Source organism: Antechinus flavipes, chromosome 6 (genome assembly GCF_016432865.1).
Source record: "Antechinus flavipes isolate AdamAnt ecotype Samford, QLD, Australia chromosome 6, AdamAnt_v2, whole genome shotgun sequence".
Taxonomy (NCBI): domain Eukaryota; kingdom Metazoa; phylum Chordata; class Mammalia; order Dasyuromorphia; family Dasyuridae; genus Antechinus; species Antechinus flavipes.
The window spans coordinates 9,238,588-9,480,288 of record NC_067403.1 but is presented as its reverse complement, the minus strand read 5'-3'; the positions used below and the strand labels follow the sequence as shown (position 1 = coordinate 9,480,288).

General features: G+C 39.5%; 2 protein-coding genes and 2 long non-coding RNA genes across 12 annotated transcripts; 2 read left to right on the top strand and 2 right to left on the bottom strand.

Annotated features, from left to right (window-relative positions):
* Positions 1 to 40,754: 40,754 nt before the first annotated feature.
* LCORL (ligand dependent nuclear receptor corepressor like) lies at positions 40,755 to 191,595 on the top strand. Of its 5 annotated transcripts, XM_051963934.1 has the most exons (8): positions 40,755 to 47,668; positions 94,866 to 94,931; positions 104,011 to 104,090; positions 105,015 to 105,144; positions 125,376 to 125,627; positions 149,580 to 149,673; positions 157,591 to 162,416; positions 189,209 to 189,307. In XM_051963934.1, the coding sequence occupies exons 1-8, from the start codon at positions 47,521 to 47,523 to the stop codon at positions 189,220 to 189,222; spliced, it is 5,610 nt and encodes a 1,869-aa protein (XP_051819894.1). In that variant the 5' UTR covers positions 40,755 to 47,520; the 3' UTR covers positions 189,223 to 189,307. The 5 variants fall into 5 exon arrangements, with proteins under 5 accessions (XP_051819894.1, XP_051819893.1, XP_051819897.1 ...); XM_051963933.1 differs by lacking the exon at positions 189,209 to 189,307 and having other exon boundaries at positions 40,756 to 47,668; positions 157,591 to 163,484; XM_051963935.1 differs by lacking the exons at positions 157,591 to 162,416; positions 189,209 to 189,307 and adding an exon at positions 150,976 to 155,334 and having other exon boundaries at positions 40,769 to 47,668.
* LOC127539674 (uncharacterized) lies at positions 53,260 to 192,526 on the bottom strand. Of its 4 annotated transcripts, none has more exons than XR_007948013.1 (4): positions 192,430 to 192,526; positions 129,690 to 130,542; positions 60,930 to 61,013; positions 53,260 to 56,287 (listed from the first exon to the last, which is right to left on the bottom strand). It is a non-coding gene; the product is annotated as an uncharacterized LOC127539674 (long non-coding RNA). The 4 variants fall into 4 exon arrangements; XR_007948015.1 differs by lacking the exon at positions 53,260 to 56,287 and adding an exon at positions 56,927 to 60,557; XR_007948012.1 differs by lacking the exon at positions 53,260 to 56,287 and having other exon boundaries at positions 56,927 to 61,013.
* A 758-nt stretch (positions 192,527 to 193,284) lies between these two features.
* LOC127539675 (uncharacterized) lies at positions 193,285 to 211,142 on the top strand. Of its 2 annotated transcripts, none has more exons than XR_007948016.1 (2): positions 193,285 to 193,381; positions 194,157 to 194,899. It is a non-coding gene; the product is annotated as an uncharacterized LOC127539675 (long non-coding RNA). The 2 variants fall into 2 exon arrangements; XR_007948017.1 differs by lacking the exon at positions 194,157 to 194,899 and adding an exon at positions 210,651 to 211,142 and having other exon boundaries at positions 193,296 to 193,381.
* On the bottom strand, positions 194,725 to 226,560 carry NCAPG (non-SMC condensin I complex subunit G). Its single transcript, XM_051963938.1, has 21 exons — positions 226,353 to 226,560; positions 223,438 to 223,641; positions 222,656 to 222,884; positions 220,714 to 220,859; positions 220,307 to 220,391; positions 215,511 to 215,703; positions 214,827 to 214,976; positions 212,335 to 212,475; positions 211,621 to 211,744; positions 210,622 to 210,711; positions 210,142 to 210,321; positions 206,947 to 207,057; positions 206,246 to 206,365; positions 204,140 to 204,379; positions 201,911 to 202,092; positions 199,940 to 200,114; positions 198,980 to 199,141; positions 198,530 to 198,677; positions 197,389 to 197,478; positions 196,090 to 196,162; positions 194,725 to 194,979 (listed from the first exon to the last, which is right to left on the bottom strand). Exons 1-21 carry the CDS (start codon positions 226,461 to 226,463, stop codon positions 194,856 to 194,858), a joined length of 3,078 nt encoding a protein of 1,025 aa, XP_051819898.1. The 5' UTR covers positions 226,464 to 226,560; the 3' UTR covers positions 194,725 to 194,855.
* Positions 226,561 to 241,701: the final 15,141 nt, after the last annotated feature.

The following is a 241,701-nucleotide window of genomic DNA, read 5'->3' as shown; positions in this document are numbered from 1 at the left end:
GCCAAGGGGACAGATCATCGGGGCCTCCTCACCTCGGGCTCTCCAGGGAGCTGCCCCCCAAAGCCACAAGCACCCCAGGTCTGCATCAGAGTTCTGGAGGCAAGCAGCCCCTTCACCCTGGGCACCGAGATAAGTCACGGGCTCAAGAACTGATGCATTCATCATTGTCGTGGAAAAACAAAATCAATGTGGCTTTAATGAGCCAATAATGAATTGTTGTGGCTGTCTCACCGAACCGTAATCAGTCTGCTAGAATAAGCAATAGGTACAAGGGAAAAAGTCCGTTTTAAGCCAGTAACTTGTATCTAACGACCGTAACAAACATTCGTTAAATATGTGATTTAGAGGCTGTGTATGGTTAACCCGTAAGTGTGAAAGTGCACCAGATCGGAGGTCGGCAGGCCTGGGCCACAGGAGCCGAACCATTAGCCCCGTCACTCAACCTCTCCGCACTCAGCAGCTCTGTCTGCAAAATGGGGCCATTCTCATGGGGATCAAGGAGAGAAAACACAGGTAGCATTTTCCAAGCATCAGCTAATACCCGGTGCCTTCCTGCCCTTGGAAACAATCCCCTATCACAGGGCTTCTCCCAGGCCTTCATTGGCTATTCATGGGGCCCTTCCACACCACAGGGCTGCTCAAGGGGAAAAAACGTTCACCTATAATAATATAATAATAATAGTTATCAAAAACACCTCTCAAATGCCAGCACATAACACAATGTCTGGCACCCAGGAGGCGCTTTAATAAAAGCAGAAAAAAAGATTGTGTTAATAAACTTTGTTTTGCTCATTCCATACTCGCACTGTATTCCTTTCAGTCCGACGATAATTAGATTCTCAAGTTCCCACAAAGAATGAGCGTTTGACCAATTATTTATTTATGTATTTGGGCATGAACAGCGCTCTCTGTAAGGACAAAATTTACACCGGACATGATTCCCGGTCTTAGGGGAACTCCAGAGTGACCAACACAGAATGCATAGGAGTAACTATATTGTATCATACCACCTAAGTGTGTTAATGATGCACAAGTACACACACACACACACACACACACACACACACACCCTGCTCCAGGAGCTCTCCGAGGGAAGCTCATCTGGATCCCCCCCAGAGGGATCAGGGAAGATGTCAGCATATGACTTGGGATCAAAAGGAAAGGAAGACAAGGAAGAGGAAGGAGAACATTCGGGAATATGGAACCATTTAAATGAATATACAGAAGTAGGAGAATGGAATATATATTCCAGGATAGAGCGTATTCACATGGGGAGAGTGTATAAGGGAGTATTGTGAGACAAGTCTGGAGGGATAGGGTGGGAGGCAAAAGAATTTGAACTTTACTTAGTAGGAAAGCACAAACCCTGAAGGTTTATGAGCAAAGGGAGGAGCGATGTGAGGGGATCTGGGCAGAAGGAAGATTGTTCTGACATCCCCATGAAATAGATCCTGGAGGCAGAAGAAAATGGAGAAAAGAACACTCCCAAGAAGCTGATCTGATGGTCACAGAAATACATGTAGCACGAGTGGCTGTACCATGTTGTGGGATAGTCTGTGCAGGTATAACCTGTCCTAGGGCAGTGACAATGGAAATAAAGACAGGTGTGAGAGATACTACTGCAGAGGTAGAATTGACCAGTCCTTTCTGATAAAGTGCCATGGACAGAAATAGTGAGTTTGGGAGGGGAAGCAGATTTAGGGGGAAATGATCATATCACTTCTAGATATATTGAATTTGAGGAAAGGAATGGATCTTTTCTAAGAAAAGTAACTTGTAGGAAATTAGGAAAGCTTTGTTCTAGAGCACAGAGGGGAGGTTCATAGGTACAGATCTGGGAATCACCTCCACAAAGGGGCTGAAGTCACGGTAGTATAAGAGATTGTGAAGGAAGGGAAAGTAATAAGAGAAGGAAAAAAAGGGCCAAGGAAAGAGCCTTGAAGAAAGCCCACATTAAGGGAAGACTATGGGAAGACAGGGAAGGAGAGATCTGGAAAATAAGGAGGAAAATCAGAAGAGTATATGGCGGGGAAGTCTCGGAAGCCAAGCAGGTGAGAGTACTCAACAGTGACAAAAACTGAAGAGAGATCAAGAAGGATGAAATCTAAAAAAGGGTTATTTCATTTGTTTGTTAGGATGGTATTGATGACTGCTGAAAGAGTGGATATATTAGAATTAGGGAGTAGAGTGGAAAACTTGGATTAAATCCCCATTTCTGATGCTTCCTAGTCAGAAGGCCATGGGAAAATCAGTTTTCCTTTCTGAAAAATGGTAATAGTAGTATTGGCCCTATGTGATTGTTGCAATAATCTGATAAAATATGCTTGTGAAATATTACCTAACCTTAAGGTGCTATAAAAAGTCAGGTATTTGTTTTGAATGGCAGGGAAGAAGCTAATAGGGAGGGAAGATTAATACATATATCAGATAATCTCAACTCAGGGAAGAAAGAGGCTAGGTTGGCTGCCATGATCAAACAATCAATAACATTTATTAAGCAATGGAGGTATTAGCAGTTTGTTGGGTCAGAGATAAAAATAGAACAAAAGAAATAACTCTTTTTTAGATTTCATCCTTCTTGATCTCTCTTCAGTTTTTGTCACTGTTGAGTACTCTCACCTGCTTGGCTTCCAAGACTTCCCCGCCATATACTCTTCTGTTTTTCCTCATTTTCCAGACCTCTCCTTCCCTGTCTTCCCATAGTCTTCCCTTAATATGGGCTTTCTTCAAGGCTCTGTCCTTGGCCCTTTTTTTCCTTCTCTTACTACTTTCCCTTCCTTCACAGTCTCTTGTACTATTGTGACTTCAGCCCCTTTGTGGAGGTGATTCCCAGATCTGGGTTTTACCCAGGTTGTCAAAATTGACAATAATTTCCAACCCATGTGTATTACTTCCTCCCCTGCAGACAGCAATAACTAATCCCAGCAGCTATTAACCAAGAATAATGATAAAGACGGAAAACTTCAGGAGACCCCCATGTTTCCTCGTGCTTTCCCATGCAAGGACCTCCTCAGCCCCTACCCCGGTGCTCCAGAATTTCTATCTTTTCCCATGAGACCTATGCCCAAAGATCCAACCACTGTCTGTTCTCCCTTCCCTCAATTGGGTTTGTCTTTTCAAAGTTTATTTGAGAGCACCTTTCATTTGCCTTGAACCGGGAGTGTTTCGTGAGCCTTGTCCTGTGTTCCTAGAACTGTTTGTTATGACTTTGGGTTGAGAGCAAAAAGGAAAAAAAAGAAAAAATGTGGCAGTTGCTGGTTGGGACAAGGGATGAGCATGAAGTGAAAAGTCTCCAGAGAGAGAATACAAAGACTATAGATCCACAATGAGGCGATGTACCATCAATGTGCCATGAGCAAAATCGGCTCAATGTCAAGACTTTTTCCAAGACTTCCCAGCAGGAGTCGAGAAATGAGAGAGTGGGGGCTCCTCCGGGACGAGGACCGCTTGGTAAGCTGCGAGGGAAGATGGCACTCCAACACTCAAGGACCAATAAGCACCCTTGAAGGACTTCTGCGTCGCACGGTTAGGCAGCGTTAATCCATTTGGCTTTGTCAAAGGACCATTGGAGAAAATGAGAAATAATTCAATTTCTCAGCATCTAAGATGGTGAAATCAGATCAATTACGGCTGCCAAGAGAAGATATAATTAACACAACCATTGTGTGTAGGTATTACAGCACATATGGCACGCTCTAGAAAACCAAACAATGTCTCTACAACGTGGCAGCGGAGATACTGAAGATCAAGAGGGACCTTTCCCTTTAAGAGGGCTTTGTAGTGAAGCTGGGGTCTGACTCTTATTGTATCTAATATCAATTTCACATAACACATTCATTACATATTGAAATCTCAGGTTGTAATCTGTATTTTCTACTTTATATGTCAGTCTCTTAATAGTTTCCTAAATAACAAGGCACACTCTTAGTCAGTTGGCATTTTCCAGTGTTTTAATTGCCTGCTGTGATATAATTATTGTGACATTTTGGGATGTTTTTAACATCCTGAATTAAATATTCTGACATCCCACAGAGCACTTCATGAAAACAGTCAAACTGTATTCGAGTCATTAGCAGTCTACAGCTGTCCTTTAATATTAAAATTATTTTCTGACACAAAACACAGATGAAAATTAAGGTATTTAACAACTTTGAACTTAGGTCAGATTTGAGTTTTAAATTACCTTAATTTGTCAGGTAAAGGAAGATCATGTTTACGCTGAAATTCTTCCATTAAACTTTACATGAAAAGCCAAATGAATTAGAACTGTGGATGAGAAAAGAGACTTCTCCCAATGACCTCCTCCTGAAAGGAAAATGTGCCACTTCTCAAAGTCACAAAATCTCCAAGAACCGCATCTCTCGTTTCATTGTCCGGGACGATTTCATCTTTTCACCGTGTGCAGATTCTTAATAGAATGGATGTCTAGGTCTAGAAGGGGCCTCTCTTGAATAACAGTCCGTTTCCTATTCCACGCATGGCCTGCTCCTAGTTGATTTCAAATCGGGAAGCTGTGTCAGGATGGGTCAATAATGGTCCGCCCCAGCAAGCGGCGATGGCGGCTCAGGCAGGGGGGAATCGGGATGGAATCACTGACCCAGCATGCTATTAAGAGCTGCTCCCTGAGAAGAGTTCAGCCCTGGTGGTCATCGGGGATCTCAGGACACAGAAAGCAGCCCCTGTCCTGGGAGTCTTTGCTGAATTCTAGCCGAGGTTATTATCCCTGCTGGCGGAGGGGGGGTGTATTATTGTTTATTGTTATAATTCCACTGGTTCCTTGCACAAAGTCATTCTTGCCACGAATCCTCCCCTCTCAGCTTCTCCTAATAAAGTCCAACGTTTTGGGGGCTCTTTGAGATGGACGAGGCTGCTTCTCACGCCCTATCCCCGGTTTGGTCCCCAGTCAGCCCTGAGAAGCAGGTGCTCTGACCATCCCACCCCAGCCAGGGGAGAATTAGGGCGCCTGGACCTGCCCAGACTCCGAGACCAGGGAGTGCCTGAGGCAGGATCGGATAGGAGCTTATCCTCCGGGCTGCCCAGTCTGCTCCTTGACAGGTGAATGCACCTGTCTGTCAAAACAACTGCCAATAAAATAAAAGGCAAAAAAGCAGACCTCGGACAAACTGAGGTTAAACGAGATTTAATCAAAAGTGAGAAAGTGTACCATGTGTCCGCATTATTATTCAGTATTGCTTTAGACCATTTACAAACCCAGACTGTATACATTACTTGAGCCTACACCCACCAAAACAGACACAGGAAATATATGGACATAAAAATAAACCACTTGTTATACAAATAAACTTGAAGTAATATTTATTGTTCATGGATAGGTAAGGCCAATGTAAATCTTTTTGAATGACAATTTTTACATAACATCTATTTATTCAATGCCATCCCAATTAAATTACTAAAAAAAAATTTTTTACTGAGTTAGAAAAAATAATTTAAAAGTTCACCTGGAAGAGCAGAAGCTCAGGAACTTTAAAGAAACCAAGGGAAAAAATAAGTAATGGAAGCAGATTTATTATAAGAACTTATGGAAGTATAAAAAAGGATAATTTTGATTTTTTAATTGAAATCTTGTATAGAGAAAATCTTTGTAACTAAGAATAGAAGGAATGCAGGAAATTGGGGGGAAACTTTCAGAGATTCTCTCAGATAGGATGTGATGGATTAGAATACTGTGGTGGAAAAGGACATTTTAAACTGGTTGATTTACAAAAACATGGTAAGATTTGCATTTATGAAGGAAGATGCCGATCCACTTTCAGAGAAACAGATGACAGGTGGAAATAAACATAGTATGGTCTTATATATGTCTGTGTGTGTATTTTTTTTATAGATAACTATGTATGTGTATGTATTCATGCTTAATTGTAGGGTTCTTTAAGTGGGGAGGAGAGGAAGAGGAAAATAATAAAGTTAAAAGTACACAGCAGAGGACAAAAGAAACCAGCCTGGAAGCAAAAAAGTAAAAAAATAAATAAAAAGCTAGGCAGTTCTGAAAACAACATGTAATATTATGTAAATTTTCTTGAAATGGAAATATTTTGTTTTATTTTGATTCCTCTCTTATGGTCTGCTGTGTACATGGCAATTTTTTTCTTATTCATATTTAAGTTTAGAATTAAAAAAACAATTACCAGTGGGAAGAGCTATATGAAGTAATAAAGTATGTAGAACCAGGAAAATAACATTCACAATTAATAATGTTAAAGGAAAGAAAAACAATGAAACAACAAAACTAAATGTTGGGGAAACATATTGACCGAATGCAGACTAAAAGAAGAGCTAATATATACAATGTGCAAAAGCGAGAGGTTGTGGGTAGGAACCACTGCCTATAATGTCAGACTTGGTGGCTGGGTTGGTTAATTTTGCTAAACTGGTTTTTTCCTTTTCAATGTTATTCTTAACATTCATAACATTAACATGTTATTCTCAAAAGAAAAGGAAGGAATGCACTGAGAAATAATAGTGATGGAAAAAAAAGGTGTCAACAAAATTTTTGGATACATAATTAAATGGCCTACCTGACCTTGACAGTGCTAGTCTTTGGTGATGATGGTTAGAGCCAGGCTCATGAGGAGGCAAAATGTGGCGACAACCTGGGATGATTTGTAGGAACCCTGGGCAAAAGTATTCATCCTCTCATTCTAGTCACTGTAGGCTGGATAGTCAACCAGGATAATCCTCTTGTTTTAGAGACAAGGGGCCCTACATCACCCAAGTGGTCAAAAACAAAGCTCTCCACCTCGATTCTGTCCAGGAGCACCCACTCTGGAGTCAGGAGGACCTGAGTTCAAATCTGGCCTCAGATGCTTTCTAGCTGTGTGACCCTAGGCAAGTCACTTACTCCAACTGCCTCCCGCAAAAAAAAAAAAAAAAAAAAAAAAAAAATTATCTAAAAAAAAAGTTTTCCCAAGACCAGACTCTTGCTGCTGCCGGTCTACAGAGAGCCAGTGACAAGGAACTCGCTTCCCCTCAAGGTACCCACTCCGCTCCCGGACAACCCTAATGATTAGGAGGTTCTTCTTTAACCTATAAAGAAATTTGTCCTCCTGCAGCTTCTGTCTCCTTGGTCACAGTTCTGCCTTCTTGGAGCAAGGGGAAGAAGTTTGTTCCCCTTTCCTCCGGACGACCCATATTCGAATACTGCCATTCCTTCTCTCTGAGACTTCTCTGAACATGGGGGCATCCTTCTGTGCCCTCCCGGGTGCCGCCCTCACCAGCTTCCACAGATGGGCACCCCAGGAGCCAGGTTGGGGCAGAGGTTTTGCTTCTTCACCTTGGCATCTGTCTCAGCACAAAGCAGAGATGTCCCTCCACCCATGGAAAACGTTCACGCGTGTCCCGAGTCAGTGCAGCCTAAGCTCAGCCAGCCCACTTATTTATTACAATGGCTGGCTCGTCCTCAGCTTCCAGTCCACGAAAACCTCTGGATCTCTCCTCACACACGTCTTGTACAGGGAGGGGCTGGTCCCTGCCCTTCGTTCTCCCAGAGGCCCCAGATGCCATCACTATGTTAGAGTCGAGGTACCGCATGTCCGACTGTGGCCGATCAGACCAACGTGGACTCGGGGGGCTCTGCCACGGGTCAGATCCTGTGAACACTTGGGGGTTTGTTATCTCACGTTTCTTCTGAGATAATCCAACCCTGCTCTGCTCAGAAACCAGTCCCTTCTCTGATGAGGGTCCCTGCCCCTTGGAGGGTCTCCCACATCACAAACCCATTCCAAAGGTCTCGAGAGACACCTTGAGAGTGTCCTTGTACCACTTCCTCTGAGCTCTCCATAAAACCATCTCTTTGGCAAGCGTCCATTTGTATTTGCACAATGTGGCCCGTCCAACAGAGCTGTGCTCCCTGCAGGAGTCCGACATTGGGAGCTCAGTGTCTGGTCCCTCCTCCTGCCCAGGGATGTTCAGAATCTTCCCAAGACAATTCAAATGGAAGCCATTCCCTTTCCTGGCGTGGAACACTGTCAGCTTTCACAGGCCAAGATGAAAAATCTGACATTCTTCACTACTACATTTTATGGTCCTCCCATACCGTATACTTTGGATATTGAAGTAATATTATAAACTTGCATTTGTAGTGATGATGGCAATAGCCTCACCATCTGGTTTATTTCTTCTACAAATATATTGACTCATTGATCGTTAGACAAGAAGCTTGTATTTAAATTACTGGTAATTAATATTTTACTAAGGTTTCTGAGGCACTTTGCATATATTATCTCATTTGATCCTCCCAACAACAAAATGAGAGAGGTGCCCTGTTTTCACAGATGATGAAACTACAGTACGGAGGAGTCAAGCGTAAGAGCAATTTGAATTCAGGTCTGTTCCTGACTTTAGTTCAAGCCTCGCTCTAATTTTGACTCACATCCATTCACGGTTTCCTGCTCTTCATCTCAAAATTCTTTGATTTCATTCTCTCTCTTCTTCCTTCCTCCTCCAGATTGTAGTGAGATGGTCCTTCTTGTGGCCAATATCATCTCCTCCCTATGCATCCTTGATCAGATCCCTTAATGTCTTCTCCAGCAGATTACTCCATCAATAATCCCTTCTATCTGTAATCTTTGGTTTTCCCCTACTACCCGATTCCTAATTATCTCTAAACATACCCAGGATTCCTTCAATCTTAAAAAAAAAAAATCCTTTCACTTAATCCTGTCATTGCCTCCAGCTCTTATATCTTCCCTATCTTTCTCAAATAAATTCATTTTAAAAAAAACTATATTTATTGCCTCCACTTTTCTCCTTTCACTTATTTCTAACCTTTTGAGATTTGGCTTTCAGGTTCAATCCCAGAGAAACTCAACACATCCGCCATAGAACTACCTTTCTCAAAAATCCACTCTTCTATGAAACTTCTATTAAGTATATCCATGTTCTTCTAGTCTCCCAGGTTCATAACCTCAGGCCATCTTCAAATATTCCTCCTCCTTGACCTTAATCAGTAAATCTTATTTCTAACCTACATATCTTGGCCCACTGTTTACTTCCCACTTCTGGTTTAAGTCCTTTTCACCTCTCACTCAGATTATTGCAATGTCCTCCTAGTTGATCGCCCATCCTCCAGATTTATCTTCCATACAGTTGCCAAAGCAATTTTCCCAGTGCACAGGTCTGACAATGACACTTCCCTATTAATTAAACTGAAATGACTATTACCTCTCGGATAAAATGTAACTTGTTTAGTGTTCACAGCCCTTCCCGTTCTGGCCCCAACCTCTCTTTCCAGCCTCATTCTATATTACACTCTACAGTCCAACTCTTACAGTATAGTGACCTTGTATACAGCATATTTTTTACAAGTACAAGGACCAAATCTTTCTTGTTATCTTTGTATTAAAAAAAGAGAGGCAGGACAGCATAATGAGTGGAGCCCCTCAGTCAGAAGACTCGGATGTATATTTTCCAGGTGGAGCTAGGCAAATCCCCTAGCCTCTCAATGCTCAAGCTACTCTCTAAGACTGCATTGCAGAACAGGTGTGAATAGTCATTAGCTAATAAGACTGAAAGACAGATCCAATCCCATCCACTACTTCTCTATATCTGGTTGACCACAGGGTGGACAAGGGCTCAATAAACACTTGTTGAATTAACTTTGCAGTTAGTAGCATTTACTAATTTGTTATTTCATATATTAAAATTCATAAAAATGACAATAAAGTGAATAAAAGAATGTCTCAAGAGATTAACCATAAAGATCGAATTGGATCTTCCTTTAAAAGTGACTGCATGGAGAGAAGTGCTAAAAAGAAAGAAAATAAGTGAAATAAAATTTAGCACTTTTACTGATTTGTGTCAAAATTTTGAAGGTGGCCAAAGCAGCCTTTCTAGTCTAAATAAAGCTGGGAAAATATCAATAATTACACTTTCTGTTTATCACTTCTTGGAAGCTGAGGACTTTTTGCAAGCCTTAATTCATTAATCCTCACAACATGACTGTGAGTCAAGTAGATGACAAGTGTTACACTTATTTCCCGGAGAAAAAAAATTTGCTGAGATGCAGGAGGAGAGAGTCCTGGTACAAGAGGTCTCACAGCGAACATGGTAGAGAAGGAGAATCATGCCGGACAGCTCCCGCTGCTCGACTCCATGCTCCAGCCCCTAAAATCAATGGAACTCAGACCTGGAAATGAAATGCCCTCCCGGAGCACAATCTAAAACTGTTCCTTTGAAATTGCATTTTGCTTTAATTACCTGCCAGGATCCAAATTCCTTAATCTGCTCCCTTCAGGTGTTGATGAGAAAATTTCATTTCAGAGACTGTCAACTCTCCATAATGGAGCCCGAGCCTTTAATTTCATATTTTGTTAGAAGATGGAGAAATTAATTTCAAATACGGGGATAGTAATCTGCCTTGTGCCAAAGGAACAGTGTGGTATGAGCGGAATGGTCTGGCGGAGTCAGGAGAGCTCCGACACGTAGAACAAAAGACACTTCGCTTGCGTGAACCTCAGTTTCTTCCTCTCTAAAACAGGAACGGTGTTGTCGAAAGAAAAGCACACAACTGGGGCATTCTCATTCTCTGATGAGGGACAATCATCGACTTTGGCAGCCCGAGACTACCTTGTAGGGCCTTAAAACAGCGACCGCCCGAGTTATGACTGGGTGTGTTACCAGGAACCCAACTCTTCCCAGAGATTTCGTCAGGCTCTGAGAACAGTCTGGATCACCGTGGGAAGTGAGCTATTCAAAGATGTTTCTGTTTTTCTCGTTTTAGTCTGTCTCCCCAGGGGACCTTGAGCAGCAGATATATTTTCATAATAAAAATAACCCCTCTTTCTATGGTGCTCTATGGTTTGCAGGGTGATTTTCTAACAATAACTATGTGAGGTAGGTCGTCTAAGTGTCGCTAACCACGTTTTGCACATTAAGAAACTGAGGTTCATAGTGGTCATTTGTCTGATTGCACAGAAAATGTCTAAACAATCCGATCCGTGTCTTTCTGATTCCAAGTTTTTTCCCACCACACATTACCATCTCCCAAGATTCGGGTTTGCTCCTACCATGTTCTGTGTTTCTGGGTAACCACTTCACTCTGTGCCTCAGTCTCCCCACTCTGAAACAGAGGACATCATCATTTTCCCTAAAATGGGTGTTCTTCCCAAAGGTGGCGTGGGTAGAATGCCATCCCCCTCGCTAACTGGAAAATCCCATCCTCCTCGCCTGTTTATGCCTGTGCTGCTGGAGCAAATGCCGCCCTTCTCCTGTTACTAGAATCCATGCCCCCCCTCCATCCCTCGGCTTCATCTTTTATTACAGGGCAGAACCATATATTGTTGTACCTTTATGCCCCTACCCAACCAAAACTTAGCTCTGAGCCCCCAGCTACTAGCCACCCTGCCTCCTAATCACTCATCAGTGGGCACTCGTCGCTTGTTGTGCTGGAACTGGTTCTCCCCACAAACAGATGCACGAGCTTTAAAATAACGTCTGATATTTTTACTTTTAGCAAAGAATCTGTCAAATAATAGTATTTCAAGTCAGAAGTACCTTAGAAACTGTGTAACAATAAGTAATAAAGCCGCTCCTAAAACCATACAAACCCACTGCTGGCCTACACCCCCAAATTCTTCCAGCTGAGGATGGATTTGGGCCAGGAAGTCAGTGTCTGAGGACACTCCTGAGGGGACAAGAGAGTGCAATCACTTTTCAGCTCTGGTCACCAAATGTCAGGGCGGAGATTCTGGGGTCGGGGCTCCCCTCGCTCACAACCAAAGAGCTAGATCAAGGACCGTTGGAAAGGGGACCTCGGGAGGGTGGAAGCTTTCGCCTTGGCCAGGTGGTCATGGGCAGGAACCTTAGCCTTCACCTGGCAGGAGCTGACTAATAAACCTGTGGGATGAGGGAGGTGAGAAGTCAGCAAGCGCCATGCTGCCCTGGCAGAGCCTTCATGCCATGGGCTTGGACCCATCACCTCTTTACTCCTTCAGTCCAATACCATTTCTGCTGCTCATAGTGGGGGGAAGAAGTGGCTACAGAGCAAGAAGCATTACATGAGAAGAAAACGGAAACATCTAGGTGAGAAAGAATAGGAAACCTGTGATCACAAAGAAAGCCATCTTATCTTTCTAAAAAGTTTATGAATTCTTATTTTTAGAAAAAAGTAAAGTAAAAGAATGAGAAGTTACAATCCTGAGCACAGAGTCATCAAAAGACAACAGAAACAGATGTAAAAAGAGAAAAGAAAAGAAAAAAGCAGCGAGAGAAACTGGACTAAAGGGTATGAACAAACACATCTAACATTCTTATTTATCATACTAAACAGAATGAACATCAAACCTATTTATTATACTTAAAAGTGACTGATTATAAAAATGTGTTTTCACTTTGGGCAATAAACAAAGAATTTTAAAGATGAATAATATTTGAATATATTTAAAAAGAAAAAAGTGTTAGGATCAGATGAAAGAGTTGTGAAATACTTTAGAAAGTTAAAAGCCCTTAATAATGATAAGTTCTCTTATCATTTCCCTGATGAAACAGTCTAGTTAACTTAAGGTAAGTGTGCTGCACATGTGTAAATGTGTGTATATCTATTTATCTATAAAGAGATGATAGATATTAGATAGAGGAATGGATAGATAGATGGGTGGATGGACAGACAGACGGACAGACAGAGATAGATAGACAATAGGCAGATTGGTAGGTAGCTAGGAAGATAGACAAATGACAGATACTGACAGTTGATAGGTAACTGATGAATAGAGATAGATGTGTTGATAAATAAATGATAGAGATAGAAAGATAGATGATGGATGGATAGATGGATGATAGGTAGATAGGTAGGCAACTGGGAAGAGAGGTAGATGATACATAGATATGGATATAGATAAATGATAAGAGATAGATGACAGATGATAGGTGAAAGATAAACAGTTGATAGATGATAGATAAATGATAGAGATCGAAAGGTAGATGATGGATGATAGATAGATGATAGGTAGGTTGCTGGAAAGATAGATGACAGATATATAGATTGATAAATGATAAATAGAGATATATAGATGGATGGATAGATGAAAATAGATGTCTATAGATGATAAAATGATTGACAGCTGGATAGATGATACATACACATACACATACACAGTTAGACAGACAGACACATGTATGTATTGGATGCGGGAAGTCCTGTATCCCTTTCCCAGAGAAATACAGATCATGACAGACAATCTAACAATTTCACAGGAGACGAGGAGCTAGTATTCAAAAACTCCTACATCCCTCCTAGCAACCAACTATCAATAATTCGTCCGTATTTATGAAGTGCTTACTGCATATTTCTAGAAATAATAGCTGGAATTTATATAATTTTGCACTCTGAGATTTGAAAGTACTGTTATGATCCTCATAACAACCCACCCTAGGTTCTGTTATTTCTCCCATTTTAAAGATTAGGAAAGGGAAGCTGCAAAGGTTAAGTGACTTGTTCAAGATTAATTAATACTTGTTAAATTTAATTAAATTTGGAACCAGGACTAATCTGTTTTGAGATACCAAATGTGACTATAACCTCTAAATCACTTGTGATAAAGTGAACTTTTTATACAAACCATATACTTAACGTTCCATTTATTCTGCAAGTCTCTAAGGCAGGATTCAAACTCAGTTTTTCCCAGGGATGAGCTGGATTTGCAAGAACCAATTATTAATTTTTTCACTTTTACACCCTGGAACTCAGCAAGCTCCACAAATTAGGGCTTGATTTAAGCTTTGTGGATCACCTAAACTTAAGCGAATGTCAGAGATGCAGACTAAACTTAAAAGTGCACCCTATGTACATTTTCCCTCCGACCTCATGGTTAAACATTAACCGGCATGCGCCTGGTTTTTCCTGATTTCGGATCCAAGATTCTATTTGTTATATAGTCATCCACTAAAAAGAACAAAGGGAATACTTCCTAATAACTTATCTTTAACCTGCATTTTGAGTGACCTGTTGTTTTCCCACAACTTGATCCTTCCAACAACCCCCTGGGGTGAGCTGAATGGATATAACTATCCCCATTCTACAGATGAGAACAAAATCACTCAGCCAGGACGGGGCAGAGCTGGAACCCGAACCCATTTGTGACTCCAAGCTGAGTCTCTCCTATATAAGCGGATTCTCCTTAGAGCTCTCTCCCCACTTTGGCCTCTGCTGAAAAAAGCTCTTGCAGTTTCAAAGCCATGGCAGAAATGAAAGGCTGTGGATATTCAGGGAGATTCCCTGCCCCCTGATCTTCACAAAATAAAAGAAAAGAGGGAGAAAGCAAAGGGAAACCGGGAATAAATGAGATCTAAGCAGTTTTTAAACTCCTTTTTATGCACTTAGGTGTTTTATATGCCTCAGTGGTGTCTGGGCCATCTACAGTTAGAGGAGGTTTTCTTGGGGCCTTGACACAAATAGAAAACACACATGAATCCACAGTTGATCGGGTGACTCTGGGCCAGTCCTTTGCCCTTCCCGGTGCCCCCCTGAGTTGGGCCCCTCCTCAGTCGGGTGCTACAAAAAGCTTGCCTCCAAACCAGATGCTACATCAAAGCCCCATTTCCCAGAGGCCGCTCTCACCAGCTTCTTTGAAAAGCCCTAAATTTAGAAGTAATGTGCAAATAGAGTTACTCAGATTAAACTATTAGTAGTCCGGATGATAATCAAAGGCAAGCAGATGGGAGTCTAATGAGTGTTATTGGAATAAATGGAACTTTAAGTATATGATTTGGATAAAAAGTTCACTTTCTCACCAATGATTCTAGTGCTTCTAGTCACATTTGGGTCCTCACAGCAGATTAGCCCTGCTTCCAAATGCAATTAAATTCCACGAGTATTGATTAAGCGCCCACTATGTGCCAGATGCCCACTGTGTGCCAGACACCCACTGTGTGCCAGACGCCCACTATGTGCCAGACGCCCACTATGTGCCAGACGCCCACTATGTGCCAGACACCCACTGTGTGCCAGACGCCCACTATGTGCCAGACACCCACTGTGTGCCAGACACCCACTGTGTGCCAGACGCCCACTGTGTGCCAGACACCCACTGTGTGCCAGACGCCCTTCTAAGACGGGGAGATACAAACCCTGGAAGACGGCTTGTCTTCCAGGAGATTGCATTCTGCGGGGGAACAATGCAGGCAAAAGAAAGCAAAGTGATTGGGGGGATTCAAGGAACTCTGGCAACTGAAGGAATCGGGAGGCGCCCCTTGAGCGGGGAGCAGAGGGAAAAGCGGGCCCAGGCCTGTCACGGGAGAATGGGGCAAAGGCCGGTCGCCCATGAACTAGGGAAGAGACAAGTCCTGTCCGAGTGGAGTGAAAAAGGAAGGGGAGCGGTGTGAGCGACTGAGGTGGGGAGGAGTGTCTGGGAAACGGGGGAAATCAATCCTGCCGGCATGAGGGGGATCCATCACACAAAACACCTGTGAGTTTGTCAAGTTCTTTGAAAAATGTGACTCTCCTTTGATATCCACAAATCTGGGAGGCAGGTACTATTCCTATCCCCATTTTATAGATGAAGAAACCAAGGCAGACAGGGCTAAATGGTTTAAGCAGAGTCAGATTGTCCTCACTCCAGGCTCTCCACCCCAGCACTACAGAGCTACAAGGCTGACCTGTGGCTTCTCCACGACTCGGGGCGGGGGCTCCAGGGCTGACTGCGGTCCTGCCGGACTAGGCCCTGAGTGAGGTCGTGCTGGTGCAAGGCTGACCTACGGCCTCTGCGTGACTCAGGGTTGGGGCGGACCCGTCGCCTCCCTGGGGTCCTGCTGGACTAGGCCAGGGAGTGCAGCCTTGTGCTGGTGAGTGCGAGTGCTCCACTGGCGGGAGGACACCTGGGTGAGTGCTCCACTGGAAGGAGTACACCTGGGTGAGTGCTCCACTGGCGGGAGCAGGGCCGTGCTGGGTGAGTGCTCCACCACTGCACTTAGTGCTGCTCTCTTTCAGAAACGGGCAGACTCTGAGCCCAGGATTTGTAGAAGCTTCTCCGGGTCCATTTCTTTCCCTATTTCTGGGCCATTTCACGTTTCTGAGCGTGGGGAAGTTCTGGTCTCCTTTAATGCCCGAGTCCTCCAGGAAGGTGCAGAGACACATGCAGCTCCTCCCTCCTTTCCCCGGCTCCGAAGTCTCTCACCGTGTCCCAGGCCCAGATCTGGGTCTTCTCAGCCAGAACCCTTCAAGCTTACGGTGAGGGACCGGCCCACTCCCAACGTGCAGGCTGGCCAGCGGGGCCATCACCGGGCAACGCTCGGAAAGCAGTTCCCGGGCTCAGGGTTCTCGGCTCCCCGGTCCCCACCGTTCATATGTAAAGAATAAGGAAGGGAAGCCCCCCACCCTGCGCAGGTGCCCTTGAGCGGCTTTGTCAGCTGGGTTTGTGATTTGTATATGCAAATCTCGCTTTTGTCTCTGTCGCGGCCCTTCTTAATCAGTATCAATAGGAACCCCCCAAGCCCAAGTTTGCAGTGCAGATGGAGGGCTCCTGTCTGAGGGGGGCGCCGGGGAGGGCCTCGGGCAGGGCCGCGGGCGCCGGGGAGGGCCTGGGATCAAGCCTCCCTCCGCTGCATCCGTGCGGCCTGAGAGAGCCCCCACACCTTAGACTGTCTGAGACCCAGCATCCGCCCAGGCCCAGATCCCTAACTGTCCCGGAGGCCACAAGGGCTACATTTGTAACAAGGGCCATACAAAGGGCCTGAGGGGGCTTGGGTTCCCAGGCTCCTCCCGGCGTGGACGTGCCAGAAGCAGACCCCATAGTTTTATTCTCAATTCGAATCTCCCAGCAAATGGTGTCCCCGTATATACAGTACCAGAGAAAGAGAAGATGACAGGTAAGACTGGGGACTGAGGAACCAAAAGTCAAAGCAGTTTTAACCGAAGGTGCTGCGAATTAAATTCAATTGTAATTAATGAAATTGAATATAATAGCCTAAAACTTCACTCTGACTTTTTTGGGTTTTCTTCTGCTTGGGGAAGGAGGTAGAAGTGAGGGGAGGAATCCCAGAGATAGGGTAACAAAAAAGAGAAAAGGAAGGAAGAGAGGATCACGGGAGCAGCTTAAATGTGCACAAAGCAAAAAGAAGGAAGGTCACAAAGAATCACCGGTTTCAACTTTGGCTTGAAACTGCACTAAGACTTCTGGGATATTCATCTAGATATAGGATAAATTCAAGATGGGACTTTTAAAGCTGTCCTGCTTGTCAGTGAGTCTTTCCAAACTTCCTTCTGTTTTCTTCAGTGCATTTTAAAGACTATTTTAGTGATGCTCTTTTATTCCTTTTTTGCTTCTCTGTCTCTGGAATTATCCCTCCTTACTCCTACTTACCCCTCTTCCTCTAATGGAAAATAAAAAAAAGAAAAGAAAACTACCCGTAGCAAATAACCAAATGAAACGAATTCCTACATTAGCTGTATGTGAAAATCTATTTCTTCATCTGTATCTCGAGTCTATCACACGTCTACCAGTGGATGGGTAGCGTTCTTCATCCTTAGCCCTCGGGGTTTCTGCTTGTTTCTCACATTGGTCAAAGCTCTTAAATCTTTCAAAGTCGTCTTCCTTTATAATCTTGTCATTGAATGAATTCTTTTTTCAGCTTCTGTTGACTTCATTCTGTATCAGTTCATACAAGTCTTCCCTGCTTTTCTTGAAGCCAATTATTTGATCATTTTGCTCTATGCAATTACATATAAATATTTTACAATAATTTTTAAAATATACGATATTTTACAATTTGTATAATTGTATTCAAATTATATACAAATATTTAATATTTAATAATATTAAAATATCTGTGTCCTATTCAATATTAATGTTCAAATATTTTATTATATGTTATTGTACAGTATGAAATGGCAAAATAGTTCATTTCAGGGAAACCTAGGATGACGTATACATTCATATACCATCATTTGGGCAAGTAAGTGGCACTGGGATAGAGTGAGTCAGGACGACCTGAGTTCAAATGCGGTCTCAGACACTTACTAGCTGTGTGACCCTGGACAAGTCACTGATTCATTTGCCTCAGTTTCCTCATCTGTAAAATGAGGTGGAGAAGGAAACAGCAAACTTGTCCAGTATCTCTGCCAAGAAACTCCGAATAGAGTCAGAAAGTTGGAAATAAATGAAGCAACAAACAACAATATACCATCATTTGCTTAGCCATTTCCCAACTGATGAGTTTAGTTGCTCATAACATAATATATATAATATAAAAAGAACTGCTAAAATCATATATAATATATATATATACACATATATAATGCTATTCCTTTTTTAAAATCTCTTTAGAATATGGCCTAGTTTGGTGACTTTGGGGGCATGGTTCCAGGCTGCTTTCCAGAACAGCTAGACCAATTCACAGTACACCAACTATGTATCAGTGTGCAGTAAAAGGGACGTGGAGAAGGGGTCAGCCTGAGTGGGCTCCCACCTCTGCTTGCTGGGGAAAGGACCCTGCTTCAGTAGTGTATAATAAAGAAAAGACTCAGCTCCTTCAGAGCAGAGGGCCGTGGTCGGGCCTGCAGTGAGTGCTGTACCACTGAGAGAAGGGGCTTCTCTGGGCAGGGATGCCATCTTCTGAGCTACCTGCCAGCAGGAGCCCCCGGAGGCCACAGGAGAGTGACTCCTAAGAGGAGCTCCCAGGAGTCCCAGGAACCGCCACGGTGGCCCACCGAGGCTCAGAAGGAACGCCCAATGGGAGCCCCATCGAGACATCAGACCCCGGACGTGGCTGATGACGGGCCTGGAAAACTGCTCGTCAGTTCTTGGTGTGAACACTGAGATGAGTTCAACTAAATAGAATTCTATTTGTTTCTTCTACATGTAAATAAGTTTTGTTTTGTTTTACCCCTTGTGGCCTTGTGAAGCACGTGCTTACAAGGGGAAGTGGTGGCCACCCAATGAGTAGGGTCTCGTAAGAGCACAGATTTAGAAGTTTTTAGAAGGACAAACCGAGTACACAAGACATCTCTCAAAAAAGATTTCAGGCACTTTATGTCACAAGAGCTACACCATAAAAGTGCCAAAATATTTTTTTTAAATCACAAAAGATTAAGGATCAGAAGTTGAAGAAATAACAAAATTATTCACGGAAATAAAGCTGTGTCAACCCACATTATGGAGTTCTACATCTATGTCCAAATGATATAAATGGTGTTTGAAACAGACTCCTCAGAGATCAGCGACTTGTCACCAGACTTCCAAACATAAAATCCACCAAAGCAGCATTTTGTGTGCTCTGACAAAAAGTTACACCATTGCGGTGGCAAGACAAAGTTGACTATCTCAGAGAAATGTGATAATGAAGATGAATATTTCCAAGCACTGTCAGATGCAGGGAATTTTTTTGTCTCCGCTTTGAAACAGTTTCATGTATGTTCAAAATTATTTAATTACAAAACACTATTCTAGTGTCAATATTAGCATAAAAGGAGAGAAAATAAATACATTTATGAATAAGGAAGGAAAAAACGACTAGGAAGACCTGATTTTTGTTTTGGAAAAAATGACCTTATTTAAGTTAACACAGGCTGCTGAGCCTTGGCAGAACAAATAGTTGCTGAATGTGAGAGCTTATTATATTACCAAGGCAAGGTTTCCTTGGAGACAGTTGGTATGTCTTGCATTAGATAGAGGAATAGATAGATAGATAGATAGATAGATAGATAGATAGATAGATAGATAGATAGATAGAAAGAAAAATAGAGATAAAGATAGAGAGAGAGAGAAATAGATATATCTCTCTAGACATAGAGTAGAGATAGATAGATAGATAGATAGATAGATAGATAGATAGATAGATAGATAGATGGATGGATGGATGATGGATGGATGATGGATGGATGGGTAGATGGATGCTGAATGGGTGAATGAGATGGATGGATGATGGATGGATGGGTAGATGGATAGACAGACAGGAATAGATAGATAAGAGATACAGATATAGAAATAGATATAATAGATAAAATGGAGATAAATATGATAGGAATAGATATAGAAATAAAGGTAGAGATGGAGAAATAGAGATAGACTAAAGTGGATTAGACAGATAATTTATACTGTCTATCTCATCAGAAGGGCATGTATACAGATACATGCAGTGGATAGAGTAGACCTGGAGTCAGGAAGACTCATTTTCCTAAGTTCAAATCTGTCCTCAGACACTTCCTAGTTGTGTGATCTTAGGCAAGTCATTTAACCATGCTTGTCTCAGTTTCCTCAACTGTAAAATGGGCCAGAGAAGAAAATGGCAAACCAGTCCAGTATCTCTGCCAATTAAACCTCAAAACAGGTCATGAAGATTCAGACATGACCAGCATTATCTCATAAGAATGTTGTGAGAGGACGTTGAAAACTATCTTTGCATGTGTTTTGAAAAATAAAAAGCTATTTTTTTTAATATTGTGAGAGCCAAGTGAGAAAATGCAATTAACTAACTCTATGTTCAAATACTACCTGTTATGGTGGTTATGGTGTGGTGATCATTTATAAAAACTGTATGTCTAAAAATAACAAATCAGAGTGCTTGCTGATCTCCCAGAGCCATCCGACTAACAGGATGCTGGAGCCAGGAGACCTTGGAGCTCAGCTAACGTAACCCCTTCCTTCCCCACAGCGTGCTCAAGGTCTTGCAACAACTGGAACAAATGGCCCAGCTCTTCTGCAGGGCAGAGAAGTCTGGTAGGATCAGTGACTGGGAGCCGGCAGGGACCTCCGGGGCTGTCTGGTGCAACCCTCTCATCTTACAGATAGGGAAACTGAGGCCCAAAGACACACGGGTGAGTGGAAAAAAGTCAAATCTGAACTCCCGTTCTCTGACCTCAAATTCGGTTCTTTTTCGCTGTGTGCATTTGCCCCCAAAGACTTTCCCCCTGGTCTTTCTGGGCCATAGGCCCTTGGACATTATGTTTCCAGGTCTGGATAGGGCTATTTGCCTATCCAAACAAGTCTAGGACACAAGAGCCATATTTCTCAGGCAAACAAGGCAATCACTGTAATCTCTACAAATTTTCTGAAAAAGCAGCGATTCTAGTGGGTCATTCAAAAACTGGACAAGTCTCAGCTCCTCGATCCCAGGCGCACGATTGGAAAAGAGTAGCACTGAGGAGGAGGAAGGCCTCTGCCCCGGCCCAGGATTCTGGCTTTGCCGGCGGCCACCGAGCTATAACTGACAAAGCTCATTTATAAGTATTAATTTTCCAGCCGGTCACAGCAAGTGTACACCCCTCTGGACCGCTCCCCCCCCCCCCCCCCCCGGGCCAAAAGCATCCCTAATCTGCCATAACAGGGACCCAGCTAAGGGAATCCCAGCTTTCGCCCCAGTGCATCCCAGAAAGCGGACTGATGGGACTTCTGAAGAAAAAAACCCAGCCCTCCCCAGCTGAGAAGGAAAGGACACACTGACCCCCTTCCCTGTAACGTAGCCTCCTGACACTGTCTGGCAAAGCACATTCACGGCGGATTTTAGAATCGGAAAGCTTCCAGGGATTATATAATATGGTTACGTGCCCAAGGTCACACAAGCAAAAAGTAAGAAAGCTCACGTCGATCCCACATCTTTCACATAAAATAAACTTACAAAACAAAATCAAAAGTTTTAAAAATAAACACTTTCATATTTGTGTAATGTTCCAAAAATCCTCAAGAAAGTCAAAATTCAGACACATCTTTATTAAACAGAAACATGATAATGACAATGGGTTTGCAACTGGGCCTCTAGCCTAAGTATGGCTAGGACCTTTTGTTTCTTCCAGGTGTCTAAGGGTCCCTGAGAGTTTGAGAGGAAGAGGACAAAGACTACGGCAGATCCCAGCGTTGTAGCCCAGCTCTGACACTGCCAAGCTGTAGAACCAAAAGGCTTAGCTTCTGTCAGCCTGGGTTTATTCCTGTGCAAAAAGCAATGGTGGAACTTGCATTGCCCACCTCACAGGACGGTGGGAGGCAATCGATACACCTCAAAGAGTTATAAAAATCTGATATTTTCATTGTAGTTGAGGATTGTAGCTCAACATCATCAAATACAAGAGAACATTAATAAAAATATCAGAAATATCCCACCCACTTAAAGTTTCCAAGTTTCGATGGGCAGGTCACAAGACATTTAAAGGCAGTACTCTGGGTTCATTTTATTCTAAGAATAATGTGAATTATTCTAATTCATATTATTTGATTAATAACTCATTAATAAGTCAAAATGGATTCATGATTTAAAGGATGCTACTATAAGCAAAATAGCAGAATAAAGGGGAGTCTGTCTCTCAGATCTATGGAGAAAGAAGGAATTTAAGGCCAAAGAAGAACTAGAGAACATTATGAAATGCAAATTGGATAATTTCGATTATATTCAATTTAAAAGTTTTTGTACAAACAACATCAATGCAGCCAAAATTAGGAGGGAAGCAGAAAATGGGAAAAAATGACATCCAATATTTCTGATAAAAGTTTAATTTCTAAAATATATAGAGAAAAAATATTCCATGGTTAATACAGCAAGTGTGTAATCCTCTTTAGCAGGGATATTAAAAACTGCTGCTCAGTCTCTTAAAGAATGAAGTTCAGAGAAAATAACTACTGCTATAAGGGAAAGAGGCCAGCGCCTAACTGACTGAATCACTGAATGAATTAAGCATTTATTAAGCGTTTCAAAGCCTGAAATGTCACTACTGGGGCCTGATTCTTTGGGGTCGAGGATTAATTAACTGGACAGGATGCTAGGGAGCAGGGACTTCTCCTTGGCCACGAACGAGAAAAGCTGAGTGCCACAGAGACTTCTGGAAGTCCCTTGGACGGCAAGGAGATCCGGTCGGTCAATATTCCCAGAAATTGATCCAGCCTGTTCCCTGGAAGGTCAAATGCTGAAGGTGGCACATAGTGAGAAGGCCCCACTCATGGCTAGAGGGTATCATGGAACCAAGGACCGAGAACCTGGATGGACGTGGAGAGATGGTGGAGGGTCTGGCTGCTCAGGGCCATCACTGAACCACCGAACGACAAAAAACGGATTAATTTCTTAAAACACAAATTTCCTGCCAATGAGAAAACACCAAGGCCTTTGTCGGACACTATCTGATCAGCTTTCCAGGGATAGCTGGCTGAGAGCGGGCTTCTATGAGGAAAATTACAGAGCTTAGTTCTGACAAAGTTCCCGCTGGAAAAAAAAAAAAAGGCCCAAAATACAGGTTGCTGCTGGGAAATTGCAATCCAGGTGGGGTGCCACAGCGGAAATCCTGGGGCAGGGGCTGCTCAACACCATGCAGAAGGATGCCCCAAGAGAAGGAAGGAGGCAGAAAGTAGGAGGGCCCAGATTGGGCTTGGCTAGTTCTGTCTGAGACCCTGACCAGGGAGCACAACTGAAACCTGGGTCTTGGGGCTCCTCCTGCAGTGTGTGTGTGTGTGTGTGTGTGTGTGTGTGTGTGTGTGTGTGTGTGGTGCTACACTGACCGTCAGAGACCTACACTGGTGGCACGCTGACCACCCGACAAGGGGCCCTTCTACACTGGTGGTACGGTGACTGCTGGAGTCAGGGCTCTTCTACACTGGTGGCACGCTGACCACCCGACAAGGGGCCCTTCTACACTGGTGGTACGGTGACTGCTGGAGTCAGGGCTCTTCTACACTGGTGGCACGCTGACCACCCGACAAGGGGCCCTTCTACACTGGTGGTATAGTGATCACTGGAGTCAGGGCCCTTCTGCACTGGTGGCACACTGACCACCTGAAAAGGGGCCCTTCTACACTGGTGGTATAGTAACAATTAGAGTCAGGACCCTTCTACACTGGTGGCACACTGACCACCCAACAAGGGGCCCTTCTACACTGGTGGTATAGTGACCGTTGGAGACGGGGCCTTTCTACACTGGCGACGCTGCAGGGGCCATGCCTCTTTGCTTGCTCAGCTGTTTCTGTTCTGACTCAGACCTTGACAAACATGGGGGGAAGGACTTTTTTTAAAGAAATCCTCTTTAAGATGTGATTGTCCCGAGGAGCCCACATGTGGAGGACAGAGACCCGGACGGCGCAGGAGGCTGAGGACCGTGCTCCCAGTTTGGGGCCCTGGGTGATCTTGGGACTTGAACCTGGCCTGCAGATGTATACAAAGAAACACAGACATGAACACGTAGAACTAATACAATGAGTCGCAGTCTGAAAACTACAACTTTGTAAGAAATAGAATTATCGGGCCCCAATTCCATTCATGATAAGTCCAAAACATTACAGTTTAACGGAACAGATTTTAAAACTGAGAAGGGTCAGTTTCCCCAAGAAAAATCAAACACACACACATACTCACACGGATAAAACCAAATTAAATATTCAGCAAGCCTGAAAGGCTGGCCAGTCTTAACTGCACTGAAAAGTCCCCTCTCCCAGCTCTAGGCTCCCGACTCCAGCAGCTGCTTTCCTTCTTCTTTTAATATATACATACATTTTCCTGAGGCTGCTCCACCATATCCAGCCTCCTTAAATTCCAGAAAAAGAGGGAGGGAGCCTTCCGTCAGCTATTTCAAAGGATATGAAAGTAGGCTGCGCTTTTTCTGTTTAAAACATCATTACAGAAACGTGCCCAGATAATTGTGAAGTCTTCCCCCGGAGACAGCAGATGCCATCTATTTCACAAGATGATGAACTCCTTGGTTAGGTCCAGGCTGCTGGTTATTATCTCTTTATAAACTAACTCTGCATTAAAGTCAACAAGAAGTAAATTTGCAAAAAGGAACCCAAAGAGTGTGTGTTTATATGTATTGGGGAGTGGGGGAAGAAGAAGAGAGCTTAGCTCATTTAACCCCTCAGTTTCCAGAAGATGAAACCGTGACCCAGAGAAGCAACCAGTCCCTTAGATAACACAGATTCAGAATTCGGCTCCCAGGATCTTTCATCCTTCTGGGTTTCTGTTCACTAATCATATTCTTTTCTCAGTTTACTAAAGAAATAGAAGATCCCATTTTTAGAAAGTAAACCAAAATATTGTCACAGTTGTGAATTCATGTTTGCCAATTTTGCAAGGCCCACTTCTGAGCCCTGCAACCCTACTGCGCGATTCCATCCAGAAAGCGTATTTGGGCCCACATTACTTGACATGCATTATTTCATTTTGATCTTCTTAATAAATCCTGGGGGATGAATTAGAAAGGGGTCACTATCGCATTTTGCTGATGAGGAAATGATGAGCAATTCAAGGCTTTGGAGACCCATACAAGACACAGAATCAGAACCTTAACGTCAGAGAGGCTTCTGGGAATCGCTGCATTAGACAGACCCCCTGGAAGCCCCGACTGCAACAATACCAATTAATGGCCCGAGAACCTCCCCTTGAGAGTGATGGAAAATTTGCTGCTCCGGAAGGAATCCTACTCCATTTCGCGCCGGCTCCACGTTTAAGAAGCTCTCCTCCCCACCAAGCCAAAACTACCTTCTTGGAACTCCTGCCACTTAGCCCTTCTTTATCTTCCACTTCATCTCCCTCCCGCGTGGCAGACGGTCCTTCAAATGTTGGAAGACGGCAATCATGGCTCCCCCTGGGACAATTGTTTGAGGTGGAGAATGGGACCTAATTTACTGTCTCCAGTGCACTTCCCGGGTATGTCTTCCTGATTCAACTGGCCCTCCTCTGGAGGAAATTCTCTCTCTGGCCCATGATGTTTTCTCTTCTAATTCAAGAGGTTTCTTCAAATCCCACTTCAAAGTTTGCTTTCTTCTCATGAAGAGCTGATGGAAAATCTTCATTCTTCCAATAAACAATAGCAGAGCCACATTTCAGAAAATTCCGGCATAAAATTACCAAACAATAAAGCGTTTTTCTCTGTATCATTTTTCACAGGAAACAATAGCATCTCGAAAGAGGTTTATAAGTAATTGAAGAACAAAGGTGAAAGCAGCAGCTGATGCTGAAAGCCAAGGCGGCCTGGAGCACTCCACCGATCCATCAGTGAGCTTCACACAAGGTCCAGGGTGGGGGTTCTGGCTGCCCTGCAGTGGGAGTCCTCTCCCTGGGCCCATCAGAAAGGGTCTGCAGCTGGGGAGCTGGGAGGCAAGTGGGGAAGACTGAATCCTGCCTGAACTTTGGAAAGGGCCAATAGGCCGGGCCCTGAGGAAGAAGCAGAAAGGAGGTTTCAAGGTGCGAGCCTCCGAAGTCATCTTTAGGGGCTAACGCAGGATCTTGGTGGGAAAACTGGGAATTCTGCCCCACGGAGGGGAAACGGACCCAAGTTGTGAAAGGTCCTTGGTTCAAGATCCCGCTCTGCCCTGACTCTGTGGCCCTTAAGCTTTACCTGCTATCTTTCCCTCTGTCATTATCTGAATAATGCTTTCCTTAGCTAGCACGCAGTGAGCTCACGGACATGACTTCCTGACTGTGGGCCTGGCCCGCTCTCCATTGGGCCACCTCGCTGCCCCATCCCACTCTACCAACACGTTATTTCCAAAGTAGAACAAATAACGCCAAAGATAAGGAAAGAGCTTTCTCATCAGCCCAGCAAAGAATATTTTTAACCAACCGATCACACGAACCCATCTTTTCTCGGGCTAAGTGACAATCAAGTGGACTTTGTTTTTGGAGGGGCCAAAGCACTGTGATGAGTACCTCCTGGTACAGAGAGGGTTTCTTTATCTGTCGATGTTGCACTTGATATTCCCGGAGAATGTCGGTAGGGCTAAGAGGTGGAGCCATTTGCCCAGAGAGCACTTCCTGAGCTGGAGGTCACCCATCCATTGCTCCGTCACTGTCGCCTCCCATCTTTGTTATGGATAAGAACAGCCTCATTTTGGGAAAGAATGCCAGGGGGATAAAGTCCGAAACTCTCTCGCAGCAGTGGCTAAAAGGTTACAAAAGAAATAGGAGACATAACTACTGTCATGAAAAGGTTTGTGATAGGAGAGCCCACGTGGCACAGAGAGGCAAGTGGGGGTCAGAAAAACCTGCTTTGGCCCAGAGAAGCCCCATGACATCTCTTTGGTTTGTTGGTTGATTGAGCTTCAATGTACTTCTCTGGAAAACAGAAGTCATAATAATCGGAAGCATTTACTGCTTAGAGTTCATATAAGAATAAAAGAAATAAAGCAGGCAAGATGCTTTGTAAATCTTAAAGTCTTAAGCCTATTGTCATTATTATTAACAGAGGAAACAAAAAAACATGTGGAAATTGAAGTTAAAAAGTAGGAATTTATGAATTTATGAAATTAATATAGCCATGAGAAATAAATGAAGTGCTGCCAAGGTAGAGCGGAAGCTGTATGTGGTGATATGAAAAAAGATTTGGGATCAGATGTTCAGATTACTTACTGGAGGATGGCGGGAAATAAAGTTACCTCCCTTCTCCTCAGTTTCCCCAATTGTGAAATGAAATAATAGATGTAAAATGTTTTGTAAGCCTCAAAATGTTAGACAATACTACTATTATTAATATTATGAGGGCACTGGATGAGGTAATCTTCTGGTTCTAAACCCTGGACTGCTGAGAGAAGCTTTTCAGCATTTGATGAGGAAAGTATAAGAATAAAAAGCTGGAGAAGTGGCACGTTTTCTAGTCGGGAAGGAAAGGAAGCAGAGGTGTTGGTAAGTGTTTAAGGGCTGGCTCTCCAGCAAACCCGTCCTCGTGAGGACTTTTAAGTTTAATTGACAACAATAACATTTTTTCCCAATGCTTTCTAGAGTCTACACGGTCGACAGAACAACCCATCGAGCGTCTTCCCATCTCCAGCTGGCTCCGGCGCACCCCTGCCTGGAGGGATGGCAAAGTGGGAACCCCGAAGGAGATGATGCTGTGAGGAGAGCGAGCGGGTTTGTTCCCTGTCACCTTAAAGGATGACCAAAAAGTTGACTTCGAGGTGGTGGGTTTGCATTGTTCTTCCTGCAGTTGCCATAGGCTTAAAATCACCGATCCCCATTACAGATTGGGCCCACACGTGTACACGGAGCAGAATGGACTGGTGAATTTTTATTAAACTAAAAAGAAAAGCCTGGATGATTTTTTAAGTGAACACAACCAAATTGTGAGACTAACTACCACTGTTATCCAACAGTAAAATAAAACACTTTCTAGTACTGAAAATTACTCAAATCCAAAGATTCCAAACATAATCACAGCCTATTTTTAAAACTGTTTATTCAAGTGTAAGAACTCCACCATATCTGACGCCGTTTGTGAGGGGCACAGATCCAGCAACACAAGAAGAGAAAGCGGTCGCGCTGCGTCGGAATCAACAACAGAAGGAACAAGAGGCTGGGGAGCCCGCCCAAAAGTTGAGCAGAGCCGATCATGGCGATTTTAAAAGCATAATCCAGATTATGGGTACATACATGTGATTATATGTACACATACACGCACACATGCCTGTGTGTGTACACACTCCCACGTGGTAATGAGTCCACCGGCCTAAAATACGAGATTCCGGTGTCACAATGGAAACAGACACAAATGGGGACTTTTGTCACTCGACTCGACCCATCTGCTCCCACCGGGAAAATCTTCTCGTAAAAACGGCCCAGAGTTTTATTCTCCGATGAAATAGAATGTGGGCTCTAAGAGACGCCCGGTGTTTTCTTCTCTCTTTAACCATTCCTCTGAATGCTTTTTGTCAACTCTTTTCTTCGTCCCGGGCCTCCTCCTTTCCATCTGCCAGTGATGGCGCCCTGCCGGCCTTAATCCCTTCAGCTCCAGAGTTTTCTCTGGGGACCCCAGTATCCTTGGCAAATGCTTCCGATAGCCTGCCCCCTAAACCAGACTAGATGCTCTCTACCCAGCTTCCCGGACACCCTCCTCTCACTTTCCAGCTCTGACCATCATCAAATTAATAGTGGCATTCTATCGAGTGAATGGAAAAATCCTTATTCAACTTTACATTGTGACAAACACTGGGGATACAAATGGAGAACTGGGACCATCCCTGTTCTCAACCTTCACTTAGAAGGAGCCAACGCACACAGGAGGAATCTGTGGAGAGAAGTCACGTTCTGGCTCTAGTTCACTTGGAATCCTTTTGCACTTTTTCCAGGTTAAATAAAGCCCGTGGTACAGTCTCTCTGCTCTTAGCCTGAGACCTGCATGGAAATTGAAGCCCTTTCTCTCTCCCAGCTTGCTGAGGGTTAATTATTCACACCTTCACCCCAACATCGCTCTCTGAACCCTCGGCCACCTCCAGCTAATTATGCTTGGGAAAAAGAATGCATTATTCAGGACAGCTCTAACGCCGGGTGTCTGATGGACCGGCGGGGAGGCAGAAGGCCCTCATGAGGGGCCTTCCCCAGCCAGCCAGAGACCTCAGCCTAGCCAGGCCTCGGGCACCGGGACCCGTCTTCCCGATCTGGATCTGGCCGCTGGACCCAAGTGGCTGCCGACGTCAGGCCGGGGCCTTTCGTGGCCCTCTGAAATCCGCCTCTTGCTCCCTTCCGTGCTCCCTTTCGAGAAGAAGGACATTCAACAACAGTCGTAAATCTGAGGGAGGCTGTTCCTTCAGGTCTTAGCTTCCATTTGAGTGCTCTTTGGAGAGTTCCCCTGGGCCTGACTGGGTCCTGAGGGGGATGCCCACAGGTCAGAAACACCCCCCAAGTACTCAGGACAGAGGCTTGGGGCCTAGGGAGGGGAGAGGCGGCTAAACCCGAGTATATTCCTTAAATCCATTCCCTTAAGTTTTGTTTCCTGGGCTGCATCTTCGGGCTCTTCCAAGCCTTTTCAATCTCAGGGCTCCCTCAGTAGCCAGATACCAGTTGAGTTGGGATTTTCAGTTTGTTTTTGCTCTCCTCCCCCCGCTGCCCTGCCTCTTCCGTTCTAGGCGGCCCCCTTACTCAATCGGGAATTTGCTTCATCACCCGCTTTGCCAGTTCAGCCTTTGGTGGAAGAGGACATCCCGGGCCTTCTCATTCAATTAGCTCTAACTCCGTGAGTGCAGAGCTGGCTAGCCAGGGATGACGTCAGTCAGCTAGCATTTATCAAGCGCCTACTATGCGCCAGCCAGTGTGCAAACGGCACAGCTCACCAGCCAGGAATTCCATCATTTATACCGTCGCCGCGGTCCCGAGTCACTGGCCAGGCCCGGACCCCAGGCTCGGGCCTCTCCCTCTAAGAGGAAGGATTTGGGTCAGAATTTATAAGTCATGGGCACCCTATTTTCCCTGTCCCTTTTCCCACTCTTGCAGCAGTCAGACAGGTTCACTTTACCAGTCCCGCACAACAATAAATGCGATTGGGAAGTAGGGAGACTGAAATTGTTCCGGGCCAAAATGATAAGCAGACTTGGCCGCTGAGCGTCTAATCAAAAGAGGAATTTCTCCTCCGCTGACCTTTTGTTTTAACCAAAACTTATCTGTGCGCTAGGCAGAAAGCGCCCAAGCTGTCTAGCGTTACAGTTATCAGCAGCAGGCCGTGATTGTCTCCCGAGCTTGGGAGCAGAAAAGAAATGGCGCAGTCCCGGCTTGGGGGCCTCTGCCTGGGACCGGCCGGGTGCGCGTCTGGGGCTCAGCCTTGTCCGACTCTCTGGGACCCTTTGGGGGTTTTCTCCGAGAAGAGCCTTCACCATTGCCTTCTCCCGCTCAGTGAGGAGCTGAGGCGGATTAGGAGGCCAGAGACTTGGAACCCGTTCTTCTTCAGGAGCGGCGGGGACAGCGGGAACCTCACGGACCAAAGCAAGCCTTCTTTGTCATCCCGGGATATTTGATCACGGTCAGAGGGTTGTTTGAGCTCGGCGATTGCTCCTCTCTCCGTCTTGTGCCCGAGTATGTTGACGGCCGATGTCTGAGGCCGGATTTGGACCCGGGAATATCCGTTTTCCTGACCGGGGGCTGCCGCCCTCCCTGCTGGGCCCCTTCCCCGGCCCTCGCGCCCCAGGGCTCTCAGCCAGGGCAAAGCGTCCAGCCGCCAGAGCCCCGCCGAGGGCCGGAACGGGCAGCAACCAGGCGGCCAACCAGCAGCCGGGTCCGGAGCGCGGGCCGGGGGCCGGGGTCTGCGCCGGGCCGGGGCCCCACAAAGGAAAGAAAAGCCAGGAAGCGCATCCGCACAGAGCAGGAAAGGAAGGAAGAGGAAGAAGGAGCACAAAGAAGTCCAGAAAGTCTGAGTGCAGCCTGCGGGAGGCAAAGGAGGGAACACCTGGCGGTTCCCACGGGAACTGATCATCGAGAGCAAGGGGCTGCGGCCGGGTGGGAAGGGAGGGTGCACAAGGAAGCAGGACCCAGAGAGGGTGTACGGAGGGGTCACGCTCCTCTGGGAGGGCGGGGCCGACGAGGATGCGTAAAGCGCACGTGGCCCAGGACACAGAGAGGGAGGACGGAGGGGTCACGCTCCTCTGGGAGGGCGGGGCCAACGAGGATGCGTGAAGCACATGTGACCCAGGACACAGAGAGGGAGGACGGAGGGGTCACGCTCCTCTGGGAGGGCAGGCCGACAACACGCGCCCAGTGCGTGTGGCCCAGGACACAGAGAGGGAGGACGGAGGGGTCACGCTCCTCTGGGAGGGCAGGGCCAATGAGGATGCGTGCAGCGTACGTGACCCAGGACTCAGAGAGGGTGTACGGAGGGGTCACGCTCCTCTGGGAGGGCGGGGCCAATGAGGATACGTGAAGCGCACGTGACCCAGGACTCAGGGAGGACGGAGGGGTCACGCTCCTCTGGGAGGGCAGAGCCGACAACACGCGCCCAGTGCGTGTGGCCCAGGACACAGAGAGGGAGGACCAAACCATCACGCTCCTCTGGGAGGGCAGGGTCAATGAGGATGCGTGAAGCGCACGTGACCCAGGACACAGAGAGGGAAAATGCAGAGAGGGTGTACAGAGGGGTCACGCTCCTCTGGGAGGGCAGAGCCGACAACACGCGCCCAGTGCGTGTGGCCCAGGACTCAGAGAGGGAGGACCGAACCATCACGCTCCTCTGGGAGGGCAGGGCCAATGAGGATGCGTGAAGCGCACGTGACCCAGGACTCAGAGAGGGAGGACGGAGGGGTCACGCTCCTCTGGGAGGGCAGAGCCGACAACACACGCCCAGTGCGTGTGACCCAGGACTCAGAGAGGGAGGACGGAGGGGTCACGCTCCTCTGGGAGGGCAAGGCCAATGAGGATGCGTGAAGCGCACGTGACCCAGGACACAGAGAGGGAGGACGGAGGGGTCACGCTCCTCTGGGAGGGCAAGGCCAATGAGGATGCGTGAAGCGCACGTGACCCAGGACACAGAGAGGGAGGACGGAGGGGTCACGCTCCTCTGGGAGGGCAGGGCCCACAACACACGCCCAGTGCGTGTGACCCAGGACTCAGGGAGGACGAAGGGGTCACGCTGGGAGGGCAGGGCCAATGAGGATGCGTGCAGCGTACGTGACCCAGGACTCAGGGAGGACGAAGGGGTCACGCTGGGAGGGCAGAGCCGACAACACACGCCCAGTGCGTGTGACCCAGGACTCAGAGAGGGAGGACGGAGGGGTCACGCTCCTCTGGGAGGGCAAGGCCAATGAGGATGCGTGAAGCGCACGTGACCCAGGACACAGAGAGGGAGGACGGAGGGGTCACGCTCCTCTGGGAGGGCAAGGCCAATGAGGATGCGTGAAGCGCACGTGACCCAGGACACAGAGAGGGAGGACGGAGGGGTCACGCTCCTCTGGGAGGGCAGGGCCCACAACACACGCCCAGTGCGTGTGACCCAGGACTCAGGGAGGACGAAGGGGTCACGCTGGGAGGGCAGGGCCAATGAGGATGCGTGCAGCGTACGTGACCCAGGACTCAGGGAGGACGAAGGGGTCACGCTGGGAGGGCAGGGCCGACAACACACGCCCAGTGCGTGTGACCCAGGACTCAGAGAGGGTGTACGGAGGGGTCACGCTCCTCTGGGAGGGCGGGGCCGACGAGGATGCGTAAAGCGCACGTGGCCCAGGACACAGAGAGGGAGGACGGAGGGGTCACGCTCCTCTGGGAGGGCGGGGCCAACGAGGATGCGTGAAGCACATGTGACCCAGGACTCAGAGAGGGAGGACGGAGGGGTCACGCTCCTCTGGGAGGGCAGGGCCGACAACACGCGCCCAGTGCGTGTGGCCCAGGACACAGAGAGGGAGGACGGAGGGGTCACGCTCCTCTGGGAGGGCAGGGCCAATGAGGATGCGTGCAGCGTACGTGACCCAGGACTCAGAGAGGGTGTACGGAGGGGTCACGCTCCTCTGGGAGGGCGGGGCCAATGAGGATACGTGAAGCGCACGTGACCCAGGACTCAGGGAGGACGGAGGGGTCACGCTCCTCTGGGAGGGCAGAGCCGACAACACGCGCCCAGTGCGTGTGGCCCAGGACACAGAGAGGGAGGACCAAACCATCACGCTCCTCTGGGAGGGCAGGGTCAATGAGGATGCGTGAAGCGCACGTGACCCAGGACACAGAGAGGGAAAATGCAGAGAGGGTGTACAGAGGGGTCACGCTCCTCTGGGAGGGCAAGGCCAATGAGGATGCGTGAAGCACATGTGACCCAGGACTCAGAGAGGGAGGACGGAGGGGTCACGCTCCTCTGGGAGGGCGGGGCCAACGAGGATGCGTGAAGCACATGTGACCCAGGACACAGAGAGGGAGGACGGAGGGGTCACGCTCCTCTGGGAGGGCGGGGCCAACGAGGATGCGTGAAGCACATGTGACCCAGGACACAGAGAGGGAGGACCGAACTGCCACGCTCCTCTGGGAGGGCGGGGCCAATGAGGATGCGTGAAGCGCACGTGACCCAGGACTCAGGGAGGACGAAGGGGTCACGCTGGGAGGGCAGGGCCAATGAGGATGCGTGAAGCGCAGGTGACCCAGGACACAGAGAGGGAGGACGGAGGGGTCACGCTCCTCTGGGAGGGCAGGGCCCACAACACACGCCCAGTGCACGTGGCCCAGGGGGGCCTCCTGAGGGCCTTCACCGGACTCCGCGAGCAGAGAGTGGCCCAGCTTAGAAACCGCACAAGACTGAAGAACAAAAGAGCCCGAGCTCCGCCGTGCGGAGCCCCGGTTCTTTCCTTCCTCCCAGCAGCCTCTGCTTCCTTCTGGGAGAGCCTGCTGATTCACGCTTTCTCTTCCCTGAGCCTCCATTTCCTCATCCGGGCCTCGGAGATATGGATATTCCACTTCTCTCCGGGGCTGCTGGGAATCGCTCCCCACAAACTTTAACCCTCAGTTAGCCTTCCCTTCACGGCAGGGCCCCCCTGCCCGGCCCTCTCCCGGCGGCTCGCCTCTCCCCACCTGAAGCAGGGCCCCTCCGCCCTCCCACCACATGTTTACCTTGGGCCCGGTTCCTCACCACACCCAGCGACAGGAGCGGGCCTGAAGGGCCCGGCCGGTGATAAGGCCCAAGTTGCTGGCCACATTTGGGCACTTTCCCAAGCTCCTGCCCCGTAAGGCGGCGGGCCCCAGAGCTCCGGAGCTTTCATGAACTAGAAAATGCAGATTTTGTGGGAACTAGATAACGAGAAGCAGCTTTTATTGTTCCTAAGAGCACATTTAAAAACAAAGAAAACGGGTGTGTTCTCATTAAGGCCAGGTGAGGATTGTTGGGACTTTCATTTGGGGAAGCTTCTAGAACTGAGAATGAAAGAGCACAGATGTGGCAAATTATCAGCTCCTGCTGGAGCTGCTGGTGGGTAGGGGCAAAAGGCAGCGCTGGATGCAGATCCCAAATGGGCCGGTACCGCGTCCTCCCCCAATCCAGATTGTGGGCCTCTGCCCCATGATTTCCTTCAGCCCCGGCAGTCCGCAGAGACCTAGCACCCTGCACTGAGCTAAGCCTTTCAAATAAGTCAAGAGAGTAGGCTGTCATCAACATAGTCGGGCAAAAGCCGGAGAGAGGAGCAATGGCCGAGCTCAAACCACCCTTTGACCATAATAAAATATCCCATGACGACCAAGAAAACTTGTTTTAGTCCATGAGGTTTCTGCTGTCCCCCCATTGTAGACAACTCCTGAAGAAGAACTGGCTCCGATTCTCAGGTCCTGGTGCTTGAGGAGCTGACGCATTGTAATGAGGCAACGGTGTTAATAGACATCTTGTTGGTTCTCCAACAAAGGGGTCTACAGACTGATATATTAAAGTGAACTTTGTGGTGAACTGAAATATTTATTTTAGAATTGGTATATAAACTTGCAATCCATTCCCATTACTGCAATTACTGAATTGCCAAATTTATCATATTAGAATAAGGCGGCTTTGAGAAATCGAACCAGAGCTATTAAAGTGGTCACCTAGCATCCTCATTTCTCAAATGGAATCCATAGTAGTGGCCAAAAAGGAGACTTTTTCATCTTCATTGGAAAGTTTAAGCAATGATGTAACAAAATAAAATTCTGCAATTACTGTTGTGAGTTTTGCAGATGTACTTTTTAGATCCTTTTGGGAAATGGGTAAAGAATAAAAAGTGTAAGTGTTTTTCATTGAAGTTTACATCTACAGTTATTTAAATGTCTAAAAATTTCACCTTTGTGGCTTAAATGTTCAGCCAAAGCTAAGATGGGCTATTTTTTTTCATATTAAAGTTAACAGAAGGATATTTTTCATATCTTGATGCTAAAGAAAATTTCTACTACTATTCCAGTGAATATATTATGAAATATCAAATTTATCATTCAAGTTATGAGCAATTAAGGCACTTTAAAACAAAATAAGTGTTTTCTAATTAGTGACTGATGTCCAAATGAAGAAAAATTCATTCTCCAGTAGATAAATGGTCAAAGCATATGAACAATTTTCAGATGAAGAAATTGAAACTATTTCTGGTCATGTGAAAAGGTGCTTCAAATCACTATTGATCAGAGAAATGCAAATTAAGACAACCCTGAGGTACCACTACACACCTCTCAGATTGGCTAAGATGACAGGAAAAGATAATGACGAATGTAGGAGGGACTATGGGAAAACTGGGACACTAATACATTGTTGGTGGAATTGTGAACGGATCCAACTGTTCTGGAGAACATTTTGGAACTATGCTCAAAAAGTTATCAAACTGTGCATTCCCTTTGACCCACCAGTGTTTCTACTGAGCTTATATCTCAAAGAGCTCTTAAAGAAGAGAAAGGGACCCACATGTGAAAAAATGCTTATGGCAGGTCTCTTTGTAGTGGCAAGAAACTGGAATGATGAGTGGATGCCCATCAGTTGGAGAATGGCTGAATCAGTTATGGTGTATGAATCTTATGGAATATTATTGTTCTGTAAGAAATGACCAGCAGGATGATTTCAGAGAAGCCTGGAGAGACTTACAGGAAGTGATGCTGAGGGAAATGAGGAGAAATGGCAACAAGAAGACTGTACAAAGATCAACTCTGATGGATGTGACTCTTCAACAATGAGATGATCCAGGCCAGGTCCAATGGTTCAGTAATGAAGAGAATCAGCTACACCCAGAGAGAGAACTATGGGAAATGAGTGTGGAACACAACATAGCATTCTCACTCTCTCTGTTGTTGCTTGATTGCATTTTGTTTTCTTAGTTTTTTTTTTCCTTCTTGATCTGATTTTTCTTGTGCAGCAAGATAAATGTATAAATATGTGTATATATATATATACATATATATATGATTTAATGTGTATTTTAACATATTTAACATGTATTGGACTACCTGTCATCTAGGGGAGGAGGGGGGGAGGAGGAGAATATTTGGAACAGAAGGTTTTGCAAGGGTCAGTGCTGAAAAATTACCCAATAGTGTTTTGCAAATAAAAAGAAAAAGAAAAATTGAGCCAGTATATTAAAGACTTTAATGAATGGCAGACTAACGAACAGGTAAGGAGCACTTGTGTGCACATCTCTGAAACTGCCACAACTTTTAAGGAGAAAAATCCTGACTAGAACTGTCAGCTCCTTCCAAGTGATCCCTTATTCTCAATAAGATGTGTGTGTGAGAGGTGTCATTAGCAGACAATTTTTTTTCAAAGTTGCCTAGCTTAAAGATTCTTTATCACTAAACGTGGTGAAATTGCCAGACACCAGGAATTCAGTGTCTAATAAATAGTAAGTTCTGATGTCTTTTGTCAACTGCCAAGTCTCTCTGGTTCCATCCTTTGAGAGGATTTTTGAGAGGCTGCTCTTAAGGTGCCTGTGATCTGCAGCATCTGCTGCCGTCTGAAATAGCTTGGAGTTTTGATAGAAGATACTTTTAGCTCTTCTCCCCAACCCTTCACGAAAATCAGACAAAATAAATTGGTTATACTTTGTTTGCATATGCACCAATGAGTTGCAAATTCAATGACTTTTGCTCATCTCACAAATGAGGAAAACAAGCCCAAAAAGTAAAGCGGCTTGCCTTCAGTTATACGATGAGGAAACAAGAGAAGTAAGGTGAGTAAGGTAGCCTAGCTTTTATTGGAGCTTTTTCCTGTATATGATGATGTCTTTAATTGCAACATTCATTTTCATAATTCTGCTCTCCAAGTGGCCTTTCAGATGGCTGGAAATTGCCTTAAGTCAAGGCCAAATCTTCCTCTGGACCTTGCACCCACTTTCCCCAGCTCTACTCCTTGAGGTCAGAGAGGACTAAATCTAATCTCCCTCCTAGTTGACAACCCTCAGCTAATGAAGATCATGATGATGGCCACTGCCCCAAATCTCCCCCTCTCCATGGAAATCTTCCCTAGTTGCTCTAGTGATTGTAGATCACGTGATCTCCAAACTCATCATTCAAGTTACCCTCTCCTCGAGACTCTTTTGCTCACAAAACCGCTTCTTATAATGTGGAATCCAAATGGAATGACATTTTCAGATATGATCTAACGGGCAAAGAGTAGAGTGAGTCTCTCACCTCTTTAAGTCTGGACACTCTTGTCTCTTAGATTTTTTGGTTGCCTTATTACATTGCTTACTGATCTTAACCTTGCAAAGTCACTAAAATCCTCAAGTTACCAGATAGTTTTCATATGAATCAATAAAAATATTTATCAAGCCCCTACTGTGTATCAGTACCACTGGGCAGTACTAGTAAGCTAGCACTATGGGGCAACTCGGTGGCAGCTCGAGCCTCTGCCCTGAAATCAGAAAGACCCATCTTCCTGAATTCAAATCTGGCCTCTGACATTTACCAGCTGGGTGATCGGGGCTGCCTCAGTTTCCTCATCTGTAAAATGACCTGTAAAAAGAAATGGCAAAATACTCCAGTAACTTTGCCAAGAAATCCCCAAAGGGAGACTGGAAGAAATAGACAAAACTGAAATGACTAGACAACAATTCTACGTACCAGACACTACACTAAATGCCAGAAACACAAAAAGATGCAAAAAGACATTAAGGGACTTTCTAGCCTCAGCTCTCCCGTTTTGTACTTCTTAAGTTGATTTTTGAACCCAAGTTTAAGACTTTACATTTATTTCAGTTAAATTTCATCTGATCAGATTCGATCCAACATCTCGTCCAAGATGGTCTCAGCTGATGGTGTTATTCTGTCATTCTGTAGTTTTTAAGTACAGGGAGGAGGCTTGGAGAGCTTTAATTACTTGAATAGAATTATGAACAGCCTGTCAAGATCTTTTTTGGATTCTGACTCTGTTATCCACGTACCAGCCATCCTTCCCAGCTTTGTGTCATGTGCAAATCTGACAAATATGCTAGCTCTGCTTTATCCAAATCACTGATAAAATGTTAAAGAGCTCAGTGCCAGAAACGATGCCATTTATAATATGCAGAACATAAAACAGAAGAAAGAGGGAGAATGGGTAGCGTTCCCTCCCGGGGGTCAGCCAGAGTGGGGTTCAAGCCCTACTTTTGACACAAACTAGCTTTGTTACCATAGAACAGCCAATTACCATTGAAGTGCTCCAGGCAACTCTCTCAATTACAAATGAATTACTGATCTGCATCGATGAGCTGTGAGTTCCCAATAGTGACCAGTAAAAACAAAAGACGGGGGGATAATATTAGAGTCAAGAAAAAGAAAATTTAAAAAGATGATGCATTCAACGAAGAGAAGAGTGAATCTGGAATTGGAGTCACCTTTGACAGGTGACTTAGTCTCTCTGGTTCAGCTTCATCGTCTCTTAAATTGGAAAGTGGAGGACAAGAGTGGACTAGATGGTCTCTAAGGTCCTTTCCAACCCTCTTGTATGAGATAAAAACCCGCACTTTAACTGGAAATATCGTATCTGTACTAAGTACTAGAGTATCTTCAGGATGCCAGAATAGATTCCTGAAAACTTGTGTTTTTAAACCTTTAAAAAAGCATCTTTTAAAGATTTATTATATTAAAAATAACAATAGCAACGATTGGGATAAGAGGGAAACAAACCTCGTTGCAGAATGCAGGTGCACCAAACACCACGGGGGCAAAGCAAATGAGATCCCTCACCATCATGATGCAATTGTTTCATTAGCTGTCCTTCTAAAGGTAGCTTGATGTTTGTCCCTTTTCTACTAGCTATGGAGTCTGTCTTAGATACTATGAGTAAGTAATATTAGAACAAACGCCTCTTTTTCATTTTGTAAGTCGTTAGTCATCCTCATAAAGATTTGATCTTCTGTCTCATTTTGCTTCAGTTCCCACAGAATCACAACTTCTATACGATTTGTCAGTTTATCCTGATCTCGGATGAAAAGTAATAAAAAGAAAAGACACGGTCTATTTTTCCCCTTCCTTTTAAAAATTCTGAGGCCATGATGTAATATTTTAACCCATTTTACTGGCTGCTAATTGAGAAGGGGATTATAGCTTGAATGGGACAAACAGATATTTTAAAAGGGTTTGTGGGAGGTCTCCTATGTGGTCATGAATAAAAGGCTCCTATTCTATAAGCCGGCTGAAACTTTGAGTGGTCAGAGATGATCAATGAAGAGAAAAAATGGCAGATTTATTAAATATTTTAAGTGCATCCCTCTGTATGTGTGAATGTTTATTTGGGGGGAATAGGTAATCTTGGTAGGGATGGGGTAAAAATGGGCTGGATTTCCCCCATCTCTTCTCGAGTGGGTAAATTATGAAGGAACTAAATTCATAAACACAAGGCCAGAAGTGTGGCTGGACAGAGCCTGTTGCTATTTAGGGCTGTCTCTTTGTCTGCATCAGATAGAATTTTTTATTCAGATGACACCTTTTAGCCAAATGTTCTGATTGATTCTAGAGAGCAGGAAGAACAACACAGGTACCTGCCTGTGGAAACCCGAGGGTAAACATGGGCACCTTATTGATTCCGTGTGCCCACACCCCTAAAGTTGGTCTTCCTCTTTGGAATCCAGAGTTTGGGTTTTAATGAGAACCCCAAAAGGCCCTTCAGGAATAAACGGGACATTAAGCACTGCTTACAGCCATTCAGGCCCTCTTATCCAAGCCTGGAAGGCTCTGCCCACCAGGGGGGAAATGAGGCTGCGGGCAAGAGAGCTGCTGCCGAAGCAGTATCCCTGGCAGATACTCCTGGCTCCTGGCAGAAAGTGGGGGGAACTCGGGGAGCAGCTGCTGAGGAGGGGCAAAGGAAGGGCCCAGGTTACAGCAGGAGCGATTCGGGCTAGATCTAAGAACTTCCAGAGGTAAGAGGCAGCACATCGTGGAGCATAAGCTGCTTTTCCAGAGATTTCTTAGTTTTCCGAAGGTAGTGCTGCCTTAGGGGGACTCCTGAAGAGTGTTGCCATCCTTGGACCTGCTATTGCTTTAAAAAGTCCTCTTAATTCCTGAGCTTTTAAGTCAACCTCAAAGCAAGGTTGGAGTTTTAGTTTACTTTTCCACTTACATTAGTGAATTCCAATTAAAATAATTAATTTTTTTTAGTAAAACAAGTGTTCTTGGGAGAGGGAAATCAGGACTTTCCCTAGCTCCTGAAGCCTTTTCTTCAGGTTTTTCAAGTTCAAGATGCTCTCCCCCAACCAATTTTCTGATTACTTTGGAGGGTACCCTCAACCTCCCACTGCTGCAGGCTCTCAACCTGGATGCTGTCCTGAGCTTCTCGCTTGCACTTCCCTCACCTGAGCAATTCCTGGCCAAAGTCCCAATCGGGCGTGGGCCCGCCTCGAGTCTCCCCACCATATTCTACTGGCCACTCAGCTGCATTAATTTGTCACCTCTGCACCTCCCATTTCCCAGCTGTACAAACTCCCCAGGCTTCCCCTTTTTTATTTATTTTTGCAGAGGCAATTGTGGTTAAGTGCCTTGCCAGGATGAAGTATCTGAAGTTCTCCTGTCAGGGCCAGTGCTCTACCCACTGCACCACCTCCTGCCCCCCAAAGGTGACCTTCTGTCAGGTACCCACGTCTTCACCACACGGTCCCTTTCCATCTCACCAGTCTACAGCCCCGCCGGCTCACTCCATCTTTTCTTGCTCTGGCTTCTCATCTTACCTGTTATTAGCTAAATGATAGGCGACTATTAAGACTGGTGACTGATACAAAGGAAAACAGACCTGAATGGGGGCTAGGACTGAGAGCATCTGAAAAATCACTTCCCCCCAATCTCAAGGCTTTCAGCCAGAGTGGGAAGTAAGAGAATGATTCCTTTCATGGACATCTATTATTTCCACTGCTCCCCCTTAGATTCCCAGTGTCCTCCTCCTGCCCATGATCTAGATTTTTCTCTTACCTTCAACCAACCCTAACCATTTTACCTCCATTGAAGTAAATTTCCCCTGCTCCCTGACCATTGCTAGTCAATCTGGAAGCTGAATCTCCTTTTAAACAGCACTTAATATATTACTCCCTCTAGAGATAAAAAGGAATTATTCAAATGGCAATAATTGAAGGCAGGATGACAGGACATTGAGGAATATTTTTTAAGTATGGTAGGCTTTTGTTTTTCACCCCTCATGTCAAATAGGTGGCCATATACAATAACTCTGCATAGGACTAATTTAGATTTATTCTGGTTTTTTTTTTTTTTTTTTTTTTTACTACTAAAGACACCATAATTTCTGCACAACTGATTTTTCTTCATCTTGTTAGAAACAGTAACACTAACACAAATATACAAGGAAAAAACTAATCTTCAGTTTGATGGATTCAGCAGATGACAAAGTACTATTATGTGCTGTTAGTTTTTCAGAAATATAGAAGTGATATTCTAAGTCTATCCTAGAAACTACTAACTTAGCATCTGCAGAAAATATGGGAACCAAAGTTGACAGGTCTTTTTGTGAATGAAAAGGTTAGGTTAAAAATAAGTTTACAAGGAAAAAGAAACTGTAATAATCTCATTTTGCCAGAATCAGAAGATAAGGAAGTAGTATAGATGACATATTTCAACTTGACTTTGAAACCGAACCATTCAATTTGGATTAAATGGGATCACATTATCTTCATTGAAGATATAATAAATTTTGAATTGGGTAGAAACAGAAAATGAAAGTGATAATAGTGTTCTGGCTTCAAGAATGATTTCGAGTGGACACAAAGAAGCTAGTGACAAGTCATGTCCTATTCTTTGCAATGTTCTAGAAGAAGACAGAAATGGCGAATGGTACTAAATAGAACAGTATTCACTATTTTGTGGACTAGTGAATTTTGAGTTTTCTTTTGTTACTGATAAATGTTTCCCTTAATTTGGGAATGATACTGACAGTGTAGTAAGGAAAGATCTATGGATTGGATCTTTTTTAATAAGTTAAAAATAAATCATTTCAACTACATAATTTAAATAAATATGAAAATCACATCTTGAATTAAATAAACATGCTTTGCCCTAAAAAATATCTTAAATGACCTGAGCCCGAATTAAGTGAAAGGCAAGAAGAAAAACTGCTGAGATGTTCCTCTGATGCAAGTGCCACACCGGGCCAGATGACCTTTAATAAAAAACAAATTTAAATACTAGTCTTAGGGTGCACTAGAGTCACGTTTAGAAAAGAAGATAAAAATAGTAAATGACATCATATCCAACAGCCAAATTCCACCATGGTTACAATTCATCTTTTTAATCTTGCTTCCAAATATGTGAAATTTTGTTATTGTAAGCAGATTTCCTTCAATGCTTTTTCCACGTACCTCCTAGCAAACATAAAAATACCATTTTATGGCATACAGTGAAGCCATATAAAGTAGCCCAAATTATCTAGGTGTTTCTAAATTACTTAACTACAGTATGAAAGTGCAAATGCATCAAATTCTATATCTGATCTGATATGAAGTCTAAATTCCACTAAAAAATGCTAAAGAACCTTTGGCTTATGAACTGGGAATGATTCAAGGTCTAACACAATGACTTATTATAATATGGTTACATGATTAATTAGAAATATTCTAGAGAGGATCTGGGTTTCATAACTAAAGAAAAGAATTGACTAATCAAATTGTCTCTATTTTTGATCTCTTTTATTACTGGAGAACAGTTAGAGTTCAGAGCTACAGCAAATACCCTGAAGCATAATATATAGCTTTAATCATCTATTAAAGTTTACCAGAAAAATAGATATTTTTCTACACTGCAAAGACTTTCATGATGAATTAAACCTTCTTATAATAATGTTATAGTTGCAAATTTCTATTGTATAGAAAGGACTTTTGTTGAAGTCAGAAAATACATGTTATTTATATGTAACATGTTGGATAATTCAGAATCCAAATGGTTATTCTGCCATTCTACTAGCACACCGGATCACTTGCTTGGGCACAAAGAAAGCCATCCTGGCTTAGTGACCTGAAAAATCCTGCAACGATTCATGTGTTTTCCTATGCTTTTAAGTCTTTTTAATATGAAATAGGAAATTTACCCCACTGTTGATTTTTTGAAATACTTGTACCCCTTCTTATCCAATTGCTCACAGCACAAAGAAATAATTATCAAAGATCAATTAATAAACAAGTCTACAGTGACCTATCCTTCACTCCTCCTTTTTGATTCTTTATTCCCCTCTTTCACTTTTCTATCACCTTCATTTCTGAATATATTGTTCTATCCTCCCCAGGGTAAAAAGGTGATGAAGTGGCTGGAGAATATTGGACTTGGAGTTAGGGAGATCGCACTTCAATTCAAACCCATTTTCAGATGTTCTCAAATGTCCTTCCAGCTAGTTTTGAGCTGTGTAGTTCTGGACCAAGTAACTGCTTCCTAACTCAGGTCACCCATCTGTAAAATGTAAATAATAGCACCTCCCTCCCAGAGCTACTGGAAAGATAATGCCATTTATAAAGTGCTTTGAAAACTATAGAGTGCCAGGTCAACGTTGGCTTTTATAATTACAGTGGTCCAGAATGACCTCTTCTATAACAAAGTTTTGGGGATAAAAAGACAAAATTAGTTGCCAGTCTGTGATGTCATCAGTGAGCAATTTCTTCCCCACGAGGACTAATCATAACACTCCAAGGTTTGCAAAGCGCTTTACTATGTTAGCTCATTTGATCCTCAAAGCAACTCCTAGGTTGCCATTCTATGGCCTGAGGAAGATCCCACTGCCAATAAATGTCTGAGGCAGAATTGGAGCTGTGGTCCTTCCTTCCCACTGCAAATCCAGAACTCTCTGCACTGGACTGGAAGCATCCCTCATAGGCCTAGGGGCAATTCAAGACAGAACAGATGAAAACGTAATTGGGAAAGCTGAGCCAAATAAACAGAAATACAGCCCAACACAGAAAATGCCAAATCGTGGTTTTCTAATTCAGGAGGTGCCGGCTGGGTATTTGAGCCTGGCAAAAGCCAGCCTGAGACTCAGCGATGGGGGCTCATTTGGCTGGTCCTGCTCCCCTGTCCTTGATGAGAAAAGGCCTTCTTTTGCGATCCATAAATGCCTTTTTCCTTTGCACCACACCCCCCCTCCCACTTTTTCATGCTCTTCCCCTGGGCTCACCCTTCCACTGAAATCAGCAATAGCAAACTGGATGCGGGCTTGGTCTGGGAGCTCCCATCCAGGCCTTTGGGGGAACATCAGGGCTTCATCTTCTCCCCCAGGGACCGCAGGGGTGCCTGTTTGCCTCCACTTGATAACAGCTGGGCCGCATGAAGCTGAGGAAGGCGCTGACCCTGGCCCCCTCATTTGACAGGGGCCGGGCAGGTAAGGCCCATTTTAGACCTGGAGACCCCAAACCGATTGTTGTGTGTCAGTGTGCAGGGCGGCTTCTGATCCCAGCTCTGGTGCTTTTTAATTCTATGTCCAAAAGCCTCTCCGTTTCCTCATTTAAAACCACGAGGCAGCACGGGAGAGACAGAGGGTAACCTCAGCCTCGGGACACCGGGGTGCCCGGCAGGGCAGTGACACAGACTGTTCCTGTGCCCTTACTCCAGGGCTTGATCGCTCCGGATGCCGGGCAAGTCCAAGCAAGCTACGGGGCATGTGTGTCTTCTGCAGGGAGAAGAACTTTCTGAGGCCGGCCGGAGGTCCAGATCCGGCGGGGAAAGAGTCCGTTTCCCGGGGTGGTTAGGAAGAAAACAGCCGGAGAACACCACAAAGTGCCCCCTAGTCTCAGAGATGCGCTACCGTGTTACAGGGGAAGGCTCCCGAAGATTGTGGGGACATTCTGCATGTGGAAAGTGCACATTTCAAAACATGACTTAAATGTTTGTTACCGACACTGATAGCAGAGACTTATCTGTGCTGAAAAGGTCCCGTTTAAGGCAGGTAGAGTGACCTGAATGAACATGCAAAGGACCCAGAATGACGCCCCTGGGGCTCGGGTGGTGGCGGAGGAGACCGGAAAAGGCTCCCTGCCGAGGCGGCACCGGAGTCCAGGCTCAGAGAGCCGAGATTTCACCAGGCAGAGGCGGAGAGGGAGGCGCTCTGGGCCTGGGGGCAAAGCCCCAGGGGCGCGCAGGGAAGTGCGCGGCAGAGGCACCGGCCAGCGGGCCCAGGCAGCCGGGTCAGAGGGGGGGCGGGCAGGGCTGGGGGAGAAGGGGGACTTGCAGGCGGGCAGAGGGCTCCTGCCTCCTCCCGGAGACACGGCGGGCGGCTGCGCGTGTGGGAGTGTGACATGGTCACTCGTGGTTCTGGACAACCATTCGGGCAGCTAAGTGGAGGGGAGAGATCCATCAGAGAGCTACTGCGGCAGCCCAGGGAGGAGGTCAGGAGAGCCTGGGCAAGGTTGGTCGCGAAGAAAAGGGGATAGCCTGGGGGGGCTCGATGACAGGTTCTGAAACTGAGGGACACCCCGAGGTCGGGAGCCCGAAGGGCCGACCCCCCGGCGCCCTCCACCTGCCCAGGAAAGGGTGTGTTTTACCCAGCTCCCCTGGTCCCCTCCAAGCTTTTTGGATAACGCCCCAGAATTGTTGGGGACGCTCCAACTCGTGGCGTTCAGTTCCAACAGGAGAAATTCGGCAAGACTTTCAAAAAGCGAAGTCAGTTGTTTCGCCTCACGTGTCACCCGTCTGGAAAACAGTTGAGAATCTCCACTAAAAGACTTTCACATTTCATTTCCGTGTATTTCCTTCTGACTGGCCCAGGAACAAAACATCACCCAAACCTACAAAATAAACTGTCAAAAATGAGAGGACGGCACTCAGAGCTCCCAGCACGGTGGGGAGGGGAGGGGGGCTTGGACTTTCTGAGGTGCTTTGCCCCAGGACCCGCGAGGTCAGCAGGCAGTGAGCCTCTCCCTATTATTTCAGGGGTTCGAGCGGCTCCGTCCCACGGGGTGCGAATGGTTCCGCTAGGGGGAGGGGGTGGCGGCCTGAGCGAGGTCTGTTCTCCCCCGGGCACGTCAGCCGTGGCTGCTCTTGGCCCGTGGCCGATCCATGCTCTCTTTCGGCCGAGCCGGGGCCGGCCCCTCGTGCCCATGCTTTACAAAGGTTGCAGATTTGGGGCGCCTCTGGCTCTTTTCCCTGCGGTTACTGGTCTTCCAAAAGCGCCACTGGAGTGAACGCTCCAAAGTTTCTTGCACGAGTGTCGCGGGCTATTCGGGTACTGCCTCGCATCTTTATTTGGGGGGGACTTTTTTGGGATGGCGGACGCGCAGATGTACATTTCCTTGACCTCTCCGGCAGGTGACAGCCCAGCGCCGGACTCCTAGTGAAAGGCGCCAGTAGCTGGCAAGACCCGGGTTTGCATGGATCATCACACCAGCGAGGTGTCCGGGGGGAGGCGTGGGGCGCCCCTTAGCGACCACCTCCCCACTCGACGCTCCCCTCTCTACAAAGTAAGGGGCAGGAGTGACCCAGCTCTCGAGAACCGGGCGTGGAGGGTACCCGCCCGAGAGTCGTCGCCCCTTCGCGGCCCCGGATCCGCTAACCCCCCGGCGGAGCCGGCCTGTGGGGCCCCCAGCCACGTTCAGCCGGCCGGGCGGGGAGAAAGGGGGCCGCGGAGCCCCGAGGCGTCGCTCCTCCGCCTTACAAAGGCTTTCGGAGCGCTCCCGTCCCCCTCGGACTACAAGGTCCGGCATGCATCGAGCCTGAGTGCGGAGCCGCTCACCGCGCCTCGGCCGCGCGAGACCTTGGGAAATGAAGTCTCAGGGGTCTCGGAGCCAGAGAAGCCTCCGCGAATCCTAAGGGGAAGACTTGGAGGGGGTGGGGCCCTCCGGTTCTGCGACCGCAGAGAATGGAGAGGGAAGAGAGTGACACGTGTCAATCAGCCCTCCTCCGCCCCGCCTCTTCCCCCGCCCCCGCCGGGGCGGGGGAAGAGGGAGCGCAAGGGAGGCGCGCGCTCCGGGGCTCGCGCCGAGGGCTCGCGCCCCCGCCTCGTGCCTGCGCCGCCCGTATGTAAATGAGGGCGCGTGACGCGGGACGCAGATGGACAAGGGAAGAGGGAGAATGGCCGCTGCTGCCGCCGCCGCCGCTGCCGCCGCCGCTCAGTGCCGGAGCCCTCGGTGCGCGGCGGAGAGGAGAGGATTCCGGCGGGAACTCGATTCTTGGCGCCACCGCCTCATGCACTGTGTAGGTAAGAGCCACAGGCCGGCCGCGGTCCCGCGCGGCGGCCGCCTCGAGGAGTTAGAGCGCAGGGCTGGAGTTGCCGTCTCCCCGCTTCGGGTCACTTCCACGGGGGCCCGGGGAGGCGGCGGCGCCCGGGCTGCCTTTTGTCTGGGGGGCCGGCCTGACGCTCCGGCCCGGCGCCCGCTGCCCCCGGGGCCGGCCGCCCCTCGGGGCCGGCTGTCAGCGGGGGCGGGGGCGACGGCGGGGGAGGGGGGGCGGCGGCGGGGGCGGCCGGACCCGGGCGGGGGGGTGGTGGTCCCCGGGTCGGCGGCGCCGGGCTCCGGCCGGGCAGGGGGCGTACCTCTTTAAGAAGCGGCCGCTCGTGCGCTGACGGTTGGGATTTGAAGTTCTTCCTCCTCTTTGGAAGTCGGCGCGGATGGGGAGGGGGGGTTGCTATGACAACGGCGCCCCCCCTTCCCCTACGGACGCCCCAACGGCTCCGGGCTGCTCGGTGTCATGTGACGGGCTCACCCACTTTGCGGGGCTCGCACCCGCTCCCGTCCAACTTTGGCGTGGGCAGGGAGGGGGCTCGCGTGGGGAGTTCCGGCCCAGAGGGGGAGCGGGGTCCGGCGCCGGGCGGGGAGCGGCCGCATTGTCTGGACAATGATCCCGGGCACGACCGAGGGAGCCTCGGGCCGCCGCCTCCGGTCCCGCGGTCCCCCCCTCCCCGTGGGCGCCCGGAGCTTAGGGGCGTGGGGCGTGTGCGCGCGTGGCGGAGGACTCGAGGGCCCGGGGTCTGCCCGGAGCGCGGCAGGGGGCGGCAGAAAGTTTGCGGCGCTTCGCAAGCCCCCCCCGCCGCGGGGCTCCTGCAGGAGCGCGGGATCGGGTCCGAGAAGTTCGACGGGGCGTGTGCGGGGTGTGCGGCTTGGGCTCGGTGCCCCCCACTCCGGGACAGCCGGGCCCGAGGACGGCCACCTCGGCGGTGCGGCTCTGCCCCGCACCGGGGCCGCGAAGCAGCCGCTCGCGGGCGTCCTTGTCTTCCACGGACACCGAATGGAACGTCGGCCGCGCGCTCGTGTGCCCTAGTCCCGCGAGGGGCCGCATCCGGGTGCCGGGGACTCTTGGAGGTGTGCTGCTCCCGAGCCCCGAAAACCCAGGAGGAGGGCCGACCTGGAGCCGGGGCTCGGGGGCCGACTGCTGGCGTCCTGGTCGGCCGGGAACCGGGCTGGTGCGCGGGGCAGGCGCGGATCCGCCCGGGGGTGGGAACGAGGGTTCGGCTGCGCGGCTGGGGGCGCCCCGGGAGCCCCCGAGACCGTCCGAAGTTGTGGCCTGCGGAAGTGGGGCTGGGAAGCAGGGCCCCGGCTCCGGCCAACTTTCCCAGCCTGTGGACGGCGCGGTCCTCCTACCGATTGATTGTAGCTCGCAGTTTGCGTTATCCTTGTGTGAGAGGTGCGGTTCTCCCTCCTCCCTCGGCTCCTCCGTAGGCGCGAGTGAATAAAAGGAAATGCCCCTGAGAGGAGGGGGAGCAGGGGGTCAAACGAGCGAGTCCTGGACTGCCGAGGTGGTCGTTTCGTAGGAGAGCCGAGTGTTAGGGTCCTCTTCGTGCAAGCTGTCACTCGGGGGAGGGGGAGGGGGGGAGTAGAGCGGCTGCCGCCTGCCTGGCGAGGGGCGCGGAGACGGGCAGTTGCCTCCACCTGTGAGCTAATCCGCGCCTGCTTCCCGGAGCCTGCCGCCCGCAGGCAGGCTCGCTGGGCAGGGCCTCGGGGTGAGGCGGCCGCTGGCCCCCGGGCCGGGGTGGGAGAGTGCGCCCGGGCTTCCCTTCTTCCCATGCAGGGAGCCTCGGGGATCGCTTTAGGGTGTGTGCGGACTTCTGTCTTCCTCTCGCTGCTCCGACCTAGAGTTAAGCTCGCAGTGCGCCGCGAAACCCGCCCGGTCCTGCCTGCCCCGAGCCTCCCTTCTGTCCGGAGGAAACGGCGCTTGCACCGAGGGCGAGGAGTCGGAGCCCAGGGCGCCTGCGGAGGCCTTCTTGGGGCCGAACATCCTAGAGATTGAGGCAGAAAACAAGCAGCGGACAGTCAGACTGTAGGCAGGCTGGGTCCGTCGGAGGAAGGGGGGGCCGATTGGGAGGCCGTTCTGCTACTCCAGCCTGGGACGGTGATGAGGAGCCGGAACCAGAGTTGTGCTCGCATGGGGGGAGGCGTCGTGGAGGAGAAGAGGTCAGATTGCTATCCCAGGGCTGTGCGGGGTCAGGCGGTGGGAGGACCCCGGAGAGAGGCCGTGGGTTCACTGGAGAGATGGATGCCCTCCTCCATCAGAAGAGGGAAATGAGGAAAGGATGCATTGAAGGGGAAAGCTGGAGGTCTGTGTCAGACAGGTGGAGTTTGGGTTCCCTCCGGCCATCTCCAGGACAGGGAGGAAGCTCAGGGGAGGGAGGGCTGCTTCTGGGATCCTTCTGGATAGAGGCGCCTTGGAATCTTTGGTGGTCGAGGAGGTCTTTGAATAGAGAGGGGAACTAACGAGGACCCCCGGGCGAGAGCGGGACTAAAGGAGGACCTTGCAGAAGAGACCAGGAAGGATCAGTCAGGGGCAGAAAGAGAACCAGGAGAGAATATGTCAGAAACTCTTGGGAGGAAAGAGTTTCCACAAAGGGGAGGAGGATGTGGCCTAATGTAGAAGGATCAGGAAGGATGAAGACTGAGAAAAAAGGCCGTGGGTTTGTGCACATGAGAGCACAGTTCTGGACGAACAGTGAGAGTGGAACGGAGGGCTGAGATTGGGAGGCAAGGGCACGGGCAGCTTTTCCTTGGAGTCTGGCAGTGAGAAGCAGGAGAGAGATGCGAGGGATTGCTCTGGCTGCTGTCTAACCTCTCTTAAAAGAAAACCGGGGATTCGTAGGAGCCGGGTAGTAGGATCTTTTTGTTCAAAAGTTGGCAGGTAAAAATTGGTTCGTGGTTCCTTTTCTGTTGTTGATTTCAAGCCCTGGCACTATTGTTCCCATATCATAGATGAATCCAAGCATCAGGGATACCTCTGTTAGGTGACTTGAAAGCCATCATTTTGTTTTAGTCAGAAGTTTTTTGGTGGTTTAGGCAGGGCCAATTTGTCTTTTTTTGTATGCCTCAGTATTTACCTTTTTTTTAAGGGGGGAGGGAATAATACTGAGGAATTCTGCATGCAGATTTTGAGATAGTGTATTCTGGATCATTTTATACAGTAGAAGATCAAAAATCTGCCATCCTTGGGACCAAGCAGTGTGCGAATTTTGTATTTTTGCAGATGTTAGATATGGGCTACAGACTGGTCTGAACATATCATAGCCTGATTTCTGCGTGGTGCCGTCCCCTCCTTGCCCACGCTCCTTTCCCTGGCTGGCCGCACGTGCGCACCCCGCCCTGATTGGCTGCGCACGAGTAAGCGGCTGTTCCTGTGCCCCCCTCGTTCCTCTGACTTGTCTGACTTCCAGCCCTGGCCTTCGCTTCTTCCGCCACAGTGCAGTCCTGGGAGGAACAGCAAAGGTATGTGGATTTCGGATATGTAACTTCGATCTTCTACTGTAGTGATTCCTGCTTGGTTGCACCAGCCTGGCAATGTCGGGGTTTCTTGTTGTCGAGTAGTGCTCCTCCTCCGTGCTGTGAGGCACAAGTTTATGAACCATCGGTTAGGGCATGGTGGCCACAACTCCATCTCAGCTCCCTGTGTAGATCTTTTAAATATGTTTTTCCCCCATTCTGTGGCTGTATCTGTATTCATCACAACACATTTTTTAGTCACAAAAGAGTGACAAAATGTGAATGGTCAATATAAACTTCTCACTAGAAAAACAAGAGTTGATGGGTTAGTTCGGTCAGCTTTTGTATATGGATGGCAAATAACTTTTTTTTTTTTTTAATGAGTGTTGCAATATTTTTTCTTGTGCATTTTGCAGCATCTGAGGTTACTTGGCTCTAGTTGGAGATTTGTTTTACATTCCCAGCCCCGTTAAAAAATAAAAATGTAAAATCATTCAATTCCAGTTTCTTCTCCTAAGTCTCCTTGGAACTTTAATCACTTAAATTTCTTGCTATCTTCTTCTCCTTCCATTCATTCCTTTGGTAAATGAATCATCATCTTCAGTATCTCATAGATTCAGCTATTTCACTTCTATGGAAGCCTTTGTCCAGATGCTGATAATCTCAAATATAACTACTGAAAAGTCTTTGCTGATTTCCCAGCTTTCTGTTTATCTTAAATCCTGCATAAATAGTTAAAACTCCACTGTCAGTTTTATTGCATAACTTAAAACTAATCTCCTATGTGCTTTTTTGTATTAACTGAAAACTTCTAGCATGATCTTCAGTTCATTCTTTTGGTGGTCCTGTCTCATGGGCCGATACTTAAGGCTTTCTCTAGCCTTCTTCCTTTTGAGTTAGCTCTAGATATATGGCACTTCGCATATATTTTTCTGCCTCTTTTAATAGACCTTCCTAATTTAATAAAGCAATTTTGCCAGTTCCTTCTTCTCAGGACCTATTTCTTCCCTTTAAAACTCAGCTAAAAATTAATATTTTCCTTCTAAGTATTTATGCCCTTTTTAATATACAATTATATAATTCACCATGCCATTACTTTATTATAATTCACTCTGTCTTTGGTATGAGTATGTGTGTATTGGGGGGGAGGTTATTTCAAAGGATCTATGAACTCACTGATTTAAATAAAGCACTCCCTCTGATGATTAGATTATGTGATGTTCATGTCTATCCATCCTTTGCTACTCTTGACCATGTGGTCCCATAAATCCTTTGGGGTTGCCACCCAACATGTTAGGGATTTTCTTTCATTATCTTGATTAGATGAAGATGAGTGAAATGTACAAGCTATCACCTGTTTATCTCTGTGTTTCGATGTGATTAGCTTATCTTTTTTTCTTAGTGTTAAACACTTCATCATTCTTTACACTGTTATTCCTACATCTTTATTTGTAATACATTACATTTATAATATCTTTTCATACTTTCCTGCAGTCGCCACTGCCCTTTGGATGAGCTTCAACTTTTTATCTTCAATGAATGTAGTCACAGCTCACATCTTTGCAATTGTATTGCTTTTGAAAGGTTGAGCTCGGATCAGGGAGAAGCTTGGAGCATTTGAAAAAACTGTTACTTCCAGAAGTCAGTCATTCCAGCTCTCCATTTTAATTCTGAGCCTGGCTTATTATCCTGTCCAAGATAATATGTAATGATGCACAAACTTTCTTGAGTTTTCCACCAAGGTAGTTTAGATTATTTATTATTCATTAATTGTTTTTGTGTGTGGATAGGATAGTTAGGCTAAACTCTTGTAAGGGATTACAGATCTCATTTGGCTATTGAAATGTTCTTGGGCTTGAAACAATCCACATAATGCCTTCTGCAAGCTGAAGAATCTGGAATGTCTTACTTAACCACCTTTTTCATCTGGACTTCGTGTAAGACATCCTCCATGATTATGGCAAACCCCCTTAGCAAGCATATTATCTTTGCTTTATGCCTTATTTTACAATAATCAGGAGGACTGCCCCCCCCCCAAAAAAGGTTACTTTATGTGATTATCATTCCACAAACATGGAAGATGACTTGTTGAAGAACCTTTAAAGTAGCATTTTCCTTTACCAGTTCAAATACTTTATTTTTAAATAGCCAGCAATCCCTTAGCACAATCAGATCTTAGATATTTTCTCTTTGTTTCAGTCAGTTGTTTGACTATAAAAATGTGGTCTGCTGTAAAATACCTTTTGTGAAAGTCCCTTCTCCGGTCTTTTGTCAATATCAACAGTTTTCTTGTAGAATTGGAAGCATTTGAATGGATAGTTATTGATATTGCCTTGATAGATTTTTGCTGGTTAGGAAAGGCTAAAGCTATTTTCTGTGCTATATTCTCTTTTTGAAAATTAATTCCTTGGCAGTTTTTCATGCACTTCCCTAAAATGATATCGCCTCTGGAACTTTCCCCTCATATATGCACTATATTATGCATATATGATACAGTCTAGCTGCTTTATTCCATCCTTTTTTAGAGCTTTTTTCACTAATATTAGAGTTCAGATAGAGCTATATATCTATTTCTAGATATAGATATATAGCTCTACCATCTTTGAAAATAAAGAGTGTTTATTATAAAAATCTTGTATTTAAAATCTTTTAAATTCTGCATTTCCCCCCTATTGTTCCCTTTCAGGTTTCATCCTTAGATGTCCTTGGGATGATTGTTTAGTTGAGTAATTTTATATAGCTTTTATATAGTGAAATATATGTATGAAAGGATATGTGTGTTTACAGACTCTTAGCTAATTTTAAAATAACCACCAAGGATTTCTTTTGTTATCAAGTATTCAACACTGGCACCCTGAAAGGATCTATTGTGAAATATTTTCTGAAAATGCTGCAAGGATATGTTGTTTCAAATAGACTCGATGGAGAGTTTACACATCTTTGTGCTCTCATATCTTTACAAGGTTTAAATCATTTAAAATTATGGTTTTAAATTACTTTGGTAATTTCAGAAGGTTGTAACCCTATTGTGAACCCAGCTAGGTTTTGGTTGTGAGTTCTCTCTGAAGCTTCGTAAGTTGTTCTTGCTCTACTGGTCGGTGGATTCTTAAAGTTGGATTCCTCGTTTGCCTCTTAGTTGCTTGTCTCCCTTGATCCTTCCTTTTCTCCTTTCCCGTTTCAGAGAGATTATTAGTAGGAAAGAGAACTGGCTACCTGTTTCTTGTCTTATCTACAACTATCCATTATTTGGTTTTTAGTTCTCCTGAGAATTGGCAAGGTTTAAGGGAAATCAAAAGTAGCACATTACTTAGAGGTTAGGGATTTAGCTCTTATGAGAGTATCAGAGGTTATCAGTTCTGTTCTACTACTCACTAGAGTATTAGAGCTCACTAGATTTCATAGATTGTACTTACTGTGTACAAGGTATTGCATTTGAAGTAAAAATAGGTAAGAAAAAACCCTGTCCTTAAGGAGCTTAAATTCTTATGGGGCATGGGAGTATAGCAAAACAGCTAACATTAGTATTAGGCAGAAAATGGAGGGGAGGAATAAATGATGTTGAAAAGAGATCCTATTTGTAAAGAAAAATATCTTTTCTAGAAGGGAACCAGGAGGAGGAAAAGTTCTATACAGGGCAGAATTACTTAGGGGCTAAAAATTCCATAGTTGGCCAAAACTTGAGATCTGAGTAAGGAAATATATGCTGGTGAAGTGACTCTAGGTGCTCTACATGGGCAGGAGCGACTGATGCAGAGGAAAACTCTGGTCTTGACCAGGAAAAAAAAAAAAGCCAGAAGTGCCATTGCTGTGGCATTTTTCCTGTCATTCTAAAGAGTGAGAATAGAGAAGATCCAGTTTCGTTCTTAATCTCACTGGCTGAGCAAATGAGTGTGTCCAAATAAATATGTTTTTGACACTTGTAGAGGTGCTGCTTTGGGTTGGATTGGAATTTAGTTGTATGACAGTTACCGAGTTTTGCTAAAGTTAGTTTAAACTAACCTTTAAGAGCATCAAGGAAACTGGATTTTTAAAAGATACCTCGGTGATTTTGTGTGTGATGGTCATTACTACCTGACTTTCCCTCCTTCCCATCAGGTGAATGACATAATTCAGTTGAATATATGCATATTTAGTTAGATGTATCCCTGTATCAGATCACACATAATATTTGTCAGTGTGTGTGTGTGCTGTGCATGTGTGTATGTGTGCGTGCATGAGTGCATGTGTGTGTGCTATGCATGTGTGTGAGAGTGCTATGTGCATTGTGAGTGTGTGTATGTTGTGCATGTGTGTGCGTGTGTATGTGTGCAGGTGTGGATGTGAGAGAGACAGACAGACAGACAAGAGATGCGGACAGAGAGACTGTAGGATGACCAGAAGTGGCAGCCCCTTATAACTCCACTTGCCAAACAAGGCAGGTTGGGTAGAACCTTCACTGTCCTCCCTCCTCCACTCACTGTGCTGGGAATCTTATACTCTGGACAATACAAAGAATGGGTGTGGGCTGAGGTACTTATTCATTGGTCTTTTTTCTGTGGCAACGCTGGGCTTGAGCTTATTTGTTCTTCAGCAGGCTACAAGAATAGTGTAATGATCTGAAGAAGATAAAAGTTTTCCACCTCTTCTTTGCCTTTTCATTTGTCTTAATTAGTTTGAAGTGGTACAAATACCTAGACATGTTTGCTCAAATCTTTGACCTTGGGTAGTGTTGGCCGTGTTGATCTGCTCTTCCTGAAGGAGCTCTCTCCTTCCCTGGTGCCCCCCCGAGGGGTCATTGTACTGGCCCTGGTCCTGCGCCCAAGGAAGTCTCCAGGTTGTGTTGGTGGATGTCATTGGCTGTCTCTCTGGGTGTGTGAGACGCATGATTGCAGATCTCTAGCAGCGACCCCTCTCCCCAATCCCAGACCCACCTTTCCACCTGGCTGCTCTGCCAGAGGCATGAAGCCCCAAATCCACCTCTTTCCCATTTGTCATCCTCTCTTCACCAGTGTTACTGCCTCAGCCCCCGAGTCCGACCTTTCCTTCATCCTCCTCCCTTCTATATTCTGGCTTCTGCTCTTCTCTTTCCACCGGAGCTTCTGCCCTCAGCCATTCGACTTCTGCTTCGCTGTGTTTTACCCCGTGGGATCTTCCTGGTTCTGTAACACATTAGAAAGCCTTTGATAGTTTGGCCATGTACTCCTTCCGTGACCTTACCGTTGTTGTACTACCGCCTTCCATAGTGACCTGCACTCTGGAAAAACTGGACTGCCTCATAATTCTTGGTATCCAATTTTACTTTCTTGCCTCCTTATCTTCATTTATGTTCTTTCTTCTACCCAAATCCTTTCTGCTCTTGGCCTTTGTCCTCCTCTGCTACTAATTTCTGTCTTTCAGTCCTTCCTATAATTCTAGGAACTTTTTCTTTGGTTGCCTTTTTCCCCTTGCCTAGAATTTAGTTAGTTAACACTAACCATCTGCAGTGTGCAAGGTATAATGCTAGGTGCTGGGAACTTAGAGTGCTCCATTAGATTATTTCATTTTGTTTTCATGGCAAACCCAGTGGTACAAATAATTTATCTCCATTTTATGTAGGAAAAACTAAAGTCCAATTTGATTAACAATTTAAGATGATGTAGCTATGAAGCTAGCATTCTTTTTACCAGAGCTACATTTCTACTTTGTTATCATGACACTTTATTGGTATATCCCTATAACAATTCATTCTCTCTCTCTCTCTCTCTCTCTCTCTCTCTCTCTCTCTCTCTCTCTCTCTCTCCATAGAGAGGTGTGTTCTCTGTTCTTGGCACTGTGGTAAGTGCAAATACTAGAGAACAGACAGTTCCTCTTCTAGAGGAGCTTGGATTTTAATGGAGAAGACAATACATTTAAAGGGTCCTGAAAGTGAGAGCTGAGATGGGGAGAGAAGGTAGAGACGAAGAGATGGCTGGCGGGCACGGGCCCAGGGGAATGGGTTTCTTCTAGAGGAGCCTGAATATAAGCAGGGTGCCTGGAGCTTGGGGATCAGGAGGGAAATCTGAAGGCCCGAGGCTCATGGAAAGGGAAGGACTTGCTCACCTTTTCCACACAGTAAAAGGAGAGAGCTTCAGTCCAAATGCCATCCCCCTCCCCCCCCATTGTAGGCGCGTGGCACTTTGTGGGCAGAGACTCTTGTTATTGTGTGCTTACATCTGGTAGGGCATCTCACACATCATGAGGATTCAGTTAACATGTAGTTGGTACAGGTTTGAACAAAAGCCCTTCCTATATCACCACTTTGATGAATATGTATTGCCAAAAGTTGGTTTTTCTTAATCATTTTATTTCTCTGTGAATCTGATCTGGGCACATATTTTATTTTTTCCTTGAGGGAATTTTAACTGCTAAAAATTGTTCAAAGTTTATTAGAGCAGTTGACTAATGGTAAGAGGCAGTATTTCACTTCAAACAGGAGGTGCTAGAATATGTGGTAGTGTCCTCTATAAGGAATAACAATAATTGTGAAGAAGTAGGAAAAGATCTTTTTCTGAAAATTGCTTTCCTTCCATTATTGGTTGACTAGAGCACCCTCATGTGTCTGTATGTCAGGAAATCATTTTAGGATTTTCAGAGAACAGAAACACAAAACCTCCAAGATACCAAGAACTCTCAGGAAATGAATTGACTTCCCTATTCTGTGCCAGGAATACCCCTGGCTGCATGATCTGACTCGGCCATTCCTGGCTGCTGCTGTGCAGCTGTCTTGGAGAAGGTCCCTTCCTTCCCCCTGTGGTACCCACTTTTTGTGATTGTGTACCTCGTTGGGTCTGGGCTCCTGAGCAGGAGTACCCTCTCCTCTTCCCCATCCCCATCTTAGGCTAGGCCGTTACCACATTCCCCTTTTGGACTTTCCTGTTGTAAAGCTCCCCCCCCCACCCCCCCGCCCCCACTCGGTATCCTAGTTGCCGAGGTGACGCTTAAGTCTCCTTCACCCCACATAGTCAGAAAATTCCAGTTTCTACACATAGAGATTTGGCAGTTATCTTTTGGCAGAGTGTTTTAAAAAATCTTTTTTTTTTCTTTCTTTTTTTCTTCATTTCTTCCTTTCCTTTCTTTCCTTCCCTCTCCTTTCTTCTCCTTTCCTTTCCTTATTCCTTTCCTCTTTCCTTTCCTTTCTTATCTTTTCCCCCCTCAAATTTGCTGACGTTTACCGTGGACTGTCCAAGAATACTGCTACTTAGCAATGTTTAAAAAAAAAACCCCAAAATAAAAGTCCACATAATCTGTTCCCTCCAGGTATGGATGATATTTTAAAAACAATTAGAACATTTGTTTTTATGTCACCTTTTTGTCCAGTAGAACCATCTCTTTCTCCTACTCAAGGAGCCATCCCGTATAATAAAAAATAAAAAGAAAGAGGGAAAAAATATACTTTAGAAAAACTCCCAGGTTCAGTATATGCAGTATTCTATCTACATTCATAGTCACTCATTTAGCTTTTTCAAATAAGAGCGGGAGGTATCCTTTCATGTCCTCAAAACAAGTTTAGTCATAATTTCCCAGCATTCAATTTCATTTAACTTATCATTGTGGATTGTTTTCTTGGTTCTTCATAAGACTCCCTTGCCTTCTGCGTTCTCCATATGCATTTTTTTAATGGCACAGAAATAGTCACATTTGGGTGCCATGGGTATTTACTTTGTTTTTAGATGTGTGCTCCTACCAAAAAGAGCTGCCATGTGTATTTTAGCCCTTTCTATCTTGAAACTCCTTGGGATATATGTTGCAGGGAGCTCTTTGGGTCAAAGGATAGGATAAATTTTGCCCATGGTATCTTTTCTCACATAGTGTTAAGTTGCTTATACAAGTGGTTAGATCCCTTTATCTCTACTAACAGTATTATTAATGGGCTTATTTTATCTTAACTTCTTTATTGGTGACTCTATTCATCTTCTATCAGCTTTGCTAGTTTGCATGGCTGTTGAGAAATAATTGCAGAGTTGTTTTGATTTACATTTCTCTTCATGTTAATGATTTTTGAAGCAGTCATACTTATGGCTATTAGTAGCTTAGTGTATTTTTATTTGAGAAGTATTTAAAAAAGTATTCTTTGACTATTTCTTCAAGGGGGAAATGGCTTTTGGTGTTATATATTTGAGTTAATATCCTATCTAGCTTAGTGCTGAGCCAAAGAGCACCGCTAATAATGAAAGCTCCTGCTTTTTGAAATAAGCTCATTAGGGAGGGAGAATTTTTAAGCCTGAATTTAAAAATGTTCCTATCATTATGTGATTTTACAACCATGTGACACATAAAATAGCTCATATCTATTTTTTTCATTCATTCATTTCAAATGTGTCCAACTCCTTGGGAACCCATGTGGGATTTTCTTGGCAAAGATGCTGAATGAAGTAAATTGCCATTTCCTTCCACAGCTCATTTTATAGAGGAGGAAACTGAGGCAAGCAAGGGGACTTGCTGTTGGTATCACGTAGCTAGGAAGTGTCTGAGATCAGATTTTGACTCAGAAAAATGAATCTTCCTGACCAGTTCTAGCTCTGTGCCCCCTCACTGCCCAATAAATACTCGCCAGTATTTATACACTTAAAAAAAAACAAACTTAGAAACTTAATTTTCTAACCTTTTAAAAAATCTTCCAAGTAGAGCGTTTTGGTGGCTCTTGAATGCATTTGTTAAGTAAAAAAAAATGAAACAATTTTGGATTAGTCCTCAAGAATAACTGATTGACATCATGGAAGATAGAACTTTACTAAATGAATTGCAGCATGGTGACTTAGTTTTAGTTTCACATGCGAGCGCACACACACACACCGTGGCAAATAATGCACTTTTCCCATTTGGAACTATGTATTTGTGAGCTGTCCTTTTCAGTCATGACTTGAATGTCTGTAAGTAAATGTCTGTGTGTTTGGGGTGTATGCTTAGCTGTATTTTGCCCGCAGCAGCATGTGGTGAGGACATTGTAGGGCACAGATGCGCCTCCTGGGTGTGCCCAGTGCCTGTAGAAGCGGCAGTATTCTTCCGGCATTTGGCCCCCGCCGCCTTGGCTGCCATAGTGTCTGGGGCTGCCTGATGGAAAGAGCACGAGGCGCATCCGGCCCTGTCATTTGCCGGGTCCCTGGCCCTGGAGGAGTCCGTCATCATCCCCATCAGCCCCTTTCGCCATCGGCACTTAAAGACCGTTGGGGGTGCCCCCCCACGTGGTGGGGTTGGCCGGACAAGAGTATGGCCTCCATTTCAGAGGAGTGGAGGAGGTCCTCACCGCCTGGAGGCACGGCCCTCAGCCCAGGGACCCCAGGCATCTCCTCCAATGCTGTGTTTCTCCTGACCTTGGCTATTGGGTGTTCTTGTCGTTTTGCTCATTGCTTCATGCTTGACTTTTGTGACTTTTCTCACACGTTTTATACTTTCCTCTTGAAAAGAATGTACCTTGTGGAAAGAAAAGGCTCCGTGACAGCCAGTGCCTGTTAAGGTCAGGCCCACTTTATCTGATGGAGGCCTTTGGTTTCAGGCCTGGCTCTTTGTGGATGAATGTGCTCTCGGTGACTGGAAAGCTCAGGGGATGCTTTCTGTTCTGTATCTACTTGCTGCTCCACAGAGGAGCTCCTCATCTTCCCAGGGAACCAGACTCAGATTCTGTTTTGCTTTTTCTTTCCTATCCTTCCTTTCACTGTATCACCTATATCAGGCACTGAGTAATTGGGATTCTCTTTGTAAGGTCCCTGGTATCATTATTTTTATTTCTGTTCTTACTGATGCCTGGGGTCCCCTGTCTCTGTTCTTGATCCCATTCCCTATTACCTGCCAGCAGAATCTTCTCACAGTTGTCAACACTTTTTTTCATTGCAGTTTCGTCTGCCTCTCCACAGACTTCTTCCCATTTAACTACAAAAAGAGAGAGAGCTAAAATCAATTCTTTTTTTTTTCTTGACCCTTTTATCCTTTTTTTCTCTTGACTACTAAACTTCTTAAATTGTCTATATCTAAACTTCCTACTTTCTTAGTACCTATTCAGACTCCTTAAATGGCCACCCTCTGGTCCCTGCTTTCTCAGTACCCACTCAAGTGCACCCCACCTCTCTGTTGGAACTGTGCTCTTTGAGGTCACCCATAAGGGAAGAGGTTCTCATCTGCTTGGTTCCTCAAAGTAAAAGCTAGTGACCACTTAAATACCGATTCTCTAAGGTTATCTGTAATTTATCTTGTCTGTATTGTCAGGCTACTTACTTAGCTCAAGGGCTGCCACATGGTAGATGCTTAATAAATGGTTGTTGATGTGACATGATTTGTCTTAGCTTTTGAGGAACTACATTCTACTTATTCTTCTACTTTTTAGCTGGTCTTTGTCTCTTCTGCTGGTTCCTTATGTTCTTATTTCCCAACTCCTTAAAGAGAATGCTCTCCAAAGATTTGTTTTCTTGTTCTTTTGCCAATCTCTTGTGATCTCTCACAGCTTCATTTACATCTCTAGGAAGATTATTTCCCAAATCTGATTCCCTTCTCCAGAGCCACATCTCACAGGGTACCCACTCTTTCTCATCTCAGATTCAGCATGCCTAAAACTGAATTGTGTTTTCAACCTTTTAATTCTGTTCCTTATTCTGGATTCATTATTTTTGCCAGTGGCACCTCCATTGCTTTGATAATAATATTTATTGACATGGAATCCCTTATTTTTTAAGCTCAACTGCTTACTAGATCCTAATGATTTTATCTCTACCTTCTACCCAGAATAAACTCTTCTCTTACTTAACTGTTATGTACCACCTATCACCATGTCATCCTTTCAGGTTTTCCCACCCCTAACCTTCCAATCTGTGGATTTTCTTCTTCTGTGAATTTTCATAAACATCCTTAAATTAGCAATTATTTTGCAATCCTGTACAAATTACTTTCAGAATCACAATTCTAAATGGATTAATATCAGGCTTTTTATATAATTGCAATATGTAACTTTTCCTTTCAATTTAGATGTGAACTTTACTCTTAACTTTTTCTGTAAAATGTTTCCAAAATTTTGGTTTCTATGGTTTTTTTCTTAAATAATGAAATTCTAATCAGCTAAGGTGCTATTTTTGTCATGGATAAGAACTGACTAGACCTGAAACCAAGGTTCATCTTGGGAACATTCTGGCTCTTTTATCCTGGACAAGTCACCTTAATTTCTCAATGGTCCACATAACTCTTTAAAATTATAAGTTATACAGCTGTAGAGCAGTAATGCCATCTGCCTATCAAATTTAGTTTAAAAAGAGGAAAAACTAGCCAGTAGTTATAGCTCGAATATACAAAAGTGATTTATTGTAGTGTTTCAGTAGTTCCTGATTCTTCATGATCCTATTTGGGATTTTTCTTGCCAAAGATACTGATTTGCCATTTTCTTCCCTAGTCCATTTTATAGATAAGGAAACTCAGTCAAAGAGCATTAACTTGCCTAGAGTCACACAGAGTCTGAGGCCAGATTGAATTCAGGAAGATGAGTCTTCCAGACTCCAGGTTAGGCATTTTATCCTCTGTGCCATCTACCTACTCCAATACAAATAAAGAAAAATAAGAATAAGGAAAACCATTCAGATTTATGCTTATTTCCACAAAGTCCTTTTTGGGTGAAGGGATGAAGGATGAGGTGGGATAGACTTGCCTGTCATCAAAAGGCATTAATATCCTCCAGTGTCCAGCTGTAGGACATGGGGGAAAGGAAACCTGTCTGCAAGAGAACTGAACAAATGTGTGAAAGCAAGATGATTGTTGAGCACAAGTTGGGGGTTAATAACTCATCTTAAGACCCAACAGTGCCCCAGATAAAACAGTTCAAGAAGGAAAAGAGAAAACACAAAAAAGTTGCTGCTTATTGGCATCCTGGCAAGCTGTCTGGAATTGGGAAAGAGAATTCTCAAATTAAATTCTCAAAATAAAGTCCTCACTTTACCAACAGGTCTTGTTTTTGAAGTTCATTTGTGAAGTTGAAATGCATTTTTTTCCCCACAGTAACAGTTTTATAAATTGATGGGCTGGTTTGCAGGCTGATTAACAAAAATCTAAATAACCTGTAATATATTTTAAAATGCCATATTAAACAAAACATGGTTAAAAATAGGATTGTTGTAGTATTCCAATAAAGAAATAATTTTGTCACCTAAAATCATTTTTTAAATTGATGTTGATGTGCTTGAGGGAAAGAGCAAAGAAGCACGTTGGAGAACACCGAATATAGAAGCAGAAGAACTGAGTATTAAGGAGTTTCACTTCTTCTACATATTATATGATTTAGTTAACTCATTTAAAGTCTCTAAACCTCAGCTTATTTTTAAAGGGATTAAATTTACACTGGATTGTGTGAGAATCAAATGAGACCATATTTATATATAAGAGCATTTCTAAAAGTTATTTTCATTAAATCTTTCCCAATTACATGTAAAAGAATTTTCAAGTCATTTAAAAAAAATTTTTAGTTCCACATTCTCGCCCTGTTTGCCATCCCTTTTCCTTCCTTGAGAAGACAAAAACTCTTCATTCCAAACATATTTCCATGTTAACCATGTTATTTTAAAAAAAAAAAAAAAAAACAACCAAAAAATGAAAATAAAATAGTGTTTTTTTGTTTGTTTGTTTTTTTAAGTATGCCACAATCTGCATTCAGAATTTAGTTTTCTCTCTGGAGGGAAATAGCATTTTTCATCACAGCTTCTTTGAAATTGTCTTGAATCATTTTTTAAATCGGTGTTTCTAACTAAGTCTTTCAAGGTTGATCATCAAACAATATTGCTGTTCATATGTACAATGTTCAGCTGGTTCTGCTCCCTTTATTTTACATCAATTAATATGTCTTCCCAAGTTTTTCTGAAACCATCCTGCTCATCATTTCTTATATAGCACAGTAGTATTCTGTTCATCGCAGTCATAACTACAACTCTCTCAGCCATTCCCCAGTGGACATCCTCTCAATTTCCAATTCTTTGCCTGCACAAAAAGAGTTGCTAAAAATAATTTTTATACAAATCTCTCTCTCTTCTTTTTGATATCTTTGTGGTGCAAACCTTGTTATGCACAGTTTATCACCCTTGAGGCATATCTCCAAGTTATTCTCCAAAGTAGTTGGACTAGTTCACAGCCCCACTAGTGATACCTAAGTGTGGCAATTTTTCCATATTCTTTTCAACATTTACATTTTCCTATTCAGTCATATTAGCTAGTCTGATATTTCAGAGTTGTTTATACATTTGAATTTCTTTAATCAATCAGTAGTGATCCAAAGCAGTTTTTTTATGTGACTATTGATAGCTACAGAATCATTTTTTTAAATGTTTATTGATTTTTTTGTTATTGTTTATCACATTCATTTCCTGTTATTACATGCACTAAACTTTGAAAGAAAACGTTAAGCAAAACAAAATATTAAGAGGAACTGATCTAAGAGCATAACAAAAGTCATTTGTAGTTCCCCACATCTGTGATTTTTTAGCATATGTGATCACAGCCCATCTCTGCCATATACCTTCTTGTTTTCAAATGTGCCAACAACAATAGACTTCTTAAAGATTGTTTAAAAAATTACTGATGTACTTTGTTCTCAAATTCACCAATTTTTAAAATTCATCTCCCCTTCTCTCATTGAACCTTCACAAGAAAAAAGAGCTAAGCTGATCGACAATGCACCATACTTAAGGTATATGTTGTATTCTTTCTTCACCCTTAATTCTCCTATCTCTCAATTAAGAGGGTGATTTGTGTTCTTTCCAGTTAACCTGAATTTAGTTATCTTTTAACATTTTAATCTTGTGTGTGTGTGTGTGTGTGTGTGTGTGTGTGTGTGTGTGTGTGTTTCATCTTTTCTTTTATTATGTAGCTCAAACTCTGCATGTTTCTGCTTGAAACTTTTCCTAATTCCTGCTTCCCCTACCAGAGTTGTCTTTATCTCAACTTACTTTGTAATTTATCCATTTGGTATATAGTTATCCCTTCCACATCATGAGGGGAGCGGGCCCTAAGAATCTGATACACCTGTGATCTGAAAAATTTATGTAAATTTTTTGGCCCTCTCTTTATACTAGAGAAGTCTGGTTTTGTTTTTGTTTTCTTTTAGAAATGTTATAGTACACTTTTTTAAAAACAAAGTTGGATTAAATATTTGTTCATAGGCTCTCTGAAGCTGGACTCTGCTGGACTCTGCAACTGCAATTTCTACAAAATTCCCCCGAAATCTGATTTAATTTCTTATGCTGATCTATGATATCGAAACCATGATGGGGAAAGTCACAATGTGGAAGGGATAACTGTATTTGCATTTATTAACTTAATTATGCTAAACATATTTTTATATGTACATCTTTTCTTTCCCATTGGAATCTGTTTTTTTTTTTTTTTGAGAAGAGATTAATTTGTTCTTTTTACTTATACCCAAGCACCAAGCATATAATAGGTGCTTTATAAATCTGCTTCACAATGATAGGAAAAGCCAACATCGAAGGATAAAAAAGCAAATTTGGCTATGAATGCTCAAGCCAATTATCCCTATGGTAACTTTTCTGACACCTGCTTAAAACCCCACAGGTCAGAAGGCCCAGCTTTCACGGTCTGTATTCATATTGAAAATCAAGATCAAGGGAACTTTTGCCCTTCAGCTTCACGGGAGGTTACCATCCTCCCTGAGCTCGCCTTAGGATATCTGCATGATTGTTGGACAAATGTCCTAGTCAGACTCCCCAACCTGATACTGTCCCAAGAGCTGGTCACAGTGAGCATTTGAGTCTGATGATGTTTCTCCAAATTCCTCATTTGTATTCTTTCTTAAAGCAAAACGATATTCTATTCATATACTGAAATGGCTTCATTTCCAATTGAAGGGCAACCACTTTGTTAATCTATTTTGTTACTACAGTTTTGCTTGCTATGGATGTGAAGGGTACATGGGATCCATATTTCGGTTGTTAAGCTTCCTGGGCTATGTACTTCATAATGGGGTTACTGAATCACTGTGTATGAGTAGTTGCAAAAACACTAACTCTAAAGGTGCATCTTTGTTTACTGTTAATAGATAGGTAGAGACTTAAGAAATTAAAGACACTCATTCTTTTAGTAATTTCCCTTCCAAACGTGTTTTTTTGACAAGTCAGTCAGCATTTATTAAACCACTAAGCTAAGCTGTGGGGGGAATACAAAGAAAGACAAAGGACAGTCCCTGTTGTTATTGAGCTCACAGTTTTATAGGAAGATAATAAGCAAATGAATATACACAAGCTCTATGTAGGAAAAAGAGGAAATAATTAGAGAGGAAATTAAGAGGGATTGGGGAAAGTTTTCTGTAGAGGGTTGGTGTTTTGAAAGAAGCCAAGGGAATGAGGAGGTAAAGATGGAGAGAGAGAGAGCTTTCCAGGCCGGGGAGAATGCCCAGAGCAAAGAGATGGAGTTAGGAGGCTGGTGTGAGAACTTTGGGGCAATGGACATATGATTATGCACACCAGAGAGCATTTGCATATGATCCTGGAAATGGGAAGAGTCACTGGAGTTTGTTGCATATGGGAGTAACCTAGACTGACACTTAAGGAAAAGCTCTATGGATGATGGACTAGAGTAGGGAGAGGCTTTTGTGGCAGGTTACTGTGGTAGTCAAGTCATATGAGGTGACGAGGGCTTATTACCAGGGTGATTGTCATAAGAGGAGAGAAGGGGTTAAGGTTAGAGTCAAGAGATGTTGGGAAAGTGATATATAGACTTTGACAATAGATTGGATAGGAGCGGAGGGGATAGTAAGAAGTCAGATGATAGCCACTCATTTTCATTCTTCATTCCTTACATGAGGGACTGGGGAACATGTCTTTGGTAAAATAGGGAAATTTGGAAGAGAGGCAGGTAAGGGAGAAAAATTTTGGGTTAAGTTTAAAATGTGTATTAGGTATCCAGTTTGAAATACCTAAAAGGCTGTTGAAGATGTGGGACTTTTAAAAACCATCAGCATAGAGATGTTAATTATATTCATGGCAACTTTTGAGATGCCCAAGTGAAGTAGCACAGAGAGGGAAGGGAACCTAATGAGGATCCAGAAAAGGAGATTGAGGAGGGATCAGTTTAAATAGGATAAAAACCAGGAGAGCACCAAAAACTTTCACTGGAGAGAAGAGGAAAACCAAAGAGATCTAGAGGGTCATCAACAGTGGGAAAGGCAGCAAAGTCAAGAAAAATGAGGACCAGAATAAATCTGCCCATATAACAGAAATAGAATTTAAAAACAGAATCCTACAGTATGCTGTTTACAAGAAACAACACTTGATATACTGAAATATACTGGTGCTGGAACTGAATTTATTACACTTCATCAGACATTTTTAAAAAGTGGATAGCAATCGGGATTCAGACAAAGCAAAAGGAAAAGTAGTTCTAAATAAAAGAGATAAGAAAATTGTCGCTTGCTAAAAGGTGCCAAAGACAATGAAGTAATATTAATACTAAATCATATGCATCAAATGGTAAAGCATCTAAATTTTTAAAGAAATTAAATGAGTTACAAGAGGAAATAAGACAACAGTAGATTAATGGAGGACCTCAACTTTTCCCTTTCAGAACTAGATAAATGTAATAAAAAAAATAAATAAACAAGAAAAGAGTTAAAGGAGATGAATAGATTTTTAGAAAAGTTAGATATGATAGTTCTCTGGAGAAAATTGCATGGGAATAGAAAAGAATATTACTATCTTTTTCTCAGCGATACATAATACCTATCCAAAAAATGACCATGTAATTGAGCATAAAGACTTAACAACCAAATATTAAAAAAGTGAAAATATAATACACCTCCTTTTCAAATCATAATGCAATGAACGTTACATTCAATGAAAAGCAGTAGAAAGATAAATTAAAAATTAATTGAAAGCAAATCTAATCCTGAAGAATAAGTGAGTGAGTCAAAGAAATACATGATAGAAAGAATCAATCATTTCATTTAATAGAATGGACAACAATGAAACAACATGCCAGAATTTATGGAATTCAAATGCCAGAGCAATATGTAGAGGGAATTTTCTCTCTCTAAATGCTTACATCAGTAAAATAGAGAAAGAGCAGATCATTGATTGAATTGGGCATGCAACTTAAAAAAACCTAGAAAACGAATAAATTAAAAGTACCCGATTAAACACCAAATTGGAAATCCTGAAAATCAAAGGAGAGATAAATAAAATGAAAAGTAAGAAAACCTTTGAAATAATAAAACATTAGTTAATTTGATTAGAAGGAAAGGAAAAAACCAGATTACCACTATCAAAAACGAAAGAGGGAAATTCATCACAATTATTAGGACCTATTTTATTTAATTCCAACAAATTTGATAATCTAAGCAAAATAGATGAATATTTTTTGAAAATTGTCCAAATTAACAGAAAAGAAAATAGAATTCTAAAATAAGCTTATCTTCAAAAAACAAATAAGGAAAAAATTTAAAGCCAGTGGATTCACAAGTGAATTCTACCATATTTTTAAAGAACAGTTAATTCCTGCACTATGTAAAATATTTGGAAAAATAGTGCTACCAAATTCCTTTTATGATACAAATATGGGGCTGTTGAACCAAGAAAAGCTAAAATGGAAAGAAAACTACTGACCAGTTTTCCCAATGAATGTTGATGCAAAAAAACATTTCACAGTGATATAATAATATATTTATAGTAATATAATACACTGTGACCTAGTGGGAATTAAATCAGGAGTGCAGGACTGTTTCAGAATTAGGAACCATCAGTTAATTACGTCTCAATAACAAAACCAACAGAAATTATCTGATTTTCTCAAAAGATTACAGGAAAAGACTTTGACAATATAGAACACTCATTCCTGTTTTAAAAGTGCTACAGATTATAGGAATAAATCCTTAAAATGGTAAATAAATGTGTCTAAAGTCATTAGCAAACATTATCTATAATGGAGATAAGTAGAAGCCTTTTCAGTAAAATCAGATGTAAAGGAAGGATATGCCCACTGTTATTTTTTTATATGACTATAAATTGTCCCTGTTTCCCCATTGAAAAACTGTCTGTTCACATCCCCTGATCATTCATAAAGTGGGGAAGAACTCTTTTCCTCACAAATTTCACAAAGTTCTTTATATACTCAACACATCTTCTGAGCAGCTTCTCATCTGAGTAGCTGCTCATAAGCTTTCTCCCCTAGTTTTCTGTCTTCCCTCTAATTCGGACCACATTGGCTCCACTTGGATCACTGTAATTAAAGGTATCCATCCCATAACCTACATGCTTTCTATCTCTTGTTCATTCACAAATTAATTGTCTATAGATAAGTCTGATAACTAATATGTTCCATGTTCTTATATCTTCTTTTATATCTTGCCCATGTAAGGGATACCATGATTACTATTGCTCAGTATTGTGCTAGAAATGCTGGCTCTAACAGCAAATAAGAAAAATGAAAGGAATTCACATAGGCAATGCAGAACAATACTATTTTTTTTTTTTTGCAGATGATATAATTAGATAATCCTAAAGAATCAACTAAAAAAATAGGTTGAAATAATCAACAAATTCAGCAGATTTACAGGATATGAAATAAACTCACATAAATCATCAGTATTTCTACAACAAAATCCAGCAGCAAGAGATAGAGAAATTTCATTTAAAATAACTATAGGTAGTATTGGGAGTTTACCTGCTAAAACAAACCCAGAAACTATATGAACACAGTTGCAAAACAGTTTTCATACTAAGTCAGATTTAAATCATTGGGAAAATATTAATTTTTCATGGGTAGGATAGGCCAACATAATAAAAATGACATTTCTACCTAAATTGATCTACTTGTTCAGTGCTATTTCAGTCAAACGACCAAAGCGTTACAGAAGTAGAAAAAAAAATAATGAAATAGATCTGAAAGAAGAAAAAATCAAGAATATCAGGGGAATCAATGGAGGAAAAAAAAATATGATGGGAGTTGACTTAGCTATACCAGATTTAAAAATGTTTAATAAATCATTAATCATAAAACATTTTAGTTCTGGCTAAGAAATAGAGTGGTAGAACAGTGGCATAGATTAAGTATCCAATACATTGAGTAAATGATCACAGTAATTTAATGTTTGATAAACCCAAAGAAGCTTTGGGAGATAAAACCTGACTATTTGACAAAAAAAAATTCTGGGAAAACTGGAAAAAAGTGTGGCAGAAATTATAGAGCAATATTTTACACTGTATACCAAGGTATAGTCAAAATGGTTACATGATTTAGACATTAAAGGATGATACCATAAGCAAATCAGGAGAGCATGGAATAGTTAACTTATCAGATCAGATCTAGATCTATGGAGAAGGGAAGAATTAAGACCAAAAAAGAGATAGCATTATGAAATGTAAAATGCATAATTTTGATTATGTTAAAATTTAAAAGTCTTTGTACAAACAAAATCAATGCAACCAAAATTAAAAGAGAAAACTGGGGGGAAATTTCCATAGCAAGGATCTCTAATAAAATCTTTGTTTCTCAAATATATAAAGAACTGAGTCAAATTTACAAGAATACAAGTTATTCCTAGGAATAACTTGTATTCTTGTAAATTTGACTCAGTTCTTTATATATAAATGGTCAAAGGATATGAACGAACAGTCTTTAGACAAACAAAAACTATTTAAAATTATATGAAAAAATGCTCTTAAATCACCATTATTTAGAGAAATGAAAATTAAAACTGATATATTGCCTCATACCTGTCAGATTGGCTAACATGACAGAAAAGGAAAATAATAAGTGTTAGAAGGGATGTTGGAAAACTGGGACATTAAAGAATTATGGGTAGAATCGTGAACTGATCCAAGCTTTCTGAAGAGCAATTTGGATCAATACACAAAAGATTATAAAAAACAAGCGTACCTTTTGATCAGCAGCGTGTACTGTCTGTGTTGTGTCTCAGATTAAAAGGAAGGACAAAAAGGAAAAGACCCTATTTGTACAAAAATATGTATGGAAACTTTTTGTTGTGGCAAAGAATTAGAAACTGAGGTGATAATATCCCTCAGTTGAGGAAAGGTTTGAACAAGTTGTGATATGTGTTTGTAATGGAATGTTATTGTAATATAAGAAATGAAAAGCATGATGATTTCTGAAAAATTTATAAAGACTGGACCAATTCAGAGCAAAGTGAGTGGTACTTGGAGAACATTGTACACAATAAAAGCATATTGTTTGATGAAGGAGTGTGAATGACTTCCCTCTTCTAAGCGATATAGCAATCTAAACAATCCCAAAAGACCAAATATTATCTACTCCAGAGAAAGACCTGATGGCATCTAAATATAGACGAAATCATACTGTTTCACTTTCCTTCCTCCCTCCTCCCTTCCTTCCCTTCCAATTCTTTCCTTTTACCCATTCTTCCTTTTTTTCTGTGTGTGTGTCTGTCTGTCTGTTTTCTTCCAGAAAATGACTAATAGGGAATTATGTTTTAGATGATTGCACATATCTGCTTAACATCTCAGGGAGAGGAAGGAAGAAGTGATGGAATTCAGAAAGCTGCCAAATATTAAAAATTGTTTTTACATGTAATTGAGGGAAATGCTAGATAGTGTGTGTATGCATGTGTGTGTGAGTAATTGGTAACTTTGGAGAGAGCAGCTTTTGTACAGGGATGGAAACTGGAGTTCAAAGGGAGAGGAGGAGATGGACACGCGGATTCGGATAGTAGTTATCTAGGATGGATGGGTTAGTGAGGATGGGAGAGAGGTGGGCTTGTTGTAAGCCAGAGGGTGGGAGCTGGTAGAGGGGAATGGGGGAAATAATGGCAAAAGGCGCATGTGATATGGAGGGGAGGAGGAGGCACTCTTGGAATGTCCTCATGTTTTTCAGAAAATACTAGTTGAGATTCTCAGTTGAAAGTGTTGGGAGATTGGAGAAACAGATGGAAAGGTTGGAAAGCGCGATTGGGAGCTGATGTAGGGAGGCCTGTGAGGATTGGCTGCCCGTGGTCAGGATCCAGTTGAGTTTGCGTAACAGATTGGTTGTAACCCCATCAGAAGAGTGAAGTGACTTTCCCCATCGTTAGCAGCACGGGCTAGTGAGGCCCCCAGCACCCATTTGAGAACCGGAAAAGAGGGCGGTGGGCAGCAGCAATGGTTTACCAAGGGGTTAGGATGGGGAAAGCGTCAACCATCAGGAAAGGAAGGGGGCAGAGGGGAGGTCTCTCGAGCCTGACATTGAGCAGGCATGCTGCCTAGTGCTGACAGATGTGGCTGCAGCCGATCCTCCCAAGGACCCTGGGAGGGAGATGCTCTTGTTACTCCTCTTTTTCCTTTGAAGGATCATAGAACTAGTAAGGGCTTGACATTGGACTTGAACTTGTCTTCCTGATTTCAGGGTAAATGTTTGTGTCAACATTGTGGCACAGAGATGCCTAAGAGCACTGCCATTGCCCTTACTGATAGCATCCATGATTAGAGGAGTGTCTTAGTGGATATTCCATTAAACAGGAAAGGGAAGATAGACTATCCCTCCCTCTTTCTATTAAAGAACTAAGGTAGAACTAAGGCATGAAAATGGAGGGTCTAAGGAGGTAGCTTTTTTTTTTTCTTTTTCCATTCTTGTTTTAAATTAGATAGCATTTTCTCTCTTCCATGTTCCTCTGCCCTGTCTGGAGAAAAAATTAAAAAATCCATGCAGCAAATAGGCATGGTCAAGCAAAACAAAATCCTACATTGACACAATCCAAAAAGTAGGTGTCATTCTATAAGTTGTCTCTCATTTGCCCTCTGAATTTGAGGTTTTTTTTATTATAATGACTAGCTTTAAGTCTTTATCTTGGCAATGTTGTTAAATCGTTCTGGTTCTGCTATCTTTACATCATTTCTTACAAGTTTTGCCCAAGAATCTCTGAAAGTCACTTTGCTCATTTCTTACAGCACAATATTGCATTATTTTCCTATACCACAGTTTCTTCAGCCATAACTAATAGAACCTAGGAGCTTTACAAAGAGATCAGTCATCATACCTGCAACTGGAAGTGTGGATGTGATTGCAAAGAAACTTTGGTTTTTTAATATCATGGTGGAAGAGATTGGCGGAGGGATGCTTTTCCAAAAAAAAAAAAGAGGGGGGGGGAGATGATAATTCCAACTAAGTATCAGTGCACTTAAATTTCCACTAAAATTCTGGGTTGTATTGTTAAAAAGTCTTATGATTTTTGTTAAAAAGGGAAGCTATAATTAATAAGAGTCAGAATAGCTTCCTCAAGTATATGTTCTGGCAAACTCAAAGAGAGCTGGATTTAAAAGCATGATGAATTGGGATTTAGGGGTTCAATTTTTAGCTTTTGTCATTTAATACCTAAAACCCTCCTCTATACTTGGCCCCAAAGGCCCTTCCCATTTTCAGTCTGTGATGCTAATCAAGGGCCTTTGCTTCTCCCCTCCAATGACAATCAAAATATTCTTTATTGTTTCGTTAGTAGAATGGGTGATTGGTTGGACTCTACTTGACGGCAATTTCTGAATTACATCAATGTGTCTCTGGAATACCAAGAGAGCCCAGTGTGTAATCTGGCATTGAAAATACAATACATTTTAAATTTAAACCAGGATAGGGCTTACCCTGGACAGCCACTTTTCTCATCTCCAAATTTGATATTCAGAGCAGACCCATCTTTAACTTCTCATATTTTGAAATTGGAAACAAAATGAAGTTCCTAGGAAACTTTTCTGTGTTTATGTTTAAAATATATTCACCGTTAGGGTCTTTTCATAACTCAATAGAAAGGAATCGCCTTTTAAAAAAGCTTTCTTGGCGTGTGATTTTCGTCTGAGTTGTTGATCAGAGCCTGGGGCACAGGGGTCATCCACAATTTCAAAGGAACCACAAGAAACTCACTGAATGAGCCAAGAATTCTGCGGAGGGTTGGGTGTAGAATTTAGCAGACAGTACAATTAGAGGAAATTGGGATCCAAAGGGAAAGAAGCGTTAGAGGCAGGGAAGAGAACGGGCAAGAACAGGCTCTGGTTTCGTATGGAGCGAGGCGGAATGGTCCGGTTATGGAGAATGAACCCCGGAAAACCTGCAGCACCTGGATTTGTACAATTCTGGAGAAAAAGAAAATTATAAATCGTAGTGTAGAGAGAAATGAATGAAAAGTCTTCCTCAGCGTCCTCTCCCCTCCTGACTTTGGGAGATGTTTCATTATAAAACTGCTGATCGCAATGGGACTAAATCACAATCTGACTAAAAACATTTCTGGAAAGTAAGTCTGTGGGTATCTTAAAGATAAAAGTTCCACTCCTGCGAGGGAGTAATTGTCAGGTGTGATCTGTACCGCTTCTGCCGTCAGAGAGAGAAGCAACAAATAAGGGCAGAGGGAGAGAGCCCAAGGGAAGCCCCGCCCATGTGCGGCTCGTTGCACACCTGGCAGCTAGGGGAGGGAGGGCCGACCGCGCCAGGGACGGGCTCCAGCGGGCTGCCCGCGCGCCGCGGCGGCGCTTTCCACGAAAACTGGAGCTCTCGGTGCCGACCCAGAGAGAAGTTGACATGGAGGCTTTGTCTCCCAACGTACTCTGGGCCGACACCAAAACGGCCATTTTTCAAGTTTAAAACTGTAATGATAAAAAAAAAAAAAAAAAAAAAAAAAAAAAAAAGCAACGGTGTAATTCAGTCCGGTCCAAACGTGTTCCTTTACCGCCATCGCTCTTGGTGCTGATAGAAGCGCTCAGAGGTTGAAGGACTAGGAAAATTGGGGGTGGGAGGTTAGAGAAGAATATTGGCAGCTCCCTCTGAAGCACAAAGTAAAACGCTGCATTCACACTTGGAGGATAAAGGAGAAGGGGAGCAGGTACCGAGTGTCCTGGGCAGCCGGCGGAGGCAGCGCTCGGTGCCGAACTAGGGAACCGGAGGGAACACAGGGCCCTTAGCCGCCCTCCAGGGTCGGCGGAACGGCAGCTCCGATCACTTCTTCCCCGACGGTTCTGGAAGTCCTTGGCTCTGACGGCTCAGTAGGGCAGCGCGGGAGGGAAGGAAGGGGGGAACCAAAGGGGATAACACTGAGGCCCCCCAGACCTCTAGCAGCGCGCTCCCTTCTGGCTGGGACATGGCTGGAGGAGAGGAGACTCCGGTCCCATCCCACGGAGGCCCTCGCCTCTGCAGGGGTGTTCTGAGCGCTTGGGCTGCGGCGGCTGGGCCGAAGGAACCTGGAGCAGAGGGGGTCTTGTGTCCCTTAGCAGGCCGAGGACGAGGGGGGCTCGGAGGAGGAAGGCGCCGCGCCCCCTCTGCTCAGTTCGCATCTCCCTTGTGGCTAGGTGTGCCCAGGCGTCCGAACGTTGTTTCTGGGGCATCGGGTGGTTGATGGGGTGCTCTCTCACCAAGCACTCCCCCCTTCCCCGCAGCTTTCTTGCGTGGTGGTTCATTTTCCGCCGCAGGCCAGGGCCTGGACTGGTGACTCCTGGAGTACTTGTGAGGCGGGAAGGAATCTCAGCGGTTCCACGGGGATCGGGGACCGTGAGCGGCTTCCCCCACGGCGGCGCAGTCATCGCGAAGTAGCTGTGGTCTTGCTAACGGGCAGGATTGTGGCAGGGATACTCTGTCTCTGGTTCTGGTCCAGGCCCAGACGCTGCCAGAGGCTAGAACCCCTTCCCTACTAACCTCCTTTTCACCCACGGTCACCCAGTCCCTCAACAGGCAGTTGTTAAATGACTGCTGTGTACGGGGAGACACAAATGGAAAATCTGTACCTGCTCTCAAGGAACGGGGCGAGTCTGGTGAGGGAAATAATAGGCAAACTGCTTAAAGGAGGACTTTTTAGGATACATTTGATATTGCCATAGAGGAAAAGCACAAGCATTAAGGGAGACGAAGAAAGGCGTCTTGCAGAGGTGGGATTTTAGCTTAGGCTCCAGAGGGACGGGGATGTAGGGATTAGGAGTGGGAGAATTCTAAACATGGGAGTCACCAATGAAAATGCCTAGAATCAAGAATAAGGTCTAAACCAGAGGCCTTCTGATTTTTACAAATAAATTTGTTTTGTGTGTGTTTTTTTTTAAAAGACCTAGGATAATACTAGTTCATGTTATGTATCATCATTGAACTATAACTACGCCCCCTCCCAAAACAAAACAAACCAGTTGAATTCACAGAATCTTATCACTTGGTAGATAGTTTATAATTGATTTATAATAATAATAGTTTATAATGGAGGTTCCTTTTGTGAATTGGTTAAAGGAGGTGCTACTGGTTTCTTCCTACTCTTAGATTGTCATTTTTGAATATTTAAAATGCATCAGGAGTATTGTTGTAATTAAAACATTTTAGGTGAGACATAAACACACTTAAGTCCAGAACACTTTGGAAAACTGAGAGGATTTTGAAACCGTGTCATATGTGAATTGCATGAAGAGATTGGGGCTTTTAGTCTTTAAAAGATGATTTAAGAGAGCTATATAATTATGTTTGCAGAGATGTTACATGGATGGGGAATTAAACTTTTTTTCTCCTTGACCTCTAAGAGTGGAAGTGAGTGTAATTGTGGAAAGAGAAAAACCTCAACTTAAAAAAAAAAAACTTCATAGCATTTATAATTGTTTTCAAAATAAAATATGGCTTTCCTTGGGAAGCATCTTCAGTTTGTCACTGAAGTATTTGAGGAAAAGTTATATGAGTATTTATAGATCATTAAATCCAACCCCTTTGATTTATAGATGAAGAAATGAATTTTGCAGAGAAGTGAAATGTTCAAGTCCACAAAGATAGTAAAGTAGATTTTGTACACGAGAAATTTGTTTAGATACATATTACTTTAGAGTAGATGACTTTTGAGATAACTTCATTAGTCTGTGCACCCCAAAGGGGAACAATGGTGATACCACGGGAAATTGTTTCGTCCAGAGTTCCCTGCGTTGATACCATCAAATCAGTAAAATTCATTTTTTAATTACTATGATAGAAATGGGGTGGGGAAGTGCTGTGCAACCAACCACATTTATATGTAAGATGGGTGATTTTAAAAATATTTATTATTAATATTTAATATTTTATTTTCCCCAGTTCTATGTAAAACTATTTTTTATATTTGTTTTAAAAACTTTTGAGTTCCAGATTCCCTTCTTTCCCCTCTATTCCCCATTAAAGTATGTACGAAATTATGCAAAATATTTCCATGAAAGTCATGTTGTAAAAGAAAACATAGATCCTTCTCCCCCCAAAAAAAAATAAAGTTTAAACCCCCCCCCCCAAAAAAAAAGTAGTTTCAGTTTTTTAGAATAAGTGTTATTGATGCTAGAAATTCCTCTTAGAACTTTGGCACAATTGTTGAGTAATCTCCAAATTAATTCTGAGAATATATGACTTTTTTTTTTCTTCCACCAGTACATATTGTGCTCCTTTTACATCTTAGCAAATGCATATGTATGTAACTGTGGTTAAGAAATTTATAGGCCCTCTGGATGGATGAATGTTGACTGGTACTTGGATGGCAGATTGTCACTACATGGGAATGTTTTCTCAAATTAGTAAGACCTCACTAGAGCTTGTTACTTTACTGACCACTACCTTTGAAAACCCAAGATCATACTTTCCTATCATGAAGAGGTGGCAGAATAATACTTTTGTTCAGTCATTTAACCTACTTTACTTCCTAACCCTAACTCTAAATTACTGGCTTTTTTTTTTTTTTTTTTTTAAATCCAGATCCAGACCCTCTCTTCTCCCACCATCATTTTAGTTGTATAGGTTAATCAAAAAACAAATTCAGGCTTAAAAAGGAAGAGAAAAGGAGATATAAGTAGCCTAACCAGAAATGTAGGGGTGAATATTATTCTGATTTATTGTATATCTGTTATTGTTTATCTGTTTAATTGTTATGTGAAGGATGCTATATTAGATGCTATGAGTTTACAAGAGACGACCTTTTTGTCCTGAAGAAATTCCCAAGAACTGCTGACTAGATAATCAAGTGAGAGGAGGCAATCTAATCCAACACTCTTACACAAAGATCCTGAAAAGGGAAGTGGGAGATTGAAGGAGAAGCTAAGAGGAAGACAGCTAGAGGCCTGTGGATACTAGGAATATAGTACAGTAAAGATCTGAACAGAAAGCTTCTACCTTAGAGAAGAGGCAGAGACTCCAGCTGTTTACCTGGAACAGGAAGAGCCACAGACCCCATCATTCCGAATCTCCAGGGATGTACAGAGCCTGCTACTGACACATGGGTCTAAGGCTTCAAAGACATAGACCGAGAAGAATTAACTCCACATCATCTGCAAGCCGACCCTCAAAAATAGTTTGTCCACAAGGTGATATATCTATTAGGACTTCTAAAAAGTATCCACCTGTCACCTTCTTGAAAGAAACCTCCAAATGAAAACTCCCAGGAACTTCATTGTGAAAATGCAGAGATTCAAGGTCAAAGAAAAAGTCCAGCAAGCATCCAGAAAGAGTTAAATACAAGAGAAATCAGTTAGGATCCCATAAGATTAAGAAATTACCTGTATACAGGATAGAAGGGTTTTGACTAAGACATTCCAAGAGGTAAAAGATATGTTTTACAATCAAGAATTACACATGCCAGCCCTTTTTGTACTGGCAGGAAACTGGAAACTTGAGTGGATGTCTGTCCGTGGAGCCCATAAAGAATGGTTGAATAAGTGATGGTATATGAATGTTATGGAATATTGTTCTGTAAGAAACAATCAGTAGGGTGATTTCAGAGGCTCCTGGAGAGGTTTATATGAACTGATGCTGAGTGAAGTGAGCAGAACAAGGAGAACATTGTACACAATAACAAGATTATACAAAGATCAATTTTGATGGATGTGGCTGTCTTCAACAACAGTGATTTAAGGCAATTCGAATACACTTGGGATGGAAAATGCCATCTGTAACCAGAGAGAGAACTGTGGAGACTGAATGTGGACCTAAGCATAGTATTTTCACCTTTTTTTTTGTTTGTTTGTTTCTCGTGTTTTTTTTTTTCCCCTTTTGATCTTTTTTTTTTTTTTTTTTTGACACAAGATGACAAATATGGAAATATGTTTAAAAGGATTGTACATGTTCATTCAGTATACAGATTGCTCTCTTGGGGAGGGAGAAAAATTTGGAACTCAGTCTTAACAAAAATTAATTTGAAAACTACATGTATTTGGGAAAAAAATAAAATATTATTGAGGGAAAGAAAGAGTCATAGTGGGAGTCAAACAAGTTAAAAGGTCTTGGGATCGTTTTTGTTTTTTAAGATTTGGGTGATTTAAAGAGAACGTGGGAAAAAAGAGAAGATGAAACCATTATCATGTAAACAGGATCTGAAAGAAGGCTGTGTGTGTGTGTGTGTGTGTGTGTGTGTATACATACATACATACATATACATATATGAAAAAGAATGGGGAGGTATAGTCATATACTTTCATCTGAACCAAAGAAAGATAGGACTCTGACTCTCTCTCTCTCTCTCTCTCTCTCTCTCTCTCTCTCTCTCTCTCACTCTCACACACACACACACACACACACAACATATATAGAGTTTAGTCTAAAAATACATCCAACTCAAGAGGGAAACAACTTCTATCTCATTAATTTGAATCATGAAGTAGATAAAAGGAAAAAAAAGTCAAAATTTGTGATTAGAGTCAGGGCTAGCATAATAGAAATTGGTCTGAGAAGCTGAATGGATGGAGGTGATTTAAAAAAATAAAGAAAAATTTACAAAGCTTAAAAAGGTAAAAAGTACTGGAGTTAAATTATGTTTCAGGTGAATTTAAAGGAGAAACAAGCTAGGATCGCCATCAGGCAAAGCAAGAATAAAAATAGAGAAGAGCAAAAGAGATAGAGGCTAATTCTTAATGAAATACTTATCGTTCTTTATAGTGGATGGCATAGACACCAAATACTTCAAAAGAAAAGTTAAACAATTTATAAAGACAATAAAACTTTGAATGATTGGAGGACTTCAGTAGGTACTTCTTTCAGACCTAGATATACTAACAAAATGATAAACAAGAAAAAGATTGACTTGAACAGAATGGTGTATTATGAGGTGAATATGAGAGCTATTGAATGATTACCAAATGGAAATCAAAAGGAGTATACATAAAGGTTCAAGACAGGAAGGCACATTTTTAAAAACTGACCATGCGTTAAGGCTTTAAATCTCAAAAATAAATTCAGAAAATTATTAAACATATCATTCACAAACCACAAAACCACAAATAAAAATATTCAAAAATGAGCCAATGAAGAAAGGATTAAAAGTAATTGGAGAAGTGGGAAGCCTCCAACTGTTGCACATTGCACATATTTTCAAACTTTTAAAAAATGTATTCATCAATACTTCCCTTCTTCTCCTCTTTCACTTCCTTCTCCCACCTTTTTTCTTTTTTTGCTTTTAAAAATACCATTTATATATAGTATAGGTCTTGGGAAGGGGGAAGGATTACTGAGGAAAAAGTATGACAGTGTTTTAAAAAAAAAATAGATACCAATAAAAACGTATTTAAAAATTAATTGGAAACTTATTCCTAAAAAATTAATGGGTCAAAGAATAGATGATAGGATCAAAAGACGCTTTCTTTTGATCAGAGATAATGACAACATAGCAGCATTTTTGGAATCGAGCCAAAACAGTCCTTGGGGGAAAATATATAACTCAAAACACTTTGTGGGGAAAGGGGAGGGAATTGAAAGAAAACAGATAAATGCAACTAGAAACAATTATAAAAATTTTATAACGAAAGAAGGGATAACAATCAAAAAGAAGCAAAACATTGAATTATTTTTAAAAACTTGAGTTTAAATAATAAAGATTTCTTAAACTGTTAACCTAATCTGATATAAAAAGAGGAAGACAAAGTTGCCACTATCAAAAATGAAAAGGGAGAATTTATGAGATGAAAAAATAAAGGCAAAATTAGGAAAATCTGTCTTAACTTTATGCTAATTATGACCTGAATTAAATGGATAAATATTTACAATGGAAAATCCTTATTAACAGAATATGAAAAAGAGAATTTTAACTAAATCAGGAAAAGTTGGTGGGGGAGGGGGAAGAGAAAGAAATGGAGCAGGCCATAAATTAATTCCTAAAAGGAAAAAACTCCAAGAACATATGGCTTTGCAGACTCGTTTTATCATTCAGAGACCAGTTAATTCAGATATTAAAACTGGTTCTGCTGTAGCATAGCATATGCACTATACACTATGCAAAATTACACAATAAAAACCAAGGGTTTATGGGGGGAATGGGACTAAAGCATGACAATCAAAAAAATCCATCAGTAACATATTTAAAAGATTGGGAGATAGTAAGAATGGTAACACAATTTCATATATGTTTAGTGGTTAAGAAGTACATACATACTGCAATAAATAGTGAAGGCATCCACAGCATTGTACTGCTGTTTGGCTTATCCCCTGCTTTCCCCTAGGCCCAAAAGCTGGCTGTCAGAGCTTCCCACCAGTCAGGCCTTGGCCTGGAGGCCACAGTGGAAAGAGTGGTGATAGTGGTGATTTGGCCCAACCGTTTTCTATCCTTCGCTTCTTTGTACTAGAAAATATATATTAAATTTAAAAAAAATTTTTTTTTTTTACCTTGACAAAGATCTGAAGTTTTCTTGTGGAAATGGATGTAGAAAAGATGGAAGCTTGTGAATTATTGTGAAGTTTTACTGTTGCTCACAGAAGAAAGGCAGAAACAAACTTGAAATTTGAATTTTTTCCCAAACATATCAATCACATTGGAGCAACTAGTATTTTTGAAACAAGCATTATGACAGAACTGACTGTATGTTGTTCACAAAAAGAGGAAAAGGAGGCAACCTACCAATTCTTGTGTAGTGAATATATACTTGATAGGTAAATCAGGGCAAGTCAGAAGAAAGAAAATTATATCTCTTATCTATTGAATACTGATGTAAAATTTTCAAGTAAAATTGTAGCAGAGCATATCAAAAAAGGATGTTAGATTTCTACCAGGAATATAGGGTAGGCTTCTATATTAGTAAAACTACAAACATAATAGAATATATTGAGGCCGAAAAGACTTTTGACAAAGTATAATATTAATTTCAGTTTAAAATGTTTAAAGGGGCAGCTTGGTGGCTCAACGTCAGGAGGACCTGAGTTCAATTCTGGTCTCAGACATTTACTAGCTGTGTGACTTTGGGCAAGGCAGTTAACCCCAATTGCCTCAACCCTCTTCCCCCCCAAAAAAAAAAATTAAAAGAATAGAAAAAAATACACTTTTTTTTAATGGTGAGTAGTCACTAGCTGCAATCAAGAACCATCATTATATGTAATGGAGAGAAATTGAATGCCTTTTCAATATGATCAGAGGTCAAGCAAAGATGTCTATTAAATGAACCACTATTATTTAAGATTGCATTAAAAATTCTAACCATACTAATAAGACAAAAAAAAAAAATTGGGGCAACGAGGGGAAAAAAATCATGGTGGGTTTTTTGTTTATGGGGTATTTGGGGAGGTTGTGTTTTTTTGCCAATATGTTCTATTTAGAGAACCTTTGAGAGTCAGCTTCAAATTAACTGAAACTATAATTTCAGTAAAGTAGCAGAATAGAAAATAAACCCACACACATTTTCAACCTCTTTGTATATTACTAATGAAGCCCAGCAGGAAGCAATTAACATTTAAAGTAACCACAGAATATATTAAAACACTTAGGATCTACTTATAACTTACTAAAAAATTATGTGAATATAAATATGAAGCTTAATTTACAGGAGTAAAAGAAAAATAAATTTTCCACCAAAAGAATACACAGAATTAGGGGGGGAAACCCCAATTCATTTGGAGGAACAAAATGTCAAGAACATACAGGGAAATACTGAAGGGGAAAAAGCGGATTAGAAAGGGATCTGGCAGTACCAGATCTCAAACAATAATACAAAGCATTAATCATCAAAAGGATGTGGTACTAGTTTAAAAAACCCTAAGGGTTCCTTCAGTGGAACACATTAGGAACCCAGCATATGGACGCAAACAAGCATAGCATTTGATAAGCCCAAAGGTAGCTAATCTCTGAATCAACAATTCAGGATTTGACAAAAACTTCTTAGAAGACTTGAAAGCATCTAGTAGAAATTGGATGCTTGATTTTGATATACATTAGAGAAACAAGGAAGTATCTATATTACATATTTGGATAGGGGAAGAGTTTGTGACCAGACAATGTATAGGATCACTGAAGATAAAATGAGTAATTTTGATTATTTTTCTTTACACATTTTTAATTGTATGTAATGTGGTTAAGATTAAAAGGGTACAGTTAATGCAGGAGGGGAAATCTCTGCAACATATTTTCTATTCAGGGTCTCATTTCTAAAGCTGTATAAGGAAGTGATTCAAATGTAAAAATAAGAATATATACCCTAAAAACATGAGGTAGAGGGAGAGGAAGAAGGATATCCAAATGATACCGAAGTGAAAAAAAAAAAAAGGATTATTGAGACTTTATAAAATGCACAAAAGAAAACAAAGGAAAATTTAGTTAACAAACATCAGCAAAAACAGCTTTGAAAATTATGTGTAGGAGCAGCTATTTTGGCATCAGCTCTGGAATCAGGAGGATCCAACTTCAAGTGCTGCCCTCAGACATTAAATACTAACTCATGTGATCCTGGGCAACTCATTTAACTCCATTTGCCTCTACTAAAAAAAAAACTTATAAAAAGAAAAGAATCTTTAGAATTGTCATGTTCTTAAGTAGAGATATTTATTGATATGCCTTTGTGACTGCATTTTCAATTCTTCATTTTTTAATATGTTTTATATTTGGAAATGCTCGTCTTATTTGGTTTTTAAGTTAAGAATTAAAAAAAACTTAATTGGAAATTTTAAAAAAGCATAACACATTTTTTAAAATGCTCACATTATGACTTTGAGAAAATCAAAATCAGATCTGTTGTAAACTATCAGTAGCACATGATCTCCTACACCATGGAATACTCAAGTTTACCCAGTAAATATTGGAGTAAAGCAAAGATATCAGTTCTTTTTTGTATTATTTGATGTAATAATACAAATATTTTCAGTACTAATAAAGTAATAGAGCAAAACAGATAAGGAAGAGATTTTTAAAAATCTATGGCTTTTCTGATGACTTAAAAGTTTACTTATAAAATCCTAGAGAATTAGCAAAGATATTGAAATATTTATTAGCATTAGCAAAATTGTAGGCTATAAAATAGACCGATCATAGATATGTGCATATATAATAAATCAATAACATTTCTGCATAACAATAACAACCACAACAATAAAATTCAAGAGCAATAATAGAAAGGAGGAAAAGTCCCTTTGAAGATAGCTACAAAATGAATAAAATGTTTGTGAGTCATTCCTAAATTAATGGAGTAGAAATCTGGCCCTACTATCAGGAGATGCAATTTAATCATCACTGTTCACCTAATTTAAATTATAGTCTATAATATCTTTTTATTGGCCAGTTAATGAATATTCATAGGAAGTAAGACAGGGAACCCTTACTATACTTTTATTTCTGTGACTTCTTAATGGTGGGGAATTGACCTTGGAAGGCTTTGTCAGTGAAGTGCACATTCTAGTAGGTTTTCCCACATTTTAAAAAGGCTTCAAAAATGGGTCTTTCAATAGGCTGCTTTCTGGCTTACTATAGAAAGACAATTACAAGAAGTTTGATTACTAGAAGGTGAATTATTTTCCCTATTATTTTGCCTGACCGGGTACTAAGTTATGGAGAGATCGCAGTTTGCCAGTAAAGGGGTTTTGAATCAGTTCTTTGAAATATTTGAAATAAGAGAAAATAGTTTATAAGCCCTTGACCATAATATTTATGTATAGATACTTTTATCTATACATACCTCTCTCTCTAAAAATGTGTGTGTACACATACATTTATACTTGTTTACCTACGTATATATACATGCCTTTAAATTTGGTTTTTATCCAGTCATTTAAAAAGTGAATCCCTTCTACAAGATCCTGAGAAGTCGTTATGCAAGGTGGCAGCGCATTCTATTTTTAGACAGCTCCACTTATGTTGGGCCAAAATCAACCTCCCTCTAATTTGTACACATTGGTAACGGTCTCTCCGCTGGAAACACACTGGATGGTTATTTGTTTTTGTATGAAGCAGCCCATTGGATGTTTGAGAAGAAAGTCTCAGAATCTTGGAGTTGGAAGGGAATTCAAAACTTGAACCTATTTTTGAACCGGTATTCCTTGTGCAGTACTCCTGACGAGTGGTCATCCACTCATTGCTTGAAGGTGTCCAGAAATAGATCTCTCACTTTGTCAAGACAGCAGGAATTTATTACACACTTATGTGCCAGACACTGTGCTAAGTGATGGGAACACAAAAGAAAGGGAGGAATACTTGACCTCAAAGAGCTTAGATTTTAACATATTTTAACTAAATATATACAGATAACGGAGTGTGTTTGAGGTACTGCCAGAGGGAAAGGCCCCAACATGTGTAAAGACCAGAAAAAGTTTTCTCCAGAAGATTGAGCTAAGTTTGAGATAAATCTTGAAGAAAACCAGGAGAGCTTGGAGGAAGAGGAGATGGTAAAGCTACTCTAAAAGCATGGAGACATTTCTCAAGGCACCCAGCTGTTCTCCACTTTCAGATAGTTAAAATTGCTAAATTTTTTCTCATAGCAAGCTTAATTTGTTTTTCTACAACTTTACTATTCCTACACTTTCCATTTGGAGCCAAATAAAACAAATCTATATACTTTTCTACGTAGTTTGAAGACAGTTCTCATGAACTCTTCCCTTAAATCTTTTCTTTTTTAGGCTAAACATACCCAGCTTGCCGTTAGCTGGATTAATTTCATTTTGTTAAAATTCTTCCTAAAAATACCTAGAATTGAACACCTTATTCCAAATATCTGCCATTGGATAGGATGAGTACAGCTGTATTATCATACTTCTTAATTCTAGACACATTTTTCTTGATGCAGTAGTAAATATATGGTCAAAAAAGGACACTGAGTTATGTAAGAAAGCAAGAGATAATAAAAGGAGCTAAAGACTGTACTGATAAGCCTTTCCCTAGGTCTTTTCATATTTTGTGGCTTATTGGCAAATTGAGGAGATCCTCCAATGGAGATTTATGAAGAGAAGAATTGCATAGAATAAGACAGAATAACTGTAATCTTCCTGGTTTTTTTTTTTCCCTGTGTTTTAAACCACTAAATGTTTATTGATGGATCAAATAATAAAATTCTAATAAAACAGCAAGATGTAACTGAATTGTTTTCTGTACCGCAGATGGAAAAAAGATGAATTTTTAACTTATGTACTTTAAGTATACCAGTCACAAAGCCACAAAATTATCTTTCATATAATGATTGATACTTTCCTTTTATACATTTTCTATATCATCTGAGAGCAGTAAGCAAGTTGTACTTATAGACCCACATTCAGGAGTCCAATTTTTTTAGCTGGTACTGATTCAGGATAGGTTATCAAGGTATCTTCCCAAAGAATCACTTTTACGCCTCAAGTAGTCTTCCTTTATAAAGAGGCAGGCAGTGATGTCAGATAAGGCCAGATTGGGGCATATACAGAAATGAATCATACACAGTTAACACAGAGCAGCCTGATTCAGGGATATCTTAATTAAGCTGACTTTGGCAGAGAAGTTACTCTGGTTTTTCCAAGAGCCTACAAAAGCACTTCAGGATATGCTTGGATTCCTAAAGAATCATGCATGAAGAGTTAGAAAACTAATTACCCAGGTGACTAATTTTGCAATACATTAATTTCTTTGGGAATATAACATTAGTTCAGTATGAATCTCAGCAGAAACTTTTACAAATGTCAGTTAAAAAACAAGATACAGAAGTCAATTTTAAAATCTCTTGTTTTAGGATATTAGATATTTCCTTAATTGTCTGCTTGAATATTTTTAAATCCAGCATGTCTGAATCACGCTGCAGGTATCAATATGGGGAAATTAAGACACTAAATCTTGCTTTTCATGGAGTTATTAGTAATCTCACAGATTGCCAAAAGAGTCCTCCCATTGTTAACAGTGCTCAGAAGTTAATCATGCATATATTGGATTTAACATATATTTCTACCATGTTTAAATTTCACGATTGCAATGCCTCCATCCTGCAAGCCCTTCTCTGACCTTCTCCTGGGAAGGTGTTGGTTACCCAAAGGCTACTGGGAAGGAAGGTTCCCAGGGTTCTAGAGGAGGTCAAAGGAGCTAAAGGAAGTCCAACTACCCTTAAACTCCTGGCAGAGTGGAGAAGTCTTCACAAGTGGTTCCTCACTCCTTTCTCAGATTGCAGAGCAAAAGGGTGAAGGAGGCGGTGGGTTATTCTCTAGGGCCCTGCTTCTGATATCAGGTAGTTTTGTGTTCAAAGAAGGGATGGAAAAGTGCTTCAGGAGAAGGGGACCTCTAAAAAGAGAGGGAGTTAGGAACACCGTGGTCCCATTCTATTAGTATGGAAATCAGTGGCTCCTTTTCTCTTGTGCTTTTTCCCAAACTGTGACAAATTCTGTGAAGGATAAGGCACTCCCTTGGGTTATTGTCTTCAGTACTTCTTAGGTGCTCATCTGAAATATTTGCTCCAACTATCGTGTGTAGTATTTGTAGCAGTTCATATCTGAAATCTTATCATTTTTATCCAAGTCGCAGAATTAAAAAATAAAGTGCAGTTCATTGCTCCCCCAGTGGAATGGTTCTGGTCCATTCACAGCCTTGTTTTTCTCATCTTTAAAGGGTTAAAAATATGCCAGAGTTCTCATGAATCCATGAAAGTTTACCTGGCCTATCCCACAAGGAAGAAAGGAATGAGGATTCAGAATCTTACAGAAGGGATAGCAAACTCTGGGATATGCTGGATTTTTCCCATTTATGGCGTGGCACTCTCTTTTGTCCACGCTAGTGAATTAGCTATAGAGGTAGTTGGGTAATTAGACTTGGAAGAGAGAACTGGGGCCAGGGGAGGGAGGGAAGAACGTTGTGTGTCTCCTTCCCAATTTTATGTCCTCAGAGTGCCGGATAAATATGTCATCTCTGCCTTTTATACAAGTTGTTGATAAAATTGAACCCAATGTCATATAATATTTCACACCTAGCTATTGGTAAGTAATATATTTCTGTCAACTCATAGAGTCTGTTCATTCAGCCAAGTTTCTCTTATTTTCTAACTTATATTTCCCTACTTAGTTTACAAGGATCTCTTAAGAAGTTTTATTATATTTACCTTGGTAAAATTCAAGTATACCATTTCTGGTATATACTGGTATACTGGTACTGATAGAATTTGCCTGATCTACAAGTCTAGTCACTTTGCAGGGGGTGGGGTGGAGGGGAGAGTTTGGTGTTATCTGTGTCCTAATCAAAGTTCACATGTGATATAATAATCACTCAGAGTCTGAGGGTTAGAATAAACATTTCCTTTACCAAAAACATACTAAGAGCCTATGCCAGGGCCCCTTGAAAGTAATGTCAAGTAAAAGTCATTGTCAAGGAAATTAAAAGCTGTCAGCAAGCTAGACGGTTTCCCTTAGGTTTCAAGAGTTCCTGACAAAGCCCCAAAAATACTCTTGCTAACAAAGGCCAACAGTTGGGTATTGGATCAATCTACCTGAGGGCAAAGTTAATTCAGAATCTCCTATGCCTACACTTTAGCTTCTTTGCTTTCCATCACAGTTACTTCCCTCCTTTCCCAATTCTACCAGTATCTTGGATTCACATTTTGTTCCCAATAAACCCATCCTGATTTCTTAGAAATCACTGCTTCTTTTTCTAAATGCTGACAGAATAAAATAATACATACTAGTTTCATTACCAAACAAAAAGACTTGCTCTTTTTTTTTTTTTTTTTTTACAAAAAAAACTTAAGGAATGTTCTTTGTAGTATATACTATAGGTCTGAGAATCAAATTCAGAATTCTTCACAGACACATTGTTCTTTTTTGAAAGTTTCTTCCTAGTCATATCCACTAGTATTTTTTCAGTTTTTCTGATGTAGTTTCAACCATAAAATAATAGCAAGTGGCTGTTTTGTCCAATTCTTATTTAAATATTAGATCTGTCTTTAGTATACTTATGAGGTAGATAATATCTAAACTTTACCTAAAGACTTTCAATAGAGGAGGACTCATTCCTCTCAAAGGAGTTCATTTCCTATTTGAATAACGTTTAATTGTTTGTTTTCCCACTTGCCTCCATATCAGTCCTAAGTTTGTTTCTCCCCTCCTCCTCTCTCCCCTCTTTCTCTTCTTTTTACTTCTTTTTGATCCCTTTTCCCCTCTAACCTTCTTTCTCTGCTTTTATCTTTCTCTTTTTCCCTCTCATCTCTTGTTCCCTCTTTCTGTCCATTGGGCAAATTAATTCCAACCGTAATTTTTACCATTGTCTCACTATCTTCCCTTTTGAATGTTAAAAACTGATTTCTGATTACTCTTAAAATTGCCACTTTTTAGCATAGAATCTCTTCCATCTACATATTTGGCCAGGCCAACCTTTTTTCCTGACTGCATCCTTTTACGTGACATTTTCACATCCTTATACATGTAGCACATTAGGTACCGTGGTTTTCAAGAATCTGATTATAGTAGTTCTCCAGGCAATAATGAAAATAAGTTACTAGAGAAATATATTGGCAAGTCTTTGCCATTTTGCATCTGTTTGATGTCCATCATTCTAACATAGTTCAGTCTCAAGCCAAGAATTCTGAAAATTCATTTTTTACCTCTAACTTTTTGCCATTTCCTGAAGTGATGATTCTCATATTCCTTCCCTGTCTTTTTCTGTAAATGTTAGCCAATGTGCTTGAACTTTAAACTGTTGGCAAGAAGATAAGCCTTAATTAGCTGAGGCAATTTCCAAGCTTTTCTGGTTTTATTGTAGTTGTTTTTCTTTGGATAAACTCCTAGAGAAGGTTGAGGGAGGAAGGGGGTGTGAGGCTGGAGGGTGGGGGAGGATGTTCAATAATGTTACTTTTATCCATTTTCAAGTTTTCAGAGTAAAGAGACTTAAATATATTTGGGGATGTTGTAATTGCGCATCACAGAATAAATGTCCTCTTTTTCCTTTTTAATAATTTTGTCTTAATTTAGAAAGTTTTTTTTTTTCTTTGTAACTAATTGAAGGTTAGAATGCCAGAATTGAAGCAATTGTAGAGGCCATTTATCCCAACTGGTATATATGATTAAAAATCTTTTTATACTACCTGACTAAATAGTAAATCATCTTTAGTGCCATTGCCCTACAAGTTTTAAAACACTACATAAATAACAGTTGTAATCATTTTTCTGAGGAAGCCTAATTTCCTTTTTAATAATAACTCTAATTGTTTAGCTTAATAGTATTTATTTTTTCCAATTACATGTAAAGATAGTTTTCAATTTTTTCCCCCCTGAGGCAATTGGGATTAAGTGACTTGCCCAGGGTCACACAGCTAGGAAGTGTTAAGTGTCTGAGGTCAGGATTGAACTCAGGTCCTCCTGACTTCAGGGATGGTACTCTACCCACTTTGCCACCTAACTGCCCCTCAACATTTTTTTTTTTGTAAGATTTGGGTTCTAAATTTTTCTCCCTCCTGCCCTCTTTTTGGCCCTCCCCAAGACAACAAGTAGTCTGATATAGGTCACACATGTTCAGTCACATTAAACATATTTTCATATTAGGTTGTGAAAGAAAAATCAGAACAAAAGAAAAAAAACATGAGGAAGAAACATTTTTTTCCCTACCTGTACTCAGACTTCATGGATGTAAATGGCATTTTTCATCACAAGTCTCTTGGAAGTGTCCTATATTGCAGAGAATATCTCTAATTCAATTAATTAATTAACTAATTAATTAAAAGGTTTTCCATTCAGGAAAGTTAAATTTGCAACTTCATCTCCACCCCTCCATTTCTGCACTCTGGACCACATCAGAAATTATCATTGTTAGAATTTTTCCGGGCAAATGTAATGTCTTTTTTATAGGCTTATAATAAGCCTTTGAAATACTTGACCAATTACATTCAATCTTAAGTCTTCTATTCTTCATTCTAAACATCTCCTACTTCTTTTAGTCTAGCTCAAGACTTTCATTGGTCCAACTTTTTTGGTATCCTTCCTAAAATGTAGAGCCCAGAACTGAATACAGTGCTCCAGGTATGGTGTGGCCAGGGTACTTAGACAGCGGGACCTTATCATCTCATTTCTAGAGGTTTTGCCTCTCGGTTCAGGCTATGAAAACTCGCGGATATATTTTGGACAGATTGCTTATTAAATGTATTTTATTAGATTCATTCCAATGTCCTACTTTGTTGAAGTCACTTTGCATCATGACTGTAATCTTTGTTATCTTTGCCTCATAACTCATATCTATTTGCTAGATTAGCATATTTGAACCTTTTAAATTTGTCACTGATAAAAAGCAGAATTAACCTAGTGAATTTTTTTTCTCTCTGCCCAGATCTTCCATTTCTGTAAGTTGAATATATGGAGGCTCTTCCTGTTCTTTGGATAATGAGTAAATAAGTTAAAGCTCCTTGTTTCTTAGCTTCTTCCCATCCCTTTCACAAATTATCCATCTTTGCCATATGGTAGAGACAGAGCAAAAATGGTAAGGAGGACCTGAGTTGAAAGTTCACTGTCCTGTTTACTTTAAAGTATGAACTTTAACCATTCAGCCTTTCAGAACGTGTTTCCTTATCTATGAAATGAAGGTATTGGGCCAAATGACTTAAAATTAGCCTTCCATTCCTGAATCTGTGAGCCCATGACTCCTTCCTGCTATGTTCTTCTCTCATAGGTAGCTAGGTAGGTGATCAGTGTAGTGTAGTGTAGTGGCTAAAACATTGGAGGAAGATCTTTTAGGCAAGTCATTTAACTTCTTTGACCCTCAGGTTTCCTCATACTTAAAATTGGGATAATAATAGTACCTACTTTATAGGAGTGTTATAAGGAAGAGTTGAGGTAATATGTACTATGTGCTTTGCAAACTAAGTGCTATTTAAATTTGAGCTCCTTCACAAGCTGTCTCAAAATTATATTTTTATAATTACTGTCTTGGACCAGAGTTGTTTCCTTTTGCCTCTTCCTTAACATTTCTTCTCTTCCCCCACCACAATCCATATATAATATAATACTGAACTATTAATAGCACTTTCAGTTGACTAAAAATCATGATTATTATAATCCCTTTTTCTCTTGCTATACCTAGCAGTATTCATTTATTCATATGCAGAGAGAGAGGGAAGGATTGTGGTTTGGTTGAGCATTGGGTTGTTTTTGTATTTTTTTTAAACCTATATGCCTAAATATTAAGGGATTGTGATAGAAGAGGTCAGGATAGGATTGGTCATAAAAGACAGCCTTGAAGAACATGAGATTTGAGGTGAATTTGGAACAGATAATGTGTGGTTTGGTGTATTTGACATATCCTACATGAACTTTCCAAATCACTTAAGACTTGAATTAGGTACAAAAGACAAGAAAGAAAGGTATATGAGGGTATACCGAAAGAGCTCAGATCAATTCTTCCATGTATGTGTATAACGTATAATTAGAAACGACTCATCCTCCTGGGATTAGCTATGTTACTTAATTTAAGCAGATGGAGATGAAATTCTTTGACACTTTTGTTTATGGTTCATAGTAAAACCTGTAAAAAAAAAAAAAAGATGAGCTATTCATTTTTTCTGCTTCTTTACTGAAATTTGAGGTGATGATATGATTTTTTTTTTTTTTTTTGGCATCTTAAGCTTGGCAATTTGAGGTTTTTAACTTAGAGGAAACTTTGGCCCACTCCTTCTACTCAGCTCATATGAATTGCCAGAATATCTGGTAGAACCACATAAAAATTTAGATAAATATTTATGATGTAACATTTATGCAGGGTTCTTCTCAGATAACAAAAATTTAATATATTCTAATACTAAATAACACTGTGTATTGGAACTATGTGAGGGTAGTATTTATTTTTTAGTGATCCGTCATATTTTTCTATTAGCTTAAATAATTTAATTGGTTGCGTATCTATATATTTCTTTGACATTGGGTTTATCTATGAATTATGAACTTGTGAACTTGAGCTTTTTGAAGAAAAGCACTTTATTTGGCTTTTAACATGTGATATATATTTTTAGGGTTAAGTTTTTGATTGATGCCCTACCTGTATTATTTTACTTCCCTTTCTATTTGTCCCCTACATCAGAGTATGTTAACTTACAGGTTACCTCTATGACTTATAGATTGATTGATTGCAGAAGATTAGGCTTGTAATTATATTCCAGAATTAGACTGGAAACCATTCTATACCTTCAAGGAAATTCTATTTTAGTGAGAAATTGAGGGTGATGAACTAGTTATTCTTTTCTGTCTTCTCTCCTTGGTCTTAAAACAACCAAGGATTTATTAGCACTTAAATTCAATGTGTTATTATGTATGTACAATATATTATAACAGGCTCTGAATTGTCTTATCCCATGTTATCACAGAAGGAATCTCAGGTGATGATTTTACTGTCCTGGCTAAGTAGATTTATAAGCCAAATTCCTACCCAATTCAGAAGTCCCTTTTGAACACTTGACACTTTGCTCATCTAGTCCCTCCTTGAATACTTACTTATGGGGCAGCCTGAATTAGAAAATTATAATTTAATTGTGTAAAACCAGCATCCTTGTAACTTTCTTATTCATTGGTATTCCTTTTTTTTTCCCCTGAAAATAACACTGAACAAATCTTTTTCTTCATTTATGTGGCAGCTAATCAGAAATTAAAGAATAGTTTATTTTATTTTTTTGTTTTATCTTCTCTTTTTTAACTTAAAAACCCCATTTCCTTCAGTTATTCTTCCATGTATTTATTGTTGGAGATCCCTCATCATCCTGATTTTGTCACCTTTGAATATGCAGTTTAGTTGTTTCCCTGTTGCTGTTTCATGGTTTGGTCCATAGAAAAATGTAATCAGCTCATAAACTTGGAATAAAACCTATAAACTTAAACTGATTTTTATTCCTGAGTTCTATTTTTCCTATTACCAGCTCTCTGTTCTCCACTTACCAGTTCCAAATTGCTCACCTTGAGCCACTAAGAGTTGCTATGTTAAAATTACCAAGAATGGAAGAAAATGCCGAAAGGAATTTAGATATCTTGCATTGTCCATGGTAATGTAGTCTGAGATGGCAAAGCTCAAGTGAAACGAACTCTGTGCAATAATAACTTAGAACATATATTACACTTAATGCTCCTTGTTGAAAAATCGAATAATTGCTAAATTCCCAGCTTAAGAGTATTTGCTAGATTCCCAGCTTCAGCATATTATCTAAGTATGACATTTTACTCTAAGGCTTTTATTGTCCAGGAATAAGTGAAACCTGTTTGAATTCCCAACTTTTTTTTTTTTTTTTTTTTTTAAGTCATAGATCCTCCTCTTGGCATTCTGGTGAATGAAATCTGTGTTCTTTAAAATAATTAAAGGAAATTTAAATTTTACTGAGATATTAGTGAAAATAGGGATGTAATTTTTTTCTCATCCAATTTCATAGAATCCCTGGAGTTCAAGGATTCCAGTTTAAGAACCCCTGGGATAGCCAGAAAGCATATAGTAGCATGGGTTATGAGGTGATTTAGTAAATTGTGAGTAGTTACAAATCAATTCCAATAAAAGAATAAGTCACATTCTGTGCTAAACTGTAGCTGTTTCATTATTTTCCATACTTAAAAAAAAATCCTTGGTGGCTGTGTGTGTGTGTGTGTGTGTGTGTGTGTGAATTAAATATTTCTAGCAGTTAATGTCCTCTTTTTTTTCTCTTAAAAAAATAGGTTTTGAAAGTATTTTAGAAGGGCTTTATGGACCAAGGCTACGAAGAGACCTCAGTTTATTTGAAGGTAACATTTTTTTCCTTCATTCCTTTTAATATTTCTAATTTAAGTAACATAAATAAAATGCATTTAGCTTTTCTTTTTCCATATGTCATTTTCCCATTGTGATTTGTTTCTCATTTTACTATATTACAGAATTGGGCAGAACAAAATGGAAACTTGTTCTTAAGTTGTATGTTAATTAAATTTAATCAACTTCTTTTAAGTAGCTGACTTTAAGAGAGAATTTTAATTTCTGAATTTGACTTTTTCCTTTTCCTTTTTGTATTTTTTCCCCCTGGGCATAGAAGTTTATTCCATTAATTAATAATGGATTAAAGTTTTAGAAGTTATCTAAATTCATAATATCTTCATATAACTACTCTTCAAGTCTGTTTATAAAAGTGTGCTCTATATCAGAATAAAGATCTCCATCTTAAAAGCTTTATGTTTGTAGAAAGAGCATTTACTTAATTGTTCTATTGTTATTCTCCCCTTAATTCAGTTATGTAATCTTAAATTCAATTTTTAAACATTTTTTCAACTTTATTTTTCCTTACCTGCCACATCTCAGCAGGATATTAAAAGAAATATTTAAGTTCTATCTCTTTGTGAGAAAGAATTGATGTAAAACGTTTTTATTGTTTGAGATTAGTGTTGTGACCAATGTTCTTTACTTTTTAAAGTGTTCTTTCCTTTTTTAACTAGAATTCACCTTTAGCTTTATTTAGTAAAAAGATATATTATGTTACACTATCACAGAGAAGATATTCAGAAACTCTTCGTTGCATCCTAATTTATGACCTTATCTTTCCGAATTTTAAAAAATACTGTTAATGCAAAGGAGTTGTAAATGAAGTGTTTCCATATAAATGGCTGCTTCAATTAGAGTTTGACTTTTCTGAATTGTTAAGTCTGATTTTCCAAAGAATAACTTGTGATCTTCAAGCAATAAATAACAGAAAATTTGGTTGACTAATAACCTTTGAATAATAGATTGTTTACTGGAGAGAGGGTTTTTGTTGGTGTTGTTTTTAAATAAGGATTTTAAGTATTCCTACTTTGGGCATAGGATCATATATCTTAAGTTGGAAGGGTCTCTCCAGGGATCATCTAGTCCTATTCCCTCATTTGAAGATGGAGAAATTGAGTGTCAGTAGGTTTAAGTGACTTGCCCAAGCTCACAGGGGAGGGATTAGTGAGCTTCCTCTCTCTCTAGGGCCCATCCCCAGCATTCCTGAATCAGTAGCCTCAAAACTGGTTCCAATATGGGCAGTGTATTTTCCTGTCTTTTTCTTACCATTTCAATTTTTTATCAAGTTTTTTTTAGCGGCATTTATTTACACACACACACACACATGCACACATATATATATGTATATATGTATAAAATGTACTCCCTTTCCACTAATCTCCCTCCCCCCCCCCCCAGAAAAAAAGAAAGAAAGAAAGAAAGAAAGAAACCTGGAGGCAATCTAAATGCCCAACAAGGGGCAGTGATTGAATCAGTTGTAATAAAGATAGTGTAAAAAAACAAAACCAAGAAAACTTGTTTGCTTGAACCTTTGACTTCATTGATCGCAGGGATTTCTGATGAAGAAAATCTAATCTACATTGGTCAAGGCAAAACTCTTTTATAATTTGTAATCTGAGAGAATTACCTAGAACAAGACATTAAATGGCTCACTCAGGGTCACAATGGAACTTGATCCCAGATCTTCTTGACCCCAATTCGAGCTGTACGATCTCTGTGCCAAACACATTTTACAATTCAATACTGAGTTAATTTGATAAACTAATCAAAATTGATAAATGTGAATAGTATAAGAAAATATGACAAACTCATTAAGAAATAACATAAATCAATAACAAGCTAGTACCAAAAACACAGTATTCTCTTTCTATGCCCATATAAATGGAAGTCAATAAAAATGGCTGGATAAATGATGAATTCTAGGGAAGCTTTAGAGGAATGATTGAACATTTTATGGTTTACATTATTCATTTGTTTAAATGTAAATAGTTAGAACATAGTTAAATGATGACATAATCCTCTCCCCAAGGGTAGCAAATGGCAAAGGAAAGTTAATTTGGAATCAAAGGCCTTGGGACTAGTTTCCTCACCTCTAAAATGAGGGGGATGGACTAGATTTCTCAGGACCCTTGGACATCTGAAGTCCTATGATTTTTTTTCCCCTTTTCTCTCTCATTATCACTTAAATTCTCTTCCCATTTGTTATTTTGAAAGACCCTAATTGTGATCAAAAATAATAATGTACAATATATCTCAGTTAAGAAAAAAATGTCTTTAAGTTTCAAGGTAAAATCGGACAGAGTAAAAGCATTAACTACCATCAACCTCTAAAACTGTTGAAAGTATTTTAAAATACCTGAGAAATGTAATCACATGTGTGTGTGTGTGTGTGTGTGTGTGTGTGTGTGTGTGTGTACCAGCATTCATATTGAGGGGGAAACTATTTAACTTTCTTTAAAACATGATTTCATTCTTTTCATTTCTATATACCATTTGTTACATTTGCATTAAGTAGTCCTCTTTTGTAGGCAACCTTGGAACCTAGTCACCCTTTATAACATTGTTTCCATTGAAAAATGTGTTCCAGATTCCAAACAAAGGGTTTACCAAAAAAAAAAAAAAAAAATCTGTTTTAAATTTGGGACTTTTCTGTAGTACATGGGACAAACTTGTTGCTGAATTGAGTCCCTCTGAAAAGTGTCTTTGGGTTTTAACCCTTTAACCTAAGATACAGATTTTTCTTTTATTATTATAAAAGTTTATCCTCTTCACAAACACCCCATTTCAACTTTTCCTCATCTTATTTGTTCTCATTTATAGCCTTTCTTCTTTCATTTGTGAATAGTATGAACTCTCCATTAGAATCTGGGTGATTCTCAAAAGATCTTTTGCATTTTCATGAAAAGGAATTTTCAACATGGTGCTAGACTTAGAAAACCCTCTAAAGTAAATTTTGATCTAATTCTTTTCACACAGAGGCCCACAAATTCCCCAGATTTCACAAAGTAATTTTAATCATTCAGCAGGCTTGTTATTAAGCAACTGCTTTGTGCTTAGCACGTGTGCTGAGGATACAAAGATAAAAATGAAACTGCCCTTGTCCTTGGTACACTTACATTCTGTTTGCGGAAATGGCTTTTATGCATTTAAGTAAATGTAAAATGTATAAATATAATTGGGAAGGATTGCCTTAACTGAGCTTAAAGAAGGCACCTCCCTCCTAATTGTGTGACCCTCAGGAGTTCACTTACTGTAAAGCCCGAGTTAGCACCTTGGATACCTTAGAATCAGCCGGAGTCCAGATAAACAAAAATCCTCGGTCTTTATTCTTGGTCTTTAGGGGTAGAAGTGAATTGGATGGACGCAGGATTTCCACAAACTCCTTCTTCCTCATCTACTGCAAAAGTGACTCTGACCTGTCTTACTCCACCCATTAATCCTTCCCACAAATCTCTGTATACACCAAAAGATTGAACCAGCACAGAATAGTGGGAAGGGCCATTTTCCAAGCATATGTTAATAGAGTATTGTCCAATCAGTAATTAGCCTTAAGTGCTCAGTTATCCCACCTCAGTGCATCAACTCAGAATTTCAGCCCTTTACAGCTTACCCTTGTTCACCTCTGTTTCCTCATCTGTGAAGAGTCAGAGAAAGAAATAGTAAATCATTCCAGTATTTTTGCCAAGTCAATCCCAAATAGGATCAAGAGGAGCCATAGAGGACTGAACAGCTGAATAACAACTTAAATAAAGGGGAAAAGTATTATAAGCTTTTCTTTTCCATCTGCTGCTTATTAATCTTCCAACTGTTTGTTGCTTTATTTTAAAAATGAATGAATTACTCTTAGTTTAATCCGAAAAGTTTAGACTGTTAAAACTATGGTGTTAGAAAGAACGAGACCAGGTTTTATTCAGGTTGACAAGAGTAACAATGGATAAAGACATAGAAGTACTCAGTACTCTTTAATCTTGTATTATAAGAAATAACACTTTAGAATTTAGGATGTTCTTGCCTTATAAGAATCTCATGAAGGTTCATCTTTTGAAAGATGAAAAAATTGGGGCAGTTAGGTGGCGCAATGGATAGAGCCCTGAAGTCAGCCAGGAGGACCTAAGTTCAAATCTGGCCTCAGACACAACACTCCCTAGCTGTGTGACCCTGGGCAAGTCACTTAACCAATTGCCTCGGGGAAAAGATAAAAAAAAACTGAGGAACACTTAATTGTCCTGAGTCATAAAGTTTTTGTTTTTATAAATTTGATATCAGATTTCAGTGTCAAAACTAAATTGAACAAGAGCCATCTATACTAATAATTGTAATACTTTCAGATTTTTGAAATGCTATTTTCTTTTTAGAGGAGTCAAGCAAGGGTAAAATAGGTAGTGTACTAAGGCATTCTGGCTTTCATACATAGGTTTAGCCATATGTTTTTATTACTTATTTCATTTTTACAAATTATTAATAGTCTCAGTATTGTTAATAGGACTGAAAATTACTGCTGTTCATTAACTCTATTAATGTTCAGTGTTCTGACATTTTTCCCCTAAGAAAATCTGTAAGCTGAAATTCAGTTTGCTAAAAGAATTCAGTCCATTGAATAGTCACCACAACTAAGTGTTCTTAGTTTATTCATTTAGGCAGTTTGGACAATTTACATAGCCAAATCAATGCCTAATAAATTAGCACTTCAGTTTACTGTCAGCAGTAAAACAGAAAACCTTTTATTGAGCACCTACTGTGTTCTAGGAACTGGAGATACAACAAAGCTCTTGAGGTATTGACATTGACTGGCACATCATGGACATTTAATAAAACTTTATTGACTATTATTGACTTTCTGTCAAGGGAAACATGATGTGGATTTTTTGTATACAAAATAAATAGAAAAGAAATTCAAGAAAATTGGGGATCAGGAAAGGCATAATCATGTAAAAAGTAATGCTTAAACTGTGTATTTTTAAAAGTGAGAAATTCCGAGAGGTGGAAGTGAGGTGAGAGAAGATAGAATGTCATGTGAAAGGAACAGAGGAAAAAACCGGTTTGGCTGAACTAGAGAGAGTCGAGTTTGAAAAATATGGACAGACTTGGTTGGACCTAAAGAGGATGAGGTTACTATCCAAATTCAGAGAAACAGGACAGACAAATGTGTTGTACAACTTTACCTAGCTAGATGTGTATGAGTATATTTGTGTATGTGTGTGTGCATGTGGATATAGCTCTACCCATATGCTTAATTGTAGCCTGCTTGGAAAAGGGAGTAAAAATAAAGTAAAAAGTGCACAGCAGAGGACAAAAAAAAACCTACAAAAAAGCAAGATAAGTTGTGAATGCAATGTGTAGTAGTAAAAAGGCATTTTTTTGAAATGAAAACTTGTTACCTATTTTGAATCCTCTCACGTTCTTTCTTGCTATGCACTTGAGAATGTTTTTCTTCTTCTTCTGTTTTGTATATGTTTTAAACAAATTTTTTAAAAAAAAATTTATAATGGCAATAGGAAGCCACTGGTGTTTGTTGATTCCGAACAGGAGAATGTCTACCAGCTGTGTAGAGGAAGAATCAAAGGAGGAGACAAAATAGGAGAACAGTGAAGTTTTAACAACAGATTTTTTGTTTGTTTGACTTTTTTTTAAGCAATTGAAGCTATGATTTCACTAGTGGAGGAAACTTTTTGTCCACTAATGCAGAATGACAGTGTTGCCTTGAACAGAGACGTAACATTTTTAGGACGGGAAAAAAAGTTTGAAGTACTTAAAACAGGGTCTTCCTGATTTCAAGAACTCCACAACAGCAGTGTTCCCTTTTTAAAAAGGCGAAATGGCTAAGGTCAAGAAAGACCACAGTTGTATTTGACAAGTGCAGTTAGACTATCTCTCATAATTATAAGGTTCTCTTTCTACTTGGTAATGGAGTTTGGAAACAGATGTTTTCTAGCAAATTTCTTCAGACCCTAAATATCACACTAATAAAAGACAAATATTAATGTAGTTGGAGGATCAGAGAATTAGGTTTAACAGGAAAAGGAACTTCAAAGTTCATTTTATTTATCAGTGACAACGCCACAGCCCAGAGAGGCTAAATGAGCTGCTGCCCACATTCAGTTAGGCAAAGTCGAGATTTGAACTTCTTTCCCACAACTGTGGATCTAGGCCTCTTGCTGCTAGACCACCTTCCATTTGCTTTTACCACCCAAGAGACCTGGGGGGAAAAGAAGGGAGAGAAGGAATGGTATAACTAAGCTGACACAGTCCTTATCATGTCTCCTATCTGTAAAGGATGATGGGATGGATCTGCTCTAGTGGTTTCACACATACCTGTAGAACAAGAGACCTATCCATATCATTGTCCCCCGGTTTGAACCAGAACTAAATTATTCTGTCTCCTCCCAACTACTTGTTAGTATTCTCTTCCTCCTCAGATTTTCATAATTAGTTATCTGCATGACTGCTATTTATTTCTACCAAGCAAATGTAACTCCTCCAGCAAGGACTTTTTTTACTTTATATTTGTGTATCCCATTAATGATTGAAATATTTTGTACATAGTAGGTGCTTACTTAATGCTTGCAGAATTTAATTGAAAATGCATAGCTAGGAATTTTTTTTTAAGAAAATGTTTGACTAGGATGGAATCCAATATTTACTTCAAACAAACAGGCTTTAATAAGGGACAGCTGGTCAGCCACCAACTATAGCACACTATTTAGTACAGCATGGCAGGAAGGGTCCTATTGAAGTATATTCTATTGCTTTCCTAGATCTAGTTTTGCAATTGTTTACTTAGCAATAAACGCTCCTAGTTCAAATTAGCTGATAATAACATGCCATGGGTATCTTGTTCTACAGTTGTGGTGATAGAATATAGGAGATATATTCTATCATCATTTATAAATATGGGCCTTAAAAATTACTGTATAGGGGCAGTTAAGTGGCGCAAAATAGATAGAGCACCAGCCCTGAAGTCAGGAGGACCTGAGTTCAAATCTGGTCTCAGACACTTAACACTTCCTAGATATGTGACCCTGGGCAAGTCACTTAACCCCAATTGCCTCAGCAAAAAAAAAAAAAAAAAAAAAAAATACTGTATAGCCTCAGTAACTATTGAATAAAAAGAATTATTCGATATTAATTTTAAAAATCAAGATGAAATTAATGAAATATAGTCAGTCAGCTGGTGCTGGGAATTTGACGAAACTCATTTATTTTGGTCTTTTAAAACATATTCTTTGCAAAACTTAGAGAAATAAACAAAAACTGTGTTCTTGTAAATTATAACAGCTATTTTGAAAACTTCATTCAAAATGTGTGATGGTTCTTGCTTTAAAACTCTGCCAAAGCAAAACTGAACATGTATAGGGTTGTAAGAGGTGAGGGATTGCATACAAACTGTTAAGCAAAATCACCCTTCAGAATTTTGATTTAATTTGTTGGTTTATTTATTTACATTTATTTATTGCTTATTGGTATTTTTATAGCTCTGATCAAGTTAGATCAGTCCACCTTCAGTAAGAATTCATGATTAGTATTTCAATCAAGTTGTCTATTTGATAGTAGGTTATTTCCTTCAGTGTTACAGATCCTGTACCGTTCTTATGTTTCCATACAAAAATTCTAACTCATCTAATGTCACCTTTTAAATCTTTTTAATATATTGTGGGTATTAGTTAAACATTTGGTCTGTCCATTCTCCCTTATTCTTATAACACAAAACCTAGCTAACCTTTTCAGATCAGTTTATGGAGTTTTTAACAGTTTAGTTTTAGCAAGTATTTCTTAAAATAGTATCTACTGTATATGCTGGGCCCCATGAACTCAACTGGGAATAGACACAAAGGCAAAAACAAAACACTCCATTCAGGGAGAATTTCATTATATTGTGGTAAAATAACATATATCCAAGTGAATAAATACAAACTGTGTACATATATATATACATACGTATGTGTGTATATATGTGTGTATATACATACACAAAAAAATACTTCATGAAGAGCTAGGAGGAATACAAAATAAATTATACTGATTCATAATTAAGTACTGAAAAAAACCCCAGAATTCAGAAAATTATCTCAGCTAGTTATCCGAGTTGTACTATATTTAATTTTTAAAATTATTTCTGTCTAGAATTTGCTTCTTAGGATTATATCGGGCATTTCACAAACATATAACTTCTACTAGTGGATTTTTGATAAAAATACTATGTAATATAGTAACTGCCCATATTAACATAATTTTTCAGTTAATAATAAATAATTGAAAATCATTACAACTGATCATTTTACTTGGTAAGTCTTCAGATTCCTCTAAACAGATATATTTATGACAATCTGTCATCAGACCATGTTTATAGTAGATGTCATTTGATTCATCATCACAGTAAACCTGCATTTGTGAAGTTGCTGAGCAAAAGGATCTTTTCAAAGTGTATTTCTTTCTGCACTGTGTGTGTATATATAATAAAACACACACACACACACACACACACACACACACACACACACACACATCCATGCTATAAATTTCTTGAAAAGGTAAGTTAATTGTCCGATGCAGGAATGTACAACTCTAAAAGTTTTGCATTTTGTACTGCCTGCCTCAAAAATATAAATAAAATTTACTTTAGACAATTTAGTTAAATTGTATTGTATTGTATTTGATTCATTTTTATGTTATTTCAATTATTTTCATAATCTTAAATGCTACACTATAGCTGCTATTACTTTATTGCATTACATTAGTATATTTGTTTTTTGTTTTTTTTGTTTTTGTTTTTGTTTTTGTTTTTGGTTGTTTTTTTTTGGTTGTGGTTTTTGTTTTTGTTTTTTTGTTGTTGTTTACTATGTTTAATAGTACAGATAACCAAGTAGTTTAATTTGTTTTTTTTTTTGAGGCTGCCACTACCTGATCTTATACTGATGTAAACTGAAGCTATGCCGTGTTGTCTTTTTTAAATTTTTTTTATTATAGCTTTTTACTTACAAAACATATGCATGGGTAATTTTTCATCATTATGTTGTCTATTTTTTAAAACATTTTAAGTCAGTGAGTTTAATGAAATTTTTTTTTCCTCTTAAGACTGTGAACCAGAAGAACTGACTGACTGGTCTATGGATGAGAAATGTTCATTTTGTAACCTACAGAAAGAAGCAGTCAGTGTAAGTTTGAATACTGTGACATTATTTCTAAACTATTAAACAATTGTAACTAATTTCTTACTTAATTTGAGTTAGGTAATTTTTATACAATAGATATATAATAGATATTTAATTTGGTAATTTTTTTTTCTTTTCTTTTTTTTTTTTTAAAGAAAAAGACCAGTGTTTTTTAGAAGTCTAACCTCCTACCATACTTACAAGTGCCAAGACCAATAAATATCAGTTTGCATCACCTTTTCTTGTTTTTTTTTTTTTTTTCCCCTCTTCTCCTTGGTTGATGAAAATGAGTCCTTTTCCACTCAGGTTTTCAAGGATGTATTGGGTATATGTGGAGTTTTAGTTAGGGTTAGTCCACACTGAAGCAGCTCTAGACATCTATGTTAGCTAAATTAGTGTAATTTTCTAGGATGAATCATTGTTAATGGGAGAATATCGAGAGATCCAGGTTCATGTCCTGGCTGGGCCACATTACACTTGGGTTGGTTCCATTGGGCATTCATTCTCTGGTCCTCAGTTATCATCAGGTGAGACCGATGTACTTGATGGTCTGTAAGAGGCCTTCCACTACTTAACCTGTGTTCCTGCGGTAGAGTCAGGTTCCACGATGTCCATGAGACCAACAATAAAGGTACAGATAGTTATGAATTGAAATGTTAATTCTTCTGACTCCATCCCTGTCTGCTTGTGCTCCCAGTCTTAACTGAAGAATTAGATGCTTTGGGACACAGGAGCCAGATGAGATTCCTCTTTGCCACGTGCTCCCAAGCCCGGAGATCATTTGTGCTCAAATAAACGCACTGGACAATTTAATAATCCACAGCCTTTTGTGTCGAGGATTCATCTTGTCTTTCAGTGTGTGCTGGTGGGATTCTCGAGTCTTGTGTTCTAAGTAACTTTTAGCACACGTTACTGTTTCTCTTCCAGGATTGTACACCAACTCTTGGTTCTTCACAGTCAACGCCTACCGAGGAACTATCATCTCAGGGCCAGTCCAACACTGATAAGATTGAATGCCAAGCAGAAAATTATCTAAATGCACTCTTTCGAAAGAAAGGTAAGAAGAGCAATTGTAAAGAATGAAAACTACAGAGAAAGCATAGAATAATCACATTGGTTTTTTCTAATGAAAAGGTTTCCTCATATATAAACTTAGTTTATTCTGAATGACTTTTCCCCCCATTATTCCTTCTCTTAGCTTCTCTTTTCTAATTTTTGGGGATAGCAGCAGATTCAGAATCTTTCCCAGTATTTTTCTAAGTTTCTCCCCGATCTTACTTTGTCATACTTTTTCCTCTCCTACCACAGACAACTGTCACTAATGTATATGCTTCTTATCCTTTATATTGTTGCTGATTTCAAGGCCTCAAACATTTCTTCAAGCTCAGTAAGTGATGAATATATTTGGTTGCTACAGCTATCTCTAGCAGCCTTCCATTCAAGTCTTCTCCCAATCAGGTTTGGGCATACGCTTGTTTGCTATTACAGTACTAAAATGGTCATGTGTATATGCTGCCTAATCTTAAAAAATTAAGTGCTTCATTTGTCTCCTGTCTAACTGAATTATACAAACTAAATAAGGTTTGCCGTACTTGATCATTTCATAGTTTTTCCCAAGTAGAATAAGAAGCTTGGATTACTTCCTAAAGTAGTGGGAATAAACTGTAGGAATATGGAAAATCCCTTGTGTTTTCTTACCCATTTTAGCATTTGATGGGGAACTAAACTTGAGTTTAATTTTTTTTTTCTATTCTAAACGATACTGAGTACTATACAGGAAATTGCAAATTTCTCCTTCATTCAGCTTTTTTTTTTTTTTTTATTCAAACACAAAGTTTAATAAGTTACTTTCAAGTTATCTTGCTCAAGACTTAAAGTTTTACAAGATAGACCCTTTTAAGAAATCTCTCCTTTTGGAAAAGTACATCTTGCCTCTAAGTTCCTAGAAACTAAGAAAATTCCTGAGATTATTATCTAATTTGAACCTACTTGTCTCATATTGTTAGCTGCTAACAAACACATTTAATACTTTGATAAGCTCAGCTAACCTTTAGTCTTTAATATCTACTTCCAAATTCTTTTGGAACATGTAATTTTGAAAAGGGACTTTATATGGTCTTAGATAAATAGTTTTCTAATAGAAATAATATTGGTATAATTTAAAAGTTTAAGTTTAGGAGTTAATATAGACAAGGGGAAACTAGCCCTCAAATTCTGAGAACTTAGAAGCTACCATATGTTTAAAAAAAAAGAAATTCATTTTTTTAAAATACAGCTTTTCAATTAATGATAAATCACAGATTTAAACCAGTTCTGTAGACCAGGTTTATACTCAAGTGTTAGGAAATAAAGATTTTCAGTGATTGTCAAAATTCCTGTGAGATTTTTATTCTACCTGAGATAAAAATGAAAAATCCATTGAATGGATTTTTGTTTGATTTAGAAATAGCCATTGTAGTACCCTCTTTTCATGTTAGATATTTATAGTGGTAAAAGCTGAAATTATCAATCGTAGCAGTTAATGTTTATTTTCTTGTAGTATGGAGTTGACCTAGACTCTAGTACCCTTTTAAGAGTAATCAATAAAAACTTGATGCCATTTCAGCTGTTTCAAGCATCTGGCTCTACAAGAGGTCTTCTGCCATTGGTTGGGTGAGTGTTCATGGATATTCAGTGACCTCTCCATTTGGCTGTTTGCTGTTTTTTCTTAACAGTCTTTTCTTAGAAGGACTTTTCAGGATTCTTACCCTCCACATTTTTGGCATCTTAGGTCTTTATCCTTGGATTTCTATTTCATCAGTACTTTTCAGATTTCACATAGTATAGTTACAGTCTTATTTTCCTTGTAACATTGTTAGAATAGAACCTTATTAAATGGCTTCAAACATGTTCTGGATAATTTAAAAACATAGATTTTCATGTACTGAACTTAACAAGCCATTATTTATTTTCTATATATTTGTCCACTTGATGCATATTAAGTGGTCTTAACTCCTTTCTCTGCCAATAAACAAAGTCCTGAATGAAAGGCAAGATGTATCTTTTAATTTCAAAGACTTAGGGATACCTCTGAATCTTGGGTAACAGATTTTTATATTGTTTCTTTTATAGTCATTTTGATAGCCAACAAATAGGCCAAGTTTGAGGAGACTTGGAAATCCCTGAAGCACAGATTACCCTGCTTGTTTCATGACAAAATTTCTCCTCCAAGAAAATATGATGACATTATTTACTGAACCTGCTACTGATGTTTTTGATTTTTTTTTTTTTTTAAATCAAGGTCCCATGCATATGTAACATTTTTTGTCATATAAAAGTCTTGACTCATTTTCATATTTTAAGGCCAATAGCTTATTGTTCATATATACATATATATAATGTAATCAAAATACTTTTCTAATTATTCTAGATTTTAGCAATCTTGTAGGTTTTTATTAGTAGTAATTAGTATTAATATCTACCATATGTCAGGCATAGTGCCTAAATGCTGGCTACAAAAATAAAAATGAAACTGGCCCTGCCTTCATTGTTTGCATTGTAATAAAGCAGAGTATATATCCATATGCTTATATAGAATATTACTTACCCAAAAAATCAAAGTGAAGAGAGTACACTACCAACCTAGCAGTGAGGATGGGGATTGAATCAATGGAAAGTCAAGATTTCTTACCCCAAATTTATTTTTCCACTTTTGTATCTTTTCTTTTTGATATGAACTGATAACAATGAAAACATTTAATCCTCTTTTAAAAATATTCCCTGATAGGGTTTATAACTAAAAAAATTAATTCCCTTGATCTAAGATTTCTTATAGAAAGTAAATATCATTAAGTCAAAATTAAATTTGACTAATATGTATTAGAAGTCACCAAAAAACTGTTAATTTTTATTAATGTAAGCCTTCTCAAGCTTATTGGTAGAAAGGTAGACTTTCTTTAAGTTGTGTTTGTAAGAATCCTTTGGTTGGTAACTTTACTTTAGGCACAAGTATTCTGTTAGTGAATTTCTTAACTGAAATTTGTAACAGAAAATTAGCAAACATTTAAGGAAGACATTTTATTTTAAATATTTCTCTGCTTTCTTGAATATTTAAACTTATTAGAATTTCATGTAATAAAAATTTGCTAGAATGTAAATGTAGTTCACATATAGTTGCTCTGTATAATATCATATTTATTTAAACCTTGTAAAATTTTAATATAAGACTAGCATTCTCTTTATAGATGAAGAATCTAAGTAAAATGTGGATATAGAATGATTTGTCCAGGACCAGATACTGAGATATTAATGAAATTATTATAGTTTATAGTTTAAGATTTGCTGGTCTGTTAAGAATGACCAGTGCAGTTTTCATTGGATTTTACTGAAAAAGTTTCTTGGCATTACTGGATTTTAGAAATACTTTTTTGTATGAAATTGTATAGATTGAATGATGGAAATGAATTGTTAATTGGAGGTAATAAAAGAAAGCCTGCCTTCATCAAAGTGTAATATATTTTCTTTTCCAAATACTCTCTTTAGTTTTTCTTGCATAGCAGTGTCATACTTCAGGGTTGTTTTGGGTTTTTTTGTTTGTTTGTTTGGAATTAATTTGATTTTTCTTTTCTTTTCTTTTCTTTTTTTGGCTTTCCATTTTTTATCACCACCTCCTTTTATCTGTATCGAAATGAATTTGTTGAAATCTCCCAGTTTGTTTGTTTGTTTATTTGTTTTGGTTTTGGTTTTTTGGAGGGGAGCGGGGAGGACAACAAACAATTGTGCCTCTCCCTCTACTGCCTTTCTAATGGATGGGGAAAATTTTCTACAAAGCTTCTCTGACTTTTTCCTACTATGCTAGCTCAGACTATGGTGATCAATAAGATACAATAAGTACTATATATACAATATATATAGACTATGGTGATCAATAAGATACAATAAGTACTATATATACAATATATATATATATATATATGGTGCTGAGATTTTTTTTCTCAGAATTAGGAAGAAATAGCATCTTTGAAAGCATATGTTATTTTCTAATTTCCATTTATCAATTCTAATTGGGGTGGCAGCCTTCTTCATTTATTAAGTACTTTTTCTGGGGCTAATCCTAATTCCCACCTTTCTTTTCTTTTCTTTTCTTTTCTTTTCTTTTCTTTTCTTTTCTTTTCTTTTCTTTCTTTTTTAAAACATAAACTTCAGAGCCTGCTTATTTTTGAAGAACTTTAATCTCCCATGGCTCACCTTTAATAGAGGGTAAAACCTTACATCCCCTGTCTGACATGAACATGGTGGGCTTAATCAGAAATGGCAATCTGCCTGCTAAGTCATGTTCACAGTCATTTTGTGGCCCTTGGTAATACTCTTAGCCAGGATATGGCACTCCTGTCTGTCACATCAGTGACAGCAACAGCAGAAAGGGTTTTTGTTTCTTTAATTGAAGTTTTTTAGTTTCTTTTATTGAAAGTTTTACATTTAATATGGAATACATATCTCTTTTGGTCTCTTGTATTTCCTATGCAGATTTGTATGTTTGTGGTATTTCTTGTGATCACACGTTAAACATCTGTTGTTTTCTAGGAATTTTAGAACTTTTTATGTTGCTAGCATAAAAAACAATTCTCATATGAGCATAAATTGATTTTAGAAATATTAATATAGAATTGGGTTATTTGGGATTTGGTTTTGCAAGACACATCAAGGATGTTAATCAAACTCTTGAAAAACATATGAACAAGGGAAAATTTAGTCCTTTGTGTGATATGACTCCATATGATAGGGAATTACTCCTCACTCTGAACTTAATTACTTAAGTCGGGGCTCATATAAAAATCATTATTAGATTGGAGAGCTTGATGTTACTAAGCTTTTAAAAAAATAAAACTACTTTTTAAAGGAATAACCATTTAAACAGTGTTTAGCTGTTTACATTTGTAAAAGAATAGAACTTTAAAATCAGAGCTAACACGTGTTATCTTTTTTTGAAATAGAATTATTCTTGAAAAGGATTAAGGAGAGGAAAATCTCAAAGTTCTGAAAAACTTCAGAAACCTTTTATAGTGAATTGTAGATGCAAATAATTCTAGAGTGCCTTGCCTAAAACATTTGATCTAACTAAATTAAATCTCTCATTTTTGCTCAATCTTGGAAGGAGATTTAAACTTAGATCCAATTTCTTTACACAGTTACTCCAGAAAACATGGTGGAAGGATCGTAGTGAATAAGCATCTCTTGAACCTCCTTTTAACGTGAACCAGGTTGAGCCTACGTACTAGGGAGTTTGATGTAGAAATAACAGGGAACTAGGAGAGAGGAAAGGGAAACATGGACGTTTTCATGAAGGAATTCATCATAAATAAACAGACTCCACTCTCAGAATGGATGGTGGGGTTGAAAATGAAAAAAGACAAAAGTCATAACTTGTGACAGGGTCTGGTTGAGAGGATAAAAGGGAAGGGAGCCAAAGTAGTGCCTGGGTCACAGATTACTGGTGGGGTAACTGGAATCTGGATTAGTTTTGTTCTAAGGGTTTAAAGATTAGGGAGTACACAACTAGGAGGACTGCACTCGTGTAGAAAGGAAGTAGGATAGAAATTGCTATTTCTCATAATCAGACTATGACAGGAAGAGGCAGGGCTGGAGAGATGGACATCTATGAATTTTGGTCTTTCTGAGAATTGCACCACAACTTCCCTTGTTGTGAAAATACATCAAAATCAATATGGAATCAAGGAGGCATAAGGAAAAAAGGTAATACATGGTGTTCTGGAAGTCTTAGTGCACTTTTAAGTTGCTAAATCTTATTGAAGTTTATGTTAAAGCTCAAAACTGCATTGAGATTTTTGGGAAACCATCTATCTGTAAGCAAAACACATTTCCAGATCTTGAAGGGACAAAAAGAAAGAAAATCTAAGAATAAGAACTAAGGGGACTTTCATCATTTGGGGAATGGCTGGACAAAGTTTAGAATATGAAAGGAATATATTTATGACATAATGAAAAAGATGATTCTAGAGAATCATGGAAAATATTAAGTGCTACAGTGTGTGAGGTGAACAGAACCAAAATGACAATTTTATACAGTGCTGACATTTTGAAGAAAAACAGTTTTAAAGACTTTAAGAACTCCAACCAAAAGGCTTGACAAATCTTGAGGGCCTAAGAGGTGATGAACTGCAAATTCAAAAAGAGACATAAATTTTTGGACATAGAATGCAAGATATGTGAATGGCTTTTGGAGATGTGAGATTTGAGGTCAGTAGATAGTTTGGGAAAGGATAGGTGGATTTGAAAATCATTACTCTGCATAACAAAATGAGAAGAAGATATTAAAGTTCGTAAATATAATCTCATGTGTATTAATAAGATTTGGTGATAATGTTAACTCATTTTTCAGTTGAAGGCAGTGAAACAGGAAAGCCTTTGTTAGAAGGCTATGGCTGTTTTAGTAGACTTCAAAATCAGTATTAGTTGATAGTGTTGTGGCAGCCAAAAACATTTTAATGCAGCCTTGGTCTGTATTATTGGAAGCGTGATGTCCAGAAGGAAGATTGCAGTTTATCCTGGTTACATTGTAGGAGTATTCATTTTGGGGCATTACACTTTAAGAATGTCATTACTCAGAAGGTAATGTACACCATACACAATTAAGTTAAAGAAATTGGGTGTTAGGGGCAGTGAGGTGGTGCAGTACATAGAGCACCAGCCCTGAAGTCAGGAGGACCTGAGTTCAAATCTGACTCGGACACTTAACACTTCCTAGTTGTTTGACCCTCAAATTACTTAACTCCAATTGCCATAACAAAAAAAAAAAAAAAAAAAAAATAGGGCTTTAGTTTGAAAAAAAGAGAAGCCAAGGTTGAACTTGGGTGATAGTAGCTCTTAAAATATTTGAAGGGGCCACATTTGGAAAAGAGCTCACTTTGCTTGGATTATGGAGGACAGAGATAGGATTAGTATGAAAAAAGCATTTTTCAACAGAAACAAACTTGTGAATTCTTAATAAGTATCTCAGGACATAACAAATTCAGTCTTTGTTTAAGTAGAGATTGGATGACTTCTTATTAAGGATGTTACAGAGGGAAAAGAGGGACTAGATTTGAGATCAGAGAACCAATGTTCAAATCCAAGTTTCAATATTTGATTCTGGACAAATCCCTTAACTCACCTAGATTTCAGTTCTCTCCTTGTAAAAGAGAGGGAGTTGAGTAGTTGACTTCTGGAGTTCCCTTTCCCTGGATTCTGGAGGAATCCAGTGCCTTCAGAAATCCTTTTTCATACTGTCTGCATATTCGTTTGAGAAAACAACACGGCCTAATGAATGTTTGTTCTGATTCTTTTTGGTTTCAGGTATACCATTGGATGAATTCATTTCTGTATACCCTTTCTCTAAAATGGAGGATGTTTGTCTACTTGCATATTAAGTACATTCCAAATTAAGATGGATATATACCCTTTATTGTATTTAAAATCAGAAGGCCAGATGAAAACAATACTAGCTTAAACAAAAAACATTACATAGCAAAAGCCTATTCTTGTTTATATCAGTTCAAGAAAATGAAGTAACAATATTTCAGATTTTATATGATTCAGATTTATGTGATTATTAAACTAAGTATATGTTTATAAACATGATTTTGAAAAATGTATTCTTTAAAAATGAATGCTTTTATAAATTTTTCCCTCCAAAATTTTAAAATTTGGATTTTGCTTTTTTTCTTTTTAAAGAATTGCCATAGAATGATAGAATATCAGAGTAAGAATCTTCTCATTTTAAAATGAGGGAAGTGACATGCAGAAAAATACAGTGACATATGTAAAGTTTTAGAGTTAGTGGCAGAGCCAGGATTGCTATATAAGCCTCTGTCCTCACAGTATTCTTTAGACTTCCCCTCAATTTCAGAAACTCATGGAACAGACTTAAATATTACAAACAACTATTTTTTAAGTTCCTTGGTTAAATAAAGTTTCCTTATCTTGTAGCCATGAAAATTGGGGAGGAAATTAGTCACTTTCATTAGAATAATATAATCTTGGACTACTGTTGTCTACAACTGAAAATTCACATTGCCAAAAAGCAATTTTAGACTTGAGGGGGGAGGAATTAATAGCTTTGTGCAAAAGGTGCAGAATATTACCAAGCAACAGGTGCCTTGAAAATTAGAATGAATTATATAGAAGTTAATAACTCTGTGAGACAAGAATTACTAAAAACAAAATGAAAAGACTGGAGAAATAGAAGAAAATGCAAGCAATATTACATTTTTTGAACTACTGAGATAATTGTGCCATTTAGTTTAACATAATGTCTTTTAGAATTGCAATAAGAAGAGATAAGAGATCTGTGCAATGAAGAATTGGTGAGGTATCCTATCTTTAGAGTACTTACACAGACTAACATACAGAACAAAAGATTATAAGTTCATAACATTTTAATCTGGTTTGTAATAGAAGCATTAGATATAAACTGCAGAAATTATCTGTTCATATTTTAGTTTTACAGAAAATAGCAGTTGTAAATTATATGCTATATTGACTTGGGGGTATATATAAAACAAAGTTTCTTAATTTTTTCACTTAGTAGGACATTGTCCAAAAGCAGCTTAATTTTTTTTTAATTCTTTAAAAGCTACTCTGCTATAAAAAGTACTTTATAATACTACAAAAACTACTTATGCTGTTTTCATACAAGTGATCCTAACTATAATCAGACCTGCCAGCAGCGGAATTATAATGGCCTTTAGGACTTTACAATCAAGAAGCTTTTTGAGATGCAGCAAATTCAGTCCAATCCAACAAGCATTTATTCAGTGCCTGTTCTAAAAGTGCAAAGAATTTTACTTCTTGCTAAGGAAAAGAAAGACAAATTTTAAAATAGTCCCTGACTTCCAAGAGAGGATACGGTCTGGGCAGGAGGTATTTAAACAGATAATGGTATTGCGAAATGTTACAAAGGGAGAGAGCACTGATAATTAGGAACCTTAGGAAAGATTTCCCATGGGAAAGTTTTGAAAGAAGATGGAGATTCGAGGAAGGGAGCATTGTTCAGAGTAGCTGTTGGGGAAGTACTTACAGAGTACTTACATGGCTTACAGAGACAGGGGAGGAAGGCTACTTTGGCCTGGATCTAGGGCGCCTGAAAGACTGGAGATGGCAAACCAGTACCAGATTGTGAGGGACTTCAAAGACCAGGCCTTAAGGAATACATCTTTTATCTAATGAGGTAATGGGGAAAAAGAATTAGATGGTAAGACCAGTACTTTAGAAGATCATTTAAGTAAGTATATGGAGCATTTATAGGAGAGGGATGAGACTGGAAGCTGATTGTTTGAAGTTTTTGTCGAAATTTAAGCCGTGAATTGATGGTCTGAAGTAGAGCAGGGTCAGAGCTGAACAACAAGGCATAATCACGGAAATAGAAGTAACACTTTGGAAACTGACCGGATTTCTGTAGTTATTTTACATAGTTTTATGTTTGTGTAGGTATTTTCTCCCCTCTGCAGTGTTATAAGCCATGTCAGGATAGGTTTTATATTGATGGTTTTATATTCTTTTTGCTTTTCTTATTGTCCAAGATGTTGATTTTGTGTGTATTCGACAATATATATTTAACAGATTTTCAGCCCAGGAGACCATGTATACTGAGCACAAAATGGAATAGTTTGGATTTGATGAGCTTTTATAGCAATACTCTGCATTCATTATAGACATGTAGATTAATCCTCCAGTCTAAGATCTAGAGGGGATTTTATAGGACCATCTAGTGCAACATTTGGGTGAAGAAAACTAAGGCCAAAGTAGTCACACATCATCCTCACTGTCAGGTCGTTCCAGAACATTGTGACTGAGTCACCTTATGGGACATTCTGTTCCATTTCTATGAAATCTCCAGTTATTAGAAAATCATCCTATTTTATCTAAAATATTAGCTCTATTATTATATTATTAAAATTGTATTTTATCTAAAAATGACTAACTTCTTGGCATTGGAGATAGCTTACAAGAGTATAAGATTTAGAGTTAGAGATCTTACAGATAATCTTAAATTGAGCATCCACAACGATTTCAACAGATTAAAATGTTGAGTCATTCTAATCAGATAAAATTTAAAAGGGATACATCTAAAATCTTTGTTTCAGAAAACCAACTTCCCAGAACTAGAACCACACAGTAACTATAACTGAGTAAGTTAATGAAATTATAATGGCCAGGTTTGCCTCTAGAGAGGTAGCTCCATCCTTATATGACTGTATAGAACATTTTGTGTTATGTCCTTAATTGATGTTTTGGGTACCATTTTGATGAGGTGTCCTGTTGACTTTCAAAAATTTTTAATTTTTACAAGGGATCTATTACTAAATAGGGAAATAAGGGAGGGGGAAACTCTGAAATGGAAAATCAGCTTGACAGGAGGGGTATGTGGCTTTATAACATTTTGTACAAAAACACTCGGACTTTGAGTAGAGCACAAGCTCCTTATGTCAGGTTAGGTATGATGATGGCAGCCAGAAAATGACAGTGGGATCCTGAGTTGCTTTGAGAGGTTCACTATCCAGGGCCTGAGAGAGCCTCTTCTCATCTGATTACGTTTGGAGAATCATATTCCATTCTGAATGTACAGCGTAGGAATATAACAGTGTAGGAAAGACACTGATAAGTAAGAGAAGTAGGGGACCAGGAAGTCGTGAGGTTCTGATCATGCCATGGAAGGTTTAGAAGTATTTGCTCTGGGAAGGGGAAGATTCTCAAGGTAATCTGGTTGCCAACAACATGGTTTGAAGAATGTTTGTCTTGTGGACAAGGAATTAGGCTTGTTTGACTTGGGGGTTGAAGTTAGTTTTTTTCAGAAGGAAGGAGTTCAGGTTTGTGTTCCGCTCTGTGCTCACATGACTTGGCCAGCAAGCATGTGTCTGCGTGACTGTAATTTGCCTTTCCTTCAAGCCTTGGGCTAGTGCTGGTTATGTAGACATTTCTTTGAGAGTGTCCTAGCCCATTGGCTGACCCCAAGTCTGCAACAGTTCCTACCCTTTTCTCCTTTGGTTTGTGAATTTTTTCAAGTCTAATATTTTTGAGAGAAGTTCCATCAGAATAGAAATATTTTGAAACTTATGTTGCTTAAACCTTGGTTGGAGACTGTGTCCTGTGGTAATTGCTGTTTGCAGTTCCTCCTTGTCCTTGGGAGGATGTACAAAGCCTGACATTCAAAATCCTCCCTGACCTAGTCTCCTTAGACATTCCTCCCCAGGAGGTGCTCAGTGCTCCAGTGTACCAGCTGGGTGCTCCCAAGTTCTCGAATACTCTCCCTCATAATTCCTCTGATCCTGCAACTTCTCGCTCTTGTTTACTTCCAATTGATCCTCAGTACAGTTCATTTGTACATACGTATTTGCTTATTTGTGAGGCCTTTAAGGGTAGGAACTGCCCTTTTGCTTCCTTTTGTGCCCTCCCTCTTCCTAATAAACCAAAAATCTTTAAAACCCACCTGATGATAAAGAGTAAGGAGCAGCCACACGAGCAAGTTTTGCTCCTCTTGTGGGCTTCAGTGCTTGTTAAGCCTGGAGAGGTTTATTCCTCTGTCCTCATTGAGGTTGAATATAGCCATGGCTACTCCCTATCACTCCCACTACCGCTAATGGAAGTGACCGCTCTTACTCTCAAAAGTTTAAATGCACCACATCACAGATCTGGGGCTCAGGTCTTCTGAGTCCACATCCAAGTCGGCACAAGGGGATAAATTGCCGAAACGCAGGAGAGAACCTTATGAAATGACACAGGAAACCTCAATCCAGATACAGGAAAGATTAGACACAGGATCATGGGGAGGGGGTGTAAAAGGAGGGGAGCACAGGAAGTCCATCTCGCCTTAGAAGCTGCCCTTTGTAGCACATCAGGTTTTGTGATAGGATAGGAATAGCCCGAACTTAGAAAATAGCAAATAACGGTACTTCTGTGGTTGCTGTGACATGACAGCTTCATGACTTGGTTGTCTTGTAGAGTAACAGATGTAGATATGAGAGCTTTAGGGTTGCTTTTCTGTCTCTGGCAGCAGAGGGTAATCACAAGTACAAAGACTGGCATTTCTGGTATAGCTTGCTTGAAAGGGAAAATGTGTTCAAAGGACCTTAAGCATGTGGGACCTGTTACTAACATGTGATTCTTAAAATCTTAGTTGCATATAAAATTGAGACAGAGAAAACTCAGAATTTTTGTTACCTAGCATTTCGATAAAGTAGAATATGCAGCAGATTTAGAATTTCATGGCACAGTGCATAAAATAGTTCCAAACCTGAACTCACGAAGACTCCTCTTGCTCTGTTCCAATGTAACCTTAGACACTAGCTGTGTGACCCTGGCCAGGTTACTTAGCCCTGTTTACCTTCATTTCCTCCCCTATAAAATGAACTGGAGAGGGGATGGCAAATCACTCCAGCAGCTTTGCCAAGCAAACCCCAAATGGACTCACAAAGGGTTGGATACAACTGAAAAATGGCTGAACAAAGAAATTAAATATGGGATACATAATCTTCTTACCTTTCCTTATATGTAAAATAAAGATGATAACTAACTTGAACTACACCAACGAAGAGGAGATACCTCTCTTGAAAGTTCTGCGTGCTTGTTAGTTCTATCTTCCTACGCAAAAGCAGCTAAGATCTTTTCAGCTCCAGCTTTTAAGTTTCAAATAGTGACTCAGAGTTACTACTGTGCTAATAGTTGCTATTCCCACAAAAATGTTTTGGTTGAGATCTTTTTGGGGAAAGATTTAGTAACAGAAATAGTAATAATTGAGTTAAGTATATAGTCTGATACAAATGTGAAAAAGATGTCATCCCTAGCTTTAAAGAATGTACTGTCTAGTTAGGGATTTCAAATCTAGTCTGTTGTTCCCCGTCCAAGCTAAGATTTAAGTTAAAAATAACCACAGTGCTATTGCACACATCCATTCATTTCTTTCTTTGCACCTAAAAAGGGTGAAGGAGATGATTTGGATGTTGATACATTTTATTAACTAAAATGAAGTATAATTGTCCTCTATCAGCAGGATGGGATATCCCGTCCTTTGCTAATTGTAAGAAATCTGAATATTGTAGAGAATGATGTACTCTCATCTCAGAGGCAGTGCTGACTCGGCAACTATAATGTGAGTGAGCAGATCTGGAGAAATTTGCCTGCAAGATGGGTGAAAAATAATTTCATTAGGTGATGTAAGAGGTTGGAGAAAAAACTAAACTCACTTTGAGATAGCCTTCGAAGAAGCAAAATTAGTTGGAGGAGGAGGTCAGAGGGAAAGGAGGCTAATGTATTAAAATCAGGACTAGAAGTGACTTTGAGAGATCTTTTAAAAAAAAAAAAAAGCAATCCATTTAAGAATTTATTAAATGTTCCTGCCTATCTCCAGAGGAAAGGGTGTGGGGAAAAATAATGTAGGACAATATCTATTACCATTTATGGGTAATTTTAAAAGACGACTTTCATGAAAGGTCTGTCTATACAACATTACTCTATCTTACCTGTAGTCTTTTTACCTTTTGAGAATTAATATCCTATTCAATGACTGTTGAGCCCTACTCAAAAATTGGAGAAAGTAAAACCAAATTGAAGGACACTGCAGCCTTTTAGACATGATTGATTAATTCAGTCCATTTAAATATATGTCTGAGCCCATGGGTGAAGCATATGCCTAAATATATTAGCATGGTTACTTGGGACAAGACAAGCAAAACAATATTTGGTACTGTGTGTATGCACAAGCAGAAAAAAAATCTTAAGAACAGATCAACAAATTAAGAAAATTTATAGCTAGCCCATAAACCTAACTTAATCCCATTGCTTTTCCTTGATATTTTATCACTTAAAATTCAGTGTTACCTAAATCTGAATTGTAAAGGACAGAATTGATCCTATGTGGTACCTAAGAATAAATAAAATACATAAAAACAGTTAAAAATATTAAACACTCCTATAATATCCTGGCAGCCTTCTCTGAACTCTGAACTTGTTAATTTTTTTTATTTTGTTTTAATTTTCAGTAGTGATTCATTTTTCCAAAAACATATAAAGATAGTTTTCACCATGTTTGCTGCTGCTGTTGTTGTTGTTGTTGTTGGGTTTTTTTGTTTGTTTGTTTTGTTTGCTGAGACAATTGGGGTTAAGTGACTTGCCCAGGGTTACACAGTTAGGAAGTGTTAAGTGTCTGAGACCAGATTTGAACTCAGGTCCTCCTGACTTCAGGGCTGGCGCTCTACCCACTGCACCACCTAGCTGCCCCTCACCATTCATTTTTTGTAAGATTTTGCATTACAAATTTTTCTCTCTCCCTCCCTTAACTTTTCCTCCTCCTCAAGCCAGCAAACAATCTGATACAGGTTAAATATGTGCAATTCTTTTAAACATATTTCCACATTTGTCATATTGTGCAAGAAAAATTAGACTAAAAGAACAACCACAAGCAAGAAAAAACAAATATACAAACAAAAAAGTGAAAACACTAGGTTTTGATCCATATTCAGGCTCCATAGTTCTCTCTCTGAATGTGGATGGCATTTTCTGTCCCAAGTCTATCAGAATTGCCCTGAATCACCACATTATTGAAGAAGTCCATCCCGTTTGACCTTGACGCGATCTTGTTAGTGTGTATAATGTTTTCTTGGTTCTGATCATTTCAGTCAGCATCAGCTTTTCTGAAATCACCTTTCTGCTCATTTCTTTGAGAACAAGAACATTCCATCACATTCATATACCATTACTTATTTAGCCATTCTCCAACTGATGGGCAGCCACTCACTCTCCAATTCCTTTGCCACTACAAAAAGGGCTGCCACAAACATTTTTGCACATGTGGGACCTTTTCCCTTTTTTATATTCTCTTTGGAATACGGATCCAGTAGTGAGACCATTGGATCAAAAGGTGTGTGCAGTTTAAATGCTTTAGTGTCCCAGTTTTCTCACGTCCTCTCCAACTTTTGTCATCTTAGCCAATCTGAGAGGTATAAACTTGTATTTCTCTAATCAATAGTTAGAGAGTTTTTGGCGTGATTAGAAATGGCTTTAATTTCTCCATCTGAAAATTTGTATTCATATCCTTTGACCATTTATCAATTGGAGAATGACAATTTATGTATTCTTATAAATTTGATTCCACTTTTTATTTATTTTATCAGAAACACTGGCTGTAAAAAAAAAAAAAAAAAACTATTTCTGAGCTTTCTGCTTCCCTTCTAATCTGGGTTACATTGGTTTTGTTCATGCATAAACTTTTTAATTTAATGTAATCAGAGTTGTCTATTTTGCATTTCGTAATGTTCTCTAGTTCTTTGCTGTAAATTTCTCCCTGCACCAAAGATCTGACAGGTGCCTGTCCCTTGCTCTTCTAATTTTCTTATTACCTTACCCTTTATGTTTAAATCATGAACCCCATATTTAGATCTCATCGTGGTACAGGGCACCAAATAATTTTAGATGTTACTTGCCAGCATTGTCTACTGTGCAATATTGGATTTTTCTTTTACAGGGTGCTTCCAAATCCATTAGGTGACTGGCAGCCGGTCCAGAGATTCTTAGTATTGCTTAGAGCCTCAGAAAGGATACAGTGCTAGGTTCTTTTCAGCCCTCAACCTATCATTGTGGTTTCCAAGCTCTTGTCAGTTTGGGATGAGCATTAACAAATCAACTGCTTTCTGTATGGCTACAGATAATTAACATTGAATAGCAAGCAGTGTTTCTGTCGAGAGAACAAAAGAACAGGCATGAAATCTAGCTAAGCATTAAGATTTGTCTCACAGAAGTCTGTAACAAAACATAATTTTGCTCAAAGGAATGTCAGTGGTGAGTTCCAGAGGGATACTGTTACTTTATTATATTTGCTGACTGAAACTCTTGAAGAGTCATGGAAATGTTCCTACCTTTAGAAAAGTATTAACCTGAATTGTTATTTTTACTTGTTCTGAACTTTGCTGACATGTTTTCTATAGCCCATAGAAGAGATGCAACTCCATTAAACTCCAAGGTGAGGGGAGAGCCCCTTCTCTGGACTTAGTCCTAGGACCATTTTGTATTGACAACACATAAAAGTTTGTTGCTTTTAAGTTTTGATATGTTATATATCAAAATTAATTAAAAGAAAATTCTTAGGTAAAATAATTATGTGCGATTCTCTAGATCTCATCCATTTTAGAATAATTCCTTTTCTAATCACATAGATGAAGCATTAGTAGCAATCAGATTATCACTGTTAGAACATCAAAAATTAAAGAGACTTGGTCAGTAAAGCACTTTTGCTGTCATATATTTATGAATGGTTACTGCATGTCCAAATTTTTTCTCCTGGCCAATGATCACCTTCCTTACTTTGCAGATTATTGTATTAAATACACATTATAACGGAGCCAGTACTTTTGTAAAGATGGTCCTTTAGCACTCAGCTTTCTTCAGAATTACACTGCCTTAACTTGGAATAATGAGCATTGGTTTAATATTACACTCGTGGCTCTCAGCTCTTTATATCCCACTTTTGTGTGTTTCTCCTCAGCTGAAGTTTCTCTTCCATTTGGACTTTGTGCCAAGAATTAAGAGAACATCTTAATAGTGAACTCATTTTCCTTCTTTCTCACCTCTTTAAAATTTTCGAGAACATTTTGTGTGTATATATGGATGAGATGGAAAAAATATGCTAATCCAGATACCATCGAAGGGGTTATGTGTGCCATAGTAAGAACTGTTTTGTGTACTCTGATATTCTTACTATGTATACATAGTAAGAATATCAGAGTACACAAAATAGTTTACAGGAGACAAGATCCAAGAAAGAGAACAGCAACAAAGTACTTATTTTCACATGTTTATTAAATGTGAAAAGTATATATAATAAATAAAGAAGCCTAATTTGGCAGACCCATCATTTCTAAAGTGTGAAAGTTGTGCACGACTAAGTATTCTTATTTCTATTTCAAACTCCCTGGGGATTTTTTAGAACCTTACTCTATGTCATTTTACCCCCATTTTGTGCAGTAGGGGAATCCTTTCATGTTTACATTTAATTTGAAGCCATCACCCACAAGTAAACAATACTTTTCAAAGAACTCTGCCCCATTTTCTATCTGTTGACCTAGAAGAACAACCGGTACTACTGGCATTCTGATTTTTGTTATTGTTTAGTCGATTAGTCAAGTCCGACTCTCTGTGACCCTATTTAGGGGTTTTCTCGGCAGAGATATGAGAGTGTTTTGCCATTTCCTTCTTCAGCTTATTTTACAGATGAAGAAGCTGAGGCAAAAGAGTGCAGTAACTTGCCCAGGTTCATATAGGAAGTCTCTAATGCCTGATTTGAAGTCGAGTTCTCCTGATTCCAAAGCCAACACTATCTGTTGTGCTATTAGCTGCCCTAATATTTTAAATGGGGTTTTATTTTCATGAACACCCAATATTGTTTTCACACAGTGTCAGGGAAAGAACTTGAGTGCTTTAAGAAAAATTCATCTTTTCATTTACCCTCTTTAATCTCTGAGACTTCCGTCACTACTCTATTATTAGGTAAAAAAAGGATAATTTTCACTTATTTTTGGCAATGGATTAATCCTGATTTTAGATGATAATGCCTATCATTTCCCTATAACTCATATACATAGATATTGATTTTATTAAAGTTTTTTTCCCTTGAGAAAGCATGACTCATTCATACATAAATGCAATCCATCATCCCCAACTCACTTGTTTAAACAGTCACCCAATTTTTTTGGATGACCTAGCAGTGGACTTGTTGTGGCCTTAATACTAAGGAGATGGTCCTATAATCCTTTAATACTATGTCTTGTTCAGCTCTTTCCCTAGGGTAGTTTCTGATGGATTTATAATAGTTTCCTTAGTAAATCTAGGAATACAGGCACAAATCTGTATCTACAGCCAAGTAAGAAAAACTGGCGTAGGCCTTTGGTTGAGCATTTGTTTTGGTACCACTCAAAGCCATAAAACACTGCTACAGCTAAGTAAAACATACATCATCCTAATAGGATTCTGTCATATTTTTCACCCATAGGCAAACCACCCCCCATCACTTTCTTTATCACTAGTTTGTCCCTAGCACTCTAGTAGTAATAGAATCTAATAAAGCATCAGAATTTGGACTTGAGAAATGGCATTCTTTCCACTATCCCAGATTGGTAGAGTATGTAGAAAAGACTAAAATTAACTGTTCTCTGCAGATTTAATGTTTACTTTTCTTCAGTGTGAATGACTTTTTACCTATTCAAAAATCCAATTTTTCTTTGTTCTCTCAATGAAATGATATCTTCTCAGCAAACTGGCAGAGTGAATTGACCAAATAACATGAAGGTGAGATCCCACTGCAACATGCTCTGGAATTGTTCTATTTGAGAAGCAGATTGGAGAGTAGGAAATGTCCAAAGCAGTCTTAAAATATTACTAATCTGGGAACTATTCTTACTGAGAGAGACTATGTAAGGGATCTTTAATGACAAGAATATATGATTCTTAGTAAATGAACTTTTAAAACTGAGCCTACAATGAGTTTCCTTTACTTGAGTAACAACATCAAAATATTTCAAGAAAGAGATTTAGATCATGTTTTATCTTTTAACCTTGAATTGGTAATGGGACAGGGAAGGGAGAAAGAAAAGGATAAGGAGAACTATTAAAAACTAATTTACAGTCTTTGTTTTTTCCTTCCCATTTTCTCCATTCTATTAATTTAATTGTCTTTAATATAATTTTTCATCTATCTTCTTTAATCCATTCACCACCATTGTTATAATCAAACAAATACACACAGTAGGTCCAATGATCTTTTGCCAATTATTTCTCCTAGGTATTTGCCCATTTATTGTTTCCCATTATAATAGTTCAAGGGAAGAATTCTTAATTGTTCAAGTGTAGTTGCAGTTATGTCTTGCTGAAATATTTTGTAATTTAGGGCAGAATGTGGTCAAGTGGTTTTTATAAATAGGTTTTTATATAGGCTATTTAAATAGAAAGTTATAAATTCTTAATTTAGTCATATGGAAACCTCTTACCTTTGAAACATTAGGTGGGGAAAATGCCACAGTGGTTTCCTCAGTTTATATTTTTTAATATACAAAGTTTGTATTTAACAAGTTTCATTTCTTGTATGTAGTATTTTGTTAAAATAAGTAGAGATATTTACCCTCTTAACAGCAATGCATAAAAAGAAAGGAACTTGAAAAAAATCCATGTAAAAATTTTGATAAAGAGAACATATGGAGAATTTTCCTAAACCAAATGATTCTACTTTACAACTACAATAGTAAAATTTTGATTGCTTTTCTACAAAGAATTCTGCTCGTGTTTTTTTTAATAGATTATGATAGGAGATAAAAGAGTTTTGGTTTGGAAATATCCAATAATTTTATAAAGTAACACGAAATTAAATTGAACGTGTTATTTGTTCTCAGTTATCATTAGTTTAGAGGCATGGACCATAGAAGAGCTAAGACTCTAAAGAGCTGATTTATAAAATTATATTATATTAACTTGTTAATTATTAGTTTAGTTTCCTTATTGATGATAATTTTAGCAGGAACCTATATCTGGTCCAAGGAATATATAGTAGGAAGGTTATTTATCTTAAGCCATTCTCCTTTTTCTTGACTAGCTTAATGAGAGTTATTGGTTCATTAAATAACTGTAGTTTACATTATTTGAAATATTTTCATTGATAGTTCTCCCAGGTATTATATTTACATGTAGATTACTTACTCTAAAATTGGGGATAAATTTCAGAAATTTTTGTAATGTCTTGCATTATATTTCTGATTTGTAAAATGTTTTTATTCATGTAGTAAGCTGTTAATAAAAATCACCTTATTGACTACTTGTTATTGGAAACTTATGGAAAACTTTAAAAAAAACAGTTTAGGTACTCTATTTCTGTCAGTTTGTTCTTATTGGCTACTTAAATTTACTGGAAACTTATAGAAAACTTAAAAAAAAAAAAAACCACTTTAGATACTCTATTCTCTTTCTGTCTAATTTGTTATCTTTAACCTTTAAAAAGTGATAAGCACTTGCTTCCAAAAGTTGATGACAATGATGGTGGTAGTGATGGTGATGATGGATGATAAGGGATATTCCAAGTTTTCAGTTAACATGTTAATATAATAATTAACGCTCAATTTAAAATGAATATTGGATAGAATTTCAGAAACCATTGACAACTGGATTGATTCTAAAAAAAAAAAATTTCTTAATCATGATTTGTAATTTTGAAAAAAATTAGAAATACATATATTTAATTTCTATTTTCTAATGCTTGTTATATGTATGTTTTTTTCCTAGATCTTCCTCAGAACTGTGATCCTAACATTCCCCTAGTTGCTCAGGAATTAATGAAAAAGATGATACGTCAGTTTGCAATTGAATACATTTCAAAAAGTGGTAAAATTCAAGAGAATAGAAATGGTTCAGTTGGACCAAGTCTAATATGTAAAGGTATCCAAATGAATCAAATAGAAAACTCCCTTCAGGAAGAGCAGGAAGGCCCCCTAGACCTCACTGTGAATCGAACTCAAGAACAAAATACTCAACAAGGTAAGACTTTTGTAATATAACATATATTAGCATGTAATTATTTTAGAAGCATAAGTTTTTTTTAACTTATTCTCCTTTGATTGTTTATAGATAAAACATTTAATATATGGCCAACGCTTATCTTCTGTAGCATGTAGTAGAGAGTGAAGAAAATACCAAAACCCTCATTTTGACTAGTAATTTGGTAGAAGAATGATATCTCTTTTCCAGAAATTCTAACTAGTATCAAAGTATCACTTCTTCTTCCTTGAGTATAATCGTATTGTACTAAGAAGAAATATGACCAAAAGCAAGTAACTAACTGATTAGGAAGTGAGACAAGACTTATACAATTAGCATACCTAATAATGAATGCTCAGCATGTACATGCACTGTAATAAGTGCTGTTAATTTGGAATTAGAAAAAGAACTAAAAGATGTGTCCTTTGGCCTAAGGCTGTTTAGTTAGGAAAACAGGAAAAAAATAATATAAATGAAAAAAATTACATGCTCAACTACCACGAGAAAAACCAGTAAGAATACTGACTTGATATGGGCCAGGAAGGCTGAATAATGTTTACAGGAAGGGATAATCATAGACTGATAGCTTGAAGCAGCCTTAGGAATCATGTGATTTAATCTTCTCCATCCTCATCCATGGATGACATAACTGGGTCCAGGGAGGCCCACTAACCTGTCCAGGATGCAGAACCAAGATTGAAACTCGGGTACTAGAGAGCCTTTGTGGTTATTGCAGAGAGAACATTTGTTGGAAGAAGTAGAACATTCCAGATGTGTTAAGAACAACCAATAATTTTGCTTAGCTAGATCAGAAGATCCAATCTGCCATAGATAAGAAAATGGGAATATTCAAAAGAGAGAGGAAGAAACCACGGGAACTGGTTTTTAATTTGCTCAAGAAATTCTGGGGATTTTAAAAGACTTTTTTTTTTTTTTTAACAAAATCAGGAATATAATGGGTATGTTAAAGTTGGTTATGAAGGATGAAGGAAAGGAAAAAATTAAGATGACTTCAACTAACGAAAGAAGATAATAGGGATATAGGGAAAAACACTTGGACCAGCCTCATTAGTCAGAGCTAAGATGGTACACATTAAGGAGTCAGTGAGGAATAGACAGTCCATCTACAGATCACCCACTTACACAGGATGACAGCAGGATCTGTAAAGATGAGGGGACCATCATGTTATGCTCCTCTTTCTTAGATGTATAAAGTCATGATAAAATTCCCTCAAATAATAGAAAGTAGTTAATATGCTTTCATTTTATTTTATTGAGCTTCAATTTTTCCCTTCTGCAAAATTCAGTAATCCCTCATTTCTTTCAGTCACACCTTGTATCGCTGGGTTTTCAGACCTTTCACCATTCTGGTCATCTAGAGATCTCTTAAAATATGAGATCCATAACTGGGTACAATATTGTGTACTTGTGGCAAGCATGGAGCACAAGAGAATCAAGGCGGCCAAGGTTCTGGTGGCCGGCTAGCCCCCCAGTATTCTTTGCAGAGTACCCTCGGGTCCCCTCCGGCTGGTGAGGGAGAGGAGCCACCTTGGGTGAAGGGCCCGGCCAGTAGTCTGGGAGAGAGGGAGACTGGTAGCCCAAGGACCAGGGGCCTGAGGAGGCAAGAGAAAAGGCAGAGTGGGGGTCTTCATTGAACTATGGAAAGCTCAGGTACTGAGAAAGAAGTGGAGGCTTTGATTATAGGCGGCCTTTTCAAGGAGTTTAGCTACAAAATGGAGGGACAAGATAGAAGGACAGATCACGTGAAGCTTTTTAAGAGCAAGGGAGACCTGGGGGTGGGGGGTGCTGCCCTAGAGAAGCAGTGGCAGACAAGCAGAGATAGGAGAAAAGGGAGGGATGCCCTGAGAGAGGCATTGATCTGCTGGAGAAGATTGAATGAAATCTCAGCAGAAAGGCCCACCTGTGAGAGGAGAGAAGAGAAGGACAGTCTGAATGAAAGGCTCTTGTCAAATGTGAAATATGAGGCAAGGTCCTCAGCTGAAAGAGTGGAGGGAAGGAGGAGCCAGGAGAATTTTTAGGAGGAATAGAAACATTTTCAAAAGCTGTTGTGGTGAGGGGGATATTAAATTAATTATGGAAGTAAAAAAGAAATTCCTTGCTACAAGAGCCCAATGGAAATCACATTCTGGATGTGTTCAGCATGGTGCTCCCCCCCCCCAAAACTGTTGTTTACAACAGAATGCAAATAGAAGCAAAGGCACGAGATAGTGGGAGTCGTCAAAAGCTGAGGGAAAGATCAGCAGGAAGATAAAGGGAATGGACTTGGTAAACAACTGAGCTGGTTCTCCAAGGGGTCAGAAAGGAAAGACATGTAGCCAGCCCAGGATCTCGGGCCTAGAAAAGAGCTAAGGAAGGGACTGATGTGAGATTGAAGAAGAGTATTTGGGATTTCAAGCCAAGGAAGAGGCAGAATGGAAACCCATAGCAGTCAGAGAAGGAAATGTCACAGTGGACAAATGTGGAAATGGCACATTTGTGTGGGTGAGCGCAAGTTTAAGCATCCGACATCTCTGTGAAGCTGAAAAAAAAAAAGGAAAAAAATGACTCCTGGGAGTCATTAGACATGAACTCCCAGAATAGTGATGGGCTGGATGGGGGATGGGGATTGCCCAGAGAGAGGGAGAGGAGAGCCAGGGAATAGCTGTTTTGTGCAAGGAATATTCATTCCCCTTTCCCCTCCCTAGGCCATCAGTGTGGGGGGGAATGAATGAAAGTGCTGGGAAGAGCAGCCAAGGAGCCTCTGCTGGATTTCAGGCAGTTTTGTCAGTGTCCTTATTTATATGTAAAATCATTGACTTTGCTAAGAGAAAGCATCAAATAGATAAGTGTGTATTTACACACTTATATTAGTGTTTTTAAGAAGCTAAAATTCCGCCATTGTGAATGTTCTTTTTTTGTTGGTGAAAGTTGGAGCTTTTCTGCAACCTAATAGAGACTTTGTTCAAGAAATGATCAAAAAGTTTCAGCCCAAGAACACATCATGCCTTGTCTCCCTGGTGATAAGCCTTTCCAGACTAAGCTAGGCTCGTTTCATTCTCAGACATACAGTTCAGTAAGAACTCACGTTCGGGTTTTCTGATTTCAGTTTCAGTGGTTTAGAGAATATCATACAATCAACTTAAAGTGTCATAGATGGGAACTTTGGCGTTTAATAAAAACTAATTGATCATAAACTTAACTGAGTTAGGGCCATGTCACTATCCGTCTAGACTAACTGCTTTTGATGCTATTTTCAAATGTAGATTTTGCCAAATGCTTGTGCTTTCATTTGAGACCTTCATCTGAAGATGACAAAATGTAATGCATGTGACAGTAAAGATAGCTTATGTCCAAAGCTTTTTAAGTTTTGTGAAGTACTTTTATGACTTTTGTGAATCTTGCAGTAACCCTGAGGTAGGTATTTAATTATTTCCATTTCACAGTTGAGACCTTAAGAAGTGACAGCACAAACATATGAAACAAGATGCAAACTCACATCTTCTTAAATCTTAAGTCTAGCATCATTGGTATCAAATTCAAATAGAATTGGGGGCCACTAAGCCATCCATAAGGATCCCTGCGGGCCTCATTGGCTTAATTTTAAAATGTAACATTATCAATGCTTTTTGTTCATTTTTATTTATTTTGTAAAACGGCCAAACTCAGGAGCATTTGAGCTTTATTATGTAGCTGGTGGCCTGCGTGTTTGACACGTCTGCACGGCTCCGTGCCGTCTCCACAGAGCAGCCCTGATCAGAGACGGCTGTCCAGATTCCACTTGGGGAATTCACAGTTCGCTCGGCTAATTAGCGCCTTTCGTTGTTGGATGAGTCCCTGATTGAAATTAGAAATGCTCCTCCCCTGGGCTGAAATGTACTTTCCTAAAATGTCAACCCAAGGGTCTTGGTTCTGCCCTCGGAACCATACAAAGCAAGGCTGCTCCTTCTGCTTCTCCTTCTGATAAGATCTCAGCCACCATTTCCCTGTTCAGACTTAACCTCTATAAAGCAACATCTCCCACTTCCCTGATCATTTCCTCTATAGGATGATGGTTACACTTACCTTTCCCTGAATAAAATGTATTTTCTCTCAGCTGATGTGGGACTTGATAAACCTCTCCTGTTGCTCTCCAGTGCTACTTTCCAGCAAGAAACTTCCCCCTCTCGCAGCTGTCTAGTGTTCTGAGAATACTAATCCCAGATCTTGGCTTCCTGGGTCTCAGACCCCTGTGCAGTGCTGAGATACTGTGTCACCCAAACTGTGACCAGACTCAGAACTTGGGTTAACTCCAGTGTGGATGTGGATTTGTGCAGCAATGAAGTTAGATAGTGAGCTTAAGCACCAGAGGGAAACATGTACTTGTTTACATACAGCTCTTTCTTCTGTGAAAAAAGGTGATAGTGATAGTGTTTGAAGCACAAAATAGTGGGAAGGACTCGAGATCAGGTCTCGTCCCGGACCTTCGCTCTGTTTGTGTTAGCTGAGACACAGGTTGTGGTAGCTGGGCTGTGCAGCTAAGCAGGGCTAGCACAAGTCGGATTTCCTCCTTTCTGCACCATTGTTTTTTCTCTGAACTCCAAGGAATTTCTGGCACTTCCTTTTCAGTCACACCCACTGTCATATAGTCTGTCATAAACATTTAAGTACCCGATGATGTGCTTTAGCCCTGGGGACACTAGTACCAATGAAAGCAAAGATGGTGTCCACCCTGGAGGAGCTTCCAGTGTAAGGAGGCAATTTGGAAAGCATGGGAGTTGGGGTGTTGGGGCTCCCACAGATCCCTAAAGTGGGAGTGGCTGGTGGGAACTGGGGGGGGGGAAATACTATGCCTTCATGAAGTAGGGGCCTTTGGATATGATGAAAAGCAGTCGGATTCAGTCTAGCAGCATGGTGAGAGTTCCCAGTGGTGAGTTTCCTAGGGAAAGAAGAAATGTTTGAGAGTTTCAGAGAAGACCAAAAGCTGTGTCGTTGGTGGAAAATAACAATTATCAGAAGAAATTTTTATACATAAAAATAGCATTTAAATTCATTCATTAGCCCCATAATTTAGCACAGAAAATACAGACAAGGAACAATTTTAAAGACAATGGAAATTTGAATCAGAGCATTGATTTCACCAAGTGTTAACAACACACACGTTGTCACTTCGAGTCCAAATTCTAGTAACACTTATAATCTGTCTAGAATTGAGCACAGTGTGTTGCACAATACCATTCTTTTACCATCTCAGATTTGTAGTGTTTTGTTCCTCTACCTATATTACAGCTTCTATCAAGTTATCCATTTGTTTTTAAGTTGTTTTAAATCATTGCTTTGAACTATGAACCAAAAATACAGTGAACTGCACTTAACCTGTTCGATGTTCAATCAGAATTTCTTTAATGATCTGAAGTTTTCCAAAAACTAATAAAATACCAATGGGACAAATCATTCTTCAGGAATTGGCAGTGGGAGAAAAGAACAAAAGAAAGCACAAGGCACTATTTTAAAATGTATTCTTCTATCTCCTAAAATAACACACCTTTGATCTGAGTTTTGTTTATCAAATAGTACAGATGCAATTGTTGCAGAAAAACTAGTTTAGATGAGATTTTATGTATGTGCTGAATACAACCATATTTTAATTTGACTAAACCAAAAGTGAATGCTGAGTATGTCTTGTATTTATAGACCTAAAGTACAGTAAAAACTCGGCTAACAAAAACTCTTAAGTAAATGAATGATAGGACAGTTTTCCAGATACTGGAAGATTTTTATGTACTAAAATTTTTGTCTTTGTCTTAATAATTTAAAATGGAAATTGCTTCCCAAAATGTTTCATTTAATTCAGTATTTTTCTTATGCTCAAGATTATCACAGTGCATCCATTTCTTTGTGTTATAATATGGTACTACTTGAGATGTTGTGATTTGTCCCTATCAGATCATGGAACCAGATTTTAGTGCTGGAAAGGATCTTAAAGGCCATTGCATCCAACCCTTCCAGTTTATAGAGAGATTAAATGCTCACACTAGTGAGTATCTGAAGCAATATTTGAACTCAGGAATTAATGATATTGAGATGTGTCCACTGAGCAATCATTTAGAGCTATTGTATTCTTCATTTTTTTTTCTTCTTGTTCACGTCCAACTGACACATTTTGCTACTGGCAGTTTTCTTTCCTGTGGTATCTACCTTCTCATTTGTTGCTTCCTAATTTTTCATGATCTGCGGGCTTAGGTATTCAGATATATTCAAATTGTGTGGAGTGAGCAGAATACAGTTTCAAGGAGGGTTGGAGGGGCTTTCTGACTAAAGTTCCTTATGTTAATTTTATAACATCTCTTTTGACTATTCAAATGTCTTTTAATAATAAGTATTTGATGTTGTATTGGTTGCCAAATATCTGAATACCAGAAATCTAAGCTGTGATTAGTTAATAGCTTTCAGCACAGTACAGTAAAGTGCTGAATTAATATTTTCTGTGTCCTTTACCTATAAAATTCCCCCCACTTTATGCTTATTTAAATGATTAATTATTTAATTTCCTTTCCACTTAATCACTATAATATATTTTTCTTCTATTATTTGTGAACTTTTTAAAAAAGGTTTTTTTTTATTATTATTATCATCACGGTCACTTTTCCTTTTAAGGTATAATCATCTCTTCTTAACTTGGGGTCATATGCTCCTTCAATCACTGTCTTCTTATTACTTCAAGGTACTTACTATCCTCTAACCTTTTGATGCAGAAACATGAAGTTTTATTTGCCTTGTAAAATCTTGTGTTCTTCATTTGTAACAATACTAAACCTGTCATCTGAATTACCCTTCCCCCTCCATAGCATTTTATTTTTCCAAATACATGTAAAGATAGTTTTCAACATTCATTTTTGTAAAATTTTGTGTTCCAGATTTTTTCTGCTATCCCCTTTCCACAGGACAGCAAGCAATCTGATGATATAGGTTATACAGGTACAATCCTTTTAAACACATTTGTCATATTATACAAGAAAAAGTCAGACGAAAAGAAAAAAACTGTGAGAAAGAAAAAGCAAATCCCCCAAAAAGGTGTAAATACTATACTTTGACCCACATTCAGTCACCATAGTTCTCTCTGGATGCAGATGGCATTTTCTATCCCAAATCTTTTGGAACTGTCTTGAATCACCTTATTGTTGAGATGAGCCACATCCATCATCACAGTTGGTCACATAATCTTGTTGCTGTGTATAATGTTCTCCTGATTTTGCTCATTTCACTTAGCATCAGTTCCTGTAAGTCTCTCCAATCTCTCTAAAATCATCCTGCTGATCATTTCTTTCAGAACAATAATATTCCTTAACATTCAAACTTACTCAGCTATTCTCCAACTGATGGCATCCACTCAATTTCCAGTTCTTTGTCACACTTAAAGGGCTGCTGCTAACATTTTTGCACATGTGGGTCTTTTTCCCTTTCTGATAATCTCTTTGGGATGCACACCCAGTTATCATCTAAATTATCCAAAAAGCTTTAGGAACATTCCACTAATGCTTGATAAAAGCTTGTTGAGTACTGTAGGGTTTTGGCCACAATCACTGCAAAGCAATATTCCAAGTAAGAATTCCATGAAATAGAAAGCCTAAACACTAGCTCTTGTGAAATTAGGTTGTTACTCTGTCCCTTTAGTTCAATTCTGGGATAAATAAGGCTCCAGGTTCCATGTACAAAAGGTCAAGTTCTCCCGTGTTTCATTTCTCAGGATTATTCCTTTTGTATTTTGCATTAATCTTGGTCCAGAGCTCCCAGGATTTTATCAGTGAAGTCTTTTCCTATCTGTCCTGCTGCAGAACTACTAGTATGCAGACAGATTCAAGGAGAAAAGGGAGTGGGGAAGTGTTGGTGTATGTAGTTTCCTTAGAAACTATTTCCAATGTGTATAAATCATAGAATTCTAGAACTAGAAGAAACATTTAGAAGTAACAATTAGTTCAACACACTCATTTTCTAGATGAAAAATCCTAAGACCCAGAGAGAGCAAATGAGTCATTCAATAAGTTGTGCCTATTTCTTTGATATTAAAAGATGAAGGTAACAATTTTGTTAACCATTTGACTGTTTGATGGGTTCACAAACAGCCTTTGATGTTCTTACTGCTTGTGCAGAATAATCACCCTTATCCTAATGAGCAAATACTGAACATTTTTGTTAAGGCTGTATTTGAATTATTAATTTTATCATATACTTTTTAAATGCTAGGGAATTTAAAAATATTTTTATAATGATAACATTAATTTAGAGATCTTAAAGGCTTACATATACACAGTAAGGGGGACAGAGAAGCAGTAATCTCATTTTGTAAATGAAGACATAGAATAAGAAAAATTTTAAGTAACTTATAAGATTAGACAACCAGCAAGTGTAATTCGGGATTCCAAGCTGGATTTCTGTAGATTATCTTAATGCACCCTTTAGGTTATGGCCAAGTAGTTATTTCCCTATACTGAATTTGTTCTTTTAGTAAAAATGAATTTTATGTTCTTTTCATAAGATACTATACATAAATTGGAAAGACAAACCAAAAAGCAGTGATATTATGTTTCTCCCTATTTATAAAACTTTTTTTTACAAAAAAAATTTCATCCATGAATACATTTGTTTTCAGTTGCTAATAGATTTTTCACCTTTATCATTTACTTATTTGTTTGTTTGTTTGTTTTGTTTTGTTTATTTTGCCCTTTTCTAGTTCGCAGTTACAATTAACACATGGAGAACCTCTTGCTTCAGATGCCCCTTTTCCTGACAAGGCAGCATTAACGCTCTAAATAGTCGATCTGTCTCTCATTTTCATGTAATTTGGTCTCTTTTAATTTATCTTAGTCTTTAAAACATCATTTTTCTGTGCTCCACTTGAGCATATAAGAAAGCTCACTTGTTGTCTGTTTGTCTTAAATGTACAAGACAAGATTTGTAAATCATACAGTGCTGTAAATGTGTCAGGTGATAGATTTCAGTACACTTCTATGCTGTATATTCATTTACAAACTACCAATTAAATGCAGCCTGCTGTGACAGAAATCAAAAGATTTGGAAAGAATGTGCAACATACATATAACATACTTTGTAACATATTAGCTGTAATATTTCAGGATAGAATTAAATAATATTTATATAAGGAAGTAAATTTGACTTTATGACAGTATTGTGAAGATTTTGTAGAATGTGACTTCTGACTTATGCATGCATTAGCAGGGAATTCCTGATTCAAAGTGTATGAGATAGATAAAATTGGGTAGAATCTTATATTTTGGAAAAATATCTTGTCTTGGATCCATGCACTGATGCTAGGAAGCATGATAGAGAATGGTGGATGAGATATCTGTGGAGGAAGAAACAAGCGAGATTGTATGAGGGTTGTGTGCTACAGACTGCTTAATTGTAAGGAGTACATTCGGTTCATAAACCAAGCGTGGAAGTAGGTGATAGGAGTCATGGAAAGTTTCTCTTGCCTAGATAATGACTGAATCTTTTTCTCTTCTGGTGTAATTTTTACTTGTCTTTAATGACAGTTTCATTATTCCAAAGGCAGAAGAGATTGCCAAAGGCAGTGCTATAATGGACCCTTTTCTGACTGATGAAAAGAAAGTGGTCGCCAAAGTAAATTAATAATTTAATTCACCCTCTTACAGCATTTTATAGTTTATAAACAACAACCTTATAAGATAGGTTATATGCTTATTATTCTTCCCATTGTAGAGCCAAAGAGACTCTACATTTCTCTAAATGTAGAGAGATCACTTGTCCAGCTAGTAAATGGCAGAACCAGTGATGGTTGTGAGGATGTCGCTCTTTCTACTACGCCATTTTGTTTCTTGTTGGGAGCTTGTTGGGAAACAGAAATAAAAAATTATGACATGTTTAAGTGCATGATCGAGGAGGAGGGGAAAGCTGGTCAGCTCTTGAGTGTTTTGTTGTTGTTTCCATTTCTAGTTCAGGCCTGTGATTTTATTGTAATGAGGAGACACTCAAGCAATGCAAGCCCATCACTGCTCCATTAACTTGAATTCTCAGAAGCATTACCTAGAGCACCGAGAGATTGTACGACTGGTGTACAACCTCAAATTTGAGATGAGTTTCCACAGTCAGACAAAGGAAATGTGATATTTGTAGCCTAAAATTTTGTGGGAGAGATTGACTTTTACAGGAATAAGATGTTCTGAAAAGCAAAATTTCTACAATTTAAACAATTCGAATGAGATTAAGAAAGAAGACATCTGTCTGAAGAGATTGTGAATTGGAGAGAGAGTCTCATTAACCACATGAAAAATTTTTTTAAGACATGTATAGAAAATGAAGCAGAGACAAGTAACTGAATATAAAGTGTCCTGTGTTCTTTTTAAAATGTCAGTAGTGATAAAAACCAAGAAAAAGCAGAAGCTTTCAACAAAAATCAAAGAAGGAAAAAATGTTTGTAATGAGTTTCTCTGATAAGAGTTTCATTAGGTAGCTAAATGATGGACTTGAATTCAGCAAGACCACTAATCAAATCCTGCTAGATAAATCACTAGACCCAGCCTCAGTTTACTCATCTGTTAAATAGGAATGATAACAATGTCTAGCTACTAACTCACAGGGTTGTTATATATGCAGAGTTTTTGTAAATCTTAAAACACTCTGTAAGTGCCGGCTGCTGTTATTATTTTCAAAATGTAGAAGTAATTGATTCAGATTTATTAGAAGGATTATTCCCCACTTAATAAAATAGTCAAAAGAATAGGAAAAGGCAAAGGTTGCAAAGGAAGAAATCCTAATCATTAGGTTTCACCTTACTTCCCTTATATTGGCGAAGTTGACCAAAAAGGAAAATGACAAATGTTGGAAGGGCTACAGGACAAGAAGGACATTAATGTACTTTTTGTGTCACTGTGAATTAGCTCAGCCACTTTGCAGAGCAATTAGGGACTGTGACCCCAGAGTCACTAGACTGTACATATGATCTAGAGATATTACTGCTAGGTCTATACTGCTGAAAGATCAAAGGAAAACTATTAGTAGCAGTTCTTTTTGTCTTGGGTACCCTTTTCGTTTCTAGTTTTGGTTTTTTTTTTTACCATCAGTAAGGAAATGGCTGAATAAATTATAATGTGAATATATTCGAATACCATTGTGCCCTAAGAAATTATGAAAGTGCTTTCTAGTAGTATTTTTCCCCAGTTACAAGTAAAGAAAAATGTTAGTATTTGTTCTTACAAGATTTTGAGTTCCTTTTTCTTCTTCTCTCCTCTCCTCTTTCAAAGGGGGTAGACTTCTTGATAGATGTACTGTCATGTAAAACTTTATTTCCATAATAGTAAGAGTTGTGTACAATTCTATTCCTGCTTATTTTTTTCCCACCTTAGGTGATATCATTCCCATTTATACTTTGTAAGGGAATAGATTAAAAAAGGGGGGAGGGTAAAATAAGGGTTTTCCACTTAAAAATCCTAGACAGATTTGGGGTCTATAAACCACAAAAAGTTAGAGATTGTCAAAGTATATAGTGGCATTTATCAGTTGCTCAAATTCCATTAGGCACATTGTTCCTATCATAGTTTTTTCCTGCCCAGCAGTGTGTGTGTTTTGAATTGTAATTTCTTTATTAAAAGCAGTATCTTCACATATGAGCTGGACCTAAAATCTAGACAAGGATTCATTTCTTCCTTTTGGAAATTTATGCCAGAGCAGAAGTATCATTTTACCATGTATTTAAATGATTAAATGAAGTAAAAATCAATATTCAATCTCTACCAGATGAAATGTAGTGATCTATATATGATCTTAGCATAAGTAGTATGACTAGCAGTAAATGTGACTGAAATTACATAGGGTATGCTCACTTAGAAGAATTTTTTTAATGATGCTATTCAGAAAAATTCAGCTATTTTAAATGCAACAGTAGAAAAATTCTTAGAATTCTTGGTCAGGTAGAACCATGGATGATCAAAAGAAATGGCAACAAACTTGACTTATCTCTATTTCAGTCTCTCCAAACGTATTACTAATGTTTAGGATTCTAATTAATGTATAAAATTAGTATTTTAAAGTTTATTTCCTTAATGAACCACTTTAAGAATTGCTGGGTTTGCATTCTTTCCAAAGAATAATTAATAATAAAAATTATTATAATAATTCTTTCCACTTACAGTAATCTATGATAATATGACCTTAAAGTTATCAGATTCCTAACTCAGATTGAATACATTTGTGACTTTGAGTAGGGAATGGTGAAACTTAATGAAAGGTTGCAAAATAATGTTTTGCTATATCCACTTAGGTCAACATTACCATGCATTTAATAATTTTATTTTCTGCTCTTGTGCCTCATAAGCCATTGCATATCTACCACTTAGCTGAGTTAATTGAAATGTGTAGAAAATGTAAGATCCCTCTATGACTCTTTTCTGCTATTTATAAACAGCAAAAGGAAAAAAATTGATTGAAAATAGAACAAAATATACTTTTCCAACAATATTTCTTTTGAAAGATATAACAACAGAAATTATGCTCAAGGAACTTGTGGAGACAAGAGTATAAAAGGAGACATCAAAGGTATTCACCACTATCATGGTGGAAATTACATGAGAGCCCCAAGTTGGAAGAAGGATTTCCTCTGAACTGGGAGGTCCTCAATACTCTCATTTGTATGTAATATTGTGTTGACATATCAAATCTTGAAACTTTGCAAAACTTTCTAGAAGAGATAACATCAACAACTATGTAACCAATCAGAATAATAAGACCCTACTATCCATATAAGAAAGACCAAGAGGTTAAAAAATGTCTACTACTTGGATTATTTGGATAGACATACAGTGGAACTTAGCTGTTAATAGTATGTCTCAGCACAGATGGGCACAGTGAATTAGGCCCAAACCTAAAAGATGGAAGAAGAAATTCTGGGCCACCTCGAGTAAATTGTGAAATTCATTTAACCTGCACAATTGCTTTAGTTCATATAATGCCAGCATGCTCGCTCCCTGTGTAATTGTATGGCTATAATTCACATAAAACAAGTCTCTGAAGAATTAAAAAAAAAAAAAAAAGTAATTTTACCCAAAGACCAGTGGAGAGAGACGTAGTGGTAATGAGAAAACGTTTATAACATAGAACCAGTGAAGAATTTTGAAGAGAAACAGGAGTAAAATAAATCAACAGGTAAATGAAGGGAACAAAAATAAAGATAAGCAAGATAGCCCCAGTGATCCACTGGTCTCTATGAAATATCAGGAGATATCAGGAGAAATCAAGGAAGTTTTCAGCAAGATGTTTAGACTCCCTCTCTCTCTGGTGAACTGAGAACATGGACAGGAGTCAAGACATTCAGATTAAGATTACTATTTGGGATTAATTGTCATTTAGTGTGTATTATATGTCAAAACATTTTTAACGTTTTAAGTTTTTACCAGGTGGTCTCTTTATTAATAAATCATTTTGTGAATCTTTTCTCTAAGATTTAAATTAGGTTAATAACTCAGTATTGTTAATGAGAAATCCAAACATTAAATTAATATACTACATTTTAGTAATTTTTCTGAACTTGGAAAGGCTCATGTTTTTCATATTTGCCATTTATAAGGAAGAATAGAAAAGATTTACATGTGAAACCATGAATCTCCATTATATAGCTTTGATTTCTTTTCGAAATTATATAATTTAACACATTCATTTCAAAGCCATCCTACTTGTGACTCAATTTTTTTAAATGCTATGACTTTTTTTTATATTGCTAACCTTGTAATTTTTCTTTTCTTACCCAAGTTGTCATTTAAGAAAAATTTAAAAACAATACATATAAGCAGAGTTAAGCATATCACTGTGTTCAAACATGTGTCTCAATGCATTGAACTTGCTTATGTTTGTCAAGCGGAGTCGCCTGCTTCCATATTGGTTCTCTGCAGTTGTTTCCACACTTAGCTTTGTTTGCATTTATTTGCTATAACAAAAGGTGCTGCTATAAGTATTTTTTGTACCTGTGGGTCATTTCTCCTTTTTTTGACTTAATATTTTCAGGACATGGGCCTACCGGTCGTATCTCTGGATCAAAGGATATGTACGTTTTAGTGAATGTTTTGCACATGATTCCGACGCTTTCTAGAATGACCAGACTAGTCTCGCCCATAGTACTTTTCTATATCTGTCTTCCAGTAGCTCTTTCAACAACTTTCTTTTTTTTTTTTTTTATCGACTTTGCCAATCTGATGAGTATGACGTGTTTTGGTGTGTATTTCTCTGCTTATTAGTATTTATTTATTTATTAAAGATGAAAACAGATTGTCTTACTAAGGAGATAGATATGCTTATTTATTTTTACATAAAGAATTAAATCTTGGCAGAATATTTGATTCCTTTTACTGTTGCCAAATTTTTTGTGGACTCTCTCCCCCCACGTTCAGTAACATGACTCCATGTGGGGTCACTTCCAAAGTTTAAGAAGCTTTGGATTAGGCAATGATAGAATCAGAACAATTCAGAACTGATATCGGCATTGCTGCGGGTCTGTGACAGAGTAATGGCAGGGATCTGCTGAACACTTTCATCAGCACCATCATCAAAGTTATAGTGATGCAGAGTTGTGAGGGGACAGTTAAGACAATGGATCTTGACAGGATGTAACATTAAACTTGGCCCCTAAGATGAATTAATTGGGAATAAATCTAAAATTTTGTACTCGGATAAAATGGAGAAGGCATGGCCAGGTAGCAATTGTTCAGAAAAAGATCTGGGGGTTTTTTTCAACCTGTTCAGTTAATGAGTCAGCATTGTGATTCAGCTGCCAGAAAAGCAAAATGGATCTTGGACTGGGTTAAGAAGAGCAGAACTTTTAGGTCAGGGAGATGATGAAGTGCCCTCTGCCCTCGTCGGACTTCATCTAAAGAGTCACAGTCAGGTCTGGATGCCATGGTTTAAGGAAGGATGCTGGCAAAGTGAAGAAAGCACCAAGGCAGGGTCTGTGCATTGGGAATATTCCGTGCCAGTTAAGAGTAAAAAAGTACTTAAATGGGAAAGACTCATTTTCCTGGAGTTGAGAATTTGGGATAATTTGACAGATTAGAATAATGTAAACAGTTTTTAATAGTTTAGGAATTGTAAACAATAACATAAGGGGAAAGCAAAGGTGTTTGAAAGCAAACAATTATAATGCCAATCTTTATCTGAATTTAATTTTGTTCAGTATCTCTACTACTTTGTTATAGTTCTTTGACAAATATAATTTACAATTTTCATTGACTCGTGGTAGTATTTCTAAATGTCGACTCTATTCTTGAGAAGAGGGAATGTCTGGATTAGTTTGTATAGGGCGTGTGCCATAGGGTTAGTGAAGGAAGGAAATCACAGATTGCCAGAGAGTAATAAAGACCCATATGAGTAACCATAGTTACTGCTACACAATTAACTTTTTGATGCGGAATAGAATCATTTTGCTTCTTACACGGCCGTAAGCTAAGTTTGAAAGTTGAATTAGAGTTACAACAAGAAACCTTTTGAGATAGGTCTGAAGGCATGTATGGGAGAGAAACTGGGGTTGAGTGCTCGAGGAGGCATGGGAATCCCAGACCTGCTCTTCCTACTCTGCCATTCCGCCCCTCTCTATGCAGCCCTGCTCCCCAACTGAAGCTCTACTCTCTTGTCCATGGCACTTGCCCCTCCAGGAATCTGATGGGCTTAATTTCAACAGAAACCTTTACATTGATGAGATAAACAGGACTGAAAAATTACCTGTATTCAGCAAGCCAAGCCACCATTATGCTACTTCCATTTAGATCTCTTTATTAGTGAGATGTGTTTTTCATCTGCGACGGCCTGTACAAAAACATGAAAATAAATGGAGAGGGCTGGCAGTTGAGAGAATCTTGAAGGAAGAGAGGGATTCTGTGAGTTAGAGATGAGGGTAGGTTGCTTTCCAACTGTAAGAGTTGGAGAGGTGGCCTATCAATCACATTGCTTTCACTGAAAATGATTTCTTTAATAAAAGTGCAAAAGTGTTCTATTCCATTAATAAAAATAATTTCTAAAGTATTAATTTAGTTCATATTTATCTCTCTTAACTTCTTTGCATTGTCATGTAATACATAGAAACACGCATATAAATTTTATAAATTATATATAAACGAGAGAGCATTTGTTCTAATTTTTTATTACTGGAGTACAGATCCAAAAACTTGGGTGAACATTGCTATAAAGAATAATAATGGTGACAGACAATTCCCACATTAAAGTAACTTACAACTTCAAATGAAGGAATTCTTTTTACCAATGTTAATTTTTGCTTTTGCAATTTATAGTTGTAGAGTGTCCTGGGGACCCCTGGAAGTTAGATGATCCCAAATCACACAGCCTAGTATATGACAGAAATAGGACTTTAGTTCCAGGTTTCCTAACTCCAAGGCCAGGCTGCCTCAAAATAATGCAAAACATGTAACTACCGATGAGAACATTTTTTAAAATGGTTTTTAGCCATACCCACTTGGCAAATAGATGATAAATTTAAGATGAGAGACATCCCAAAAGAGCTTTATCAAGGATAGGTTTGAATTGAATCTTGAAGGATGGGTAGGATTTGGATAGGCAGAGAAAAAAAGAGAAAGTGTTTTCGATGTGAGAGAAGATTTCAGTAAAAATGTGGCATTTAAAGAGTATTAAGACTTTATATTAAAGAGTATAAATCATATATAATCATATAGTGCTCTTATAGGAAACTCCTAAAGATATTTAACCAGAAGAGTGAAGAAGAGTGAAGTGGTTAAATGGTATTTCAGGAAGATTAGTCATGTGTCATTGTATAAGATAGACTGGAAATAGGGAAATTATATTTTTGGTTCAAGTATAAAATGATACTCAGTTCCTTCTGATCTTTGTCCTATTTTGAAGTCCCATCTGCAAGGGATCGCTCCTTCAAATATAAACATTCTTTCTTTTCATTCTAATTGTTTAATAGCTGTGAACTATGTTAACATCAAAACTTTATTTTGATAATGAGTTATTTAAAAAAAAAAACTTGCACAGCCATATCATAAAGTCTTATTATATATACTTGGGGAATATTTATATTGAGTTAGATGATTGCTGTATTATTCCTAGATGCTCATAAAGGAAGTCATTAGGATTAAGATTGACTAATATAGAACTTGAGGTAATTTTAAATCACCCTACCTCTACTGTGGTTTTTAATCATACTACCACTTGAGGTAATTTCAAGTCATACTACCACTTTGGAACTAGATCCAAAAATCATTAAACTCTGCATCTTCCTTGACCCAGATATTCACTACCACACTTCTACTTCCAAGAGATGAAAGAATCGAGGAAAAGGACAAAAGTGTTCCTAGCAGCCCTTTTTGCAGTAGCACTGGACTGGAAGTGAACAATGGCTGAGCAAATTATGGTACATGATTGTGATGAAATACTGTTGTACCATAAGAGATGATGAAAAGGTTGGTTTCAGAGAAACAGAAGACTTAGGAACTATTGATAAACACTGGTTAGAACCTGAACAATTTTGGCAAAAATAATATTGTAAAAAGAACTTTGAAAGCCTCAGAGATGCTCGTAATACAGTGACTAATTATGATTGTGGAGTGCTAACAATAAAGCATCTTAGCTTCTGACAGATGATAGATTTTTTAAAAATGAGACACACTTTTTTGGACATGGCCATTGTTGTTTTACTTAGCCATGTATATTTGTTAACAGGATTTTTTAGGAGAAGTGGGAAGCAGAAGGACTTAGGGGTTGAATTTCCTCCAAAACAATAACCACCAACAACTAGAAGATGAAAGGAAGGCCAGAAGGAATCACAAGATTTCATGTTTTCACGTACAATCCTCTCGTTATACAGTGCCTATTGAAATGATCATTTTAGGTAATATTAGGTTCACAATAAAAAATGAAATTAAAAAAAAGTGAAAACATTAAGGAATTAACACATATATACATCAGCAATAGTCTCCCAGTAGATCAGTTGTCAAAAAAATCAAAATATTAATTTAAAATAATATAAATTATTAGAAATATAAAAATTAATTTTCAGAATTGCAAACAATAAATGACTGTGTGAAAGGATGACCCATAATAATAGAAGCAAAATGTAAATTAAAACAATTTCTTAAAAATTGACAAAAGTGTGAGAATAATCAATTTTGAAAGGGGCTTTGGGAAGAGAGAAAAAGAAGCATTTATTTATCATTCTCTCTGTGTGCTTGGCACTGGGCAGATTGCTGTTGTTGTTCACCCTTCACACTCAAAGAGCAACCATGACACTTGCAGGGTGATGTCATGACCTGCAAGTGAAAGGGGTTAAATGGGGCCAAGCTGGGCAGAATCAGCATTGCCCCACTCTGGGCCAGGATCCTTCGAGGCCAGACAGGGAGGAAGCGGCAAGAGAGCTTGGCTGGGCCCAGGTCTCAGCAGGAATGGCGTTTGTCCCTAGCCGCCCCTGAGAAGCAATGGGGGAGGTTCTGGTCCGAAGAGAAGCCAAGGCCTTTGAACCCCTTGAAACCCCCAAGACCGTGTCATGGGGGCTGCTGAGCATCGTGCTTCACTGGTCTTGGTTTCATCTTGGAATTCTGAAAGAGAAGTGAACCTGGAGCCACCAAGGAAGTCAGATGCAGAGAACCAACCCAGTGGGAGGTCGAGGCAGAGGGAATTGCTGGAATGGTGGAGTCCCATGGTGGGATGCAGAACCCTGGGCAGCCAGGATGGGGGGGAGGGTGCAATAGAGCACGAGGGGAAGGTGATGGAGACTAGAGAGACATGGGAAGGACGTGTTAGAACACAAGGGAAGATCCTGAAGACTAGAGAGGCATGGAAAGGATGTGAGAGAACGTGAGGGGATGTGATGGAGACTAGAGAGACACAGGAAGAATGTGATAGAACACAAGGGGAAGGTCCTAAGGACTAGAGAGACATGGGAAGGATGTGATAGAGCGTGAGGAAGTAATTTATCAAAATTTCAGCCCTACTTGTTTGAAGTCAAGTATGTAAATGCCAAAGAAAAACACTGATTTTCCTTAAGAAGACTAATCAACATGCATCAATAGCTGTGAAAAGGACAAACTCTTTCCTCAAAAAATCAGCCTGTGAACATTTAGTATCTGCCAAGGAGACATGTTTAGAGACAGAAGACCAGTTTAAAATATCACATAAATTGTAAAATGTTGTGGAAAAACTCCACTGTGCTGCTTGATAGTGACCCCCTCCCCCCAAAAAAAATGCAAAAACTTGCCATTATATCCAGATAAACCAGATGATCTTAAGCATATTTGTAGATGTGACTGGGGGACAGCAAATGTGCTCAAAGTGAAACAAATTCTTTGCATTTTTACAGTGATCTATTCTTATTTGCAACAGTAACAAGGATAGCCTGTATACATCCTGAAGAGCATCCTCAAGGAAGCTATACATAGGAAACATTGTTCATGGGCAATTTTCCATGTCCATGGTCTCATAAATGACCATGAAGTATAAAACTTGGCCGTTTAAAAAAAAACCTTATTAAAACAAAATTTAATCAAGATCTCCTATATGCTCATGATAAAATAAGAAGGTTTTTTAATGGAAGGTCTGGACTAGTGTACATTCAGACAAACACAGTATGTTCAATTTTGCTGCATTGCTTTTTTTTCTTATTAAAAATCTTTGGAAGATGGCTTATTGGCAAGATTTGGAGTTTATTCAGAAATGAAGATGATATGAAATACAAAAATTAGCAAAAAGTTGCTCGTCAGTAATCTTCTACAAGTTATAAAATAGATTTGTTCAAGAAAAGAAAAAGTTCTCCTTTGTTATGGAAGAAATCCCATGTAAAAGACAGCTTCTCTTGATGATAATTGCCAAATATTTCTTTTTGCAAAGGCCATAGTTTTTTTTGAGCTTTAAAGAGTCACAGGCCATTTTATATCCATGAATAAACTGAAGCCAAGAGATTTAAGCAGAGCTATAATTTGATCTTACGTTCAAATGTAGACTCCCAAACCAACATTCTTTTGAATACACCCATGCTTTTTTGTTCTTTTCATCAATACGAGATCACTTCTAAACTTATTCAGAAGAATCCATAGCTATTTGGAACTTTTGCTTATGACGGAATAAGGGAAAAGTTAGCTAAAGGGAACAAACACTGTGTTATTGAAAACACAAGAAATAGAAAAACAAAATGCCATTAAAAAAAAGAAATTCTCAGTACTCAAAAAATGCAGTATTGATCCCACAGAACAGACACAGATTCTTCTCACAGAATGGTGCATATATTATGACGTGATCATTATTAGATATTTTGGCTTATCTTTATTTCATAGGCGTGTTTTGAGGCATATGTGAAGCACTTGACAAACAAAAGCCTGTATGAATACATTCTGGTTCTAGTATTATTTTGCAACATTCTAGCAGGAATATTGTTTACTGTAGTATGTGAACAACTCTAATAGTTGATAGCACAGAGTTCTGCATATAAAAAGAATTGGACCAGAGTAGATTCAAAAGTAGTAAATTAAAAGTCAATAGACATTATTGTAACATAATAAAAGTAAAGAAGAAAAAATTAGAAAGTACAAACAAAGCAATACAAGTGAGCAAAAGCTCCTAAGACCTGTTATTAGCAGGTCAAGTGGTCCTCTTCCCTTGAGTAATTGAGAATATAATTTTATTATACTATAATAGTTACTGATCTCCCCAAAATGGCCACATGCATCAAGAATGGGAGCGAGTTTGAGGTGCGCCAGGATCCAGCCCCGATCTGACATCAGGATCCTTCCAACAGTGACCCTGGCAGGCAGTCATCCCGCTCTCGTGTGACATGAGATGAAAATCTCCTCCTTCCTAAAGCTACTGTTACTTATCTCTAGGTGTTAGGAAATTTGTCATTGTTTTCAGTATATATCATTTTTTCTGTAATTTCCATCTTTTCTTCTTTATGCACTCTGGAGCTAAATAGAAAAAATATAAACCTTCTTTGACAGGAAATCCTTAGAATGTTTAAAGACAGCTACTGTTTTTCCCATGAGCACTTTCTTTTCTTAGCTAAATATCCCTATTTCCTTTAACTGTTACTTGTTTGGCATAACAATTTAAAGGTTTTTCTGCATCTTACCCAGCTTCCTCGACACACCCTTCAGTTAAAGTCTGTTGAAATCTTATGTCTGGAATTTAATGCAATATTCCAGATATTCTCTAATGGGCACCGAGTAGAGTGAGACTATAACTAGCTTTGTTTCAGACATCATGTAGCCTAAGATTATATGTGGGATTTTTGGCATTCATGTCACCATACCTTCAGAAGTTTTTATTTTATTCAATAGGAATTTAGATTTTCTATTTAATAGGAAGTAGGTTTTCTATATAAGCTCATGCTTTTCCAGCTAATTTTTAAAGCTCTATGAAGGACTTTGTTTATTGTTGTAAAATTGAGTCTGGTTGGTTTTGACCAGGGGTCCTCAAACTACAGCCCATGGGCCAGATGCAGCAGCTGAGGACGTGTATCCCCCTCATCCAGGGCTATTAAGTTTCTTTATTTAAAGGCCCACAAAACAAAGTTTTTGTTTTTACTATAGTCCGGCCCTCCATCAGTGTGAGGGACAGTGAACTGGCCCCCTCTTTAAAAAGTTTTAAGATCCCTGGTTTTAACACTACAGCTTGCTTAGATCTTAATCAGCTTCTGAAACTTTTTGGTTAGCTCTTCCAACAACTGTTACTTGCCTTTAAAAAAAAAAATCTGATAGTTGGGAGTTTTAATTTTGTATTAATTTTTATTTCCCTACATTTGTGATTTAGGTCATTTTTCACGTAGTTTTTGAGATTTTTTATTTCTTTCCTTGAAAACCGTCTAGTCATATCATTTAAATATCATTTAACCCCTTATTGGGGAATCAGTTCTTTATAAATGTAGATATGAAACTTTACCAGAAAAAAAAAGTCACTTTAATACCTGTGGGTATTAATATTATTAATTAATAATGATAAAAAGTCACTTTAATACCTGTGGGCTTCAAATGTTCTCATGTCTAAAAGAAAAGGGTTTAACTTGATGATCCCATGACTCGATAACCTCCAGGACCAGACCAACTTTAGTACTTCAATTTAAGAAAATATATTATCTTAAAGAATTAAACTATTCAGCTCCTCTGAAGGACTTGACTCTGAAGGACATTCGTAGTGGGTTTCAGTTATACACATGTATATATAGTCTACATAAAGTCTGAAACAAACAGATGTTCGAAGGATTTTTGCACAATTTTAAACTTTAATAGCCCAAATTTCTATTTGGCATTTAAAGGTACACTAAGACCTTGGGGACACTTTGTATTATATATGTATATATAAGAAGTAATTCCCATTCTAATAGTGCTTTCCTCCCAGCACATGAGGGAGTTAGGTTAGTTTCAGGATATTTGTCTTAGAGTGAAAGGAAACTTGAAAGAGATTATGATGACCTTAGTCCTTAGTTGTGATGTCAAAGCAGATCCAGGTTTGTTGACTGCGGGTTCATACTCTTGTGTACTGTTGCAATGTGATATGATAATAAGGACACTTAAAATATCAAAATATGTTTTAATATGTAACCATTTAAATTCAGTTATGAAATGTAAAACTTTTATTTAACAATCATGACAGAATACACATGTATTGTTTTTGTTTATTGTTTAAATAATAATCATATAGGTACTGAGATGGTGTTCATAACCATAAAGGTTTGCACATTGTCTTAGGTTTTTAATTATTTTTTACATTATAAAATTAATAAGCACATACCCCGCTAAGAAATAATGGGTTTTTAGAATTCGCTAATTTTGATACGATTTATAATCTTAAAATTTTTCTTTGTGTGTTAAAGTGGACTCATTATTTTAGTGATCAGTATAATAGTTGAGACGTTTTTCCATTTTATTATCTAGACCTTTTTCATTAGATCAGGAAATAAAGCAAAATGTCAGAGTGGTATGTCAAGTACATTTTAATTATGATACAAAGTCCTCAGTTTTCACCTTAACATGTTCCTGGTAACAATCTCATGAAGCATATCATTGTTTCATATTATAATGCGGTGGGGACGAAGTTTGTGCTTCTGACTTGAAAGATCCGTATCAAATGACTGGATACGATCAACAATGTTGAAAAAAAAGAGGAAAGATAAAACAGTTTTAAACCTTGAACAATTCTAAGCAGAAAAATTGTTAATAGTAAAGTTTTGTTAAATATGAGAAAACAGGCGGGGCACCGGGCTGGGCACGCAAGTGACTTTTCACCACAGTGCTGGACAGCGGGCACTAGTAGCAAGTGATTTCCCAAGGTGAGGACCCAGGGCTTCCTGTCTCCGGGACCTCACGCTCAGTGACAGTGGCGGCCTTGCTTTTTTGGGCGTATTTTTGGCCACAAGTACAAACATTTCTAAGTCATCCTATTTACTTTGGAATTAGACTTGGGGCTTCTTTCTCTCTTCAAGTCACAGTATCTAAAAACGTGAATGTCTTACAAAGAGCTTTAAGTTGCACGGTTTGGGAAAGACCTCTCCAAGTTTGTGCTCTTCTGCATCTTTTCTTTACTCTCCCTGTTCCATCTCTAACTAAGTACATCTCTCCCCTTTTCTCCAAAAGCAACAAAAATTTGCGTAATGCCTCAGAGGCTGCTTGGAATAAATGAGTAAGTTAAGGAAAGAAAAGCCGAAGATAGAAAGTGTCAGGTAAACTAATATGTATATTTAAACTAGGCCTAGTTTCCTCTTGTCCAGTTCTCCATCATAAATGTCTCAGAATATTGTAGTGGAACTTTCTCTTTTTTCCCCTCTCATGCTTCTGGTTTCCTACCTCTCCCCAACAGTTAATTAACTTGGTGCTGAGGTAACAGCAAGAAGTAGGAATAGGAGAAATGTCGTGACAAAAGATGAAGAAATACAGTGATAAAAAGAAAAGCCTTTTTGAACACTTTTATTGAATCTCTTTTTTTTTCCCTGATAAATCATAGGGGATGGAGTATTAGATCTCTCTACAAAGAAAACCAGCACAAGATCCGAAGAGTCCTCAACATGTGATCCATCTTCTGAAAATTCTATGTCTGGGTAAGCCACATCTAGGAAATAATTATTAGTTGATGCAAAAATACATCTTTGAAGACAGAGCTTTTATGATATATCGAGTATACTTATACACGTTATACATCATTTTTCTTCAGAATTTTTATCACTCATAAATGTCTATATCACACGTTTCATTTGTCTTTTTTCTTTCTTTCTTTCATTTTTTTTTTTACTCTTTCTGTTAAAGAAAAGTTATCAGAACAATCACCAAACTTTAGTTCATGTTGCTAAAATGCAAGTTTAATCACAGAATGCAAAATAAGAAGCAGGACTGCAAAAGATAATTTCAGTTACTTCAAGAATTTCTTTAGGAAACATTTTGAGCAGAACATTTAACTTCAATACTTAAATTTTTAAAATAACATGAACAAGTTTTAAAAGTACTGAAAAAAAAAATAACTCATAGTACTGATTTTTATTCTTCCTTAGGTGTGTGATGGTGGCAAACTGCTTGGTAGAAATAGTAGCAGTGACCATAAAAATTTATTATATGGCTCGAAAGCTGTCACTAAATCAATTTAAATAAATTAGATTTTGTCATACTCTGGGTTTCTTCCCATTTTAACAGCTATGGCAGGACGCTTTTGTCACCTCCACATATTAGAGAACTATCTGTTTCACTGAGAATATTAGGTATTTTTGAGTCAGAAGATGCATTAAACCTTTTGTATGAATTTGAAGTTTTACATTAGTTAGAAGGAAAATAAATAGATATTAAAAATATCTAAAACTGCGTTTTTTTATCCAGTTATACGATTATGGTTAAGTATAGAATTTTAAGTTTTTAAATATAGAAACATTAGTCTTGTGGAAGTGTGGGATGTTTGTGTTTGGTAATGTTCCTATAAATTTCCTATAAAGGGGTTGACTCTTTTATTACTTGTTTAGCGGTAACGTCACGTTTCTACTAACAAAAACTCCTTTAGGATTTGGGTATTTTTAATAACGGAACACTAATTGTATAAATTATATCGGTGTTGCTCTGCAAGCATCTATCAGAGAGAATAGCAACAGCATGAGAATATTATGCATTACTGAGTTAGGACTTTAAGTTCTTGGAAGGTCTGCCCGTAGAGACCACCGTATGATTGACGCATTGTCCTACCAGGACTCTAGCATTTGTTAAGATTAGGAGTCCGTACCACGTCTCAAAGACTTTAAAGTGTCAGAAGCAGTGATGTTACCTAAGCAAGGAGTATAATAAAGGAGTGGACCCTCCCCTTCCATAGCTGTGTGAGAGTCTCTCATGCATCAGTTTACCATCGTTTCATTCCATCCATCCAGGAGACTCCCCAGAGACAGAGAGGACTATGTGGAAAGAAGTGCTGAGTTTGCAGATGGTTTGCTCTCAAAAGCTTTGAAAGACATTCAGTCTGGAGCACTGGACATAAATAAAGCAGGCATACTTTATGGCATACCTCAAAAAACTTTACTCCTCCACTTAGAAGCCTTACCAGCAGGAAAGCCTGCGTCTCTTAAAAACAAAAGTCGAGATTTCCATGATAGTCACTCCCATAAAGACAGTAAAGAACCCTGTGCGGTGCTGCAGAAAGTGGCCCTATGGGCCCGAGCTCAGGCAGAGCGCACAGACAAAAGTAAGCTCCACCTACTTGAAACCTCAGAACTCAAATTCCCAACAGCTTCCAGTTACCTCCACCAGTTAACTCTGCAGAGAATGGTCACTCAGTTCAAAGACAAAAGCGAAGGCCTTCAGGGCGAGCCTCCCAGCCCCACCGTGCAGCTCAAAATCCCCCAGCTGCGGCTGAGCTCCGGCTCGAAGCCGCAGCCCGACGGCTCCGGGCTCCTGGACGTCATGTACCAAGTGTCCAAGACCTCTTCAGTCCTAGAAGGATCAGCTCTGCAGAAACTGAAAAATATCCTCCCCAAACAGAGCAAAATAGAATGTTCTGGGCCCGTAACTCACTCCAATGTTGACTCTTACTTCCTCCATGGGGACCTCTCTCCTCTGTGTCTTAATTCTAAAAACGGAACAGTTGATGGAAACTCTGAAAATGCAGAAGATGGCTTGGATCGCAAAGATAATAAGCAGCCTAGGAAAAAACGTGGCCGCTACCGGCAGTACGACCACGAAATAATGGAAGAGGCCATTGCGATGGTAATGAGCGGGAAAATGAGTGTTTCCAAAGCACAAGGAATTTATGGGGTACCTCACAGCACTTTAGAATACAAGGTAAAGGAAAGATCTGGAACGCTGAAGACTCCGCCGAAGAAGAAACTCCGATTACCGGACACTGGGTTATTTAATATGACAGATTCAGGGACTGGCAGCTGCAAGAGTAGCAGCAAGCCTGTGTAGATTACTTGTTAGCGAACGGTGTGTGTGCGTGTGCGTGCGCGTGGGTGTGTGTGCGTGTGCACGTGGGTGCCCTGGCGGGGGTGTGCACCCAGGCATGTGTGTCTGAATACACGTGTGGGAATTACATATGCTCACTCTGACAGGAGACATGAAATTTTACAGTTCAAAAACCACATACATGCCTTTTTGAAAAAAAAGTTTTATTCAGGGTTTTCACTGTGGACAGAATTATAGAGTTCCTCACTTAATTCTGATAGTTTCTATTTAATCCTTGTATAAATAGGTGAAAAAAAATTCAGGTTTTCTTTAGTAGTCAATAGCATAAAATGTTGTGGAAAAAAAAAAAAAACAAGTAAATGTCATGTGAAGCATTATTTTTATTGGTGAAGGACCACCCCAGCCATTGAGTTAAACCATCTTATTATGGAAATAAATGATTAATGGTTTATAAACATTTTACGTAACAATATTTACAGTTATTGTAAGCACCTCAAGTAAATCAAAGGAAAATTATTAAAAAGAAAAAAACTTCTATCCATACAAGGAGAAACGGATGCATTCAGTATTAGTACCCTACAGTACATTCTGTAGAACACAAAATACATTCTAAGCATCCATTAAGAATAGAGAAGAAAATTTAAATGTATGTTTTAATAGGCAAAACAGGACATTTATAATTTATTGTTGGTTAGCAAGAAATTGGGGTCTACAAAATATATACTTAAAAGAACTGACAAATAGTTAGCCCCAAGCAGTTCTAGAATCCTTTTAATATAAGATGGAATACTAAGAACATATAATAATTTAATTATTAAAATGACTTAATTTTCTTTTTAGTTTGCAAAATAAGCTAACTTGTAAGGTTAGAGAAGAAAGGTTGAATGCAACTTAGAGCATGTTTATAATGTGCAGAGAAGTTTGAGAATGATAATTTTTGGTTTAAACGTGCTGGTTAGTTGATGTTATGACTACTTTTCAATTTAATTTAAGGATTGTGTCACACTCCTACTATTGAAAAAACCTCACTGTAACTTTAAATGTATTTGCTGCTGTGACATTTCAAAACATTTTCAGTTTATCAAAATGAATACCAGATTTTCATTTTGGTGGGCGACACATTTTCATTTTGCTAATAACCAAATTTGCAGTTTGTTCAGGGTCTTGAATAGAATTACAAATATTAAACACTGAAGCTGTTTTGAACTTTGATTAATGTAAACTCCTAATTAATTGGGTAGTTAGAAGTTGGGTAGGACATTTGAACTTTGATTAGATACTAGGAGAGACCAGTTAACTTCATCTGGCAGTTGTTGTTGTTGTTGTTGTTGTTTTTTGTTCGTTTTTTTTTTTTTTTTAAGTATCCAAGGAATATGCAGTTTGGGTAACGTTATAAAAGCAAATCCCTCCATAAAAAGAGTAGAGATTTTCTTATATAACTTCAGTCCTGAACCAATGTCCTTTTTCTATGTTAAGATTCAGGTTTTGATGACTTTTCTAATACGGTTTTCCCCAAGTCCAAAAGCAGGGATTTGAAATGACTTTTAAAGAAATATACCGATTCAAATACTTGGGTTTTTACATCTCTGTTTGTGAAGGTTAATGCTCACATATATAATAATCCTGGAGTATTCCATCATTAACCTTAAAAACGGCTCATGTATTTTAAAGTAACAAATGAGAACATAAATGGCACAACCAAGTTGTTAGTTATTTGGTCTCTTAGGTCTATATTGAACCCTCTTCAACTATTGTTACCTATAGAATAGGTAATGGGATATGAATCCTTACATGCTTTTTTAAAGGAAATGCTATACCTAATAGATTCCAAAACAGCAGATGTCAGGGTCATCTTTCTTTTTAAAGAATTAAGCCATATTTTGTGAGGGCCAGAACGATGATCGATTATTTAATATATCCCCTCCTGTTGCAAAAACAAGTTGAAAGTAAAAGAAATAAAAGTTTCAATTTTGTGACCTCTTTATATAGAATTTTACTTGCAAAACTTTGGGGACTTGAATGCGTTGCCTAATATTTATATTGTACTGACCTTTTTTATTCCTCACACTATATTTACATTAAATAAATTGATTGAGAAGTTTATAGTAAAGGGAAGAGATGCAGTACACTTTTTATATCATTTAAAAGATGACCTGACCAAAAATTGACAGGATTCATAAAATCAGGGATCATTTTACTATTGACTTCACAGTGATCAGTAGTTTTGTAGGTAATATTATAGTTAATTTGCAGCATTTTAGTACTTGCATTATTTATTTTTGGTCAGAAATAGTATATTAAAATATTTTTTGATAGTCTATAGATAATGATCAACCCATATAACCGTTTTAAAAGAAGCAAAATGTGTTTGTTTCTGATTATTGGGCTAACCTCTGATTTTACAAACAAGGAAAGGCAGGGAAATTTATGGGTTCCCCTTCTCCCCAGTGTATTCCATTAAAATGTTCTTTACGTTATACTTTTGAACTACTTTATAATTCAGTTACCAGTCACTACTTATTAATTGACAATTTTCTGAAAAATCCAGTTTCAGCAGACTTTTAAATGAAGGTGAAAGCAACCCCTATGTGCTTTCTACTTATTTGAATGTTTCTCAAGTATTTTATATTAAAAAGAAAAAAAAAACAAAAACAAAAAACAGTGCCTCTGTTTTTAGAACTACTGCTCAGTAAAGTTGTTTAAACCATTTCTGGTAGCTAATGACAATTTTATATTAAATTGTATACTAACTTTAGTGAGACTGATTTTTTTTAGTTGTTTACAGTACAAATACTTGTATTTGTTTTTTAATTGCAGTATTTCCATTGTCGCAGTAATTTAGTAAAACTCTGTGGCTGCCTTGATTTTGACAGATTTTGTTAATATAAACTGATTTTTAGGCAATTAGTTATATTTATGCATAAATCAATTGCACTATAATTCATGAATTATTTATTACAATATTTTCTAATGAATTCCATGTATCTGTCTTGTGTTGTAAATGTACTGTAATTCTGTTCCTTCTTTGTGTTGTTATATACCTAAATCTGATTGTATGAATTTTAATTGTTCAGTTAACGTGTTTCTAGGTTGTAATTTGTAGTAAAGCACTTCAATGCTTTTGCACATAAATTTACAACACTGGTGTGTGATTGATTTGCTCATTCAGTAAAAAAGAAGAGAAAAAAAATGACTACATTGTTGTATTTGACTTAATTCTAGGGAATGGTTTTACTAAAGCTAAACAAAAATAAATTTCCCTAATATAAACACTTCAATAAGAACTTAAATACTTAAAGTATACAAAATAAATAGTAGCAGTAAATAAAGGTTTTTAGATGTTTTGTTGATAACTCAAAAAGGATATCTTTAGTAAAAATTCAAGTACCAAAAGGAAATCCTTCAAAAAATAACTATGGAAAGGAATTTATATGAAAAAATATTTAATAGTATCGCACATTATCATTTAAGAATAAATTCTTTTGAGTTTTCATGTTTCTCATACTAGTTTCTTCTTTTGAGATTCCAGTATCAAAGAAACTTAAAAAAAATTTATATCTATATAACCTAATTTGTACTATTTCGTTTATTTTAGGAAAATTAAACAAGAGCATCCCTTTTTCAACTATTGTTTGCTTTTGAAAAACAGTTTGTTACATGAACATCTTTAAATATTTCAAAACTCTCGATGAAATTTTTAAAAATGAGCTATTTTTTAATAGATTGTAATAGCATCTGGCCATTTCAAAAGCTAATATCCCAGAAGACACTAGAGTTCATTGAAATCTAACGTAACATTTTCCTGCAAAACATGTCAGTTCTCTACATTCATCACTTAACTGTATTGTCTTGTTTTTAACAAGTTACAATTTTTATATATATATATATATATATATATGATTACATACACATACATATATACACAAAAGTATTAAATTGTATCAATATTTTTGTACATCTCCAGTTTTGCTAGTTTTTAATATATGAAGCTACTTAAAGCATATAAAGATATTGAAAATCACATGTTGAGAGTCAATATTTTCATTTTCTTAATTTTCTCCTATGTATATCCTTGTCCACAGTGGTCTGGTAATGAAACTTGGGTGGCAGTGCCATTTTTGTAAACACAGGATAATGTTTATCCCTAATTTTCTTTAAACAAGTCAGGTTCCCCCCCGTATCAAATTATTTCCCCCAAGGAAGTTGACAGTTTCAGTGTGTTTGTTTGCTTACTTATGGTCTTAATTCTTCCGCTTTGGTATCAGTTTGTCATAGATAATAGAATAAATTCACACCAGCATGAAAAGAAATTTAATAAGAACTAAAAATTCTTTGTTTAAAAAAAGGACATTTCCTCAATTTGTCAAAGCAACTGTGCTACATTTATAACAATCATAAAATGTATTTTAGATGGAACATTCCAATCTATAGTATCTATTAGACATAATTTCAGTATTTGTAGTGGGCAAGTAATAAATGTTTATATTTAATGTTACTTTAATACACATTAATAAATATGTGTAATTACACTTGGCAAATTCACAATATCCCTCGATTAGAAATATATATCCAAATATCAAACTTTAGTGTATATTTTAATATTTCAGCCAATCTACATCTTAATTAAAAGTTCCACAACATGGGCTTTAAAAATAAGGATAAAATAAGATATGGAGTATAAATGAAAGGCTAGTTTCATGTTCAGAGTTTGGTGATATGTTTAATATAAATACATACTTTTCTGAAACAGAATTCTTTTAATATATTTTGTTCTTCTTGCTACTGGTACTGGGTGAAAAATTATACACATAGACATCTTTATTAGTTGCTACATAACACTGAATCTTACGCTTAATTGAAGATAGATTTTTATTAGTTGCTACCATGAACCTTTTTCCAGCATTTCTAACTAAATAATTATAGGTAAGTAAAATATTTAGTTTTAAGTAACTTTCTTTCAAAAAGCTGTTAAATAAGAATATTTTTAAATACCTTCAAAATTTTATTAAGAATTAGAATATCTTGACTTAACCTTAGGTAAGAAAATCTCTGAGTTTTATAAGATCCAAATTACATAAATATTTTCTTGTAGACTTCATTAATTAATGTTACAGTTATTTATTTTAAAGAAAGATAATATTCTACATATCTTTCCATAATTGTACAAAAAGAATATGGCCCAATAATAGAATTTAATAATCTACCTCACACAATTTTATAAAGTCATAATAAAGCATTAAGGATTGCAAAGTAATTGACCTATTTGAGAAATTAAATATTCTCCAAATATTAATATGTATATATGATTAATTTATAATTAATTAGTTTTAATTAACTTTTCTTTCAAAATAGGAGTTTGTCATTGAATAATCTTACCATATTACATCATTATTAACAGCTTTCATTTACACTGATATATATTTCTAAAATAAATGAAAGATGGCAGATCTTAAAAGTATTGGGGTTTTGAACCCCCCTAAAAAACCCCAAATATATTTCATTATTAATATTTAAGATTGTATAGCCCCATATATTTTTGGCACTTTTACTGTCATTTATTATTTTTGTTTGATTTTTATTTTTAGTTCAACTCTTGATGCAAAATCAGAGGAAGCTACTAAAATGGAAAAAGGAAAATCAACATTAAACAAAGTTTTGGAATCATTGTGCACATATCACCAGCAACAAATTTTGGCTATGTTGAAATTTCTAATTCAAGAGCAAAATGCTTCTTCACTTTGCAGTTGCAATTCATCACATGCTCTGTCTTCAGAATCTCAAAAATCCCTCACTGAAGATGATTTGCATGGTCTGTTGTGTAGTTGTGGTGAATATAGGCTAAGAGAAATAGGGTGTTTACAACATGAAAGACAAAGCTCTGGCTTAGCACCCCTTTCAGTGTGTTTTAAGGATTTTCATTGCTTATCTTGCCAAACTGTAGCTATTGAGCACATTAAGACGGTAGTTAGCAGAGAAATTGCCAACAGTTACAATCCCCACAGGTGCTGTTCTAGACTGTTACAAAACTGTAACAGTCACTCTGCAAGATCATCCTTTTGTACTCCTCTTTCCTTACCTGAAGTATGTGATCTGTCGATCAATATTAAAGATACTACCAGATCTCGGAGTCCTTCACCACCACCATTATCACCCATACAGACTGAAGGATTTGAAAAATTTAAAGATTCAATCTCAGGCATTTCCGCTTTAGAAAACAACAAACTTGAAGCAATTATCAATCAGCCTCCATCTCTCATCCCAGCAGAAGACAACAAGAACACTTGTGAACATGAAGGTAAAATACGCAAAGCAAACACAGCTGATAACTCGGATGACTCTTTGCTCATAGCAGAAGAAAGCAGTTGTTTTATAAATCATGAGAAAATGGAAAAAGGTGAAAGCACTACGATTTTTCAAGATTTAATGGAACGAATTAATGAAAAGTTGAAATCAATTGAAACTACAGATATAACAAACCTTGTAAAAGTATCTAGTAGTGATAGTAATACTGAAAATGATAATCTAAGGTTAGGAGATTTAATAACATCTCTTTTGCATAATGCAAAGGCTAGTGATTATAGTTTTATGGAGCTATTGAGTCAACATGATAAAAAAGTTGAAAACAAAATTATACAGACAAGATTTCGAAAGCGTCAGGAAACCTTGTTTGCAATGCATAACTCTCCTGATTCACCTTTGTTTAGAAGGCAGTCTTTACAAATAAAGAGAGAAATTGCTAGCCTTGATGAAAATTTTGCAAGAAAAAAGTCATCTGAAAAAATTTCAAAGAAATTGATATGCAATGATGAGAGAGTATCAGTAGACCGAGAATCATACTTTTTAGAAGACACTCCTTTCCAAAATCCTAAAGTCCTTCAAAGTTCTAATCATGAAGAAGCATCTACATTTTTGCCAGTCTATGAAATACAATCATTGCAGCTACCTCTTCATAGTTTGGAAACGAACTCTAATTTTGACACGATTTCAGAAGGCTTTCCAGCTATAAATCCAGAGAATGCAAGCCTAACAAAATCACAGAAAGAATTTATAACTGAAAAGAAAATACAAAATCATAGAGGAAATCCTAGATTTGAAAGCAATCATATTCCTCTGAAGGATGATCTTACTGGGCTTTTAAACAGAAGTAGGCGAAATATTGTGCCTCCTGGGTGGTATTCTGTATATGTAACAAATAATTTTGTATTTAAAAAATCTCCTAAGGCTAAAAAGTCTGCAGAAAAAGATACCATGAAAGATCTTCAAGTTGATAGATCAAACAACATAGACATAAATGAAATTGCAAGGAATACAAATTTGCAGGTTGTCGTGGAACGTTTAGAAGATACTATAAATATGGCCAAAAATACATTGGAAAATCAACCATTATCAGAGGGATTTAAAATATCCAGAAAGTTGAAAGAAGATGTTCATTGTAAAGACCAAAATGCTATTAATAATTTGAACCTTTGTATGAGTGAAACATGTAAAGAACAAAGTTTCTTATCCCAAACTAAAGTGTCATCCAGCAATGGTAATAAAAGCAATTGTCTTGTAACAGTAGAACATGCAAATGTGATAGATCAAAGACTTGAAGGCATCAAAAAAAACCACTTAGCTTTGGGTAGTTTGTCCTCACAGACAAGGTCTGAAGTTGTAGAAAATTCTTTTTCTAGTTACTCTAGTCCTATCAAACTCATGTTTCTCTCAGAGGTTAATAGCAGTGAAGGAATTAAATATACTTTAACATCTGTCAGTACTTCTAATGCCAACCTCTGTTCGTTTGAAAAATGCCCAACTAGTCTCTCAATAGGAAAAGAAACTGAAAAAAACAAGGGCATCCCAGATGCGTGTTTTGGTGATTATAGCTGTAATACAGAAAGTAACATTTCACAAGGAGAAAAATCTAGTTGTGCAAAAGAAACTGTAGAACCCTGTTCAGCAAATGTAACTGAAGTGAGTAGTTGTAAGCAGCAGGAAGAATGTGCAGATCAATCAAGTGGTGCTAGTGAGTCATCTTTTAAAAGGAAACCGGGTAGACCCAAGAAAATAGGTCCTCAAGTTGTAAAACAGGTTAAGCGACCAATCGGAAGGCCACCCAAACCCAAAGTTGATACAGTAGATAGCACTGTATGCAGAAGCGAGCACATCAGCAGTTTAGGGAAGAAAAATACAGACCCCCTGGTGACAGGCTTAAATGAGGGCATTGGGAGAAAAAGTATCACGGTGACTGTTGTTTATGGAAGGTCAAGAAGAATTAAAAGGCACGTTTCAGAAGGTAGCTTAGGCATTACCATGCCTCTAAGTAGTAGTGGTGCTGATTTTTTGCATGAATATAATGGGCTAAAACCTAAGAAAGCAGGAGAAATTGGTCTGAATGAAAGAATGACTGCTGTCCCGAGTTTGACTACTGAAAAGGAGATCTTTGCATCTGGCTACGAACACATTAGACCTACCAAGAACAAATCTGTGTTACCTTACCCTTACAGCAATATTATTCGGACAAGCCAGAAGCCTTTGACAGTAATTAGGAAACCTGGTAGACCTGCCAAAGTTAAAATCTCTGGCATATCTGTGACTATAAATAGAGTTTCACCTCAAGAAAGAAAAGTGTGTTTAAGCAGCTGCTTGCCTCCTTTAGACCAAGACAGTATGCTAGAAAAAAATCTATCACTAGAGAAACATGAACACCAGTGCAATAAAATAGATAAAACAAAAAGCAGTCAAGCTGATTTATTTGAGGAGAGATCAAGGAATATGCCTTCTCCAGTACCTTTGAGACATTCTGTTAGGGACAGAAAGCCATCTCTGCATTTTTTACATTCCTTAGCGTCTTCTAATTCATTTGCTTATAGAAACAACTTGCTACGTAAATCATATAAACTACATTTCCAAAAAACTAAAGATCACAAAGAAAAATGCAAATATTCAAATACAAAAATAGCTTCCAAAGATACCTCAGGAGCTCGAAATTCAGGTAATATGAACAAGAATCTTGATGATGGTAAATTCACAACTATTAATGAAGTATCATTGGATCCCATTTTTTCATCAAGCCCCTCTCTTAGGTGGTGGGCAACTACTACTTCAAATGATTCCTTGTTAGAGGAGTTAAATAATAGATTTGAGCAGATAACTAATGCTTGGGTACAAGTAAATGGAAATGAAACAGAAAATTGTCTTCATGAAGCAAAAAGCTACTTAGAAGAGGATGATAATTTTAAAGTGCCAAGCCCTTTGAAAACCTGCCTTTTAGAACTTGAAGTCTCACCTGTAAAAATGCTTTTTCAGAAAAAGTGTGACATGAATGAGCTATGTACCTGGTTTATGCAAACAACAGAAACACAGTCTCTTTCATTAGTTAGAAAAGCAAATGCTCGAAATCCTTTGGAGGTAATTAATACCAGAGGAATCAAAGTCGGAAGCAAACAATCTGATCATAATACTAGTCTTTTCAGAAAGCACTTTAAAAAATTTGCACTATCCTCTCCTTCAAAATCAGCAGGGAAATTACAAATATTACGTAAAATTGTTAGATCTCCAGTCTTAAATGTGAAGAGTAATTTCACACTAGCCAGATTGAGGAGAACTGAATTTAAGAGACTGCAGCATGAACGATGGAGACAGGTAAAAAAACTTCATAATCATGGAACAGTCGATTGGAAATCTAAAAAAAGGAACTTCAGATTTTTCTGCCAGAACCAGTTTTTAAATAAGACTACAGAGGGAACAAATGCCGACATCACACATCAAGGAAAAAGCACAGCAGAAAATCAGCAGTTGGTCTTAGCACCTGAAATCAGGGATGCTTTTTTACAACAGAAGGTGGAATTGCCTGATCACGGCACACATGCTAGTTTAGAAAGCATTTTAAAATTACATGCTAAAGAGAATGAAACCAAGTTTAGCCGTAAAGATTTTGGGAAGGTTGCAAGACAAGGAAAAGTGTGTTCAAGCTCCTGGAGGTCAAAAACCTTTAAAGACTGCAGGATATTTTTGAGGAAAATCAACCATATTGAACAAAGAAATCCATTTCAGCTAAACACAATCATTTATTCTCCAGAATCTATTGAGAGTGGAAGTAATCATCAGACTTATGTTGAAGAAACAAAGCACTGTAACTTAAGATCTCATTCTGCCCGTCAAAATTCTCTTAAAAGACAATCTGCAGCAATAGAAAAATCTAAAGCAAATAATCCTTCACCTGACACTTTTGCTAGCCAACTTGATGGCAATAAATTAGACAAACACATTAAACTTGATAAGAATGCTTCTGATAGTTCTGAAGTTATTAGTAAATTGAACAAAAGAAAAAGACCCTCATGGAAGACCACTGAAATGTCAACAAAAAGACATAAGCGACAGTCTTGTAACAGTGGACAAATGGCAAACTATTATTCAAAATACCAATTGGGTAAGTTTTTCTCTCCCTGATTATAAAATTTCATTCTAGGTGTCATGAAAAAGGTAAAAGTAAATAAGTAGATAAAGAGCAGCTTATTTGTAGATTTTTTTCTCTCCAAATAATATTTGAAAAATTTAAACCACACCAGCTAAATCTTTTCAAATTCAAATAAGCTTTTCTCTGTATCTCCAAATTTCTAGAATTTCAACAAGAATTAGAAGAGGTATAGACATTTTGACCTACTTGAAGTTCCATCTTTTTACAGTAGTCAATTTTTTTTAAATTACCTGGATATTTGCACAGAATTTTACCTAATTAGTTGACTAAGCCCTTTCATCATTAAAACTTTAGATGTGTTTCACCTAACACATGTAAACAGAGCGATGGTGCAGTGTGGTGACAGTTACAGATGGTAAGACATGACAATTACTTGGAGGTGTGAATCTCATCCACTATGCCATTCCTTCTTCCTGTCTTCCTGGGAATTTAGATTAGGCCCTTCTTTATTAAAGGTTAGAGAATGAGCAAAAGTATTTCAGCTTAAAGTCTTCTCACTTCCTTTATTGTTTCTACTCAGAAATTATTTGTAAGAAACCCAATATTGGTGCTTTTCAGACACTTTCCATAACCAGAATGCTGCTTTTTGGCTGAAGTTTGATTTCCTTTATTGGTCTAACAGTTGGTAAACTTTATTTTGTTTATACAACGAAGCCAAGCAGTACAAGGTATTTTGGTGTGATTCCTGTTGTCTTATTGACAAGAAATGGTGCAATTGTATATTTGGAATGAATGAGTTTGATACTATGTGTTGTAATTACACAGTTATGCTATAAAATTAAAAACTAAAGACTTAAAAAAACTTTGTTATTATCTAATAAAAACAGACATAATATTTTTTTAAAAGCATGAAAGATAATGTAGTGAGCTTTGGGGCTTTAACATGGTAAAACAAATTAGATAAGTATTCAGAAATTAGAATTTTAAAATACTAATTTTAGTAACATGCTAGCATATAAGTTAAACTGAAATCTTTATTAAGTAAATATCTCCATTTTAATAAAGAAATTGAACTTAAAATATGTTTTCTGTTTTTTCAGGATAGGCAAGGACAGGACAATAAATAACTTTTTGGGGGGAAAGCATATACCCAGTAATCATGAACAAACATTAACTAGACTTAAAAAAAAAATTTTAAAAAAAGGAGATCTATAAAGAAATTGAGAGAATAATATGTGAAGCTTAATTTTTCTCCCCACAACCTCCAATATATCATATTCATTTCATAAATCAGAGTTTCCAAAGGTAAAATATTCTGCATAAAGTTTAATGTAACAATGTTTGGTGCTTGCATTTTCATTAGTCTCTCTTTTTAAGCAAAGAACATGAAATTTCTTTGGACATGGCTATATCTCCAGCAAATACAAGATCACTGCAGATAAAAATAAGATGAAATTCAATGTCTTAGTGCCTTTTTGCTGGATATAGAAAGAACTTTTGCATTTCAGCTTTTTAAAAAAAAAAAATTTGATATTGTCATACTAGAATTGTGCCTCATGCCATTTTCTCATTTTTAAATGATATACAAAGTCATTTCTTTTTCCAGAACTTCCTGTTGTACTTGACTTTTATTTACCTTTTGCTGATAACTTTCCTTCCTTATTTTTTCTCTAAAACTTTTTAGTTTTATTTGTTTTGTCTTAAGTAATTTTTTACATGAGTATCTGACTTTTAAGTGTTTCCTTAAATTTCATTATTTTAGATTTTTTTCCCATTCTTCGTAGTAGTCTCCATTTTATTCTCTTTGAAATTATTTTTAACTGCATTATGAGATTTGTTTTCATTGCTCTTTTCCATAGCATACTCAGAGTCTGAGAGTTTGGAGTGGGGAAAGGGGAAGAGGGAGGGAATTTAACCTCAGAACTTTTTTAGGAAAAATTGGGGGGTTATATATAATAAATTAAGGAAGATTTCTGATGATTAAACAGTTTGTTCAGGAATTTGAGGGGAGGTTGTTTTTGAATTAGCATGAATGTCTTGGTTTTATAAAATTTGTAAAATTACACAGTTTAATACATTTGGTTTGAGTTCTTTTAATAGGCTTTTTCATATTTGTAAAGTATAGATCAAATGTTAAATATTATATATATATATCTATATACTAATCTATATAATCTATATCTATATCTATATAGTTGTAGAACTCAGCAGACATTTTAGTGTCATTTTTGAGAGATGCAAAGACATATAGGTAGAGGCTTTGCTCTTGAAAACTGTAAAGCCCTATTGAGAGAAAATATACACATGAAATAAGGTAAGTAATAATGCAAAACATTGGCATATAATGAAGTACCAAATAAATTGTATACATGGGATTTCAGAATTCAGAAGAATAATTTTTTAACTGGCTTTTTTTTTTTTTATTCACCATTTATTTAGCTCTTTACTGTGCTTTCTGACACATTCAGTGTAGGTAAGACATGGCCCCTACCTCAGTTTATCAGCAATAAAAGAATAAGAACCAAGTACAGATAATTATAATACATAATGTTACATGACAAATTGATGAGAAAGTGCTTTGGGAAGTAGCAGTGGGGATCAAGGCAAGGGCAACATTTTAGTTGAATTTTTTTAAAAAGCAGAAATGGGCACTGAAGACATTGCACATGTTGGTAATCACATGAAAGTAGGAGAACCCAAGGCAAATTCAGGGATCAGGAGAATCGCTCCATTTTCTTGGAACTTGGAGCACTCGAAGGAGAGTAGCCTGGCCTGAGCTAATGGGAGACTAGAACGAGGGCCCAGACTCAACGGCCCCGTGGGCCAGGTCCTGGCTACAAGTCTGGAGGATTGGCAGCCCCTGCCCCCAGTACCTGGAACTTCAGACAAGGGGAAGCTGGAGAGGGAGGGAAGGCAGGGGACTCCCTGGAGAGCAGCCTGGTGCCCCCTCATCCCTCCAGGCGAAGGCCTTCAGTTCTCTGAGGCTGAAACCCATCAGAAGACGATTGGGGACATGGTGAGTGAGTCAGGAGGGGAAGATGGAAGGGAGAAAAATGAAAAGGGTAAGACGGGATGAACAGACTTGGGGCTTGGTATGAGCCACAGCCTTCACAGCTCTTCCAGAAGTAGCCCTAGAACTGCAACCTTGGGAGGCGGGATGTGCAGTGCTGACATGGGAAGGTTTGAGCCCAGAAATGGAAGAGGAGGAGCACTCCTGGGGAGAGTTCCAGATCTTTCTGAATGAACGGCAGCCCATCGCCAGGCTCTCCTGTGGCTCTCCAGCCCGTTGTAACTGAGCGGAACCAGCCTTGTCTCTGACAGGTGCTGTGGACTGTTCCGCCACACCTATGATCCATTCCTTCCTTATCCTTTTTGCCCAAGAGCTGTGGCTTCAACAATTCCTCCTATAAGAGGCTTCTTGAGTCATTCCCTCCTCCTGCTACTAGTCCCTGCTGAAAAATTATTTTTTTAAAGAACTTATTTAAAACTAAATACAAAATTAAAAAAAAAATAGAAAAAGGAAAATAAAACATTGTCACATGCCCAGCAAAACTGGAATCTTCAAAATATGGCTATCTTTTTATTTGCTTCCTTGTAGGTTATTCTTTTGTTCTCTGCTATATACTTTTGTACTTCATCCTTTTTTTTGTTGTTGTTGTTCTTTCATCCTGCCTCCCCCCACCCTTGTCTTCCTTTAAATAAGTTACACTTAAGCACAGATATTTACTTATATTTTTTTGTGTGTATACATATCTCTACACATATACATACACCTATGTGCATCTAAAATAATATTAATGTGGCTGAGATATAATGTAGATTTCTCTCTGGGTTGAAATCAATGACTACTCGACCTAATTTTTTTCCTAATAATTTCTACTCCTGATCCTTGTTACTGTATTTGTGTAAATCTCTTATTTCCTATCTGTTGTAATATGGGAGCCATCTGCCAATGGCTGCTGGAAGTCTAATTCGGACCTGTAGAGTGGATCGCTTCATGTAAGAGGATGATGATGATACAAGGAGACTGAGAGGCCATTGTATTCTCTGACCTCTCTCCTCTTCCCTGTTCCCTCCAATTTATTTCATTCCCCATCCACAAAGAACATCTGTGAAGGCTGCTTTACCATTCCTTCAAGAGTTATGATCCACAGCTGTGGAGGCTCTAGGAGAATTGACCTGTCTCTTCACCTGGGCATGGTCCTTAACTTCTATCTCTGCTCCATTTTCTACATCAGTTCTACTCCTTGACTTGCCTTGCTATTTCTTCACCTCCCCCCACTCTTTCCTTCGCTGTTTATTTATATATCGAAAGCCACTTCCATTAATCTAAACACCTTTCTGTACCCCACCTTATCCCTGCCATACTTTCCCTTTGTCTATCCCTTTTTTAATCTATAACCTCATCCCACTCCCATTAGTTTACACATCCTTCTGCATCTTACCTTATCCTGTTCCCTTCCCACTTATTTCTTTATAGATATTGGTGGATGCTGTGCTCTTTGAGGTGCATATTTGCATACATACATATATGCGTGTGTGGATATATATATTTTTCCTATTTAACCAATTCCCCATTGGCAAGATTTTCAGAATTGCCATCTACTGACTCTGTATGATTTCTTCCTCTCTACCTCATTTGTGTAGCATAATTACGGTTTTTACCTTTTTTCTAGACAATTTTGCCTTGTAGAGTCAGGTCATACTAAGCTTTGTTCCTGTCTTTCTACAGTTACTGACATCAATTTTGGACATACTACATTTCCACGTATAATACAAATACCTTTCCTTGTTAAGTAAGTCCCTCAAAATTAGTTTTTGATGCTGGCTCTTACATGTTAAATTTTCTGTTGAATTCAGGTTTGATTGAGACAAGGTACTGAAAATCTCTGAATTTCTTAAATGCCTTGGGTTTGTTTTTTTTTTTTTTTTTTTTTTTATTCAATATTATGCTTAGTTTTGCTGGATCTCTTTTTGACCACAAGTCTAGTTTTATACACACACACACACACACACACATATAAACTATCCTAAGGCCTGTGGTGTTTTATTGTTAGCTGCTGATAAATCTGGTATAATTGTAGCTCCAGCATTTTTAATTGGTTTTGGGGAGATTTTTTGTTTCTTGTAAAGTTTTCTCTTTGATCTGGGGGTTTCAAAAGATAGCAGTAATGTTTCTATGCCTGTCTTTTTCTTGTAGGATCTCATAGAGGTGGTGATCAGTGCATTTTTCCTAATTCGACTTTCCCCTCTTGTTCTATTACTGTAGGACAATTTTCTTTCGTTATTTCTTATATCATTGTGTCAAGATTCTTTTTTTGGTCAACTTTCAGGTGGTCCAATTATTCTTAGGTTTTTTCTTCTTCATTTGTTCCCCAGATCTGGGTTTTTTTTCTTATGTTCATTCTTTATGTTTTGTTGTATTTCTTGATCTAAAAATTACTTTTTGTATGAATTTATTTGGCTTTACATTTAGTGTGTGTGTGTGTGTGTGTGTGTGTGTGTGTGTGTGTATAGATAGACAGATGGACATACATTTCCCCAAATAAGTGTTGTCTCCTTGAGAGCAAGAACAATTTCATTTTCAGAAAATTGTCTCTCACCTGAAACCAGTATCTGGGAAGTGTTTTATTGTTTGATTGTTCCAAGTAGACATGTACTCCAGGTAGTAAGAGATGATGGATATAAAAAGGAGGAAGTTCGGTCCTGACTGTTAGCAGTGGTAATGATAGCTAGGTGTCTACTACTTCCTCCCTAAAACAATCTATTCTATTTTATAGAAGATCTGAATTATGAAGATGTTTCTTTAGAATAAGTGCTCCCATTTCTCCTCCTGTCCTCCAGCACGTTCCCCCTTCTCGCCCCCCCACTCCAGGTCTCTCCTCTCACAAGCCCCAGCCTTCAGCAGACCCACAGAGACATTCTCCCGAGCCCTTTTACCCCCTGCCTGCCCTGTCCAGGCTGTGGTGCAGCTTTGGGCTTCTTGTCATAGGGGCCAGAGTCTGGGCCCAGCTCTGTCTTTGTGCCAGCAGCCTAATCTATAGTGGGGTGGGGGAGGTTCATGGTTCTTAGTCTGACGATTGGAAATCTTTTTGGTTCCTGCCTCTGTTACCAATTACTTTAATAATGTTTGCTTGTTTGATAAGGTTGGCACTTAGCTTTTTTCCCCCCCAAGTCTGATAAAAATGCTTAAAAAGTAAAAACCACAAAGACAGGACCAGGCAGGGATTCCTGATAGAAAATCCTTCCCCGACAGTGCTCCATTAAGGATTGCTCCCAGGGGTGGCCATTCTGCAAAGTGTCAACACCTTGTGTTCCTTCTCCCCTCCCCCTTACACAGCAGGTAATCCACTATAGATTAAACAACTCTTCTGTACACATTTCCACATTTATCATGCCGCACATGAAAAACAGATCAAAAAGGGAAAAAATGAGACAGAAAAAGAAAATAAAAAATAACAATTTTTTAAAAAAAAGTGAAAACACTATTTGGTGATTCACACTCAGTCCCCAGAGTCCTCTCTGTAGGTGCAGACGGCTCCCTCCATCACAAGACCATGGGAACTGGCCTGAATCACCTCGATGTTGCAAAGAGCCACGTCCATCAAAATTGATCATTGCATGATTTTATTATTCTGTACAATGTTCTCTTGGTTCTGCTTCTTTCACTCAGCATCAGTTCATGCCAGTCTCCAGGCCTCTCTGAAATCAGCTTGTTCATTTTTTATAGAAAATATTCCATTACTTTCATATACCATAAAAAAGACAAAACCAAAAAATCTCCTGCCATTTTTAAACCTTTTGTTGGACCCAGAAAACAAAGAGGCCAGGAAATGCTATGCTGTCCTAAAAGTAAACACATTCCTTTTCCCAAGCACAGTAAAAGTTTTTGAAATTATGGAAAATCTTAAAATATCAATAGCTTGAAAATGGATATAAAGGATTCAGTAATTTCACTGAATTATATTCACTCCTACTATGAACTGATGGGCATCTTCTCATTTCCAATTCTTTGCCAATACAAAAAGGCTCTTATTTTTTATAAGTTCAACTTAGTTCCCTCTTATACTTGCATCAAAATTCCTTTTGCAGTTACCATTGTCCTCCATATTTCCCCACTTACTCTATTCTCTCCCCTTTTACCCTGATCTCTCGTCACCCTCCTCCCTTCTTGTGCCCCGTTCCTCCTGCTTTGCTGCATTTGTCTTGAGTGTATGTGATTTCTCTTTGAGCCAGTTGTGATGAGAATAGAGTTCACTCATTCTCTTTCTCCTCTTCCCTTCCAGTATAAGAGCTTTTTCTTGCCTCTTTTTATGGCTGATAATTTTTGCCACTCCCCTTCTCTCTCCCTTTCCCTTTCTCCCAGTACATTCTTCTCACCTGTTAACTTCACACTTGCCTCTGTCTCTATATACTCTTTATAGCTGTCATTATGATGAGAAAGTTCTTAAGGATTACAAATATCATCCTCCCATATAGGAATGTAATAGCCAAACCTTTTTAAGTTCCTTATGACATATCATAAAGGAACTTTCCTGATTTCCTCCTTATGCTTCTCCAGAGTCCTGTATTTGAATATAAAATTTTCCATTCAGTTCTGGTCTTTGCATCACAAACACTTGAAAAATCTTGTTTCACTGAATTTCCACCTTTTCCTCTTAAGGATCACACTCAGTTTTACTGATTATTCTTGGTTACAATCCTAGCTCCATTGCTCTCCAGAACATCATATTCCAAGCTCTCTTGTCCTTTTGAATGTAGAAGCTGCTAAGTCATATATTATCCTAACTGTGGTTCCACTATACTTGAATCATTTCTTTTTGGATGCTTATAATATTTTTTCCTTGACCTGGGAGATCCCAAATTTGTCTAAAATATTCCCAGGAGTTTTCATTTTGGGATCTTTGAGGAGGTGGATTCTTTCGATTTCTATCTTACTCCCTGGTTCTAGAATATCAGGACAGTTGTTCTTGGTAATTTCTTTAAAGATGATGTCCAGGATTTTTTTTTTTATCCTGCCATTCAAGTAGACCGATAATTTTTAAATTAATTCTCCTGGATTTATTTTTCAGGTCAGTTGTTTTTTCCAATGAGATATTTCACATTTTTTTTCATTTTCTGGGTTTTGCTTTATTGTATCTTGATTTTGCATAAAATCATCAACTTCTATTTATTTGCTCAATTCTGATTTTTAAGAAATTATTTTCCTCAGTGAGCTTTTGTTTCTCCTTTCCCAATTGACTAATTTTGCTTTTAAGGCATTCTTCTCATTAGCTTTTTGTATTTCCTTTTGCACTGCTACCAGTTCTTTTCTTAATTTTCCCTCTATCTCTCTTACTTGATTTTTAAAGTTCCTTTTGAGCTCTTCCATAGCCCAACCCCAATTCTTGTTTTACTTGAAGGCTCTGGTTGTAGAAGTTCTGACTTAATATTCTTCTAAGTGGGTATTTTGATTGTCCCAGTCTTCATAATAAATGTCAGTGGTCAGAAACTTTTTCGATTGTCTAGTCATTTTCCTAGCCAGCTTATAGCTCTTTGTGTCTTGAGTGGAGGATTTGCTGTCCCAGGCTGTTCTCCTTCTAGGGACCTGACCCCAAGTCCTCTGTGCTGTCCTGGAGCTCTGCGGGTGCCCCTGCCCCACAGGAACTGTAAGGTCCAGGTGCTTAAAACCGGAGGCCTATTCTGCTGCCTGGGCCAGCCCGGGATCCCCTGGACTCCCAGCCTGTGGTCACTGGCCTTTCCTGCTGACCTTCCAGGTCCTGATTGGTTGTCTCTGGGCTCAAAGATCTGGGAACCGTCAGCCTGAGCCAGCAGCTGCTTCAGAGGTGCCCAAGCCGTTCATGCATGGAGTTCTTCAAGGTTTCCACTCTCTCCTCCAACAGCCCTAGGAAGTCAAGTGTTCCGGGTATTGTCTTCCACGGAATGTGCCCACGGGGGAGTCAGTGTGAGGAGTAAGATGTGAACCAATTGGTTTTCTTTTTCAGATTCCCTCCAGGGCTAAAAACCTAGTGAAAAGGTTACTTCTCTCATGTGGGGCATGTGTGACCTCCGGCAGTACACAGGTTATTTTGGAGGGCTGAAAGGGGAGAGACAAGAGGGGACCGATGAGCAGTGGACAGTCTGGGGAAGGCACTTGGGATGACTGCACTGGGCACACTGCCCTCAATGCACTGCCCTCAGTTTATCTGCAGGCAGGCTCCCTGCCATAGGGCGCAATGCATCAGGTTCCCTGCCGTTGGGCACGCTGCTCTGGGATGCACTGCCCTCAGGTTACCTGCAGGCAGGCTCCCTGCCATTGGGCGCATGGGGTCAGGTTCCCTGATATTGGATGCACTGCCCTCGGGTTCCCTGCTGTCCAGCTCCCTGCCCTCGGATGCACTGCAATCAGGTTCCCTGTGTCCAGCTGCCTGCCTTCGGGCGCTCTGTTGTCTGATGCACTGCCATCAGGCTCCCTTGCCTATTGTTTACAGGCTTTCAGTATTTTCTTCTTTTGGAGTTGTGAATATTTGTTTCTACTCCAGGACACCTTTCTCCATGACCTTTCAGATAACATAGTCCACACAGTAGCTCAATAATTACATTTTCCAGTTCTTTCAGAACCCACTAGGTCTTCTATCAAGTAGTTCACCCGGGCTAGTGACTTGAAGTCATTGAAAGCACTCGATCCTGATTTGTATTGGGTTTCACTTCTCTGTTCAGCGTTTTCTAGCTCTCCTTTTACCATAGCTATATATTCTAAAATTTCCTAAATTTTAAAGTTTCATAAATTTTCAATTAAGGGCTAAGCTATTAATTAGTAGGGCTTGTTCCAAACTCTGAGGATCTTCATCTATTGAGTAAAGAAAAGATTGGTATGGTTATTATGAAAAACTTCCAATCTTTTCCAAAAATTCTACATAACATACTTTTCCATATTAAGTTGTGAAAGAAAACAGACCAAGAAGAAGAAAAGAAAATGTTCTAATGAGCATTCTAACTCCCCCATCAGTTCTTTAGAGATGTGCAGTACTTTTCATCATTAAGGCCTTCAGAACTGTCTGAGAATGTTGTCTTGATCATGTAACTCTTTCACAGTAGATCATCTATAGAATTCTGTGTTTTCCTGGTTTTGCTGACTTCACTTTGCAAAAGTTCATGTCAGTCTTTCCAAGTTTTTCTGAGAACCTCATGCTTATCATGATAGTATCATAATATTCCATCACAATCACATACCACAACTTGTTTAGCTATTCTCCAAGGAATAGGGATCCCCTCAGTTTCCAATTTCCACTACTGTAAAAAGAGCTGCTATATTTTTGAACCTATCCTTTTAAAAAAAAAAAAAAATCTCTTTTTGGGATTCAGACCTAGTCGTGGTGCTGCTGGATTGATAGGCTGAATCTGTTCACAACTTCACCAACAGTGCATTGGTATCTCAATTTTCCCACATGCCCTCCAACATTTCTTATTTTATTTTTCTGTGATATTAGCCAATCTATTAGGTATAGGAGCTATCTCAGTTATAGTATAACACTTCTCTAATCAATACTAATTTACAGCTTTTCTTCATATGTCTATTGATAGCTTATTGATGACTTCATTAAAATGCCTGTTTATATCATTTGTCAATTGGGGAATAGCTCTTATATTTTTTGATTCAATACTCTATTTGAGAAATGAGGTTTTATGAGAGAAATTTAGTGTAAAAACTTTTTTGCAGTTATCATTACTATGCATTTCCCTCCATCCTATGTTTCTCCTATTTAACCTATTCTAGCTCTCCTTTTACCATATCCATTTGCAAAAATGTTTTGCATCTGACTAATGTCTGCCCTAATCCGCTCTCCCTTTTTTCAGCCACTCCTTCTCTTATCTTCTTCCTCTCCTACTTTCCTGTAGGGTAAGAGAGATTTCTATATCCAACTAAGTGTGGGTGTTTGAGCTAATTCTCAAAAGAAACTGAAAAAATTCTTTTGCGTCTTTTTTTATGTGAGACAATTTAACCCATTTCTACCTCTTCCTTCCACTTTCTCCCAGTACATCTTTTCTCATTCCTTAATTTTTTTTTTAGCTATTCCATTATATTGAACTCAAACCTATGCACTCTATGTACATTCCTTTTAATTTTCCTAATATTGACAAAAGTTCTTAGGAGTTACAAGCATCATCTTCTCATGTAGGAATTTCAACAGTTTAACCATATTGAATCCCTTATGATTTTTCTTTCCTGTTTACCTTTTTAATGCTTCTCTTAAATGTTGTCTCTGAATGTTATATTTTCTATTCAGCTCTGGCCTTTTCATCAGGGATACTTGAAAGGCCTCTATTTCTTTGAATGTCTATTTTCCTTGTTAGATTTAATAGTTTTTCTGAGTAGGTCATTTTGGGTTGTAATTCTAGTTCCTTTGCCCACTGAAATAGCACATTCCAAGTCCTCTAATCATGCTAAACCTTATGTTATCTTGAATGTGGCTCCATGTTATTTGAACTGTTTCTTTCTGCCAACTTGCAATATTTTCTCCTTGTCCTAGAAGCTCTAGGATTTGGCTGTAATGTTCCTGGGAATTTTCATTGTGAGCTCTTTCAGGAAGTGATTGATGGAGTCTTTCAGTTTCTATTTTATTTTTCTGGTTTAAAATATTAAGGCAGTTTTCCTTGATAATTTTTTGAAAGAGGATGTTACAGGCTCTCTTTTTAAAAATCATACTTTTTAGGTACTCTTGTAATTTTTAAATTATCTCTCTTGGATCTATTTCTCATGTCATATGTCTTTCCAGTGAGGTATTTCACATTTTCTTCTTTTTCTTCTTTTGATTTTGTTTTATTGCTTCCAAATATCCCATAGAGTCATTAGCTTCCACTTGTCAAAATCTTATTTTTAAGGAATTACTTTCTTTACTGAACTTTTATACCTTCTTTTCTATTTGGCCAATTCTATTTTTCAAAGATTTCTTCTCTTTAATGAATTTTTGTATTATCTTTTTCTATTAGAACAATTCTGTTCTTCAAGGATTCCTTCCTTCATTGGAATTTTGCCTCTCTTACCATTTGGTCTATTCTGATTGGGGGCGGGGAGGAGATATTTTCTTCAGTATTCTTTGTGCCTCTTACCAAGCAGTTGACTTTTTTTTCATGATTTTTTATTCATCACTATCATTTCATTTCCCAATTTTTCCTCTATTCCTATTTTTCAGAATCCTTTTTGAAGTTATTCCAGGATTTTTTTTTTTTTTGGGGGGGGGGGGCGGGGCCTGAAACCAATTCATAGTTTTCTTTGAGGCTTTGGATGTAGCAGTTTTGACTTGTCTTTTTCAGAGTTTGTATTTTGAGCTTCCTTATCACTGTAGTAACTCTGTCATGAGGTTTTGTTGTTGTCTGCTCTTTTTTCTAGCCTATTTTTTTTTCATTTAAAGTTGAGCTTCACTCCCAGGGTGAAGAAGGCACTGCTTGAAGCTTTGGGGATTTTGCACAGCTGTTTTCAGAGCTATTTCTAAGGATCTGTAGGTTTTCAGTTCTCCCAGAATGATACGGTCTAAGAAGAGGTACGTCCAGTCCACTCCCCTTCTGGCCTGGGTTCTGGTCTATGAGTGAGCACTAGCTCTGGCTTCCACCCTGGTGCTGTGAACATAATCCCTGAATCCCTGGGGCCACAAACTCTTTCATGCCCTGAGTTTGAGACTCAGGACTGGAATCCAGATCTTTATAAAGGTAATGTGACAAGATCTTGCACCCAGGGCCAGCCAAGGGACTCAGACTCCTGTAATCCTCTACCACTGGTCTGACATCCCCCACCCCCACCCCCGCCTTTGCATCTGTAGACCGGAGCTCTGTTTCTCCTACAATGTTAAATTTTATAGTGATTTATTTCTTTACATTGACCTTCAAGGAAATTTGCTTTTTTAAGTTTCAGATAATACCTTGAAGCATTAGAAATAGATACAAATAAATAAGCCTGGGAACATATTAGTATTTCACATCTTTTATCTAAGAAGAAGAAAGAACTCATTCAACAGAGGATATTTGTTGATCCAGTTCTAGTTTCCCCATTGATTTCTCCAGTTGAGAGGAGCAGAAGGAAAAAGGTAACTCAAAACAAACTAAAAATATTGGTACTAGAGAAAGGTTTTAGAACACAGTATGGTGATTCTGTGCTGCCAAAACCAGCCTTCAAATATTGGTCAAGCTTATTAGATTCCTTCACCTTTCTTTCTTGTTGGTCTAACTCTAGAAAAGGATGATTCTGTGAATCATTACTGCCAGACTAACCCCCACTAAAGAAATTCAAAATCTAAGCCTGACTCAAAATTACTCATTTTCCAGAACCGAGATCCAAGAAATCCCTGGTTCCTGGTTGCTGATGGTTAAGACACGTGTGCTCTCTGGGGTTGGTGAGGTGACGCAGGGGTGCTAGCCTGCAGGCAGGAGGATCTGAGTTCAAATCCAGCTCAGTCACTAAGGTTGCCGAAGTCCTTAACCACTCTTTGCCTCTGTTTACTAAATTGAGGGTAAATAATAAATTCAGGGTAATAATAGCCCCTGCACTTTATAGTGTTGCTGTGAGGACCAGATGTGGTCACTTGTACACTATAGATATTTAATGTCTTTTTTTCTTTTGAAAGATGTCTGTGTTGAAGCAGTTAAGTGGCGCTGTTGATAAAGTGCTGAAGCTGGAATCAGACTTGGATTCAAATCTGGCCTCAGACACTTACCATCTGTGAGACCCTGGGCAAGTCATCCTATCTGCCTCAGTTTCCTCATCTGTAAAATGAGCTGAAGAGGAATAGCTGGCATTTCTGCCCAGATAGGTTCACAAATAATATTTTGGACATGATCTAAATAACTGAATCATATTTTGGGTTGAAAATCCTGACCTGAAGAATTGGGTGCAGTTGTACCTTGTCAGCCATTTTTAGGCACCATCTCTTGGTGTATTAATGACTATCAGGGCCTTCAGAATCTCTAGTAGTCACTGCAGCCTTGCCTTGTCACCAAGTACTGAGTGTCTCACCCTTCTCTAATGGATGAAATAATGACAGGCCCAAGGTTTTGAGCCTGTGTTTCAGGTCACCCCTTACCCAATAACCACCCTCCCCCCCCACCAAAGAGAGCGTTTTTAACCCCACAGTCCAGAACTTGCCACAACCGGCCAGCCAATGAATTCATTTCCCCAAAGTGAAATGTGCTGCTTTGGCAATGGCAGCCCCATCCAGGTGAGTGCGATTATGAAATCACTCCATCCCCAGCTAAACCCAGGTCCGATCTGTGCTTACGTCTGTGAGCACTCCAAAAATGCCCCCCAAACACTTCCAAGCATGATTTCCCTCAGAACTTCAGAACGCCTTCTTGACCAAAGACCAAAGTCCAGTTTTTAAAGTTCCAGATTATTTATGACTTCATTTTTTTTTTCCTATTCATGGTTGTTCTCTCTTATCTGTGAACCTTGAAATCTTTGCCGTGTTCCTCTGTTCCCCTTGCCTCTCTTCCTGAGACTTCTGCCACTTCCACACCTCCAGTCCACTCCACTGTAGTTGCACTGACCCCCATCCTCTTCCGCTGCCCCTCCTCCGAACTTGTGCTGCCAGATGAATCTTAGCCAGGCTGCACCTGGTCATATCACCCCTGCCCACAAACTGATGCCGCCCACCCTGCATTCTGAGCAACATCCACAGCAGGGAGCTTGTCTTTGAGTTGGAAGCTGAGGTTTGGGGGGCTGGGTGCAGTGCTCACCCCCTCCCTGGACATTTCCTAAATGTACAAAATGAGGAACCAAAGGACATCTATCTAAACCCTCTCTACGTTCACATGGTGCTTTTCTCGTTAGCCCAACGCCACATCCCGGGATCCAAGGGAGCGTGATCAGGGCCCGGGCTAGCCTCAGACTGTCCGTCCACAGGAGTGCTCTAGCCAGTCACTCAGTCGCCTGATGTGCCCAGGAAGGGGGAGGAGGGGCAGTGGAAGGGCTCCAGTATCAGACCTCTCCCAACTCTGAGCCCGACACTCCTAGTTTCTTACCATGGGCATGGAGCACTTCAGGAGTGCATGTAATTGTTCCACCTTCATTTCTGTCTTTGGGACGTCCCATTTGCTCCAAGCCCCTGTCCTCCATCTCTGCTACTGAGATTGTGCCCTTCAGCTTTCCTTCACGGGCCAATTTGTGCTGATTTGTGGACATGCACTTGTGACCCACCCTCAGCCATCAGCTCTTTAGCTTTGTCCTTAAGTCTGGCTGATCCTAAAATACTGTGTACCCCTCTCCATTAGACAGAGGAACAAGCTTTTTTACTGCCCTATGACGTAGGTATTCACATGGTGTTTTCACTTTTTTAATTGTGTAGATTTTATTCCATTTCACAAATATGAAATTAAGGCTCAAATTGACTCATTTCCGCAACCACACAAATGACCAGGAGGTGTCCCGGACTGTGAGCCAGTCCTCAGCCAGAGAACTGGTCACATACTGTGGAGTCTGATGGGGGAGAGGGCATCGTGCCCATCAGGTGACCACACACATGAGTTACAGTGCCAGGTTTGACCAGAGCTCCAGCCCCACTGTCAGCACGGCAGCCCTCAGACCACCCTGTCCAAAAAAAGTCAGACCACGGGTCTCATGCGACTGACAAGTGATGGGTCATCATGACAATGCTTGTTTAGGCATGCCAGGCCATTGGCCAGAACCCCTGGACCCTTTCTCAGAATAACTTTTAAATGTGTAAAAATACATAGGATTGCTAAGAAAATCAATTACATCGGGATGTACTCATCAAAGTTTTTTCAGCCAAGTTCAAGAACCGAGTGGTCCATGGATCCCAGATTTGTGTGTTATGTTATCCCCTATTTATTGAATAAAACAAATATGTGTCCAGGTCCGTCTCCCAGGTTAGACGTACCCTAAACCTCAAGGTTCATCAGAGGGTCCTTCATAGCAAGCGATTAGAATTTAAGGGATATTAAGTAAAAATGGACTTGACCAGATTGTGAATTCTGCAAGTGCATAAACCATTTTCTCTGAACCTTTTCTAGCACCCCGTGGACAGCGGGCAAGTACTTGATAGTTACTGACTGACAACCCTGCTCTGTGTCTTAGTCAGGAAATTCTGGTAGTCCAACTCCTTCATTGTGTGAGCAAAGAGCAAAGGGCTGGGATGGAAAAGCCCTCGGGAGAGAAGGGATGCCAGGGAGTGAATCTGAAAGGTGATGAATGAGCTTTCCGAGGTCTGGCAGGTTATCACCACAAAGTGATGGTTCACAGCCTGGGATAATTCTGTGGATGCTAATTCCTTTGAATGCCATCTCTTTAACCACTGGATCGACCATTGGATCAATTTGGCTTCCAATAGATTGTGACCTATTACCATTCCAGGCTTTCTCCTCCAAGAATAAAATCCATCTTCTCCACAGAATTTCTGATTTATTTTAGGAAGTAGCCAAATTGAACCAGACTTCCAATCTGCCTGCTGACATTTGTATTTTTTTAAATTAACTGGACTTTTTGACTTTCTGAGCCTATGTTCCCACAAAGCCTTCACCTAGAAAAATCTTTCCCCATGATAATCACCTCAGTCAGAAGGCCTGAAAAACCCTAAACCTGATGAATAAACTGTCTTTTATTAGGATTCTGAAGAACACTCAAGAATTATCCTAACTTTCTCACCACAACAGTGGTCACATTCACTTCACTAATTTTCCATTCTTAATTTGATCCCAGAGAACTCATGTTCCTCGTTGCACAGTTAGGCAATATTTTAATCTCTGCCCTGAGAAGCAAACAATTATCAAGTAACATATGAGCTTTGTGTTCTTCAAAATAAATTTAATCAACCAAATGGCATCCACAGAATCTTTTTGACCAGCTAAAAGACATCATCTGCTACTAGGAAATTGGGCTTCCCCTATTTTCTAAAATTGTAGTTCAAGATCTCCATAGCCCTTAATGATATCCTTATGCCTAAAATCATATTTGATCTTCCCAGTTCATAAAATACTTCTAAGTATTAGACTGCTCCTGGGAATCCAAATCTGGCCCTCAATTCAAATAACTATTCTTTGCTTAATCTTGTTCATTTCATTATAAATATTCAGTGCCTTTTCTGTGTAAAGCACTGAGAATACAAAGAATAAAAATGGCATGATCTGCCTCCAAGGAGCTTCTAATCATAAAGCATGGAACACAGTATAATGAAGAAAATGCAGAATAGCTGATAGTTACCTTTGCATCATCTATGAGGTAGATCTCAAAAACTTTATAGACAAGGAAATTGAGGAGCAGATTATGTGCTTTGCGCTAGTCTCACTTAAAGAACCAAGTTTCTCCTGATTTCAGGTCCAATATGTTCTCCACTGTGTCATGCTGGCCTCTGCACATGGAATAGGGAGATATGGAAGATAGCAGAGGGAAAAATCTTTAGCTAGCACACTAAGGAAGGATTGTGGAAAAGATCGCATCTGAATTGACCCTTGAAGATATTATGAATGCATGCACTAATATATTAAAGTAGGACAGATCAGGATATTGAAGAAAATTCCAGTGTGGAATTGCATAGATACTTGATGTTCAAATTTTAACCTGAAGCTGGAATATATTGAGAATAGTACAAAATTAAGTTAAAATATAGATTAGACCCTTATAAAGGATCTTGAATGCTAAGCCAAAAAATATATACCTATTATGGAGGTCAATAAGAATTTACTAAGAATACTATTGATCTGGGGCAGCTAGGTAGTCCAGTGGATAGAACACCAGTCCTAGAGTCAAGAAGATGATTTCAAATCCAGCCTCAGATACCTGATACTACCTAGGTATATGACCTTGCTTAAGTCCCTTAAGCCCAAGTGGCACACACACACACACAAAATTCCATTGATCCACTCCCTATGTCAGGAAAACTACACAGATAGCAGTGCAAAAGGATGAACTAGAAAGAAGAGAGACTGGAGGAATAACTTCTGAAGGATCCAGCTACTAGTCATTAATATTGTGCTAAGTATCAAGAAAATTCTTTCCATCTTTGAATAAATTCCAGTTACAAAAGGTTTTTTAAGAGAAGATTTAATACTCCTTTCCTACTTTCCATCAAGTTCTGATATAGGTCTGAAAAATTGGATTTAATAGATGTTTTTGTCATTTTATTTTTTCAATTAAAAAACACTTTCCCTCCAACCTCGAGGGGGCAGAGAGTTTGTAGGAGGAAGGAGAATATAACAAATATGCCAAGCCACGCAAAACAAATTCCTAGAACATTGAGCATGTCTAATAACCTCTCTGGATCTCAAGTCCATCCCTGTCAAGAATAGGGAGCATGCTTCATCCTTGATCCTCTGGAATTGTGGTTTATCATTAAATCAATCAGAATTCTCAGGTCTTTCAAAGTGATTTGTCTTTACGTTGTTATTGTGTAGGATGTCCTTATTCTCTTCACTTTATTCTGACTTATTTCATGCAAGTTTTCCCCTCATTTCTCTGAATCACTCTCCAAACATTTTTTATGACACAGTTGTATTCAGATAGTATAATTTGTTCAGCCTTTCCCAAATTGTTATCTCTTTATTGTTCAGTTCTTCACCACTACAAAAAAGTTGCTTTAAATATTTTTGTTCACATGGGTTCTTTCTCTCTTTTTTGACCTCTATGGGTCTAGAGGCTTACTAGTGATCTTGCTGGATCAAAGCATATTCACAGTTTAATGACATTTTTAGCCCTGGTTCCAAATTGTTTTCCACAATAGATAAACCAACAGTGCATTCATATACCTCCATCTCTGTTATCATTTTCCCTTTTTGTCTACTTTGCCAATCTCTTGGGTATGAGGTGGATCCAAAGAGTTGTTGTAGGGTTCTCTTAAGTGTTCTAAGTGATGAGTACAGTATGGACCCCTGTGATTGTGTCATGCTCTATAAGACCAAAATGTCAAATGTCATAAGAACTACTATACTAACTCTGATGAAAATTTCCATAGAATCACTCTTATTGCTAATTAGCTAGATTTCCCCAAACTCCATCAAAAATCTGAGAACTCATTCTTATCATTTAAAAAAAAATTAGTATGTTCTGTTTCAAAGTCTATACCAAGTAAAACAAAAATGTATATTAAATCCTTGCTCACTGGGAGAAAAAAAGTTAATAATGTTTTACTTGATTAATCTGATTTTACAAAAAATCTTAAGTTGTTTAATCTGTAGTAGGATAGAAAACAGCCTCTCTTCCCTTTCAGGTTATAGGACTTTGGGCTATTGTTTGGTTCATGGAATGTCACTTCTCATATATAGCAACAAATAAAACTAGTTAAGTTTCAAATAGTCGCTTTCTTAGACTGAACCTCAAGATCGGGCTCATTCTCTTTGTATTTTTACTTGTCCCTGTGGGTATATACACAAAAAATCATGTGCTTCATTATTTTAGGGATCTATAATTTCTTCATTTTGAATGCATCCTCCTCTCCCACTTAAACTAGAAACCCCAGGGTAACTTAGTAGATGTGATGGAAGAGATTCGCTCTGTGGCTAATCTGGAATGTAGCATCCATGATCTTGGCCAGACTCTTCCTTGTCTATCCCTGGGTCCAAGTACTTGAGCCTTCCTCAGCTCAGTGAGTGACAAAGCCATCTGCCATTGACACGCCAGCACCACTCAGACACATGGAAAACACCTGGTCTAAATAAGGGAAATGATCATTTGTTAAGTCTGCGGTGTGCCAGGCAGGCCAGCTGGGTGGCACCGGGCCCCAGGTCTGGAGTCAGAAAGACCTGAATTCAAATCTGGCCAAAGACATTTCCCAGCTGTGCGAGTCTGGGCAAGTCACTTACCCCTGTTTGCCTCAGTTTCCTCATCTGTAAAAAGACCTGGAGAAGGAAAAGGCAAATGTTTCCAATGTCTTTGCCAGGAATACCCCAAGATGGAATCACAAAGAATAGGATCTGAGTGAAACAACTGAACAACGCCAATGTGCATTGTACTGAGCACTTTACAAATATCTCAATTGATGCTGTAATAGAAATATATGCAAATAAATAGGTAGAAAGTCTAAAGAGTTCTATAATTTTCCCCCCAGGATAGGTGCTTTCTCCACCAATGCAGATTATCACAACACTTAGTCTAAATTTCCTATGGCAAAAAAAAAAAAAAAAAAAAATCATTCTTTGTGGCCCCTGAGTGTGGAGTCTCTCCAAAGTTAGCTAATACAATCCCTGAATAACCAATATTCAGACCTATCATTGAACCCCAGAATCTGCCAGAGCTTGTGCTATCAAAGGTTCAACCTTAAACCATCTTGGGTCATGACCCATATAGCAAGCGGAAGCATCAGAGGATGTTTATGTATACTTTTTTTTTTTTGCCCTTTTTAAGTCCCAAATCCAAATTTTATAGATTCACTATTATCATAGAATGTTTCTATTTTGCAAATGTATATTTTTCTAGCTAATGTTGTATTTAGATGCTTTCCCTATATGTGTGTTACCTATGTGATGTTTTACATTTTATAAAATACATTATTCCTAATACTGATATAAGTTATCAGGATGTTTCTGTTTTATAAGTCAGGCAACAAACTTAAAGAACTCTTAGTTCATGGAACATCACTTTCCATATGTAGCAGCAAGCAATAAAGAGAGCCAGTTAACTGTCTTAAACTCAGAGAGGTCTAACCTCAAGTTCAGGTTGTGGGTATCTTTCTCTGTATCCCAAGCTTAGCATATTTCCTGGCACTGGGTTCTAATTCTACCTCTGACAGGATCACATAAATCATTTGATTTCAGAGTCCCAGGCAATTAATACCATACATCATCTGCATTCTGCCATTCTGTCCAATGAAATTTAGATTTAGGCAGAAGATACTATGTTCTGCTTTGTATTTTATGAAACGCTTTCATTAAGTTACCCTTCTCTTGACAACAGTTGTGTGAAATGGGCAGAACCTCCACTGTTACAAATGGACAGGTTCAGGGAATTCATGAGGCTGGTCCAAAAGCCAAGCTGCCAAGTGAGAGAAGCGGGACTGGAACACATGGACTAGACTTCTGTCCAATGTGCATTTACTGAGAAGAAGACTGTGGAATATTGTATAATCCCTTTACTCAGAGAGCGAGGTGGAAATTAGTCTGGCAACAGTTATTGTAATTGGGATTGATTTTTTGGCACAAATATAAGTATAAGAATCAGTTCTCAGAAAAGCTTTTGAAAAAGATTAAGAATCTGGATTTTGATGAAAGAATAGAATTTGGAGAAGTAAAGGAGAAAAGGAAAGGACATTTCAGGTAAGAGCTAAACTGTGTTTAGTTGTGCCCAACTCTTATGAGCCCATATGAGGTTTTCTTGACAAAAATACCATTTACATTTTATAAAATACATTATTACTAATACTGACATAAGTTATCAGGATGTCTCTGTTTTATAAGTCAGGCAACAAGAGTCCTTCACAACCTATTCCCAATGTCCCTTTAGATCCTAAAGGTTTGCCATTTGCTTCCCTAGGGGATTAAGGCAAACAGGTTAAATGATTTGCCAGAGTCATACAGCTGTTGAGTGTCTGAGGCCGGATTTAAAATCAGTTTGACGTGAAGCCCAAGAGTCCAGAGGCCACCTTCCTGTTGTACCATAAGTAAATCAAAGAATTTGAATGAGGCAGAGACCATTTACCTCTCTTTTTTCCATGATCATTTATTAAGATAGAAAGAGAGAGTACGTGTGTGTGTGTGTGTGTGTTAGAAAAGGGCTAGATAAACAGTGCCATCAAAAATAATGTAAATCTAGGGTACTAAATACATGCTTCTATAATTCAATCAAGATCACCAAGTTCATTTTGATCCATGGGTTTTACTCAATTCAGTTGATCGTATCTTATAGGATTCATAGAATTTATAAAAAATGCTAGACACAAACATGGGTCCAAAGAATCACAAATTAAACGCCAGAAGTAAGGCAGCATTTATTAAGTGCCCGAGTTTAGGAGCTGTCCAAAGTGCTGAGGAGACACTATGTTCTCTAGAAATTCATGGAAAACCACATACAACTATGTACAAAAGACATATACAGAATAAATCAGGGTGATCTTCTAGAAGCAGCATAAAGATTAAGGAGCAATGGGAAGAGCTTCTTAGAAATAGGTTCAGAACTCCTCCCCAAATTACCTGTGCCTCCTTTGTATGTATTTTCTATTTATCTATATGCATGTTATCATACCACCACCACCCCAACCTCCAAACACGGTAAGGTTCCTGAGGATCAGGACCGCATGATTTTGGACAGCGTGGTGCCAGCCTTGTAGTAGACACGCTCAGAATGCTTGCTGAGTACTGGCATTAAGAAACTTTCCATTGTTGAATAGTGTCTGTTATCAGTGACTTTTCCTTCCATTAAGTCTAGATCTGTTTCTTCAATTGCTCCTAGTCTCAATCACTGGAATCAGGTCAATCAAACCTAATCCCTCTCCCACACAATAGTTCTTCTGATGCTTAATTGTCTGTGCCAAGTTGTGCCCTGTCTGAACATTCCCAGTTCTTCAACTCGTCCTCATGTGGTATCGCTTCAAGGTTATCCTCCTATTTTCCTCCTTCTGTCTATTCCCAGCTTACCAAGATCCTACCTAGAAAGGGAGACCTGGGACTGAACACAGTATTCCAAAGGGATCTCACTAAGGAAGGAAGATCCCCTTCCTAGTCCTAGACTGGATCCCTCTAGAATCAACTGCCCTCTAGCTAGCAGTTTCCTTCACAATCTATTCCCAGTGTCCCTTTAGATCCTAATCACATGCAGTTCCCTATTTTAAACAAATGTCCTTCCCCACTATTTCCCACTATCTGTTTCCTGCCTTGTTGCACAACTTCCTCTCTTCTAACTCCTACAATCTCGAGTTTCCTTCAAAGCTCAGCTTAAATTCCACCAGTTACACATGGTCTTTTCTGCTTCCTCTCCAGATCCCACATTACCTTGTATTGATTTTGTTTGCAATTTATATGAAGTTATTTCATGTATGCTTCTTATATGTTCCCTTCATGGCAGAAACTGTTGCATCTTTTTTTGCTCTATCTTCAGTGCTTACTATTGCCACATAGTTATTGATCAGCTACATTCAGCAGATCTTTTTGTGATGTGGTCACACTTCCCTGTCTTGTATTTGTGAAGAGCCATGAGAAGTTAGGCATCTATTGCTGTTAAGTTTCATCCTGTTTGAATATAGCTTATTGAGATTTCTTCTGGCTAATTTTCCCAGCTTTGTGCCATCTGCAAGTTTGATGGGCCTTTTCTTACTCAAATCACTGCTAATATATTAAGCAGGATGGGGCCAAACACAAATCTGGAGCCTACTTCCCTGGTGATATAAACCCAATGACTTTTCCTTGGGTGTGACTATTCAATTTCTGATGTGATCTTAATTGTACTTTTGTCAAGAACAGCAGGAGAGACTTTATCAAGTCCAAGAAAACTGAATCTAGAGCCTTTGCCTGATATAGCAATCAAACAGGATAAGAAGTTCATTGGGAGGTGATCTTTTTTTGATGAAGAGATAACAGCTTTTTGTTCTAAGCACATGGTTTTCTAGATGTTCACTATCCAGAAAGCTCGAAGAAGAAAGGGGAGAGAGAATAAGAGTGTTGAGCTTGAGAGCAACACCGAGTTCGAATTCTGTCTCAGACCCTTAAAAGTTGTGCATAATCATGAGTAAAATGCAGGAGTTGAACTGGATCATTTCTTAAGGTCCTTTCCAACTCCAAATCTACTGTCTCTGTGATAAAAAGGTTCTAAATCTACCTCTGATTTAATTTATCTTCTCCCTTCAAAAAAGCAGCTGCCACTCGTCTTTGTCATTTCTTTTTTCTGTGATCTTTCTAAATTACCAGTAATGGCTTCCAGCATGTTTACCAGCTCTTCCAGTAACCCAGAGTGCAGTTCATGGGCTTGGTGATACATCACCAAAGGCTTCTTAGTGTTTGACAGAGCTCTTTTCCTGCCTCCTTCCTCAAGCTTCTGGGTCAACTCTTTTGCAGTAAAAAAACTAAAACAATCAAAATCATTTTCTTTGACAAAAGCAGCAAAATGAGGACTGAGCAGCTCTGCTTTCCCATGTCATCTATTATTGTTCCGTCCATTCCCGAGCAGCTTTCCTTCGTTCTTTCGTCCAGGATAAATTTTTTTTAATGTTTCTTTTAGCACTTCTGCTCAGCCTCCGTTCATTCTAAGCATTGGTGCTCATGACACTGCTCTTAGAAGAATAGAAATTAACCCTCTACTATTTGCCCTTCTACCCTCCTCCTCTATAAAATGCAGGTTGGACTGCAGAACTCTCTGAAAGCTCCTTGCCCACCCCAACTTCATTGGATTCATCCTCCTGGTTATGGCCCCCTCCCCTTTCTTAGCTCCCCCCTCCCACGCCTTTGAAATCCAACAGTTCTCCCGGCCAGCGCCCTGGGTCTCTCCTGCACTGATGCTTCAAGTGAAAGGTCCTGTTGGCAGGCCCTGTCAGTTTTGTCCCATACACTTTGAGGGCACCTTTCACATTCCTGTACTTTCCTTGGCTGCTTCCTGTGCTACCTGCCGATGGCGTATCCCCCACCCCCTTCAGACTAGATTCTCACCAGCCCTTTCATGCCCTCTCTCCTTAGCCAGGACTCTCATTCCTACATCTTAGGCTGGTAGTCCAGAAATAAAAGTACAAAGAAACAAAAGGAGGAACACCCCAGGGACACATGCCAGCCTGACCCACGTTGGCTTCGCATCCCGGCCCACAATGGCTTTGCACCCTCGCAGAATTCACTCACCCTCTCCTCTGTACAGTGAGGGACTTCACCCAGACAATCACGGGTTTTCTTTCCACTTCTAACCCTTTCACTTGCACTAATGAAAGACGACAAGGTTTTTTCTTTTGGGGTCCCCCTCTTTATCAGATATATTACGCCCTAGGAGAAAGTGTGCTCTTCAGGATACTTGGCAATAGTCAAAATAAATAAACACAGATGTCAGTAACAGCAGCACCATCCCCCAAGCGTTAGCCACCGGAAACTCCCAGAGGGCTCCTAGGGCATTTTGTCAACCCTTCATCTGCCACTATGTCAGGGGCTGGGGAGCAGCTGGAGCTGGCAGCCTCAGCGTGGGGCAGAGAAGGTCGAAAAGGGGCTGGGAGCTGGGCCAAAGGCGAAAGTCACCCTCACTTCAGGTCACCCTGTTTGTTTCCTCAACTGTAAAATGGGGGTAATAACAGCAACTACCCAACAAAACTGTGAGGATCAAATGAATAACACTTGTAAAAAGTGCTTAGTGCAATGGCTGGCATCTAGTAGGCACTGACAAATGCTCCTTCCTCTGCCTATATTCAGGACCCGTTGCTTCAGGATGTAGGGAGGGGAGATGAGAAGGGGACAGAAATCAAGAGACTCTGAGGTAGCTGACACAGATCTGGGGGTTCACTGAAGGAGAGGAGCTGGTTGTGGCCTCCAGTTATTCCAGCCATGCAGGCCACTATCAGTCATCTCGTGTCCTCTCTACTCCTAAACATGGCCCTTGGTACCACGGCACCAGGAAATCCAAAAGGTGATTCTAAAAAAGCTTTCTTTCTTCCAAGGCCAAATCCACTAGGACCTTCAGACTTGGTTTTGCCATCAAACCTGAACAGCCTCGCGCCCATCATACTGATGAGGCTGATCGGGAGTCGTGAGTTGATGATGGAGGGATGAGATGAGGTCCTCAGGATGGCTGATTATCATGTCACTTTTTTGGGTCACCCCACAACTGTGGGGTACCCAAACAGTAGGGATTGGAGGTGACTGGGGGGGACTTAGCCCAAGGAGGGGGCAGAAAGCATTCTCCAGAAGGGACAAAGCGACCCTCCCTTCTCTTTCCAACACGGCAACCATTTAATGGAAAGAACACTGGCTTTTAACTCAAAAGGCCCATGTAGAGCTTCAGCTTGACCTCTCGAAGGTGTGACCTTTGTGGTCTTTACATGGGAGTCAGACTGGTCCCTCAGGCAGCCTATCAGCTCTGGGCTGGGATGCACGCTGAAGCAAAGCCCCGGTTATCCTGTTTAAGACCTCATACCCCTACTCTGCCTGGGACGTCCCTGCAATCACCTTGTACCCCCGCCTCTGACTAGGCAGAGTCAGCTTTCGAGGGGACTCGATCTCCGGGTCTCCTCTCTGCCATCCCAGATCAGTCACGCCTTTATTCTCCCCTGCCAGGACTTTTACAGCAGTCCCCACCCGGCAGCTCTTCTCCCAGCTGCTAAGATAGCTAGTATTCCCATAGGTCTGTTAGCTCCTCCAGTGCTCAAGAAGCTTCAGTCTTTCTTGAGAAGAAAATACAAATAGAAAAGAGTAAAATCCAGGGCTTCTCCATTGGGCTTGTAAGGGTCTTTTGGCTCTGGCTGTTGCCTCCCTCCTCAGCCATCCTGCCCATTCCCCGGGGCATGAGCCCTGCAGCGTCCCATTTCCCTGCTTGGGGATGGGAACCTCTTTCTCCTTCAGAACTCAGCTCCAATTCCACGATAAGCCCAGTGGGTGGTGGTCTTGATCCTCCAACTCGTCATCTCTCCAGAATTCTCAATTAGTCTCCCCCAAATAGAACAGAAGCTCCTAGAGAGCAAATTTAATATTTTTTGTCTCTCAGTGCCCGATATCCAGGAGATATTTAATAAATAGTCACTGAATTGAAATGCCTACAGTTCAACAAAACATCTGGCACCAGAAAAAAATAATTGCCACCCTTTAGTAGAATGTTTTTGCTGTTCTATAGCAGGTTGGTTCAGAAAACAAGCCAAATAAGCAATTTCTGTTCAGAAAGTTAATTTGCTTGCTTTGAAATGAAAAAGAAACCAAATTGTATTATGTTTGTTTTCCAGCATGCTACAAATGAAAACTGATGAGAATCAGGGTTTGTCTGACATGAACACAGCGAGTAGTCCTTTGAAGCCCATTAAGATGTGCCTTAATCAGCCCACCGAGTGGAATCCAAGTGTCCAAGCCACACCTCTGGCCAGCTGGCCAGCTCGGAACCACGAGCTCCCCAGTGAAGAGAAGAACTAGGCTGCCGAAGCATTCTTGCACTATCCCTTTTGTACATCGCCATCGTTTCTACCCAATGATAAGCATTTCTTGTTCTTGAAATATTTCCAATCTTGTGATTTGTCTTTATATTAAATCACTAGCATTATTCATTTGATTTACTCTTTATATATTTTTATATGTTTTGCACCTGAATCATCGTGGGGTTTTGCAGTACAAATGGAATTTGATGTTTCTCTTTTAATAGTATTTTGTGACTTTTGTATGTCCTATTGAGTTTAAATATATAATTTTGTCTCTGTTTTGTTTTGTGCACAAAGTTCTAATATATAATGTAAAATGTGACTTGGAGAGCAAATATTTTAAGGTTTGTGCTGATGACCTGATCCGTACATGATTTTGTAGCAGTTGGATGCCGATGATAATAATAATGATAATGATAATACTGACTTACTTTTATAAAGCGCTTTAAGGTTTGCAAAGTGCTTTCCATACATTACTTCATCTGATTACCTACCAACTACCTCGAGGCAAAGCAGTAAAAGGCAAGACAAAGATGTGTCCCCAAGGAAACCTTCAGCCATTTCACATGTATGGGAAAGTCACTCACGAGCTGTCATCCATTTGCATAGTTCCTTTTATAAGTGGATTTGATTCATTTGATTTCAACTGACATCTTCCTCCTGAATTTTTTGCTTAGGTTCTGGAAATGGCAAATCTATGGAAAAAAAATTTCTATGGATTCAATTTCAAGGTTGTCATTCAGCCAACTTCTGGCTGCCCTTTGTGTGAAGAGTTGGATGGTGGTCACTATGGAGAGGCATTCCTTTGCCATGTATCTCTGTAGACCTCCGTCCCTTCCAAATGAAGAAAGACAGCATGGAAAGGGTGGGCTTTTAACAAGGAGGCCGTGACTTTTGCTTGCTCTCTTCCCAAAACCCAGTGACAGAGCCTCTACACTCATCTCATGATAATTTGGTTTGGGTTTGGGGCCAGACCTCAAATTTCATCTATATAAAAAACTTTGGTATAGAAACAACTTCTACAGATCAGAGGCAAGTCTTAGAGCAGGATCTCCGACCCTTTTGTTGTGGTCCTAAATTAAACTTTAGTAGATCAGTGAATAAGAGTTCTAAATGCATCAAATAAAAAACACAGGACTACAAAAGAAGCTGATTATATTAAAATAAAGATGTACTTTTACCATACAACTTTACAGATCCCTCAAAATTTGTCCATAGGACTTAGATGAATAATCCCTGTCTTATTAGCCAAGACACTGAGGAGTTGTGGTCCCACAGTGAGGACAGGTCAGAGCAAGCCTCAAATCCAGGGCTTCCTGCCTCAAGGTCTAGTCCTTGATAGACTGGGCTGCTTCTCAGTGTTTTTGTGATACAATTCAAGCATAAAAGTTCAATGCGCTTTGTGCTTGATTTTGTTTTACAAAAGTTTTCGCTGACTGACCTGGGATCAGGGAAAATCAGTGGTGCTGACAACCAATGGATTGTCCATTTGGACCATCCTGGGTAATTAGGAGGTAAAACAAAACCCATCCTGATAAAACACAATATTTTTTTTAACAGCATATTTCCAATGTCTTTTTAAATCACGGTGATTTATCATAGTACATTGAAAGGTTTCTTCTTTTTCCTCCCAAGAATTATAAAGCATATCACTAGGTTGAAATTGTAGTTATTCTTTAGAATAACTTCAGGGAGGAATCTGAGGCTTCCTGGGTGCACGATACAGTGGGAAAGAGGCCGAAAGTGGGAGTCAGCAGCTCTGAGTTCCAACAGAGGCTCTGCCCTCCATCCCAGGATGGCCATGGGCAAATGGCAGAACCCCGACTTCTAGATCTGTTAAAGTAGTAGGGTTGGCCTAGACAGCTGCACGGGTCCCTTTCGGCTCTGAACCTCGGAGCCAAGGCTGAGAAATTCTCTCTAATTTGTCATTCCGCATCTTTGGGGCAGCCATCTCTGTCTTTTCGCTTTACCCCCATTCAGCCGCCCCAGTGTTTCCGATTTCTCTAGTGACTGTATGGTAGTAATCTAGTGGTTTACGGCAAATGCCTCTTTGGTTTTTAGAATACAATTCCTTCAGTGATGTCTTAATGCTACTTTTTTCTCCTCAGAAACATCACATTAAACAAATATAACCCATTGAAAATAAAGTGTACATACTTTTGGTCCTTGATGCACAATTTTTAGTGGAAAAAAAGGTTCAATGTTAGAAATTTTCTGTCGTGTTTTCTTTGCTGGGAATAAAAGAAATAAATGGATGTTGGTATTGGGGGGGGCTGTAAAGGAGGGTGTAAGGTAAGCTCTCTGGGGGAGGGGGCCTCTGAGGGGGGGAAGGGGCTGGATTCAGTTTCAGGACTCAGGTGAAGGTCAGTGTCAGAGAAGTGTTGGTTCAGTTGCCCTTGCCAGTGGAAGAATGCTTCCTGCCCTGAGGTCCCATCGTCTGGGGACTGGGAAGTCCTCAGGCCTACAACTCAGAACTTCAAGGGGAGCGCGGGGTGACTGATCATGTGCCCCGGCCAGTGAACATCAGAGGGCAGATGGGAATCCGGGCCAAACTCCGAGGAAACCAGTATATGAGTTGTTAACGTTTGCTCGATGATCAGATCCCAAATATAAACATTTTAACTGCTTTATTTGTAAGGATTTTCGGTTTTTTATGAAGGTTTTTTTAGTCATTTTCTCACATGCGTGGTCAATCCCAAAGTCATTTTAATATGAAGTGTGAATTAGGAAAACAGCTACCTTACTGCTCGTAACTTAGGCCCACATTTGGTTTCCTGCCTGGTTTCTCGTGCTCTGACGTCCTTCTTCCTTATTGGGCGCCTCGAGCCCCGCTCCGGAAAGCCCCACAATTCTGGGGCAGCCAGAGCCCACCCTCCCCGGCTCGGCCGCCATGTTCAGTCCCCTCGTGATCACCTTCTCTCTGTGGCCCATCTGTGGCACCAAAGGGTGCCCGGGGCGGAAACCCAAAGACAGAAGAGGACGTCCCGCCCCTACCCTTGTAGCCCAGCAACCAGAGGAAAGACGCACTTACTCACCAAAGGCCGGGAGGAAGGGAGCGACCCTAGGCAGCGACCGGAGGGCTGAGAGTGGGCGGTGAGGTGGGCAGCGGGGGCACGCCCAGGCCTGGCGCAGGAAGGCGCGCTCCTGAGCGGTCAGATTTGGCCTCAGACACTAGGGGGCGTGACCTGGGTGGGGAGGAACTAGTAACAGGCCCCGCCTCCCAAGGCCGGGCGCTTGACCCAGGACCTGGCACACCGCGAGCTCTCTCGGTGTTCATCAGTCCCCGTTGTTATTTATTGCATTCGAGGCACAGGCTCTGTCCAGTTCCGCTGCGTCCTCCCGTGGGGCGTGCCTCGGCCCTTTGAGGCTCATTGCGGCCAGCCCCTTTCGGGGCCGGAGACGCCGCCTCGGTCCTGCCCGTGGCTGATGATGGTTCCAGGGCCGACCCCGAATGGTCTGACCTTCTCCTGGAGGTGACGGGCAGGCCGGAGCCGATGCCGAGCCAGGGAGCGCCTGGTAGTCCCAGAGATCTCCACAGGATGAGGAAGAAGACCAGCCCCTCCCACCCCTACCCCTGACTTCCGGAAACCAGCACGTGTCCTGACGTGATGGAGATCACCCAATCCTGAGAGGCTTCTCCAGCCCAAAGGGGCGGGGCGGAGCGGGGCACGTGACTCTCCCTGGGAGGAGCGCTGCGTGCCCACGGGCTTCGGAATACCTCACTTCCGGTAGGTGGCGCACGGGGCCTTCCTAGTGTCTCCCTGCATGATTCCGAGGACCTGGGCCCTCCCGCCATAAAAGGCTCGGCTGGCGGCCTTCCCAAGCTCCCTTCCCAAGCTCCCTTCCCCTCCTCTGAGCCAACCTCGCTCCTTTTCTGGAGTCTCCCAAACATGGGAGTGGGGCCCAAGCGGCCATCACGGCGCGCTGGCGGCACAGGGATGGGGTGTCCTGCGTTCCCTGAGGAAGGTCCCCGGGAGGTACGGAGAGGTAAGGAGGCGTGTGCCAGGAAGACCCGTCTGCCAGTCAGTCAGAAGGGCGGGCGGGCGGGCGGGCAGGAAGCTTTCTGCGGGTTTCTGGGAGTGCCAGAAGAGGGGAAGGAGCGCGTGGGAAAGGGGAAGTGCTAGCGGGGCTGGAGGGCTCAGTGGCCAGGAACCTCTCCGGAGTCTCGCTGCGTCACCGGCTGATGTCAGATGCCCGTTATCCAACACTGACAATGAGGAAGGTGGGGGGAAGCCGCTGCTCCTCCCAAACTGAGCCCCCGCCCCCAGGCCTCCCCTGCGGAAAGCAGCGCCCCCAGGCGGGCCCAATGTCCGGCACCCGTTAATGCCAACTCGAGCCGGGACTTGGGCGTTTGTGTCCCCAGCGCGGACCTTGCCCAGCAGCAGCCGCTTAACAAGCCGCTCAGTCTGGCTCACTGAAGGAAACAGCGGGGGCGCCCCTTCCCTTCCCGTCCTTAGTTCCTCCGAGCTCCCCCCGTCTGCGGCCTGCCCAGACCCCTCCATTCCGCACATGCGCTCTCCCACTAGGATCCGAGGCTGTCGAGCTTGTCGCCTAGTAGGTGCCTAACAGTCCTCGTGCGCAGGTGCAGACAGGAGACCGCACGTACGGGGAACGCCCATAGGCCGCTTTTCTCGCCGCTACCCTGTCCCATCATCCCCCTGCTCACAATCCTACTGTGGGGCGGGAGGGAGCCCTCCCTTGGAGCTAGGAACAGCCGGGTCCTGCTTTTTTGTTGCTCTTTCATTTTGCTTCTGACGCGCAGAGCCCAGGGACAAGGGGCCCCCCGAAGTCAAAGGCTTTTCCGGCTCCAGCGCCATCCGCCCCCATCGGGCCCAGTCTGCAAAATCACCACCTCACTTGGCCGGCCTTCGGCCCTTCTACCCTCCCGTCTCCCACGAACGCACTAAAGAAACAGTCACAACCTGACCCATCCCCAGCCATACTCCATGTACTCCCGGAACCCAGGGGCTCCGTCCTGCCACCGATGACCCCATCAGGAGGGAGTGCTTTCAGTTCCTAGCACCTGCAATCCCACCCGAAGACAAAGCTTTTCACGGCATAATCTCTTTGTGCTCTTTTCTAGTATGAGGTTTGAGTCAATCGTTGAGAAAAGAAGTTACACAGACAATAGTGAAATTCTTTGAACTTTATAAATGAGAAAACAGTAATTAACTTGGACAACAGCATTAGTTTTTCATTTCAAAATTTTGACAAATATAATTAAAATGTATAAGGCAGTATCTAGAAAACAGAAGGAATGAAGTAAAAAAACAGACTAAAGGAAGTTGGTATAAACCAGAAGACCAAAGAATTAAAATAATGAAAATGTGTTTATAGGTCATAAAATGCAAATAATAACTTTTATTAATATAAAAGCAACTGAATATTTTTTCTGCCCCAAAATGCAAAAGCCATTAAAGTGGAGGGGGGGAGAGAAGGGGGAGGGGAGAGGAGGCAATTCTTAGTTGTCTTCTTCACCAAGAAGAGGTATAAGATTTAGTTTTGTTTTTTCCAAAGCTGCTGTTTTAGCTCTCCTCGGTAGTCGTGTCTTCATCTCTGTAACTGGTTCTGGGATTTCTTGGTCACTAAAAAAGAATATGAAATTCAACTATAGAACCAAAAACTTGCAACCGTTTCAATTCAGATTTAAAATTTCTAAACTTCTTATTGCTACAAAGCGGCTTTCATCTCATCTCATTAAAAAGTAATTTAGTCAAGGACTAAAGCCTCTGGAACACAAGTCATCTCTTAGTTAACAGAATATTTACTACACAGAAAACTCATTGAGACAGAGTGATGGACCCCCTCAGTGTTGCTTTTGTATCTAAAAAGATGGGGATACAATTTGATTTCAAAAAGTCCTAGACCAAGATCAGTTGAACATTTGCAAAGAAAAAAGCTACTCAAAAGAAAAATTCCCATTCGTTCACAAGGAATATTATTTAAATGTTCTTATCTCATATATTTTACATTATTCTAAACAAGTCCTTAAAAAAGCTCTTTTTCACCCGAGCTTAGCCAATATTGACAGGAAAATGATTTTCTGAAAGCACATAGATGTATTATTAGCAGGACTGACTATTCCAACTAACTTTGAGTGAAATTGAGCTAGTCTTTTTGTAGAGACAGAAGTCTTTTCCAGTTTTTCTGCCTCTTTCCTTATCTGGAAAATGAGACAGTTGTATTTCTCCGAATTACAGGGAGAATCACATTAGATCACGTACCACACTTGCCAAAGCTAAGTGACAGCTCAGTATCACCGTCTCACGAATCCAAATAATCTCAAACTCAGGAAATGTGAGCCTTCAGTTTTGGGTGGCTTTAATTGTGGAATATATTGTTAGACAAAGAGAAGCAGCAGCAGCAGCACAGTGGAGAACAGCAGCTCTGCCCAGGACCATGGAAAATGCTCTAGTGAGCAGGGGCAAGAAGCCCAGCACAGAGATCTCAACCAGAGCACGGGACTCCAGCTGCAATAATAGATACGTTTATGGACCGCCCAAGTTGATAAAGCCCTTTGGCAGATCCTGCATGCTTCAGAGCAATTCTCCAGGGTCACTGAGCAAGCCTGTGCCCAGGGCAGGGCCCAAAGCAGGTCTTCCTGCCTGCTGCCCACACGTGCCCCTCAATGCTGCTGGGAACTGCCAGCTGTTCCCAACTCAAGAGACGAACGAACCAAGAGGACCCACACTTACCTTTCAGAATGAGGTTCGGCATGTTGATGCCTTCTATTCACCGATTTTGAGTCAGCTGCAACTTTTCTGCGTCCTTTGAAAGAAGAAAGAACAATTTATGAGCAAACACACCTTGCCAGTCCTGGGAACCAGAGTCCCAACAACGTCAGCTCAACAAAAGTCCCTCCCTCCTGATAAATTGGGTTCTGGCTTTGCGCCTGTCCCGCACTTTCCAGATCCTTGCTGTTCCCCATGTATAGAGAAGCCTTCCTGCAAATTTCTACAAACCCCAACTCAGATGGGGCCTCCTCCACAAAGCCTGCCTGGATCTCACAAGCTGCTCCTGCTTAGATCTCACCCAACCCCCTAACCTGACACCATCCGATAATATCTATGTTATAGCTAAGTGCCAATCTTACTCCAAGATCCTGCCCTCCATGAACCTGTCGTCTCTGTAGCACCTGCCATGGGGTCTGCACACAGGAAGAACTGAATGTCTGAGCAGGAGGGAGGGAGGACAGGCTAGGTGCCTTCAAGCCTCAGGGCCCTGCTACACCTCCAGAGTGCAGGAGGAACATGGGCACCCAGGGCCATGCAAACCCATTAGTTTCCCTTCTCAATGCTCTACCCCACACAGGTGAAGGCAAGCAATCTCATGCCCATCCCCATGTGAAGTCATGGACATCGTGATGCAAGGTGAGCCACGGAAGCCACCAGACTGGGCATAAGGGAAAGGGATCTCGGTGCCACAAAGCAGAACCTCGCCTCACCGCCAATCACCAATGGGAGTTGCTTTGTAATCCACATCAAGAATTCTGCTTGCTAACTTCCCTCAAAAATTAGGGAAGAAGGGGCAGTTAGGTGGCGCAGTGGGTAGAGCACCAGTCCTGAAGTCAGGAAGACCTCAGTTCAAATCTGGCCTCAGACACTTTAACACTTCCAGGCTGTGTGACCCTGGGGAAAGTCGCTTAACCCAGTTGCCTCAGCCAAAAAAAGAAAAAAATGAGGGAAGATGCTGAAAGCTCTATGAATTATTTGGCACTGTATATTTTTTACTCTTTTCTGATAAGGAGCAAAGCAGTAACACAAATTTTCACTTTATATGATTTCAGGACTAAGAAAAATGACACTGACTATGGGAGTAAGGGGGAAAATGGAGTTATTTCAGAAATCTTTTAGAATTTTAATTCCTAAAGAGATATTAAAATGTTTTGCAACATTTCAAAATAAATATTAAATTAAGCAACACAGTTTGTGACTAAGAACAACTAATGTTTTTTTTGAAGTAAACAATGAGAACAGTCAAACTGCACACAGTACCTTTGTTAGTCTTGGATGCAGTGGTTTTAAGCGTCTTGACACCTTTACTTTTGGTTATAAAAGGAGTCTGAAACATTTCTTTGTTTTTTTCTGTTAAAAAAAAAAATAGGAAAGATAAAGCAAATTCTTCTGAAGTACTTACTTTACGTGTCCTCAGTATGAATCACATCTTTGTTAAACCCGAAACGACATCCAAATCATAAGTGATGCAGCATATTCTGATGACTGCAGTATTTTAGACCCTATTTGAAGCATCTAATAATTGATGGACTATACTCCCCGTTTTATAAAGATGCATTCTTCAGTGCAATGGCAAATAATTCCAAATGCTGTATGACAATGTCACATATAAAAAATCAATTAATATTTCTTAAGTGTCCACTATGTGCCATACCATGTTTAAATGCTATACAATACAAAGAAAAAAATGAGTCTATCCTCAAGGAACTTGCATATTCAATTGTGGCAGCTATGCATGTCTAGCATTATGTAAAAAATATAATTGGGGGAGGTGAGGGGGGAGATAGGAAAAGCAATAGTATCCAGGGGGAGGGAAGGGGAAAGAAAAGAACAGGCCAGAAGATGATGCTCAAACTGTAAAAGTAATCAGGAATCCTGAGGAGGGGTGGGGAAGAGGGAGCATTCAGGCGTGGGGCTTGTAAAGGAAAGTAATACATCATGAGGCTAGAAAGAGGAGCTGGGGACCAGGATGTAAAGGGCTTCAATGCCCTTTAGAAATTGCACCTCTCACCACAGACCAAGAACATGTCAGCTTTTGACCGTGACTCACGGAAATCCTGAGACCTTTCTTCAGAACTGCTATCTACACGTCCTCCACCTTATTCTGGTGGGGATGCTGCCCTGTCTCCTTAGGCAAGACTGCCCACAGATGCATCCTCAACTTCACCTAATGAGGTTAAGTGCATGTTAGAATTTACTGTACTTTTTCATTTCATCATTACCAAGGGCCGTACAAACCCATCACTTTCCCTTCGCAATGCTCTGCCCACACACAGGTAAAGGCGAGCAATCCCACATCCAGCCCCACGTGAAGTCACAGACATTGTGATGCGAGGTGGACGCGGAAGCTGTTAGACTGGCGCATGTTATAATATACTGTACTTTTTCATTTCATTATTACCTTCCTCATTCTGATTAACAATCATGGAGGTGCTCTCACTGTCCTGGGCTCCTCCTGAACGCTGCTGGCCACCACATTCACTACTCCCTTTGCTCAACTGTATCCTGATCTTCTCTAAGATTCTCAAACATGTCCTATCTTTTACTTCCTGTAATTGAAAAGATTATCATTAATACAATTTAAGTGGCATTTTTTAATCTTGCTTCAAAAAAAGAGCATTAGACTGACATCAAGTTTTGTGATCAAATAATATTAAGTTTAACCAAATGCTTCGGCAGAGAAATAATTTTGTTTCTTAAAAGCAAAATCCCCTTATACAGTATTCGGTTAAGAATTATATTGGTTAAAAGGGGAAGAACAAAACACCTAAATTCCTTAAGATAAACATTTTATTTTCCACATATATATTTACACAGCTACAACAAAGGACATTTTCATTTACTTACACACCTCAAGAATCTCATCCAATAACACGGTAAGTTCTTTTGTAGAGCTGTCACTGAATTCTAAAGAATTCAAGGCTTTTACATAAAAGCGAATTTCTGGCGCACTTGGATTTATTAAGATTTCATTGCAAATTTTTATGGCTAAATTATCATGTACTGTTGAAGTCTAGAAAAGCAAAAGAAAAGTACGTGTGAAAATCAGGGGCAGTTTATGACTGACTTGCCCAAGAAGCTCTTGCAAGATATAATCCAATCTTTAACTGCCTGAGCTGAACCTTTACTCTTGCACGTTCTGCTATGACTGAACTCCACATATTCTGATTTATCTTGTCAACAGTCTTCTTATTCTATCATTCACAAACTGCAAACTCTGAAGTCCTTTTTTTTTTCTATTTTCCCAGACCCACTGGCTACAGTCAATGATCAAATCTTTCTTTACAAAAATCTATATCCATCCTTTCACTGCTTATTCCCATTTATATTATTTGGTTCAATCCTAAACTCTCTTCTGATGCCTTCCTGATTGCAATTTATTTTACACTGTGTAAGTTCCTGAACATACTGTTTTGTCATCAAACTCTCAACAACTTTTTTCCTGTCCACAAGATCAAGTCCAAATTCCTTGCATAGGTATTTCAATATCCTCTAAAATCCACCTAGTTCACTTTCCACTTTTCCAAAATCTCACATTTTTCCCCCAAATTAATCCCAGCCAGGGTTCCCAAAAAATAACTTGCACACTGTTGCCTCTGTTCCTTTCCACACTTTCCTTTAGAATGTCACTCTTCTCTATGTACCTGAGGAACAGCCACCCTTCTTGCCCCACCATCCCAGCACAACACTCCCTCGGTGCCCAAGTTCCTATAGGACTTGACATCCTCATTTGAACCCTAACCTCACAACAGGGAGACCTCCATTACTGGATCAGTCACCAATCTTCTCCCTTCTGTGCTCAGAGACATACCTGGTAGTCCTGGGAATTTCTGGCTTGAGGATTCAACCCACTTGGTCTCATCAAGTCTACAAGTAGTTCAGCTACATTAGCGATATCTATTTCAGCTAACGGAGAAGATGCAGGCGCATTAAGCAGTGTTTTCAGAGTTGGGAAAAAAGCTTCTTCAAAGCACTCCTGATTAGTCCTGTTATAAAGTCATGAGGCACTATTAAAATAATATGAAATTCACTTTTAAGAACAGAAGAAAACCAAATGAACATTAACAAACATTAGCCATGTAAAGTTTACTCCACAAATGTACAGATTGGTCCAATATTATCTAACTATCTATCTTGGGTAGGGTCATTTTTATCTGAGCCCATCACACCTCAGCAAAAGTAGACAGTTAGTTAAAATTGGCAGGGTCTTAGGCACAACATAAAACAGAACAGAATGGTACAAAGAGGGAAACAGAGTTTGGAACCTAAAGATGAATCTCAATCTATAACTTACTGAGCAACCTCAGGTGAGCTCAACTTCTCTAGGACTATTTTCTCATATGCAAAGTGAACATTTTGGATTAGATAAACTCCAGTGTATTTTTTCAAATCTAAATCTTATTAATCATAAATTTTACATAAGTGTGGGCTGAATTAAACTATCTTCAATGAAGAGAGAAAAATTAGCTGAGAAATTACTTTCAAAAGTTCATAAAAATATTTTTGTAGGTCCAAAAAAAAAAGCAAACTTTGAAACAATGACTAATGTTTGGCATTAATATAAATAAATGGTAACTACTTAATGCAAAATAACAATCACTGAAGTAATTTTCAAATCCTGTGTACATATTTTTGAAGTTTGCCTTCCTATTTCGGGCAAGCAGGAAGTACAGAAAGCCCTTATAGAAGCTCTGCTGATTACCCTAGGAGTTTCTACTTAATCCAGTTCCAAACTGAACCAATTTGTCCCTTTAAGAATAATAGCACTTAACTCCCAGGTGGTTGTGAAAGCAAAACGCGCGCGTGCGTGCGCGTGTGTGTGTGTGTGTATGTGTGTGTGTGCGCATATTCACACATATATACACATATATATATATATACACACATATATATATACTACATATGTAGATATATTAGCTATTATTATTTAAATATTTAAGAATCTAATGATTTTAGTGTATGGAAAGAGAAGACTGTTTTTAAAAGATCCTCTAAGGCATCTTTTTGTCCTGCTGCAATAAATGTTTATAAAACAATAAGCACAATGGGAGCTGATATTTTTTACTTCTTTCAGGAGACTGAGATGGCAAAGACAGGTTGAAAAGAGCCTGGAAAAATCTGCTTGCTCCGTACTAACACTTATCAAGAATGCTCTTAATTCATATATAGATGATTCAAACATTTTGATTGATTTTTTCACTAAATTTCCCCCATGTCTCTGGTTCAGATACTTTTCACATCAATCCCTTGATACCCTCACAGCCGTTGCTCCAACAAAGTTTTCTTCTTCATCTAACGTAGCAACTAAAAAATGCAGTTAATGCTGTATCTAACTCCCTCAGGAAAACATCTTTGACCATGATGCCAAGCTTCAAGTGTTCTGATTCCATGATGGAGAAAATGGTTTTGAAATAATGCCTTTTTTCTACTTTCCATTTTTTAAAAAATACCTCAGGATAGCTTTGTCTGGTTTTGGCAAATTTTAAATGTTTTAGCAAAATGTTACACAGGAAAAACATGTAGAAAAAAAATGAAATTCATATTGAGCAATTTAAAGACTCTTGTGACACCAAATATATAGTTTGTTGCATATAGAGATAATTTTATTGGATAAAGTGAAGAGGGAAATTGGCTAAATTATAGAAATGCACTTGTTCTATAAAGTTAGAATCAAATTCTTCTAATATTCTCTTGCTTCTCTTTTCCCTCACTGCCCACAATTCAATTGAGGAGTTATAACATTTGAAAGTCACATTTTAATACACGAATTTGATTCAAATACCTGCTTGCATAAGCGAATATAGGGAAGAACACCCCTAGACAATGTCGCAGCTGAACGTCCTCTTCAGTCACAGGATTGTACCACAACAAAACAAGACGAGAAAGAAGCCGGCTACTGACTAATTGTCCAGAGAACATCAACTTGGCTAATCCTTCTGCAGCTGCTGTCCGGAGCTCAGAAATCTGAAGCAGAGTTCAAAAATGACAATAAGAATCGATTCACATTATTTCTTACTTCTACAACAGGCAAGAAATCATCCCTGATATTTTAAACTATAATTTTCTAAAGATAAAGCTCAAAATCCACCGACCTACCTAGTTTTTCTAAAAGAAAATTAGGCAAGTGTAGTGCAAAAAGATGGAATAAAACATAAAATTTGTCCATTTCATAATTTAACCTGGGATCGGGTGGGTATAACTCATGTTTCAGAGTAAAGTTTACAAAAGTACTTTTCTAAGAAGAATATTATTATTCCCACTTTTTAAATGAAGAAATTATTTCTAAATATTGCAACAGCCTTTTGGCAGCTAAGAGATCAAAGTCATTTGAGAAGTGAATTCCTACAGTTATATCTATCCAAACTGTATAGGTAAGAACTATATTATAGATGTGCAAATTGTGAAAAATGGTTGGAATTCTTTCTAGTCTTAGCACAGACGAGATAAAAACACTAAGCCAAAGGATCTTCTGGCAAGGTCTGCCTGACAAAAGGCCTGGGCTGCCTATGGCAGGTGCAGGATCTGCTGACTACGCTATTTACTCTGGGCCTTCCGTTCCTCCCCTCCCCAATAAAAGGAGCAAACCCATGATCCTCTGAGTGATTCTTCAGTTTGTTCTAACAATCACTACGTGCCAGACCCTGTGCTGCAGAATTAGGGATTCAAAGGCAAAAATCAAACAATCTCTACCCCAAAACCTTACATTCTTGGGAGAGATATGGACTTAGAGAATATATGTAACACAGACAAGAGAAGTACAAGTTAATTTAGGGGAAAGGATCAGAAAAACATGTATGTAGAAAATGGAGCTTTAAAGTGGAGCTGAAGAAAAGAGGAGATCTGTACAATATCAAGTTCAGTGGCCGCATTTTACAGGTCAGCGACTTGTCCTGAGTCTTATCTGGGCAAGTGCCAGAGATGACCCCTGAATCCAGGTCTTCTGGCTTTATCTTTTCTATGACACCATGTTGTTTTCTTATAATATCCCCTAGGCAAGACCAAAGAGTCTTTACTAACCAGATCTACAGTCCTTACTGCTTCCCTGAGAAGGGATTGGGAAATGTAGCTCAAGTTAGCAGGGCTTCTGGGCTGCTTGGTCCTCCCCAGGCCATGCTGAGGACTCAGAGTCACCGTGTGATCAAGGTCCCTCTCCCCCCAAAACAAGGAGGAATTGTTCAAAAGCTATCTTTTCCCCCTTAGTTCCTAATAATCTATTTTTTCAATCTATGGTGTTGATTGTTACATTAGCTAGAGAAATTACTTTATTTTTCATTCTATACATATTTACTCTGTATATACCAGTCTATGTTCATATTATTTTTGCCCTCCTCCAGGGTAGCAAGTATTTAATTTTTAATTCCCCAAAGCCTAACAATATCTCGCATATAATAGATTCTAAACAAATGCTTGCAAAATGAATAAATGATCATGCAATATAATCCTCTGGCAGAAATATTCATAAATCAATCTAAATTTTCTTGAAATTTTTCTTGGAAGAAAAGAACAATAATAAAATATTTCATCTGCACTTAAGTCACTAATCTGAATAAGCCCTTCAGTGATTAAGTATGTCTTACATGCTGGCAAGATGTTCAGCTTTTTACTAAATTTAAGGGGATAAGACCATCTGACATAAAGGCTTTCCCTCTTATAATCCTCCTGTGGGAGACAAGACCGATGCATATATGGCTAAAACAATTTGTAAACAACAGGTTGATCAGAAATGTTTCCAAAGCAATTTTAACACCTAAAAATATGGACACTAGATGTGTCCCAAAGTTTTCAATTTATTTTTGAGAAAAACAAGAGAAAGCAAAATAAAGAATCTCTAAGTAGTCCTCCAAAAATAAGAGCACAAAATATTAGAAGTAACTCAATATTTGGTTTAAAAGATACTATATATTGCAGGAAAAACATGTTTGATGCTCCTAGAATCCATATATAAATGTAAACCAAAAAATAACACTACATTTTAAGGATATCTCATAAGAGACTGACATTTGTTCCTTACCTCACTGTCCAGAAAACTAGCCAGAAGCTTCAGGGTGTTCATAGCAGTGACATTCTCTTCTTCAACGGCTTTCATTTGTAGCTCATGGTCAAGCTCACTGTCCTCAGTTATCTCTGCTTCTCTATTCTCAAGGTCCTTGACTTTTTTCGACTTAAATGGTTCAGTACCAAACAACATTAACTGGTCAAAAACTGCCTTGAGAGCACTTATCTTTATTACGATGTCATCAATCTGCAAAACCTAAGTCAGAGGAAAGTACTTTTGTTGAAGAACACTGATGATATTTTAATTCTCACTTTGACAAAAGAAGTCTGTTGGGGGGATTGATCTCAAATAGAGAATGGATGCAACCTGAAAACCTAATCCAAACAGACATTGATTAAGCAATGGTGAGCAGGCAGGATGCCAGGTGATAGATTTTTCATCCACATGGAGAACTCCAAAGGGAGAGTTAGGGGAAGCTTTGAAGAAACAGCAAGGTGAAGAGGAAGAAGCGGCCATTGGGGAAAAGGATGTGGATCATACTGAAGAATGGAGATCAGAAACAGCAGAATAATCTCAGAGAAGAGCTGGACTATAGAGGACACAAGAAGAATGAATGTGAAAAAGCTGAAAAGGAAAAGGTGGAATCAGGTAACCTAAAGTCTAAAATATACCAAGCATCAAATAGGCCATATTCTCAGCTTCTGAGGAGGAAACGAACATGCTCATCTTGAACACCAAAGATAACTTAATCATATAAGAGCCATAGCCACTCAGTAAGGAATGAATTGAAAGGAAAGAGAGAGTTGCCAGGAAGCCCTAACAGGTAAAAGATGAGGATCCAGAGAGACAAAAGGTGTCCTGGAGGAGCAATCAAGAATATCCAGCGAATGGCTGAAGAGAACGCTGGAGTCATGAGCCTCAATGACCAAAAGGACAGCAATACGGCTGGTGCATTTCAAGTAGCTAGAAGAAAGGCAAACTTGGTGGGGAAAGATGCAAAATCCCCTTGGAACAGGCTGGCAGGACACGGGGGCAGATACCCCAGAGGGGACTTCTTGGGTCCTCCTTATCCTTGAGCACCTCACCAGTAAGACCCTCTACAACATCTTCCACAAGTCATTAGCCAGCCTGAAAAATACAAGTGAAGGAAACCTCTTGTCTCTCAAGGCAATCTATGTGATTTCACAGTTCAAATCCTTGGCAAGTTTTCACTATAACAAACCTAAATCCATCTCACTACCCTCTGCCCACTCCTTGAAGGCTTGCCCTTCCACAGGGCAGTGCTCCAAATATCTGAAGATGGCAAACCCAGCTTTGTCTCCTATCCTTCTGGGGTTCTTTGCATCATAGAAGAAATAGAGCTAAGTCTGTCATGTCAGAGAGAAGAGGATGGCGAACCAAGGACTGTACAACTCACAGAATAATGATGCAGAGAGAGGCAGGACCTAAGTGTGACGGCCAGAAGCTCTGTGGAAAAGTTAGGGAATTTATGAGGTCAAAAAACACACAGGAGGAAAAGAGTCAGGAATACCCATCTCAATGAGATCATGGATCCAGTGCATCATTGGAGGATTATAGATGGCTACCTATCAGGAACACAAGAAGTCTAACAGAAAATTTAAAGCTACCTGTTAAGAGTCACTGACGATCAAAAACTAAGAAAACGCATTTATAAAATGACAAAAGTAAACAAAACAGAACACTATCACTTCCTTTATATAAATCTGATTTGTATAGATTTTGAAGAATATGCCATATCCTAGAGCATGTAATTGTGATAATATATTATCTCTAAATTTTAAACAGTGCAATTTCAATAATTGGGCTTCCTTACCTGCCCTAATTTCTACTAGTCGGCAAGTATTACTTATAAAGAAAAAGTCATCAAAGTGAAACAATAATCATCTAACAAATGTAGATTATCTAAGAAAGGCAGTGGGACTGGTTTTTAACACAAAAGAAAGAACAGATTTCCTCATTCAATGAAGTCAGGAGTGTTCAAGAGAAAAAAAGAGGCAAGAGTTCCACATGAATAGAAACCAAACTAAAGAATATCTATTTAGTATTACTATGACAGATACACATTTCTGCCCTGAAATCTTTTCAAAAATTAAATTTTACCTGCAATAACAATGCAAAATGTTTACTGGCAAAATCTTGGTTCTGCAAACCACAACAACCTAAGCATAAAACAGCCATATTTCTCACTGCAGGATGAACATTTGTTATTCCAGGAAGAATCTAAAACAAAACATTAGAAATTAAAACAATTAAGATGAATATAATGAATCTTCAATGTAAAATAATTACTTATAACATGTATTACAAAATCATAATTCTACATAAACTCATTAGCACATTAGAATGATAATCCCACTGACCTAACTTGGTTCCTTTATAAAATAATGTTTTCATTTATGCATTACTGTTCTAAACAGTCTATAGGCTCTAACAGATTGCCAAAAAGACAAGAAAAGTTAAGAACTCCTGTTTGATAGATATGGTTATTTCATAAATAGGTGTTAAGTGTATTTCAGTAACAAATTCCCTTTGAATGAGATCCAAAACTACATCAATTAACATACTGGAATCTGTAATATAGCAAAGCTTTTTTGCACTGTCATCCCTGAGCTGTTTTAACCTCTTCAGCTCTTCCTATGCAAGGCTAATCACATAGGTGTCCTTTGGCCAAGGACACATTTTACACACAGAAAAAATATTAATAACTCTTATACTTTTTAATACTAAAAAGTATACTATGTAAAGCATGACGAGGAAGGGAGAATATTAAAATAAAACTTCAGGGACCATTGCTAACTTACCAAAGAGTCAATAATAACATTCATGGTTGCACTTATGCCTGTAGAAATAGAGATGTGTTTCAGAAGTTCGTAGCATAAAATTAGACATTTCTGTAATGTTTCAGGATCATTCTGAAATCAAAGAAAGCAAAAATATTCAGAACAAGTGGGAAGATTGTTTCATCACATATATAAGGTTGTAAAAGAAACTGTATCTAGCCATAGAGCGCAAAGTGAAAAGCTAAATTCTATGCTGATAACTAGTGAATTTGCAATGAACATTTTCAAAAAAAGTCTAATTGGGGACAACCTGAAAAACTCTAGGTTTTGAAATCTATTTTGCCCAATTAATCAATTTCTAAAACATTTTTAAATTGCTTAACTTTTACTCAATCTTTCCGTAGTCTTTTATTAAATGTAATTTTTATGGCAGTATGATCTAGAAAGGATGCAATTTTTCTGCATTTTAGTTGGGAGGTTTTTATACCCAAATACATGGTCAATTTTTGTGTAAGTGTATACCACTGAAAAAAGGTAAATTCCTTTCTAGTCCCATTCAGTTTTCTCCAGAGCACTATCATATCTAACTTTTCTAAAATTCTATTCATCCTCTTAACTTCTTGTTTATTTTTGCTAGCTTTACCTAGTTCTAAAAGGTAAAAGTTGAGGTGTCCACAGGTAGTGTTTTACTGTCAATTTCCTCTTGTAACATCTAAATTCTCCTTTAAAAATTTAGATGCTGGGGCAGCTAGATGGTGCAGTGGATAGAGCACCAGCCCCGACATCAGGAGACCCTGGGTTCATATTTGACCTCAGACACTTAACACTTCCTAGCTGTGTGACTCTGGGAAAGTCATTTAACCCCAAATACTTCAGAAAAAAAAATACTGTTTTATTTAGTGTGTATGTGTTTAGTATTGTTGTTGCTTCACTGTCTATATACATATAGTTTTCTTCCCTATCTTTTTTAATTAGATCTATTTTTGCTTTTGCTTTGCCAGAGAACATAACTATCACACTCACTCAATATATCTACCCTAGAAAAATACATACATTCCCTAGAAAAATTAGATATGATACACCTCTGAAGAACACTGAATGGGAACAGGAAGGATTTTCTCAGCTGTACACGGCACCTTCACAAAAACTGACCAAGAAGTAAGAAAAGCAGTACAAAACTAAAACAAAAGCAAGCATTATCTATCACGGGAATAAATGTGAAGCCTTCCCAGTAACATCAGGCATGAAACAAGGATGTCCATTATCACCACTATTATTCAATATCATATTAGAAATGCTAGCTATAACAATAAGAGAAGTAAAAAAATTAAGAAATAAAAATGGCTAATGAGAAAACAAAACTATCACCCTTTGCAGGTGATATGATGGTAGACTTAAGAAAGAATCCTAGAGAATCTACAAAAAAATACAACTAAAACAATTAGCGATTTCAACAAAGTTCCAGAATATAAAATAAATCCATATAAATCACCAACATTTCAATATATTGCCAAAAAAACTAGCAGAAATAGATAAAGAAATTCTACTTAAAAGAAAAGCAGACAATTAAAAAATAACTGGGAGTCTATCTGCCAGGACAAACCAAGAGACTACATTTACACAATTACAAAACACTTTTCCACAAATACAGATCTAAATTACTGGAGAAAGTAATTGCTAAAAGGTAGACCTAACCAAAAAACAAAAATGACAATTCTACTTAGGTAATTTACTTATTCAGTACTGTACAATCAAACTATCAAAGATTAACTTTATAGAGTCAGAAAAAATAGTAAAAAATTCTTCCAGAGGAAAAAAAGGTCAAGAATAGCAAGAGAATTAAGGGGGGGAAACGTGAAGGAATTTAGCCCAGCAGTTCCAGATTTCAAACCATATAACAAAATGGTAATCATAAAAAAAAAAAAAAAAAAAAAAAAAAAGGGCCTTCCTTTAAATAATATAAGTAAGTGAATGACATATTGACTAGTTATCTAAAATATTGCAAAAATGAACTTTAAAAAACCACCAAAAGATACTTGGAGGAAAATTATGCTATGAAGCCTAATTTATACTGAATCGGCAAAATAGATACAAGCTAATAAAAACTGTCATAGCTAAACTTCAGTTAAAGAGAAAAGAAGATTCTGCTCCTAAGGCGGCAGATGCCAATCCTTTTAAAATTACATCTTTCCCAGCAACTTTGAAAATCATCTCATAAGTATATCATACACTGATACTTTGAGACTTTCGGAATTTCAAGAAAATTAAGATCAATGAAATTCTGTGAAAATTAAAATCCAGATCATTTATTAGATGATGAAACAATAAAATTTAAATTTAATCTCAAAGCAAACATGATTTAAAAAACAATTCATCTATACATGAATCTATATATGACTATACTAATTTCCACTAGAATTTTTAAAAAAATATTCTTAACAAGCATTTCCAAGTCTTAGGTGTAATATCAGACTTTTTTTGGAAGAGGGGTATCCCGTCACACAGCTAGTAAATGGGGTATCTGAGCCTGGATTTGAACTTAGGACATCCTAACTCCAGGGTTAGTGATCTATCCACTGTACCACCTCACTGCCCCTAATAATAGGCTTTCCAGACAATGGTACTAAGATGCTAAAAGTTCCTAGAGCACCTCTGGAATCAAAGAGAATAAATTATGATGATTCTTTTGTTGATTGGTTGTAGATGGCAAGAAGAAGCCAGGTATAGAATCCTGTGTGAAGTCTTTTGTTCACAGATGATTAATGCTTTCAGAAGGTAGAAGCCAGATCTTTCAAGAAATAGTTTTTAAAAATATTGATAACTGACAGCTAAAATTGTTCAAGGACCATCTAGCTATATGATACAAGGTTACTTGTGCACTAAAGCTGAGCTGATGCAGAGAATTCATTGGCTACAGGGGATGACACTAGAAACTTCACTACCATAACAGCTACATCTGACCTGAAGGAGAATAGCCAGACCTCTTTTGCAAAGAGAGGAGGGGGTAGAAAGACTGCCCCCTCCCCAAGGGAAGTCATCCGAAAAAGGCAAGGGTTATACCAAGGCCTCAGGCCATCAGCAAGGCCATGCCCAGAGCAGCCAAACAAAGGCTTTCCAATTCTGGACCAGAGGAACCGGTCGCAGCATGGCCGGATCCAAGAGCTCTCATTAAGGAGTGCGTGGATTGGGGAGGTGACAAAGAAGCCTAGTCTGTACCTTCTCTGTGTGAACCTCAGCAATCTCAGTCTGCTCTGTCTCTCTGAGGAGCTCCACCTTGGTGTCTTCAAGTGCTTTTATCTTCTCTTTTAACAGGGAGGCGTGATTAAAATCTTGCAGTGTGATGCACTCCTCCAGAGCCTCCTTGGCTTCAATAAGCTTCACCTTGACTTCGGCCAGCTAAAGCCAGACAGAAGAATTTGGGAAAAGAACAACTTGGTTAAATGTGTTATTAAAACTTGTAGCAAAGTGACAGTTGTAGGCTTAACACAAATAATGCAATGACCAACATCCAGGACAACAACAAAGCAGAAAGACTTTGGTTTTTGAGAAGAAAAAAAACATGCAATCCATTTTCAAGGACACTATTTGATCAAGATTCTGATGCTTTGGGAGAACAAGTAAGCTGTAACAAGGTCCTCTCTTCAGGGTACACACTGGCTTTCCCCATTTATCTTATTCAGTCGGGCAGGGACTTACTCTGAGCTCTTTTTTCCTTCTTTCGACAGAATCTTCTGAAGCTTCAGCAGTGACAATGGGCTCCCGGATCTCTGAAATAATTTCTGTAACCTGAGAGCAAGAGAAATCACAGGGTTCTCTTCGATCCCAGGCCTCCTCCTTCTCCTCTCCTCTCCGGTCACATTACTTCAGAACCAATTCTTCTCCTCCCAACTCTCCTGCGGAGCTCAGGCCCAACACATGCATTACCTCCTGGGAAGCAGCGCCAGGTCCCTCCCCGCAGGGATTTTTGCCCTTTTCCAGCACACAGGCTAACAAGCTGAGAGCCAGTCTCGATTCTTGCCATTCTGTCCAACCTCCCACCTGTCCCTTCTTTTCCCCGGCTCCCCCCGACAGGCTACTTTAATCTATATTCTATTTTGTCTATATTGTTGTGGTCCAGCCCCCTCCAGCTCCTGCTGCCAGAGCCGAGTTCCATGAAAAATAGAGATAACAATGTCCTTTTACACGATCTAGTATAAAAGAACAAGCAGAGCCTCTTATTCTCTTTTTCAGTCACTCATTCAATCAATGAGTAAACATTATAAAGTGCTTTTAATGTTTCAGGCACTGGGGTTACCAAAGACCATCAGTTCCTGCCCACAAGGAGCTTTAAATTTAGTGGAGATTACACACCTACAAAGGAGGTGACAGGTGGGGGACAGGCTGGGAGAGGCTTCCCGTGGCAGGGGGCAGCATAGTGAAAGCCAGCCAAGGAAACTGCCCAGAGCTGACAGAGGTGGCTGTGCCATCTGTGCTGGTTCAAAGTGATATTTCAAGGCCCGGGGTACCAAAGACAGCGCCGGGCTCCACCCAAGGCCAGCAAAAGCACCTCTGACTCAGCAGAAGCTGTAGAGGGATAGGGGAGGGGGGACTCCAAGGTCGGAGTCAGGGTTGGGCTCGACCCCCACCCCGCTGTGCCCCTCCCCTCCCCCCCAGCTCCTCACACCCATTCCCACAGAAAGGGAAGGCAAAGCTTACAATCTGAGTTTTCTTGACATCGTCGTGAAGGAGGTGAAGCAGCCTCTCCACCAGGAAGGAAACCAAAGTGATCGAGAGAGTGGGCAGGGTGAGGATCTCCTGCAGGATAGCCAACAACTGCTTTCTGCGTGCAAGAAGTAGTGTTGGCTTGATTAGGCTCTTTTCCTAATTATCTTTTCCTAATTATGTTCAAATCTTTTCCTAATTATGTTCATCTGTATTCTCTGCCAGAACACCAACAACAGATTCAAAAATCTATGTATAGAGTTAAAAATAATTTTGAAAGGGGTTCTCTTTCTTTACATTAAGTCATTAGAATCGCAAAATCCTACAGTTAAATCACTGTTTATAAAATATTACTAGAAGTTGCTGGAATAATTTTTTAAAAGATGAAAAATTTAAGATAAAAAGCCACACTATTGCTGAATAAGAAAAGAATGTCATTAATAAAAACTATTCATAGTAGCATTTCAAATAGCTAGATCGATGAAGTTAAAATTGAAATGAAAATACTAGCACTCCCAGGTGGTTTCATTTAACTATTTTCAGAAAGTAAATTTTGTTTGGAATCTGTTTGTTGGAATCTGTGTGTTAAAACAAACTGAAAAAAAAAATTAATCATTTATAAAATAGGAAAATGTATTTTCCTTTTGGTGAGGAGAGGGACAAGAAACCAAATCAAAATAAATATAAATGATATATATTTAGACTTACCTTCCTCCCTCTTCATTGGTATCTAAGGACTTGATAATTAGAATCAACTGCTGACCTATGAACTCTTTTGTCATCAAATTTTCAATGTAGGCAAAATCACCTCTTTTTTCTTCAGTAACGACTGGAATGCTCTGAATATAACTAAAAAGAATTGAACAAAAGTAGAATGTATTTTAAAACACATCAAGAGACGGCATCTTTTAAAAATCCCCAATAGGTCATGAAAAAGGCCAATCTCCTTTTTAACTTAGTATTAGAGAACTCGTAAGTTTATAATAAAGCCGTTTATTGGAAAGACTAATATCATTAGGAGCTTTCATCATTAGGAAATGATTCAGGAATGTGTAAAATTAATTTGAGACAGTTTTCCATTTTTAAATGGGGAGACATCAGCACAAAATATATTCTGGTGTCACAGACAAAATGGGCTTGAACCTCAATTGAGATATTTACCACGTGTGATCTTGATGAAGTCAGTTAACCTCTCCCACCCTCAGCTTCCCCATCTGAACAATGAGGATCGCAGACATCTTTGTCATGGCTAGAAGTGTTAGCCAAGCCTCAAAGCACAGGGCAGATGCTGGGCTCTGTGATGAGGTCCTTATCACAAAACTCTTCTGTGACTTCATCGAGGGTCTCATTCTCTCAGATACTCAATTTGAAATAATGAAACACTTTTAATTCACCCACTCCTTCATTTTCTCATTTCCCAATTCTTTGAGCTCCACAATTCTTTCTTCACATGATCTCTTACTCCCATTGTCAGCCAGGTCCTGTCCACCTGCCCCATCTCCTCCCTTTCTCAATGTGCTCAGTACACATTCAGGTACGTGCCCATTTTTCTAAAGCAACACCACCTTTACTCAAGTCAAACCTGCACAAGTCTGTTAAGCCCCCACTCCATAAGGCATTATAGAAGGCATTAAAGATTAAAATAAAATAAACAAAAAATCAAGTACCTGAAGTTGAGGGTTAGGGTTAGGTTATTTAATTGGAGAGATAAGATATGCACATAATTTGGAAATGTAAGGAACAAGAATATAATTTCTTAAAGGAGTTTTAGTGAGACTTTAGAACTTCTTTATGTCCCAAATATTAAGCTTTTAGAAGAACGGAATCAGTAGCTTTAAAATTAATTTTTGGAACTTGTCAGCTACTACTACTGAATAAGTTAATAGAAACTTACATTTACACGCTGTCATTTAGTCATTAGTTGGGAGCCAGACTTACCAATCAATCATTATTTTCCTAAGACAACCTACTTCAAATATCATCTACTACATGTAAGTATGTGAAAAATCACTACTGCACTGATCAGTGTCCAGATAATCACTAATCTGGAGGCTTCTTTGAATGAAAATCTTCCCAAACTGAAATCTTTCTATGGAAGGGTGAAGATCATTCCTCCCCTAATGCAGACACAAATTCACGCCCCTAGACCAAGAGAAGAAAAGAGGCGATGGATAAGGGCAGCCTACAGTGCTACTGTTTTTGGACATATTAAGGACGTTTGCATTTACTTTTATTGAAGAACAAAACAAAGTCAACCTGTTTTTACTGAATGTGATATAAAGGCCTATAAGTTACATAAACATATTGATTGATATAAATAGTGAAATTCAGTGACTACTACATCAACTATTTTCAATCATCTTTTAAGACCTCTAAGATCTGGCTCCTAAATAAGGACTCTCTAATTCAATGAACTTTCTTTTCCATTATTAGCTATGTGACCTTAAACAATCTATCTAGCCTATCTGAATCTCAGTTTACACATCTATCTGTCCAATGGATCCAACAATCCTGTCCAACTCACAAGGTTGTGGAGAAGACTAAATGGGGCAAAGTGCTTTGTAACTGTAAAGCACTACAGCAACTGCATCATCATGACGACTCCTCTTTAATACTTACAAGTGACATGGTTATTGTGCTTGAAGGCTACCAAGCCACCTGCCTCATTTACTCCCAAGTACTGAGGCAACACAGGAGGTCCAGTGGATGCAGAACCAGTTACACCCCCCACCCTTTACAAACTGGCTCCTCCCCTGCTAGTGGGGAGATAAGGGATGGGGGTAAGGCCACTTCTGGAACTTCAGTTTCCTCCCTACTCACAGGGAGACAAGAGGAGCCCTACCAGGGTCCCACAGTAAAAAAACTCCAAAGGGAACAGGTGAAGGGCTCTGCTCACCTTGATGTTTCCTGCAAACATCACCTGCTTCCATGTCAAAGCTTGCAGAAGGCTTCGTTCTCATCAGTTACTGGCCTCAAGCCACCTTTATTCCAAATGTAGCACTGCATCCTGCACCTCTGAATAGCCACAATGCCTTTTATTCCCAAGTTTCTCCAGATAGAAATGCTCACATATGATATCTCAAATGGTGTTACTACAAATATTATCCTCTTTCTTCAAAGTCTATTACTAAGAAACCTTTGATTTTATTCCTAGAATCAATATTTTGATAATAAAAGAAAAAAGAAGGGAACTGTTTTACCTCAGCAAATATTCTGAATAGATTGCAGTTTCGGGCAAAATCTGCTCTAAGAAAGCTTCCCCTTCATCTCCTTTAGATTTCAGATATTCACAAAGAACTCTCCAATACAAAGCAATTTCAGGGGTTAGTGTTTCCACAGGAATCAATTTCCTTGATTAAAAAAAAGGAAGAAAGGCAATAATTTACATTTGAAAAGTAAAAACCTAACAAAGTACATACTCTAAACAGATCGTTTAAAAAAAAGATATAAAGCTGCTATAATTTTTTTTAACTACAAGTTCATTTTATTTATCTCCCCCATAAGCCATTCACTCCACTCTCACCCTTAAAAAATAAACTGATAAATTTAGGACTTTAAAAAAAAAAAAAAAAAAAAAAAAGCAAAATGATCCAACACAGAGTACTGTAACAATTTGTTGGCTAGCACAAAACCAAAGTAATAAAAAGAGTGAATAAACTGTGATATACATCTAAAAGAAGTTCTCTGTAGAAAAGAACAAAGATAAAAAGGGCAGTCATACAACTGCTGAAAGACAAAGACAAGAGCAAGACCAGAGGTATCCCTCACTCAAAAAGAGAGAGAAAATAAAACTGTCGAAGGAAGTTGTGTCTCTCTCCATCTACCAGCTCAGGACTCCCAACTAAGATGAGGAGGAAGGAGAGAAAGAGGAAAGAGCCACTTACTTGCCATCACTGCTTTTACAGACTTCCATCAGTTCGCTGACAGGAATCGTGGCAAACAAGGCCTTGAGGACAGAGTCGGCCACCTCGGGACAGTTTTCCACATCCAGGCGATGAAGGAACTCTAAAACATCTCCCTCAGTAAAATGTAACCAGGCCTGAAGAAGTTTCTTCTGCATAACCTCTTTCACAGACTCTGTTCATACAGACATTTAAGAACACCACATCAGCAATCCATCTGGCTCTTCTGAATAAAGATTAGTTAATTATCTTCAAAGTCCTGGATAGACAAAACTTCAGAACCCCTTCATTTTGCAAATAAATGGGATCTAGAACTTTCCTCAAACCACAGAATTAAATGTTAAACCTGGATTTCAAGTCTCCTGGAATTTCTAATAAGAGTGATGGAGACCAAGAAAAGAAATTAACAACAACAACAACAAAAAAGACAATCCAACTACAAGGAAGATGAATTCTATTTTTGGACCATTTTTATATACTCTGATCCTTAGCAATTTTATTGACTCCAACTTCACTCTTCATTTTGACATCAATTTGACATCTTTCCCCACCTCTAGATCTCCAGATGTTTGGAGAGTGCCTGCACCTCAACACCCAGCTAATTGTCAAACCTCATCTCCATCCACTATCATTCCCTCCACACAGGGGAACACAAGATCCTCAAGAGCAGAAGTGACTGTTTGTCTCTGTGTCCCTACTGTCCAGCACACAGTGGGTGTTTAATAAATGTTTGCTGAACTGTATAAGCAAGCAGAAACAAGTTCTGTGCACATTTAACAGATGAGGAAATTGAGACTCAGGGGATTTGAGACTCAAATGATTTGCCCAAAGTTACACAAAAAATAAGTTAGTGCAAACCTCGTAATTCTGACCAAATTTACAACTTTTTTTAAAAATTAAATTATATTTTTATTGGGATCTTATCATCAAAAACATTAAGAAAACTGGTAAAAAAAAAAAACAATATATGAATAATAAAAATATAATTTCATATAATTAAATCAGTAGCAGCAGAAAAAGTTTTCATGACTCCAGGCCTAGTGCTCTATCCACTAAACCACCTAGAAATCTATAATAGGGAACAAAAAAGTAGAAATGGAAGGAACAAAAGAAGGAGAGAAGGGAGAAAGAAAGGGAGGGAGAGAGGAAGAAAGGAAGGAAAGAAAGAAGGAAGGAAACAGATATGGAGGGAAGGAGGGAAGAAAAAAGAAAAGGAGGAAGAAAATGTTTCAAAAACAAATTTTTGAAAATTCAGAGAGAACATAAATATAAATGACTTTCAAGTACTTTATGTATGAAAGACAAGAAAATCTTAGATAACAGTTTAGTGCTGATTTTTGCAGGAAAAAGCAAACCTACACAAGTTTTCAGGGAAATGGAAGAAGCCCATAAAGAGTGAGATGATGTAGGTTTATTTTATTTTTTTATAGATCTTTTTTGATATTTTGTTTTTAAATCACCTAGATATTTCCTTATATTATTTTCCCTTCTCCTCTCAAAGAACCATCTCATATAACAAAGATTTTTTTTTTGCTTTTTAAAAAGAACTTTTTTTTTTTTTTTTTTTTTTAGCAAAATTCTTCTTTGGGGGTCATGATTTTTTTTCTTACTTTTACATTAACTTTCACTGTTTATATTGTTTTCCTGGCTTTGTTCTCTCTGCATTAGAGTTCATGTAGGTCTTTCTGTTTTCTTCATTCATCCTAATTGTCTATTTTTACAACATAGTGATATTACAAAACATTCTTATACGTTTCATTTAGTCATTCCCTCATCAATAGACATCCTCTCTACTACCAAATATTTACTATCAAAAAATGCTATTATAAAAATATTGGTGTATATAGGGTCATTATTTTTGTCAATAATCTCTGCCAGCAGAGATGACCAGTAGCGAAATCTTTTGGTCAAAAGATGTAGATATTTTAACCATTTTTATCTACATAATTCTAAATTGCTTTCCAGAGCAGTTATACTGATTCACAGATCCCTCAATGATGCATTTGTGTGCCTGTAAATCTGTTTTCTAAGAATTAGCTTCAATTTCCCAGCCACTAAAAATTCAAGAGGGTTATTTTCTCACAGCCCAACTTCTTTATTAATTTAAGGATTAAATAAGTTAATTTTTTAATAAGATAAAAATCTGCATGGCAACTGACCAGATTAGATAGTTACTGTTAAACCTAAAGGGAAGAAAACACCACTGTGATGTTTCTCTGATAAAAACCTCTTTTAGGGAAAATGTCATCATCTAATATGGTTTTTCAGTCTTTTCATATAGTTTGCTTATTCTTTAAGATACCCCCTCCTTTCACTACTTGGAAATTCTCAAAAGTTTTCTGATAAAACAAAGTCAAGTAAAAATGGTATTCTTCTGAGCATGAAGAAGAGAGAAATTCTGAACTGCCTTAAGAAGCAAAGGACTACGTCTCCATGACAGAAATATAGTCAACAAGAATGTAAATTTTAAATTTTACTCTTGGCTTTTGGGCTTTCAAGAAGACTAAGAAAATGAGTTTCATTAATGCATAAGCAGCCAAAATACTAAGTAACATATTTCTAAAATGAATTAACAGGAAAATACTAATGTTAAACTGGACAAAAAAATACTAGCCTGTTTCCCTTCTTCAATCTACTGCTCTGATTTTTGAATTATCCTATTTGTATTTGAACCACTTGAGATCTGGTTTCCACATCTGAAAGAGCTGTAAGGAATAGTTTAAAATAGAAATTGGATTATAGAGGTATGGAAAAATAGGGAATGCAATCTTCAAGGAAACAACTTCCTTCCTGTCTTTGTTAAATTTGGTAAGACTGGGGAAATTTTTCATTACAGGAACCAAAGCTCAGTGAAATGAACACAGAGGAAATCAAGAATGGGGGAAAGAGTGAGGAAAACTTCCTAAGGGTAAAAATGTACAATGCAAATTGCTATTGTAATAAAAATAGGGTATCCTTCATAAATGAGGAAAAATACAATGCTGTTAAATTGCACCTGGGGCTCATATTCTCAATTTTTTCCTAGGATGATGATACAAAGTCATCATATCAACTATATCCACCACAGCTATCAGCACATAATTTATAAGAAATCTGGTTGTCAAAGAAATATGAAATTTTTTTAAATTATCATAATAGTTTGCTTTTTCCATCAAATGTGTAGTTACCACACTTAAACATCACAACTCCGAATGTGTTTATAGAAAAGGTAGAAATGGCATTTAAAGAGAAAATAGGAAAAGTAGTCACAGTAAACAAAGTACAGAATAGACACAAATACAGATTAGTGTCAGAAGCAACACGATTATGAAGATAGTGAGGGACAAAGGTCCAAAGTATTTAAAAGTAAGAAGATGTAGAAAAAATTATTTTAAATATTAACTTTATTAATTTCAATAAGCAATCATTAATAACAAAGAAAGCAACTATATAAATATAAGTATATTTATATATATGTACACACACATCAAGGGCATTTTTGACAAAGGTATTAGCAAAGAACAAACAACTTTCAAAAGTTATATACTATTTTAAAAGTAAATGAAAAATATAGAAAATATAAGAACCTATTATGTTCAATTTTTTTTTTAACTTCAAAAAAACATGAATGGAGAAAGCATCTACAGGATATTTTATAAGGCGTCTCCCATTTATATACTGAACTCATTCAAGACTCTTTAGAAGATATAACAATAAAAACAATACTATTTAAGGAGCCTTTAATCATATTTAACACTATGATGAAGGCAATCCAGTGGAGAGTCCAGTGGACAATGATGTCTCCAGATGCTGTTTTCATTACATAGTTTACTAATTACTCTAAGCTACAGAATATTGCAGTCTCCTGGAAGAAACCTATAATCATTTACAGTACCTGGCTTGCTTAATCACAAAAGAAAGATGAAGTAATTGGAGAATTCTTATTGACTAGAACACAATGTACATTTAGATTAACATCCTACAGAGCATTTTCAACAGTATATTTTTTTGAAACAGTACAGAGACGAGTTGGATTAAACACAAGAGAGCGCTAGATTTTTTTAAGGAAATTTTGTGGCTCTTTTACCCACTCTAAACTTCCATAAAAACAAAGATTCATATTTTCAATACTTATTACATTCTAAAAACACTGCTAGATGGCAGGGAATATAGAATACAATTGCCTCCAGAGAATTAAAAATGAACCTCATTCAGAAGGTAATGGAAAGGCTCAAGGTAGGTTTGTGCAGGTTAATCAAAGGAGAGCTTGAAAGGACAAGACTGAGGAAATGTTAAAAAAGAAGAAAATATGGACCCTTCATGTGCTGAGGGCAAGAGATAACAGGGAGAGATTGCCAGGGTGTTCTACTGGTACAATAACAGGACAACTGCAGGAAGGCATCCAGAACTGCACAGGATAGGCAGGTATACATGGGTTCTAGTAAATCATACGTGTATTTTAGTTCCTACCTCATGAAGTTCATAAGAGATAGTATAAAATACTTTTTAAACTTTAAAACAACACACAACTGTCAATTATTATTATATGCAAAACAATATGCTAGATGCAAAGGGAGATGTTAAGATATATACAAAGCATGACCTTATTTCTCCTGGTAACCTAATCCCAAAATGCCAGCAAATCTTCTAAACTCTCTCTCTCTCTCTCTCTCTCTCTCTCTCTCTCTCTCTCTCTCTCTCTCTCTCACACACACACACACACACACACACCCTCTATATATACATATATATTTATATATAAATACACATATATATCTATCTATACATATATACCTTACCTGATCTGTCATTAAGTCCTTGTTGAAGAAGCTTTACTCTCTGAGCTATGGACAAAGCTCTCATATGAACCTTTTCAGCCAAAACCTTAAAAAATACATGATAGACAACAGTTAAATTCCATTAACTTGGAAACATAAAAAACCTTATATTTTTGCTTTATATAAAAATGGAATTTACACAACTTCTTTGTCCTAAAAGAAAAAATTAGCACACCATCTATAAAAGATGGTTACCAATTAAAAATGGCAAAATAATAGGTTTCTACAAAATGCACTTCTTTTTTGTGAACATCTAGATGGGAAGATACTCATTATATTGCTAAATAGTCTTTCAAATTAAATTTCCACTTAAAGCAGGCCTCTTACTTTTAAAGTATCCACGCATAAGATATTTAAATCTCATATACCTGATATGCCAACTTCCTGACAGCCTCTTTCACATCTCTGGTGCGCCCAACAATTTTTGATAAAGTCTTTGCAGATGGAGCAATACAAGATAACACTGCACGTCTCACTTCCGAATTCGAATCATTCTCAAGTAAGGTATTATAAGCTTGAAAATAACCAGCCAAAAAAAAAAATTTAGCTGCTTTAAGGTTTTAATACTAAAGTGATCACTTTATTCGTTCACATGAAAACTATATATATATATATATATATAAGTATATAGAACTTAACAAAACTGAAAGTAAATATTACAAAAACACTTCAGAATCCTACTAGATAAAGATAGTTTCAGTAAAGAAAGCATATGACCATCAGGGATCACCAAAGAGTAAAAAGCACCATAGGATGTTCTTCTGATCCTCACTGTCATGGATCCTCCTCCTTTGGGGAAGGAAGAAGGAACAGTGGAGACCTTTGTCACTTACAAACCGCATTACTTTAAGTCACTGCACTTAACTGAACCAGCTTTCTCATCTAGATTGGGAATCATCATATTTGCATTAGTTTTTTTTTTTTTTTTTTTGTGACATCGCAAGATTGACACAACCATCAAGTGAGATGTTTATAAAGCACTTAATAAGCTGCAAAGAACTATACAGCAGCTAGTGTTATTTATTATAAGGGATAGACAATAAAATTAAGTTGATGCATTCAATGTGTAATTAATAGAAATTAACACCTAGAAATAGTAGTTGAACATTCCTGAAAAGCTAATTTTAGACTTGGATTCACTTTGTCAGTAAACCTTTACAATAAGCAGCTACCATGTACCAGCCAGAGTGCTAAGTGACGGGAATACCAAACAGGGCAAAAACACAGTCTATACTGTCAAGGTGTTCTCATTATAACGGAGGAGATAATAGGCAAATAACCGTTTAGGAGATAGGTGCACTGTAAATGAAAGGAAGACACCAGTAGAAAGGAGCAGAAAAAGCTTCCTAAAGAAGGGAGAATAACAAAGAATGACAAGAGAGGAAAGAGGTATGTTGAAAAAGTTTCCATATTACTTAAAATAAGAGCCACGCTAGGTACCTAATGAAACATTGCCATGTTCAATATTTTACATTCAAATTTAATTTCTATACACCACTAGAGGCCAACATATATATTACAGGCACTCACTGAGAGTCTGTTATATCATCCTAACTGAAATAAATAATTATAAATCAGTTCAAATCACATTTAAAATTATATTTTAAATGAATAAAGATCAAAATCCCTCGTTATAAGGCCTTCTAGAAGGAGGAATATATAAACAAAAGATGTCAATAAAACTTTTTCTGAGAAATAGCAAAGATTACAAAAATATTTAATAAATAACATTTAGAAGCACCATAAGTCAACAGTGAAGTAGATGTCGCATTTTCTCCAGCAGGTTTCCTGAGTCAGCAAAAAGGATGGAGCATAAACACTAGTCACAGTTCAGATTACAGAGAGGGACACAGATTACAGGTCCACAATCACCTTGAGCTTCAGAAACCATTGAGTCTAGATCAAGGCTCAACATACAAAGAAACTGAGACCCAATGAGTAAGTTTTGACTTGAGAAAAGCTGGAGAGACAATAATAAACGGCATAGCTAGAATTCAAACTCAAATCCTTTGGCTTCAAAAAGCTGAAAAGAAGTTATTCTAAGAATACTAGGATCCATTTAGAGGTAATTTGAATAAATCCATGTATATTTCAGGCCCTCTTTTTAAAGGACTGTTCTGAAAAGTTCTCAAAAATGTCTCAACATAGCTACCTGAGGGGAAAAACTACATTTGTTCCTACATTTCAAGCATTTTACACATATTAGAATAAACCACCATTTGAAAAGCTTCTATAACAGCAATTAACTTTAAAAATCCAATTACTGATAAGCAAATAAGCCCACTTATGGAAATATGACGTTGCACATACCATTAATTACAGGACAGTCGTCATCCTTGGGATCCTGAAGTCTGGCAAGAGCCAGAACTGCCTGAATCCTCACATTTGGAATCTTATCTTTTGCTCTAATAAGCATGGCTTCATTAATTTTATCAAACAAATCATCATCGATCTGGGCATTTTCCGGCATACTTCCCAAAAGTTTATTTATAAGATGGCACACTCTAAATCTAACAGCGTTGCTATTTGCTTCATGAGACTGAGACAAAAACAAATCAAGAATTAATCATAGGATAACATTATAGAAGTTTCATTTCAATACATTTTTCTCCAGAATATGTACACAAATACATTCCAGTTTCAGAAGTTTATATTTCTTAATTTCTCAAATGTGTAGGACATTTTATATTGTAAAATATAAAAGCTTTTACTATCTCATCTATGTGCCCTCATATATTCTTTAAACCTCGTCTAAAGAAAATTAGCCTTAAAAGTGATTCTTCAACATACTTTTCTTAGCAAAAAATATACTTGTTTAAAACCGTATTTATATTTAATAGAACATTAGTTTTCTCATCAAAAATATACTGAACAACTTATCATATCTTTATCTTAAATGGTTATATTGTTAATATGCTGCAGAGCTGATTATAAGTTTTAGAAAACTAATACAATATTCTCCCCAAAACTTACACATATTTTCTAAATGACATTTTATTTTCTAAATGGTACATGTTTAAAGGCCCTACTATTTCAGCAAATATTCTTGTAAGCAAATTCCTAAGACATCTGAAGAAGGAATCAGATAATACCTCTAGGAGAAAAGTAAACAAATAACTTAAAAGGGAAGTCTCTTCCTCTTCTTCATCATCTTCTTTTTCTGGTTGGTGAAATGAAGTAACAAACTTAGCTGCAAAATCTATTACTCTCTCCACAGCAGGTTCCCGCTTATAGATCACCATAGCATATTTAAGGTAGTGAATGAATTCTTTAAAAAAAATTGTTTTATCTTCTACCTGAAAGAGAAAATAAGCCCCTCTTAAATATACTGCAAAGTTATTTATTCTCAGAATTACAGTAAGATTGACAATCACCATTCAAACAAATTTAAACCTTTTTTTTTTTTCCTAAATGAAATATTAGTCATTACCAATCACCATCTTACTCCAAGGTAACTTTCTATTAGACTAACAATAAGAACTCATATTCTATAGGGTTCTAAGGCTTACAAAATTCTTTCCATGAATAATTCTGCATTCATCCTAACCACCACCAAATAAGATAATTATATAATTAATATGTAAATATAAATTTAAAATAAATAGTAACCATCCAATAAAAAAAAATTAAACCCAGGTTTTCGAAGCAATATCTCAAAGAGTTGGCACGTGGCCCATGAAATTTCAACATTTATACTTTTTATCAAAAAGGATACTGATTATCCCTCCCATGGACAAGTTCATTGCATCAAAAAAGTATGGATTTTCACTGTATACCGTACTCTGTACTCCACTGAATATAGGTGCTCTGGTACTTAATAAATGATTCCTGTTTGGTTGATGGTCATCCTTCTAAATATCCCTGAATCTGTCCAGGGAATACTGTACTTTTGGGGAAAGTACCCAATAGAGAAGCTGTACTCCTTTATGATGAACACAAAGACAACCCCACCTGAGCAAAATTATTTTTGATGATGCCATTTGCCAACCATATCCATTTAGCCATACGAGGTAGTGTAGTACAATGGAACCTTATCTGGAGTGTTTGGATCTCAGCCACAATACTTATGGCGTTGGCAAAATCACAGTCTCTGTATAACAAAATGTCCTAATCTCTGAAAATCAGTCTTACTCCACCTCACTGAGTTAGGATGAGGGCACCTGGTAAAGCAATTTGTATATGATGTCTTGACCTGAAATGCCATAAATTGGCAAACTAATAATTACTGACTGGGAGGTAGGCTGGGGGCTGAGAAGTAAAGGGACTTGTGAGGACCACAAAGCTTCTATGTGTTAGAGGGCAGACTGAAACCAAGCCCCAATAATGCCTGGAGGCTCTCAAATGCATTACAGAACTGGAAGCTATCCTTTCCTATCAAAATCATCTGCCATTGAGACTTACATGCACTGATGCTAAGTGAAATGAGAACCAAGAGAACACTGTACACAGCAACAAGACCATGTGATGACAGACTGAGATGGATGGGGCTGTTTTCACCAGTGAGATGCTTCCGGCCAGTTCCAATGGTCTTGTGATGGAGAGCTCCATCTGCACCCAGAGACCCAGGACTGTGGGGCCATAGTATTTTCACCTTATTTTTTGTTGTTTTCTTCTGTTTTTTCTTCATCATTTTTTTCCTTTTTGATCTGCTTTTTCATGGGCAGCATGATAAATACGTAGAAGTACTGCACATGTTTAACCTACATTACTTGCTGTCTGGGGCGGAAGGGGGAGTGGGAAAAATTTGGAATGCAAGGTTTTGCAAGGATGAATGGTGAAAACTACCTTTGCATGTATTTCGAAAAACAAAACAGCTATGACCATAAAAAATAAATAAAAAACCTTTTCCATTGAGTTATTCACTACTGGATTATCATCCATCCCTTCCCATATCTACACCCCGTTCTAATAATAGTAGAGAACCGTAGCTGTACATCTGGAAGCAACCTCAGAGGCCCAAGCCCCTCCTCTCGAAGTTTCACCTGTGAATCTCACCGAGCTTCAGCATCCTCTCGGGGAATCCCCAAAGAAAACCTACAAACAACTCTGACGCAATGTGATGCGGCCCCAAATACTAGACCGAGAATCAAGAGAGCCAGGTTCTTGTCATACCGAAAAATGGCTGAATAAATCCACACCTTCAGATCTAGAGCTGCAAGGGATTTGGGGGGACCACAACCCAACCTCCCCCCATTTCACTGAGGAAAGCGAGGCCTTCCTGCTCTCTTCCGCTGGTGAAACGAAGCCCTGACCAATGACATATTACCAACCCAAAACACTCTTGTTGAAACAGTGCCCCGGGCGCATTTTGTTCATGTTTTGGACTTTGTCTTTTGAGGTGAAATCACCTGAGAGCCCCTGGAGTGAAGCAAAGTTAAAAGAAAAAAGTAATTCACAAGGACAAGTGAAAGAGGAGGTGTGTGCACACCTGTGGCGACACCGACGGCAGGGACGCGGAGCTTCTCCAGGCCAGGCCTCTGAGCAAGCAAAGAGAAAGGCGCCTTGCGCAGCCCCCATCGCCCACACGCCTTACAGACACAAGCCCCTACACACCCGCCTCACACACATGCCCCCACACCTTACAGACACAAGCCCCTACACACCCGCCTCACACACATGCCCCCACACCTTACAGACACAAGCCCCTACACACCCGCCTCACATACATGCACACCCCACGACACACCTGCTCACTACACACATGCTTTACATACATGCACGTCCCCCCACACACACACCTCTCCCTCCATCTTTTCCCACCCCTTCCCAAGAGTGGCCCCCACGGGAGCCCCGCGCTCGCTCCCCGGCGCCCCCTGCTGTCCAAGCCTCAGTCCCCGCGCTCGCTCCCCGGCGCCCCCTGCTGTCCAAGCCTCAGTCCCCGCGCTCGCTCTCCGGCGCCCCCTGCTGTCCAAGCCTCAGCCCCCGCGCTCGCTGCCCGGCGCCCCCTGCCGTCCGGGCCGCGGCCTCGCTCCCGGCGCCCCCTCGAGTCCTAGGGCCCCGCGCTTACCGTGCTGTAAGTCCGGTTCAAGGCGGCCGCCAGCTTGGCGTGGTTCTGATGCGGCAGCTGGGCCAGCTGAAAGGCCTCCTTAATCTGCAGTAACTTCTTCTCAGCCCCCATGGCGGTTGCCTCACTTCCCGCTCCCGTCCTCTCCGCTCGTTTCGGGACCGCACACTCACACGCCCTGCCTGGATCGGAGAAGCGCCAAGCCGCTGCTCCCGCCACGCCCAAAACTCCGAATTTCAAATTCTTCCCGCACTCGAACCAAGTCTCGCGAGAAGAGTGCCAGGCGGGAGAAGTACCGGAGCGGATCACGGAGCATGCGTAGAGGCTTTCGCGCATGCTCAGTCGTTTCTCTAGCTGATGTTTCTATGGGAACCAACTTCTACCCGAAAAAGACGGAGGGGAAGGAGATGGGCCCAGAGTGGGCGTCGACCCCGGAGGTAGCCTTGCTGAAGCGAAAATCCCGACTCTCGCTGTTCCGGATAACTGAAAATAGTGATGTTGGGTTCGGAGAAGCCAGCGCTGGGCCGAACCTGCACGCAGCAGGCGCCTAATAAGTGCTTGTTAACTGACTGGCCCAGTGAGCTGAAGCTTCCTGGGGCTTTGGGAGGAGCCAGCCTCGAATAATAGCAACAATAACAATGATACAATTACACAGCATGTCCGCTAGGCTCCGCCTCTGCTCCAAGCCCCATAGCTGAGAACGCGGAGGTCCCGGGGACCCGGCAATGTCTTAGGTAGCATTCGAACTGGGGGCCACCCCGAGCCCGGCTGGCCAGCTCGTCCCCACCCCAACCTCACCGCGGGGTGCGGGCGCCCCTCCGCTCCCAGCTAGGCTACGGGCCCCGCGGATCCCGTCAGTAAGAAAAGCACGAGTCATCCAGACCCCAGAAAGGGAGGGAAACCCCTTCCAAGGGTCTGAGGCGGCCGCTGGCTGCGCTGGGGAGCGGCTGGAAGCCTTTCCGGGAGGACCTGGCGGAAGCCGTGACTAACACCGACCCCCAAGGGAGAGGGGAGTGCTTGCCAAAATCTGACACATCCAGATGGACAGCAGGGCAAGTCCAGTAATTAAACACCTCTGTCTTCAAAAAGAAGGCGAACGAGCCAAAAAGGCGCTCCCGAAAAATAACCCCCAGAGCCAGGTAGATTTACAAAGGATGCCAAACACTCTGTAACACAATCCGCAAAAATGATATATTTGTAAAGTTTAAGGAGTCCTGCAGAATTCCTATGACACAAATACGGTTTTTATACTTAAAAACAAGGGAGGAAAAATATAGACTAATTTTTGTAATGAATATCAAAGCAAAAAGTGGAAATAAAATACTTGGCGAGAAGATTGCAGCAATATATCACAAAGATAATAAATATTGGGTGGCCAGGTGGGATTTATAGGCTACTTTACTATCAGAATACCTGCAGAGGAGTTTTCCCAGAGGGAGCTCCCCACACCAATAAAATCGCAAATCTCCTTGCTAGTTCAAAGGAAGAGTATCTTTTTAATTAAACTGAGTCGCAGGCTGAAATTTTGTTTTTAAATCAATTAATATACCCTGGTGAATCAGAATTAAACCTTTACTTTTCAAAAACTGTTAAATAAACATTAATATTCTCAGAATTAAAATCAGATTTGGTTATATGAATTAATTCAATAATTCAACATTAAGGACTGCCTCTACATGGGAGGCAGTAAGATGGAAGAGCCTTGTGGAATAGACTCAGGAAGGCAGACGGCTTGACGGTTTTTATTAAGTTGCTAGTGGCGGTGTTTAAATTGCTTGATCTGGTCATAAGCTTCCTTGTCTATAAAAAGGAAAGGAAGAAAAATTCTGAACACCACAAAAGCATTATCTTTAATTTGCTTCACATGGTTTTCATAGCTCTTTCACACGTACACATATCCATCCAAATATTTTAACACATATATATGGAACTTTGTCAGTGTGAAGGAAGATAAAGTGAACAGTGCAGCAGAAAGAACAGTAGACCAGGGGTTTGGGAGCCTAGCTTCGAGTCCTAGCTATGCCGCTGGGTCCTTAGCCAAGTCACAAAACTGTCCTGGTGATCATTTTGTGAAATTCTGTGGTATTACAGCTCTCAAGAAAATTAACTTTATACCCCTGGGGAAGTCAACACCCTCTGGGCCTTTCCCTCACCTGTACTATAGAAGAGTGGACTTAATGGCCTCTGGGTCACTTCCAGCTTTACAGGATCCTTACTAGGTGATCTCTTTTGCCTTTCAATTCTGATAATCCATGAGTCTGTAACTAGAGTTCTTTCCCCTTCCAGCATTCACGAACTTAGTGGTGTTCTAATTGGGCTGGAACTGGAAGTTCATGTTGAACTTGCAGAACTGAAGAATGGGAAAGCTGGGAGGTCCTTAGCTAGTCCCTAAGGCCAGCCCATCCACTAAGGAATCTCCAATATAATAGATCTCTGCCAGAAGGCCTCCAAGGGAGACCACCAGCCGCCCCCCAAGCCCATTCCACTTTGGACAGTGCTGATCGTTAGCAGCTTCTCCCAATGGCATGACCAAGTTGACTCCTTCACAATTCCCACCAGTTGCTGCTGGGTTTTCCCTCGGGTCCCACAGTCGGACCTCCTCTCCATGGCAGGATTGCCTGTCCCATTCCCCTCCTCCCCTCCGATGTCATGGACTAGGTCATCCTGCTTTGTCCTCTGAACATTTCTTTGTCTTGCCAAAGTTCTTCTAGCTGCGCTATCTGGACCTGAAGATAAGACTGTAATGAGGGCAAAATAGTGAAAGGAGCACCTCATTTCTTTTAATATAAAATAACATTTTTGGCTGCTGTCTCACGCTACCGAAATACTGAGCTTGTCCACTAAAACCCCAGAAGATTTTGAGAAGAGCTGCTGCTTAACCACGTCCTCCCCGTATAATGTTCCATCAGAAGCAGAAGACCTGGGTTTAAGTCTGACTGCTAAAGACCGTCATCCTATCCATATCTGAACAATCATTCCCTCTATAAACTATAACCTTTATCGAAAGACCAACTTGGGTAAGAGGGAACTTACCATCTTGTGTGTCAACCTACTCTGCTCTAGTATAGCTTTAATTGTTAGAACACTTTTCTTTAAAGAAAAGATAAATCTGCTCCTTCAGCTTTTACCAATTGCGCTTAAGCTTTCTCATGTCTACCAGAGCAAGTTGAAAACCCTTTCACATCACAGCCTTTCAAATATTTGAAAACAGCTTTTTAAAATCTCTTCTCCAGTTGAAATGTTTCTAGTTCTATCAAACGATACTCATGGAATAAGATCTAAAGGCCCTTTTTCTTGATTACTGTTCCTTGTACTTCAGTTTGGCAATGTTTATTTAAAAATACACCCAGAATTCCAGTACTCTAGAGATGATATGACCAGGACAGAGAAGAACAGCTCTCTCACTTGCTCCTTTCTAGACCCGATGCTTCTCAATGCAGTGTAAGTTAGCTTTTTGGGTTACTTGAGAATCATAGCTGATTCTCATTGAGTCTGCTGTGTACAAAAACAGCTGGATTTTTTTTTCAGAGAGCTTATTCCTAGCCAGGACTCTCCCATCTTGTAATTCTGAATTTGGTGGAACAGAGAGTGGAGGAGGATTACTCCCAAGTCTAAGACTTAACATTTGTCCCTATTGTTTTTCATCTTATTAGATTCAACTCAGAGCTCTAACCTGTCAAGATCTTTTAGGATCTTAATCATTTTCCCATATGTTATTGAGAGATTTGGTAATATAATGAATGGAGAGGTACCTGGATATGGAGTTGCTAAAGGAATTATTCACTTATACATTCCTTAACATGCAAGACACTTATTTCCTAACTTGATAGTGTGAAGCATGTGGCCACCAGAGGTCACTCTCACTACAACTTTTGGTGACTGATCTTTAATAGTTTATTTTTTTTCTCCTTAAAAAAAGTTTTTGTGAGAAAACAGAAGACCTTAGTCTTAAATTTAATTAACATTATTATTCTTGCACTCTTGATCCTAATATTTTGGGGAGGAAAAAGTAATCTCTCATATCCAAAGCTTTGTCCCATGCCTGAAATGAACCTTTTCCTTAAAGTCCTACATTTTAGAGTCCCTAGTATCCTTCAAAATTCACTTCATATTTAACCTTCTACATGAGATCTTTCTGATCCCCTTAATGATGAGTGCCTTACCCTCCCCAAATTACCTTTATTTACCTTATGTGTATTTATTGATAATATGTAATATGTACATGATAATGTGTAATAAATACATGATAATATGTAAATTCCCTGAAGGCAAGGACACATTTATTGATGGTTTTGTATCATCCCAAGAGACTGGTACGATGCCTAGTACACTGTAAACATTTAATAGGTAGTTCCTGATTGATTTATTGATCTCATAATAAATCCTAGCAATTGGACACTCAGTTTTCATATCTTAGTAGAAAAAAATTATTTTTCTAGATCTCAAGGACTTAACAAATATATTTGGAAAAACAAAACTTATTACACAAGAAAAAAGTTAAGAATATATAAAGAATAAATGTGTGCTGCTGTCTTTGAAATATTCATTTTTCTATAAATGTAAAGGTTCAACAGTATTCAACTGGGAATGACAAAGAATGCAGCTAATTAAATAGTGTTAAAGTGTTAAAGTGATTTATATCAGAAAGTGTGTCAAAAATGCTAGGGAGAAACATAAAGTATAAACCACTCAGTGAATACAGTTTTCACTATATTACTTTTAGTTTTCTGACAGAGCAATGCAAAAAAAAAAAAAAAAAAAAAAAAGGAGAGGAGGAAAAGGAAAAGAAAAGAGGAGGGAGAGGAGGAAAGGAAAAAGGAGGAAGAAGAGAGGAGACTTTTAAAATTACTATTTAGTTCATCACTGAAAACAGGATTTAGAGCTAATCCTCCAGTGGGTAGGACTATTAAAGGTATAAAAGAACTTGAGTTAAGATAGAGCAGCTATAACTTTATAAAAGAAACTTAATAAGTGATGTACATTATCTCCACAGAGAATTTATACATTAATTTCATGGACTAAACTTTAAGGTAGTTTCTACGAAGGGGATCTTTGCCTATTCAACCACTGATTTTAAAGTTTTATATTTTTTCCTTCTCATACCAGCTCAATCCCATCGAGAAAGCAAGAAAAACAAAACCTGTTACAAACACGTATGGTCAAGCAAAATGAATTCCCTCACGGGCCATGTCAAGAAATGTCTCAATTGGTACCGAGTCCATCATCTGAATCCATCCTCTCTCTCCATGCAGGTAGGCAGACTGTCTTCAGGACAGCGCTAGAATTGTGGTTGGTTTTGGTGTTCATCGGAGTTCCAAGTCTTTCAGAGTTGTTCATCTTTCCCAAATTGTCACCTTTTGCATAAATGTTTCCTGGTTTTGCTCACTTCACTTTGTATCAGGTCATTTGGGTCTTCCCCTGCTTCTCTGAAATCAGTCTTCATCATTTCTTATAATACAGGACTATCCCATCATGTTATACTTGTTCAAGCACTGACTTTTTAATGGATACCCCCTCAGTTGCCAATTCTTTGCAACCACACAAAGAGCTGCTATGACGTGCTTTTGTGCACGCAGGGCCTTTTCTTCCTTCTGATTTCTTTGGCGGCCGGGTCTCTGGTTCAAAGAGCAGGCAGTTTAGTGACTTTTTGCACTTAATTCCCAGTTGCTCTCCAGAATGGCCGAATTCCATCCCGAATTCATGCCTGTTTTCCTCTGACCTCTCCAGAGTTTGCCATTTTCTCTTCTTCCACCATGTTGCTGAGCCTCTGGGTTCTACAATCTCTGACCACATGGGTCGTCCTTGGATAACGTGCTTGTCCCTGTTTCATTGGCTGCTGCCAGCAGGAGCCGCAGCATTTTAAGAGCAGGCTTCAGACTGGGAGAACTGAGACCCTGCCCTGTGGGCCTCTGGGCTCCATTCTCGCCTGGGATCCGGCCTCCGGCCTGGGACACGGCCTCCGGCCCGGGACCACTTTCTACCACGAGGCTCACTTCCCCTCCTCAGGTTGTCCTGGATCTGTCACCTGAAACTCAGCACTCCCTAAGCTCTGGGTGAGCCCCTTTGCCCAGCCTGGGTCCTTTTTCAGTCTGTGGGCACTGGAAGGCTCCCTGCAGCAGGCTTTGGGCTAGACCCGAACCCTGCAGCCCCCTCTGTCTATCTATGCTAGCTTGGGATAGAAAAATGACTCCCAGGGACTTTTAGCTTGGATTTCCTGACTCGGACTCAATGCAGAATTGCCTGACTCCCTAAACCTTATTGCAGTCCCCACTGCCTGGAAGGCCAGGTAGAGCAGGTTTCACTCCTCCTTCAGGGATCTTTGCTACCCTGAGGGGAATAGGAAGCTAGACTGCCTACAAATGGCTCGGCCCCCACCAGTGATGTTCCTCCACTGTAGGAGGGTCCCTTCCACTACAATTCTATTTAACCACTAACACTAAGATTAGCTTTGACACACTTGAAAATCACAATCATATAAACTTGCTCTTTCAATGCGAGGAGGACATACTATTTCTCCCCTTTTACCCTTCTCCCCTTTGATCTCCTCAGTCTGGGTTGGCTCAGTTCCTGTACAGTGTGGGCCCAGTTCCAAGCACAAAATGCCTCTCCAACCTAGTTCCAGGCACCCTGGGGGCTTCTCAGTGCTTCCTTGCTGAGTTGGCTGAGGAGCTCCGAGATCTCTGACTCTGGAACCCCCCCCCACCCTGAGACACTCATGTTGGGCATCTGTACCAGGGACCAACAGCCTGGAACAGAAACACCCTTCCCCCTATTTCTTAGAGTTAGGCTAAAAGAAAAGGGAACAGAGGAAAGAAAGATTGACCCCCCCCCCCTTCCAGTTCAGTTCATGGGTAACTTGGTCCCTTCACATTCTGAACGTAGCAGGACAGAAAGTGGGGAGAAAGGGGCGATGGTATCCATCTTGCCAGTTCCAGAGATGCGGGCAGCCAATTACCCAGGTGATGGGGGCATCCTGGGCAAGCTTCCAAGACCCTTGAAGGGGCCCAGGTGAGCTGGGCACACCCAGCCAAGCCCAATTATCCAACTTTACTTTTTCTACCCTATTTTTAGCAATTGTCCCATTTGTCTCTAGCATGTTGCCAAGTGCTTTGCTACTGGTTGGGAACTTGCATTCAGGTAGTTATTACCTAAGAAGAAAGTGCTTGTGTCCTACTTTATACTTTTGCACATGGTCTCAAAGGGGAAAAATAAATTCTTTTAAAGGTATATTTCCTGTTTACATTGTTAGAATCTATGGACAGATCATTGGTAGAAAGAGGCATTAATGGCTTTAAAGAGGAAGTATAATTTTTAAAAGGAAAAAAGATACTCTATAAAAATCCATATTTAAATGGGATTGTATGAGAATCAAAAGACCCGGGGTCTAGGTCATTACATCATTTATTTTGTCTGATCTGAGGCAAATCACTTTGCCTCTCTGAAACTATTTTCCTCATCTGTAAATGGGAACATCACTTGTACTATTTGTCTGATAGGTGGTTGTTGTTATTCTTCCCTTGTTGCCATCAGGGTGGGGATGCCATGACTGGCAAGCGAATTGGATTTGAGTGAGGGAGGGCTGTGCAAGGTCACCCACCTCACTCTCTCCTCCAGAGCCAGCTGTGTCCAGGGGCCAGACAGGGCTCAGGAGAGGCCCTGAATGTCCTTCATAAGAGGGTCGTGAGGAAGGAGCTTTGCAGTGTAAATCGTTATATTAATATGGTGGTTATTATACTAGTCTACTGAGTAGGTTACAACATTATTCATTAAATAATCTAACAATTTGTTTATTGAATTGTTAAATGAGTTAACCAATCCAATTCAACTAACAAAAGCAAAAACAAACTTTAAAAAAATTTTGAATTCATAATGATTGACCCTGTCTATACTCTTCTGACTTGGATTCAGTTTCAATTTAAATATGAGTAATCCTATCAGCAGTGAAATATACAGTGCAACTATTTTATATTTTGTCTGGGGATCATCATGAGTTCTTGCAATCACAAAAATGTATCACCTGGTGGACAGCCATTTGAGAAGTGATGAATCTTTCAGAATGTAAATTACTTGGGAGAAATAAAGACCTTTCCCAGGTCCAACGATTAATTCTATACTACAATAGAATTAGTACAAAATTAAGCAAATTGTATAGTGTCAATATGAATTCCATATTAGAAAATGTTTGAATAGTCAGGCTGATTTGCTAATTCTCAGTATCATTGGACTTTTGAAAATAGTTTTATAAATATGTTTGTAAAGTATACTGTGCAGAAGATAAATGATATAAAATTATGAATGCATATTAAATTGTAGGGTTAGGGAATGAACCTTTGAGTACATTGGTCTAGATAATTCATAGAGAAAGAAATTCCCTCTGACCAATAGAGATTGAAACTCTGTCTGCAATTCAGCATTTTAGTGAGTTGCCAAGGCCACAGAGAAGTTGTTTCCCAGTTACCAGGTAGTGTGTTTCAGAAGCAGGACTCGAACTCACACTTGAGGACTAGCAGACTAGCTAGCCACTGTCCCAGTCTACATCCCATAGCGATTATCCCTGAGATGGATGGTTTCTCCACTACCTCACTATGGTGTGCTGGAAATGCCAAATTCTGGTGGAAGATCATATCTAACAAGTTCTACACCCGGGAACCGCTCATAGTCACAAGGGGACTTGGTCTGCCTCCTGAGCCCCAACCTAGCTCCGGTACAGAGAAGTTCCTCTTTGGCAGGCTGGCAGCCAAGTAAAAACATTCTCTGATCATGACTCCTCAGGGAAGCAAAAATGCAAAATGACCTTCAGCTTTGTCGGTCCCCATAGCAACCGGGAACATAAGTTACGGTCACCTCCCCTCGTGCTGCTCACAAAAGCACAGTAAGCCAAAAAGACTACGGGGAAAGTGATCAGTGCTCTTAGATCACTTGGCCAGGACGGGCACAGGAGCCTCCAAAGCGAGTCTGTCCCTCCTTCTCTAAACCCTTAGAGAGCGCGTGCTGTGGGCCAGGCACCTGAGAAACACCAAAGAGGGAGTCATCCTGGCCCCCCATTCAGGAGGCACACGGAGTCTGGGCAAAATAAAAACAGGGTCAGTGGGTTAAGAGGCAGGGACCACCATGTGCCAGGTACCAGAGGGGCCAAACATCTGGCCTTTGCCCTCAAGACACTCACCCTCTGATGTCTTGTCCAATGGGGAGATGACTTGTCAGTAACGGTATATACAGGACATATGCAGAAAGATGGAAAGGCTGTAATCTCAGAAAGGAAGGCACTGGTAGGGGAGGACAGCAGGCAAGGAGGAAAGGCCTCCACGGGGAAATTTCAGTTGGGCCTTGAAGAAAGCCAAGGACGCTAACAGGAGAAAGTAGGGAGGGAGTCTGGCCAGCAGTAGGAAAGGCCATTGCTTCAGTAAAGAAGCCGGTGCAGCTGCATCCTAGGGAACGGGATAAAGTGTAGGAAGCAGGAATGGGAAGGTTGTAAAGGGCAGTAAGTGTCGAGCCTATTTTATCTTGGATCCTGGAGGTAGGGAGAACCACTGGTATTTGCTGAGTGGGGAGCTGACCGCTCAGACTTGTGCTTTAGGAAATCACTGGCAGGGAGAGATAGGAGGCAGGGAGACCCATCAGAAGCCATTCCTGACCGGCCATGATTCCAGAGGGCGGATAATGGACTACCTCCCCCCCCTTGTTAAAGCTAACAGATCCATGATGCAGAATGAGATACACATTTTTAACATGGAATATGCTTCACTACAAATACTTGTTGCAAGGGGTTTTTTCCCTTTAAATTGGGGAGCTGGGAGGGAGAAAAAAATAAATGGTTCATGAAAAATAAAGTGAATTTTGTTTTTTAGTAAGTGGGTCTAAAGAGTAATCTGAGCATGAATGGTCTAATAGGAAAAAGCAAGGGTAGGATAGTATACGTGTGTGTACAGATATATATCCACATCCATGTGTGTGTACATATATATACATATAGATATATTTATATATGGGAAAATGCAGGGGGAAATGCATGTCTTTTGGTCAAATAATGTCTTTAATGGGGAAAAAGATGATTGCAGTAGTCCAGGAGAAAGGTGATGAGAGTCCATACTAGGCTGGTAGCTATGTAAATGGAGAGGAGAGGTTTATAGGAGAGATGTGGAGGAAGAAATAACAGGACTTGACAATCCAATTGAGGCAGTAAGGTTGTGAGTCCCTGGGTAGCTGGAAAGATTTGGGAAACTTGGAGGGTAATAAGGAAGTTGGGAAGAAGGGAGAGTTTGAGAAAGAAGATAATAGGGGATGTTTTTAACATTTCAAGTTATGAAAAAACATATTTGATATGTATAAAAGACAGTTAATGATGTAAGATAGGATCAAGATTGTGACTGGATATCTAAATCTGGGCATGATCTACATAGCAAGATAATTAAACTTATGAGAGTTGATAAAATCGCATAGAGGGGAAAGAGAAAAGGGTCCAGACAGAGCTATAGGGTTGTTAGTAGACATGAGCTAGATGAAGATCCAGCAAAGGAAACTGAGAGGGAACAGTCAGACAAAGAGAACTAGATAAGACCCTCTCTGTCTCTCTGTCTCTGTCTCTCTCTCTCTGTCTCTCACACATGAGGAGGAAAAGGTGAGCAGTGTCAGCTGCTGCAGAGAGGCTGAGGATTGAGAAAAGGCCATTGGAGTTGGCAATTAAGAGATCATTGCTGATTTGGGGGGAGCAGTTTTGATTAAAGATGAGCTAGGAAGCCAGATTGCAAAAGGCTTAAAAGTGAAAGAGAAGAGAAATGGAAACAGCTGGTGTTTATAGTTTTCACAAGGGAGCAAGGGTTTGGAAAGTAAAGTTTTGTGTAGTGTTAAAGTGATTTTACCAAGAATTTGAGATAAAGAAGGGAAGCCAGTATAACTAGTGGAGGGATGGTATCCTGGGAAACAACTATGGCAGAAGAGGAATTGAAGAACATGATAAGGCTGAAGAACAAGGGTAGGGATCCTAAGACACTGGGGGATATGAAATGATAAGATATTAAGATGGAAATGGAACGCTCGTGGGCAAAGGCAGAGTCGAGGGTCAGACCGTTGCTGGCTTTAGCCGAGGTGGAACGGAAGAGCCGTTCATGAGAATCCAGTAGACCGAGGCATGGGGAAGTCGCAACAGTGGGAATGTCAGAATTCCCTAGTGAGAAAGAGAAGGGCCCAATTAGACACCAACCTCCCCGAGGAAGGAAGCAGAACAGTCCAGGGGCTGAGAGATAATGGGTACCAGGACTGGAAGTATTCTGACTCCCATACCAGGCCTGGCCAAGGGCTGTGGGGTGAAAATCCAATCTGGATGGGAAAGGATGGCCAGGAATACATTGCATTTAGAAGGTCTTAGGAGTCAGGACATGGAAGGGAAAAGGAAAAGTTTAAAATGAAAGTGAGTGTTTAGTTATTTATTTCATAACAAATAATAATAATAATAATAAATAAGTAGACATTCCACATAGCTCAATGGAAAGGAGCCCAGAGCTGGTGTAGGGCTAGACAGATTGTGAGGTGAATGGGAGTGACAGACTGGGCAGACGATCAGGTTTGGGGAACATGATCTGTATGTACTTCAGCAGAAGAAAGGGAGTTGGATCATTGGGAAGAAAGTTTGCCAACCCCTGGAGAATGAGGCGAGGGAGAATGCCAGGACTGGAGAGAGGGCTCTTGGGGGAAGCAGAAGATTAGGCTGTTAAGTAGGGCAGCATTGGTAATGGGTCCTGTGAAGCCTGGAAAATTGGCCTAAGGTAGGCAGGAGCAAGTGGAGGTAAGGCTAGGAGAAGTCAGATCAGGAAGCAGGAGGTGGCCATGCTGGGCAGAAGGGTGGTCATGAGGATAAAATGAAAGGATCTTGGCAAATCTTGAAAGTGTTAGAGAAATATTAGCTATTATTGTTGTTTCTAGCTATCTAAAAGGAAGGGATTTGGGGTTGGAGGGACTGGTAGGCTGGTAGGAATGGGCTCAGAAGCCCTGGAAAAGGCCTTGGGATGAAGGGGTGAGGATTATTCTCTATTCAGTGCAGGAAAGGACCTGTGAGGGGGAATGGATCCTGTAAGAGTGCTAAGAAGACTCTAAAAATAAATAGTTAAATACAAGAGAGGCGGGAGAGAAGTTCACTAAGAGTTGGGAAATGGAGAAAATCTCTGTGTATAATCTGATACTTGAGTTTTGAGGGAAATGAGGAATACCATGAGCTAGAATGTAAAGAAGAGCATTCCTGTTGTGGAGGATGGCTACATCACGGAAACAGGAGACCGACTGCCATAAAGTAAGGAGCAAAGAAAAGGCTAATTTGACCCACTGTAGAATTGTCTTGACCTCCAAAGTTCCTGTGTAAAAAAATGGGTATGACCATATTTGTGCAACCTACCTTAAATAAGGAAAATGCATTGTTGGTATTTCAGTGCCATACAAATATGAACTATTATTTTTTATTATTAGAAAAATAATGATAGCAGGGTTGGAAGTCCATAAGAGAGATGGCATTAGCACTTTGTTCAGTTCCACTTTGATCCTAACTATCAGGAGAGACATAAAAACGGGGAGATGTAGATGTACCCAAGATGATTCACATTGGCATATATCGAAGAGGATTTCTCTTCAATGCTGAGGCACTCCAGATCCTCTATTTTTTACATGTTATATAAGCCAAGCCTGGAACCACTGCAGAATCTTCTAGAAAAGATCTGTGGCCATTCAAAAGTTGGTCTGAATATCAATTTAGGAAATACTAAGTGGATGAAAAATGTTTACTTGCCAGATGATGACAATCTATCCTTTTTGTCTATCGACATATAAATCTGACTTAAATAGTACAAATGGACGATGAGCTGAGTCCAGAGTTGAGCTGGAGAACCCAGAGTGTGATAAACTGTTCTGGGGAAAGTGCAAAGCTCTTTTTATGACTCAAAAGTTCCCATGGAACAAAGTCACTTAACCTCTCAGACACTTTTTAAGGCTATGAATTACATCTCATTATAGAGAGAGTTGTCTTATCTGGTTTGAAATCAAAAGTCTTTTTTTTTTTTGCTTTAGTAAATGTTTAATTTGTTAAATTAGCAAAGGATAATAAAATTAGATCCTTTAAAAACATGAATAATTGAATTAAACAAATATTTATTAATAGTCTTCCTTGGGAAATAACTTCTAAGTATTATGAGCTATAAATAAATGAATAGTGAGAGAGAATTCATCCTCTCTAGGACATCACTATCTAGAAGTGAAAGCTGAGAAATGAACACAATGGATTATGATATAAATTAGAAAATAATAAAATTAATTGGAAAAGTATAAATAAAGTGCAATGCAATCAGAGAATAAAGAGATGGGAATCAGAAATCTTTCTCAAAAAACCTCCTCAAACCATACACATAAATGGTACTTTATTTTTTAGACTTTATTCTTTAGATTTCTTTAGTCCTTATATACTTGTCTTATTATTGTTATTAGACTGTAAACGTCTTGAGGCCAGATACCAAATCTTAACCATGTGTGGATGTGTGTGTGTGTGTGTGTGTATGTCTGTGTTTCTAACCATGAACTCTCAGAACAGGTCAAAAAACATGTATGCAGGACAGTGCAGGATACAATTTTTAAAAATGCCCTACAAGAATTGTGACCTGTTATTATTTAGAAAAACCTATGACTCATCTAAGTGACGGACATAGAAATTGTACCGTATTCATATTCTGAGTGATAGTGGGCACACAATAATGTTTAATACAATAAAGTAATTGAATACAACAAAGTGAGTTCAAGAAAGCACTTTCTATATGGCAGTGTGTGACATTAAATATTAACCAGGCCCACTTTATTATTGATGACTTTATTATTTATACTTTATTAAAAATTGATCAGGTATCTATTACTTCCTCTAACATAAGCTATCTGAAACCACTGAAAGATCTGCATTAAAAATGAGACTGATTGTTTCTACTGGGTTTGTATCCCAAAGAGATCTTAAAGGAGGGAAAGGGACCCACATATGCAAAGATGTTTGCAATGGACCTTTTTATAGTGGCAAGAAACTGGAAATTGAGTGGCTGCCCATCCATTGGAGAATGGCTGGGTAAATTGTGGTATATGAATCTTATGGAATATTATTGTTCTAAAAGAAACGACCAGCAGGAGGATTTCAGAGAAGCCTGGAGAGACTGACATGAACTGATGTTGAGGGAAGTGAGCAGAACCAGGAGATCATTGTACAGGGCAAGAGCAAGACTATATGATGATCAATTCTGATGGATATGGCTCTCTTCAGCAATGAGAGGATCCCAATCAGTTCCAATTGTTTAGTAATGAAGAGAGCCATCGACACCCAGAGAGAGGACTGTGGGAACTGAGTGTGGAATACAACATAGCATTTTCACTTTCTCTCTCTTGTTGTTTGCTGGCATTTTGTTTTCTTTCTCAGTTTTTCTTTTCCTTCCTTCTTGATCCGATTTTTCGTGGGCAGCAAGATAACTGTATACATGGGGGGGGGGGGGATAGTTGGAACAGAAGGCTTTGCAAGGGTCAGTGTTGGAAAATTACCCATGCAGGTGTTTTGTAAATAAAAACCTTTAATGAGAGAGAGAGAGAGAGAGAGAGAGAGAGAGAGAGAGAGAGAGAGAGAGAGAGAGAGAGAGAGAGAGACTAGAGAGAGAGAGAGAGAGAGAGAGAGAGAGAGAGAGAGAGAGAGAGAGAGAGAGAGAGAGAGAGAGAGAGAGACTGAGAGAGACTGATTCCCTTTTCCTGGAATCTCTCCTTCTCCCAAATAGTGAAAAGAGAACTTGAAAAGAAATGGGAGACTTCGGGTCAAGAAGGTCTCCGTTTCCTCTTTGGTTAGAGAGTTCAGTCCCGTCTGACTCTTGATGGTTTCACTTGGCTTTCCTTGGCAAGGACACTGGAGTGGCTTGCCAGTTCCTTCTCCAGCTCACTTTACAGACGAGGAAACTGAGGCAAGCAGGGATTAGTGACTTGCCCAGGGTCACACAGCTAGCGCCCCAGGCCAGATGTGAGCTCAGAAAGATGGCTTCCCGACTCCGGCCGGCCCCGCATGGCAGCCCCAGGCAGCCGGCTTCTTTGCCTGCATCTCCCTTCATTCTCTCCTCGGTCCCCGTCCCTCTCTTTGTTCTTTGATCTCCGGCTTCCAGATTGCCACAGCCCGGACACCCCTTCTCGGCCCCGCCGCAGGGGCAGCTCCTGCCCGAAGGGAAATTCTCGCAGGCCCAGGCCAGGTGGGCTTTCCCGCGATTTGGGTGTGGAGGAGCGGAGGGATGCTCGGACCCGGCTCCCGCCCTGGCGCCGCTCCCCGCGCTGCGTCCCGCCTTGGGGCCGGCCGCCCCAGGTGAGGCTG

Coding starts and splice junctions, on each gene's coding strand:
- LCORL (XM_051963933.1), top strand. CDS start 47,521: ATGGACAAGGGAAGAGGGAGAATGGCCGCTGCTGCCGCCGCCGCCGCT. Junction 104,091..105,014: donor TACAGAAAGAAGCAGTCAGT/GTAAGTTTGAAT, acceptor TTTCTCTTCCAG/GATTGTACACCAACTCTTGG. Junction 105,145..125,375: donor TGCACTCTTTCGAAAGAAAG/GTAAGAAGAGCA, acceptor TTTTTTTCCTAG/ATCTTCCTCAGAACTGTGAT.
- NCAPG (XM_051963938.1), bottom strand. CDS start 226,463: ATGGGGGCTGAGAAGAAGTTACTGCAGATTAAGGAGGCCTTTCAGCTG. Junction 223,642..226,352: donor TGAACCGGACTTACAGCACG/GTAAGCGCGGGG, acceptor TTTCTCTTTCAG/GTAGAAGATAAAACAATTTT. Junction 194,980..196,089: donor GCCGAACCTCATTCTGAAAG/GTAAGTGTGGGT, acceptor ATTCTTTTTTAG/TGACCAAGAAATCCCAGAAC.